Here is a 275,694-nt window from a genome sequence, read left to right on the forward strand (position 1 = left end):
GAATCCAATCTTAGCTTTTTGTTCCAAAGGGTTGTTAAATTTATGTCCGAATTTGACAATTTTAGGGTTTCTGCATATCTTGCAGTAGTAGCATTTGGAGAATTTGAGGTTGGTGGCAAAAGAATTTTTTTGGGGGTAGGATAATAATGTCTGCGGAAGTACGTACTTTGTTTGAAGGCCTTTTGAACTTGATATAATTTGATTTGTCTAATCAATTTTTATATGTGATATTGTCTTCTTAACGACAATTGCCACTTGGCATTGTACTTGTGGAGACGCAATCCAACTCATACAACAGTATATAGAGCCTCCAAAACGCAATTTGAGTGTTTAATGAAGGTACAATATTTAAGTTTATCGGTGGCAAAATTTAGTTGAAGCAGCTTTAATTGGCTTATGCATTTCTCTATTATTATTCATGATGGGATATCCTTAATTAAAAGCAAATTATTTATGAATTTGGACTTAACACAAATGGTGTATGGATTTACAAATTAAATTTTAATTTTTAACGATTGCAAATATTTTTTCTATTATTTAGGTGTCGATGTACAAAAAAAAAAAAAAAATTATACCTATATATTACCTAGATTTTTTATGGGGTAAAGTGGAGTATATCTAGATACAAGAATAATAGCTTGCAATTAAATTGTTTTAAGAAATGAATCAAAGAATTAATAAGCTTGACCAATGGTTTGGTCAAAAAAAAAAAAAAAAAAGACCAACGGTCATTCAAAAAGCTTATAAAATTTTGTTTTCAAAGGTTCAAATATATATATTTATGGTCACATACTAAATTCATGTATATTAGTTTCATTGAACGTGAATTGATGCCAAAGAACCAGCGAAGGCTGGCGGTCAAGAAAGCCCCGATAGCAATACGAAATTACCAATTCTTGACGATTCCCGTGAAGGAAGGGTTCGACGATTCCTTGCGGAGAAGGGGACCCCCCTTGACTTGCTAAAGCGAAGTCATTTTTAAGATGTGGAGTACCTTCATTTAATTAATAAAATAGTTCAAAGGCACTATTTTTCTTTGTAATAACACGCTTCGAGCCCCCATTTGTTGGTTGCAGCAAGGTCGTAAATCGTCCTGGACCATATAATGAAGCGTGACTCATCTCTAGGGCTGGAAATCAACTTAACAACTACCAAATTATGCATGATTTGGACCATCACCCATGAGATTTATGGGTCCCTAGCAAATATAATTGGAAAGATCTCTTTCTCTTACGACTTTTATGTAGTTCCTTTTAAAAGGGAGATTTGAGCACAAGATAAAAAGAAGCATTCAAGTAGAATATAAAATTACATAAAATAAAATATTTACTAGATACAAAATAATATCATTTAACTTTTTTTTTTCATATGTAAACTCAATACTATCAATTGAAACAAAACTTAGTACATGATAAACTTATAAAAATAATAAAAATAAATAAATTTGATGTTACACGTTCAATTTATGGCAGATAACAACGCTCATTAGATACATATTTAACGGGGACTAAATGTTCGATAGACAATTGATTGTAAATTTTTTTTTTCAATATTTTTAATTGACAATATTAACAAGAGATACTATTGAAGTTTTTTTGTTGGGTTCAACCACTTTAAATACGAGTGGTACAAAAGAAAAGTATTACTATCCTTTTGTCTTTCCTTTGATTGAATCTAATCCATGATGTCACTTTAACCACCGAGGCTTGCCCTGATTCATTGAAAGCTTCGGTGCTACAAAACAAAAGTGTCGAGCAGCTTCAGTTTTATTGTTTCTTCTTTTTATTTTTTTCCCCCGTTAGCTTATTCATTGAAAGCTCTTTCACTTTTACTCAGAGCAATGGTTCGCTTTTCAATGTGTTGAATCCAGCACCATTTTTCCTTCTTATCATGTATCGTTATCAAGAATGTGCTTTGATCTGCAGCCACCCCAGGCCTCGCGATACTGATGATAAATGACATAAATCAATGATTCATAAAAGAGGATGAAACAAATGCTGGTCATTTTGTTGCACCCCATTAATTCATCCTTCTTTTTTATGGGTTTTGCGTTTTCAAAAAATTAGTTGAAAAAAGGGTGAATGGACTTAAAAATTTCGACTCAGTGGGTGTGAAAACATCAGGAATAGCATTTATTCTTGCATTGGCCGATCGGACCCATTGAAGATATCAGTTTGAGCTTTGAGGCTGTTCTGCTGTTTCCAACTTGTGACCCCAATTAAATGTTGGCCTCAATTTTTTTTATACAAGTTGATATTAAAAACACAGTTTAGTCATCTTATCAAGAATCAATCATCAAAGGCAAGAAAAAAAAAATCTACATAATATTATAAGGTAATAAAAGGAAACAATATGACTAGACAACACTGTAAACCCTAGATTGGCTACCTTGTAACATATATATTATGAAATAGTTGCATATTCGCACCGAACAATCTGGGGGGAAAGCTGTGATGGAGCTGTGTATAAATAAATTATAGAGACCAAGGGTGAAAATGGTGATAAAAAATCATGAATTGGGTTGGTGATGATGGGGTGATGAAGAAGAAGATAAAAAGGGGGGGAGGAGGTAAATGAACAGTGGAAGGGTGAAAGTGGTAAAGATCAAAGTTGAAAAAAATATTAAATTAACGGGGGTTGCGCGGTACTAGAGAACGGGACCGCATTAAACCATAGGGTCTAGCAGGGTGCCCATTTCTTATGTGGGTCATAGCTTTCTCTCTCGATGCTTATAAGTGTTGTCTGTCATTGGGAAATGATGAGGACAAAGTATTTGGTTTGATCAGGGAAAATAGCTACTAGCAATAGCAAGAAGCAACTCTCCCAAGGTGTATGACCAGGCCCCTCCTTTCTTTCTTTCCTTGCTCAGCTATGTGCTCTCTCACACTGTCTCATCTTCGAAAAGCCCACACTCGCTTCATCCAATAATATTTCCTCAACATTTCTCTTTGCAGTGAAAGAACAAAAAAAAAAAAAAAAAGAGGTACTTCCCATTGGGTTTTTCTTCTGTTTTGCTCCCAGACAGAAGAAGCTGCTCCCAATCCCTAAACATCTCTCTCCATTCAACACTTCCACTTCAATTTTCTCTGTTTTGGCAGCAAACAACTACAACGCCCCCTGTTTTTTCCCTGTCTTAAATTTTGCTTCCAAATTAAACCCTCTTTTGGTCTCCGCTACCCCCAATATTACCACACACTGTCTCTCTCCCTAGTTATAGTGTGCTTTTCCTCTGTACGTTTAAAGAAAGCAACCCGTGGCGGAGCTAGCAATATAGCTCTAGCGACTCTAAATCACCACTAAGAAAAAAAAATGACTGAGCCGCAAAGTTCAGAAACAGAGAGCAGCTCCAACTCATTATCTTCGCCTCCGCTATCACCCTCATCTCCAGGTTCAACTCATTCACCTCCTAACTCGGTCCCTAGCACAACCACCACTCCAAAAGCTAAACCGGAAACCACCTCAGATTCTAATAAAAAGATCAAGAGAATGAGGGATTCAAGCAAGCACCCAGTTTACCGCGGCGTCCGAATGCGAAACTGGGGTAAATGGGTGTCCGAAATCCGCGAGCCACGCAAAAAATCACGCATTTGGCTCGGTACTTTCCCTACCCCTGAAATGGCAGCTCGTGCACACGACGTGGCTGCTTTAAGCATCAAAGGCAACTCAGCTATTCTCAACTTCCCTGAACTCGCTAACTGTTTACCTCGACCCGTGTCTTTGGCACCCCGTGACGTCCAAGCTGCAGCTGCCAAAGCTGCCCAAATGGACAAATTTGACTCTCCATCATCATCCACTTCCAGATTGTCATCGCCTTCATCGCTTTCGTCTTTGGTTTCTCAGATGGACTTGTCTTCAGGGTCAGACGAGTTAAGCGAGATAGTGGAGCTGCCAAGTCTTGAGACAAGTTATGACTCGGTTGAGTTGAAGAACGACTTTGTGTTTGTGGACTCAGTGGATGGATGGTTTTATCCTCCACCTTGGCTTCAAAGCATGGAAGATTGTGGGTATGTTTGTGATCAGTTAGTAGTGCCGGAGGGCGTTTTACAAAATGGCTTCGCAGAAGGTTTGCTATGGGATTATTAGTGTTTTCTTTTCTTTTCTTGTTCTTTTCCTTTTTGTGTATGTGAATGTCGTGAGTGTGTATTATTTCTTTTCTTTTTTCTTTTTCCGGTTTTAAGCCCTTCTGCTTTTTCCTTGAACGGCTAAAACTGTCTTTTTTATTTTTTGTTCTCTCTCTGTTTATGTGATATGTTTCCCTTGTACAGCGTTTAGAATGGGAAGGAAGAGGAAAGTGTCATAAATTTCTTCCCTTCTGGTTGGTACAAGCACGTCAAAGGCCTTAAAGCCTTTCTTTCTTTTCTCCCTCTGCTAAGAGACACCATAACACAAGCTTGAAATCAAGTTCAACAATGAAAATTCTATGCCTGTTCTGTTATTGAAAGAAAATATAAATTTCTATGAAAATATAGTATGATAAAAAAAAAAAAAAGTTGAGAGAGTTGAGACAGTACAACTGCAAAATGCAGTTTGGATATATGATACAGGGCTTGTCAAACATAGAGTAAGAAGGGGGGACCTGCCACTAAAAAGCTCTAATTCTCCATGTCATGAATGCTGAGGTTTGCTTTTGGCAGATGCATGCCAGAGGGTGAAATACAGTGAAGTGTCAAAGTGACAATTTTCCCCCATTAGAGTAACAGTATCTATCTACGCTTTTCTACTTTTTAACTTTCCATAAATATATATTCTCTTTTCTTTGCCCGTCATAGATGAACAGTAAGTAGTTGTGTTGTTCAGTCAGTTTCTGCTTGGATTTTTGTTCTTCTTTAGATTGAGTTCAAAAATGGTGGCTAGAATTGCCCTCGTGCATGTAATAGAATAATTGGATTTTTTTTTTAATTTCTCTTTCCGGATATTAGACAAAATCAAAGCAAAATTATATCTGTTCATCCTTGGCAACGAATAATTAAGGATGGATGATCCCAATCCAATCCTGTTCTCATCCCTCTCTCTCTCACTCAAATAATTATGTTGTTGAAAGCTCAACAAATTTTCCAAATAGTGATAAAGGGCTGCCAATTATAAACTCTTTAAAAAGAAGATGTAACGGTTCACAGGAATTTAATTTCTTACCAACGTCTTTGGTGTTGATATCAAAAAGGTGTCTTCTTTTAGTAAGCAGGAGTAGCTTGCTTTTCTTTTGTTAAATTTATGAGATACTAATAACAATAATAATCCTTTCAAAGCATAATATAGAACTAAAGACTAATTATTACTAATAATTAACTTTTAATATAGAAGCCATATTTTGGTGGGGGTCCATGGGGTTTTTTTTTTTTTTTTTTTTTTTTTTTTTCTAATGGAGTAATTTTTGTGGCTGGATAGCATTATTGCCACATTCACCACTCTCATGAAAGTGGGTTTAGCCAGATCATCCCCACGTACGCCTAATCCCAATCCTCTTTTGAGAGAGAAAAAAAAAAACATGTTGCTTATTTTTTTTTTAATCTTTAGTAGTATAAGATTTTCCTGACTAAGGGATCCTTGTCTGTTATTTGTTAGCACTGACTTTCGGCCATATCTCTGGAAGAAGAATTGCATACGCCTCTTCTTTTTAACTTTCTAGCTACAAAGATTATCTTTCTTTCAGGGGCAATTTAGTATATTATGCCAAAAGAATAGTTCGCTGCTTTTTTAATCTGATTAATGACAGATCGAGAACACATGATGTTATGCATTGTCTGGTAGCTGAAAACGTTGAGTTACATTTTCAATGAATAATAATTCTCTTGCTATTTTAAGAATCTAATCCAATGACTTAAGAACATTAGTTTAATTTTCTGATTAAAAAATTGAGCAAAAGACAAAAAAAAAAAAAGTATTTTAGTAGTAATTGATTTTCTTTTTTTTTTTTTCTCGTCAATGCTGTATCTATATTTATTACATGCATCAATGGTAAAATGTAAATGAATTTCTTTACTGGGTTTAAATTTTTAAGATTAGCAAATTTAACTAAATGCGGTGATTAATTAGCTTTGTATAAATCAATACTGATTTGCCTTTTATGGTTTTTTTTTTTTTTTTGTCAATTTCATAGTTACTTGGGAATGTGGTAAATATTATAAAGTACGATTTAAGTGAATTTCTTTTATGATTCTTTTTTGTAAAAGAGAATACAGTTTTATAATAGAACACATGATGCAGATATTAAAATTTTAATAAATATTTTATTAAATAATATTTTTTAAAAATAATTGTATGATCAATTAATTAAATTAAATTTTAAATTAATAAATTAATAATTAAATATGTTAGAATTTGATGGCTTGCCACATTGAGTAGAGAAATAATATTTAACAATGATCAAGAAATTTACTATTCAAGCCAACAAAAAGAATGTAAGTAAGAGCACAGAGCCGAATTTTGGGTCAGCAAAATATGTTAGACCAAGATAATTAATAACCATGTTTTAAATATTTCCTTCACATTCTAATATAACTCTTCTCTGTTTGTTCCATATTTATTAATATGGAATGTTGTACGTACATCCGACAAAGATGTTGGTCAGCTTTGCAGCCGGCTATATGTTGAACAATTCACACAAACAAATGGTGTACAAAGCTGAGAGGTTATTTAGCCAAGAAGACTAGTAGTTGCTGCTTTTATGCTTTAATTTGATCATGTCAACACCTATTTAAAAAACCCATTTCAGAATACAAGAATAAAGTATGCTAATTGGAACTTGCAATTTAGCTATTGCAAAATTTGAAGTATTAATACTTAAAATTTTCTAACATTTTAATATTGGTATATATCGATAGTCGTATAATTTATTAATAGAATATCAATTTTTTAATTTCAATAATTATAATTAATTTTTATCATCTTAAATATATAAAAAAAATTTATTATATTTATTAATTATTTAAACATTTGATTCGATTATTGAATAACGTACTGTTAATGCTTTTGTGATTTTTACATGGTAGTACAAAAATGTGAGGCTTTAAAGACAAAATATACTTTTATCAACAAAAGATATCTCTTTCCCTTTCAAAAAATGCAGCCAAATAGCGAATACCCCCCAATGGGGTATATGTTACAAATTTCGGGTACTTCATATAAATTTTTTGTATGTATCTCTACTTTCACAAATTCTAAAGCAACAAAAGAAAAAAAAAAAAAAAAAAAAACCACCATTTTCATGGAATTTTTTTATCATTTTCGTAGTAGACAATTTAACTTTCCTAGAAACAACAAATAATTGATAAAACCAGAAATGAAACATTTTTTCTAGTGAATCTTCTTTGATCTCCATACGCCTACATGAATCTGAAAACAAAATTTCCCATCTCTCTCTCTCTCTCTCTCTCTCTCTATACATATATATATATATATATTATGATCTATACATAGGGATCCCCACCAATATCAGACACCAAAATCTTGAAGGCCACTTCCCATCTTTTTCTTTGATTTTTGGACGCGTTTTCTCCACCCGTAGTAGATTTCTTTGTACGAGAAATGATATCCTTTATCAACCCATTTCATAGCTGTGAGAGAGATTTCAAGCTTCTTCTTCCCAAAAAAATGGTCCCAGATATGCTATGGCCTTTTTTGTCTTGTTATTTGATGACTTTTTTTTTCAATGTCTCTGTCTCATCTGTTTCTTTTTTTTTTTTCTTTTCTAAATTTTTCTTCTTTCTTCTTTTAGGAAAGATGAGTCTGGGTTTGTTTTACTATTTTTTATAGGAAACTTTTTATTTACATCCATGCACGTTGAGGGTTGAGGGTTGAGGTTATGTTTGTTTTCATTTCAACATGAAAAAAGCCATAATTTGATATACGTTGATTGTTTTCCCTTTTGTCACATCTAAATGTCAAATAAATTAATTAAAATATGCCTTGTGAATTAGATATATATATATATATATATATATATATATATATATTAGACTCATGAGTGAAGTCAAAATTTTTGTTTTGGAGCCGAAATGAAATTATGCATTATTCAAAATAATTTATTCAAAAAATAATATATAAGATACCAAGTTTAAACACCATGATGTTATAATTACGTAATAATGTATCAAATGATTTTAAAGAGTGAAAAATATGATTTCTAATGTTATAATTCATATAATTTAAGATAAAAATAAAAAATTTTATAATAAATTAAGAGTGATGCTATTTGCATTCCAAAAAACTCTCAATACATCTAAAAAAATTAACTTTTAAGAAAATTACTTAAATAACCATTAATTAGTTACTTTTTAATCTTTTACAACCCTTTTCAGTAAGATGCCAGAAATGAATTTTTGAAAACTTTTTTAATGTATCGAAATTTTTCAAAAACTTCTTAAATCTACCAAAAATTTATTTCCAAAAAATATTACAATTATCCGAAAATGCAATTCCGAAAAGCATTGCAATTATCCAAAAATATATTTTCGAAAGTAATTTTTTACTTCAACATCTTTGATGCGATCTCTTAATTAATGTTTGACACAATAATATTAAATGTCCCTTACTGTGATCTCTAAATGGGTTTGTAATGATTTCTCCAACATATGAGATATTTAAATCCAACAATAAAAACTTTTAATATTTCAACCAAGTAGTGTCATTCAATAATGTTCACAACAGTTTTTCAATTCTAACAAACGAACATTTAAAAGAAATCATTAATTATGAATAACACTTGTGCAAGTGACTATTGCACTATGTGTAATAAGGCAGTCATGCTCCATCGCACATGGTGTAGCATCCAATTTGCACAAACACCTCTTCACATATAGCAATTCCTCTCAGATACACATCTATCAAAATTGCAAAAATGTTGCAAACGTTCTTAAACAAATAGTGCCTGATGGTCGAAAGTTTAAAAGTTTCTATTGACGGATTTGCCAGTCTACTAATGGCATAATGATGTCAATTCTAGTGTTTCATAAAGTTATTTGATCTTTATTAGTGGTAAAAAGTTATTGTGTGTCATAAATTTATTTCCAAAAGATTTTGAAGGATTCTGAAAATGAATGTTCATAAATCATTGAGAAATTTAATAAATATATTTTTGAAAATTCTTAAAGGTTTCCAAAGATGAATATCCAAAAGCTTTGAAGAGATTTTAAAAATGAATTTTTAATATATTAAAGAAGTTTCAGAATATCTATTTCTGAAAACTTTCAACAATTTTTAAAAATTCATTTCTGGAATATTCAAATCACCACCCCAAATCGCATCCCTAAACTTAAAATCTTAAATCTTTTAAAATTAAACACAAAATCAAACAAAAAAAAATAAATGATTTATCTATGATTTTAAGTTATCTAACATCAAATGAGTGATTGGGGCTTGATTTGGGGTTTGATTTGGGGTTTAATCCCTAAAAGGTTTAAAGTTTTCAGTGAAGAAGAGAAAGGATATTAGAAGATGGGTGTTTGGGGTTTTTTAGTAAATTAATATTTTAATTTGGAATATGAAGCAAAAGAAGTAATGCGTATTAATAGTAATGGGATGTGAAAAGAGGAAGTAAGGTTGCAAATAGCACCATTCCAAATTAAAGTCTAACTACGAACTTAAAAAGACAATGGATTATACCTTTTTTAAAAGAATTATGGTAGCTTAAAAGAATATATATTTAACATACATATACTTTCATCACTTATCGTCTAGAATTATGACATGTGAACTACCACATATGTAGCCTTCATTTGCCATTTAAGACCATTAATTAGGCAAATATTCATTTTAAGTTAACTAATTGTCTTTCCTTCTCAATATTATCTATTTGTAACTTTCAGTTTTCATTCTTCAAGAAAAACCTATTCATCTAACTTTTGATTCTAAGAATAAATATTTTTTCACTTAATTTAAAAAAAAAATTCATTCTCTTTATTGGATTTAGGTTTTTTTTTTTTTTCCTGTTTTAGGTTACATCGAGTACTTTCTTCAATAGCCTTTCCATGAAAAATATTTCATGAAAGGTATGTTATGTCCAATTGAAACAGAACAGTCTTCTTTTGATTTTAAGAATCCACTTGAAAAAAAAAATCCATTATCTCAAAAGAAATCACCAAATTTAAAATTTGTTTAATAATCATCTGACCACCCATTTTTCATTCATGTTATTTAAAGTTTCTCATACAATGCAAGTATATTTTTTTCTTTTCCTAATTATAAAAACTATATTTTTGTTATATTATCGTTGCAATATAGTTTTGATTTAATAGCAAAGATTTTAATGAAAAATGTAAAATATATCACAACAATTGATTAGTGACTTAAAGATATAATAAATAACTATTTTAGTTTGGATTGTGGGTTAATTCATAAATTAATTGATATTCATTTGACTTTTTTGATCATGAAAAAGATGGCATCTTTTATTTTTATCCATTGTGACTTTTTCACCTTTAAAATTTATGAAATATTTGAAATGTATCCAAAGGGTGTTCATGTTTATTTTATTTTTTGAAATATATCTTTTACTATTACAATATATATTAGATAATAAATAATAAACTGCAGCAACGTATATATGTATAAATAAATATATATATATATGTAAAATAAGTTAAAATGCAATTAATTTTGCATAAAGAGTTAATGATTTAATTTTCTTGAATTGTTTTTTCTATTATTAAAATAGAAAGCGATCAATTAAGATAATAATTAATATTAGAGCTTATTTGATTGATTGAAAATAAAAACTCTTAATTTAAGAAATTAAAAGTTATGTATAATCGTTCTTATATAAAAAGCTTAAGTTAAATGAGATTTAAAACAAATTAATTCACAAATTTGTTAAAAAAGTTGGGAGTTTCGTAAAATTGCTTAATTAATGTTGAATCAATAATTATAACACGTGCACGTATATATCACTTTTTTATTGAAACTTTAATGAATTTCAAGTGAAAATTAATCATTTTGTTCCAATATTTTTTTCTTCTTTTTTCCTATTAAGGAATTCTCATGATAGTCATACTGTATCAAGATATTTCTAGATAGAAGATTCAAATATAACGAGCGTAATTATTTCTTTTCGACGGCCTCCAATGTCAACCAAGCTTTGTTGAGTTTTTAAAACCAAAATTTCTAATTAATACTAATTAATAGACAATTAATGTTGTTATATAATCACGAGGTTGCTATCATTAATTCTGTTAATTTCCACTAGCTTATTAAACTAAACTGTTTTAATTTTGTATTATTATATAATAATATTATGCTAAATTGTAATTATCAAAGACTTTAATACCAGTCAAATCCATCACGGAATCATTCTCTTCAACAAATTATCTTTATCCGGAAGCCATCACATCACAAATAAGTGGGCTCTCGTGCCTCCCTAAACAACAAATAAATCGACCCAAACCAACTTTTTCTCTTTTTGGGTATTTCTTTTAATCTATATATATATATATATATATATAGATATATTTGATTGCATGTGGTAATCGATGATGTCATTCATGTTGGTGCTAGCCAGATTCTGCTGCCGAGCATTTCTTTTTTTTTTTTTTTATTAAGCATTTGGTGATTATAGAATGACAATTGGATAAAGGAACATGATTTATGATTAAATAATCAATTAATGAATAATTTAATTTTTTTAATATGACTTAAGCATTTTTTTTCTTAGCAGTCCCACCATATATTATAATTATATCGAATTGGAAAGCATGGGGTATCTTCCTAAGCAACTTGCAAATAAGATAAAATACATTAAGATCTTTTTTTTAAATTAAAAAACAGAAAGAAACAAAAAAATTGGAATTAAATTATGAAATTATAAAGGGATTAGGATTCCACCAAAGAAGCATAACTTGGCATTTCTATATAATCTCGCATATTAAATGACAAATATGTTAATGACAAAATGACCCCAGCTTTCAACTTTTTATTTTTTATAATAATTATGGATGAGGAAAGACTGATAGGGCTTTGACTGAAGTAAAGTGAGGCCAAAGGTCAATAATTTGATGAGATATATGGCTTTGATTGATTAAAATTTTGTAAATCTCTTTTTTTTTTTTTTTTTTTTTTGAGGGGATGACTGATCCTGCTTGCTTCCAGATACATAACCAAAAGATATCTTCTCATTGTCATTTTCAAGTTTGTCATCTGCCAACAAAGTAATAAGGAGCCAGCCAGACATGCAAAATTTAGGTTGAGAATACCAAGAAAATTAAGGAAAAAATACAATGTAAAAAAATTTTCTAGTAGGGATTACTAACTAAAAACCTACTTTCTTTAAAAAGCAGAGCACTTAATTAAATGAAAACCCAAGAAATTAATTAAATTTAGTTTCTATAATTAGTATATATGCATTTATTTTTCATTTCGGATATATAGCTGCTGGGGTTCGTGCATTTGCCCTGCCATTGGGGGCAAATTTTTTTTTTTTTAATTTTCTGTGGTGGGGGGTGTAGCTTGATTAATTGATGGTACTTGGCAAAACCATCAAAAGGGTTAAAAGCCGAAAGCGATGATCGTTTTCCCAAAGAGATGTTATCTTATAAGGCAAAACCAATAGTACCCAAATCCACTAAGAATCCTCCAATCAAAACCCTTCCTGCGGACATGTCTTTCAATGCCTAGCTGTTCCCATTGTCAATATGGAAATGGACTCTGCACCAAAGCCCATAACTAGTTGATAGCGATACCTCGCACTCACACTCACCAATCTTGGCTTATTATTGAAGGTTTCCACTTCCAGCAAACACCGTAGATCACGACCACTCCATTTGTCTGCATTGTTATACCGATAAATCACCTTAATTAAGGATGATATGATAATTTTAGTGCCTTATATATCTTATTTATAGAGAGGTAATGACTTATATATTCAGGTTCTCTTATTTCACTTTTATTTTACTCTGTTATTTTCTCTTTTTTTTTTTTTACATTTTGAAAAAATATTGACTTGAATATTCAACGTATGTCAAAACACCATTTTTACCTTACAAATCTTTCACAATAAACAGTCACGACGAATTTCTACATCCACAACCATCGTTCTCAATTTCTTTCAATTTTTATCTCTTTAAATGCCTGATCAATCCATCACCGGTTCTATATATGAATCTAAGTTGTCTTTAGTTCGTGCATTACTATTTTTGTAGATGAGTTGTCAAGATTTCCCTGTTTTCAGTGCATTACATCGCAGCAACGTCCACGTGGGGGTGGAAATTAATAATGGAAGAAGATATCTAGCCAAAGGGGAGCAACGGAGGGGACCATTAAAAATATACACCAAATTATTATTTTTTATATAGAAAGTATATGTAGTATATAGTTTTTTTAATTATTAATTTTCATTAAAATGTCCTAATGCCACGCATATATATACATATACATATATAGATATGTATATATATATTATAGTCAGTTATCAGTCCCCACAAGAGCTTATCAAATGAAAAGATCTATGACTATAAAAAAGCTGGCGATGGTCCCCCATGCATGCATTCAATGGTAGCACATGTTGGGGGGAGGGTTTTCATTTTTTTTTTTTTTAAATTTTGGTGCTTTCTTTTCTTTCTATATGGGGTTTAAGGTCGAAGAAATATCGGTTCTCTTTCATTGGTTGGAACGAAATTTTATTATGAATCTTTGTGTCTAAATGCATTTTTTAACCACTTAAGGTAAGATAATGAATGAGTATCATGTTTTAATTACATTAAAAAAGCATGACAACTACTGGACTAGGTAGCTATCTATGTGGGGGTAGCTCCTGTATCTTTTCAAATAATATTATTTGAATAACCATTGTGCATGAAGGCCAAAAGGATAAGGAGTTGGCAAAAGAGAATTCATTACTATATTTATTGTAAGCGAGAAAAAAAAAAGAATCAGTTATAAATGCTCATTTCCAAGACTCAAATATTGTATATACCACATTTTACAAAATTGGGCTACATATTACGTATACTATTTAACAAAATTTGGACCGGCTCAAGTGTACTATATCAAATTAACTTTTTCAAGATGAAATTGCCCATCTATATAAAACCCACAACTTCTTTGAATCCTGAAACTCTTTCCCCTTCTTGCATTTCTCTGTTCAATCCTTATCTCAACACAATGTTGCTGAAAAAAAAAAAAAAAAACAACCCTATCATCCTCTTAGAAACACCAAAAAAATTTTTTTTCCAGGGCGAGTCATTGATTTTTTATTATACATATATATAGGAGTGAGAACTTCGCTATACTGAAGCATGCTTCCACTAGAAATTCAGAAAACGATACTATCAATTTCAATCATTTTCCTCATATGAAAGTTGTCTCTTTTATTGGTACAAAATGTTTGAGTCGTCAGTTTATTCTTAGAAATAATATTACTTTTTTTTTTTTTTTCATTTCATCTCTCACTATCAAAATGTCATTTTTGTGTGTGTGGAAGGGCTGCACGTTTAAATAGTTGTCTAACTTCGTTATATAATTGGTAGGCAAAAGTATGTAGTCCATTATTCTTGGTTTTGTATCATCAGAGAGTTGATGAAGAAAAAAGAAGAGAAAAAAAAAAAGAATCTTTGAAAACTCAATGCTTTCATCGATCGACCATTTACTTCTTTAGAGGGCCCAATGATATAAATTTGCTAGCTTCATGCATGGATAGTGCAGGGCCTTTTGCCGCTGCTGCAGAACCACACATGGCCAAGAATTTTATAATACTTTGTACGGAGAATATACGAGAAACCCAAAAGCTTAAAAATGTTTGAGAAGAAAGCTCCGTGAATAATTAAGATGGCGATGTTTAAGTCGGCAACAACGCATGATTTCTACGTCAAATTTGACTCTCGATGTCTGATTGGCACAGCCGGAATTGTAGAATTGGGGATATGTAGCCCTCTCAATGATTAAAGGTGTTGAAAATTTTTGAATTCATGCAACTGAGTCGTTTTCTAAATCAGATAACATTCAGCAATGTTGTTATACAGCTTCTTTTCCAATATTGATCTTTAACAAATTTCCTAAACATGATCGGTTTATGAAGCAACTTTGCAATTTTTTCCCACTGGAACCAGTTCCTTGACGACTGTCATTCATTGGTTGCATTAGATCAAAAGTTTGATGTAGTTGGGCCATAGGAATTACATTATTTGCAAGCATACTGTAGAATTGACATAACCCCTTGTTTTATCACCTGCAGCATCAATCATTCCACTGTGTATCAATGTTACATATGCAAAATACTTTTTTAAAAGAGAGATTCGAACTCGAAATTATTTTTTTAAGAAAAGACAGGATAAGATTATGAAAGCTCATTCATAACTATAATTGAACTTTTTCCATTTCAAAACAATTCTCTTTTGGCTTCAAAATAAAGTCTTAACCAAATGTAGAAATTTTAAGCTCTGAAACGTGCCTTCATATATATATATGGCATAGATGATCTCCTGAGGTGGTTCATGCGAGTCTCTTTCTGTTACTCCCACACCCTTTCCTTTTCTTTTCTCTTCTTATCTGTAGTACCTTAAAATCTGTCTTTGAAATCAGGCCATAGATTTTTTTTTTCTCTGTCCCGTGTGTCCTTTCAGCTAACAATAGACCTTGGCGCTTTGGTCCACCTAAAGTGGAAGAAGAACCAGAACAACCTGCTTTAGCACCAAAGCTTTTTTCTTAGGATCTTAAAATTCTGTCCAATACCAATCCTTCCTGTCTTAACAGAGTTATCAATATCATATATAATTATACAAATTTGTCCTAACTTTACTTACATACAGTAAGATTCTTGTTATTATGATTGGAGCTGCGACTATCAGCTTCACACCCAAAACCCCTTTTACATAATTGTCATCCAATTCTAAATATGTGTTTTATTTACATGCTTTGCTTTCTTTTCTTGACATGAATTTTATATATTGTGGTCCTGTCTACTACTGAACTTTTTAGGGTTCATTTGGATCGACATTGAAATTAATTATGATAAAATTTAAAATAATAATAATTATTATAATTATGATTTAAAAAAATTTATTGTAATTATGAATTAAAAAATTATATTAATATTTAAATTTAATCAAAAATACAATAAATTCAATTATATCATATTTTAAGGTGAAATCCAAACCCCTAAGGGTAATTTCAAATACACAGAAACGCGTAGACCAAATTAATTGGTTCTGCCAGCCATGACTTCCATGGCTAGCTAACTGACAAATAAAGGAGTTGAAATAATTAAAGTTACTACAATCATTTCTAGCCAACCCAATTAATTAATGATCATCAAATAGGACTAATTATTCTTCTTTCTTATTTTGTTTCTTGGGTAAGGAAAAGAACAGGCTCATTCTTAAAAGTCAATGAAATGTAAAATACTGGGTTAATTTACAAGTAAAAGCCTATTTTCTCTATTAATATATTTTTTCTTTAATTTGCAAAAAAAAATTTACAAGTAAAAGTGCGATATATATATATATATATAATTTCTAGCCAACCCAATTAATTAATGATCATCAAATAGGATTAATTATTTTCTTATTCTGTTTATTGGGTGGGGAAAAGAACAGGCTCATTCTTAAAAGTCAATGAAATGTAAAATATTGGGTTAATTTACAAGTCTATATATATATAGAGAGAGAGAGAGAGAGAGCGCTAATGTTCCCAAAAGGATAATCCATTGATTGTAAAAAATTTAATTTGCAATTTTTATATAGACTATTATGCATGTGATAATGGTCGATAGTCATGTAATCTATTTGGATTATATTTTATATATTATCAATTTATAAATTTTATATATTATTAATAAATTTAATGATATCGTCTTATTAATAATTATATTAAATAATATTATTTTATTAATAAATAAAATTTTTAAAAATATTAATTTTTATATATTTATTTTAAAAATTAATATTTACTCATGAATGAAATAATATCAATTTTATTCATTAATAATATATAAAATTTATATCATGCATCAAATATAAATTTTTATATAAAAATATTAATTCTAATGATTATGTTCAAGATAAATTCATCAATTAACGAATATATATAACAGTGAGCTTTTTGATAGATTGAGCTCTGTAAATTAATTTGGTACGTATAGAACAATAAAAATCATGAGACCATGTTTGACAAATGTTAAAATATGGAACTAATTATGTTATAATTTATTAATTTTATTTCTCTTTTTTTTTCCTAAATTTTTAATGTAAAATAATCTAAATATAATTTATGAAAAATCATTTTCACCGTCAAATTGATGTCACAAAATTGAATACTGGCAAATTTCTTTAACTAAGAAAATATGGTACCATTGTTTTAAATAGAAATTGACCTGACACACATTGTTTGATCCAAAACTAAAAGTGTGCCAAAAAAAAAAAATCAATTTGTGTTATTGCGACGTTTGAAATGAAGAATTCATGAGGAGCAAAGGAAAGCTTATAATTGACTGTTAGTATTCCGATGTTACACCGTGACCAGCAAAGAAATGGGCGCCCGGGAGAGTGCCACCGGGGGAAAAATCGTCCTCCAGTCACAATCTTGCCCATTTTTTAGTACGGATAAAAAGTGAGACTGGTCCTTTTTGATAACTGACTGTCGGCATCCACATTCATTGCCACGTATCTTCTCATTATCCACTAATTTTATTTCTCTAATAACATGGTTGCCTGTTTCCTACCCCACGATAAGACCCTTGGTCCTTAGCTCTTTTTTTCTTTTTTGTACAATATTCAAGTATTATATACTCATTTCTCAATTTTTTCCCTATTATATATATATATATATATCACTGTATTGATACTGTATCGAATCTAACCTGAAAGTAAAAGGGGATGGAGATCTTGTAGTAGTGATGAGTAAGGTTTGGGCAGCTGGCACTTCCACTTCGGTTTTCAACAATTGCGGCTGTCGGGAAATTAAGTGCTTAGTAGTAATTGTCTATAACGGATACACAAATCTTATTAGTTGGTGAAACATCACTATTCAACGGCACTGCATTTAATATTTCCAATCAAAAGCTTAAGTTATAGATAGGGTTGTGATCATAAATCTTCTATATCAATCCAATTTAACAGTTGGAGTCATCACAAGTTGCAAGGTCTTCCATTATATGTAGTGCGACCAAAGATGATTTTTTTTTCTAATTAAAATATATTAAGAGAAAAATTAATCGAAATTATACCCAAGACACCAAGTCAATGTTTCTCCATCTTGACTAGGCTCTAAATATATTAACGAAAGAGATTTTTTGAAAACCTAATAATACAACTTGTTTAGAAAATTGTTGTATTTCGTAGACTGTCGATCAACTTTTGTTCAATAAAAAAATCATTACTTTAGAATCACTTTCAATTATAAACTACGAAATCAACTCCGTCGTAATCCAATGATGGGGTTTATTGAGTAGCCGACCTTATCAGTATATTTTGTCTTGCCCCCGTTTCTTGTTTATTCCTTTTGCTGCTGCTGCTGCTTCTTCCGCTCCTACCTCTTGCATGGCTTTTTTTTGTCAAGTTATAAATGAACACGTAGCCTCGATGCAATTCTCAATTTGAAGGTATACTTCGACCGACCTCTTAAAATAATTATGGTGCAATTGTCATCTACAGTTATATATTTTATTTTATATTAAGATTCCCCCCTCAAATATAATGCCAAAGAATAACCCAGCATTCAGGCTATCATTAATAGAATATATAATACACAATCATGACTAAATGGAAAATGATACTTGTAATAATGAAAAACAAATGCCGAGATCAAGAAAATCGATATTCTATGTTGGTTAATTGTTGTTTCTAAGTGGACAGGAAAGATAGAGACCCCTGATTTAATTTTATATATCTATATAGCCTGTTTCAGTTAAAAAGCCATCTTCATACTCGTATAAGAATCCAAAGACATGCAAGAAAAGGTTCAACTTGCTGATAATGGAAACCTCCAAAATAATAAAAAAGTTCTTATCTTGTTAAATTAAATTAATACTACTACTATTTATGCAGGGTTAGGATAGAACCGACATGATGAACCTACTTGTCATGATATATAAATATATATTATACGAAAAGAAATTTACTTATATTAATATAAATTTAATTTAATTTACTTATTTTTATATATTTTTAGATGATTAATATTTTGCTAATCCATACTTTGAGTTTTATACTTAGTTTGCATGTAGATCAATCATCTATAAAAAAAATTTTTAAGTTGATTGAAAATGTTTAATTATTTATTTGATAATACTTCTATTATGTAGGGTTAGGATAGATCCGCATGATGAGCCTACTTGACATATAAATATATAGAGAGAGATGGAAAGGGAACAATGCTACATTGACTAAAGAGACATCCAATTTTAATGCTTCTTAAATTGATTCTGTCCACATTTTAAGAGCAAAAAAATTTCCTAAAACCCCTGCTAAATTCCATCATTTCCATTAGCGACCATAGTTTCTTCACTTGAAAAAATCTCTATTAATTAATGTTCAACTTTTATTAGCCATGGCGGTTGGTAGTTATCGTTAACCTGTTGGTTTAGTTATACTCTAGTTTTATAATTAAAATTTTCATATGTTGACAATAAATCTAATTATTACCTTTCACTGAATATATACAAATATGTTCAAAACCTCGAAACCAGTTCAAATTTCAGAAACTCAATCAATTAGTATGTATGTATCCATGCATTACCCAACTCATTAAATCAGACATTTAAAAAATAATAAATGATTCTATCTCAAAAGTTAAAAAAAAAATGAAAATGATTTAAATGTAAGATATATTGTCAATTCAAAGCACAACTACATATAATACATATATTAAAAGCCTATTCCCATTCTAAACATATCTTACTATAGCTAGAGATTAGAGTTTAGGATTTAGTCTATGCAAATCCTTATTAAATAAATCCTTCTACTAATTATTTGCCATTAAGGCAAGAATAAATATAATAATGATAATAATTAAAAACCTAGCTAGCTTATATTAATTTTTTACAAAAAAGCTTAAAGTCTACACACGTCCAAAATCTACGCAGATTTATAAAGTCCTCAAGTCCAAGATCCTCCTGTGATTTCATTACCTTTCTTTAATATACCACTAATACAACTACTATATTATCCCTAGCTAGTATATATTTATAAAATTGTATGTGTATCAAAAGAAATAATTAAATTGATTCATTGCTGTAAAGTCGAAAGAATCAAAGAACATTTCTTATTATGGTTGATTACGTGAAATGATACATCAATGAATACCCTTTGTGAATGAGGAAAGCATCTCCTATTTATTAATCATTTTAGCATGAAGTAATATTGGATATCTCTGCTGCTTTTGCATTGTAGAAAATATTTTTTTCAAAATTATCACGCAATAATAACGGAACATTTTTTTCCTTGTAGTACATATGATTTTGTGATAGAATGTATAGGTGTCTTCCGTTTCATTAATTTCATCCCTCAATTTTTAGGATTTAGAATGGAGATCTCGAACTTTGAGTCTAATTAAAGTTTTAATCTGTTGTGATGTCCCTTAATTAGAAACAAATTGCTGCCTGATAAAGAACCTAACAACAGTGCATTTGTAAATTAAGATATGTTTACATTCATAACTTTCTAGTTTGCTTAATTATACTTGAATTCTAAATCATGAACGAGTCCAAGAGTTTATAATTCAAGTCGAGCTGAACTGAAACAATAAAAAATATCAACTCAATTTAAAACTTGATTTGAATTTGATTAAATTTTAATTTTTTAACTCATACTTGAATCAAAATAAAAATTAAATTATTTAAATTCACTTGAATAAACTAATAATTAAATAAAATTTTACAATTTGAAATACTATATTCAATTTTAAGCTCAATTATTTATACTTAAGCTCAAACACAAATTCAAATTGAAATACATATTAAGGGCACAATTATAAATAAATAATTAAAATTTTTTTATATAATATTAATATTTTATAAAATATTAAAAATTAAAAATTAAAATAAATTTACAAACTAATCAAATCAAATATTAAAGTATTTTAACATTCAAATTCAATTCAACAACTCGGACCAAAATGAAATAACTCAGAAGTATATAATCTGATTTACACCCTAAGCATGACGAATTAATACACCTTCACAAGTGATATAATTAATCAAGTGAGATTACACCTGTAATTCATATTGGTAGGACCCCAATGGTGTTAACTCAAAGCCAGACAAGGAGTAAGCAAAATGTCATGTAAGTTGCAACAAATAAAAAGAAACAAAATAATTGGGAGGTGTGTCCAAGACTTTGCACAATATTGAAAGTGAAAGAAAATGGGATTATACTGACGTGTCAATTAAAACTATTTCCAATTATGTTAAATTTGCTAGTTGTCCGTCTATCAATGCGGAAATTGCCCATCCGACGAACCAAATTAACAACCTTAACAATAATTTTGTTGTAGTTGAAGGAAAGAAATATTAATGTTGGTCTAATAAATACTAGTACTGTCTCCTTATCCCTAATAATAGCACCAAACTGACTATGTCGGCACTTTGCACACTTTGGCAAACAAGATTAATGCTTCCCAATAGCCCAATAATTAACTAATTTAAAAAAATACCCATGGCTGGAAAATAGTGTAAAGAATTTTGTGAATCCTCTTTCCCTTCAAGTCCTAGTTTGAAAACAAATTTGGTTATTTTGGCACAAAGAAAAATATTTTAGCCAATTATATATGTGTATATACGAAGGTCATACCAATATTTGTTGACAAAATATTTAATTTTTAATTTTAATGATCATATTATTTTTTTTATGATTTCAAATACTAAAAATATATATGAGAGAAATTAAATAATGAATTTTATAATTAATTAAATGTCAATGAATAATGTTACAAAGGGAATGGTGATCTAAATTTAATTTTTCATATATTAATATACATTAAGTCGGTAGTCGAATCTCCTCCTCAACTAGTTTAAAATTTTATTATCACACATAAAATAAAAAATAAAAAAGATGAAGATAAAAACGAAGTTTTAAAATTTTATTGAATATGGGCCCATTGGGCAAATCCATGTCCATCCCCAACTTGGTGGGTCTCCCCTTTATTGGGCCTAGGGCCCTGACCATGGTAAAAAAATTTTATTAATTAATAATATACAACACAAAGGCAAGACAAAATGTTTAAACAGTTTCGTCGGCATTGAAATTTCCATAACTTTGCAATTGGGCCCCAAAAGTCAGGCGTTTGACTTGTACCAAACCGAAACCAAAGGGCTTTTTGAATTCAACGTCCACCTGTAAAATTTTGGACCCATCTTTGTGGGCCCTATCAAAGGCCCAACAATATCGAGAGACAAGATACCGTGGTGGTCTATGCCTACCAACCACGTCATGGCACGTCTATCTAAGCTTGGATGATTCGTTGTCAGATCATAACAAGCACACAGTCATCAGCTTTTGGCGATGGTGTTGATGTGTCTTCTTCTCAATGGCCCGCCGTACGGTATGAAACCCTAACCACGTCTACTTTTGTACATCCTAATATTTCTTCTCTCTTATTTTCTATTTTCACTCTTGGTAACTTTTATCGTTTTATTATCTGATAGATTACAGTAATTTCAAAAAATAATTACAACAATTTTATTTTTTAGCGTATTTGGATTTCCAAAATTATTGAGCTTTCACCAATATTATTACTATTCAAATATGAAACTGTCTCAACAGGAAAGACCATTTCATGGTCCCGTCTATTTGTCAGACAAATTTTGTTAGCTGTCAAGCTTTGTAGCAGTAGTCGAAATTTTCATGGAAAGGATTAAACTGCTAATCATCAGCAAATACATTTGTTCATTTGATTTCTAGTTCTGTCAATTGTTATTCTTATCAGTCATCCATAATCCCCAGTACATCTGCAATAGGAAATCCTAGAGTTATGGGAAATTAACTGTCCTTTGATTACTTGGTTTCAAATTTGATCAGTCCAGTTTTTGATAGAAAACAAATCATCTTCCTCTGAAGTCTGAAAGCGATACAAGAAAACATGTCCCTGACCCCAGCAGACAGACCAAAAATTTCAAAGATAGGAATTGATATGTACCCCTTTGTCGGATACATCTTTCCATTTTTTTCCATTTTTCACTCGGGCAAATGCCAGATGCCGTTCTAATGCAAATTGTCAGGGAAAAAAAAACCAGAAAGCGAAAGCTCGAGAAGGACAAAGAAATTTAACCAAAATTGTGTACAAGAATAACTCACACAATTAATAATTTGCTCAAAGTTCCACCTTGCAGCAAACAGTAGCTGCGGCCTAGCAGCAGGATGAAGCATCATATTCATACATACTATATCTGCATATGGTATTAAAATCTGGTGTTTGTTGTCTTATGGTGAACTCACTTTGCCTCGGTCCTCTTGGCGTCAACTTGCATAACTAAGCAAATGATCTTGAATAACATATACAGAATAAAGCGCATATGTTTTTTTTTTGGTAGGAAAGCGCATATGTTTCTTTCACTTCTTTCACTTCTTTCACTCAAAAACTGAGATAATAATGTAATGACAAAGAGTTGTCAGCAAGTTTTACGCCCTAGCAGATAGCCATTTATCCTGCTGTCGGGTTGGTGTTGCATAGGAGACAGATAAAATTAGAGCCATGTGAATGCCAGTTACCGATCTTGGTTCAATGGGAGACTCGAGTCAAAAGGTAGCATGGAAGTCATGACAGCTATAGGTTTTTTTTTTTTTTTTTTTGGACCACCAGCTCTTTATGCATATCAAAATCATTGTTCATTATCCAAGTCCTATTCCTTGTGTTCATTAAACTTGTGTGCATTCTTGTCATTCCAAAAACTTATGGAGATGAATGTACACAGGCTCCTCATGCTGTTTGGTACCAGTGTACCTGTTAGGGGAATTTAAAACAGTGTTTCTTCTTTTTGAAAGAGTTTGCTGAGCCACATATTTTTGACAACTCGAGGAATCTAAGAGATGTGTTTGAGATATCAATAAAAGATGTGCAGAATCAATGAGAATTATACTGGTTGCTCTTGGGATGGTTACTTTACCTGATAAGGATACGCCATACTTCTTTTCTAATGTGTTTTTCTTTTTTTTTTTCCTTTTTTTCCTTTTATTACTCTCAGGACCATGATTTTTTACCTATTCTGGTCAGTGGTCATACCTTAACGGAAGAAAACGAAGCATCAAAGGAAGCTTTCTTTTTGCAAGTATAGATCAAAAAGTATATCCAAGTAATTTATGTACCGGAATACCCAACAACAAACTCCTAGAAAAAGAAGCAGAGAATCGTCTTAATAAATTGATTATAGAATAATTAATTAATTATAATTTAAAATTATGTAAAATTTATTAAAATTTTATTTAAAATTCATATTTATAAATCATGGACTTTATATAATTTTTTATTATAATTAAATAATTATACCATTATAATAAGGATTTTACAAATGATATACTCCAACCAAACTCAACTGTTTGTGGTACTCGAGCTAATTATGTTAGACTCTAAAGCCGAGGCCTGAAGTACTCCCTAACTTCTTTCCTTTTTTAGTTTTTTTGTTCCTTTGTGTACGTCTTTTGGGATTAAGTTGATCAAGGGCGGAAGATATAGGTGGTGCAGCCCAGTCATTTTTTATCAACAAATGAAAGGTTCAAGTCCAACTTAAATAACTAGCTAGCCAGAAAACCCATTTTCATTGTGAGCCTTAAAGCTCATGAGTCATGAATGTGGTCTAGTCAAGTGAATTTTTAATGATAAATGGAGGATCCAAGTCCAACTTAAATGACTAGACCAGAAAATTGAGGTTCATGATTTGGGGTGTGCCCAATCTCATGAATGTGGTCTAGCTGTGAGCCCAGGCTCATGAATGCTTGTAAATTGATAGAAGAGAAATTGTTAACATGTGTCTTTAACTATTTTACAAATTCGAGCCTTTCGATTTCAATTTCGTTAGAATTGATTTTAGGAGCAGTCACCCATATTTTTTATTTAAAATGTGATTGATTATTTAATTAAATTGATCTTTTTTTTTTAAATCTCAAATTTAATTTAGGTATATTTAAAATATAGATTTATATCTACGAAATTAAGATTAGATCTGCGAGTACAATTATATGTAAAAAAACTTATAATACCTTCACAATATCCATCAAATGATAATACTAATTTGATTTCATATTATCAAAGTTTTAAAAGATTTTTAAATTTTTACTAAGTAAATTTAATTATTAAAAATTGTTCTTAAAATTATTCCAATTGTTTGATAGTGATTTAAGACAATTTTTTTACTTCATGAATATTAATAAAGATACGTGTTTCACTCTAAAAAGGCTTATTCATTAACATATTTTTCAAGATATTATTTTTTAAAACAATCGATAAAATCCTCCAATCATTTAGTAGGATTTTATTTTCATGCATATCCCATAATCATTTGATGGTATTTTTATTAAAAAACCTTTTTACGAGAATTTTAAAAGATGGCCATTAAATCTTTCAATAGTTTGTTAAGATTTAACATAAATTTTAATTTTTTAATTGCCTGATAGGATTGAAAATTTATTTTTTCAAAAATTTATTAAGTGTTCCAATCGTTTGGTAGAACTTAATTCAAGATTTAAATCCTTCAATCATTTAGTAGGATTAAAGACAATTTATTTTTATTATAAAATTCTCTAATCATTTGGTATAACTTAATTAAAAAATTTTAAACTCATGAAAATCTTCTAATAGTTCTGTAGGAATCATAAATTTATTATAAAAATTTATTTTAAATATGCATAAAAGGAGAGAGAAACAATTAAGTAATATAAATAAATAAACAAATAAAAAATAAAAAAAATTTACCAAATAAATTGAGCTACAATTGATTTCAAAAGACATGGGCCTTTGTAATTGCACTTGCCTACTTCAATTTACAAAAATCAAATATAAACCTAAAACATATATATTCCAAACCTAAAAAATTTTGTTGTAAAAACTTTTGATTGAATGCCTCCATTGTGTGTTTCTTTTCAATTCCTTTTTTCAATATAGAACTCTTAAAAGAAAATTTTAATTATCTAAATTCAAAATATTAGAAAAGACTATAAAAATAATCTTAAATTTTTTGCTTTTTTTTTTACATTTTCTCTCTTGATTTTTTTGATTAATTTTTAATTTTTTCTAATTGATTATAATTGTCATAACGTCTAAATCCGGGGATCTATCGCTAGACATTGACTTTTGGGAGTCGCCACAAATTTTTTTTATCTAGGTGCGATTGGCCACCTATGGAATCTGTCCTTTTAGGGAACACATAAGTTTAAGGGCCCCTAAAAGAATAGGTTCGGGTCTACAAACCAGAACAGGGTTCGGGAGTTCGGTTACGTGTAAGGAAGGTTATAGCACCCCCACAACGCCCATCAAAAGATGGTACCAGCTTGAATTTGTGTTATCCAAAAGCCTTAAAATTTTACCAAGTAGTTAGTTGTTGAAAATTATTCTCAATTGACTCTAATACTTTTAGCAAAAAATTGAGAAAATTCCCTCACCTCAAGAGTATGCAAAAAAAACTACTATTTCACTTGCAGAGGCTCCGTCGTCGGATTATTTAAAGAAAAAAATAAAATCAAAATTAAGATAGAAAGGAAGGAAAGAATGATTTTTTTTTTTAGGGAAAATTGATACTTTCAACTTTTCCCCAAAAATATTTTTTGAAAATTTCGATTTTCAAAGAAAATTGATACTTTCAACTTTTCCCCAAAAATATTTTTTTTGGAAATTTATTTTTCTTTTAAGGAAAATTGATACTTTCAATTTTTCCCTAAAAATATATTTTTTTGAAATTTATTTTTGAGGAAAATTGATACTTTCAACTTTTCCCCAAAAATATTTTTTGAAAATTTATTTCTAAGGAAAATTGATACTTTCAACTTTTCCCCAAAAATATTTTTTGGAAATTTATTTCTAAGGAAAATTGATACTTTCAACTTTTCCCTAAAAATATATTTTTTTTGAAATTTTTTATTTTTATTTAAAGAAAATAAAATAATAAAAAATAAATAAAAAGAATATTACATAAACCTAATCTAATAAATAAAAAATAAAATAAACAAATAAACAAAGAAATAAAAAAAATTCAAAGAAAGAAAGAAAAAAAAAAAAAAAAAACCTGGAGCGGTTCGGATCGCGGCTCGGCTCGGCTCGGCTCAAGGCAGGGAAACGGCTTGGGGGAGCGGCTTGGTAGCTTGGCTCGGCTCGGAGGGGGGCTGGCACACGCGGGTCAGAAAGCGGATCGACGCCCGGGTCGGGTAGGGTTCGGCAAAACGCGCGGATCCTCTGGGTTACTTAAGGCCAAAACGACGTTGTTTTAAAAGGGTATAAAAGGTACTTCCCTCTATTTTTCGACAGAACCCTTCTCCTCTCTCTCTCTCTTCTTCCTTTTTCCTCTCCCTTCTCTCTAAAAACTGAAGAACACCGGTGGAATTTTCGTCGGATTCTGGAAAAAGTCACCAGAATCTGGAAATTTAACCGGAAGTTGGCCGGAATATCATCGATTTCTGGGATTCTTCGTCGGAAACTGGGTTTATCACCGGAAACTTCAAGGTTTGGCAGGAATTTTCGCCGAAAAATTCAAACTTCGCCGGAATTTTCGCCGGAATCTGGAAATTTCTCAGAAATTTCCAAAAAAAATTTTCGCCAAAAATTTCTAAAAAATTTTTCTCACTCCCAGAACACTCCTAAACTTTTCTTAGCTTCCTATACGCCTCTTTTTCTCTCAAATCAGTAGCTTTGCTTACTGTTTTCTGTGTGTTCTTCATCTGTTCCAAAAGGTCCCTTTTATAGGGATTGATCAGGAGTTCCTGATCAATCCCAATTTCTCCTTGGACGGGAATTCAATCTTTGAATCCAACTGGACTCTTCTGATTGAATTCCCATTCCCAGTGGGATTCTTCAACTTCAATCTCAGCCCTCCAAAAATCAAAATAAAAAAACTAGATAATTAGAAAAGATAAATAAAAAATTATTATAGGATAAATAATAAAAAAAATAATATCAGATATATAATTAGATAAATAAAAATACAAAAATAAATAAAATAAAAGATAAAAAATAATTAAAAAATATATATATTACTAATAATACATAAATAATAAAATACATAGGATATACATAAAATATAAAATAAAATAAAAATAAAAATAAAAATGACAAAGATAAAATTGAACCTACCCATTTGGACCAAGTCCAATTGATCTGGGCCTGGACCAAATTGGGTGTCTACAATAATGGGGTCCTTTTATAGATCTCTAATTCTAATTACAATAAAAAAAAAGAATTTTCTTAGTTTGAATCTCCTAATCAACTTCAATCTTTGATTTTTAATCCAAATCCACATCTCAAACCAATTCTTTTTTACAATCAATTTTCAATTAGAATACTTTTAATTCAATAATCCAATTAGAATTAATCCATCTTCAAGTTTCAACAAAACAATTCTTTCTCCCTTTTTTAAAAATAATAATAATAACTCTAAACTAAATACAATACTAAAAATAAATTAAAAATTTTATAATTTAATCTTAAAATATAAATTGATCCCGGACTAAATGGGATGTTTACAAGCTCCAAAATCAAAAGCTTGATCAAATTAGTATGCTCTGATATTAATAAGAGTAGAATCAGAAATAATAGTTCAGAATTCCTTATAAATTCTAATTAATCAATAACCTGTATTACAAGTTGTTTGAACATACACTTATTAATAGATCATATCGAGGTTTCACTTTCGCTTTTTTATGTTTTTCCTTTTATCAGAATTAGGAAGCAAACACTATGTTGAAAATGCTATACAGATATCATATTCTGATAACTTAAATTTTTTTTTTTTTTTGGTGAAAAGACAAAGATAATTGGCCTAGGATTCTATGTTGGTTCACCATCTCCATCCAGATAGAAAACAAAATGTAAGCTTCAGCATCTAGCAAGCATCATGAAACACGACAACAAATATACCAAGTTTCATAACTTTTTTTTTTAGGTATTTTTGGGTTTTCAGTACGAGACAAACGAATAAGTCTACTTCGACAAAAGCTTTTATTGGAAACTCTATAAATATAAAATAATTCTTTAATATGTATATATATATATATATATATATTTGTACGTTGTCCATCACACACAGGCCAAACTACTTTGCCAATGCTTACCTTAAACTTTCGTCAATACGAGTCAGATCTCTGGTTGAAACATGGCTAGGTTGATCAATATAGTAATGCAATAACGTAACTTCGGAAATGTACCGACATTGACATTTTATATTATGAAGTAACACTTTGACTCAGCAACCACGATCATCCCTTTCATGCAATTTTTTTACTCGAATATTTGAGATATTTTCCACGGATTTCGCCATATTCAATGCTAAAAGGGGGAAAAAACAGGAGAAATCCATAGAATTATTGATTAGTTTAATCGAATTTTCAAGTGTTCAATTACAAGACGTACATTACTTGGCTTGTGATGGAGGTAAAAACAATGTTTAAAACAATGTTTATGTATGGCTTTCTGTAACTTGTAATTATATGGGGTGTCTTATCGAGGGTAGGTAGTTCTACAATGATCTATTTGTCGTCAAGTGTCCGAAATATGCCACCCTGCTGACTGGGGATTCCTGTTTGGTGTCTTTGGAAAGAAGCAAGGTTAAGAAAGTTACTTTCTTGATAACAAGTTTACCAATTGCAAAATTGAAGTAAAATGTAAATGAAAAAGTTTCGTTGTTTGCTTCTTGCTTAATTAGAAATATGCAAATTTACAACTAAAATTGATGGTTAGTGGCTTTCAGCTTTTTGTTATATAAAATTGTTTTTAGCTGTTAATAATTGAAGATACAATTGAAATTAATTTAATGATAATCAGCAATAAAAATGTTTTTGAGTTGGGTCAAACCAGTTGACATTTTAGAGCCTTGACCAAAGCTTAATCGGTTTATTCGAGTCCATTAGATCCATCGATAGTCAAAATAATATTAAAATATTATTTTAATATTTATAAATATATTTTAAAACCAACCAAATAAAAATAGATTTTATTAATAAGATAATAATTTAAATCAAATCGATTTAAAATTAAAAATTTTTTATTCAAAATCTAAATGGATTGAATTTGATCTAAAATCTAAAAAAAATAATTCGAATTTTACACAGATTTAATAAAAAATAAAAATAATTTACCTTCGGCTTCATCAATTTTAGTCAAGGATCAAAATGATTGGAGACTATGATTCAAGGCATTATTATCAAATTGTCAACTAAATGAAACTGACAAGATGCTATTATGGGGCTTCAATCTTGCATTCTTCTGAGAGCATCTGTGCATTTGAAAATCTTTGGAATTCCATATTAGTTGTTTCAATTTGTATTGTCTTAGAATTGGGATTCTCCGTCCACCTTAAATCAATTGAAGCTGACATTCTTGACATGGATTAACTTGAAATTAAGACGAATGAAACCTTCTAGAAAGAAGAATAAAACACGTAGGGATCGATATAGATCAATGTGCCCTAGCTAGCTACTAATTAAACCAACACAAGTTGCTAATCAAAAATATTGTGACACTTGAAATCTGAAATCAGCATTCACAAATGGATCCCCATTGCAATCATGGACATTGGACCATCCACTAATTACGTAATTTGTTAACCCCTAATTAAATTAAGGGAAGTTGTTGTGGGGAAACCCTGATTTTGTCTGCCACAAAATGAAATAATTAAACCACACACTTCAACCGATAATTGTAGGAATCAAGAGAGGCATGAAGAGACCTCAGCAACTACAAGGGTATTTGATCTCTTAGTGCAGTTGAAACAGTAATCCTCCCATACAACTAGAAAAATTCAACATGGATGAAAGAGAATCAGGACAAACTTAGGGCAAGTGGATTTTTGACAAATTTCAAAATCAATTTCCTCCATTAAAGTTGGTTTTCCATCATATTACATAATATATGTACGGTACGTATTATCCTTTCAACAATCTCTTAATTCGACAGTGATGCTGAGTGAATTATGATATATGCATGCCTTCACATTTCCAAGCTCAAATTATTGAAACCATACAATATTTTTAAGGTTTGAAACTTGAATATTCTTTCTATATAGTCACATATACTCATCTCATAGAGTAATGAGACCTTGTTCAAAAATTATTTTAAAGGGTTAGAGACATTAATTTTTAACAAATTTTTTAGACTAAGACAAGAAGACCATTGGACACCTCAAGATGATTTATGTATTGATTTTTATGGATTACTGGAATTGCATAAAAGTCATCAGCTACAAATGATAAGGAATTCAAATATGGTTAAGATAATTCCTGAAGCTTACCCTTTGCTTTTAGTCCTTTTATTTCTTAATTTGAATATAAACATATATATATATATAAACTGGATTTACCTTTTGACTAGTAAAAGATTCTGCCTCAAGGTCCCAAAATACTTGAATCCGAATCCGTTGATCAATAGCCATCTTCAACCTGACCTGTCCTTCTTTAGATTTAATTTCTTTACATAGTGCCCCATCTCACATGAATAAACTTTTTTTTATGCTTGAATTGTCTATAATTTAGGTGCTATATATATGCATATGACTATATGTACAAAGCTTTTCAAATTATATTAAATGGAAAACTTCCACATTTATCGAGTACTATAGGCTGAAGCTGGTGGGCATTTACCAAAGTAAATGTAGGTAAGATGTAAGGTTTTTTATCGTTTCCATGAAAAATCAGAAGGATCCAGAATGTAAAATACTAATTGGGATTTTTGTATTGTTGAAGCATATGCATGGACCCAAGGCACAAACACTTTTTCTATCCACAGCAGCAATTGCTATGATTAAAATTACATGTTCAGGGTGACAAAATGTAGTAAAAGGAAGAATATTGCTTGCCAATAAAAGGCAAATCGTAAATTTTCAAACTGTATTTTTCATTTTCATGGGACTAGGTGGCAAACATCTGGACCCCGGATCATACTTGTCACCAACCTCACACGTACTCTAATTATTGTAAAGTAGCAACTTGAGGTTTCCCACTTTCCGAAAGGGGTATGGACTATGAATTAATGAGATTATGAAACACAGAATCATGGAAGTTGGTGTATTTTTTTTTTCTCCTTTTGTTCATGGAAAAAATCATTGTGGCTTTGGAATTCGAAGGATGGCTTTTGTTCAATATTCCACTTTGGACGGTGAGATATTACACCATTGCCTCGTGGCCTTTCTTTTAATTCCCCTTAACCAGCTTTTTCCAATAATAAGCATTTGACCCTAAATTTTTTAACCATACAAATTTATATATATATATATATTAATTATGTTTATATATCTCATCTCATAGCATTAAAATGACATTAATTAATCGTGTGATCGATGGATAAATATGATCAAATTTTGAGCTACTGATGAGCTAGGTTGTCTCGCGTGTGGGCAACCCAAGCCGCAAACACGATCAAATTTGGAGCCCCTTGAAGATATCTAGGTTCTCTATGACCTACCTTATGGTTACTAACTAGGTACTATAGATTAAGAGGTTGTTAGAACCTCGTTGGCTAATAGCTGCACCGAAGCACCTCATCAATGACGACGATGTTGACAGAATGCTTTTGTCATTGCAAAATCTTCTCAACTGAGTCCTCAATTTGATGACAATGAAGACTACTTGCTTTGTTCAAAAATGTTGACTCAACCGAGTATACAATCGATACACACATATGAACCCTTTTTTTTTTGGTAAGAAAATGAACCTAGCTATTAGATTATAAAGATGCAAAAAAATGAAACTAATTCTAGTATGTCCATTGATAAAAGAATTCGAACTAGTATTTTAGTTGGACTCATTATCTAAAACCCTAATTATGCTTTACATTTGGGATATAAAATTAGCTTGAACCAAAGCTAACCAGATCGCACATATATAATATATAAGATTCCTGGATAAATGTTAATATAAGAGTTACAGCACCTGGCACCTGAAGATTTCAAAATCTGAGATCCCTGATGAGGCAGCATCCATTACTAAAAGCATCAGCCTTTGGCAACGTTAGCATCACCAAAACATCCTTGCCGGGTCATCAAGGACAAAGAAAATGACATTATTGAAGTGATGAGCACTTTTTTCTTAGTAGAAAAAATGAACCCCATGTGCTGCGGTCACTCGACCAGTACCCCATTTACAATTACTCTATCTCCTGTTTCTAAAGTATTATTAACCATTAATTTTTTTTTTTTTTTATAATTGAATAGAGAAAAGCCTGTGTCTTATAGTGCGAAGGAATTCCACCAATTAAGATTCCAAGTATTGGTTCCCTTAACTTCTAACTTTCCTCGCCCCAGGTCGTCCTATAAATGCTATATGGTATCTACGCCCTTGATTAAACTATCTCAACCCTTTGTCCTTAGTAATTTGTCCAGCTGCACATATCTGGTCCTGCTCTCTCACATGGATTCCCTATCATTTACAGGTGTCTGCAGGAGCCATGTTTCACCGTCACCTATGTTGGATTTCGATCAATCCAATCATAGAAAAGATGGGTTTTTCTTGCGGAACAAGTCTAGTTTTGCTACGAAAGTGGACGGACGACGCTTAACAATCACCCATGTTGCGAGTCCATTGAGACCTGTGACTGTTCCATCCCTGGAGAATCAAATCGTCTACCCTGACCGGAACCACGTTGCATGGACGAGTGTTAGACAAGAACGATGGGAAGGAGAGCTAGTTGTACAAGGAGAAATACCTTTATGGCTGGTACGTAAAAATACTATAATTAATACTACTAGCTAGTTACTCTTTTTTTAACATGCAAACATTAACCTTTCATTATAATTAAGCAAACAAATCAAGAAAATCACTGTATTCCGATCAAAAACATGTTCATCACTTAATGTTTATTTCCACAGGCCCTTCTTTGCCCCTTTTTATCCTCTTCAATCCATTCAAAGGCCCAAAAGAAGATCTGAATTTTGCTACAAAAAACTTAAACACAAATAATACATCAACTCTATGTTTTCATCATAATGAAAAGGGTAGATAGAGCTCCTTTGGATGTTACTGAAAAGCAAGGCTACTTTTCCCTTTTCATTTTTTTAGTTTCCTTCTCTCTGTTTTTTCCCAATCTTTCGAATTCCTTTTTCTAACCAATACCAATGGTCCACCGTCCACCCATTATAAACAAAGGGAAACAATGGTACGTAGCTAATACACACATTCTTCTGGGTGTCAGAATTAGGTGATCCTCAAGTATATTCTTTCATTAATTAAATTAATCCAACTATTTGTAATTCATAAATCTAGAAAAAGAACAAATGTTTTTAAAATTCTTCAACAACTGATCCACCCGTAATCATAATGTCCTTTGTGTCAACTATAAACTATAGAGTATAGACTATATGTCATAAAATCTTGACTACATGAATATAGTATAACAAAAATTTTTGGTTGAACAAACTTTAAATAAGATTAATATATAGTATTTCTTTATATAATACTAGAGATTTGTTAACATAAAAATCAATATCAAGTGTTTATTTTCTATGGTGAATTTTCATTAATTAATTTACCCTAATGGGATGCAGAAAGGGACATACCTCAGAAATGGCCCAGGTCTATGGCATATCGAAGATTACAACTTCCGTCACCTATTTGACGGTTATGCCACACTAGTCAAACTCCAATTCGAGAACGGCCGGTTAATCGCCGGTCACCGCCAAATTGAATCGGAAGCCTATAAGGCTGCAATGAAAAATAAAAAGATTTGCTTCCGAGAATTCTCAGAAGTTCCAAAACATGAAAACTTCATGGCTTATGTTGGGGACCTTGCAAAGCTCTTCTCTGGAGCTTCTTTAACAGATAACGCCAACACGGGCGTTGTCAAGCTTGGAGATGGACGTGTTGTTTGCTTGACAGAAACACAAAAAGGGTCATTAGTTATCGATCCGAGCAGCTTGGAAACAGTCGGGAAGTTTGAATATAGTGACAGCTTGGGGGGTTTGATACACTCAGCACATCCAATAGTGACAGACGCCGAGTTCTTGACCCTGTTACCTGATTTGGTGAACCCTGGATACATGGTGGTGAGAATGGAGCCAGGGACAAATGAAAGGAAGGTGATTGGAAAGGTCAGTTGCAGGGGAGGACCAGCTCCAGGTTGGGTCCATTCGTTTCCAGTGACTGAGCATTATGTTGTTGTGCCTGAAATGCCATTGAGGTACTGTGCACAAAATTTACTCAGAGCTGAACCTACTCCATTGTACAAATTCGAGTGGCATCCTGAATCTAAAGCCTTTGTTCATGTTATGTGTAAAGCTAGTGGAAAAATCGTAAGTTTCCATTTATTTGATTTCTTTCCAATTAGTCCTGTTCCTTTTAGGTGGGTGGATTCTTAAATTGTGAAAATTCTGAAGGTGGCGAGTGTGGAAGTTCCATTATTCGTGACATTTCATTTCATCAATGCATACGAAGAGGAAGATGAAGATGGGAGGGTGACTGCTATTGTCGCTGATTGTTGTGAACATAACGCCGACACCACAATTCTGGATAAGCTTAGGCTTCAAAATCTCCGGTCTTTCAATGGCGAGGACGTACTACCAGATGCAAGGTAGTATGTGTATTTTCTAATACTCTGCTATAGTATAACACAATTTCCTTCACAATCACAACTCAAAACATACCTACTAATATTTAATGGTTTTTTTTCTGTTTGCATCTGGATTGTCCGCTAGTTCTAATTTCTTATTCTTATGGAATTTATCACTAATCAAACACCATGGGAAAACTTTTTTATACTCCATATTTTTATCTTTGATGGTTTGATAGGGGGATCTGAAGGCATTTAAATGGGCTTTGCTTTTTCTTTATTGCTTGATTAATTTGCTCTGAGCATTGCACGTTCCGAACCCTGCATGCATGCTTTAAAAGAATATTGGTCATGCTCATACTTGCCGAGGTCAAAAGATGTAGGCCAGAATAAAAATCATATCCTTAGCATAAATAGACTGCTACACATTAGCATGTACTTTATATAGCCAAAATTTTTGTATATATTGAAGGATTTCTTAATAAGACTGTTGAAGGAAATGTATAGAGATTAATCCAAAGGTGGGAATTAAACAATTACTTAATTGATTAACAGGGTCGGAAGATTTACAATTCCATTGGATGGGAGTCTCTATGGAAAGTTAGAGGCAGCATTGGACCCCGATGAACATGGCAGAGGCATGGACATGTGCAGCATCAACCCTGCCTATTTGGGTAAAAAATACAGATATGCTTACGCTTGTGGAGCCGAACGCCCATGTCACTTCCCCAATACCCTCACCAAGGTAGTTTAACTTTTGTGATGATAGACTACATCACTCTACCTAGCTAGCTACCACATTGAACCTCTAAAATGTGCTGATTTTTTTTTAATGCTATTGCAGCTTGATTTTGTAAACAAAAAGGCAAAGAATTGGCATGATGAGGGGGCTGTGCCGTCCGAACCGTTCTTTGTTGCTCGGCCAGGGGCGACCGAGGAAGATGATGGTGAGCTATTGATCATTGTATTCTCCGCAATTTAAAGTTTGGTTTTTTTTTTTTCTGATTTAATCTTGAACATGGATTTTACCATAGTAAAATGATTGATAAATTGATATGATCAAATAATTCCCTTTTATTTTTGCTCTTTGTAGGTATTGTTATCTCCTTGGTTAGTGAGAAAAATGGAGGTGGCTATGCTTTATTGTTGGACGGATCAACATTTGAAGAAATTGCAAGAGCAAAGCTCCCTTATGGTCTGCCATATGGGCTACATGGATGTTGGGTCCCTAAGAAATCACATCAGTAATATGAATTGGCCCATAGATCATGGACCAGACCGAATGCCAGAGAGAGCCGTGTGATATGATAATCTATGCATTTAATATCATTAATTAATGTGAGGTGTACATATTAATATGGAGGAGAAATTAGCAGGAAAATAAATAACAATAAGACAAGAAAAGGAATATATTGTGTGGATCGCAGAGTAGTGAAAGGTCTATAGTTGCGGGTGAAAGAGATACTCTTTAGCCCCTTAGAGCATTCATGACCATATGTAAGCAAAAATTATAAACTATCAATCTTATTAGTGTTAAAGCAGAGTGAATAATTCGTATTTAATCATGAACTCTTGATAAAAAAGAAATTGGATAAATGTATTTATTTTCAAGAAAAAAAAAAAAAAAAAAAGCAAACCGTGGTTTCAGCCATGGCAGCTCTTTAGAATTTGTAAAAAGAGTAACAGAGAAAATTATCAAAAGAAGGTCCTCTGGGAAAGCCCCTGCTAAAACGAGCAACAATCTAGCCAAGATTGTGATTTATGCACTAACTACAGGTTAACTGACTCAGAAACATCAATTCCATCACGGAAATGGTCTAGATATAAATCACTTCTGGTCGGTATAAACAGCATCAACATCATCAAGTTCAAGTAATTTAGACATAAGTTCCTTGTTCAAGTCCATAGCCTCATCATCCACCTGAAACCAACCAAAATATCAATGATTTCACCACCAAAATAGGTAGGATGCTGAAACAAGGTAATATTAAAGTACTGATTAGCCAGTTTAAATGAGTGCTAAGCATTTGGCAAAATGTAAGGTCAACATCAGCCACATAGAAAAGCAAAAAGATCCTGATTTAGCAGAAATCAAAGGCAGATCACAGAAATTATAAACATTACAGAAAAATACCTCAATGGTGGTTATTGGAAGTAGCTCAGAACCATTATCAGTCTCAAAATTTATTCCTTCATCACGTAACTTTGAAAGTATTGGTGCATAGTTTTCTGCTGAACTTACAATCTTATAATAGCTATATTGAGAAATCAGGTTAGACTTTGCCCAGCCAAGTGGTAAAACAACTTAAATATTTGAAAAGAAAAATAGGATTGGAATGTAACATATAATTGGAGATCAGATATGCGAACTTACTAAAGCATACAGATTTCATAGTGGATTCATCAGATAACAAATATAAAATCATGCATTTAAGGCACAGACAATATCCATTCAAAAAAAGAAAACAGAAGTCACTTAAAGATTTCATGCAAACAATAAAATTTCATAGTTTTGCAACTTCATGTGCACCAGGAGTAGGTTTGATTAGCCGCACTTGCTAATTTCATTTTACATGCTTTAAGGCACCGACAATGATGGCCCCTTAACCTCAGTAAAAGAGCTCTTTTGTTCTACAACAGAAAATATATGGAGAAGATGGCTACATTAATTCCTCTAAATTTATGTACAAAGGTGAGGATTTAATTTATGTCAAGTATTAAAGATATTCACAATGAAAATCAGTCCAGATGATGCATTAATTTATGGCAAGTATTAAAGATATTCACAATGAAAATCAGTCCAGAAGATGCGTTAAGTACAAAAAGGAGAGGGCAATCAGAAAGATTTCAGTTTGAAATAGTGGGAGCATTACCTCTCTGACCTATCCTCATCAGTATCATCTTCATATGTTGCAGGCTCAACAACATCCTCAGCACCAGCATCTAATGCAATGGCAAGGAGCTGATCTTTATCAGCATCAGTGACTTTTATATTCACAACTCGAACACGCCTGAACTTGAACATAACAGACCCAGGATCTGCCATCTTTCCTCCATAGTCCTTGACTACCTCCCTAACAGCTGCTACAGACCTGGTTATTTTATCTGTTAAGACCTCGACTACCATGCTAACTCCACCATAACCATATACCTGAAAGAAGCAGTATACTTGAAGAGCAGAAAAAATCCAGTCTTCTATACTATCAGAGGATGTAAATACAAGAAGATACACTCAATGACTAATCACTTTAGCAACAAATCTATAAATAATGTAGACAGTATTGAAACACCAACCTCGTAAACTTTCTCAATGTATGCCTCTTGTCCTTTCTCTGAAGCTCTCTTGATGTTACGCTCCAAAATTTCCTTGGGTACATCAAGCTCCTTGGCTTTCTCTAGCACAGCTGCAAGAACCGTATTTGATATTGGATTTGGACCACCTTTTTTTACACTGCAGCACATAAAGAATCAAATTTACGAGGATTTCAGTTCCCGTACAGCAAATTACAAAAGTTGAACGAACTAGTAGAAACAATTCGCAAAACACAATAGAATTTCATCCAGTTAACTAACAAAAACCAATTTACAAAACTCTTTTTGAATTAATGTAGCAAATCAAGCAGGGAGCTTGACCATCTGTGAGCTACCAACTTACGCAGATACAACTTCCTTTCCAATCCTTGAATATATTTTAGCCTTCTTTGCATCTTGAGCACCCTGAATTTAAATAAAACAGTAGCATAAAATTATTTAATTGATTTTGAGTTTTTGACCGCATATATAAAAGGTAAAGGCATAAGCGAAACAAACAGAGCAGGTTTCAGTTCCGTGCTAAAAATGCTCAACTCTTAAAAATAAAGGATTAAGCCTAGAATTAAACAAATTCCATATCATAAACCAAATTACAATTGAATTTTTTGCCCTCAGGTTTTTCATCAAACACGTGGCATCTAAACCATAAAATAACTACATTTGTTCAGAGAACCATTTTTTTTCTTTGAAAGAAGGATTTTTTTGAATTTATAAAATGTGGGCATGTGAGAAAAAAGAGAAAAGAGACCTTTCTGCCAGCAATCTTGGAAGAACGCCTGCCCATGCAAAGAGGAGGGAAAGTGGATATACTTCGGAGTTGATGCTGAGTGTTGTTAGCGTTAACTTGATACAATATTGAAGTGGAAGATGATACTGATGATGCTGATGATAATTTCCTACTACTTTTTAATAGGCCATCCCGAGAAACAATCAAGGAAGTCGAGGGAACCCCATTTGTAAATCTGTGCAGAATTGCACCAACTGCTCTCACTGTCGAAGATGGTCCCATCTTTTTGCCTTAATTTTCTTTCTTTTTTCTTTTTCTTCCACTGGGGCGTGGGGTTTTGTTTTGGGTTTAACAAATGGTAGGGAAGGACAGTTTTCCTATGCGATTTCTCGGACAAGGAACGGATAGATTGGACCCTAGTCCCAAATATGGGGCCTTAAACCCTTATAAATTGCAGTATTGCATCAATAGTTCAATAATTGGGCCTTATGCTTTTACCATGTTTTACCCTTGCACATGCAAATTGTAATAGTTATCTATGTCTTCGTCAATGGTCCTGTACTTTGTTCAGGTTAATATGTTAAAAGAACAGACAACTGCACTGTCTGCACACCTTTAACGAAGCTGGCAACAAACGTAATAGCTGCAAAGCTCATCAATTGGCGAGATGACCTAAAGGCTTTATCTTTGTCAACGTAAACTTTTCAGGGGGAATCTACAACAAACTGTTGGCTGAAAGTGGAGCAATTAGGTTTTTTCCTCACCAAGTGGACTAGGGCATGATCTAAAGAACGAATTGCCCATTTAAGCAGCTCCCAGAGGCTTTATAATGGAGAAATCATATGGCATAGGGATGAAAGTGACATAACGTTGTCAACCATTAACTTTTGCTTATTATTTGGTTAAATTAACAACGGAGAAAAATATGGATGCGTTGGATTAATGAATGTGTATTAAACCTCCAAGGAAAAGTAGGCAAAAGCTTCACAACACCATGAAAGAACAAAGTTTGCAACTTCAGCAAGAAATCATGGCTGCTCCAATCACAAACAACCTACTTCTTAGCTTCCTTCAACAATTATCTTAAAGAACATCCATGCCTTGCCTTAATTAAAATTTAAACTCACGGAGGGAAGACATTTACTAACATTTATCCAACTTCCAACATCCTAGTCTTTAAAGGTTTAAAAGCACTAGGCCACTAATTCAATCAGTTTAAAAGCAACCGGAACAACAGATGATGAAGCATATTTCCAAGGAATTAGTGAAACTATCAGTCGTCCACATGAATGATAGATAAGGGAATCTGAACATCTGCTTGTTTTAAAATATAAATGATAGTACAAGATTTGAGGCTTGTGTAAATTATAAACAAAAAAAAAGCATATCAATAAGAATTTCTGACAAAATCAAGAACTAACCTTGATGTAATCCAATTCTATCCTACAAAAACTTCTAACCCTTCCGTTCATCCTTCACCTCCAGTGCAATAGACAAAACCTGCTGATATTCACCTGCATTGCCATTGGTATCCACAGTCTCAGTCCTTTATCAAGCACAATGTCTCTCAGTGACCGACATCTTAGCACAATATTCAAATCATCCATACAAATATTGTAACAAGAAGCCAACGCAAGATACTCCAGGGATTTATGATTCCCAAATGCTCTGACTCCAACTCCAGTGACCAACTCACAACCTGTTAAATCAATAGCCACCAAATTCACACAATTCTTAGCAATTGCAATTACTGTGACATCTGATAAGTTGACCAACCAAGACAAATTCAATTTCCTAAGATTTGTAACTAAAGAAACTGCTATCCCACCAGAATCTGTTATCTTTGGCCCACATTCAGCTAAATTTAACTCCTCCAAACAACAAATATGCTTCAACATTGACACCCCAGAATCAGTAATGCGATCACACTCGGCAAGAATCAATTTTTTCAATGTTTTTGAGATATACCCAGTGGCTAAAACAGCCAATCCATGGTCAGTAACCAATGAACAAGCTTGCAAATTCAAAACCAGTATCGAATTCGAATACCCGATTGCTTCAATAGCTTGGTCATCCACCAAATCACACCTTCCTAAATCCAAAGTCATTAAATTCTGCAAGAATTTAACAAGGGAAATAACTGCAAAATTCCCTACATTCTTTCTTTTTCTCAACAAAACTTTCGATAAATTTGGACACCCATGAGCCAAAGCGCAAATCCCATCATTCCCAACATCTTCAAGACCAGAATTCCCATCAACTTCATCCAATTCTTCACGTGTTTTCCTAAGATTAAGGTTAAGAACTTGGAGTTTCGGACATGTTTTAGCCACGAATTCAACGTGGGAATTGGAGATAAACATCGGGGTTTCAAAGAAAAGCAAATTTGGGAATCTGGGCATAAAATTGGGAATGAGATCAGGTTCGAGAATCCGAATGGATAATCGGGTTAACCCTTCCACTCGCAGCCAATGTTTGCAGACTTGAGAGAAGGACTTCCTGTCATTCTGGTCATAAACCCATTTGAGAACTAAGCTTAACTCGTCGTCACCCAGTGTCGACATGAAGATATAAATCTAAACCGTGTTTCTTCTGTGAATTGAAGGGTAGAACCGGAAAAAAAAATGACAAATGAACAAAACTACTCGAAGGTAAAGCGATGTGGTGTAATTTTGTAAGATTATGGCACCTGCTAATTTCAAATCTGAATGGCTTATAAGGGACAACCCATTTCCGAAATTTATACATTCATGTATAAATAAAATATATCAAAGCTTTTTTCTCAATGAGAAAATGAGATATGGAAATTTAAAAAATTTAAAAGAAAAACCAAAAATGGTATTATTATCTGGCAAATGGCAAAGATGAGTCAGATCCGATTGAGTTTGGATTAAGACTTTTTTTTTTTTTTATTTTGTCAATAGTTTTATATAATTTATTGATATAATATTAAAATTTTAATTCTAGTGATTAAATTTAAATTTTAATAATTTTAATTATACAAAATTATTTTCATTTTGATTTTTTAAATATTTTTTGAATTTGAATTAAATTATATTAGATTCTCCATCTACGTGAAATTAAAAAAAAAAAAAAAAAAACTTTTTCACTTGTGGTGGATAAGATAATTTTTTTCTTAATTTTTTTATGTTATTGAAGTTAATTTAAGTTTGATTTAGATTTTTTTTTTTTGTTGTTGGGAAAACCAGATTGGATTTCTAAACAAGATTAACAAAACTTAGTGGTTAAGTGAGGTTTGAATAATTTTCAATGGTATGCAAACTTTTTTCTTGATGAAAGTGTATAATTGTTCAACAAAATTTATTTTAAATATCAAATTGAATGATTGTGGAGGCACTTACCCAATATGTAAATGTTGTGTATTTAACATTTTCTGTCATTCCCAATTTTCACATTAGAAAAGTATACATAAGTATCTAAATATGCTAGACAGATTTATAATTTATAAGTATTATTTTATTTGAACATGATAGAGATTATTAAAATGAAGATATTTTATAAAAATTGGACTTTATAAACATTCTTAGGCGTAGATGATAATAATAATAATGCATGGTTGGCAGAGAAAAGGGTACATCTGGCATAATGTTGTCCTTTGGAGCTACATCATTTTCAATATTGGAACCCTGACTCAGCTACATAAGTTACCGGAAAAACTTTGTTCTGTAGTTAATGTGACCGTTCTCCTTACATAACGTGTGTTATTAATAAATTATGTCAATAAATTAACTAATTTATTTAAAATTTACAACAAAATAATCATAGAAAGTTTATAACTTTAAGTACATGAAAAAAATGTAAATATTAATGTGATAAGATATATATATATATAAAATAAGAATCCACTTATATTAATGTAATTTTTATATTTTTTGGATATTAGAATTAAAATTATTATATTTAAAAATATTGTTTTAATTCAGTTGAATTTTGAATTTAATTTTGATTAAAAATTTTAAAAAATATAAAAATTATATTAAAATAAATAGATCCTTGCTCATACACATATATCTTCTAATAAATTATGTCTATAATGGGTCATGCTTTTTTATATCAAGGTTAATTAATTTAAAATTTTAAATAAAATAACTATGTATGGAAGTTCATAAAACATTAAGTAAATGAAAAATAAGTGTAAATGTTGATTTGATAAGAAAATTTTATTTATATTTTGACTTTAGGCTAGTGATGGCAACGGGTCGAGACGCGGTAAATTTTTGCTCACCCCAATCTTAATCCGACTTTAAACATATAAAACTCGTATCCGATCCAATAAATTTTTTTATTTTTAATACTCGAACTTGATTCGATCCAATATTATATAAAATCAAATTTGACCCGATTCAATCCGAAATTAATAAAATATTATTTTAAATATAAATATAAAATTAAATAAATATAAAATTATATAAAATAATTAATTAATTAAAAAATAATTTTTTTATATATATCAGGTCGAGTTTGCCTAAAATCCGATCTCGATCCGAAATTTTTTTATGTTATTCGATTCTATCCGATTAGATACTCAATTAAAAAAAAATAATCATAAGAGATCAAATCGAGTCGAAATTCGTTGATTTCGGATATTTTTACCTACCTTACTTGAGGCCAACCAAAAAAAGAAAAAGATTTAATATTTTACCAAATGCCAAGATGGAAATCCATTGTCAACTTTTTTTTTTTTTTAAATGAAACATCTCACCTAATCATTAGTGGTTAATACATGCTATTCTGCCGACATTATAATCCAAAAAATGGAAATTTAATAATAGTAAGTATTTTGGCTCAAATTGATAAACGAACTTTGTTAAACAGATTATTGAGTAAGGTAAATATAAAAGAAGATAAATTTTGGAAGGTAATTATTTAAACATGAAATTTACTTTTAATATTAAAGAGATGGTTGGCTCCTAATGTTTGAAACATTTAAATTTTGAATTAAAATAAATAATAATTTTGGTATTAATTTGATCAACAAACTAAACATTTAATTTTATATTAAACATGCAACCATTATAATTAAGTTTAACAAACTTTATAATATTTAAATCTAATAAAATTAATATATGATGGAAACATGCAGTAAATTCTTGGCGTGCTTGTTTGTTTATTCAGTATATTCTTTAAAAAAATCTTGAATTGAGCAAGGTATTTCTCTAATCAGAAAAGAATTAGTAAAAAAAATTTATTTGTTGCTGCCTTAGCTGGTGGATGGTAGAGGGAGTAAATAAATCAAATAATTGGGCCGTCACTGTAATCTAAAAAAATAAATTAAAAAACGTACCAGGATTTTCTGGCACTATCCATCACTGTTTTAATTCATTTATTTATTAAAATAGAAATAAACAAATGTTGCCGACAACGGTGGCTTTTAATGGAGTATTAAAATTTTAATTTTATTTTCAAATTTTTGATTTAACGGTTAAAAACGTTTGAAAATATATTAAAGGTCTGATTTCAAATCAAAATTTTATCTTCGTGATGTAATAAAAAAATTTTAATTTTAATAAAATAATTATATAATTTATTAATAAAATATTAAATATTTTAATTTTAGTGATTTAAGAAATAAATAAAATTTGGGCCGTTTGTTGGCGTGTGTTAGTGTGTTTTACAGGTGCGTGCGGTCCCCACCAATCAAGGATCTCACCGTTCTTTTAGATATGCAGCTTTCTTTCATACTCATTTTTCTTCTTTATTTCAAGATTGCATGAAAACGGTTGGTCGCGCCTCACGCGCTTGACTTTCTCTTTTCACTTGCGTGCATTCCACTCCCCTATCGCTGTTAATTGTCTTCTTCACTATTCAGTTCAAGCCAAAAGACCAAAATGGAATTATGACAAAAAATATATAAAAATTCATTTTATGTAATTTTTGACATAATATATCTATTTTTTAATTTTGTAATATTTACATAATCTACCCATTTTTTTAGAGTTAAAAAAATAAATATTATGACGAAATCGCCTTTTTTTTTAAATAATGTCTCTCTCTTTCAAATGCCTAAAAAGATAAAATAAAATTTGAAAAACAAATATGTCAAACAGCTCCTATCGCTTCTTCGTTCTGTTTCTCTTCCGTTTTCACTCTCTCAAATAGTACGTGTACATGTTCTGACTCGGTCGCCATTTTTTTTTTTTCTCTCTCTCTCTCTCTGAGTTAACACAATGGCGCATCTCTTCAGAGATCTTTCCCTCGGCCACTCAAAGAGAGAGTCAACGCCACCGCCACTACAAACTCAACGTCAGCCAATGCCAAGCAAGTTCACATCAACAGATCTCCAATCTCCACTCGGCCAACTCGCCTCTCAACTCACCGACGCCGACCTCCGACTCACCGCTTACGATGTCTTCCTCGCCGTATGTCGTACCTCCTCTTCTAAACCTCTCTCCACTTCCGCCTCCCTCAATACCGATTCGCTGAGTCACAACTCGCCTAGTCAAAACCACAACCACTCCCCTAACTCGCCCGCGTTGCAACGCTCGCTTACGTCAGCCGCCGCTAGTAAGATGAAGAAGGCTTTGGGATTGAAGTCGCCGGGCTCTTCGGGCTCGAAGAAGAGTCCGGGTTCGGGGCCAGGCACGGGCCAGGGCAAGTCCAAGCTGCCTACGAATGTGGGAGAGCTTATGAGGATTCAAATGCGGATACCTGAGGCCGTTGATTCGCGAGTTAGAAGAGCACTTTTGAGAATCGGCGGCGGCCTGGTGAGCTCAATTTAAGTTCTATTTTATATGAAATTTTCGTTGATCTGGACTTTCGCTTTTTTTTTTTTTTAATTTAATTTGCAATTTATTTGATCCAAATAATGCTGCATGTGAATAAATTAATTTTAATTATTCAATATTAAAGTTGATGCGGTAGAAATAGGATCTGATGATAACAAGGTTGAAAAGTAGATTATGATTTAAGTTGCAAACAAATTTGATTTGAGAATTTAATCCTAAATAATGGAGTGATAATGTAAATTCTCGAATATTTTTGCTAATTCATTAAGATCATCAAATTTGAGAGGGGAATGTAATAGCGTTTTGATGAAGTTAATGATTCTTTCTTGTTGTAACTTTATCCCGTTTATTTAGTTTATATTGTCTGCTGTATGTTTTTTTTTCCCTGGGGGTAACCATGGGGGTGGGGTGGAATTGCATATGGGGACTTAACCACGTTGGTATTAGTTCAGTAGATTGATAATGGTCTACTATAAATTTATGTATCACAGGTTGGAAGGCGGATTGAATCTGTGGTTCTTCCGTTGGAGCTATTACAGCAGCTGAAGCTATCAGATTTTACTGATCAACAAGAATATGATGCATGGCAGAAAAGAAACCTCAAGGTTCTTGAGGCTGGGTTACTATTGCATCCTCGTGTACCACTTGATAAGTCAAATAATGCTTCACAAAGGCTACGACAAATCATTCATGCAGCCCTAGATAGGCCAATAGAAACCGGAAAGAACAATGAATCAATGCAAGTTCTTCGGAGTGCTGTTATGTCTCTTGCTTCCAGGTCTGATGGTTCCTTCTCTGAGTCTTGCCACTGGGCTGATGGCATTCCACTGAATCTTAGACTCTATGAAATGCTTTTGGAGACATGCTTTAATATTAACGATGAAACATCTATTGTTGAGGAAGTTGATGAGCTCATGGAGCATATAAAGAAGGCGTGGGTGATCCTTGGGATTAACCAAATGCTCCATAATCTCTGCTTTACATGGGTCTTATTTCACCGTTTTGTTGCTACTGGGCAAGTTGAAATGGACTTACTATATGCTGCTGATAGTCAGCTAGCAGAAGTAGCAAAAGATGCTAAGACAACTAAGGATCCAGAATACTCCAGCATTTTAAGTTCTACATTGACTTCAATACTGGGCTGGGCAGAGAAAAGACTCCTTGCATACCATGATACTTTTGATAGTGGAAATATATATACCATGCAGGGCATTGTTTCTTTAGGTGTATCAACAGCCAAGATTTTGGTTGAGGATGTATCTACTGAGTATCGCAGAAAGAGGAAAGGGGAAGTTGATGTAGCTCGAAATAGAATTGACACTTACATCAGGTCATCATTGCGCACTGCTTTTGCTCAGGCAAGTCTTTACTAACTGCTATTGGCCCCTTTACCGACTATCAGGAAAAACTAAGTGCCTATGGCACATTTATAGTATCTGAATCTTCATTGCATATGTACAAGACTTCGAATGCAACAAATGTGTGATGTGTTTGGATACTCTCTCTCTCTCTTCCCAGTTCTTCCTTTTAGTTGGTTTAATGACCATGCATATACTTTATTTTGTTTTCATATAGAGAATGGAGAAAGCAGACTCAAGCAGGAGAGCTTCCAAAAACCAGCTGAATCCTCTTCCTCTCCTTGCAATCCTTGCTAAGGATGTTGGTGAGCTAGCAGTTCATGAGAAGCAGGTTTTCAGTCCAATACTGAAGGGTTGGCATCCTTTGGCAGCTGGTGTAGCTGTAGCCACCCTTCATGCTTGTTATGCAAATGAGATAAAACAGTTTATATCAGGCATTATGGAGTTAACCCCTGATGCTGTTCAAGTACTGAGAGCTGCAGATAAGCTGGAGAAAGATCTCGTGCAGATTGCAGTTGAGGATGCAGTAGACAGTGATGATGGTGGGAAGGCAATAATCCGTGAGATGCCTCCTTATGAAGCCGAAACTGCAATTGCCAATCTGGTTAAAGGATGGATCAAGACAAGATTAGACAGACCTAAGGAATGGGTTGACAGGAATTTGCAACAAGAGGTATGCACTTGCTATTCTTGCCATTTGGATTAAAATTTTATCTGAAATTTATATCTATCAAATCCAAGTTCTACAACTTCTCAGTTTCATATCATGTAATTTTATTTTCATTGTGAAATTATCGTTCTCTTCTTGGTACTGGAAATAATCATTTTTTTCGGTGCATAGGCAATGATCATAGTTTGCTAATAGATTACTCTCTTGAAGGATAAATCCGTTAGGCACTGGTTCCTTGCATGCCTTGACTACAAACAAGTGACACAGAAACCAAAAAGTGAAGAAGGAATTTTGTTAAAGAATTAACATTATGTAAGCATTTGGATTACATCCTAAGTCCTATAAATTACGATAAGAAGTAAGAAAATAGGTGTTGTGAAGGAATGAAGAGTATATATATCAGCGCCAAGATGTCTTATTAGTGGTTTGGTTTCCATAAAATTAGTAGTTTACTTTGCATTTATTAAAAAAATAACAGTGTGGTTAGCAACCGTAACAGCTGCTGCAGAGACTATGATCTTTTTCACCTGTTACTTAAGTTAGTAGAAGATGATTTCTCTATAGGTTCAGGATTTTGTTTATTTAGTTTCAAATTCAATGTTATCTATAAAGCAGTATCTAGTTAGAAGTAGTTTATATTCCATTTGAAATTTATTCATGCAACTGACTTGGATATCTACTGAATTGCTGATTGCAGTTTTCTGATAATCGAACTTTGTTATTATTTGTTTATCTTTTGCTTTTTGCTAACCAACACTTTGTATTATGTTAGGTTTGGAATCCACAAGCAAATCAAGAAGGATATGCTCCCTCTGCTGTCGAAATATTGAGAATCATTGATGAGACTTTAGATGCATTTTTCCAGCTGCCAATACCAACACATCCTGCATTGCTACCTGATTTGATGGCTGGCCTTGACAAATGTCTTCAGTATTACGTAATGAAGGCAAAATCTGGCTGTGGTAAGTGCTTGCAAATCACATAAATGCTCACTATGATGTCTAAGGTTTCTAGAGTGTCTAACATATGCTGTCGTTTTAATCTGACATGAAGGTTCACGCAATACATATATCCCTACACTGCCTGCCTTGACCCGATGTGAGACAGGATCAAAGTTCCAAGGTGTGTGGAAGAAGAAAGAAAAGTCACAAAATTCTCAGAAGAGAAATTCTCAGGTTGTGACAATGAATGGAGATAATTCATTTGGGATACCACAGCTGTGTGTTCGTATAAATACTCTGCACCATATCCGAACTGAGATGGATGTTTTAGAGAAGAGGATCATAACCCACTTGAGGAACTGTGAGTCTGCTCATGTGGAAGATTTTTCTAATGGTTTGAGCGAGAAATTTGAACTAACACCAGCTGCTTGTGTGGAAGGGGTTCAGCAATTGTCTGAGGCAGTAGCTTACAAAATCGTATTCCATGACCTAAGTCATTTTTTATGGGATGGTTTGTATGTAGGGGAGCCATCATCTTCTAGGATTGACCCTCTATTACAGGAACTGGAGCGAAACTTGTTGATCATCTCTGAAACTGTGCATGAAAGAGTTCGTACAAGGATTATAACTGATATCATGAAGGCTACCTGTGATGGATTCTTGCTGGTTTTACTTGCTGGAGGCCCCTCTCGTGCTTTCTCTCGTCAGGATTCTCAAATTATAGAGGATGATTTCAAAGCCCTTAAAGATCTGTTTTGGGCCAATGGGGATGGTTTGCCTGCTGACCTCATAGATAAGTTTTCAGCTACTGTGAGAGGTGTCCTTCCCCTCTTCAGAACTGATTCAGAGAGCTTAATTGAGCGGTTCAGACGTGTGACCTTGGAGACGTATGGCTCATCTGCGAGGTCTAGGCTTCCACTACCTCCAACATCAGGGCAGTGGAATCCTACTGAGCCAAACACTCTCCTGCGTGTGTTATGTTACCGGAAAGATGAGACAGCTTCAAGGTTCCTTAAGAAGACTTATAATCTACCTAAGAAACTGTAATAACCTGGGGTTTGGTGCATAGCAAACCAAGGAAGACTGCATCCTGTGTAGCATCATGTGCTTGCAATGTTTTGCAATTCTATATGTATTATGAGAAGTCCCAGACAAGATGCTTAGCATGTCATGCCTGGTTCGGTGCAAGCCCCTTGAGATGTGGCACTAATCTTGTATAGTAGTATCGGGGTTGTTCAGGTATAACCCAGCTGATATTCACCAAGATGCGGGGTTGGGAGAGAGGAAATCATAGAGCCAATGGACTTTCAAGGTTGGTGGATATTCATTATCACTAGATTCAATTATTTCAAGATTATGAGATTCCTTCATATCTGATTTTGTCTATTCTCAACAGCATTTAGAAGAATTTGTTTGCTGTATAAGGTTCTTTTGTTCATTATTTGTTTTATCCATCATTGCTTGTTCATTTTGCCTTTTATTTCGATTGATTGATGAATTACTTTGTCGCGGGTTGTCTTCCTCAATGTAGTTATTTACTCTGTCCTGGGGCTGGTATTAATAGTATGTATCATAAATCAGGCTTTATTGATTGAAAAAAAAAAAGAATGGATTTCCAGCATTCTCCTTCATGTCCCTGCTTGTACGTAAACCTAATTTGCAGCTCATCCAAGCACATCTGTATTTTATTTCTCTGCGGCTGAATACAAAATTCATTGAAAACTTTTACTTCAACGTCGTACAGATATAGCCAAAGTGTGCAGTCAATGATTTTACAGGCTTAGCATCTCTTGACGAAAGTTTTTTTTTTTTTTAATTTTATAGAACAATGCTCGTCGGTAAAATAGTTTTCTAGTCTATAATTATACTTGTTTTCTCCAAGTGAAAGCAAAATGACTCCTAGGTAATATTTCCACAAGCAATGAACAATAAATCTTGGGAGGCTCATTCCTCTAGGATAGCACGTCCAAGATTCGTGGCAAGAGCCAGTCTAACAGAGTTTAAGGCCTGGGATGGTAATTCAGCTTCAATGAAGTCTGGGCGAAGCCTTGCCATGGACAATTCTTGTAGTTTATTTAACAGAAGATTTGTCTGAGAGACATTCAACAGAGGACGATCCTTCCAATTAAGCAGCTTCAACTGCCGAAAAACCAGTGCCACAAGCATTAGCGGATATAATGAAAATTCCATAGTGCAAGCACAATCTATAATGATGGATCTAAAGTTTGCAATCGTGTACGAAATTGATGCACATTATCATTGCAAAAGCAGCTTACCGAATCATAAAGAAGAGGCAACCAAAAGCGTTGAGGTGTTGAAGGGGTTTTCATAAGCTGCAGTCAAAAAAATCACAGAACAATAATAATGCATGATAAAATCAATTATCAGTTATACCTGGTGAATTTAACAGATATATCAAGGTCCTCTACATACGGCCACAGAAGAGACTATTCTATTAAATACATAGTAACCTGATATCTCAGAAAATGTCTCTTTATTACAACTAATTATCAGGTCTTCGCACCAAGTAGCAGACTAGCAGGCTTAATAAGTTAAATAACAGATGATAGTCCAAATATGTACCGATATCAGAGATTCCACAGCTTGGTGAGTAGCATCTGCAGTTTTTCCATCATGAACCTGCTGAAGAGATTTCTTGAAATCTCTATACCTGAGATGCATCAAAGTTTGTGGTTGGGGGGCTTAGAAATTTGATGTAAATTGTATTGCAGCATCCTTTTTAATATGCATATAATCCAACAGTAGGCAATGACAGAAATTCTTACTTCTGCAGAAACTCTAGTCCACCAGCAGCCTTAGATTCAGAACCCAATAACTGAATTAATCCTTCCCATTGCTGTGAAGATAGAGGATAGACTAAGTATCTCATAAAGTAAAATATGTTCAGAACATAAAAGATTTTGAAAATAAAAAGTAAACAAATTGGGGAAAAAGGGGAAGAAAACAGCTTTGAGCTTAGGAGATTGCCTGTACAAATTACCTTGAAACTCTCATCAGATATTGTTTTTCCAACTGAATCAAACAACTGCTGAGCTATCCTATTAAGACGATACTCGTCCCGAGCTTGCTGAAGCCAAAAGACACCAGAACCTTTCCTACCATGCTTCCAGTGGTACACTCCAGCAATCTAAACATGGATAGTGAGAATCTTTAACTGACATGCTCACACGTTCAATTATCAAGTCTTACCACTAAACCACTCAACAGATTGTGAAACACATAATTACCAAAAATGAATGCCAAGCTTATGTTATCCACACCACCAAAATAAATGATGCCTTCCAAATTACAGATGCTTATACCTTCATAATGTTTGAACTTATGCCGTCGAGTTCATAAAGGCGGCAAATCTCTATGTTCTGCATGCAACATAGAATTACATCATCAATCAACCACTTAATAAGCCTCTAAAATTCATAACAATAGAGGAAATCAACATTCACAATGGCAAAGATGAGTGGGATAAAAAAATGAACCAATAAACCTTAAACAGCAACTGATTATGTTGAACAGGCTGCTTGGACAATAATATCTGTAACAGAACCATCCCCTGCTTCACACATGATGTAAGATAAATTGGAGCAATCTGTACATGTTACAGCAAACAATAAGTGAGAAATACTTAATCAAAGTGCTAGCATTGCGTTCAGATATTATTCTTTATCCAGTATAATAATAATGGGGAATAGGATTAATTTACTAATTACTATGAATCATATCCAATGAAGTTGGTTAAGTAGCACTCCATATCTCATTTGTCTAGCTTAACAAGGCTACCCTAACCCATACAACGTATAAAACATGCATAATTGTCGGTCCATATACCAATGATAGTAATCCACACGGTTAGTTGCACTCACTTGCCAAGTTAATGGATGTGAAGATAGGACTTCAGCATAAACAAGTCGATGAAGCTCTTCTATACTTATTCCCCCCAAGTTCTGATGCTCTTCATGTAAAAGCATTTCTGCAAGATCGCTCCCAGTAGTCAATAACTCTAAGGCATGGGCAACCATCCTGATGACAAGCATTAACAGAGATAGATCTTAATAACGGCATGGGCATGTCCAAGCTTCAATTTAATGATAACTTACTCATGGTTGTCAGACCAAAAATATACTGACATACAACAAACAGCAAGAAAAAAGATGGAAACATGGCAGCTCACCAAGGACCAAATCCTTTTGAGCATTCTGCTAGTACAACCTGAGAGGTTACAAAAGCACAATTTACTCCATGGTTAAGGAACTAAAAGGAGAATTTTAATGGAAAATGTCAATTCATGTTTTATCCCCACGTGTCACCTCAGTATTTTCCCCAAGAATTCCAATTATAAGTCTCATCAACCTATGTGCAGAGGCCACTGATTTCAGTTGGATGCATTTCTGTGCCAAGCTGTACATGCTTTCTAACCCCTGCCAAGAAAAGAAATCAAATGATTATTTTAAGTCCAGCTAACATGCACAAATGCTACAAGATATGTAATAGAGGAAAGGCGTATACCACAGTGAATGGCCTGATGTATAGCAAGTGAGAAATAAACAGCTCTATCCAATGGCATGTTGCAGTGCAGAGACTATTAGCATTACCCAGCATTACTTGTAACATACTTCTCAAGCCCTCCCGAGTCTGCTGGTGAGCACACTGAAACCAGAATGCACTTGAATCTAGCTTATTTATTTGTGCCCGCCATTTCTCCCATGCCTATGAAAAAGAAAGACTTGATTTACTATCTTTGGAGGTAGAGGATCATGAAGCATAATGAGAAAAGAACATCACTGGAAGAATTTAAGATACCTTCACAAAATCAGGCTTGGCCTTAAAGCATTCACCCAAATTTCCAGCTTTTTGTTCCAATCGCATGCGTGGCATTTTTGAAATAAGAACAGCAACTGCCTCTACAAGACCATTCTCAGTCTGTTGATGTACATGCAAACGAGACAAAAAATACATATATTTCAATTTGTTACAGCAACAATAAACATGATGTCACTTGACATGGACAGACTAACTTAAGGAAAAAGAGTAAATGAAATCCTTGACGCATGAAAATGCAAAAAAGAGAGAGAACTACTTGGCTGAAAGGAAATAGTTTCCAAGTTTTAACACATTGGTCAAATAACTGACCCAGATTTACAAAACCTCTAACTATCATATAACATTTCAAAGACTTGCAAAAAAATTACAAGCATATGGTTCAATGGTACTCAATACATACAATTATTACAGGAACATAGAACTACATCAACAATCAATTTCTTACTAACCTCACGATTGCTGAGTTGATCTAATTGATAAGATCCATGCAAACGCAACATTTTCACCTGCAAGTGAAAATATAAAACTGTAACCAATCATAAAAATTCCATAAAAAATATATTTATCATGATTTCATCATTTTATGCTATGAAATCACATCAGACTATCAAACCACTAACCACAATATCTAGCCAACCAACTGCCAGTGCTGATGACATAACTTCCCAGTATTTAGGATCATCCTCCACAACCTGCATTGAATAAACTGATTAAATACCACTATCTTAGATGAATCTAGAATTGAGTACAAATCGGTCAAAAAACTCGCAAGACTAAACTCTAAAGCTGGATAAGAACCATATAGAGAAGTTCACTTTATTAAACCACATAGAAGGCTAATTATGTAAAACCTGCAAGTTAACGAGTTCTTTTTGAAAATCAATAAGCTTTGAGTGGACTGTCGGGTGTGTTCCTGAGAAAAGGCTATTGTAATCCTGCCAAGACAATAAATTCATTATTAGTATGACACAAGGAACATACAACTTTAAAACAAAAGTAATGTAAAAACTTGACAGATATAGTAACAAAAAGGAAGGAGATTTACAGCTAACCAATCAACAAGGCGCTCAGGTAACCATGATTGAGATGGCTTTTCAGCATAAAACATTTCCAATAGCTCCCACGCAGCCTTCAGACTAGTGGGTTCCTGTCCTTTCTGAGAAAAAAAAAGAAGGCAAATTGAAATTAAAAGAAAAATCAGAAGCATAAACTGCCTCAAAAAGAAGAAGAAGAAGAATAAGAAATTACCTTTATGACTGACTCCGGATCGTCGATAACAGGATTGGAAGGCGATTTCTGATTGCCAAGAAGGGCACTTATGTCCTTGCTGTACTCCATTATGTACTCCCACCTGACCACAACAAACTCAATTTATTTAAAAAAAAAAAAGCAAATAAATTTCGAATATATGAGTACGAAAATGAAAATTTGAAAACTAATTACCAGTCAACATTGTAAGGTGAAGAATTCATGGACATTTTGGACAAGCCGGAGGCGACGTTTTTCCTGCTCTGGAGTAGAGCGAAAGGAGAAACTGAACCGTAGGTGATCCTCCGCCAATGAGCGTCGCTGATCTCGCCGTCTCCGCCACCGAGCTTCACCTCCACCACTTTTCCTCCTGCATCTTCATTGTCGGAATCATTCACCGACGGTGAAGCGAAGACCGAGATGCGGAGAGAGTTACCGCGTGACCACGAGATGGAGAGTCGAGAGACTGGAGATGTGAGACCATGGTGAAGAGGATACACCACCGCGCCCTGTGCCTCCGGTAAGAGTGGAACCAAAGCGCCACTGGTGGAATCTGACGAGGCGCCGGGCATTATTTGCCAATAAATCAGTGAGTGAGTGGGTGCTAGTTAGGGTTTTTGAAGGGGTTTCGGAACGTTGAGTCGTTACGAAAAGGAGCGACTAATTTGACGTGTGTTTGGTTACGAGGCCAAAAAAAATGGCATCCCTAGAATAAAATGCTCCTTTTACTATTATAATACTAAAGTATATAAAAAGAAGCATCAGCCCCGAATTAGTTAAATCTCATTTATCTATGCAGGAGTACTACTTGTTTTTTCTTAATCTTACACTTTCACAATTAAAATAAAAAAAATATACAAAATAAAATTTTATTTTATTATTTGTTTATACTGAAAAAATGACATGAGCGTATAAATTTTTATTTTAGAATTATTTTTTATTATTTAATCCATTTAATTATATATACTTTAAAAAAAAAAAAAAACAGAGGCAGTTCAACAACTTTCATGTCATTTACAATAATACACAGATTTAATGAAAGAAGTTCATACATACATTATTGTATCTGTATTGTTCATGTAATAGGATATAGGAAGCTTATTAATATAACCAACTTGTTGACTGTAAGATTTTCCATGTGAACCAAAATGCTCAATGTGCTATGTTTCGTGCAGCTTGATTACAATTTCCAGCACTATGTTCCTTGCATTGAAGAAGGAAGACACTCCTTTATTATCTCCTGGATCCTTTTCTTCATGATCTTATCCTTAACACCGGCAAGCATGTTTCGATAGAACAATTCCAGTCTAACAAGCTTGCTACGGTCTGCTGACTCCAACATGTTTTCCCATTCCCTTGCAATGTCAAAAGTACCTGAGTTCTGCAATGAGATTGGGATATCTTGCTCATCAAAAGGTTTACCAAAAATTGAACCGTGAAGTATGCTTGCATACCGTTCCATGATGGAAAGTTTTGATTGGAGGAGCTTCATTTCTTCCATGGCCAAAGATAATTTTTTATCCATTTCTGCGACTCCATCAGAACCCTTATGATCTACAATCTTATTTTCCTCACCAACAGTACCGTTCAGCTCGTCTTGCTTGAAATCCTCGTTCAGTGGAGGCCATAACACAACTGAGGGAGTGAAACAGTCAATTGTTTTACCATTTCCAAGAACTCCACTCCTTCCCCTGCCCCATGACCATAGCTTATATCCATCATGTGCAACAAGAACAGTATGCGCAGCCCCACAAGAAACTTGAACCGGATCATGAAATTTAGGCCCATGAACTCCATCACCTGTTATCCGTAGGGGAGAAATGGCATCTCCTGCATCTGTTCCTGTAAAACTAGCATCCGGGCATAACCCTAGACCCTTTTCCATTCCCCATGACCACACATCACCAGCTGAAGAAACAACACTAGTGTGAAACAAGCCACAGTCAAGAGAAACAAGATACAAGGGATGTGGTAACTCTTTCACAGGTTCAGGAACCAATGCATTTTGTGTGGTTCCATGCCCAAGTTGCCCCTTGTCTCCAAGGCCAAACGTCCAACAAATACTCTCAAGTGTGTCACTTGGTCTATTTTTGTGAGTAAGCAAAGCTGTGTGGAAGGCACCACATGCAACCTCATAAACTGTCCATTGTGAGTCCTGGTTAAATGTTTCAACGATTTGAGGATGGACCCTGCTCTCTCTGTCTCCAAGGCCTAACTGGCCATGGTTATTAACACCCCAAGAGTAGCATACCAGATCATCACCTTTATAAGTTTCTCCAGCACTGACTAGAGCTACAACATGCTCATTTCCACATGCGACCTTAACAACAGTATGGCCATGAAAATGCCAAACAGGAATTGGAGTAAAACTACTCACAAATGTCAAGCCTCCATCACCACTGCTGTTCTCATGTGGACAATTGCCCCACATCCAAAGGGCGCCAAGATTATCAATTGCCAGAGAAGTCATTCCTCCAGCTTTGACTACACAAATCTGTGTAGAACAAGCAATGAGAAGAGCATGAAACATGGCCTTTCAAGTCCAACAGCAATATAACTCATGTCATACCTTCAATGGTGCTTTACTTTGTGTCTCTATGTCTAACTCATCTTTTGATTGATCAGGGGAGCCCAATTCAAGGAACGGCTCCAACAACTGAGGTGCCAAAGAATTCTCATCATTTCGACCAAGTTGGCCATCCATATGACAGTCAAGGGATATATCAAAACACATAAATACAAAAAGCAAAGAAAATAGATAAAAATGCAGCTTCAAAAACAAATATTGCTATAAATTCCTCTCATAAAAAGGATACAGATGTTATAACCCCAAGACCAAACTGATCCATCATCTGCCATTTACATATCCAAAGGTGTCAATGGACTAAAAATTTTCAATTGCTACTAACAATCATGACATTCAGTGGAACAATTTAACAAACATCAAAAAGAAGGAATTATCAAAAAAGCAAGTGTTAAAAATTTGCATAAAACCATAGATTATAAACCTGCAAGAGCAAGACTGTGATAAGAACCAGCAGCGACATCTATAAACTTAAGCTCTGAGTTCTGGAACTTGACCCGAACCGGGAAAAGCTCGTCGGATTCTGAACCGTTCCCAAGTCTCCCAAACATTCCTCTGCCCCATGAATACACGTACCCATCCCCTGCAATTTCCATTCAGAACAAAACACATTATCAAAATCCTCCAATTTAAACTTTTTTATCACCATAACACAATAGAGCTTAGGGAAGGAGCAATATAACAAATAAATCAAAGCTTTATTTTTGTATACCAGAGAGAGCAAGAGTATGAGCTTCACCGGCGGCGACTGCAACCACTTTGCGGGACAAGTTTCCGGAACCGGAGAATGTTCCGGCGGCGTCTTCCATTGTTTCCGGGGAGTATAAAGCTTTAGCTTTTAGTTCAGGAAGTTACTAGAAGCGGAAGACGATTAAACAGCGCTGGCAAGAATGGAATGAGAAGTGCTTCACAGACGTGTGAGCTCTTGAGTGGTAGTTATCTTTAAATGTTAGGGACAAATTTGGAATTTCAAATGATTTAATACTCTATAATTACGTGTTCGAATTCTTATAAATCTGTTCTGACGGTCCAAATCAATTGAAATTATAAAGGTTATGAAACCAATGATTTCGTGTAGGACTTGTTATTTCTGGTCCACGGTCCACATGTTCTTAGCTTAATTGTGTGGAATATTGTATTAAATTTTGGTTAGACAGTAACATAAAGCCATTTTTGGTGTTAAAATGTGATTTGCTGTCAGGAATTAGGAAAGGATAAGGCTAAATTGAACATGTTAACAAGTAAATTCCAAATTTGTTTGGTTTTTCTTTTCCAGACATGTCCAAACCATTTGCATTTTCCATATGCATATATGCTTTTAATATTTTGACCCACATGAGCTAATAGTTAATTTAAAATTATGTCTTATGATCTCTCTTTGATGAATGATAAAGTATTCAACGATGAATTACTAATTTAACGATATTAAAATGATAATCAATTCAAAATTGAGAATTGAAAATTTTAATTTTAATCATAATTTAAATATGAAAAAAATTGAGAAATATCTTCTAAAAGTGTTTTGGAAAAATATATTATCATATAAAATTTAATCAAACATGATATACATTCATGTGTATTTTTCTAGAAAATGTTTTGAAGATACATACTAATGATCTTGTTTGTAAATTTTTATGCTTCCTCCTAAGGAATTGGGTAATTAATAATAAAATATATTTTGAGATATGATATATTATTTTAAATTTTCAATTAAATAAAGATGGTTTAAACTTGGACTCTTGGAATGGAAGATACATATAATCCTTACCATATATTGAGTCCAATAATGTTTAAGTTTTTTTTTTTTTTTAATGATTTCCAAACAATAATTAAGCTGTACTCTAATTTAAAATGAATTTAACATTTACAATATCTATGATATATAAAATTAATTAAGCAAATCTGTTCATAACATCAACATTTGTAATCCTAACTTTCCAAATAAATCCAACCCAAAGTAATTTAGAATGAAACACGATTTATCCAGCACATAGGCCACCACCAGCCTGGTCTTGGCCGATATAAGCTGCCAAATTCAGATACTTCTCTTGATCAGTGCTCCATCTTGCACGACAAATCACACAAGTAGCCGACCTCCTCCCTCTGCTTCTCTTCCATCTCATCAAGCATTCTTCATGAATCAGGTTTCGACATGTAGAACAAGCCACCACTTTCTCTCCTTTCTCCATTTCCTCTAAGCAAACAGGACACACCGCTCCTTCTAATTCCATCTCCTTAGCTCCAGATCCTGACCCACCTTGCTTCTTTGCCTCAGAGAAAAGCTGATGGAACCTCTCACGTAGGCTAGCCCCCGCTAGTGCTCCAGGCAACGTTGGCGTGCCGAGAAGGCGGTTCAGTCGACATGGCCTTAGAGTCCTCCTGCGGAGACAAATGTCGTCGATTGAGACACCCAATACTCGGATTAGAACAAATAAGATGTGCTTGCATGGGGTTGTACGGTCAGGGCAGGTGCATGAAGGGGTTGAACATAACGTAACGGTGTAAACATTTCCTGTGGCACCTAAGATAAAGAAGTTGGAATCGGATCTGTGGAGGAGGAAGAGCGGGTGACGGAGCGCTCGGGCTATCCGATCGGTGAAGGGTTGGGTTGGTTTGAACCGGTGATGTGGCCTGTTGTGGTGGAGGTGGTTTGGTGGGGTTGTAATTGTTGATGATGAACTAGGAGCGGGGTCCATAATGGGTTATAGAAAACTGAAGATGGGATGGAGTACTTGAAATGTGCCATTTTAAGAGAAAGATTCGCGTATTTGTTAGAGACTTTTGGCTGAGATTCTTTGGGCAAAATTGAAGGACACGAGAGGAATAGCGGGATGGTTGGGGAAATAGTGCGAAGACGCGAATTGGGAAACCTTAACTTGGTGGCGACGGGGGTGCTACATACGAGCCTAGCTATACGGCTAAAGGTTATTAAAGTCATGAGTCTAAGGTTGATTATCAGGCAAGTTGAGGCATGAAATGGTTAAAAAGGCTAGGTTGAATAGAGGGTAAGGCAAGTTATGCTGTTATGGCCTCTTGCAAGCAAATCAGACTTGCCATTTTTGGTGATCAATGGCTTTAGATATAAGAATCCTAGTTTGCTTAATTCCAAGATGAAATTGAATGGAAGTCAACTTGAGGGCGTCTTTGTTCAATATTAACATTTAACTTGTTGGTACTTGTACCTGTACGAGTAGAGATTTCACAAAATTCGTGCACTAGTCGTAGATGGGTTTGCCCATTTGCAGAATTAATGCATTAATCTGTTAGATGGCCAGTAAAGTTGGTTTTGGAATCGATCGATACAAAGTCCCTTTGTTCCCCTGGCAAATGCCAATTTTTGATTATATGTATGTGGTCGATAAACTTACCATGGAGGCAACAGCCAGAAAACTTCCTTTCAACGTTTACCAACAGCAGAGAGAGATTCTCCAACATTCCCAAGCCCTTAATCAAATACTCAAATTCAAAACCAGCACTTATGGAAAATGAAAACTTATGAATTATGATAATATATATACAAATTTATTTGGTATAGATACGAAATGCATCCAATTGAACTTAAAACGGCATCGTTTTAGGGTAGCCCTGAATTTTGAAAACAACACCTTGACAAAATCATTTTATCTCATCTTCTTCTTCTACAACTAGCATCTTTCTTTTCCCAGTTTTCCTGGCTGCTCAGTCCCACTTGCTACCAGTTAACACCCAATTCAATCTTTCTTCTCAAAGATTATGTGGGCCTCCACTCGGAACTCTTCTCAAACTACAAACAAGGTATTTCTCACTTATGGGAGTACTATTTTCTTTTTCTAATACCTCCTCTAGCTGTTTCTCTTTTGTATTGGTACAAATTGATAGCACTATTTCTTCTATGCAATATCAGAAGCTGCAGAAGCAGGAAAGAGAACGGTTAGGGGTGAGTTTCAGACCTGAAAACTTCATTCCAGGCCTCGTTCTTGGTTTCATATTGGGGTTATTGTTGGATTTATCAAAGCCCACTAAAACCCTTTCCAAGAAGAAGAATTTCCTACCTGGAAAGCTTCAAGAACAAGACTTTGTTTCCACTAATGCTGACCAAGACCTTAAAATGGTTTGTTTTGGCTTCCTATTTATTGTTACTTCTTAAAATATTATTTCTTTCCTACTATGATTGTTACAGATTACAATTTTGATGACATTTTAGCGTCCTTAGAATGTTTTGATCGCTAAATTTTAGTCAGTAGAAAAGGGAATGACTTGGTGGGTCTACTTGTTTGATATAATTAAGCAAAGAGCTAGTTTTTTGGCTTTTGTCAGAACTTGTAGTTGATGATATATATTGGTTTTGGTTATGGTTTCCATATGCTTTGCTGAATTCATTGACATCAATTTTTCTGTTCTGTAAGTCAATCGGTTTGATTTTTTATAGTTTTGTTAACATCACCCCTATGGTATTATAAAAATATAAATTTTTGAGTCTTGGACTGCTTATGACAGGTTTTGGTGGTTAGACAAGACCTTAAAATGAAATCAGGGAAGATTGCATCTCAGTGTGCTCGTAAGATTCCTAAACTGTTCTTAATATCTGAGATTTTGCCATTTTAGTCTGTACTGCTTTTCTAACATTAGCTCTCCATTCCCTCCCACTCCCAAACCAAAAAATATAGAAAAAAATGTCCTCTTTCTAACATTTCCATGTATGCTAACCTTTTGATCATTTGACTGAATCCTTCCTTCCCAAATTTATAGATGCTGCCACTGGCATGTATGCAGAATTGATGCAAAGGTATGTTTTCTGACTGTGAATTGGATTTTTAATTCAAACTTTCACTTGTGACCTTGCTTTAGTGGGGGATCTGTAGGACCCCATTGTCTATGTAGTTATGTCTATAACTATAATCATTTTATCAAAGTTAAATCATATTGCAGTGATCGATCCCTTTTGAGACAATGGGAGCATTGTGGGCAACCCAAGATAGTCGTTATATGCAGGAATCAACAAGAAATGTAAGCAGGTGATTTCATTGGGAATGATTCGGTTCTCAGCATATATTACATCTATCATGTTTAAAACGCTGCTCTTTGTTTTTAATTTTGAAAGTACACTTTCATTCTTATCAGGAACAAGTTAAGGGAAGCAGCTGAGAACATTGGCCTTCCCACTTTTGTTGTTGCTGATGCTGGAAGAACTCAGGTATTTGTCTGCATCACTTCGTGCAATTTTCCCCATGACGTAACTTGAATGTAATGGCAACTCATAAGTATGGAATCTCTTAATTCGAATTGAATGGAGAAGTTTGGCCTTTGAGCTTGCAAAATGAAGTGAAGTTGGAGTCAGACGTCCTTATTAAATGTACATCAAAACCAATAGACTTAGTATATCCTGGTGTGTGCTGTTGCAGATGTACATACTTTTAATTGTTTGAGATTCTTTATTACATTGTGCAAGGATTCTAAAGTGGTTCCTCTAGAGCATGATGGTTTGCTTTTAACTTGAGTTATGTATGATTGCTTAATTTCTTGAATGTGATGTTTGAGTACTAAATTCATAGTTTTTATTATTTGGAAGAAAAATGTGTGGGCTAGATCTCAAGTCTGCTTTATTTTACAGGTTTCAGCAGGGTCAAAGACAGTTCTTGCCGTTGGACCTGGTTTGTTTCTTTTGCATTTTCTGCTAAAAGTGTTGCAATTGCTTGTGTGTGATAGATAACTTTTTTTACCTGCCATGACGGGTCCAGTGCTTAGTAGATAAATATATATGAGATATGATCACATACGACTGCCTCAGTTATGGATGTTGCTTTTCACTTTCACCCACCAAAATAACATGTAAAAATAGAAACCAGTTGGTTTTTGCACAGTTATTGTACATCTATTGTTGTGATTGTGCAGGACCAAAAGCAGCAGTCGATTCAGTGACAGGGAAGTTGAACTTGCTCTAATGTTGTGAAGCAAAAATCACCATCATGTCGCGCATCCATAATCGTGACTTTAATCACTTCACAACATCTATGTTTTGGAGGAGAAATATCTTTTGATGGATTGTGGTTGGCTTGTGGAACCTACTTACAACAAGCTGCAACAAATTAGAGTAGTTGCTGGATGAGAATATCCCTAACCATTCACTAGTAGGAAATACCATTTGGATTGGTTGCTGCAACAGATTGAAGAACCAGAATATTAATTTGTTATTTGACTCTTAACAATGTTTTAATCTTGTGTATTCTAACCATTGATGGGCTGATTTTCCTACCGCAGGTAAAATACATTTTTTTATGAGGTATTATATCATGCTTTTCAATGGAAGAACATAGAAAAAGAAGCTAATTTTTATGCAGATTTTTGACTATATGCCACAAAAAAAGTAGTTTTGAGTTGTGAAATTGCATATTTCCTTCTAATGCTTGTTTAGGCTTATGTCAGAATTTGTATTGTAAGGCCGTATTGTTGAAGCGGTTTTAACCTCTCTTGCGCATTAAAAAAAAAAAAAAGAATTGAAAGGTACATAGAAGGAAAAAAAAAAAGGAGAAAAAAATTTACAAAATTTATTTCTCAAAATTAGAAAAAAATAATGAAGACTGAAGAGCATGATAGGAGAGAGATGTAGGGAGTGACAGACCCAAATTTTCATTTTGCTGAAAGGCCATTTTTTAATTATAAATAGTTTAATTAGACTTTGTAATACTGTTGGAGAAAGTGAATTAAATTAATTAAGATCCTCTGTATCCTCTTTTGGTAATTTCACCCCAACGTAATGGCTAAACCCCTTGAAGCCTCGTTTTTTGTCAAAATCCTAACCCTAACATTTCACTCTGGCTTTGCCTTCTCCAAATGGCGTCTCGATTTAGATCTCTCTCAAAACCAACATTCTCTGTCCTCAAATCGGCCATTAACAAACCAACCCTTAAACCCAATCCGGCTTCTTCTCTCTTTCCTGCACGCTCTTCTACCACATTTTCATGGCAAGCCCTTTAAAAACCTTATCTTTATATGACCCTCTCAATTTATTCAAGTTTATTAACTTTTTTTACCCTAAAACCTCGTATTTTTATCCTTTTTTTTTTTTTAATTTGGGTTTCCTTCGAAGTACCAAAATTCTGCTTCTAAATTGTCAGGCTTTAATTTTTCAGGTCAGTTTCTCAATTGGGTTGTCTTCAATCTCTGTTACCTCTCCACTCAGTGGTGTCTTCAGCTAGGCTCACTTCATGTCTAGGAATCGATTCAAGGAGCTCGAGGTCGTTGTCTCAGGGTATGCTTTGCAGTGCAAATCCAGGAGTTTGATAATCTCCAAAATGTTTGTAATTTTGTTTCTGTAAGCAACTTTTTGAACTCTATAAGTAATTAATAGAGCAATGTTGTTTGTTTAGATTGTCTTATCTCATTATCATGATATTGATGTCCAATCAATACTCTTTGAAAGCTATCAATTTGAGACCATTTATCTGTTCTTTTGGTTGCATTTTTATTTACTAAAGTTCTATCTTTCTTAATGTTGGGGTGATAATCTAAACCATGAGGAAGTGAAAGACAGAAAGGGTTCCTGAATTCAGTTAGATATGAATTAAGCAAGTAGGAAGGGGAAATCAGGAGAAGCGTGTGCATGTTTTCAATTGCTTAATTTCAGGATATGTGCATCTGATGTCTCCCAATTAGGCTTGTTATTGAAAAAATCTAACTTTTGGTATTAGAAGAAAGTTTGGAAAGAAGTTATCCTAATAGAGATTAGCAGAAAAAGGTCTCAGCCAAAAAAAAAAAGAGCTAGACAACTTAGGGGAGATAAATTGTAGTAACAAGTGAGTGAGACTAAATGTACATGTATGATTATTTGCTAAGCTGGGTGTGTTGGATCAGAGGTAGATACAAACGAAGTCACAACCTAAGTTGGAGAGCTTGCACATGGTTTGAGAAGGTTGTGTATGATTTATGACTTTTTAATCAATGCACTGAAAATTAATAATCAAAGTTGAAGATTCTGTTGTATACTGCTATTCTAATATGATAGAAAATGTAACTCTAGTGATGTTGACCAGTTACTTTCTGCATATACTGTACCCTAGTAGACTTCCTATATGATACGCATATCAAATACATAATAAGTCCATAGCTCTCTCTTTTGTTTTTCTTTTCTTTTCAAATTGATTTTAAGCTTGTGTGGTTCTTCCTTATCAATGAAGAATGTTTTACAACTGAAGACCCTTTTCTACCCTAATTGTCAATTGATATTAATGGAGCTGTGGAGGCAAAACTTTTGTAGGTTCTCCTATTGAAATGAATAATTAAATGTACCTTATAATTTGTGAGATACAGTCTTGTATGTGCCAGGCCAAGTACTTGGCTTGGACTATATCAATGGATCAAGAAGCCCTATTTGGTTAAGGAGAAGAATTTGACCTTTAAAATTTTACTTGCGGGAGATCCATGTAAAAGATTCTTTTATCGGGAATATAGGGCCATAAGAATTGTTCAAACTTATTTTGTTTCTGCAGTTTACTGGTCTGCATTTTCATGAAGTCCAAAGATTGTGTTTTTTCTTTTATTGAAATATCAGATTGAAATCTGAGCTAGCATTGACTGTGTGTGCCAAATATTCAATTCCTTATGGAATTAAGAAAAAATTAATAAATTGAAGGTGCCAATACTCAAGTCTTGTTGCCAGTGCTATTAGTTCATTGTAAGGTTGTTCTTGTAAGTTATCTTTTATCAATTGTAGAAGTTCCAATAACTTTTGTTCAAGTACTATATAAGTGCTGCAGCCAACCAGGTCTAGTTTTATGTATCACAAGTCTGATTTTATAATTGCTCATCCTGCGTTATCTTGTATTAGTTGCTTACCTCTTGAGAGTCACCATGCTTTGAAATATTTTTAGTAAATATTGGCTTGTTCTGGACCCCTTTGATTGTTATATGTGAAGGACCTTTATTCATGATTCATTGACTTAAAGAAACCTGTTCTTTTAGTTTCTTTCCTATAGTGCTCGTAAATGCTAATTTGTTGGGATTTTTTTAATTTTGTACAGAACTAGGTCTCAGTGTACCTCGATAACGTATCAAAAGTGGAAGGAAGTACTGCATGATGGGTCAGAGTTATTGCTATCCTTCTTGTAATGTTCACTTGGAGATTTATTCTATTTGATAAGTATGTCCTTTTCACTATTAGTTGAAGTAAAATTTTAAAGTCCTGGATGATGGACGTATTACACTGCAAGAAATCTATTCCCTGATACCCAATTCTGGAAACTTTCTCTTTAGATTTCAATCTTCCTCTTAGGATTCTCTTACAGATTATATGTTGCGCAACACTTTGGCTTTGTTACTTCAAATGATAAAATTTCTTTGCCGTTTACTTCACTTCTGTCATGTCTTAAAGTTATGGTGGGTGTAATGAATTTTTTATTCCAATTACTTAACCATGTCTTTTTGTTTAAATAACTTCATATTTTAGTAATGAAAAATGAAAGCATTGAATGGATGCATGATTTAATTTTCTATTATCATCCTATTCTACCAGTTAAAGCTTCCTGGTTGCCTTCAAATCCATTTTCAATCCTTAGCATCATTATCTGTAAATAGCTTATGTCCATTATATCTTTGATGTCTCCCTTTTTGATAGGATATACTTTGATCCCACCTGGAAGGATAAGTCTTTTGCATTCATAAGTAGGATTTGGATTTAAATCCTTTATCACTTTTTATATGTAGGTAAGACTGAGAAGAAACTTAGGTTCTAAAGGAAGTCATGTTCATTTAATTACTGTATTATCTACCTATTCAATGAGAAGTGCACGTGAGAAAGTAGAGAGGGATGAGATGGTGTTCCCATGTCTCCCACTTCTTTGAAAGTTTGCCTTGGCTATGGCGCCTATGTCTCCACTCCTAACAAAGCATTTGCATGCATGTGGGCTCTCCCTTTCAATCTCTCATGAGCCTTGGCATTGTACTTTTCTTTTGAGTTTCCTCATTTAGACGTGTTCGTAAAAACAACCATGTGCTTCCATGCATGTTCAAACCCAGTACAATAGCCATCACAGGAAAGAAATAGGATAATGTTTGCAATTTGCATGGTCGAACCGTCCCCTCTGTTGTTATCCTTTTTTCTTTCCTGCCTGGCTCCAAATAATCGACAAGAAATGGAAGCCAGCTGAATTCTTTTGGTAAAGAAATCCTCACCTTTAGCTCCTGAAATCCTTGCTCCAAGCATTTCCCTGATCATGTTCGCCCCCTTGGAGTAAGCTTTTAAGACAAGAAATCGTTTAATTTAGGACAAGGAGTATTATCATAAAATAATTAAAATGAGACAAACTCGATCATATAAAATGAAACTATTACCATAAACTTTATCAGACTTGATTTTTATTTCTTTTATATTTACTAAAAGGTGCAATGATGTAACTTCAATGGTAGAGTCATTGGTTTCCATGTTAGGGCAACAGAGAAAAGTTTAATATGTTAAAGAAGGGAGAGTTGCCAATTGCCAAGTCATTGACAGCAGAAATGGTTGTGAAAAGGGGACAGCTTCTTTACAAATGAACATGGAAAAATAACCACTATGCATGGAAGCCAATGTATTTAAAATCTTCTGGAATAAAGCCATTATGATATCACATACCACTATTATTTATTCCCATATCTGAATATTTCTAGTGATTATTAATAAATTGAATTTGGTACCCTTTTCTCAGATAGGGGCGTTCAACTCTTATTCCCAAAATATCTACAACCTAACATTGAAGTAGACCAATCATAAGTCAAGTATTAAGCAAGACACTGAAAATATCGATCTGAGTTTGATTAGAACTTGCCATGATTCATGAATATCTTTATGTGGAACAAGTTACTGAATTTTGAAAAAAAAAAAAAAAACTGTTTCAAAGGTGAACAAAAAATTGAACTCCAACGAGTACATGTTTATTGACTTTGCAATCGCAAAAATTCATAAAAATCGATCAACTGATCAGTACTGACTCTTTGCATGCGGGATGGAAGAGACTAGAGAGGCATGTGACCACCGCAAACATTGCTTCTTTTCACACTAAAGTAATCAGACAAACATATAAGTATGCCTGTAAAACATATTAACAACAGATCTATTACCAGAACTCTCTGTATTATTTCGTTTGTTTTAACAAATGAGACAAAGGAAGAAAAGAAGGCAAATAGACCATTGGTTTGAAGAAGAAATGGTTAAACACTTGAGAATAGTTTATTAACAATGATTGAAGTGAGAAGGTTTTCCATGCATTAAAAATAGAGGCCTATGGGATTAGCATTGCCTAGGATCGTGCATAGACAGGAGAGGAGCATCGTCAACGAATAAAACCGTTAATTTTTAGTCAATACCCATAAAAGAATATATGGCTGATGACTGATCTTTTTAACAGTATCGCATATTTTTCCCAATAAAATCTAAGATCGCAATCCTTATTCACATGCTTGTTTTAAACAGAATAAACATTACTATACATTTTCTAATTCATATAGAATAATTCTTAAAAAAGAAAAAAAACTGAAGCACGTCTTCGCACTAACTGGTTTGAAAAACCCAAATGTCTCTTTTTTAATATATACTACGTTCATCTATCAACACTTGGAATGATATATTTCCACGTTCATGTAATTATCAGAAATCTGTTTTTTTTTTTTTTTCTCATTTCAATCTCGAAGTTCTCCAAGGTGGGGAAACTTGTGTAAAGAAAAAGGCAAGATCGCCACCGAGGATTAAAGTACAAGGCAGAAAACAATGTTAAGGAATCAGATAATAACATTCTCTGCATGTAAAAGCAACACCAGCTTTTCTTTTCACTGAAATTTATGTTGATAGTTTCATAGTCATCCATCCCTTACATTTAAAATACAACCACTAGAAAGTTCGTGCATCTGAGTTTGTGCACATTTATCTTAAAAACATCAACTTAGGCCTTAATTTAGGGTTCATTTTCTTCTATGTTTTGACCTTTTCACACCCTCGCTAGATATTTCCTTCCCCTATGCGACTAGTCCTTTGCATTTAACCTTCTGTCGGTAGGAGGAGTGGACCTTGAAATATATATAAATATAAATACATATATATATATATATATCTTTGTTTTCAGGTAATTGGACCGGAAAAACAAAAACTCCATGTGAATTGTGGAAATTCATACAAAAAAAATAAAGGTAGATGATGAATCTTGACTTTCTATATATTTCTGTAAACTTAAATCTTCTGCTGATGGAAGGGGTGGCCTTAAATCTTCTGCTGATGAAAGGGGTGGCCTTAAATCTTCTGCTGATGAAAGGGGTGGCCTTAAATCCTTAACCATTATGGGATTGGTAAAGTGACAAAGACGTGCGTTTAGAAACGGTGTTTATATGCTAAGATGTTGCAAACTTTGGCAATCAAAAACACACTTGGATGGCTGAAATTAAAAGCATGACATGATTTCTTGATAAAATGTCTTTCCTCTTTGCTTCTGCTTTCACGGAAGAAGTGACACTTTACAACCACTATATTTATCAAATTCTTTATCAAATATGTGGGTGACATATTTCCCAATAAAATATATTTATTGAAATGATTCGAACCAGATTTACACTTGAGTTTTTTATTTTAGAAATGAGGTGTGACTATGTATTAATGAAATAATACATCAATCACATGCCAACTTATTCTACACAATTTTCTAACTAGGCCTATCAAGTATTAAAGCATTAAGAAAAGAATAGGTGTTTCAATAATAGTTGGAGAATCAAACTTAATTTAAGTGGTTCAAATAGCAATTGATCAATATTCGGGTACATAAGTGTTTCTTGTAAAATATATATTGGAGCTTAGAACAGTGACAGATTTTGACGTTTGATTTTTGAGGGACCAAATTATATATATTTTTATTTGTTATGTTATTTAAATTTGAAGTAAATATTAGATTTGAGTATGTATTTAACACAAATATGTCTATTTTTTTTAATTTTATTTTGCTATATTTAAACTATTAAATTTTTATACTCACTTTTTTTTTTTTGCATATGTATTGAATACAGATGCTTCAAGAAAAATGAAAAATCTGAAAATTTAAAATAGTACATTTCAAAATTTATCTGATAAAAAAAATTGAAAACAATTATAAAAGAAGATAAGTATTTGGCTAAAAGAAAAAAATAATGTACTTTTCGTACTTGATTGAATATTTGAAATCTTTAAAGAGACTAGAAAGTTAATATAATTTTTTAAGTATATGTAAATGTGATTTAATATTTGTAACAAGTCTATTATTTTTAAAGGTTTGTGAATAATTAGTACAATAAATAAACAAATTGTAATATGGTATTATTTTTTAAAAAATTATAATGCATAAAATTAAATTAACAAATAATAATTTTAATGTGAGCCAACTTAATTTAATTTAAATGAAATAATTGTAATATATATAGTATAGGGTGTTCAAAATGTTTGGGGGGCCAAGGCGCCTTCATGTTATGCTTACGGTCCGCCGTTGGCTTTGAAAGTCATGTTATAATGGAGAAAGTCAAAGCATGAATCAAAATGAATTCATATAATTAATTTTAAAAAATAACATTAAATAGATTTTAAATTTTAAATTTTAATACATGCAATTTTATTTTTTTATCTTTAAGCAGTTATAAAATTATAATTATTAAAAAATATAGATTAAATTTGAATTATAAATAATTTTTTATATATTATTAATTTTAATATTGAATTACATCAAACTATTGACTTAAATTTTTTATTTAAATTTTTATTAAATTATTTTTTAAATCATAAATTTCACCTAAAAACTTTATCTAAATTTTATCCAATTTCCTTTATAAAAAAATAAAAAAAAACAAAATTTTACTGCTTTACTTGAATTAAGAAATTAAATTGGGTTTCAAGAGTTAGCCAACTTTGGCAGGGAAAAAACCAACTCAAGGGAGCATTAAATAGTCTACGAAATTTCCAAAAGAAAAGTTAGAAAAATTACTTCCTAAGCATATAAGAGAAAAAAAAAATGGAATTCACTAATGAATTCAGTAACTAAATTAACTCTGGGATCAAGTTCCCTACTCTAGCACCCACTAGATCAGCTGCCTGAAATTAGGGCCGACGTGTTGGTGGATCAAATAATCATCACCGTTGGATAAATCAAAAACCATGTTCTGATGATGATGCTGCATGAATTGTTGCTGATGTTGCTGTTGGGCCCTTAACAACTCCTTCTGTCGCCTAAGCTCAAGCACCTTACGGTGAGAATTTGAATGCTTAGTCAGCACAAATGTCGGGCTCGCAGCGGGTCGGTATTCGGGCACAAGCCGCCCCGATTTATACCTCACTCCACAAGCATTGCATAATGTTTTTGGGCCCATGGGCCCAGTTCTCCATTGCGGCGTCTTATCTGTAGCACAATGCAGGCACTTTCTCCCATCTGAATTTGCGACGCCACCGTCCTTTTTCTTCAATGACGTCGTTTTGACGGGCTTTTTGCCAGCGTTGTTCGGGGGAGGTAGTTGAACGGGGATCACAATTTCGGGTTCGGAAGATGAAGTTGTTGGGCTGAGAACAAGGAGACGAGAGGCCCAATTGCATGGCGCAGCCCGAGACCGTTTGCTTCTGGCCTTGGCAGGCACCGACATGTCCGGATGGAAAATTGGGTTGTTGTTATTGTTACCATGGTTGTCGTCACCGTTATCAATGGCGTTATTGATTTGATTGGGAAGAACGGGTTGGAACCCCCGGGTCTCTGATGATTCGTCAGGTCGGGTTTTCATTCCGGATATCAGCTGGAGCTTCTGCATGTCATCACTTGAAAATGATTCCTCCACGAAATTCGACAGCCATTCGAGCTCAGCTAAATCGTCGTACTGTATAAAAGAGATAGAAATAATAATATTATAATTAGCATTTTTTTTTCAAATTTGAAGAACTTTGATAAAGAAACTATTGTCGCACCCAGCTTTGACAAAAATTGCATTTGCCATGCACATGGGTCTTCATGCTTTGTTTGGTTGCCGGGAATTTATTAAAAAAATACGTAAAAAATTATTTACTTGCTTTTCTTTTCGAAATTTGAAACAAAGCTAAATTTTGAAAAAAAATTTTTGTAATAGTTAATTTTATTTTATTGCCTCGCAGAAACAGTAAAAATAATGAGGAGAAATTCAACACTTCATTTTTTCTGTTAAAATTTTTTTAACCTATCACATTATTTCATGTATAGGAGAAAATTACCGGCACACAAAGGTCACCAGCGAACTGACCATCTGTAAAACCTCGGCAACCAATATCACCCGCTAAATTCGGTTCGCAACCAGAAAACGACGACGAATTGCAGCTTTCGACTGCCGTAACGGTGGAGGAATTGGTGGAATGGCCAGCAACGGAAGAGTCAAATGTGCCATCAGTTATAACGGCATCCTCGTTGGAAAAATCGAACAAGTCCTCCACAATGAAATGGTCACCGGCCGCTGGTTTTTCGGGAGCAAATTGAGAACAGTAGCTGCTTGCTTGATAGAATTCTGGCGCCTCCATAATTCTTTTAGTTTTCTCCGTTTCTCCTTTTTTTTTTTTGTGGATTCGAAGTTGGCGTTAAAGGGAGAGTAAGGAGGGGTGGAATATGGAGAGTATAGTGAGGAAAATGTGTGAGTGCAGAGAAAATAGAGAAAGAGAGAAAGAGAGAAGTGTGAGGAGCTGTGGTTTTGAAGAGAGAGAGGATTTATTTGCATTTGAAGGGGACAAGCGGACAGCTAAAATGGAGGATTTTAGAAATGTTATAATAAAAAGATTTCTTTATTTGTGTTAAAAGAAAATCCAGTGTGAAGTTACTTTACTGCCCTTTCTCTCATTGGGTCCTCTTTTATCTTGTATTTAAAAAAAAAAAAAAGTTGAAATAAATGTTTAAACAGTAAGGAGTCGAAACACGGATGGGGTTGATGGCAAAGTCAAAGTTTGGCAGGAAATTATATTAACCAAACCAAGCGCATTTAAAGTTTAGTAGTTAAGTATTTTCTTTAATTCCATATTTAAGTTGCATTAAAACCAAATTAAAGGGATTAATTAGCTTACATTTTTTTTTTATACTAATATAATAAATAATGTTGTAAATATCAAAACACTTTGTCAAATTGGGCTCAAAACCTCCAAGTGTGGGGTTACACTTGTAACTGTGCAGTAAACGGGTTTTAAGTAGAGAATTTTGAATTTACACTTAAATATTTGGTAATCAAAATTAAAAAGAAAAAAACCCATAAACTGGATATTCTTAAATATTTTTAACATAGTGTGACGTTAGAAGGGTGATATAGGTAATATTTAATTATATTGAGAAAGAAAATATGTAAATAATCCATTTAGAAACCCCATGTGAATTGATCAAAACAGTTCACAATGTTCAAATCTGGGGGCCACCTTTAAGAGGGCCCCGCATTTTTGTTTAGTTGATAAAAATCAAACCGCAGTGCACATGATGATGGTGATGATAACCCAAGTGTACAATAATTATCAACACCACGTACCGCACACAATCATTACTCCATTGCTTACAATTCCAGTATCAGTGACAATGGGCAATAGCGGTAATTTAAACAAAAATTATTGTCATATTTAATTAACAATTATTTACTGAATATAATTGGGTAAAAAGGTAATTAACAAATTAATGAAGAAGATAAATTTTATATTGTGTTCAAATTCAATCCCTTAGGAACCGATCTAGCAGGTTTGTCGCTGAGGCTTATGCATTAGCGTCCGTTCTTACAGCCCGATTCCTCTGCTTTACTTTCCCTCGGTAGTCGCGCTTATTGAATTTTTTTAGTACATTTCTTTTTTTATTTCCTCTCTGATATTTGTTTTTTTAATATTTATTTCCCTGCTAATTCGTGTATTATATTCAAACACCACTAATAAGCACGATTATTACAGCTAGACTTTGATGAGTTGGAGGCTCAGGATTTCACTTCGTCCCCACCTGCTCAGAAAGACCTCACACTGCTACTTCCACTGCCAATTCTCTTGTTCACTTTTCACCTCATACTGCCACTTTCGATTACGAGCGACTCTATCTAATGTGAAAAACAAGTGGTTGAGTTACGTCGTTAAACCTATTTTCTGCATTTTTATTAGGGCCTAATGTCCATTACAACACTAGGGGAAATGAAAAATCAGAAAAAGTAAATAACATTTGTAGCTTTGATCTTGTCCAATGCTTTTTTTTTTAATTCTTAATTTAATCTTATCTTTTAATTTTTACTTAATTTATTTTAAAAAATATTACACATTTAAGATTTATGAGACTTACAATTTCAAAGAATATGACCAACATACAAAACAATATTTAAAATTACATTTGTCCAAATTAGAAAATGGGTTCGATTATCAATGACAAAAGGTTATGCTAATCTCGCTATAGAGTTTGATTGAAAAGAAATTAATAGGAAACAATACCTAAAATATGTTTAAATTAACTAAAATTGGATTGTTTTAATGCAAACAATTAACTTTAAACTATGTTCTCTTTGATATATATATATATATATATAAGTGTTGTTGTAATTTGCTCGATATAATTCTTCCATTACTTAATCTTAAGAGCACATTACTTTATTCCTTATATTAATTTAATGTATCTAAAATTTTTCGCTTATGAATATTATTGACCAAAAAAAAATTCTTCCTTCTTATTAATTGGATTAATTAGTGGGGAGGATGATTCTCATATTTAACAAGAAAATACATTCACTTAAAATTTTATTCTATAAGTTCTTTGGCTATAGTTAATGCTAAAATTGATTGTATTTTCATTAAATAATTTAATTTAGTAAAAATATATAGTATCAAATAAGATAATCTTTATAAAAATATAATTATAACTAACTTACCATCAATTGTAAGAATGAAACAATTTGTTTTTTACCATTTATCATAATTGTAACTTTTTTAACAAATAAAAAATTAGTTATCAATATAAAATTTTAATTTTATAATCGATATTAAAAAATTAATACATATTTTATTTTATTTTGATTAAATGTTTATATTTTTAAATATATATTTCACTATCTTAATTATTTATAAAATTTTAAAATTATAAATTAATATTTTTGATAATTTATTATAACAAAAACCATACTAATAGTTTATAGATTTCATTTTTGTTTTGTTTTCCTCTCTGAAATGCGGCTGCATGATGCAACCAACGATGACAAACAAACTGTTTGAACGTTGGTGGAGAGACCACGTGGCAAGTATCCAGAAGTGGAGAGACTTATCACAGCAATCCAACGCGAGTCTACTTCGACGAGCGGATAAGGTGTTACGGTTCTTATTTATTGCTGTAAAGATATTTCCTTTCTTTATTATTACTTTTATTGTAGTAATTTAGTAGTACTAGGAAGAATTTTCTAGTTTATTTATTTTTTATTTTATTACCACCTTTTTTTCCTTACTTTTTTGCTTGAATTAAAAGAAAAGCCTGAAAAAGAGAAGATACAGAGGGCATTGCTTGGCGTGGAGGTCTCCATTTACCAGACTTTATTTCTTTTTTTCACTGACTTTCAATTTTTATTTATTACTTGTTATTTTTATATATTAGTATAGTATTTTATTTTTTAATTGTAAAATTTGGGTTTTGCATGTGTGGGGTCCAACTTGCACGTGATAGAGGCGGGGGGTTGGTGGTGTCAGCGACCCATGTGAGTGCTTTGGCTCGTGTCAAAAGCCATAACTGACGGTGGTCTATACCACGTGGCGAAGATCGATGGTCTATCTGCCTTTTCTGGGATGCTTCGACCAAGAGCGTATATGGGGGGTCCTTTTATAGTTTCACGACAACGTGAGAGCACGTGTCATCTGAGTGTTGTTGACGACGCACGTGCCTAGCATCCTCCGGCCCGGGGGACAACTCACGTGGGACGGAACGTTCTCCTTTTGCTTTCGGAATGGTTGCTTTGTCTTTAGGCCCATTTACTTGAATCACGTAAACGTCCCCTTATACTCATAACTTCAAGTCTCTTACTACTTTATGTATATGGTCAAATTGGTCAATTACTCCTTGTTCAATGAACATGCTTGCTAGTTCATTTGGATTAGCATTTTTATTGGTTATGTACTACTTGTCTTGGAAAAAAAATGTAAGAAAATTATCAAAGTTCATGGTTCTCTTTCTTTTGTTGTCATCCCATAAATTATCAAAGATCGAATTTTACAATTCCTCTAGTCCAATTGCTACTGAGCATTGCAATTTCAAGATGTCGAAGCTATTTTTGGAGGCGATAACTTTCAGCTATGAAAGTAGCAGTGGCCTGAATTGTTGAGAAGGGGAACTTGTTTACAAAATCAAGTTTTTATCTGAGTTTCCCTTTTTAACGCATCTCTAAATGCTAGGAAATGGCTGGGGAGCACATGGTGGATCAGAAGTGCACGAGGAAACACAAGAAAGAAAGGGGCTTTGGTCGCACTTGCACCCACACTGTGGACCCAAGAGTTTATCAAATGGTATAAACAAAAAGGCCCTGGTTCACCACGACAGGCTTCAATCACAAGCCCGTTTGCTTTGATTTAACTTTTGGCAAAGGCCAGAGAGAAAAAGAGAAAGCATGTTACCGCTATGCCAATCCAGCAACCCTTGTCCTTCGTGATTAAGTTTAGTGCTTGCAGATGGAGGGAATGGCATATTCTTGGTCATTTTGGGAATTTAATAGGGTTTTTCCCCCTTGGAGCCAACACACTGATATGATGCGGCACTTGTTCACATTATTTCCCTTTGTTTTCTCCAGTTTCTACTAACTTCTATGATCCATACAAATGAGAAATAGATGGTCTATCTATTTGGTTCAATATTCAGAAGAGCGAGGGGTTGAATCTCATATAATATAAATTTATATAGAGAGAAAAAAGTTATCAAATATGATTTAATTTAATTAATTTATATAATTACTTTTAAGAGGTGATATTTGATTTGAATTTTGAATTTCAATATTTGAAATACTTTTCATTGCAATCTCTTATGTAAAAAAAAAAAAAACTAATTTTAATTATCAATATAAAGAGTTACCATTATTACAACTAATAATTCGATTTAGAATACTACAACTAATCCGTACTTCTTATAACAATTTATCTTTTTTTTAAATAACATAATTACCTAAAAAAGGAAAATTAAAATAAAAAAATTTAACTTAATTATGTAACTATTTTTAAAATATGATATTCGGTTGATTTAATATTCAAATTATAATATTCACAATCATTTTGTTTATCTCCAGATTAATATTTTTTTATTAAAAAAAAAAAAGAAAAGAAAAACTGAACCTAGTAGGATGTAATTCTTGCTTAACATATACTTATATAACATTATGAATTTAAGATGTTCAATGATACACCAACTGCATGCGAAGATGAGAAGATTTTAAATTAATCCTCCACAAACTCTCTACTTATCCTATTAAGGCAATGTTGTGTTATTTAGTTATAGCTTAAACAAGAAACAAGATATCGTTACAAAAAGTTCGGCACTTGCCTTGCTTCGATTAGTTTGTCATATAATAAAAATATTGTTATGAAACATCAGTTTAGTTTATATGACAACAATTAGCAAGTATTAGTTTAGAAAACCAAACTTGATCTTATCAATCAATTTTATTACTTTAGACCCAAGAGCCCCAACGTTGTTGCAGTGCTCCTAATAGGACTATCTTTTTAAAAAGGCCACAGATCGCGGGATTGGGAACAGAACAGGCCTCTGGCCTTTCTGTTTGCAAAATATTAGCCTAGTGATTGAGACCAATCTTTGAAATTGGGCCCATGGAAGCTAAAATGGTCCAACTCCGAGACTTGCCGCTTTGCGGAATTGGCACAAAGCGATGGAGAAGAACAATCCCTTCATTCAACGGTGATGGAAACAAAATTGGTGGAATCTGTAATCAACCACTGAAATCCTGAATCAGATCCACCCTAACAAACAGAGAAGAAGGGAAAAAAAATGGAGAAGAAACAAAGTAACCCAATGGAGTGGTTGAATCAAATGGTCGGAGAGCCGTACTATCTCTCCCATTCCCTAGCTTTCTTCTCTTATTTCATTGTTCGCAGCTCTGCTTCTCATGTCCTCTCCCCTCACATCACTCATATTCTCTTTTACCGGGTAATTTCTCATTGTCCCTCTACTCTTCACCCTTTTTCTTGCTTTTAACCTTAACACATCACCATTTTCTTTTAAAATTTTGGGTATAGGAAATTCAAGCGATTTTGGCATTTTCGATGCTGATTGCATACAAGGTAATTTGAGGAACTTAGTAAAAGCTTTCTTTTTTAAAGTGTGATGGACTCTTTATTTTTCCCTGGTTTGCAAACAGATGGTAAGAGAAGAAACATGGGAGGCTTTTATTGCTGACACATTGTTTTTTGGAAAGGTTAGCTTACCCATTTATTTGCCTATTCCTTTCGTTTTATTGGATTTGGATAATAATAGTTTGCAACTAAAATTTTCCTTTGTCTTTTTCTTTTTCCAGATTTTTCTTGTTGCCCTTACATTAATCATGGACTACCACTTGACTTTGTGGTACATAGTGCTATTTTCAGGTATTATTGTTGATTATCTTGCTATGGTTATTTTAATACTACTATGATTTCTGCCAACAATGTTAGTAGAGCTTTCATAAATGCAGCTTTATGTTGACATTGTTTTTTCTTTTCTTACAGTGATATATGTTTTAACGCAGCAACCTGCTTACCAAGAACTAGGTATATTTCGGTTTGGCTTTCGTTGTAATTAGAAGAATGACTAGCATGCTGTTTTGATAGAAATGTTTTTTTCTCTTGTTTCTAAATTGAATTTTCTAGGTACTTCAAGTAAATTAACACCATTGCAATTGGAAGCCTTGCTAACTGAAGGGAACACATCAAGATTTTGGCTGGTTCGTTCGGATTTTTCTTTAGATGCTTAATGTTCTAAATCGTATAGAATATTGGGGTCTCGTTGAAAAAATTGCATTTTCTTGTGACTTTCATAATAGTTGTTTATTAGCATTTGTGATTGTTTCTTCACTGGCCGCAAGCCAGCATATAAATGCATCAAAGCCACATGATGTCTTTACTCATTCAAGTAGTGACAATTCTTGAACAGCATAAGGGAAATGTTGGTATTATATATGAAGACAGTGAAAGCACTGGTATTGATCTTTTATGCTTAAAAAAGTTACTTCGTAAAGGGAATTTCTGCTTAAAGAAGTCAGTTTTTAGACTTGTTCTTTTGATGGTCCAAAAGTAGATATTAAGTTACTAATTTTCAATGTTATTATCATTTAATGAACATGAAACTTCATTTTTTGGTGGATGACACCCATGCTTTCGGCAGGTAGAATTCCGTGCTTCTTCTTCATCTGGTTGCAGACGTGCAAGTCGGTGCTTTCCTGAGCTGTCAATCACGTATGTTTGTTTCCTAAATTATCCATTTTACTTGTTTATTGTGTAATAAGTTATTACTAGTATTCAATGTTTCTCTTGGGCAGATACGCAAACAAAAATCTATCATTTGGAATGGTTGATATTGGACTTTTCCCCAATGCTGCAGAAAAATTTGGAATATCTCCTGGTGGTGAGTTACATATATTAATTACGAATGGTACTCAACAAGTTTTAGATAAAGTTTTATTTATCTTTGAATTCTTTTACTCACAGGGAGCATGGGACAACTTCCTACATATATATTATTTGAAAATGCTACAGAGGTCACCCGCTTTCCCGAGTTTAATTTTGAAGCTAAACCCACTCCTCCCATAACTAAGGTAACATTTTTATTATCTGTACTTAGGTACAAGATTCCAAAATATTGGTTAGATTTTTTTATGTTATTGTTGAATCTTGTGAATAACTAGTTAAATATGCAAATTCATCTTACGGCTTCAGTAGACAGCTTATTCTGCATCTATGTTTCTTATTCAAGTTAACATTGATTTGGACCGTATCATTCCTTTTTGGATTGTTTGTGCTGCAGAGACTTCTTTGTCGTCATTTTGAGCTTGATCGGCATCTTCTTGAATATGTAAATGGAAAATAGCTGATTCATGTTCATGTAGGCTATACCCGGGTTAGACATGAATTTATGATTTCCACCTGGACTGGATGTACGCGATACAGCTAAAGAGCACTAGAAACAATTGCAGCCACACTATGGAATTGGAGGTCCGCATTCCTGTTAGTTCACTTTTTGTCTCGTATAATTGATTGGTGGATTTTTGTTATTGACACTATTAAGTGTAAACATCAGAGTGGAATGTGAAAACATGTTTCTGTTGTTGGAATATATAATAAGCCTTTGAAACGTGCTTCTTGCTGAATATATTACTGATTTAACTAGGTCCGAAATTATGCTGAATATGTTTCCGATGTAACCCTTGAGAAATTTGAACTCCAATTTTTTACGTTAGCCACTACAAAGCATCAAAGATTTGTAATAATTCTTCATCCATGTTCAACGTCTTGTGCTTGGATCGTGCCTTGTAAGCCGAGTAGACTAAATAGTTTCATGGGCTATCCCCTTTGAGTAATATGGGCTTTAGGGCCCATATTACTCATTTCTTTTTATTATTATGACATAAAAAAAAAAAGGAGAGGTGAGAGTGATAGTACTTAAGTACTTACTGATCATCGCATTAGCTCGTTAATCAACTTCACTAATCACCGACAGATTGGCCCTACCAGCTGCAAAACTTACAAATAAATAACGAGAATTGCATGTCATAAAGTGCCGCTGCCGAATATTCTCCTTTTTAATGATAAAATAATATAGTAAAAAAATCAATTTTTTCTGGAAAAAGGTAATTGGCAGTAGAAAATCATGATGGAGCAGACGGGCCAAGAGTGGGCCAAGTCCTCTATTTCCCCGCCGTTGAGCGGGTCCCTCCATTTGGTTGTCGGCCCACTTTCAGGCCATCTTCGGTCCACTTTTCACACTCCCACCCCATGCACTAGTGCTTGGCGTGCCTCACCTTTGCTTCTTCACAAAGTTTAAAGCTATTACCAACCACATCACTGTTGTAGTAGAATATGGAAAGATAGATTAAAAACTATGCGTAAATTTTGGTGCAATCTCCTTTGTCGTTTGACACACATGATGCCAATTTCCTTAAACACCCTTTTTTATATTCACCTCGCATATATTGGCATTGCTATCTCAATTCTCAACTTTCTTTTTTTTTAATAATGATTTATAACATTAATTTTTCAATTCTCCTTTGTCGGGTAATGTTTAATTAATTAATTAATTAATTAATTTCATTGTTTTAGAACAAAATTTTGAAGAGTTGGAGGGCACTTGAGCGTTTGAGAGGGCAGGGGAGGGGAGGAAGACATGGGTGGGTGGTGGTGGTGGTGGTGGTGTCACGGTGTAGGGGAAAAAAGGGGAAGGGTAGGGTAGGGACTAGGGAGTTTGCGAAAAAAGTCCGTTACGTTGACGAAACACAAAGTCACGCTTCCCAATAGGCCAAAAAAGAAAAAAAAGATTGAGAGAATGTCTGTTTTTTTTTTTTTTTTAATCTCTGTTGGCGCCCAACTCTGATACGACGCCGAGAGATGGCGACACGCGTACTATTTTAGTGGTCCCTTTTCCCCAACTTAAACATTCTCCTCTTCTCATTCACATAAACCTCACCACCTCAGTGGACCCTTTTTTTTCCATTTTTTTTTAATAGATTCTTTTTTTTACCTCAAAGCCAAGCAACAGAGTTAGGGGGATTGTACTGCCGGGGACAAAAAGCTTGATTAGTAGTTCAAACATATTTTGCTTAATTAACGAGAAAAAATGATTGATTTTGAGATTATATATTGTGAAAAAAAAAAAAAAATTGATTGATTTGAGGTTAGATATATGCAGACTTTGAGTTTGCTGTATTCTTAATAAATAAATTAAACTTTTTATAAAGTCATGTAAATATTGAAATTAAATTATAAATTTTTTTTTATAAAAAAATGTTTTTTTAAGTGATAATATTCAAATTTTAAATTTTTAAATATAATTTTTTAAAAATTAATTGGATTAAGCTTGAACTCAAAACAAGTTGTTTTGCATTCATACTAAATTAATGGGCTTTTAAGTCCTACAAATCAAAGAGAATTTTTTGATTTAACCAAAAATTAGAAAAGCTTTTCTGGACCATTTTCTTTGAGTTCCTTGCAATATTTTGCATAGTCAACAATTTGAAATCCTTAATATTATTTGTATTGAACAATTTGTGAAAAATATATAAAAATGTTTTTTAAATTTTATTATTTTATTATGAATGGTATTTGTCCTTTTTTTTTTGAAGAATTGGTCCAACATGGTTTAATTCCATGCAACAGCATACAAAAAGGTGGATTTTTTTCACCTTTACTAATATATTTGGATTTTTTTCGCCTTTATTAATATATTAATGTTTGCTCTTTATACGACATTAAGCAAATTGAAGTTTGTAAAAGTTAAATTCTATAATTAGAAAGAAAAAAGTGTGGTGAAAATAAATTTCAATGAAAGTCAAAGTAAAAGCTTTTTGATGCAAATTCAACATTTTTATGCCATTTCCGCCACCCCCAATTTGCTCACTGCGCGTGAAATGCTCTCGTTCGGAATCGCGTGAGGAAAGCCACATGATATTTTTAAGGTAGAAAAATGATTCGGATAAACTTGGGGGAAAAAAATATTGGCACAGCTCAGTTGGGCTGGGCTGGGGGTGGCTAGCAAGGAGCACGTTATAAAGCGAAGGGGAGTCTGCACGCTTGAGGGGGCCATGCGTGTGGACCACACACCCAGGACGTGGTCTGCTGGCGTCAAACTCAAGTAATAATCACTTGTGGGACACCTGTCAAACTGTCATTTGCTGCTCCAAAATTTCAATCAAGGAAATAGAATTTAAAAATTTTAGCGCAATCTTCTTAGTGGCACTGGCACCGTTTTCAATGGAACAAGCGCAAGTGGCGGGGTATGCTATCACTTTTACCAGCCCCCTTCTCCTTTTTTATTTTCTATTTTTCAATAGCAGTTGACATGCTGCTAAAAATGGATTAAATTACTAAAATTTGTTACCGCTAAACAAAACAAAACCACCTTTCTTTTTTGTTTCTTCTTTTGTGTGTATGCCATCGACGTTTCATTCCACCTTTTATCTTTCAAGCTTACATTAAGATTTGTCTGAATTACGCTAATAATTAAATATTATATTTATACAATCAATTGAATAATTAATTAATAAATTATAATTTAATTAAATAATTACTTACGCAAAATAAAAAAATTAGATAAAGTGACTCAAATCTAAAAAATGAAAAAAAATCTATATAACATCTCAAATCTAAACTAAATTCAATTTTATTTAATTAAAAGAAATTAACAATCTAAATATTTTTAATTCAAATTAAACCGGAATCATTTAAAATCTAAAATGATTAAGATTTGAATGGCTTGAAAAATTAACTTAAAATTAAATTAATTTGATTTAAAAACTTAACAATTTGATTTTGAATTGAATCAAATCCAATGATTTGAACACTAATAATTTGAGTATCAAACATAAAATGACCTAAATAAAAGATAATTCAAATTGAAAATGATTTAAAACTAAAGACGATAATTCAACTCAAGTCTGATCCACTATGTTCATGTCGCCACCACTAAATAAAATTAAGGTATAAGAATTAAGGTTAATTAAATTAATAATAAAGGTTTTAAAAGTAAACACGCATACTTCAATCTATCTTTGATTGCGGATTGAAGTCTAATTAAGATGCGGGTAGTTCAAGAATCAAACGCAACTTAAAGTTGGTCTGCAATTGCTTGGCCTCTAACCAATTGCTTAAAGAATTGGAAGCCTTAGATTTATATTTCCCTTTCATTAATATGATGTAGCTCGTGTTGAGGGAGACGTGAGAGGAAGGGTATTTGAAATGGTGATTGTTGAGATGACCTTTCATTGACTAAGCAAACTTTATCTTTAAGTGGCATTGACTCGTTTATTCTTAGAAAGAGATCGATAGTGCCACAAAAAAAGTGAATTCCTTTGCCAACTCTTTAAGTGATTAGCTCCCAAGATGTGTTATAACGAGTCTTGGCAAAGCATGCCAACTTTTTTTTTTCTTTTGTTGCTAAGGTTACTTTTCTCATGATCATTTTCACTCTTATTTTTGGGTAAAAACAAATTTAAAGTAAATTCAATCTCCATGATACAATTTATAGCACAATAATCCTTATTTGAAATGTTAATATTTGAATCTAATTCTTAATGCTAATCTTTAGAATAAGTAGATATCTGAATTATTTAAATAGAATTTAAAACTCAAATGTTAAATCTAATTAGATTTGAATAAGCATATAATTTATTAATATTGTACATAAATTTGATCCAAACTTAACTTGATTTGATGACCCAAAAAAACTTATAAAGACAATCAACATATGTTAAATATAAAAATGTAAGTGATGGATAAAGAACAAAATAATAATAAAAACTTCCGTAGCTATAGGAATAACAAAGAAGAAAACACTAAATCCGAGTAATTGGTTAAAACAAGAGGTGCAATGCATGAATCTCCAGTTAAAAAACAGTACTCCATTCCCAAATGAAAAAACCAAAGTAAAAATAAAAAAAAGAAACTTCACGCTTACAATTGTAGTCGAAGTCGGTACGCTATTGACTAGGAATACAATAGACTTGGTCTTTCTAGTTTCTACATTCAAACATCAATAAAGTCGTTTATCACGATAAAATTTGGGAGAATATAACCCATTCCTTAAGTTCTTGATAATGGTTTTTGACCAACTATTAAATATGATTGAATTCTTTTGTTTCTTCTCCTGTCCTATTGTTGACTAAGCCTTTCCTCGTACTATCTTAGCAAAAAACTATGTTGAATATTAAAGCCAAGCCAATTGGATGAAAAACCAAGTTTGAAAAGAATCCAAATTACCTTAATACTTACCTTTCTGGTAATAGTATATATTATTTTTCCTTGTTCTTTTCTGTTTTTTTTTTCCTCTTAATTTTTGGCATTTATATAATTATATATACTAGTAATAGATACAAGGCATATATAGCATCCAAAGAAAAAGATTGAGAGGCATAAATTTGAATATATCACAAATATAAGAGAGTTAAAGATGGTGAGGATGATGATAAGAGAGTAAAGGTGGTGAATTGTTATGAGAAATCGAGGCCGCATGCAAACTCCTCCATAATTTTTAACCTCAACCCATGCATTCTTCGTTTTGTCTATGCTTTTTTTTTTTTTTTTCAAAATTTTCACATTGTTATATATCTTTATTATAATCACAATATGTTTCAAATCAATATTTAAATTTGAATTTTTTTACAAAGAAAATCGTAAGCTTTGATAGAGAAAATGAATGCAAGTGTTAAAGATTTAAACTCTAAATTTAATATATGAGTTCTCTTGAAAATTATTATATAAATCGACTTAATTAAATTTTAAATTTTCATTGAATTTGAATATTTTTGTTACAATATAATCTTGAAAATTAAGAAAGATTTGATGGATGCAATGTTAAATTTATGATGGTAGGAAGTTTATATGGTTGTTATATTTGATTTAATTCCTTAATTAAAGTAAAACTTTGTTTTAAAAAGAATAATAATTTAATTTTTTTAGGGAATTATAATCTTCATTAAAGCATTAGAGAAACAGGGAGGGTAATTTTGTCCAAAAAGAAGATTCGGAAGAACACGCGCTGAAACTGAGATTTTTTATTACTTTACTCACCAAGGATAGCTTTTAAGTTTGAAAGAGGGCAACGAAAACCAGAGGAAAGTGCAAGAAAAGGAAAGAAAGCAGCTTATGCTTATAGCAGCAGAAGTAACAGGAAAAACGGAAGAAAAAAAAAAAACCCAAAGCTACAGTAATGAAAAAAAACAACAACAAGAAATAGTGTTTATTACCATGATTATGATGTGAAAACAAAACCAAAGTCTGATATTGTGTCTGGTCTCTCTTCTTCCTTTTAACACCAAACCATCTTCCTCTTCTCAACCAATCTCATTATCAAATCAATCCCTTTCTCTCTCTTTCTTTCGTTTCCTTAAAAAAACCAACCACAGCCAGGCTGCGAGAGAGAAATCCCTCTGTCTTTGCTTTGTTTTTTTCATCATCAACAACAGAGACAGCTGTTTCTGATATTTTGAACATATTCCAAAGGTTTCGCCAAAGAAAGATCTTCCTTCGTATCTAGAGAGTACCGTCAGCAAAAAACACAAAGCTAAAGTGCCCAAAGCAAAGAGTTCGCAGAGGAACGAAACAAAAGTTGTTCTTTTTTGAGAATTTGAATGGATTTTTGAGGTCTTGCCGGTGATCCGTTTGTGTTTTCAAAGTTCCCCAAAGAGAGAACGGTATATTTAAACCTCATTAGTTGTTTTACTACCATATGATTTTACGTATGCTTTTGATTTTTCTTTATTGAAAATTATTATTATTGGTTTTGATGGGATAATAGACGTGATGATGGCGGTGACCTCATCCTGCAAAGAAGGGAACAAGATAGCAATGGATAATGGCAAGTATGTGAGGTACACGCCCGAGCAAGTTGAAGCTTTAGAGCGTCTCTACCATGAGTGTCCTAAGCCTAGTTCCATGCGTCGTCAACAGGTCATTCGTGAGTGCCCCATCCTCTCCAACATCGAGCCCAAACAGATCAAAGTTTGGTTCCAAAATCGCAGGTACATACATATATATTCCGAAACTTTAATATATCAAAGCTTTCATCTTTCAAACATATGGAAATTCAGTCAGCCGAAACAACTCTAGACTTCTAATATAGCAAGTAATTTCTTTTTTGATAATTTTATGTAGTTGCTGACTGGGTTTTTGTCACAGATGTAGAGAAAAACAACGGAAAGAGGCGTCACGCCTCCAAGCTGTGAACAGGAAGTTGACAGCTATGAATAAACTGTTAATGGAGGAGAATGATAGGTTACAGAAACAAGTTTCACAGCTTGTTTATGAAAACAGCTATTTCCGCCGGCAGACTCAAAATGTAAGAACTTCATCTTCCCTTTAACGTTTCATCTCTTAAAAAAGCAAAATGATTTTACAATCAAATACTATTAAGCTTATCTTATTCTAATTAATAAGGTTTTGTTCTTTTAGTTTTTTTTTTTTTTATTTGAGATTGTCAGTTTTGAACCTCATCACTATATAACAAAAAATCCAGTCCAGTCCTTTACCAAAAGACCACGGTTTATGTGTCTACTCTTAGTTTCGAATACGCTACCCTATGACGTATTTAAATCCTATCTTTAATGCATAAGATAACAATCCCTAACACATAAATTTTGAACCCTTTCCGTGTAAGTATTTGATATGCTTTGAATTATGGAAATTGAAGTTAATTGCAGTGGTTGTGTTGTGTTGCAGGCGACCCTAGCCACCACAGATACAAGCTGTGAATCAGTGGTGACGAGTGGTCAGCACCATTTGACTCCTCAGCATCCTCCAAGGGATGCCAGCCCTGCAGGGTTAGTGGGAATTTTTGCTGTTTCACTCCCATTTTTATGTCCCTTTCTTTCCTCGTTTCTCTATAAAATTAAACCTTTGTTTGTTGCTGTATTACTTATGCTGTTTGTTGCGGTATTACTTACGCGCTTTATGTGCTTTGTATGCTATCTAGACTTTTGTCCATTGCTGAGGAAACTTTAACAGAGTTTCTTTCAAAGGCCACTGGAACTGCTGTGGAGTGGGTCCAAATGCCTGGGATGAAGGTTACTGCTCTCTCTCCATCTACTGTCATTATTCTTTTATTCTTTACTGTAGTACTATCAAACTATACTCAATTATTCTTTGTCATTATCGAGAATATCTTTAATAAAGTACAAAATCTTGCCAATATTCTAAGCAACATCCTAACCCATATTTGTTATGTCAATATCTAGGACAACCCACTTTCTCTATTGGTTACTCATATTTCCCTTTTTCCCATATTAGTTAAAATTTTATTATTTTCTATTAAATTCTTATAATTTCAGGAAAACGCATTTGTTTCAAAAGATCTTTACTGGATTTTTTTTTTATCTGCGGATTGTTAATAAACTAGTAATTAATTACTCATAATAGTAAGGATGAAGATGGAGAACCAAGAAGTAGGTAATGCCATATTGCTATCTTTCTTTTGGAACGTCATCCAGACATGTCTTGTCCTACGTATACTCAAGACATGCCTTTGTCTTACTATAAAAATTTTAAATAGTTTCCTCTCTTTTCTTTTTTTTTTCCACTTTATAGAACAACATAACTTGAATTAAATAGTAATCCAACATAAATATGCTAGTTAACAAAAGATCTAGCCTCTTTGAAACTTTCCTGCTTGATGAATGGTAGTCCTGATATCTAATGCCTGCCAGTTTTACATACTACTAATATGTTTCTTGTCTGTGCAGCCTGGTCCGGATTCCATTGGAATCGTTGCTATTTCTCATGGTTGCACTGGAGTGGCAGCACGTGCATGCGGACTTGTGGGACTAGATCCTACAAGAGTAAGTTCGTTTTTGCTTTCTGGTGAGCGGACATTTCTTGGTTCAATTTGATGAAGAATTGGCCGATGAATTTTTTTTCATGCAGGTCGCTGAAATCCTTAAAGATCGGCCTTCATGGTTCCGTTATTGCCGATCTGTGGATGTTGTGAATGTGTTGTCCACTGGAAATGGTGGGACCATTGAACTGCTTTACATGCAGGTAGGCTACCGTTTTTTTCCTTTTCTTTTGCAAATAAAGTCTGGCATTAATGGTGCAATTGCTTATGGTAAAAGTTCTAAAGTATGGTTGCCTTCTTTTAGCTCTATGCGCCAACAACATTGGCACCTGCTCGTGACTTCTGGTTGCTACGCTACACATCTGTTTTGGAGGATGGTAGTCTTGTGGTATGTTTACTATGGAGCTTTTGATATCCTTTACCGTAATGTTGTCAGAAAGTTTTTGTAGTCTGATTGTTATGATTATGATATGCTGCTTAGGTATGTGAAAGATCACTCAACAACACTCAGAATGGTCCGAGTATGCCGCCAGCTGCAAATTTTGTGAGAGCAGAATTACTGCCTAGTGGTTATTTGATTAGGCCTTGTGAAGGGGGTGGATCCATCATTCACGTAGTTGATCACATGGATTTGGAGGTATGTAAATCACCTTGATTCCATTTTGAAACATAGACATTTTTTCTGCATGAGGCAATAGTTTCAATTTTCTACTTGCTTATATGTAGCCTTGGAGTGTTCCTGAAGTGTTACGCCCCCTTTATGAGTCCTCAACATTACTTGCTCAGAAGACAACAATGGCGGTAAGACTATTCCTTGCATCTATTCTTTGGGTTATTATATCTTACTCCTTATGCAAAAATTTTTAGAGATCAACTTGTATATTGTGCCAAGAATTATGCACAGAATAGTTAGGTGGCTAAACCAAGACATTAATGTCTCATGGCATGATATAGCCTTGTCACTCGTGCAGGCTTTGCGTCATTTGAGGCAGATTTCTCAAGAAATATCTCAGCCAAATGTTACTGGTTGGGGGAGAAGACCTGCAGCCCTACGCGCACTTAGTCAGAAATTGAGCAAGTATGTTCATTCAACTCTTCACAATTCACTTTTTTTCGTGCTGGAGTAGATGGATTCTTGATAGATAGCAATCTAACATATTCTGTTGTCCAGGGGATTTAATGAGGCTGTTAATGGATTTACTGATGACGGGTGGTCTATGTTGGAAAGTGATGGTGTTGATGATGTTACCCTCCTTGTGAACTCATCTCCTGGCAAGATGATGGGCATAAATCTTTCTTATAGTAATGGATTTCCTTCAATGGGCAGTGCAGTTCTATGTGCCAAAGCATCCATGTTATTGCAGGTCAGTTTCTAAATGAGTTGCAAGCATGTCAATTACAGCAGAATATATAGAGATATGAAATAAAATAAAACTGTTTTTTTCTGCCCAAACTTGTGATAGCATGGCCTCAAGATAAAGATTTATGGACACAATAACTTCATGGTATATTGTCCATTGAATTGTTTTTTCTTGGTCAATGATTTCAAAATTTCTTAACATCCAGAAAGAAAACTTTAGAGGAAAAAATTAGTGGATGAAAAATAATCATGGAAGTCTTGGCTCTTTGTTGGATGAGGTGCACTGAACATGGATTAAGACATAAGGGGCACTTTAGTTTAGAGGACTCACTAAACGGATAAAATAGTTGCAGATATAACTGCTAAAACCTTGCAAACAAATCCCTGGAAGGGTTAGTGCCTGATCTCATTTATGTTTGACATGAGAATAGCATAACAGGCCAGAATATAGGAACCTTGCGGTACTTAAAAACCCTCCAGAACTGAAATAATACACATTATAGCTTCTTCAGCTATTAATCTTATCAAACTTCCGATTTCTTTCTATTGTAGAATGTGCCTCCAGCAATACTTCTCAGATTCTTGCGAGAACACCGATCAGAGTGGGCAGACAGTGGCATTGATGCTTACTCTGCTGCTGCTGTCAAAGCTGGTCCCTGTAGCTTGCCAGTGGCTCGAGGTGGAAGTTTTGGGGGTCAGCTCATTCTTCCACTAGCTCACACAATTGAGCATGAAGAGGTAATTAATTTGATACTGAATTTTGGCACTTACAGTATAATCCTCGGTATCTTGGCAAAATATATCCTAAAATTGGTCACTTTTTTGTTATAGTTCATGGAGGTCATTAAGCTTGAAAGTATGGGCCACTATCGGGAGGACATGATCATGCCCGGTGATATCTTCCTCTTGCAGGTACTTAAGTTTTCACCAACAATCCCTCAACTGACGTTATTTTATGGCATGGGCCAATGTTTAGTTCTCATTCTTGCATTAAATAATTATAATCTCTTTAGTCTTCTCACTTAACTCTTCTTTTACTGTTGATTTATGTTTTTCCTTGTTGTATGAATATCTTAGCTTTGTAGTGGAGTTGATGAGAATGCAGTTGGTACCTGTGCTGAACTCATCTTTGCCCCTATCGATGCCTCATTCTCTGACGATGCGCCTATTATTCCTTCTGGTTTCCGCATCATCCCCCTTGATTCTGGAATGGTAAGTGTTTATCGTGTATGGTAGTATCTAAGATTCTGTCTTTCATTATCTTTCATTCGCTTTGTTTTTATTTTTCTTTTTAATTTTTATTTAAGTTAGTTCCTTACTAAATGAACTTAAATCTAATGTAGGATGCATCCGGTCCAAATCGTACACTCGACCTTGCCTCTACTCTGGAAGTTGGAGCTTCTGGAAACAGAGCAACTGGTGATAATTCTGGTCGTTGTGGAAACGCAAAATCTGTGATGACAATAGCATTCCAATTTGTGTATGAGATCCACCTTCAAGAAAATGTGGCAACCATGGCTCGACAGTATGTCCGCAGTATTATTGCTTCTGTTCAAAGGGTGGCATTGGCACTCTCTCCCTCCCACTTTGGCTCTCATGCTGGTTTTCCGACAGCTCCTGGTACTCCTGAAGCACAGACACTTGCACGTTGGATCTGTCAGAGCTATAGGTGTGCCGGTCAAATCCCTTATTCATTTTTATCCCATTTCAAAGAATTCTGGACCTATTTCTTAGATGTTGATATCGTGTCATTCTGGACTTGTGTAAACCAATATTTTTGGATTGTTTATTCTATATAATACAGGTGCTATCTTGGGGTAGAGCTGCTCAAACATGAAGGAAGTGAATCCATTCTAAAAATGCTTTGGCATCACACGGATGCAATTCTGTGCTGCTCTATGAAGGTATTTACTTGAAATTTTTGTTTTCTGTTTCTCCTAATCAAAATGATTGCTTTTCTGAATCAAGTAGTAGCATGTCGGTGTTATCCTGGAAGAGTCCCAAGATATTATGGAAATTGTTTTCTTGGTAACACATGATATATTTACCCTCTTCCTAGCTGCTTATGTGCTGTAGGTATCTATAATTACTGGAGATTAACTTAGTGATTACTGTGGAAATAATTGTTTATTGGACTGTTGATGCTAGTTTGTTTGCTTTCTTTCCCCTTCTATTTTACTGTTGTTTAATCGTATTTGTCTCCTTATCTTTCCATTTTTGCTACACTCTTGTATGTAACATAAGCAGGCACTGCCAGTTTTTACATTTGCCAATCAAGCAGGACTTGACATGCTTGAAACAACCTTGGTAGCACTTCAGGACATAAGTTTGGAAAAAATTTTTGATGAGAATGGACGAAAGGCCCTATTTGCAGAGTTACCAGAAGTAATGCAGCAGGTATAATATTCTTTGAAAAGAATGTCTTATGGGCATATAAAAAATTACATGGATGAATGGAAAAGATTAAAGAAAAAACTAAAATGGGAACAAAAAATTCAAACCTCCATGGCCATCAAGACACATCTATCAAATAATATATTGTTCGGTCTTACTGTGTAATTGAAAATTTATACTAAAGTGTTACCATTAGCTTATATTAGTCTCAAACGCATTTACCAATTAGAGCTAAGATGCACTTGAATTGAATTGTAAGTGAGACAAATAACTCAAATGCATTAGATATCTGAAAAAATTTAAAGAAAACCAATGCAAAAATACTTTAAACTTGGTAAGAGAAGTCAATAACAAACATACAAAAGAAGAAGGATATGACTAATTTCTTGGAATTAATCTATGATGTTTTATCAGTTTATCAACATAGGATTTTGTCATAGAGTTAATGAGAAAGATATAAGCTGGCTTTGCGTTATAGTTTCCTGCAAATTATCTTATCTTAACTGTCAGCTTGTGCTAGATTTGATGATTTGGATGACGAGAGTTGTCACGACACGTACTCAAAAATTTTACCTAAACAACTCTTTTTTTTTTTTTTTTGAGATATATGGTTGATTATTCTTTTCTATCTGTTTTGGTGGAGCAGGGTTTTATGTGCCTTCAAAGTGGCATTTGCTTGTCAAGTATGGGAAGGCCAATATCCTATGAGAGAGCAGTTGCTTGGAAAGTGGTAAATGAAGAAGAAAATGCTCACTGTATCTGCTTCATGTTCATCAACTGGTCTTTTGTATGAAAATAAGAAGAGGAGATAGGATATAGATAATCTAGATTAGAAGAAGCTCCCTTTTCATATTTTTTAGTCTTTTTAGTTTGGAGAAACCTTTGAGTGATATGATACTGTTACAAGGATGTTGAACCAAATGTTATCCGGGGCCTCGATTTTGGTTACCCCATTCTTTGTATTGTCTTCATGCTTAATTGATTGATCACAATCGTTGCTCCATTTTATGTTTTTTTTTCTCTTTCCCATGTTTCTTTGTTTCTTTGTTTTTAAAAGTTAATCATGTAGTTCCCTTGGCTCTTTTTAATCTTAAGATGTCACATCACTGTTTGTGTATGCTGATGAGAATATTACTCCCTATCTCATTTGCCCTTGTTTATTGGATGGCTTGCTTTCTCCACCCTGCTCATGGTTGAATGACTGCGGATTCCTAGCAATTGATATTGACCCCCTCGGTCAAAAATGCCTCAGTTCTTTTTCTTCCGGTTGCTACACCTATTGAACTGTTGCAGACGAGCCTATGACACTACCACTCTTGTAAGCAAAAAGACCTAGCAGTCAAACCTAACGCCTATGATTCTTCTTGTTCACTTAGACATGTCATTTACATTTATCCATTACGATTATGTTTGTTCCCTTCTTTTTTCTTTTTCTTTTTTTTACTGAACCAAGAAAATTTTCTGTTCAAGTGATTCTTGATATGTAGGTGCCAAGGATAACTTCAATTGGAGGAAGAGGCCAACAGGTGCCAATGGTGGAATTAGTGTAATACTAAGCACATGGATGGTGGATCCCTATTAGGAATCTAATGATGAAGACCCAATAACCTCTTAAATGATCGTGGGAGTTTCATCACCTGATATTAGGAAAATGCAAGTATTGACATACATGTTATTTTCCCTGTGAAAATGCTTTTCAAAAGAACAAGTTGAGCATCTAACATTGAATCTAGATATAGATCCCATGATATTACTCACCCTTTTTTTTTATATACCTTAAATGGTAAATACATCAGTCAAAGCTTCTTGAAATTTGTAATGAGATAAGGAATTATCAACCTCACCATGATGAAGCTGTCCAACTTCATTGATTCTTTGCTTCAGATTCAATTCTGAGCGTGACCCTTTATTCTTTTTCCTTTCCTTTTCCCTAATGTGGAGGAGCACTATGTTGTACAATTGGAGGACAAGAAAATGTGATCATCCCAATGCATAAAGTGCTTTGCTAAAGACTTCCACTAAAAAAATAATATGATTATCAAATGTTCCATATTCTTCCAATCCTCAGACTTGGTTTCCATAAGCTGACCTATAGTGGTCAAGTACATATGACCATTAAGAATTTTGCCATGTTTATTGATCTATTCACATTCCTTGATCTTTTCCACAAAGAATTAGCCTATTTAAAGACGGAAAACTGATATGCAGTCCTATCATCTGTATATTATTCCCTTTATATTTGAATCATTGGTCTAAATTTCCTTCACATCTTGAGTCAATGTCAATCTTTATAAACTGTTGATAAAATTGCGAGTTGTCAATTATCTATCGTGACCTTCATCCGCTAATGATTTCAAGATTATTCCATTCTTGAAGAAATTTAGAGCTTATATCTATGAAGTACCTCTCTTACCTACTCCACCAAATCAATCAAAGAGCATTTCTTGATATCAGAAAAGAAACCCAATGTCATTTCTTGCAAATTACACCATGTAGCACTTGTTTTATGTTATAACTTCAATAATTAGTTAACAATAACATGAATACTTCAATGCAAGAAATGTGTTTTAGACCTATGCGAAGTTGGGGACCAACCCCTTCTAAAATATGTAGTTTTGTGGCCCCGGATTTGACTGTTTGCCCCCACATGGCCCCTGAAGTACCTTCTGTCTTGGTGCAGAAATTAAAAATCCAATATAAACCAAAAATAAGTAGATAACCATATCTTTTTTATGCTTAATATTTCATCATGAAGAAAAGAAACATCAATAATAGTTTATTTATACCCTCTAAGTTCCCAAACTAAAGTTTGTAAGCGAATAAACGCTAATCCTAAAGAAGCAAAACCTTTTATTTGTGGGAAATCATCAACTGGTTTATAGTCAATAAATGGGAACATTATCAATGGAAAAAGTTGTTTTAAGAAGTCGCAGGGAGCTGGGGCTGTTGGCTGATTTGATATCGTTGACCCTGCCCTCTAATCTATGGGGAACAAAGGCTTGTGGAATAAAGTTCTGAGACAGACTAAAAACGCATTAATAACTTTTTGATGAATAATTTTGACATTATGACCGACAAATTTCAAATTTGCATTCACGCATAATAATTACTTAACAATGTTAAGGGATTCTATGACTGACATTTTGGTAATTTAGGCTGGAATCTGCATGAACTCTGTATACGGTATATTTTAGCCCTCATTGGCTTTCATTTTAGCTTCCATCCTCTTAATAATGCTCAATTTCGTGGATGCTGGCCTGGCTATTGGCTAAGCATGGAATAAAAAAAATGTCAGCAAATGTTTTAAAAAAAAAGTTTACACTAATAGATTGGTCAAACTGAAACAGCACAATCATCCCACTTTTCATTTCTCCACATCAAACCCCATTGATTATTGTGTTAAGTGGGTTGTTGTTGAGATATCCAATGGGACGCACGTGTATCCAATTATTGTTTCCACATTAAAACTCGAAAACAAGAAACAGCTGTCTTAGAGCATAGAAACAAATATGAAAAATGCTTTGTTTTGTGATGTGCAAAAGAAAACTTTTGAAGCAGAAAAGAGAAGGGGGGTGGGGGAAGCGTTCAAAGAGATGATCAGCACCTTTGCCCCATTGAATCAAAGAAAATTTTAAAGAAAAAAAAAAGGAGCTTTTAGAATAGAAGAAAGTAGCCGAAGAGCCTTTTGCATGGTCTCCAAGAAAGCATAATTGATATCTTGAGGCTTTTAAGATAACATAACATTTCAAAAATCATATCTCTGCCAGCAAAACTGATCTGGTTTGCTCCTTGAAATGTCAGCCTAGTTTTATATTTTTATGCTTAGACTGATCTTTAGTGATGGAATCTTCTAACAATGTGAACTCTGATCTCCCCATGAGTTCTGATTGAGCAAAAGAGAAAAAGGGTTGTTGTCAATACCATCATTGCTTGGAGAGAATGGAAGTGGAAAAGAACAAAAGGAAAACCCTTCAACATCATCATTAGCACATTGAAGGCAAAAGTTGTTCACAAGAAAGGTTGTGGCCAGGCCATGGTTGGAAAGAAAAGAGCCCCATCGAATCAGCCTTCTTCTTTTGACCCCTAGTGGAGTCTGCGAAGTGCTAAATATTAACTTGAGGCCATTTGAAATTTTTTAGTTAAATATGTCTATAGTTTAATTAATGTTGCTTGATATACCATGTTCAAAGCAGTTTTAGTGTCTCTTTCAGCCCTTTGTGATTTTCTCTTGTTTAATGAAACATTAGTTGGTTAAACTGTTCTTCAGGGCTCTAGTTAGGTTTCAAACACTTGAAATTTATTTCTGCAAATAGGGCTTCTAATTTCTTATCAAAGGGAACCTAGGATTAGCTCCTGTTGCTTTATGATTCAATGCATGTGATTTCATCATAAAGTTTGTAGCTAATTGAATGAAATTAGTAATCAATATCATAAGGCAGACATGAAATCTTGATTACATTATGCAATGAAATATTAAAAAAACTTTGATCATTGTCTGTCAAGTGTGAAGGGAAAAAGGTAGAACTCTTGGAACGCGAGGTTAAAGAATAAAAGGCAGCAATTTTAGCAGCTTGCTGCTTGCCTGTCTCAATGCCTCAAATAGCTTTTTACATGCAGAGCTATATGTGATTGTAAAAGAGTACCAGTTGGCCATATTTTTTCCATTCCAAAAGAGTGTTCCGACAATAGGACAAACAATATCATCAAGCCATCAGGATTTTAGTACAGTGGTCCCCTTCGGCATGAGTAATGTTCCTGTTTTCTAGCTCTTTGACCTAAGCGGCTGATCAGGACCTTTCACCTGCTAGGTCTCTTCTCAAATTGAGTAGTGTACTAGGGAAAATAGATAGGTGCTGGGCGTGAGCCAAGACTTCACTGCCGTTGAAAGCAAATTTCACCTGCAAAGCCAAAAGCATTATCTGATGAAATCAAACTGATCTAAAAGGGTCAAACATACTCCTATATCTCTCAACTAAAGCATTTGCTCATGACTTAAATTTCTTTACCTCTCAGGATTTCCATACCCCAAATTCAAAACTGTAAAAGCCATTTCTTCATCTAACTTCTTTGTGAATTCTGAAAATTAACTTTGGACTTTTGCTGTCAGCATGAGTAAACAAATTTTATTTGTTGGCAGAAACAACTAACAATTCGTGGCCCTTTAGATAAGAGCAGAGGTTCTTTATTCTTTACAAGTCCTTGCTAGGAAATCAAAAACCCACTTGAGGACCTGAGGTTGAAGTATGGTCAACAATTTGATAATTACAAATGCGAAAATGAATAAATAATAGTTTTGCTGGGTTGTTGTACCCAATCCCTGCCACATCCCATTGACATGAGAGAGAATGTAAGATTGTAAGGTGGAAAATTTTGAGTCCATCATGATGGAAACAAAACAGATTATAGGAAAAAAAAAAGAAAAGTGAGAGTTAGTTGGCAGAGCGAAGGATTTGGGTTTGATTCTAACATTACAAAGCAAACAAAAGTGAAAAGAAAAGGGACAAAATTCTTGCAAGAGTAACGGAAGACAAAAAGAAAAGTGGAGGAAGTAGGCCATGATGTTTAGTCCAAATCCATGTGAATTCTAATCCTTATATGTCATTTCCCTGTTTAAAAACAAGCTGTAAAACAGCATATATAACTAAAGAAAACAATGTGCAGTACTGCATATCAGCCATTCGAAGGTGGGAAAGCAAGATGTCGCAGATAATTTTCACCTTCATCCAAAAAATGGGATTTCAAGCACTTTCTCCGCTGACTGAAAGAGTCGGTCTTCCTGTGGGATATCCACTTACTTGCTAGTAATCGACCAAGGAGCTGGAACATATGTTTAGGATGACCAAAGACTCGAATTTCAGATTTCTATCTGAATAACTGTATCACTTGTGCTAAACATATATCAAAATCATTTTTCATATGAAGGAAAAAGAAAAAATGTTAGGCAAGGCACCCTACCTTTTTCCCGACCCTTTGTTGACCGGGGTGGCTCACTAGATGTTTTCAAGCAACTTAGGCCATGAGTCATAATCATGAGCCATAAAAGTAGGGCAATGATGAGCTAGGTAAGAAAAGAAGATCTTGAAAGATACTTGATAGAAAAATAAAACTGTAATTCATATAATGGCGTTTAGTTTATCTACATCTCTACATTCAGTAGTATGTATCCAACATACCATCAAACAAAACATTTGAGTGACAACCATTTTAATACCTTAATTTATAAACCTTATACTAAAAACCAAGGTGGAAAAGAAAAAGAAAATTAACCCAAAAAATAAAATTTCTGAACAAAATCATGCTATAATATTAGAAAGCCAAAACAGGTGAAGAAAATTTTAGGCCTGCTGGGACACCAGAACTTATTCTGAGAGCTGATTGTAGGGTTTTGGAGACGTCGGTTGCGCATGGGCGAGCAGTGGGGTCACCTGCCGTGCAATGAAGAGCTAGATTCATAGTCTCAACGATCTGGCTCTGGTTGTTGGATGCATAGCCCTTGATCATCGGATCAACCCACATATCAAGATGACAATCTGAGTAGCAATAACGGGCCCACTCCACCATGCTCTGGTATTGCACTCCAAATTCAGCATCCCCAGAACTTTTCCCCGTCAATAATTCAATCAGAATGATGCCGAATCCATAGATATCACTCTTTTCAGTCATATCTTTGCTTTCTCTAGCTTCTGTCAACAGAGGAGAAATATATATAAAAAAAAAAAAAAACTATGCATTAGCAAAATGTGCACGTGCATGGATTTGTAGCATAATAATAGTAGTAGTAGAATTTTTATTCCAGGCCAAGCTTTATATTTTTATGTATTGCAACCATCGCAAAGGTCCTTTAAAAAATCTTAAGTTTTTAGTGAAGTTAGCAAAAAAAAAAAAAACCCAACAAAATAAAAATCCCCAATGATTTAAATTTCTACTAGTGCAAAAATATGTAAATTGGTACGTACAACATTTTAATCATGATGCTTAAATTGGATGGTTTGGCGTCTTATTTTCAATGTGAATTTGATAACATGGCATGCACCAGGTAAAATAAGCCGGACTTTTTTTTTTTTAAGTTAATAAATCTTAACTACTTAGAAGTGCTTAAAGTTACTGTTTGAAGTATCTAAGAGGCAAAAACAATAATTTCTCATAATTTAAGGTTTCACTTGATGAATATTTTGCCACAAAAAAAATTTTCATATACGATAAAATTACATAATTAAGTTAATGTATACTTAAAAATATTTATATTTAACGTATTGTTAATGTATAAATTTAATGTTATATATTATTAATAAATTGTATAATTATATTTTATAAAAAATTAATTTTAAATATATTTTTTAGTTAAGTGTATTTTTTTAAGATTTTAAAATTAATTTTTTTATAATATTATTATTCACATTTATATACGGATAGTACGTAAATATAAATTCTAGTTAAAAAGGTACAGCATATGCTAGTATTTTTTATTACCTGGGGCAACGTACGCCGAAGAAATGAAGCGCTTGTTTTCTAAACAAACCGGTCCAGGAAGGCTCAATCGTAACCGAGGTTCTTCTTTTCCATCGATGATAACTCTATCCGGTGACATGCGTCCAACGAATATACTTGGCGAACAACATGAATGCAAAAACCGTAGAGCTTTTGCAAGCCCGATAGCAATTTTTCGCCGCCTCTCCCAGCTTAAGTCGTGAAGGATTTCGTTTAAAATTTTCCCTTCTATGTACTCGTAAGCCAAATATGCACCCTTTTCCGACCGGCATATTCCAATTAATTTAACAATATTTGGATGCTGAAGCTTGCCAAATTGTGTGATTTCAGACCAAAAACTTGATGGAATTGAGCTGACATCGTTCATTTCTTTCACGACGAATTGGAAATCATTTACAACCGACTTCCCTTTGAATGAGATGCCTTTATTACCTCTGGAAATAACGTTTGCTTCTTTGGCAGATAGTGTAATATCATCAATTGTTACTGATTTCGAAGCCTTGGAATCAAAGAACTGCAATTCCCATGTTCCATCTTCATTTTCCACTCTTTTCAGCTCCAAATTGTTTCTTCCTCGAAGGAGTACGACTCCAAAAGCAGCAAGAGTAAGCAACACTAAAGCAGCGAGAGAGCAAGCAACAGAAAACCACCAAGCTTGATTCTTAACCTTTTTGCATGGTGGTAAACCGCTCGTGTCATCTCCTCCACAAAGATCATTACCAGCAACTGCACTTGCATTTATTGCACGAAAGGCCCCGGTAGATGGTAATCCACCCTGTAAATGGTTGTAAGAAATATTCACTTGAACCAGTGATTCCGTTTTCCCCAACTTTGGTGGTACTTCACCAGACAATTGATTCTCCGACAAGTCAAGCTGACCAAGAACTGGCATTTCAGCGAAACCAGATGGAATTTGGCCACTGAGTTGGTTATGGCTTAAGTCTAGACTCACAAGCTTCTTGCATGAAGATAATTCTTCGGGGATTTCACCAGTCAGCTTGTTTCTAGATAGGCTTAATTGCATTAGCTCCGTTAACCTCCCAAAAGCACGTGGAACAGTACCTGAAAATCCATTTCGTGATAAGCCCAAGGCCTCAATATTTTGGCTACCAAATGCGTGAGGCAACTTCCCTGAAAACCTGTTTCCTGCCAAATTCAACATTTCAAGTGACGGCATATCCCATTTTTGCTCTCCGATATTGCCCCAAAGATTGTTGTTTGAGATATCCAAGAAGTATACGAGAGGCAGCTTCGTAAACTCTGAGGATAATTCGCCCGATAGACGATTATTTTGAAGTCTGACTCGCTGCAAGCTTTTGCAAGTGCTCAGATTCTTTGGAATGACACCTTCAAGCAAATTTGAGAAAAGAATGAGCTTAAAGAGACGACCCGAGCTGCAAAGTCCGTTTGGTATTCCTCCCGTGAGATTATTGGTGGAGAGGTCGAGAATCGTGAGATTATTATGTCTTCCAAGGCTTTTTGGAATCTCACCTGATAATCTGTTGGACCAAAGCTGAAGGACTTGAAGACGAGGCAAAGAAGTTAAAGCATTTGGGATTTTACCCGTGAAGCTGTTGCCGAAAAGATGAAGAATCTCTAGGTTTTGCAACTGAATTACAAGTTCTGAGATCTCTCCAGATAATGAATTATCACTAAGATCAAGAGAAACCAGCTTTTTGAGACCGAAAATGGACTTTGGGATGGAACCTGTAAGCTTATTTTGGTAAAGGAAGAGATACTGAAGATCACTGAGGTTTCCCAGGGTGGAAGGGATTTGACCAGTGAGCTTGTTGTAGACAAGATCAAGATGATTCAAGGAAGTCAACATACCAATTTCTTTTGGAATCTCACCGGAGAGATTATTATAGCCCAAGTATATCCACTTCAAGCTCTTCATTTTGCCTAATTCACGTGGAATTGAGCCAACTAATTGGTTTGAAGCCAAAGTCAAGAATTGCAAAGCAGTGATGTTTGATGTCGAGATAGGAATTTCCCCCACCAAAACATTCCCACCGAAATCAAGAAATTTTAGACTATAAAACGATCCGATTTCTTGTGGAATTTTCCTGGAAAGCATATTGTTTGAAAGATCCAATACCTCAAGGCAGGAAATGTAACCTCTTGGTATTTGACCAGTGAAATTATTGTTACTGAGGTTCAGAAATCGAAGTGAAGAGGTGGAAGAAAATATATCTAGAGGAATTTCACCATTGAGCTGGTTGCTGGAGAGATTTAAAGTTTCAACAAAAGGCAAATGGAAAATGGATGAGGAAACTAATTTCCCGGACAAGTTTTTGGCAGAAAGATCAAGTGTGTCAACATGAGACAAATTATTGCAAGTGATACCGTGCCACTGGCAAAAGGTGACAGAGGAATCCCAGTTTGACAGGAAGCCAGAAGGGTCATGGATTGAAGACTTGAAAGACAAAAGAAGCTCAAATTCTTTACCATGATCAGACACGACAAAATTGAAGAACAAGAACAACAACAACATGAACATGAACGACAATACTACTGGACTTGCTTTAGCTCCTTTCTTGGCCATCTCTATTTGGTGATGTTATGTTATGATTCTATAACATGTAAGAAAGATTTCAGAGTTTCGACTCTGCCTCCACCAAAGATGACCTTTGATATTATTCCACGGATCCCAAGCTGTTTGAAAAGGCAAGAAAAGCTTCTACTTTAGCATATTATAATAAACTGAAGTTAAATAAACATCCAATTGTTCATCTTTTGTAGTAAATAATTGAAAAAAAATGAGAAACCAAAGAATAAACTTACAATATGTGCATGAATCTATACTCAGATAAAGCACTCTAGATCCCTGCACCAAATTACACCAAACAAAATGAAATAATTGTCAAGAATCATTTTAACAGTTTTAATTTTACAGGAACAACTAGTTAATAAAGAACATGAAACGCATTAACACTTTTTTGCTAAGCAAAAAAATTAAATTTAAAATGGCAATAAAAACATTGGTGAAACGTCCAGTAACTTACCTAAATGTAGTTATTAGATTACAGTAAATTTCAAAGATTAATGGGATTTTGTCACACAGAAAAGAAAAGAAAAAAAAAAAACTTGGGTTGAATGGAGAAAGGAGGATTTTTTTTTTTTTTTTTGAGGGGGGGAGGGGGGGTGGTTTGCAACTTTTGAAGTGAAGATGGTAGGGTGAGAGAGAGTGAGAGAATTTGAGTGTATAAATAGATGGTTGTTGGAAGGGAAAGGGAAGTGGGCATTGAATTAAGATATAATTACGAGATTGCAACTTGACTTGCCTTTGAATGATGTTTGAAACACCAACGGTTGAAAGGGAAACACGGACAGATGTTGGAAAAGCCTCTGATTTTGTCGGATATTACCAAAATGCTCTTTTGACTGAATTTGGAACAGTGACAAAGATTTCTGTAACCGTTGAAAAGATTTGACCAAATTAAGTTTGTTTCTATTTTATAAGCTCATGTTTTCATTTCATTCCATTTTATTTCATTTACTTATGCCTTTGATGTTGTTCCTATTTACTAGATTGTGACTGACTCATGCTTTTGTTCCCTTTTTATAGAGGAATTTCATTATTTAATATAATTAATATATTCAGATTCGGAGTGAACATAATAATGCGGTGTAAAATTGATGTTTACCGAAAGTAATACCACATTTTTAGTCTTGAAGGTTAGATTAGCCTTGTTATTGCGATTGAAAAAAAATATAATTTAAAAAAGTATATTTAAAAGTGTTATAAAAAATAATTATTTAAAAATTTTAAGTGTTTGACATTATTACAAAATTATGCTATAGTGAATTAAAATATTTAAAAATACATATGTATAAAATAATAAAAGTTTAGAGATATGAGAATAATAAAATTATTTAATTACTCAAACATTATGGTTGAACCACAAAAATACTTCCTTGCTAGCTTTTTTATTTGAGTTTACAAACTAGATTTTTAAACAAAAATTCATATTTTTTATTGCGTAGCATTAAAATTTGATAAAATCAGCTTTCAATTTAAATGCTAAATTAGCTAAGAGGATAATTATGGGCAATAATCCGGATCAAAATAACTTAAGAAGAAATATTAAGCGAATGTGTAGGTCAAAGACCAAAGAGGAATGATAATACTTGTGGCACAAGGGATAGTGGAGTGAGATTAATTTGTAGTAATAATGCTATAACAAGTGATAGCAGCTATTTATGGCAATAGTAGTTGGTTCTGAAGGTCACTAATAATCTGAGGAAATTAAATTGCATGAATGAGCTTTGACTACCAAAAGCTAATGTTGGAAATAAGAATTATTACTAGTGGGATTGATAATGGAATGAAGTGTCCACTAAATTAATTAGTATCAATAAGCAATTTTTTACATAAATAATTGGATCAAAGTATTCAAAAACGAAATTTAAACCTCATCTAATAATGAATAGGTTTAAGGAAAACATATGTGAGGGTTATGCACTCTAAATTAAATTGGATTTTTTTTGGAAATACAATTAGAGGTGTTTTTAGGTTTAGCTTGAGCCAAAATTTATTCATCATGCATTCTCTCGTATCAATGTGATGCATTCAAAATTTTATTTATGGAATGTTTTTATATGGAATAAACCTAAGTTGATAAGGAAAGAAAATTCCTTCCCTTATCATTTGGACTAACCTTTTGTGAGTTAATACAAATTAACTTGAACAATTAATCTAAATCAGGTCCTCGTGTGAAATGAACATTATCATGTTATTTTTGGTCTGTTTCAATTTCATGGGTAAGAAGGGTGAGATTTAAACAGAAATAGTGATCTCTTTTTGGCAAACAAAAGGAGGCATTAGCGTTTCCTTATCATTATTTATGACAAGTCTTGGTTGGGAATTCTCTAAAGCATTCAACCGATGTGTTGTCATTGGTCATATATAAGACTTTGTCAGAAGAAATTATGACAAACTATTAATTCAGATATATTTTATTCTCTTCTTCATTCACTTCTGTCCGCAATAGCAGTATATCTTTATAAAACCCTGAACAAATGGGTTTGGATTGTAATTCTAGTGCAGAAAGTGAGGGCTACTTGGCAGAGAAAGGGAATGAAATAAGGCTCATCAGTCATCGCAGGCGTACGTAAAAGCAAAATTCTTCGACCCCTTTTGTTTGGACTCTATATAATTATCTTGGATTCTCCCACAGTAAAGAAAAGAAAGAAAGAGAAAGACATCAACCTTTTAGATAGATAGAGGGTACAAAAAGGAATTATAAGTGAGGCAAAGATCAGGAATAAAAAAAAGACAGTGAGTTTTTTATTTTTATATAAAGTTTTCAATAAAGAAAAGATAAAGAGGAAAGAAAAGGGAGGAATTAAGCTGTAGGCATATAGTCATATTGAGAAATTAGAAAGGAAAGGTAGGGAAAGTAAAGGAGAACACAAGAATTGAAAAGAAAAAGTTGGGTGTCCATACGTTCACTAATGCTCGTGCGCTCTCTCTCTCTCTCTCTCTCTCTCTCTCTCTCTATGAGGCTCTAAGGTAAGGGAATACCCCACCATCTCTTTCTCGAAGGAATATACAGTGTATGGTCTTTGTCATACCCAGCATGCTTTCTTTCATATATGTCTCCATTTTCTAGGGTTTTACAATAACAATCCTTTCTCTCCTTATTAGCCACCCCATTAAAATAGCTTTGCCCATTGAGCCTTAGCCTTGGCCTCCTCCACGTCCCTCCCCCCTAACGCCCACACCCCATTTCTCCACTCCTTTCTCTCCCCCCTTTTAGTCTTTTGCTTAGCTATCACATAATTGACGCATGCTTGTATTTTATTATATATATTGTCCAAAATAGTTGTTGTTGACAACTATATATAGAGATCGTACATATATTTGGATTTTAGTTAACAAAATATGAATGATAGGACTATGGTATCACTATTAATTTATGTCATTACGTGTAATTAATTGTTCCACTATTCTTTGGCTTAAAATGGGATATAATTGAAGAATCTACAACTCTTCCTTAAACCCACCTTTTAAGATTTATATTATATATGATTTTAACTACATGTGGTACATAATCTAAAAGAGGAGAGCATATAATATATAACTTTGCTTTATTACTATATATTTCTATGTTGTGAGTGTGATGGATCCCACTACATGAATAATGGAATTGAGAGGCATGAGGATTTACAGAAAAAAATTTTTCTCATTATGAAAAAGTTGGGCTCCTGTCATCCAGTGCTCATATACGATATCTAGAAACTAACTAATTGTCTTTCACATTTCTAGAATAGGTTATTTTTCATGTTTTGTGGTGTTTAATTTAGTATAATTAGAAGGTGGCAGATCAAAATACCTGATTCAGTTCAATATTCCCTTTGTAAGAATATAACATTAAAAAGTTGATTTATGCCAATATGATGTAAAGGGCATTAAAAACAATAAATCAATAACTAGGTTTAGTGCTTTCATTTTGTACTTATACTAATTAATATCTCACTTTTCATCTTATACCTTTTTTTATCTATTTCTTAAATCTTTCTTCTTCTTCTTCTTTTTTAATTTTTTTTTCCAATTGGTCTAATGAGGAATGCATGACGTGGAACCGACCCATATCCCTTGGAGAAGGGTCTGAATCCTCTTTTATTGTAGGGTTTCGTGTTCTTAGTCAGTGGTCCAGAGAGTGATCAATAAGTTTGAAACTTTAATACTACTTTGGCTAAAATGAGAGGACTAATAGCAGGAACTTGGATATCCCACTTTCTTTTCACAAAGAATAAATTTTTTATGCATTGTGATCAACAAATGTCGGGCGTAAGGGTCCACTGAGATTATAGCGTCGATTATTATTAGGTAAGTGATCAGCCAAATTGAGGGTCACATGGCAGCTGATCAAACCAGTGTCATAACACTGTATTTACCAAATGTTCTTCAAATTTGTTCTTCATCCAAAAAAAAAAAGATACTGAAAATATCGCCATTCTTTTTCGCTTTGCACATGAAGCCCATCAAGGAAACCTTTCCAGTTTGGTGATTTTAAGTTGAAAGTGGGAATGACAAAGAAACAAGTTGGCTAGCTTTCACCAAGAAAATACATGCATGCTTGCACGATTCATATTGTTTGTTTGGATCTTTGCTTTATTAGTTACTATTTCTTTAATTAACACTTTGGTGAATGAATATTTTTGAGATTTTGACAAACCCTAATTGCATTAATTGTTTTTTGGGGTTGAACCGAAGGAATCTCTATCTGGCCACTATGAATTTATATAAACAAGAATCTGGGGTTCTCAAGTCTTTTTTGCGATCCTCCCTATATTCTACTAGCTAATCATATCACGTTCCCCAATATGACATTAATAAAGGTTCGACAGACCACCCTTTTGGTTGTCTGCTCAATTATCTAGCTTTAGCAACAGTTTTCTATGTTAATTGCATGATCCAACCCACGACCAAAAAAAAAAAAAAACCTTTCTTACATATAGATAAACTTTAATTCGTCTTTTGACTGGGGATTTTTCATTCATAGTATATATGAAAGGGATGGATTTTAATAGGTTTTTCATTCATAGCTCTAATTTAATTTTATTACCCAACTGAGTACGAACTATGACATTCATATATTACTGTCATTTTCATGGTGGACACTCGACTTTGAATATTTAGATGAATGGTCCAATCAAATGACTAAAAATTTCACCTATTTTTAGAAAGCTCGGTCCATCATTCACTCTTTTAAACCCTAAAGTTAAGTCTATCGCACGTGTGTAGTCACTTTCTCTGTGAGATTTTGCACCAACTAAGACTCGCTTTGCTTAATTTTGTACAATAATTTGGAGGAGTTCGAGAGTTGGGACCATCGAGCAATTATGACGCTCAATTATAAATACAAACCCTTTCTTTGAGGTCCACGGTCCACCTAAATACAGCCTGCTCAGAGTATATATCGTTTGGATCATATGATGGGACACAACTTTAGAATTTGTTAAGCCCAATAAGAAGTCCATTGCCATTACCAGATGGGCATAAGTTTCATTAAGAGCTAAGTTGGCCATAAGGGTTTAGCCCATTTCTGTTCTTCCATAAGTTTCTTTGTGATGGCAACTTCCGAGTGTAGCTGAAGATAATTAACAGCTTCTCCATTAATTTCCTTCAAACCTGGCCCTCATCTATAAATACGGAAATCATGCCACCTAAATTCTTTGGCATCCATTCAGGATGACCCAAAAAGCTTTCCAGTCTTTCAAGGAAGGAATGGAACAAGGGGCTGTGATTGATTTCATCCGAAGACAATAAAAATTGAAGCTGTTCAATGTGTATACTGATGTGGAGGAAAGATAGCTACTGGTTATTGTAGAGTATATATATGCATTCACCTTAATTTGCAATTATATACTAGTACACATTAAAGTTATCATACATGTTCAAAACAACAAGAGCATCAAAAAAGCATTATCTATCAACTAAAGTTATCATATGCTAATACACATTATCTATCAACTTGTCAACCTAAATCCTCAGAAAAGCATCAAAATGAAGAAAACTAGTTAATTAGTCTTTAAAATCTATCTTTGGGACACAGCTACTGCTTCTAGCAATCTTTGGTGCTGACAAGTTCCTGGAACTTCGGTTTTCGTGGCTTCTTTTTGCTATATCCCTCATTGCGCAAGTCAATGAGAGTTTGGGGTTGAGTCTCGTAGTACAGTTGAATTGCTGGCAAAATTCCCTGTGGAAGCTCACTGCATCTTGCATGGCTGTATATGGAGCTCGATACAACCTCTCATTTACAGCCTCAGAGCAAAGACCGCAGACCCATTTCCCACAATGGCAACCCTTGACTCTTGTGATGTAATCTGAGGTGCAATCCTCTTTGAGTCCACAGCATTCGCACTCTGCTTGCTTTATTTGATCATCAACTGTAGAAGAAGATTCTAATGCTATATACTTTTCTATTTCCGAAGATACATCAGACACCGCCTTTAGAAAAAGCCTTTGCTTATTATTCTGTAGAAAGACACAAAATTTAAATTTTGAATCAATGTAAAACGTATGTACAAGAAGCAAAAGAAGCAATATTGTAAATTATACTCAGATATATATAAATACAGATATACCATTACCAAAAAGAGATCGGATGATTCTTTAACTGGTTACAAATTTGTGCTCCAAGGAAGCAAAACTATACTTGTATACGTATTTAGACAAAGAGAAAACAGTGAATTGAGTTGTGAATTGGAAGAATATATAAATAGAGAGAGAAGAGATCAACTGTATTAGATTGAGTTAGGTCTACATGTTCAATTTTACACTTTATAGACAGAAAAATCTGTATTATTATTTTTCTAAATGATAAGAGTCACTTTTCATCTCCATAAATGACTAGCAAATTGCACCACTAAGAGGGAGATGGTGTGCTGCAATTTGGAGAGAGAGAGAACAGTGATGGGAGATGTAATGGGAAAGGATTACATGCACCAACGAGGGGGACTATTATTAAAGTTTAAAGATGCCCAAATCCATGTGTTGCAGAAGTAATGGAATTTTGCAATCTCGTGCATGGCCATACACACTCGTGAGGATTCACGAGCCCCCTTCACTATAATATTTTATGTTTGTTGTCATTCGATTCGATGTTAGTAAAGTTTTATATATAGACGTGGAAGCATCTCTATCTATCACTTTTTGTTCATCCAAGAGCTATAATTTAAGTATATATAATTCAATGCATATATATATATATATGGTTTTATTGAAAATGTTCAAATTACAGTTAAGACGTTTGGTTTTATTTATAGAGCTGACTTCAAATCTTTCATGTTCAATTAATAAAACAAAAAAACAAAAATAAATAAAGATAAGAGGACTTGATTTAAATCTCTTCTAGAATAATATATAATTGCTCTATCAATTATAAAACATATTTTATGGTGCAAGAGATTTGTGCATATCCCAACTGCAAATGGATGAGGAGATAGAAATTAGCAAGGGGAAGAGAGATTTAAAAATAGTAGTAAAATATTTTTCAATTTTTTTATTTAATAATTAAGAAATCTAAAAAATATATATAAGATAGGAGTTCAAAACCCATCATCCCATCCCCACCAAAAAACAAAAAGTTTGACATCCAAAATTGTGCGGATCACGGAGAGATTTGCGTGCAAATCATTAGAAGATTTAATGATATATGGTCCCCATCCTATAGTTACCTAGTTCCCTAAAAACACATAGGCAGAAGGGGAACAAGGACATTTAAAGAGAAACCAATCTTCTTTCTCGTGTTGGTGATGCATTGCATCGTTTTATCAGTAACGGTTAGTGTCATGATCTTTAAATCATAATTTAAGTATCAAATAAAAAAAAATTAAATTTTGTTATCATATTAAATATTTTATTATAATTTAAAAAATATTTATAATATTAATTTATTATGATAATATTGATCATCATGCAAGACATTTATTCCATACTTATATGTGTTCGCTCCTATGATACATATCAACATATCAATCTTGATAAATGTTTTGACTCTAGTAATTAAGTGATTTGCCGACTAATAACCTAAGAGTAGGGATTTTTCATAAAAATATCTCTAATATCGTAGATTTTAAATATATTTAGAAATACAAATTCTTTTATTAAAAAAAAAGAAACACAAAGAATTTGATTAAAAAAAAAAAGAAATACAAAGAATAATTAGCCATTTAGGAAAAAAAAAAAAACTACCCACCCTTTTTTTTAAATATTATCTTTTTCAAAATATAATTTTTTCCAAATCATCACATTTTTTATCCACATAATGAGTGTCCAATTCTAATATATTTAAGTTCACTAACTAATTATTGATTTTGATTAACAATGTAAATATGCAACGAAAATTTTGCAAATTTCATGTAAAAAAATCTGAATTCAATTATTTTCCATTAAATATTTTTTTTTTAACTACATAATAAAATAATATATATGCAGGTCAATTTTTCTGCTTCTTTATTTTTTTCTATGCCATTTGGGCCAACCAGGAGTATCCTTCATCCCAACAAAATTCTTGTCTTTATTACTGTAAGTAGACACGCCTTGAGCTAGCCCATTTTTACAAGCCCACGACATAGGAAGATACATAAAAGATTGTTTATTTGATCCTTCTTTTGGGCCACGTAGGTCCAACTTCCTATAAAATTGGCACATATATAATTCCCTCTTCAGCTTAACACAATCTCTCAAAAGTTTTATCCTTAATCTTGCAATTGAGCTGATACTAATTTAATGCTTTGCCTTTCTTTTTATAGTCGAAGTTTGCTTGTGAGATGGATACCCTAGATTATAAGATTTTTCTTTTTTTTTTAATTTTATTTCAAATTTTATCAGTGCCTTTTTTTTTTTATTCCACAATAGTGGAATTCTTCATAGTTTTATAATGTTTAGCTTTATTTATATAACAACTATGTAATGGAAATATATGATGATAACTACAATAAAAATATTCACAATATTCTAAAATACAATTGCTAATTACTCAAAATATATCGTTACGAGATACAATCAGTTGTTCATGGGCAACCGATAAAAGCAGATAGGGACAACTAATAACTTAGCACAACATAGACACAAGAAAATCCTAAAATTAATGTCCAAGATTTGTTGCTCATATCCAAAGTTAAAACTTACAATTTTTAAGGTATCAGCTTTAAATCTTGGAAACAAAAGTGGGATTTGGAAGATGGAAAGACCTCAATTTCCTAATTATATGTACGTAGCTCTAGATTTAATAGGCTTAATTTCAAGTTTAAAAAGCAAAAGAATAAACAAAAATCTGAGATACTGCATTAATACAATTGCAAAGGCTTGTTCCATACAGAGACCCTAAGGAGGAAAATTTTTGAGCTAGCCATCGACTTTGAAGTTCCCTTATTTCACCATTGTCTGGTCACTATTCTCCTTGGCGATATCCGCCATACAACTAGAGCTCCTTGAGATACCACCCTTCTTTGGACCACTCTTGTCCCTGGGACTCATCGACTTAGCCCTGATTCTTGAACTCTTCTTCAGGATTTCTCTCATTGCCTCAGCTTGGTACAATAAAGGATGAGTCCGACCAAGTCTGTTGAACCTCACACAAGCACTCATATGCTCATTTAGGGCTTCTTCTCTTTTGCCCCCATTCTTCTCCACCTCTTCATTGATAGCTGCCGCACACAGACCGCAAACCAATTTCCCCGAGAACTTGTCTCGAACTTGACTAATGTACTCTGGAGTGCACTCCTCAGACATGCCACAGCACTCGCAATTGGCATCCTCAACTTCGGATATGGGCGGAAGGATTGCATCAACGGCTTCTTTGCTTAGTTCAAACGATATATCAGATATTGTTCTTTGGAGACTTTCCATTGAAAGCCGTGACTTGCTGATAGTACCGTTGCTCTGAGAGTGTGGACTAACTATGTTCTTTTCCCTATTTGGTGCCATGGCGGTGGATAACGAAATACTCTAAAGGGAAATGAAGTGGGAAAAACGAGTTTCTAGCTCCTTGGTGTAGGTTTAGTTTCTTAATAGCTGATCAGACCAACCAGTTTCATGTTAGGAACTGAAGTGAGGACCCCCATGATTTAATTTACATAGACGTTGTAATTTCTCTAGAAGCCTTTGGAAAATGTATATAGAATGCTGAAATTATTTATGCCTGCGATGAACAAGAGTGAGACAAATAAAGGATCCTGAATAGGCTAGATTTTTCATGATGATATATATATATATATATATATACATATATATATTTATCCATACTTCTAGATTTAAACTCGAAAGAATCGTGTGGCTGATGATGGGCAGCTATTAATTAACTCTGTCTCCTTTAACAAAGCAATCGAAATCAAATAAAATAGAACGTGAACTACACTTAGACTGAATGTATGCACCATCTAGCAAGAGTGATGAGCATGAGCTCAAGTGGACAACAAGCTAATGACACCCAGGTGTCTTGTGGAAATTATTGCTGATCAGGTTTTATGGTTATTCACGAGATGGCCTACTCCACCCATACGAATTCCAAGTGTTCCTGCTATGTGGAAAAAAAGTAAATGAAACTAATAGAATATGATTCTTTTTTAATCCTTTTGGTGTGGGCTCTGAAACAAGAGAAGAGTTTTAATCTAAACAAATCCAATATCACGAGAAATACATCAAAGCATGTGATCAGAGAAAGTGAGAGAGGGGATGGTTTTGGCATAAGGAGGAAATAAATTTTTTCAATAAAGGGGGTTTGCATTCACAGGGGTTGCCGGAGAAACTTAATTGAAAAGGCTTTTAATTGTGTGCTTTTTTGAACTTTATGAAGCCAAGGTGGGCACTTTTGTTATCCTCTTGTGATGAATTTGCATGAAACCCATTTAGCAAATTGGCCATTTTGTTTTAATCGCTTTGGTTTAAGCATTCCTAGAAATTCTAGGTGGAAAGACAACTTCTTTCTGGCTGTTTATTTGCTTTGTTATTTGTTAAAGTGGTGAAAAGCAAAAGCAAAGTGTTGCTCTTGGTTTAAGCACTTGAAAATACAAAAATCAGTTCTCAGTCATCTTTTATTACAGAGCAGAATTTGATGGTCCGATATCACTTGCCAATCTGATAATGATCACCAGTTATAGGTAAACTAGCTGGAGTTTGAAACTTAAATTAATACCAAACTCGCTCAGAAGTATTCCTTCACTTTGAGAGTCGAGAGCCTACTGCTTCAAAGCCTTCAAAAGAATTTCAAAGGAACAAAGAAAACCATAAAAAAAAAAAAAAAGGAATTATCTATTCATTCAAATTTCCCTTCATTGCAGCTTCAATTTTAGCAGTGTTCCTCGGCATTAGACCTTCATCTGCAAGGCTGAGCGTGAACTTGAAGGTAACAATGAAGAGATTAAACAACATTTGTGGCTAGACAGAATTTCTTCAATTTTGTTTAGAGCTCCCAAAATCAGTTCCTGAAGCAAGCAGGCAATGCAAACTTCTAGGCCTAACAAGAATCACCACGACTAGGTTTTATCGGTCTTCGGATTCAGCCTGTTGTAATCAGCTTCGTCGGTGGTTTCTGTTCTGCCTTTGGAACAGTCATCCAAGCTGACGGAAAACAGCAGCCCCGTGATTGTTAATTGGCTGGCCTATACTATTGTCTCTGTAACCCAATCATACTATGCTCAGCCCATTAGGGTTAAAAGATATGGACCACTAGAATTTGGCAGGACTGCCCAACTTCAAAGCTCAAGTATCATCATTAGGGATTCTTTCTTTTGTCTATGGCAAACAATTGCAACAACTTTTAACTTCAAAAGAACCCCAAAACCGTGTGGTCCGTCTACCAGCTTTTTAAATTTTCATCATCTGTCAGGTAAATACCAAATTAACCAAAAAGAATGATGATTTCATTTGCTTGATTTTGTCAAAAAATGTGAACAATTCTCCGTAAAACCTTAAATAACTATCCCATTGATTAAATCAATGAGTAGTTATTTGTCTTATTTTAATTATATTTAATATTTTAAAATAAAATATAAATATAAATATAATATTATTTAAAATTTTAATAAAAATTATATATAAATTTGATAAAATTAAAAAATATATCTTCATATAATATAAATTATAACATATAATTTTAAAACAAAATATAATATAAATATATAATTTTTAATTTTTAATTTTAAAAATAGTTTTAACTTCTTTTTGTCCATTACCGCAAATAAAAGCCGAAAACGATGAAAAATAATCATTTCCGCTCCTTTTTACACTCCCAAGAATGTCACTATAAAGTTGGGACAGCGGGAGAAAAGTATGATCTTGTCTCCATCAGTGGATGGCAACTTGATGTTCGACCATCCATTCATATTACTTCTTTTTGCAAAAAGACAAAATAAGTGGGATTAACACTTTAATAATTCTGTCTAAAGCTTAAAAATTATACCTAATTTGATGACATATTGTGCATTCTGTCTAAACCATGATGTTGTTTGGAATAATGAATATTGATCGATCAAGCCCACTGTGCATGTCGATCGTTTCTTTGGCAGGTCTTCTTGTCACTTTGATCTTTCTTGTCGGTATTATAGTCAGCTTGTTGCCCTTTAATGTTCCTTTCTCTGTTTGGCAACGGACACCCCGACAAAATACATACAGCAATAAGTTTTTGAGTGCAATACTTCACCAATTTTCTCGCTGCAGTCTTCAATACAAGATTAGAAGAGCAACCAATCCTTTCCTAACCCCAAAAGCACCATCTTGTGTTCACTTATCGTATTTGTCAATGTTTTATGTATGTTAGTATGTTAACTAAATTAACAACACATTAATAGAAGACACTGCAAATGTCACAATTTTTTTTTTCAATTATCCATTTGAATCGATTTAATAATATATAGTTTAATTTACATAGATTTTTCTTAAATAAATAATATTGTGTCCATTTTACGTTTAACATTATGCTTCTTACTAAAAGATTTATCAAATATTTATCGTTTAATTTAATTGATTTATATTGTCATTACATTTAATAAAATTCTTAATATTTATAATTTTTTAAATTTTTATTTTTTTTATTTAATAACAAAAATAAAATAAATTGATCCGATAACATATCATACTAGTTAGAAGCAAGAAAATATGGGGAAAATGATTTTCTATACAATCTACGAACATAAATTTCACCGCTTTTTAGAATTAAAATTGAATCCTTTTATTTGAAGAAGGTAAAAATACTCAAAACCGATGAGTTTCGACCCGATCCGACCTTTAGGGTCGATTTTTTTTTTTTAAATTGGGTAAGGTTGGGTAGCATAAAAAAATTTTGGGTTCAGGTTGGATTCAGATTTTAGGTAAATCTGATCCTACTCGACTCGACATAAAAATATATATAAATTATTTATTTAATTTTATATTTAATTTTTTATAATTATATATATATTTATATTTAAAATAATATCATTTTAATTTTAGATCGGATCAAATTTAGATATTAAAAATAAAAAAATTTATCGGGTGAGATAAGATTTTATATGTTTAAAATTAGATCAAATTTAAAACAAACAAAAATTCAATCCGACCCAATCTGTTACCATCACTACATTCATTTACACCTTCCCTTTCTTTTTTTTTTTATTTAATGCTCTTATCCGTTAATCTTAATCTGCTCTTTTTAGCACGTAGATCTATTTATTCTATGGTTTCTCATGACCCAGAACAATTTTAAACGTGGAGAAGTTATATCCTTACTCTTTATCCGTATACTTTATAGGCCAACATTAAGATACGTATCCTTATTCTTAATTATTTCTCTTTGTTGTTTACCTTGTTCATATCAAACTCTTTTCCATGATGTCACGTTATATTTTATAAACCCAAAAAATGGGATAAAATTTATTAATCTTTTAATTTAAAATATTTAGGGTAGAATAAGTGGCAAAGGGAGGCCGTATACAATCCAAACCCGCGCCTCTCTTCTACGTAAGATCGCCGTGATGTTTACGTGCGTCGCCGTGACAGAAAAGTACATGACAAACACTTATAAAATGTCAATTTTTTTGGCTAGGCTTATGAAATGTCATTTTTAATGTCCATCGTAAAGTCCGCTTACTTAATTATAGGAATAAAGATAAAAACATTTCCAATATTTTTATATGAACCTTGCGTTCAGGGGATGACACGTGGAGGAATCTCCGTGACGATGATCAAGAGAAAATTGAGGCTAGAGGCTAGAAATAGACGTCTTGGGGTTTCTGGTACGATTTCGCCGATCTTCCTTGAATCTCAGCTCCTCAAGGTCTAGCCGCTTAGTGAGGCTGGCTGGCTGGCTTCTCTTTCGTTGTTCAAAGTTCAAAAGTTTTAATTAATAATAATTGAAAGAGGAAAATTTTGTGATAGTTTTTTTTTTTTTCTCAAAACCTGAACTGTTATTTTGAAAATTTTATTTATTTATTTTACACATTGACCCAATTACATTTTTATTTTAAAAATAAAACTTAAGCCGTTAAAACTCGATTGATCGAAGCCGATCTGTCAGGCTGGCTACGCGGAGAGTGTGCTGTTTCCGTATCAGTTTACAGCCTCCATATCTTTTTAAATGATTAAAGGAGATTTGTGCTAAAGAATTACGCTCCCCTACAGTCAAAATCAAAAGCATTGGCCACGTCATCACCGTTTATGTTGCTTACAAAATCGAAATCATATCCGCGACTCAATCAAATAAATCCACGTCACTGAACGCAGTTAATTTCGTTCCTTGTTTTTTCTAGTTTCCTTAGTTCGAAACGTCCCGCGCGCTATAAATATCCCAACCGAATTGCTCTCTGGATTCTCTCATTTTTTACCTTTTCCGTATTTCCATTCCATTTCATATCCATAGATTTTTATTATCAAAATTTTCCGTTTCTTTCGGAATTATAATTTTCTTTTTTGCCTTCTCCGCCATGTCAACGGTGGGGGAGATGGAGCAATTGACGTCGGGAGCGAGCAATCGGATAATCCCGATCCTAAAAACCTTAAGAATTATTCTCATTTTCATTCAGTCAATAGTCTTGTACCTCCTCCTTCTCCTCTTCCCTCGGCGCCGCCAACCTCGGACGGCGGTTGCGGCAGTTGACTCCACTGCTGAGGCGCCGCAATCACCGGCTAAAACAGCGAGGCGGAGATCGGTATGGGTGCGAGAAGAGGAGGATACCTTGAGAAGGAGAGCTTTGGCAGAGGGTTTGGACATGGGGTTTGAAACAGGGGATGGAGAGATTAGCTGCCGCTGGAGCACGTCTCTGTTCTTTGGGGTTCGAAGAAATGCCTTGTTTTGCCGGTCTTGGTTTCCCGCTACCGGTGAATTGAGGTAAGGCATTATTTTTCTTTATTGACGCTATTTTTTCTTATAGAATTTGAGGGAAAGAAATTAAATTAAATGGATACTATAAAATTTTAGATAAAGTGTTCGTTTTTCGTTTCAATTTACTCTTTTTAAAGGTGAACTAAATTTAGTACCTTTTGAATTGCTAATGGCTGGAGAAACTAAAGCCTCCGCACAAATTAACTTAATTTTCAATTTTCTCTTTTGAGAATGGTAACTGAGAGGATCAAATTTTGAGTTTTAGTATAACTTAATGCAATGATGCTTTGCTTTCTTCAGCGATTAAATTCCTTTGGGTTGATTTGCAAATAATGCTTTACTGTTAGTTTGTGTCGTTAGTATCATACAAATTTGTAGCCTGTACTTTTGTTCTTTTCTTTTCTTTCTTATAGTTGCCTTTATTCTGTTGCTTTTTTGCTTTTCTCTATTGTCTCCTAAGTGTTGCTTTTTTGCTTTTCTCTATTGTCTCCTAAGTGCTGCTTGTTTCTGAATTTAGGGGCATTTTAATAATTATTCACGGGCTGAATGAGCACAGGTAACATGAGTTTCTAAATTAACCTGATCATCTCTGTTTTTTTCCCCAAAGGAATAAAATTTCCTCATTTCATACTCTTGTTTTTTGTGGGTTTTCATTTACAGTGGAAGATATGCTCAATTTGCAAAGCAACTAACCTCTTGTCACTTTGGTGCTTACGCGATGGACTGGATAGGTATATAATTTGAGTTTAACACTAGTATTTCTGCTTTTCTTTTCTGTTGGCAAAGGCGTGTTCAAAATTATTAGTTTTAAGTTGTGGCAATAAGATAAACTTTCGTGCTATAGGTCACGGTGGTAGTGATGGATTGCACGGATACGTTCCTTCACTTGATCATGTTGTTGCAGACACTGTAAGTTCCCTTTGAGTTCTATGTATCTTTTTAATGTGCACTTAGATGAACTCTAACTAATTACTTTGTTTTTTTACCCTTTTGCTCCTGTAATTATATAACATCTAAATCATAAACGATTCCAAGGTTACTGAATATCATAACTACCGGCTGTTGATAAACAACTAAAACTTTAACTTGGCACTTTTACAAATTTTGGCTTTATTCAAAATATGCCTGCAAGGTGGTGCTAAGATTTGTCTCTTCTCTTTCTTCAGGGGGCTCTCTTGGAAAAGATCAAATCAGAGAACCCGGGTGTACCTTGCTTCCTTTTTGGTCACTCTACTGGTGGAGCTGTTGTTTTGAAGGTATCACATCTACCAATTTGTTTAAGTAACTGAATTATCAGTTGAACTTTTCAATTTATGTGGTGCAACTTCTCAGGCAGCTTCATATCCTCATATTGAAGAAATGCTGGAGGGAATTGTTCTGACATCTCCAGCTTTGCGCGTTAAGCCAACACATCCAATTGTCGGAGTAAGTCGCTGCTGCTTGTTCTTGGTTTGTAGTGTGCTAAATCATGCTGTAGTTGTCTCTGAGGTTTATTTCTTCGTGTGAAGGATTAAAGTTAAATTGCCATAAAACCAACCAATTATCCATCAATGGTTTAATAATGACCCGTTGAAAATTTTTAATAGCAGTTTCATTTATGCAAAAACCTGGCTCTCCCTTTTCTAAAATGTCAAAGATCTTCTAAAATATTGTGTTAATCAAAAGATGTGTGCAAATAAATTTGGAGAGGTGTTAATTGCTTTTAAAGTTAGATGGGTCTGGTTTTAGCTTGAATAGTGTTTTCATGATTTTTCCATGATTATATCATCTACAATGCCATCTAACTGTTATGGTTGATATGTACGAGTTGCTTTGATTTTGTATAGCCCTTTTGCTATTGGGTAATGATATCAATAACATATTGTAGATAATATGATTGGCTGTGATTTTATTCAATCTCTAGCTTAACGTCCCAGAATCCCTTCAAGATTGAAATGGATATTACAAACTGTACCATTTTCCCCATGTTAAATTTATTATATGGTGTCTATATGCAGGCTATTGCTCCTCTTTTTTCCCTGGTTGCTCCAAAGCTGCAGTTTAAAGGTGCAAACAAGAGAGGCATCCCAGTTTCAAGGGACCCCGCAGCACTGTTGGCCAAGTACTCTGATCCCTTGGTCTACACTGGTCCAATAAGGGTCCGAACAGGGCATGAGATATTGCGAATTTCGTCCTTCTTGATGCAAAACTTGAAGTCTGTGACAGTCCCATTCTTTGTTCTCCATGGAACTGCAGACAAAGTCACTGATCCACTCGCCTCCAAGGATTTGTACAACGAGGCGGCCTCCAAGTTCAAAGACATAAAGCTTTATGAGGGCTTCTTGCACGACCTTCTCTTTGAACCCGAGCATGAAGAGATTGGGCAGGATATAATCAACTGGATGGAGAAGAGATTAGGCGCCAGAGCTGAAAGGATGGATCGTCTTTGGTAAATGATCTTGCAGGATATATTAAGTGTTTTTCTTTTTACCTAAAATTAGATCACCGGTTTAAAAGCACAAGTAGATGTGTAAGTTGAAAGCTCATCTACATGTACGTTTGCATCTCTGATTTATAGTGAAATTTGTAACCATATATAAATATTATATATAGGGGTTTGTTTTTAAAATATCTTCATTTCCGTTTATACCGGGGGGGGGGGGGGTTGAAGAATTTCATTGGAAAATTTCATGCATTCTGTTTTGCATCTTGCCCGATGAATGAGGTAAGCAAACCCATCTTGCCTGTCATTGGTTGGGCCAACGAGTGGATCACTTCATTGGAAGCCCGTAAACAGTGAGGATGATTTCATAACAATGTGAGCAGTGCTAAATCCGGGTTCTGACTGAATCAATTATTAGCCACAATTAATCATTTACCAAAATTACATATCCGCATCTTTGATTTAATGGTTAATGCATACATCATCTTTTTATTAAAAAAAAAGGTAAAGTTTAAATTGTCTTTCTTCCAAAAAAATTTTAAAATTATGTTATGAAATATTGAAATAATAGCTTGATGATTAATACATTACATGTTATGAAGCATCCGTCATCAATTGTAAAAGATACGATTAGTAAAAAGATTGCAGCACTAAGAAGTGGTGATGGTTTGAATTATACGCCAATTCCTTTTTCTAAATTTTACTTTGAAGAATTTAGTTATTTTTATTTTAATGCACATAAAAGCCTAAGTAGCAGCAATTAAAGGAGCGGTAGATTTGACATTGGGAATGAAGATCAAAGAAGAGAAAATTGACACGTTATCAGTGACATTGCCACCATCTAGAATAACTTATATTATCATTCTTTGAATTATATTTAAAAGGTTTTTTTTTTTTTTTTTGGGCCAATGAAAGAAACTAATTAATATTCAAGGGTTAAACAACATTAGAAAAACCGACATACAAGGCTGAGCACATGGAAACCACACAAAGATTAGCTTGTGGGTAAACATAAACACTAATTTAGAAGAAATAAGCAAAAGAGACCTATGTTTCTTAACTTGGCTGCTCTAAACTTCAAAGATTGCATCCTCAATTCTCTTAGCCAGGCCCTGGAGACCCACCTCATATTTTTTCTTCATGTCATCCAATTGCCACCCTTCCACAGGATCAACGGTGAAGGACCACTCGATCACACATCCATCTTGATGATCATGACCATCATCACCTCCAGGAACAATCTTGACCGTTGCAACATATGAATTGAACCCAATATTGCTGTCCACCATCTGATAGCTTAAACTACGCCCGATATGATCAATGGCTATTAATCTCTCCTTGGCCCACTTTTCGGAGCCCCTGTCATGGCCACCGCCATCGGATGAGATCGAGAAACCAGAGCACAACCTGATGCAACCAAGCTCACCGTTGGTGCCATGGATGCCATGGCATGAGGGTAGACCGGGAAACCATTTGTGAAAGTTAAAAAAATCTGTATAAACGGCCCAAACTCGGTCTGCAGAAGCTCTTGTTAACCTTGCAGAAACCTTGGCATCCCATTTAGGCTGGGAATTTTGCTCCATTATTTTGAGATTGAAAAAGATTCGGTAAAAAAGCTGTCTTCAAAAGAAACTTTTATAGAGCGTATATAGGGGCATCTTGGACATATTCCTGGCGTCAATGTCATTTTGTTTATTTCTTGTAAAATTTTATAACTGCAACATTATTTTTATTTGTCCAAATTGATTAATTTAATGATTAACCTAAAAAATTAACTTAATTAAAACGTTTTTGATGGGAAAGGATACTCTTCATTGTTTAAAAAATAGTAGAAGTTTACACTATTCTATTTAAGAGTGATAAATGCATTTCTAATTAAATATATGATTAATATTTGTTTAAATGATTTTTATTTTTAATTAGTTTTTCTATTTTTATATTTAATTTAAAATTATTAAATTTTAATCATAAATTTAATTAACTTAATAGTGAAAAGTTATTACAACCCTAACATATTTTTTAATCCTATAATTTAGAGAAAAAAATCCTTGGGTTAGGTTGCTTTGCTTAGCATATGGGTTTTTTTTTTTTTTGTGTGGCAGATATTTATTAGATTTAATAAATTTAAAGCTCACAATATGACCTTTTTATAAAAATGATAAAAAATAAAAATAATACAATTCAAAATTTTAATAAAATTCGTATATGGATTTAAAAAATTTTAAAAATTTCACATTTGATTTGTTCCGTAAATTGTGAAACTATAATTTTTATATTTTTAATATATTTAATACAAAATAAACAAGATTCATTTACAAATTGTCAAATCAAATATTAGAAACCAATTCCTTGACTTCGTGCACGATTGACAGAGTGGAAAGCTCTTAACTTTTTCTTGCTTGTCAGATTATAGGGTCGGTGCAAACATTAATCATGACTTGTTGAATGTTACGGCAATTATAGAAGTTTTTCTGGCCATCCTGGCCTCAGAGTCTCAAGACCAACGGGGCCTTTATGGCATATGGAAAATGAAGAATCCAGAACGGTAAGTAAGCCGAAATAATGCTACCATATATGAATCGTTGGATTGAATTGTTGAAATAAACAAGCTGGGGTTATATTGAGAAAGGCTCTCAGAAAGTCTTCCTATGGTTCATTATAACTATTGATACCACTTTCTAAAGTTATGATTGTGAAATTAATTATCTATAGCAGCCTCCCAGGGAAATTTGACTCCAGCAAGCATTTCTTTAGGAGGTTGAATTATCAACCCATTATTGCATAAAAGTTATGATAATTCGTAGCCAGCAGCCAACTGATAAACAAATGTTTCAACAACCCGGTTAACAAATACTGCTAAACTCAATATACATGGACCATTTAAGTATAGTCTATAGTCTATACTCTATATCCTCACCCAAAATAAACCTGCGATTATCAAAATCCACCTCTAATTAACTATGATAATATCAACATCCGAGAAGTCGGAATAGGGAAATTATCAACCTGTCTTAAACCCCAAACCATCAAATTAACTCCAACTTGACAGAGATAAAGAAATCATACTGACAACTACATATTATAATTTCAAATGGCAATGAACTTGTAAGGCAAAAGTTCAATTGCAGATTAACCGCATGCATATTAGTCATTTTCATTCTTGCCTACTTTTCCCCACCCAACAGCCGGTTCTTCCACTTGCCAGGGATATTAATTGGGATATTTGTTAATTGTTATCACTAATAATCACTTTAATTGACATAGGATTCTAGCTCTGTAATCATTACGAGACCCAATAGTGCAATAAACTAAATAAAAGCTAAAGAATTTGTTTTAAGTATATCAATTTTAAATTGGACACCATTGTATAATGCAAGGATAAAGTAGGGCTTATACCTAATTTAACATAATACATAAGGGATAGACGTTATCTTTTCTCTTTTAGACTTTCCTGCTGTATTAGTTAGTCCATACAAATAGCTTTAAATCTTGCTTTTAGTCCTTTGAACTTATCCTAAACGCACGCCAAATCTCAATCGAACTTGTATTAAACAGCTGAAAATTTACTATATCATAGCAACAGCAGTAATTTGGGGCTTACCTGATCTGATCAACTTTTATTTAAAACTTTCAAAATGATCAGCAAAAATGCTCTTATCTTGCAACAATGGGAATATCCATGTAAATAAATCAAGTTACAAGCAAGATTTTTCATCATTCCCTTGTCATTGGCGACTATAAAAATGATGCGACGATTAAAGTGTAAAACTAATGGCCAGTTGGTCAATTCAATCAAAATCAAACCCCTTTTAGAAGTGGAGGCATTAAACTAAAACCATTTTCCAATGGTTGAAGACAAAGAAACATGATTAGCAGAAGAGAAAAAAAACACAAAAGCAAACTAAAGCAATGATAACATACAGCACAAAACAAACAGTGATAAACTTTTCGACATTCCGTCCCTTTTAAATATACCTGATTCTCTCAAATTCTTCTCTCAGAGCAAAGCAACTTCAAAAAATCTCCCTCTAGATATGGAACCAAGCCCACCCTTCATTGCCAAGAAGCTTTCTAACTTGGCTCGTCTAAGTTTCTTCATGATAAGGAAAGGTCTGTCAAAGAGCAAGCTCGTACTTGAAGATCTTCAATTCTTAATGAAACGTGGGAAGATCATGGGAAAAGCGTTAAACGAACTCATGGTCACCAACCAGGCTTCACTAAGTTGCAGATCACGTGACGTGCACCTGTCCTTCGTATCCCCAATGGAGTACGAGTTCAGCTGCACCACCAGCCCCACGTATCAACCTTACATTCCCTTCCATGCCAGAAAGCGCAAACCCCGTTATCCTCACAACAGCGCGCGCTCTCGCACTCGAGACGGTATAGTTTTTGGAGCGATGGGTTGTAGAGATGCGGGTGATTATGAGTCGCCACTAGTAATACCAAGAGGGCGGAGAGTGCAGAATAGCAGGGACTCGCCATTCGTGTTAAAGGATGACGATGAAGACTATCGCGTGGACGAAGCAGCTGAGGAGTTTATTCAGAGTTTTTATAAGCAGCTGAGGTTGCAGAAATGGTTGGCTGTCCTGGAAGCAGCCGATCAGTATGGCTAAGACTCCTTACACGTTGTTTAAAAGTTTTTCTGTTGACTTTGATCTTTAGGGGAAAAGCAACAGACATTTTAAATTTCTGCACCTTTCTTCACAGTGAGTTGAGGCCACTTGATCTTGTGCTAAACCAGAGGGAGACAGGGTGCTTAACGAGAAAATTATTATTCCTGATTCCCTCTTCTCTCTTATCTCATGCCTTTCGTATTTGTCTTTTCTTTTTGTTTTTTTTTTTTCCCACATTTGATCCTGGGTTCTCAAGAGTCAGGACAAAGGCCTGCTTTTCTGTGTATTGTGTACAGAAAACTAATATTAGTGAATATACTTTCGATTTTATTTAATATTTTAGTACTTAGTAGTGGAAATGAATCCAATTGCTTATAGTCTTTATAACTTTTTCTGGTTCAGAAATTCTTATTGCCGGTGAGAATTGCGGTACTGATCTTCTTCTAATCCATAATTCTTACAAGTTTGACAAGACAGCATAAATTATTTTAAAGACTTCATCAATATCATTGCTTCTTTTCGTAATCAGAATCTTTGTTGAGGTGAAGAAACGTTATAAACAAATAAAACAGAATTTATCGGGAGACTACGAAGAGGAAGATTGGAGCAGATCATAAAGTAACGAGTGTATTAGCAGACGGTGGTAAATGGTGAAATAAAGTCGAGTAAATAAGAAAATGACTTCGAGAAAAGGATTAAGGAAGAGGGAATTGTAGTGAGTATTGAGTAATGAGTAAGTTTGGCAAAAGTTTTCAAAAATCTTTTAATGAATTGTGAAAACTCGGTCTTCGAGTATAAGGGTTACATATCTTTAATATTGAAAAAAAATAATAATGAATAATAAAAATTTAATCGTTATAAAATGTATTAATATATTAATTAATGGGAGTTTAATTAATTTTTTAGTGATAGATATAATAAACATAAAAGTTCATTATCTCTTATGGAAGAAAATGAGAAACACTCATATCTCAATGAAATATTAAGAGAAAATCTTTTAATTATTTTTATATCTGATTTATCAAACTAAACTCTTGAAATATCATAATATTGAAATTAACCCAAAAATCTTCTTATATTATTGGATTATTTTCATTTATTATTTTAATGAAATAACATTCAGTGAAGCACCTTTTATGAAATAATTTTTAGTGAAGTAACTTGTGTTTCAAGAGTTTTTTGTAAAGGTGTTACTTTTGTTCATTGATAAAGTTATTCCAAAAATAACTATTTAGTGAAGGAATTATTTCTTAAATTGTTATTCCGTAAACAATTATTTTATAAAATGGTTGTTATATGAATAATTGTTCTATAAAATAACTTTCACTAAAATAATTTTATCACATGTTTCGTAAAATAACATTTATTAAAATAATCTTAACACTTGTTCTAACTTATTATCAATTTTAACAACTTTAAACAAAATTTTAAAAAATAAAATATTAGTAACCAAAATAAATTATTTACACTAACTAATCAAGAATGTTATGCTATAGGCAAAAAGAATATTGGAATGAAGCGAAATCAGCTATACGTCTTATTATTTTTTTTGGCACTTGATGTTATTATAATTTAAATCTTGATCATTAAAATGAAATTCAATATTTTATTAACAAATATGCAATTATTAATATGTCTTATTAAATTTGATATAAAAGATACTAGTATTGTAGTTTGAATTGCACGACCTTATCTTTGGTGGGATTTAAGTAAAACTCTTTGAATAAAATTGTTAAGGTTTTTTCAAATTGATATCAAGTAGATAGATAAATGTATTTAAATATTAAAAAAAATTGAAGTTAAATGCTTTAAATAATTTCAATGCTTTATTTAAATAGTTTTTTATGATAAAAAATCTATTGATAAAATATAGAACTTTTAATTTTGATATTTTCAATTTAAAAAAAAATTAATTTACAATGAGTTTTGGACGAGGCCGATCGGGGCTGTAGAGATTTTAGGACCTATATTGCGAGAGACCTAACAGAGTGTTGGGTTTGGTTTCCTGATATATCGATCTTGAGTCTGGATTCAAGGACCTGAGCTAAGAAGTGAGATCATAAGATCTAAAGCTGTTCGTGGTGGTGGGTTTTGAGACTCTGGTCTTTTTAAGTGGTGGCAAATTCAATTCTGGTAACCTCTAAATCTGGGCTTAGAGCAAAAGACATAATGGACCTGACTTTGCTATAGGGAGTTGGGTGACGTAATCACTTTAAAAAACCCAAAAGAAAAAGGCGTGGCCGCCAATGTTTCGGCTGAAATGTGGCCGGTGGGGGGACTCAGGAAAGGAAAGGCCTTTGCTAGCTTGGAATAAAGGTTGAAGAACTTGGGGATAAGCATACTGCGGAGATGCAATATGCTCTTTGATATTTTCACCGTTGCTGAGATTCGATTTTTCTGAGTTTATCAATAATACCCGAAGCCCTCCCCAAAGATACTAATATCTAGCTAAGCTGTTTTGTTGCCTTTTGAATCTGTCAAAGTAACATCAAATTTGCAGACAAATGGACAAGATTTTTATCAGCCAGAATTTGTGAAATCCTTCCAGGTTTACGTGCTTTCTCTGGCACACATCTGGTCTCAAGTACCATCACACAAATTTTAAGCAAAACTAAATCCAATAAAAAAAAATGGTTACAATTAATACTAATCGATCAAATTCAAATGAGAACTTCGGTTGGGAAATATACGGATAGAGTACTTCCACGTTTTCCATCATTCGTTGTATTTGTTGCTAATGTCCGACAATTCTGGTTCTCTCCCAACTAACTTTCCTAAGTATATTGATCGAGAATGAACATCTGTCCAGTACCTTTTTATTAAAAAAAAATATCTCTCAATGTCGCGCAACGTGTCGGCCCATTACAAGACCATCCAAGAAACAATAAAAGACCTTCTTGATTCTCTACCATTAATTAAACAAAAACTAGATTTAAGCGCGTAACACACAGGTGATGATTTTAATTCGTAACAATTTTTTAATATAATAAAATTAAAAATTATGAAAGAGATCTTGAGAAATTTTAAAAATATATAAAAAATAATTACATCAGATATAAATCATTATCATTTAAAAAACAAATCAAAAGTAAAAGATTCATAAACATTGAAAATTATATATTAAGGTGAATTTAAAAATATATATAGGAAATAAAAAATAACCCAAAAATCACGAGCCTATAATGCAAGAATACACAACCTTATTTTGTTGTATACCATGATATTTTGTTAAATCATAAGCAACTACTAATGACAACTTTATATGGTTAAGCACAAAATGACAATCTTAAGCAAAAGGTTTAATTACGATCTCAATGGTATAACATAAATCGAGTGGATTGTCTAAAATAATTGTTAAAATTTATTAAAAAAATCATAGTTAAAAATATCATGAAAAGATTAAAAAAATATATTTTCAATAAACAATAAATTTTGAACCTAGTAAGATTGCAATGGTGTAAACCTTAAAGCATCACATGTTTATTTTTTTAATCAATGAAAATTCGATCCTTACCAAAGTAATAAAACATAAATTAAAAAAATAATAATAATAATAAAGTAAAGCGATATGCAAAATGTGAGAGAAACCTAAAAAATGTACCGAAAATCTTTGAGATTTAGAACCATCTCTTTGTGAAATGAAATACATTATTAAGGTTTAAATATAGATATTAATGTATTTCAGCATAAAAAGGGAAAAATATACTATTAGTGAAAGCTAAGTCAACTAAAAATAAATATATATATATATAAATAAAATTTATTGTATTAAATGAAATATTTGAAATTTGAAATTAAATTAAATCAAAATAATTAAATATATGACACGTGTCAAAATTGTACGAATTTCAAAATAATAAATTATTCAAATTAAATTTTTTTATTTCTTATAAAAACTTTTGATTTTTATATATTTATATAAAATATAATGTGTAATTAGAAATCTTTTTCATTTTATCCTTTATTTTTTATCAAATAAGAAGTTGGATTGTACAGTGATACCAACATTCAAGTCTTTTTTTATTTTAGAGTTATAGTTCTTTCTTCTTTCATTTATTTATTTTTTCTTTTTGTTTTTCTTTTTAATTGGTATTATAATATTTATTGTAATATAAGTCGTGACTACTCGTAATTAACTAGTTTAAGTTTGTGCAATGCACGGATAATATTTTTTTTCTTATAATAACTTTTAAATAAAATATATGAAAAATAAAAATACTAATAGTTGACTAACAATTACAATAGATTATAAGTAATTTCACGAAAAATATTTGAATTAGTAGTAATGTTCACTTAATTTATAAAACACCTTTAAAAAAAAGGCAAAAAAAAAAAATCAATAAAAATTTTGATTGAGAGGTGATTCTGTATACAAATATTTGAATATATGATAAATAAATTTTTTTATTTGAATTTGTAATTAAAATTTGCTAATAAATTGAAACTTTTACCAAATTAAAGGTAAAATTTATAATATCATGGAAAGTAAAATATTATGAAGTAAATCAATTTGGACATATGATAATCAAAAGACAAGTGACACTAAATTAGACAATCACATAAATCAACTACAAAATTAGATAATTTTTTATTATATATATATACTACTTTTAAAAATCATAATATTATTTATCATAAAAAATATCAACTTGTTTTATTTTAAGAAACATTATATTTATAAATTTGACAAAAAAATATTTTTAATGATAAAATATGTTGTTAGTATTTTTATAAAAAATTAAACTTATCAACTTCAATATATACAAGACTAATAATTTATTATGTCGAGAGATACCAACATTCAAGTCTTTTTTAATTTTAGAGTTATAGCTCTTTCTTCTTTCATTCGTTTTTTTTTTTTTTTTCTTTTTTCTTTTTAATTGACAATAGAATATTTATTGTAGTATAAGTCACGACTAGTCATAATTAATAATATCAATGTCCATTCGTATACATTTAGAAAGCATATGTTAAAAAATATAAAGACAAATTCTCTTGTGATTGATAGATAAAGTCATCTTTTGGTAATCATCAGAATAATATGTTGGAAAAGCAAAATTAATGTTCTTTTTATTTTTAATGGTTTTACTTTTTTTTTTTATTTGGCATCCTTATTGCTTAATTATAATTAAAATATTTCGATCAAAATTTAAAATTTAATTTCGTTAATTTATATCATATTAAAAAAATAACATATATAAATTTTAAATATTAATAATTATAATTTATTTTCTTATCTCATATTATAATTTTTTTTATACTTTAAAAAATATTTTAATTGTAACTGGAGGGACTTAGAAGTTCGATTCAATGATGTCGTGAGTTAGGTTAGGGAGCTTTTTAATCTCAACTTTCCAAGTTGAATTTTTTTTACCATACTCATTTAAAACGTTTGAGTCAGTTTTCATTACACCTATTGTATGTCAAAACATACCCAATTTCATAAAATTGAAAATTGAATTGCTTTGTTAGGAGAGTTGGAGCTTTGGGGAAAACTTGGGACAAATATAGAATGATAATATTGGATGTACTTATATATATATAATTGTGATTTATTGGTTTAATAATATAATTAAAATTATGTGAAACTTATCAAAATTTTATAAAAAATTTACATAAATTTAATTGAAGCAGATATTTGGATAATAACAATAAAAGACTCTTTCTAATTTTAATTTGCATTTCAATTATGCAATGTAAAGTACCATATTTCTGTGTTTCCCCCTTAAGTTTTAACTTTTAATATGTGATGTTCCATAAAACACCTAATATTGATATATACATCAAGTTATATGATCATTCTTCAAGGTTTTTATTTTTCAAGTGATTAATTTTGTTTTAGTAATTAAAAATATGTCATCACAAAATTGAAGAGTTGGGAACATTTATTTTTGATTCACTCTAAATTTTGATGATCCTTTATTTTTCTTTTAATTAAAAAATGCGGTCTTAATTCAATTAATCCTCCACGTATGATAGCACGTTAGCAATATAAACACTACTCATTCATGCGAGGACGAAAAAAAAAGCATATTTTTATCTTTCTAAGGATAAAAAAATTAACATGGAATTAAAATAAAAAAGAAATTAAAGATTTGCGGAATTAACTGTTTAATCTATTTTCTTGATCCATGCTTTTATAATTCAAAAATCAAAATTAATAATAGGAAAAAGAAAATCAGCAATAGAGCATTGCTTCTCTCACATCACATCTCTCTGTCTCGGTGGTATAATAGAGGAAGAGAATCGGCTTCTTTTTGTTTCCCTCCACAGATCTCCGAAATTTCCACTCACCCAACCCTAATTTCATCCCTTTCTGTGTAAATTTCCTAAAAAACCCCAAATCTCTTTCTCCTTTTTTTTTGGGTTTAGCCCTATCGCTTGAAGCCAGCGATCGAAATATATCAGCCGATGATTCTAGAACCTTCATGAATCTTCACCAATTTACATCCCTTAATGGACGAACGTAATCCCTACGATGCCTGAGCTGCGTAGCCACGCTCGCAGAAATCGGGCCTCCATCAAACCTAACCCGAATCCAAACCCGATTGATGTTCTCCCCCAACCCAATATCAACAACAACGAGAAGAACAAGAAGTTAACTACTTGCACTCGTAAAAGGCGAACCGCACAGAACAGGAAACCGAAGGACGCGATCGTTGCTGCTATTGATGATAACAAGTTTGACAACAACGATAACAAACACAATAATATCGTGAGCGGTGCTGGTTTCGAAGCGACCCCGTTTGGAAGAAAGGACGACGAGGATATTAAAGCGCTTAGGGTTTTGAGAGAAGAGGTTGCCGAGAAGATGGACGAGTACGATAGCGGCGGCCGTAGCGGCGATAAAGGCCCTGCAGCCGAAGATGAAGGAAGCACAGCCCCACTTCCCGAAAAGGTATTTGTTTAAAAATTTTTTTTGGATTTTAAATTTTTTTGGGTAAGATTTCTATTTTTGCATTTCCGATTTTTTTTTTATTAATTTGTTATCAAAGTATCCGTACAAGGGACAGAAAGAAAGTGTTGATTGTGGATATTTATTGATTTTCTGTTCGCGTTTTCACCTAATATTTTATTGCTCTTTTTTTTTTTTTTTGGTTTTGGAGATCTTTAGACTGTTTTACTACCTGCTGCTTCAAACTTCAAACTTCCTTGACGTTAGCCTTTTAAAACAAGGTTTGACTTTGCAGGATTGGTCCTAGAATTAAGCTTCATTGAACACGAGTAACAATATGAGGAAAGACCAGATAATGTCAAGAATGAAAATTTTGAATTTTTAATGTCATTATATTAGTCTGAAGAATGGATTCTTATGCTTTGTATTTTTTGCAACAGGTTCAGGTAGGCGGCTCCCCGATGTATAGAATAGAAAGAAAACTGGGGAAAGGAGGCTTTGGACAAGTGTATGTTGGTCGACGAATTGGTGCTACTGGTCCAGGAGCTGTAGAGGTACTGCATTATTTTATAGATGATTCCATTGCCTACTCAAATATTTCATATCCAGAATGTGCTAAACCTGTTATGTTTGGATTTTAGGTAGCTTTAAAATTTGAGCATAGAAGCAGCAAAGGATGTAATTATGGGCCACCATATGAGTGGCAAGTTTACAAGTGAGATTCCTATCATCTCATTGTTTAATGGTTGTTATATTTGTATTGATAGCCCCATTAATTAGGGCTGTATGTCATTTGCGATTTTAACTATGGCTTTCAAATTTTTTTTTTCTGCAGTGCACTTGGTGGTAGCCATGGTGTGCCTCGAGTTCATTACAAGGGCCGGCAAGGTGACTATTATGTTATGGTATGTGCTTTCCTTAGTGCAGTTGCCAAGTTTGTCATATATATGTATCAGGTTTTAGAGTATGACTCTGAGATGTTGCAATGTTTAAAATAGGTTATGGATATGCTTGGACCTAGCTTATGGGATGTTTGGAATAACAACTCTCACACGTATGTTCTTTGTGAAGTTACATGATGGGTTTCGCTTAATTGATTCACAGATTGACCACTTAATGGTAGCTTTATCTTTTCAATTTCAGGATGTCCATTGAAATGGTTGCATGTATTGCCATTGAGGCCATCTCAATCTTAGAGAAGATGCACTCCAGAGGGTGATACATTTTTCTGTTTTGCCTATGATTTGTTTTTCATTTGGTTTTAAGATAGAGCAAGAGGATTGTGTTGTTAAGAAAGTTGATGTGCTTGGATTGATAATGTTGGTACTCTGTCCACTGAGTTGAGGTCTCTATCATTGGTTTTTGTTGGAAAGATTATAACTCTTCCTGTTACATAATTTTTTTTTCTTTTTTTTTGGAACACATTTGTTGCTATAATGCTGTTGCTTTTATATTGTTGCAGATATGTGCATGGGGATGTGAAACCTGAGAATTTCTTGCTTGGTCCTCCGGGGACTTTAGATGAGAAAAAACTTTTTCTTGTTGACCTAGGATTAGGTAAGCTGTAGACTTTTTTCTTTTAGATATATTTTATATACAGATCCAAGTCATATATGACTGTTCTGTTTCTATTTTGACTTAACAGCAACCAGGTGGCGAGATAGTTCAAGTGGTCAACATGTTGAGTATGATCAACGTCCAGATGTTTTCAGGTTAAACTAATAATTGTTTATCCATTACCTTTGCTTGCTTTTCTTTTCCTTTTTTGGTGGGGCATAAATTTGATTTGCTTATCTAACTATAAGCTTGGGTGGTTTCTCCTTTTTCTTTTTTGAGGTTTTGATTAACAGTTATTGATTATTCATTTACTGCAGGGGAACTGTACGTTATGCTAGTGTGCATGCTCATCTTGGTAGAACTGGTAGCAGGAGAGATGATCTAGAGTCTCTTGCATACACACTCATTTTTCTCCTACGTGGTCGGTTACCTTGGCAAGGATATCAGGTTTGCAATTCCTTAATATAAATATCAGTATGTTCATATTTATTATCTTTTATCCTTCTGATGCAAGTGGTTATTTTAGGGTGAAAATAAAGGCTTTCTTGTTTGTAAGAAGAAGATGGCCACTTCCCCAGAAACTTTGTGTTGCTTTTGCCCTGCACCTTTCAGACAGTTTGTTGAGTATGTGGTGAATTTGAAGTTTGATGAGGAACCGAATTATGCAAAATATATCTCACTTTTTGATGGGATCGTTGGTCCGAATCCAGATATTAGGCCAATAAATACTGATGGTGCTCAGAAGGTACTTTTGGCTTCTTGCTTTTGCATTATTTGGTTGACTTGTCATTGAGAGGAAAGTGCATCTCAGTAGTTGCTTCGTTGGAATTCATTTAACATATACTTTTTGTCTTGAAGCTTATATATCAAGTAGGACAAAAGAGAGGACGGTTAATGATGGATGAGGAAGAGGATGAACAGCCGAAGAAGAAGGTTCGAATGGGAATGCCTGCAACACAATGGATTAGTGTGTATAATGCTCGTAGGCCTATGAAGCAAAGGTATCTAGCTTAAAATCACCATCAAGCTGTTCAAGTTCATGAATAGGAATAGATGTTGATAATTTCTATCTCTTGTTGTAGATATCATTATAATGTGGCAGATGTCAGGCTTCCCCAACATATTGAGAAAGGAAATGAGGATGGGTTATTTATCAGCAGTGTGGCTTCTTATTCAAACCTATGGGCTCTTATTATGGATGCTGGCACTGGCTTCACCGCTCAAGTTTATGAACTCTCACCATACTTTCTTCATAAGGTTGCTTGTGTTCCATTTGATTCTGGGACTTCTTTATATTGCATCTGCTGTATAACATATTTCATGTTAGTTATATAGATATTAATCTACCAATTTTATTACTTTATGAAGGAATGGATTATGGAACAATGGGAAAAGAATTACTACATAAGTGCAATCGCAGGAGCTAATAATGGGAGCTCATTAGTTGTAATGTCTAAGGGTTAGTTTAGTTATCTCTAAGGTATCTAAAAAGAAATTACACTTTTTATATTTATGCACTCTTTGTCTTATTTTATTGCTTTATTGGATGTAGGGACCCAGTATTTGCAGCAATCCTACAAAGTTAGCGACTCATTTCCCTTTAAGTGGATCAACAAAAAATGGAGGGAGGGCTTTTATGTGACTGCCATGGCCACTGCTGGAAGCAGATGGGCAATTGTTATGTCACGTGGTGCTCCATTTTCTGACCAGGTTTTTATTGTATTTAAGAATATCTATTCAATGGCACATCACTGTGGCAAACAAAAACCTTATGGCCTGACAATATCCTTTTTTCATGCACTTGCAGGTTGTAGAATTAGATTTTCTCTATCCTAGTGAAGGTATTCATCGGAGGTGGGATAGTGGCTACCGCATCACATCAACTGCTGCAACTTGGGATCAAGCTGCTTTTGTTCTTAGTGTTCCAAGAAGAAAACCCACAGATGAAACTCAGGAGACACTTCGAACTTCTGCTTTTCCTAGCACTCATGTGAAGGTATTTCATTCAACTTTATTCACTAGCTTATTTAATCCTTCCTTCCTAAAAATGTAAATGTTTACATAGTGCTTTTTTCACCAGGAGAAATGGGCAAAGAATCTCTATATTGCATCAGTTTGTTATGGTCGAACTGTTTCGTGAATTGCCAAAGTTTTGTTCAGATGCCACTCATTTGATTGTGCATTTGTATGACAAGAGATGTTTCTACTGCTTCATTTTAAGGGAACTAAGCTCTTTGGCTGGATTGATTGATCACAGCATTTGGGAGTTGATGTATGCAAAATTCTACTTTATTGTCACCATCATGTAGCATCTATTCAAACACCTGTGCACTGTCATTCAATCAAGTCAAAATCTTTATGAGCTAATTTCAGATCTTTTGTCCCATTAGATGCCAGATGTTCTTACCTTACTTGTATAGTTTTGAAACCATAATTTCTTGGTTGAAGGCAAGTGCACAGGTTAAGTTTTAATTGTTGATGGTGTTTGAGGACATACAACAATGATTTTATGCTGGACTCTATATCCTTTGAGTCATTCAATCTGTACTATGTCTAGCCTTGTTTTCTGGACTGGAAGATCATATGATCTTTCACCCTTTCACTTCTGGATGTCTGATTTGACCCTAAAGAAGAGAGGATGTTACTTATGTTGTATATTTTGAAGCAGCAATATGTAATGGGATATCATTAACTTTTGTGCTGTAGTTGATGCATGTATTCTCATTTCCCTAAAAGCTAATCCAGTGCATGCAGCACATGGTCTGTTGAATATCTTGTGGACAGTTGGAGTCACACAATCATAACTGCAAATGCCTCGTGCTTTTGCTAGACACCCCAATTTTGCAAATTATTTCGGGTAGATGCTTTCATCCCATTATTTCTTCTTTTCCTAAGTGGAGGGTTCATAATATTTTTTTTTGATATGGTACATGCTAGAGGTGATATATCTCTTTCCAAAATGTTTCTGTGTGGAAAAGCATTTGAATAATTGAAGTTGTGATATTTTAATGTACCAATTTTCTGTACTGTACTAGCTTATGAATGCCAGTGGTAAAAATTTGTAATAGTTTGCTGATGTAGTCTGATATGCCATTTGTATTTTAGGTTACAGTTTGATCCTTTAACACTGTCTAAATGTTGTACTTTGGAGTTTAGACTTTAGAGTGGTGTCATGTGGTGATTATTTGTCAAGGCTCCAAAATGTGAGCCTATGAGGCGCTTATTTATCATTAACAGAGGTCAAAATCTCAAGAAGCATAAATGCAGCAGAGTCCCCTTTATATGTGCCCCAAAGTTTTTGCTAAGGAACTGCCTTGAGACCAACCAATATTTGATTTGGTAAGGAACTTTCACTGGTTAACTTGATGCATAGTGGTAGGCTGCAGTTTTGTGCACATTAGCCATTTGTTTATTTGTGATATTTTTCCTTATATTTTTCAGGTACAGCTTCAGGTGATTCATCTTTGAATGTTTGAACTGTCTGTTTTCCCTACCTCTGAAGCGGTAAGCACATCATGTCTTTTTTAACGATTCATATTATTATCTTTAATGTGGAGTTCCTGATAAATTCTTCGCCATATCTGATTTTGCCTTCTGTGATTGGGACTGATGTTATACAGAAATACGAGCACCCACCAGCTCTTGGTGACGCTTGGGGCACTACTGCTCTTGTTTTACATTTTTTATGGCATCAAATAGCTAAGCAACTTTCTCGATCATGCTTAAAGTTTAAAGTTAGGCAATGTGCTGTGCAAGTGTGCTTGTGTTCACTTGCATGTCCAAGCATTTGTGAACCGACTGATATAATTGGATGTTTTGTCTGTGATGTTCTGCATTAATTGTTTTGGCTATGTATGTTACATGGTTGCCCACTGTGCAGGAAAAGAAACCTTAAGCCAAATTTTTTGAATTAACTCGTTTAACTGCATATGTTTATGGAGTGATTTATTTACACGTTATAGTGGTGAATGGTGAATATGTGACTAATCACTTTTCTTTTCATGGTACCTCTCTCTTTATCTTCCCCTTGCCTAGTTTAATTGCTAGGAGGCTCGGAATTTGCAACTTTCTTCTTGCAGAACCACCTGGATGCTGAAATTCATATGAGAATTGTTGAACCCGGCTAATGATCCCTCTGCTGTTCCAGGATATTAGAATTTTAATATCTTCAACATGAATCGCTTGAGAAGGGAACATTTCTGATCTAAGATCGATGAGCAATTGATTTTGTCGCAGTTTGTCCACAAAAGAATGTATCGCGACTTGCTATCTGAGAGACCAATGCTTTCGTGACATGCTATTATCCTTGACATTTGGGTGTGGATTGTAGTTGACAATAGTCTAGCAGTTAGTTTATAATGGGTCATTCTGAGGTTCTAGGCTGTGACACCTGCTTCCATACGTCTTGAGTATAGATTCTAAAGAATATATGCTTACGTGTGTTGAAAAAACTGCAGGATTAACTGGCCTGGGCATTTATTCATTGTTATAGTTCCATTAAATGCCAGCAGTGAAGGTTGTTGACTTTGTTCTGTAAGAGCGCTAAATGGTTGCCATTGCTCCTGTAATGTTTGTGACTTTAGATTTTCTTCATGCATCCGTACTACTTGTTGGCAAATGCATCCGTAACGTTTTCAAATCTTGCACAAGTTATCAAAAATTTGCCCAGCAAAAATTTGAAATTTTGCAGAAATTTGGAAGGAAGTTATTTTTAAAATTTCTCATTGCTAAATGTTAATATTTATGTAAGTATTTTAAAAAAATTAATTTATTTATATAAATATTTTTAAAAAATTAATTTATAGAAAATGATGAGATAAAAAATTAATTATAAAAATCATTATGATATTAAAGATAAAAAATATGTAAAAATAAAATATGTAATGTGCATATCATTATATTTGTAAAACGATATAGATATTATTAATAATGTAAAAAATAAAAAATATATTAGTTTAATAAAGAGATATTTATTTATTTATTATTTTTAGTTTTGTAATTAATGATGGGCAGTAAATGCATGGAAGATTTGAAGAAATTTTGAAAAACTACTAGGTTTTGAACTTTTCTCTTACTCTTACCCAAATAAATAAATTCATTTTTAAGGTTTCGAAAACCGTAAGCGAAATGAAATCACTTTTCCAAATGCTCCATCCAAACACATCCTAAAAATATTCCATGCAGACTCCCTAAATTAGATCATAGCATTAATGCGATGAAAATCTTGTTATGAATTGAATATTATAAGTAGCGAAGCTGCAGCAACCGGCATTAAGGTTGAGATATTCTAGCATGAGCAGGTTAGGCAACTGGGTGGCATCTGAATCCTTTCGAATCTAATCGGTTATTGTATTTGCGATTATCACACAGGAAGGAATTTTATGAAGAAATTTGTGGTTGGAGTTATTATCCATGTTATAATTCCAAAAAAATAAAAACTACTTAAGTTGTACCAAATGTACAAACAATGCTTCTTGGTCATATTTTCCCAGATGGTTCAATAATGACTTCAGAGACGATTACAGATTTGCATATTTGTAATTCTCTTCTCGTTCAGAAAATCACAATAAACCAACCCATCCAGAGAAAAATGCAAATTTGTGATTGGAAGATATGCTCAGAAGCATTGTGCAAACTATCTGATTTTTTGGCCTGGAATATAACATAGTCTCCTCAAGCGAACACTCTCCTGGCAAAAAAGAAAAAAACAAGAAGGTAGAAAGATTAGTGCAGGCAGCTTCAAAGGAAATAATTTTCTTGCACATGCAATGGAACTATTATAAATTAAAAAGAGTAAACAGCAGGATGCAATGCTTGCCTCAGAGTTGTCATGATCATATCGGATCAAAAACAGACACCTGCAACCTCTTATGTCATGTGTTTTCCTTTCAATCTCTATGACATGAGCATCATAGTAGATTGATTGGTCTCTTCTTTCCTAAAATCAAGCCAGAAAAAAGTAAATTTAAGTAAAAAAATGTTGGAAGATTATTAGAGAAATTTAAGAACAATAAGTGCATCCATGGTTACCTGCAAGCATAATACAAGATCTCCAATGGCCAACTTATTACATTCGGAATGTTCAAATGGGATGGATCGCTCTCGTACTGCCTTTTTTACATTAACCCATTCATCCTCCTCAGCTCCAAATCCAACAAATCTAACACGAACTTCCTTTAACAAACAATATATTTTGTCAGATGATTTATAAAATAAATACTCATAAGTTAGAATACAACAAAATCTTTTTTTAACAACTTTACGTGGTTTCAACCTAACATGAATCCATTTGTGGTCATGGCCTACATATCAGTTAGACTCCATCATGCCACAAGATGTTTAACAACAACTATGACTACTTTAATATTAGCTAAGGATAAGCATCAGTCTATACAGTGAATGCAGTAGTATGAGTTAGGTACTTACAGCTTCACCCGAACTGAGAAATCGGTGAGTGAGAAACATATCAACATCATACCTGCACACCAAAATCAACTTAGTCCAATATTAGCAGATTTAAGTTACAAGATTTCCCATGACATAATAGAAAAGCCCGGATGATTGCTATTGAATTAATTTAGATTAATGTGCTTACCATGCTCCATCTTTAGATGATTTTGCCTCGAACTCTAGTTCTGATAGATTAGGGACCTTTTCTCCCACTTGTGAAACCACTCCTAAAGAGAGGGAAAAATATTAGCAATGGAAAAACATACTTTTCTCCAGAACATGAAAGGGATGATTCAGTTCTATAATTCATTTTTATGTCATGGTTTCTAGATCGCAAAGCAAAGGCAGACATTAACAAGAAACATGTGAAAAATTTCTGCACCAGTAGAATAGAAACAGAGAGTCAATATGAACACTAGTGAACTCATATATTGAGTTAGCCACTATAATTCTATAATAGTAAAAATTTTACTTTATAAATAAAAGAAAATAACTTGGGTAATGAAGGCCACTCCACTTCTTCTGCCCTGTTGCTCAAAGAGATACAAAGGTGCAATTTTGTGATTATGATAGTTACACAGGCAAAGCCAATTAAAAATAAATCTTCAGGTTGTTTGAACAATTAGGTTATATAACATTATGTGCAAAAACAAAAGTCTGGAGCCATATCCTCAATGCTTATAGAGCTTTCATGTTTCCAAAATGGAGCAGCAAATTGAACTAAAACAGTTTTACAACAACTGGATATCTGAAACTTTCACAATTTTCAACATTTCTTTTTTCAAATTCATAAAAAGACACACACCTTTAAGAATCTCAGAACTTTGATGTCCATTGTTTAGAGGGCAAGTTTCAGGGATTCTGGACTCATTTTTGGATGTAGCAGTCAAGGAAGGAACTTTGAATGTGCTTTCTTGCTGCCTAGCTACAAACCAGCTTTGTACCTAAGAAACAACAAGGAAATATGAGAGATCCTGAACTGTTAAAATATAAAAATAAGCAAAATTGAAGGAAAATAGAAGAAACAATAAGAGAAGTAATGCAGAAAATGAAAGAAAGAGTAGAGTAAAGAAAGACCTCAGTCCATTTAACAATAGGTTTGCCAGCACGACCTGAGGATGAACTGCAAAGACAACATGCGTCTTCCAAGCTAATTCATTTGGTTAATTAAAGGGGGCAAAAATGGAGTGGGAGAGAGAAAAAGAACCATGGAGTTATACATGAAACGCAACTAACCTAAAACTTCTTGCAATTTTTTTACATAACTCCTTGCTCTGCAGCTGCTCTCTTGATTCAATTAACAATTTCTCCATCTTATCAATCTGTACATAAAGAGGTAACAAAAGAGGCAAATATATGTTTAATAACCCCATAACATTATAGCATTGAGGAAACCACAAACTTGAGGCATCTCAACAGTTAATACAGAAATTTAGCATAAGGATCACATTGATTCGCCTATAGCAAAGGTTAGAATCAACAACATTCAAACATAGTGCACAATGCACATATTACAATGTCAAACCAATAAAGATCCTAACATGAATGCATGTGTGCCAAACATCACACAACGAATCAAAACTATCACATACAAAAACCAGAATCAAGACGAGCTCTAACTCCAAAGTAGAATACATTAAGAAACATAGGAACTTTTCGATACTGAAAAATGTGAATAAATGAAAAGATCTCATAACACCATTTGTTTTAAACCATACAATTTGGAGCTCAATTTCTCAACTATTCATTCATAAAACGAAACTACTACTGCTAATAGCTCATCAATACTACCTGATAAAATTCTCAAAAAAAAAAAAAAAATGAATAAAAGAAAAAGGTAACAGCTAACACTAAACAGTCGTTAACAATTGGAGAAACGAGTAAATACCCAGTTAAAGAAATGTCATTTAAAAGAGAAAAGAAAGAGTTTTTTCACCTCAGCTTTTGTAAATCCAGAGAAGACCGGTCTCTGTCTCTGTCTTGGGCGCAGACGATCCATCAAACACGCCAAAAATATATATATTTAAAAAAAAAAAAAAAAGGTAGAATCTTTAAACTTTTCCCTCTATAAAAGGGTTGGGGCTATTGGGAAACGATTTGGGAATGGGGATTAAGGAAGCTCTAAATTTATATAATTCGAAAAACCCTAAAGTCTTGAAGTTTCACTTTTCAGAGGCTGTGTTGTACAGAAAGAGAATGCCAGTTTTAGCGCCTTTTGAAGTTTTGGATTCAATTTTTTTATTAATCCCGTTTCTTTTTTCTTTATTTTCTTCTCCTTTAGGCTTTAGAAAGGCTCAAGACTTTGGAGCGTAACAGACTAAATTAAACACTAGAACAGGAAGAGGAGCATTGGTTTGCAGCGTTAAATCGAATCAAATATAGAATTCCGAAAATTCTCGTCTGTCATAACAATTTTTGTGAATATATCCGTCAGTTGAGTTCAATGTGTTTGAGTCTTGGGCCGCTATTAACCTTTATTGGACAGTTCTAGGAAAAACTAGAAGTGGGTTCATGTCTGTGACATTGACATGGGCACTGGCCATTGGGCACAGTCCATGTGAAAAGTAAGGATAGTGCTTCTGCCTTTAATACGGGCCTTTTCATGAGTATTTTTATTATTGTGTTGTTGTCCAATCCAATCATGTGTTTTTTTATTAGTGTACGAGGAAAAACTAGGAAGTCCTGGAAGCATCTTATTCCTAAAATAGGAGAGTAATTTAATCTAATTGTGAAACAGTTAATCAGCAAAATTGTTTGTATAGATGATAATGTGATAAATCTTTTAGTTTTTTGAAGTGCATTTGTCAGTAGGATTAGAGGTGAATAATTGATCGATTTGATCAGCTTGATTTGAAAAAATTAATAATTAAATTAATTATTTTTATTTAATAAATAATTAAATCGATTGAAAATATTTAAATAATCGATTGTAACTAAATTAACTAAAATCAGTTCGGTTTGATTGGTTCAATTAAATAACTGAATATTTTATTATTTTTTATTATAAATAATTATTTAATTACAAATTTAATTTAATAAAACTCAAATTCAAATATCATTCAAATTAAATTATTAAAGAATTTCATAATTTCAATAATATTTTACAAGGAAAAATCAAATACAATTACTCATTTCAATTTTTTTACTTTTATTTATTAAAAAGTTAATTAATTTGATCGGTACGATTATTAATTTAAAAAATAAAAAATCTACCAAATTATAAAATTTAACTGATTTAAAAAATTAATTATAATTAAAATCAAATAAATCAAATTGAATTAATCGAATTCACTCAATTTCAATCGATTTAGTCAATTTAAATAAACTTTTACTAATTCATAAGTATGATAAAGGTTCTTAGTAATTTTGGAGAAGGATGCTCATCTATTTTATAAAAAAAAAAAAAATTAAAAAAGCATCGGAATTAAAATTTAGAGATAACGTTCTGATAAACAATTTTATAATTGTGTAAGAAGTAAGGTGATGAAAACAAAGAAGAAAGCTCTGAGTGATAATAAAATTAATCTACCTTTTATCTTTTTAATTTGCAACTTTTATATTCGGAGACATAATTGTATAATTCGAATTAGCTGTGATGCATATCTATTTTTTTCACTCACGTGTAAGGTTTGATAAGAACACGTGACATTCCTTAAAACTTGTCTGTATCACTTTCCCCTTACGTTTTGAACTTTATACAAAAGTATTAGGCCTAATATAAGTTTAGAAGATTGAACTTTGAGTTTGCCTATTGTTTTTTAAAATTAGCAGAGGCAAATGTTTTCTTTTAACTTCATTGCATACAACAAACTAAGCTAGGTTTTTCTTGGCATCATACTACTTTCACATTTAATCTTCAAATTTTAAATACTGATACGTTATAGGGATTAGCATACAAAACAAGTGGGATAAGTAAATGCATGCCCGATTACCTAACAAGTAGTGGGCAGTGGCAAGACCATACCTAACAATTATGTGGAATGGTTGGCACCTATCTCAGCTCCATAAAAACACACCTTTCATTCGTGTCTCTCATGACAAGACAGGAATCTGTTTTGTCCAGATTGACGTAGTAAAATACTACTATGTTTTACTGTTGCATGAGCTTCATATTTCAGTTTTACTCTATTTGTAAAACTGCCATCAATCTTTAATTTGTCCCTTTCTCCCTGTCTACTGTTCTATTTGAGGCTCATCGTGTTTTTCATAATTTAAAAAAATATATATTTTACACGTTCAACTCATTTAATTTATCTAAAAATGGAAAATATTTTCTTAGATGGCCGGTTACTTTTTTTATTTTTAAAAGGGTAAATTTTTTTTTTCCAAATTAAATATTGCTAATTAGGTCTATTTTGTATTGCGGAAAAGTCTCTTATTTGCTTCTTTAGAAGACTGACTTTAGTCTCGCATCGGAAGGGCATTGGTTAGGAGACATAAATGCGTGCATTTTTTGAATTTGTAGACAATTAACCTCTGAGCCAGTGCGGTGAGGTTGCCATGAAAGCACGATTTCAAAGCTTCTTTTATTTACAGTATTGAATCTTCAGGTCGTCAAGATTTTTCACACATAGATACATGCTTTGAACTTCCCAATAATATAATTGAGGTCAACGAATGAACAATAAATACATGGAAACTAGTAGCTACTGTTCATATTTTAAAGAAAAATACATACACCATATTTTAAAAAATAAAATAATATTTGATCTGGTAGCGGTCTCGTTCAATCAAGATTTTAATTTATGTTGTTATTATTAGCTAAAAATTGTCCAAAGACAAATGGATGATTATAATAAGTTAGGCAGTTGAACACTGTTCTTAGCATTAAAAAAGGAAGAAAACTTCAAAGAAAGTGGGAATACAAAGAGGGTTTTTTTATTGAAAAAAAAAAGTTAAAATGTGTCATAAGTTTATATATTTTTTAATTTTTAAAAATTTAACCTCTATAGTATTATTTAAAGAAATTTAGTTATTGTAATATTATTTTTAAAAAAATAAATTTTTATACATTATTAATAATTGAATTAAAATATTTAAAAAATACTATTACAATGATTAAATTATTTTAACAAATGTTAAAAGGATTAAAGTTTTAAAAATTGAAAAGTACAGAAACCTATAATATATTTTGACAAAAAAAATCAAATATTCATATATATAATTTGCATGGCATGTGGAAGGTCGACGTTGTTTACTTGATCAAACGAGTACTTGACTTCCTCTTGCACCCCTGCAAGGCTCCAATATTGAACGTTGAACAAGGACATGCAATATATTTCAAAGTCTTCCTGGTCCTACGAAAAGCAAACAATTAAAGAATCAGTTAAAGATGAAATGTTTTAACATTAATTGGCTACACCTCTTTGTTATTCTGTTCAATATAAGTGAATTTGAGTGACAAAATTTAAAAATTTGAGATAGTTTACAAACTACTACTTCAATTTAAAAAAAAAATAATAAAAATATTATTTATATAATGAGGAAATATATTTATACGTATATAGATATAGATATAGATATAGATATATGTGTGTGTGTGTATATATATATATATATATATATATATATATATAGATATAGTAGAAAAAATAGCTTTGAAAATGTGTGAATGGAGGAGGAAATAGGGCTTATGATTTGTTGTGTTGATAGTTTAAAATGTGATATATATGAGTAAAAATATCATTTATATATAATTTAAAATAGATTATTTATGTTATTAAAATAATTGATCTAAGTGTTGGAGTTGACCGAATTATTTAGGCTTATTAAGAGTTCTTCTAATAGATCAAATAATTTTAAAAATAAAAAAAAGCCATTTTGAGTTTTTTTATTTTAGAATATTACCAAAATTTATTTTTATTCTAAATAAATATATTTGAACAAAAAATAATGATCCAAATAAACATATCTGAATAAGAAAATATGAATGTTTAAATAAAATTTATTTAAATATAAAAATACGATTATATTGAATATTATAACTTTTTAAATTGATTTGATTGGTAATTATTTATTATTATAAATAGATATTTTTGTCGAATTAATTTTACTACTTTTAATTTAAATTTTTTTTAAATTTTATTATATTCTATAAATATAATTACTTTTAAAATAATATTTTTTCTTTCTTATTAATTATGTTTTCTTAAATTTTCTAACACGTGGGGCACCTGAGGAAATGGTTGCACTAGTCGGTCAGATCAAAAGTCCGCAATTTTTCTTTGCAATAGAAAGAGACCAGGTCTTCCTTACATTGCACCAAACACAACAAAATTAGAAGTGGTGGGTCAAAAATATCTGTACAAATATCAGAAGAGTTCCAGCTTCACCGGTCACCACCTGCCTCACCAGCAACAATATTACACTGACCAACCAACCAAAGCAGATGAAAAGTCAGACCCATGGAAGAAAATATGAAGAAACATGAAAAAAAAAAAAAAAAGGAAATTAATTTGACATTAACAATAAAAAATTTGATCTCGATAAGATTGACATGTAAGCTCCTTGTAGGTATTATATCACTGAATTTTACGTTACAAAACTTGTCTAGACTGTGAAGAAAGAAATACATGGTTAATAATGTTAGAACAAAGAAATAGAGTATATATAAAATATTTTATATATTTTTTTAGAATATATTAAAAAAATAAAATATTTGACAATTATTTAATTTAATTTATGAAATTAAAAAATTACATTAATAATATATAAAAACTAATTCATATATATTAATAAATATTACTGTACAGAAATGTAACTTTACAATGTTGATCGAGTCCATGTCATGTGATCAATGCTTTTGAAAATTGATGATCGACAAACACTGGAATTTGCATAATTAATAAGAGTAAATAAAATGAAGAAAATTTGATGACAAGGCACGCAATAACCAGACAACTTTGTGCTATAATAATTTCACGTGGAAAAGGGGAAAAGGTTACTTCTGAAAGCAAACAAATTACTTAATTTATGATTTTGCTTCTTTTTTTTTTTCAGTCCATTATTTTTTATGATCATAAATTGTAATCTTTGAAGCAATTTTGAGAGTTTTGCTATTTAGATCTAACAAAGGCACCAGTTTATTGAAATTTGGACAGTGAATTTTATTAAAATCTAAACTTATAAAAATAAATAAATTAATTAATTAAAAGAAAACGAGTAAATTTGTCTGTTATCTGTTTGTTAATTAGATCCATGGATCAAATTTGCATTTAGCGGAGGATTGAGATAAAAATTTTTAAGTGAAAACTGGAATTAAAAGGATTATATTTGATGTATTATTAATATATAAATATTATAAATTATTAATAAATTATATAATAGTATCTTTTAAAATTTAGTTTTAAAATTTTAAAAATAAAATATATATTATTAAGTAACTAATTTAAAATTAATTGATTAAAAGTGGATGGGTTCAATTTAAATATAAAATTATAAAAATTAAATGTGAGATAATATCATTTTAATAAATCTATGTCACTTGTAGATAGAGGTAAAAGAAACTTATTACATAATATATTTGAAAAAGACAATAAAAAAAATTTTGATTTTAATATCATGTTAAGTATCCAACCTAAAACTAATTAACTATAAGTGAAGATACTCAATTTAAATATAAAATTATAAAAAATTAAATATAAGATAACATTACATTAATACATATAAAATATTATTATTTGATTTATTAATAGTGTATAACATACATATATATATATATAATATCAAATATAAAATATGAATTCAAATCTAAATATTCTTTAATTGATAAAAATTTAATTTTAATTTTAAAGTAATAAAATATTAATATGATTAATGAATACTTTTAAAAAACAGAAAAAAAAAAAGGCAATATCAGGTAGAAGTTAAAATCGTCAAAAAAGTTATTGAACTAAAATTTTATAATTATTATAATTTTATTATTTTTACAATTAATTAAAATGTTTACTTTTATTAATTAAGTTATTGTTAAAAAATATTTATTTTTTTTAAATCAAAAGTTTAATTGAATTAAAATAAATGTTTAAGATTTAATTTGATGAAAATAAATATCTAAAAATTTAATTAAATAAAAATAAAAATATTAAATTTTAATGAATTTAAAATAAAAAATTGATGACTTAATTAATTATAATTAATATAAAAATTTTAAATAATTATTAAATTTTTAATTGAAGATTTTTTTACCCTTTTCCCCGAGCAGAACAACGGAATAGGCTTTCTCAAAGCAGTAATGAATTAGAATTACCGTTTCTCTCTCTCAAAACGCGGGAACCAAACAGAAAAGGAAAGAGAAAACTTTCACTCTCTCTCTAGAAAAACGCGGCGAATAATTGCGTTTCATAGCAGTCAGTCGTTTCCACGTTCCTCTCCTTTCTTCCTAACAGCATGCTTTCATTGAAAAGACTTTTGGTAATGCCTGCCTTGGTATCATCATTTGTTCATTCTTATTCATTTATTTATTTAATTGTTCCCACATTGCAAGTTTGTTTATGACTTCGACATTTTTTTTTTTAATTTAAAAATATTTGTCCTAAGATCTTCTTTTTAAACATCCATTTCTCAACGTGGTCCATAGCAGCTTACTTTTTATTCTCTTTGACATTGCCAAGCTTTGATTTTCAAGTTGCCTCAAACAATATTTTTGGGTTTTCCTTTGCATTTACTTTGCCTATAAAAAAGGGTTGGTTTTTATTTTCTGAACCATAGAGACAAAAGTTTGTTTTTCTCTGCCCTGTTTTTCTGTTCTGTTTTTTTCTTTCCCAAGTTTTCTTGGTTTTGCAGAGACCGGTCTTGGGTGGAGAAGAAAGAAAATCTTGGTCGTTATAATTACAGAGAACAATGATGAACGGTGGTGATTTGGTGAATAACAAGTCCACTGTCGCTGGTGGTGTTGAGGATATGTACGGTGAGGATAGTGCCACGTTGGATCAGCCTGTCACTCCTTGGACTGTCTCGGTTGCTAGGTGATTTACTCAGATTTCTGCACCAATGCCAATATTATCTTCCTTCAATTTTCTGTTTTTGTTTTATACTATAGTATATATGTTTAGATTTTTGGATCCATTAAAGTTTAAACTACTAGTAATAATTCTTGTTCATACATTTTAGATCTGAAAAGTATAAAGATCATACCTTTGTTTATCTTTGCAAATAAAGTTTCTGTTGGTAATATATAATGATAAAAGTTAAATCTTCTATCATATGACCAATATAAAATATATTTGTCATGGTTGTTGTCGTTTACATACTTACGCAATGCCACAATAGAAAATTTTGCTTTTTTGTGATTATTCATTTTGTGTCGACTAATTTCAATGATGATATAAACATTTTTGGGTTTTTAATGATGGGGAAACTGAAACCTGCAAACAAAGTGGTTATGTTGTAACATAAACAGAAAAGCTACTGCTATTATTCTTGCCTTTATATACACTTGTTCTTTTCACTAGCTTTTAAGTGTCTCGATTGATTTGAAGTTTCCAAATTTAGAGAAAAAATGGTGATGATTTGAAATTTTTTTGGTTCTCTCTCAACTCAAGTTAGATCTTGTTGTTCTTGTTACAGTGGGTATTCCTTGATGCGGGACCCACGTCACAACAAAGGGCTTGCCTTCACTGAGAATGAGAGAGATGCACACTACCTGCGAGGCCTTCTTCCTCCTGTTGTTCTCAGTCAGGAGCTTCAGGAGAAGAAGCTGATGCATAACCTTCGCCAATATAAAGTTCCTTTGCAACGATACATGGCCATGATGGATCTTCAGGTACTTGTTCATGTGTTTGCATTCTCCACGTTGATAGTCGATCCAAGTGATTTTAAACCCTTTTTTTCAGTTCTGGCACTTTTAGTTGAATCCTTTTTGGATCTCATTGGCTAATGATATGACATCTATTGACAAATTAACTTTTCTGATGGTCTATTGCATTTTACAGGAGAGGAATGAGCGACTTTTCTACAAGCTTCTCGTTGACAATGTGGAGGAACTGCTTCCAGTTGTGTACACTCCAACAGTAGGTGAGGCTTGCCAAAAATATGGGAGCATTTTCAGGCGCCCTCAGGGTCTTTACATCAGCTTGAAAGAGAAGTATGTGTTTGGTTGTGTTCTTTGTATGTATTCCTTCTATCCCTTTATGTCTTGCTGTCGCATAACATTAACTAAGCGTCACAATCTATCAGGGGGAAGATTCTTGAAGTACTGAAAAACTGGCCTGAGAGAAGTGTTCAAGTTATTGTTGTCACTGATGGTGAGAGAATTTTGGGTCTTGGAGATCTTGGTTGCCAGGTAATGTGATATTTGTATTGAAGCTGTGAGCTGAAACTATGATCATCTCTCTCTCTCTCTCTCTCTCACTTACACCAACTTAATGATTTTTAATAATATGTTTGTTTTCAGGGAATGGGTATACCAGTAGGAAAACTTTCTCTGTATACAGCTCTGGGAGGAGTCCGTCCCTCAGCGGTAAGCATTACTAAAACCATTTTGTTTCTTGATTGATTTCTTTTTTTTCCCCAATAGGTGACTTTGTAGTCAAAATTTGGGTTACAATAATGCCACAGTAGCCTCCCAACATATATGATGCTGATTCAAAGGCTTTCTGCAGCTTACCAAACAGTGTAAATTATTTCCTAAATCAGATAATTGGCATATAATTGTTTACAACCTTCATTTGATTTTGCAGTGCTTGCCTATAACTATTGATGTTGGGACAAACAATGAGAAGTTGTTAAATGATGAGTTTTACACTGGGCTCAGGCAAAGGAGGGCAACTGGACAGGTTTAGTGATTTTCCTTTGCTTCTTCTATATTTCCATCCAGTCATAATTTGTTATGCCGTAAATGTATTTACTTATCTGAAATACTGAATTACATCGATTTCTATGGTGTAGGAATATGCTGAACTTCTTCATGAGTTCATGTCAGCAGTTAAGCAGAATTATGGAGAGAAAGTCCTAATACAGGTAATCATCAGTTCACGTTCATTTTAGGCCTTTACTTCTGGATTTTTACATGCTCTGTTTACTGATAAGCTAAGCCTGATTCTCAGTTTGAAGATTTTGCAAACCACAATGCATTTGAGCTGTTGGCAAGATACAGTTCTACTCATCTCGTTTTCAACGACGATATACAGGTAATACACTCTAACTAGATTCTCCTCTTCTTTTTTCCTTCATGGTGGTAACATTATTTTAGTTGTGAGAAATATTCTTTCTTACGTAGCAACTCTTCCATAATGGCAGGGTACAGCATCTGTGGTGCTGGCTGGGCTTCTTGCAGCCCTGAGATTACTTGGTGGAACTCTCTCGGACCATAAGTTCTTGTTCCTGGGTGCTGGAGAGGTAATGCTTAATAGGGAAACTGAATTTTTCTGGACAACACTTCTAATTAGCCTGTTTAGATTTCATCAATTCTTAGCAATATTTTTCTTTATATCACTTAATCTCCCCCCACTATTTTTACTTATAAAGAGAGAAAACCTATTATACATGTTTAACGTCTTAATTGTGTTTCTTTTTCGGTGTTGACAGGCCGGAACTGGCATAGCTGAGCTCATAGCTCTTGAAATGTCGAAGCAGGTAACAAGTTCATTCACTTTTTTTATCCTAAATATTTGTTTCCTCATAAAAGGTTTATGGCTAAACATGTACGGTTTCTTGACAGGCCGGAAATCCAATTGAAGAGAACCGCAAGAAGATTTGGCTTGTAGACTCAAGGGTACTGTGAATCTCATCTGAACATCTTGTAAAAAAGATGGTAGCTCTTCTTTTTAAAATTGGCATATTTTTATCTATCCCTTCTCACCGTGATGAGTTCAAATTGTGTGGCAGGGATTGATTGTTGACTCTCGCAAGGAGTCACTTCAACACTTCAAGAAACCTTGGGCTCATAAGCACGAACCTGTCAAGGAACTCGTAGATGCTGTCAAGGTATGTCACTTATCTTGAATTATTCATCCAGATTCAAAACACAATTGTTTCATATATATATATATATATATATATATATTTTTTTTTTTTTCTTTCCTTCTCACCTTTGTCTTGATTAATCAGGCAATCAAGCCAACTGTCCTTATTGGAACATCCGGAGTGGGAAAACAATTCACAAAGGAGGTTGTTGAGGCCATGGCATCCTTCAATAAGGTTCTTTTAACTCTGTATGCATGTCGATATCATTCCAACTGAAGAGTTGTATACTAATCCTGATGACTGACTTGCAGAAACCTCTTATCATGGCTCTATCCAACCCAACCTCGCAAGCTGAATGTACAGCAGAAGAAGCATATACATGGAGTGAGGTATATGACATGCAATTCTCTTTATGTTCTTTAAGATGAGATGTCTTGTAGCATGGAATTTTGTACAGATTAAAGTAAATTAGTCTTAAAACTCTTTCTGTAATCTTTAACTTTTTTCCCAATTTTCTTCTGCAGGGTCGTGCAATCTTTGCCAGTGGAAGCCCATTTGACTCCTTTGAATATGATGGCAAAGTCTTCGTGCCTGGCCAGGTTCTATCTGTACCTCACGTATCTTTTTGAGTTTGAAATTTACTTGCACCCGGATTTTCTTATACTATTTGTTACTCCTTGTTTGATGTAATTCAGGCAAACAATGCTTACATTTTCCCTGGGTTTGGTTTGGGTGTGATCATTTCTGGTGCAATTCGTGTACATGATGACATGCTTTTGGCAGCCTGTAAGTGCACCAAGCCACCAAAAAGCTGGCCTCACTCAAAATGCCTCATGAAAATCCTTATATAAAACGCCTTTTTTCCTGATTTACTAACCGTTTGGTTATTTTTCTACCCATGGAAATGGTGAGCAATTGGACCTAACTGCTTTCTTTTTTTCCCGTGACAGCGGAAGCTTTGGCTTCACAAGTGTCTGAGGAACACTACGAAAAGGGAATGATTTACCCACCGTTCTCAAATATCAGAAAGATATCAGCCAATATTGCTGCTAAGGTTGCTGCCAAGGCATATGAACTTGGTGAGTTCCTGTCTGAAACCTGATGCACGTCCATGTCATGTCCCTTTCCTTTTATAATGTGTTAAGCTCTTAAACTCACTGTCCTCCATATTCAGCTATTTACTTTCTTTGATTGTTCTAGGTCTGGCTTCTCACCTTCCTCAGCCTGAGGATCTCGTCAAGTATGCGGAGAGCTGCATGTACAGCCCAGTCTACAGAACCTTCCGTTGAAATTAAAGGCTTGAAGCAGAGTCCTATGTTTTACTTGTCTGCGATTTGCAGCCACAGCCTCACTGTTTTATGTTCTCCCAATTTCCTTTATTGTTTGTTTATGCCTCGGTTTTCTGATTTTTCTAGTTCCTGTAATTGAGATTAATAGCATGACTGTTAGGACCTATTGATTTCTCTAATCTTGTAATTGAGGTTAATGCCAAATTGAATCCAACTCAGCTTTATATTCAACCGATCTGCTTGACAATACAACAAAATAATTGGGAAAACGCTAGAATAGCGACTCTATAACCAGATCAACTTAGGCTCTTGCAATCACATGGACTATGGCTTTAGTTAGATTGCTAAAAATAGCAGCATGAACGCTGATCTTTTCATTGATGAAGGCTACATGTCATAAGAGATAGTGCTCCAAAGTTATATACACAATATAAGCTCTAATAGTCGGGTCACATATTAACTAGAGAAATGATTTAGAGCGTACTTGAGAACATATGGTTTTTAAGTTTTAACGCATTTCATCAGTAACTTGACAACTCCTTATACCCCAGAAAGATTTAGGCTTCAACTTGTCATTTGTAGCAGTAAAAAGCCACCCCATATGGTTTTCACAAGATGCACAATTTATGATTGTCCACGCATACCTGTAGAAAGAAGCAATTAAGTTAATCATGGTTATATAAATATATGGCCAAAAAAAGGAATTACGAGAACAATCACAAGTTAATATTGCAATTCATGGAGATGTCAACAGACTTTGCATATTGATTTATACCCAATTTACTAGTTTACAGCCTCCCAACTATTAAGTTCCACCAACTACCATATACACCAACACAAATTTGTCGAAAGGGAGTAAATGTTCGTTTGTCAACCGTTCGTGTACAATCACAGATACGGACTTGCAATAATGCAATGAAAATCATGAAAGCCAGAACTGAATCACTTTGCTCTTGCCAACTACATCAACATGGTATCTTTCCTGCCCTATCCTCTTTAAAATATCTTGTTACTCTTCATTACCAGTTACTAACCAAAGCTATGGATTGCTTTCCCAGCTAGAATTTAAATAAAAGTCAATTATCCTATAAGGAAACTTTATCACTGCCATCAAAAGAACATTGAAAATCTGAACCTCCCCTATTAACCCCAAGGCAAAATGATATGACAATCCACTATGAGATGAAAAGGTGTCAACTATCCATGCTATTTAGTGTAACATGATTAGCATCATACTAGCCCTTGAGAAAGAGAGAGTTTAAGAACATACCCAGGAAACCAGCTGTACTCTTTATCCGGCAAGCCTATGAGTGCTAAGCCATTTGCTTTACAAAAAGTCATTACCTCATGCACAGTGCCATATGCGTTAACATAAGCACCCAGAGGACCATCACTAGACATCACCAACATATCACTGCGCCTAGCAATTACAGTCTGAAGAAAAAAAACTAAGACAATGGAATAAAAATTGGCAAAGACATAGCCCATAGGGCTGCATGTTTGAGCATTAAGAACAGAAGAAAGCATGCAAATATATGATGCAGGTATTCTCACACACATATACACACAAGAGAGAGTATAGTAGTCGTAGTAGTACCTGACATATCCTACATTGAATACGATCAAGTCTTTCAAGTAACTCAATTTCCCGGCGCAGTCTACATGAAATGACATCAATTTCCAGAAGCTCCTGCCTTGTGGGTTCAGAGATGGGAATTTTACTTGCAATATAAAAAGATAAAAGATCAGGCTTCTTCACAAAGCCATCCATGCTAGGCTTCCCAACAATTTGTTTCCACAAATCTGCAAATATAGCAATACAAAACATTTAACATTGTTTAGATTTGAAAACAAGACCGGGCCAAAAGGAAACAACTACATAAGCAGAAATTTTAGCAGACATGAAGAGAATCTTTGCTAATAATGCCTATGTATGTCTGTGCATATAAAGTATTTTTTTATTCCTTTTTCAAATGTATCACAAAAAAAAAAAAAAGAAAAAGAAAAGAAACTCTCATTGCAAGCACACAAAGTATGATAGAAAACGGGAACATCAGTGCTCCAAACAAATGACCAAAATGAGTTGTCTTAAATTAAATTCTGAAAATCCGCATGTTCCAGGAACCATATGTAATTTCTTCCACAAAAATTCTTTGTAACTGTCAAACCTTCAACTAAATACCAGACAAGAACAAACAATATGCTCATGAATCACTAACATAGAAAAATCTTTAAAATAAACAAAGTGAATGAGGTGGCTGCAAAGGAGCATAGGGAAACGACTAAAATCAAAGTTGGGATACCTGCTGCCTTTTGAGCAAGACAATATGAGTCATACATTTGATATACCCAATAGGGCCAGAATGCTCTTGAAACTGTACGTGAAGGATGAGACCTTGGTCGTGACACTTTGCGAGCCATGGATTTGGTCCCAATTCCCAAGCCAGCATTTCTGATTTGTTTTTCATGGTTAGAAGGTGATGAGAGTATGAAGCTAGAGTCATTTAGACATGGACTTTCTGATTGGTCATCTGACTCAGACAATTTATCGTCATCATTACTACTTAATGACTCATCCGTCCTATCAGACTCATAAGAAGAACCAATTGCAGCTTGATGAATTCTCCTTTCTGTTTGAGAAAGTTCACTCTCAAAGCTTTCCTCTGAATTTGCTTCTGAATCATTTTCCTCATTCCCACCTCCAAGTGATGAAGCATTTAAAGATGGCATCTGTTGACTTCGCAGATTACTTAATGGTGCCAATTTTGCATATGCATCTCGCGGGGTTCTAAATGGCACATCTTCTTCAATAATTTGAATCTCTCCACAAGGCTTAAAAGATGAGAGTTTATAGCAAATGAGCATTCTATCATATAGGCACTAACAATAAAGACATTTAAGAATATTTTCCAAAAAAAAAGAAAAAGATTTTGCTTACTGCTCCTTCCACATCAATCCAACGGCGTCTCAAATGAAACCGCTGTTGACCACGAGTAACCACATTAATTGTACCATCCTCTACCGGACGATATTGTCGAATCTGCAAACAAGAATTAATGCACTTAAGTATTATAAAACAACTGTACTCAAGCTTAAAATCATTATCAAATTGGAGTGGAACTTAAAATGTGCTCACAAGGGTACACCACAACACATACAGACATACTTTAACCATATAATTTTCTCTGGTCCAATAAAACAAGTTTATCAAGCAGAATTCAATTTGACAATGCATATTCGTTGGCAATAGCATTTTTCCTCACCTACTTATATACACCTATAACTGAACATGTCACACTGCATTTTTTCAAATCTTGAATAACCTTTTTCTTTGTGTATGTGTCTGGTGTGTGCCAAAAGGAGGCATTTTAGGCAGGCGTTTCCCTCAAACATGTAACAACTCTTACGCAATACTATAAGTTGTTAGAAATAAAATGTCACAAAACGCAAGTTAAATGCCTATCAGCAAGCAACAATATAAAAACAGCAAGTTTCAGCAAGTATACCTCTGCAGTTGTCCCTATTTTTGCTAGCCTTAATGGTCCATTATCAGAGTCTCTATAAACACGGACCTGGAAGAAAGTTCAACTATTGTTTCACTATCCAAGAAAAAGATCAAGAAGAAAGAAATCACATATGCAAAAAAAAGTGAAAAAGAGAAGATATGATGGAGAGTTCACCTACCACACCCATGGTGTATGGAGCATCAGCCTGGTTCATTGCTCTGTTAACTGCAGCTATAAATCTGGGTTGAATAACTCTAAGAGGGAGTGTTGCCTCTGGGAACAGGACTACCCCTGGTACATATTAAACAAAAGGGTTTAAATTCTTCAATCTGTTAATACAAAAAGAGGAAGATTATCAACCATAATAATATGAAAGCATGTGATTCAAAAACAAACCATTAAAGACTGGTTATAGAGCTCAAAAGCTATAATACATGCCTCAAACTTATGTACAACTTTTCTGAAGCCATTCTATCACGGTTGCACATCAATCAAAATCCATTAAAAAAGTTAAACATCTAATGTTCCTAAAATTTTCTAATTTTACGAATCAACCACACCAAGAATTTTGATAAATCAATACCTCCAGAACCACAATTTTTGAACATGTGCAATCAGAACTGTGCCAAGCAGTGTAGACCAAAATAAACAGCATATGAATAAATACCTTCAAGATAGAACAATGGGATGTTCAAGATAGCACCACCTTCCCAAAAAGCAGATCTGTGGCGCGTATCATCAACCTCTGCCATATGCATTTAATGAAGTAAAACTCAAAACTGTTTATACAAGACTGACCATAAACTTTGTTATGATAAATAGAGAGTACATCATTACCGCCGAGATATGAATGTAGGGAAGTCAAATTGGTATTGAAGGTAAAGTCTTCAGTTGAAGCAACGCCACTACAATATGAACAACAAAATTAGAAACCAATAGTAAACCCTAGCAATCGAACTGAAATATATCATAAAACTGTTTAATTTAATTTAAACAAAAAAACAATCAGGTGAGTTTCAGAAAGAGTTCAATCTGCAATATTAATAAATTTAAAATTTTCTTAAACCCTAAATTCAACTAAAACGCAGCGATAAAACGACGATAAATTCCAAATGCAACTGTACAAACGAATCAAATTGTGGAAAAAAAAAAGGAAAGAAATTTCTATAAGCTTGCAGTAGTTACTTAGTATCACGATCGTCATCGGATGATTCGAGAAAACCTTCGACTTCTTCGATCTGTAACTCTTCTTGATCGAGCTCCAGAATCTGTTCGATCTGTCGCCTCTCTACTTCGTCTTCCATCTTCTTCTTTCAAGTCTTGTAATAGCTTTCTTTTTTTCTTTCTTTTTTAGGGTTTTTTTGGAAATGAAGAGATCTATGATTTATGAACGTTTATGCTGTCACCGCGCCATTGTAAACATCCCCGCCCCACGCCGAACTTTTCCTTCAGGAAATTTGTTTGTTATCCCTTTTGTTCTCTTTTCCTCTCTTCTACAAAATTCTGTGGCCGAAACAAACTAAACCAGCCCATTAGAGCAAGCCCGTGATAAATCTGTACATCAGGAGTTCAATAAACGAAAGCTAACCATTGTAGACCGGTCGCCCGGTCCAATCCCATAAATTTTCTCAAGTCATATTCGGGGTGGCTATATTTAAAATAATAATAATAATAAAACGCATGAGCCTTTATATTTTTTGTAATTTCTTAGATAAAATTTTAATTATACATAATTAAACATTTAAAATATTATTTTTATCTAATTAAACCTTTAAAATACTATTTTTATTTAATTAAGACCTTAAATTACTATTTTGTTTTATTAAAATTTTATTTTTTAAACGATTTTTGTGATTTTCATGCAAAATATGAACTTAATTAAATAAAAACAATGCTTTAAGCATTCAATTGGATATAATAAATGGATAAAAGCTTATTTAAAAATTTTGATAAAATATAAGAATTTTTTTAGCATTTTAGCTTTATTATTAAATTCGATCTCATAAATATTAAAATATCATTTGATTTTACCGTTAATATTGTTGTAATTATTTAATTATGATAATGATTTTATCATTGATGATATTATATTATTATATTTGATATAATATTATAAATAACTGACGAATTGACATCATCATATTACATAAAAATATAAAACACTCACAACACTTTTATTATTAATAATAAGATTATTTAAAAAAAAAATAACAATTTTAACTTTTATTGAAAAAATAATTTATTAAATAAGAATTCATTGTTTTATATAGAAAATTTTAAGATAAGAATTCATCGTTCATATAGAAAATTATAAGATGTGAATTAATTCATTGTTTCTAATTAAGATATAAGGTCAAAATCAATTCTAATGAATTTAGTTTGATATGTTCACATTTAATTATTACATAAATTATGTAGAAACACATTTTTATAAATAGCACTTAGAGGATAAATTCGTTTTAATGATTTTAAAAATCACTTTTTCTATAATTTTTAAAATTTTTTTAATGGTATTTAAATCATCTCAATAGTAATCTAACCATTTTTAATAATTTAAAATTATTATTACATAATATTCTCAAGTTTCCACTGATTAGATTACAATTGATTTTAAAATAGAACCATATCACCTATAATAACTATAATAAACAGTTAACTAATAACAATTTAAGATTATGTAGAATCCATAAAAAATTTATATGAAACTTATATTTATAAATAGCGAACTTTTACACAAAATTTTATTTTAATTAAATAATTGTAATATTACAGTTAAAAAACTTGTAAGTAATATACTCCCTTTAAATAGAATACTTGTACGAAATCCTACTTAAAATCATTTATATTTATAAATAATATTGAAAATATCATACGAGAAATATACTCCATAATATTTTTTATTTTCTAATAACTTATAAGTTATATATATGAACATGTATTAGATTTTATTAAAATAAAAATAACAATACTAATTTTGATGATTTTTAGAAAAATATTCCATAATTGATAATCATCGTTAAAATGATTTTATTATTAATATGTTAATTACAATTACCAACATACTCAAAGAAACTAAATCACAACAGAACAATTTTCTTCTTTCACAAAAAAAAAAAAAAAAAATCAAATGCACGGAATCATAATTTTTATCTAAATAAATAATGTTTATAAGTAAATAGTATCATATACATGAACAGTACTATACGAATGAAAAACGACAAATTCTACCATCACTTGAATCTATTTTCACAGGATACATCAAATAAAAAAAAAAACCATGAAAAATATTGCAACACAAATTTTACGTGAAAATTCTTAAATCGGAGAAAAATCATAACTCACCAAACAAAATCTATTATGTGAAAATTTTAAAAGTAGTAAAAAAAAAAAAAAAGGGGTCGCGCAGTTCTCTCTCAATTTTTAATCCTTTCCAATTCTTCTCCTCGCCTCTCATCTTCAGTGTACTCTCGCCTTGTTTCATTGATGAAAACAGAATTTTGATCAATCTAACTTTTTGATTGGTTTTTGCATTAAAGCAGGTCTTGTGGTGGACTTGAAAGTAAATATTTGAAAAGACCTGGATCAGTTCGTCATAATCGTGTACCGGAGACAATGGCGCTGGTTTCCGTTTGCAGTGTCTTGCTCTTGCAGCCATCTGCTCTAGATATCTCAAGTAATCATCATTTCATAGTTCTATTTTTTATCTTATACTTAATGCTGTTGCATTGCTTGACAATGCATTGGCAAATGTAAGCCTGTTGTAATTGTTAAATTGAATTGTTGAAAAGCCAGAATGTTTTTGCTAGTCTAGAATAACTTTGCATACGGCTTGTTTGGAACCACACTAAAATTGAATTAATGAATTGTATAGTAAAATTTGCTCACAAATGATTTTATCAATTTTATAAAATCAACTGTTAGTTGGATTCCAAACTAACCAAATTATATATTTCAAATGACCTTAACTTTTTATTTATTTACTTTAATTCCAAACTAGATGATTACATCATCAATTCAAGTTAGCAGCTCCAAGCAAATCCTCAAATACCCAAATAAAAAAAAAAAAAAAAGTGAATTGATGTTACTAGCATATTAGTAGCAATGTAATTGTTTTCTTGATTTACTTGGTTATGTTGTTTACAATCAACTTGAATCACTGGGCTAAAAAAGGTGACGAATGAATGCAGAGTGTTCAGAGAATACTGCAGCGCTGAAAATGAAGGGTAAGTTTATTGTCCACGTTATTCTCCTTCCTTCCATTAATACCATGCAGACAGATCTTTATGTTTACGTCTGTTATAAATTTGCAAACCCTTTCTGAAGTGAATTCAATATCTTGATTTTATAGATGCATGTATTAGGACTTTTCAACAGGTCAAACAAGAGTATGCAATCTTGAGGAGAAAGCTCGAAGTTTACTTTCAGGTCTCACATTTTGCTGTATTCCATTATATGCACCGACACCAGCATGTTTATAACTTGTAATTATGCAAATATGTACTAACTTCTTTAGTAATTGCATTGTCTGGTTTTTATTCAGATGGTGAGACAGGCTACAGTTGCTCAAAAAGCATGAGGTGCATGCCCTGTCAGGTGCTGAATAGCCTTCACTAAAATTAGTTCATTGCTATGGAAACAAGGATATATGTTGTAAATGATGCAGAAGTAATTATGTATTGAATATCTAACTATATTATCAATATTAGTTACAATAGTATGGCACTTTATATTTCCTTGTGCTTTTGATCGAGTTGTTTCCCCTGCGCCCGCCCGAACTCTTTCCTTTTTTTGGTGGGTTGGCAGGGATATATACAGTGAGGCATCACAAACTTTATGGAAAGTTGACAGCCTTAGTGGCCTGATCTGAAGTTCCAAATTTAAGGTCTCCTAGGCGAAAGGTCAAGGTCTTCCCCGCACTTTGAAGTTGAAAGGAAATGAAGGGTTCATGTTGGAGTGATGCGGTGGTTTGTCAAATTCAACCATTCAAGTTCGCTCTATACTTTCAAGATTTGGATTTGGAGGTCTCGGGCTTTCGTTGTCGGAAAGATAGCCCCCAGATTTCCCAACTGAATCCATACACTTGATTCTATTATTGGTGGTGTATTTTTGGCAGGGCTCTGGAGAGAGGAGGGAAAATGAATAAAGAGAATAGAATAATGTATACCCAATCAACATTTAAAAGCTGTGCAAAAACAGAACCAGGCACAGCGTTTGTCTTGTGTCTGGTTTTGTGACTCATCAGGGTGTCTAGAAGACCAATCAAGTCATGATTTATCAGTAAACAAACAAACAAACAAACTACATGCATGCTTTCTTTAAAATCACCATCAAATCTCTTTTATAAACAGCAAAGAATTTTCTTCCTAAAAATCATAGTAGAAGATGATTAATGTAGCAGATGCAATCGATTTTACAGGTGCAAAATGAAGTGATTCCTCAGATTTTAAGCATACTTGATATAGTAGCTATGAATTAAGAAAGAGAATGATAGAAAAAGAAGAGATTTGGTTGGCTGGAAATTAGCAGGAGACAAACTTGCAATGATAATAACGATCAAGAAGTAAAGAGAAGAAAAGGGAGGAATAAAGCAAAAAAGGTCCAAAAAGGCTCCTCTTAAAGTGAAGTTGGGAATTATCAGGGCAGGCAGTGATCGATCATATCTCAATAATAAGTGGGATGTTAGGGCTCCACCACCATTTACAGATGGCGAGCTTAAAAGGGTTAGTTGTTCTGCTAATAATGATAACCAAGACTTTAGGTTTTTTTTTTTTTTTATTCTTCCAATATTCATTGAACGTTTCCATTGCCTACTTTGAAAAGAAGAAAAATACATATACTAACTTGAAAATAACTTCATTGTCCAAAATGCTAAACCCATCAAAACAAAGGTAGGCTTCTCCACCCATCCACGAAACGCGGATTTCAGAAAGCATGCTTGAAAGAGTTTTAATGGAGTCAACAATTTAATAATGACTGCTATCAAGGCATTGTAAAGTATGATTAATACTTTGAGTTCTCTTTTAAATCAGGATTCTAGTTTCTCAGTTCAATAATGTTTGAAATATTTTCTTGCTTTGGATATATGGGTGGAGTTGACTGGGTTTACTTAACTAGTGGACAAATTGTAGTGAAAGGTGGACAAGAGATGTGGATGCAGCACATGATATTTTTTTCTTTCCTCTTTTGAATGAATCCTATTCCTATGATGTGGAAAGCATTTAATTATATTACACTTTACTCTTGCTCAGTTGCAATTGCTAATAATTATGGACAGGGCTTTTCCCTGATCTTAACAAGGTTTATTGCCTCTTTTATACCCAGAAAAGAGAAGTATATATGTACTTGTATACAAAAAAAGATTGTGTCCGAAATCAGCTTTATACAGCAGAGGAAAATATGTTAGAGGGTGTTTATGTATTTAATCAAATGTATAATTGTACGTATATCAAGTTATATTGACAAAGAAAGTGAACAACAATGCTGTCTTTTTATCAAGTGCCACGTCCATGTGCCTAAGCGTAGGATAAGCATCATACGAGTCCAGGCTAGCATTTGCTTCTTGACAAAAGAATAAGAACAATGTTGTCTTGTCTAGGCTATGCATCAAAGTAATATGACCACCAATTCCATTATGTTCAAGCTGTTGCGTGTCTCATGTTCTATTTTCCATTTCTAGTGTTGTGGAGGAAAGAAATCTCTCTGCAATTTCCTTTTGCCTGTCTATACTCGCTCCAAAGAGGAAACTATAAGAGAAAACTTGAAATAAGTAAAAGAGCCACCTAGCTATATTTCCTCCACAAGCTTGCCATATATCACCAAGTTTTATTCACAGAGTGGTGTGGTTTAGTTCTGGTTGCTAGATGTGTCTGGTTGTCCTTTTCCTTGGAAAGCAGCAAACTTCATACATAGGCTGGAACTATTTAGATTTTTTAGATTGTTTTTAGCCTTTAGGTATGCACAAGTAGGCCTATCTAAAAATATCTTATTGGCTTCTGCTTTTATTAATCCTACTTCTTTTCAATTATTTTGCTTTCCTGCAGTTCTCTTATCTACATCATTCCAATTAGTTTCTTGATTGAAGTTCTGTTACCTTCCTACCAGGAATTAGTAATTTTCCCTGGCTTTGACTCCATTGAACTATGCTTATTTTCCAATAACCAAAATATAGTTTCTTTGTGCAACCAGGTAGGATCTCTTTCATTTTGCCCTTCTAACAGTGGTTAAATAAGATGGAGGAATATCCTCAGTTGCTGAATCTAAATCCCATGAACAATGAATGGCTTGAAAACAATAAAGCCTCAGAAGACAGAAAGTTGGAGTTGAGGCTTGGCCCTCCAGGAGAATTCCTTGGCTACAACAACAATTCGATTGATGGAACAAAGAGAGCTTTCCAACACACAGCTGAAACAAGCATAGGAGTGAAAGACTGGTCGAGAGATACTAGAGAAAACCAATGCCAAAAGATTTCGTGTATTAAGAAAACAGGTGATACCGTGAATTGTACTCCAATTCCATGGCCATCTGGCTCTACACAATATTCTGCTTTTCAGAAAGACACCAAGAAGGAGCCACAACATTCAAGGGCTTCATTTTTCCAAAACTTACCAATCTCCAAGAAGCTTGCTGGCATGGCCAAGGACTTTTCACAGTCACAGCCATGTAGCTATAGGATGTCAGAGGTTCAGTTTGCTGATAGGAAAGCATGTTCTAGTCTTGCTAGTGCTGATGCAGATACCACCACAAACAATACCTCAAATACAAGGTTGTTATCCTTTAACTTTACTTTGTTTGTATTAGAGAAAAAAATCCTTTCATGTGTTAAAATTTAATAAAGGTCAATTTACATGGTGGTTCATAACAAAAAGTTATAGAAAAATATTATTCTGATCTTTAAGTAAGGATAAAAGAAAACTGTACTATCTTTGTGGAAATGGGAGTTTATTTAAATGTCAATAACTTTAGGCAAAATGGCACCAACGCTTTGTTCAAGGGGATGAGCATGGTTTGATTCAAACATAACTGGGATGGGATAGATGTTCCTGTGGTTTGTTTTGAGTAGTAATAAATGCAGTGTTTTTTTTTATATATAAAATTGTATTGCTTAGCCCATGGCAGCCTGGCTGCTGCCACTGAAGCTATATCATTTTTCTTATCTGCTCCTCTTACTGCCTCAAAATGAGCAGAATTGCATATTCCCCAGTTGTTGGGTGGCCTCCAATTCGGTCATTCAGGAAAAATCTTGCAAGCAGCAGCTCGTCCAAACCAGCTTCTGAATCACCAAATGAAAAGGAGGAGGACACTGGAGGAAAACCAGAAAATTCCAAACCTCAGTTGTTTGTAAAGATCAACATGGAAGGAATCCCCATCGGAAGGAAAGTGAATCTCGGCGCCTATAACAGCTATGAGGAACTCTCACTTGCTATAGATGAGCTGTTCAGTGGTCTACTTGCAGGTTGTCTACAAACCTGATAATTCCACCAGAGTTATTGCTTACTTTTTCTTACATTTTACTGTATATTAGCTTACTTTGACCAGTTTGTTACACTTACACTAGCTCAAAGAGATTCTTCTGCCACCCAAAATGAAAACAAGAGTGAGGAATTAGAAAAAGCAGATGCAGGTTCATTAGCTGGATGTGGGGAATATACTCTAATTTATGAAGATGATGAAGGAGACAGGGTGCTTGTTGGGGATGTCCCATGGCAGTAAGCATTTTCCTTTATATTGTTCTTTAGCTTATAACATCAGCTTACACAAATGAAACCTTCAACTATTATTCAACTGCCAAATTCGGTACAAAAACATCTGTTTCTTCAGAATGAAAACTTGCTGGCATATAATCTGACCCAAATTCCTTTTAGTGTAATGATTATGATATCTATCATGATTATTGAAGCTACCTTTATATAAACTTGAATCAAACTATAATTTTTTTTTATGAAAATTGATCTTTTTTAATTGGTTCCAATAATTTTGATCCTGGAGTACATTTATTTGGCAGCATGTTTGTTTCTACTGCAAAGAGGCTGCATGTATTGAAGAGTTCTGAACTTTCAACTCTACGAAGTAAGTTGTGACTCTTTTTTCCTTTTCTTTTTTTCTAATTAGAAGTTATAAAACTGAAACCTGTCTTTATCTGTTAGCTGACTTTCTAAGAACTTTTGGGGAATTTGGCTGCTTTCAGTTGGTAGCAATGAGAAAGAAAAGACACCACTTGATCCTGCAGTTCATATCTGAGGTTGACTTTTAGAAGTGGGGAAATTTCTTACCTTTCAAGTGGAGAAGTTCTGGTGGCATGAAGTTCAAATTTGGGGGTTCAAAATTTCAAATCTATCATTTGCAATCCTTTCATGAAAGTTGACATATCATTCAAATCTATCATTTGCAATCCTTTCATGAAAGTTGACATATCATTCAGATGGTTCGTTATCTATGATGATCATAGAATAAGTTTGTGAATATTTGATGGATTGCCTGAGATGTACTTGTATTATTTTTTCCATTTTCTTTTTTTTTTGCACTTTTAGGGGTCAACTAGGTGTTTGAAAATGGAAGCTTGATGGGACTTGATGATCTCTTTGAAATGCTTGTAATTGACTTGGATTTTGCTCTAATGATGCTTTAGAGTGTTTTTCCCTTTCTGAAATGAAAAGACTCACTGTTCTCTAATGTAATTGACTTGGATTTTGCTCTAATGATGCTTGTAATTGACTTGATGATTGAGAAAGATACTAATTTCATAGTATCCAAAGTCCACCCCCAAGAAAAGGGCGGGGAAAAGTCCACATTCTTTTGATTTCTTTTAAACATTATCGCTGTTGTTGTTGATAAAACCACTTCCAAGATTCAAGAGTAAAAGCCCAAATCAAAAGGCCTCTAATGAAGAACGAAAAAAGCCCAAAAAAAAGGGCCTTGAATTTATGCAGCCCATTTGAAAAAAACAAACAGAGAGAACCCAATTAAAAAAGGAAAATTCCTTTGCCCTCCCAAAGGTTCTGGCCTTCTAGGGTTGACCGTTTCCTGATATATTTCTTTTCCTCTAGTCTTGTCATAAATGATCAAATCTTTTATATGTAATAACAAATCCCTATTTTGCACTAAAAGACCTCGGCTCTTCTGTCAGATCGCCACCGAGGTAAAAAAAACCGATAATTTCATTCATGCTAAACAATAAAGTTATTGCTTTTATTTTTCCCAAATGTTTTCTGGGTTGCTTTGAAATTGATTTATCACCATCTGAAAAGTCATATGTTTATCTAGGGTTTTACTATGTTTTTATTTTGTTTCATGGGTTTTTGGATTGGATCGCTTTTATGATCGTTTTCGTCGAAAAAGATTCCATTTTTCTTTGTATACATGAAGGGTTAATTGAAATTAGCTTTGACCTTAGAAAAGGTAAAAAAAAAAGGATTGTCACAGGAACATATATTTAATCCGTCTCCTTGAAAATTTGGCAATTTATTAAGTTTATGTCTTCCAATGTTTAATTTGCTTGGTTTTACACGTCATTGAAGTTGGTAATTAACGTTAGTTTGTTGCAATCGAACTAGATTAGATGTTTTCTGAAATTGTTGTTCTGATCAGACTCAATTATGTAATTTATTTTGGAATAAATATTGTTTTTTGTGGAAATTTGAGCAATTTTTTTGACGGGTGAATTTTGTAGGGAATTTTGAAACTTGGTGGGTGTTTTTAATAGAAAGGCACTATCTTTGTGAACCATGGGGACCCCAGAAACTTCACGAGAGCCATGCCCTGATCGAATTCTTGATGATATTGGTGGTGCTTTTGGTATGGGTGCTGTTGGAGGTGCAGCCTTCCACTTCTTGAAAGGCATGTCTAACTCACCTAGTGGTGCTCGGTTGATTGGAGGAACTCAAGCATTGCGTATGAATGCCCCTCGTGTTGGTGGTAGTTTTGCTGTTTGGGGTGGCCTTTTTTCCACCTTTGATTGCACTATGGTGTACGTGCGACAGAAGGAAGATCCGTGGAACTCGATTATAGCTGGTGCTGCCACTGGAGGGTTTCTTTCAATGCGTCAAGGACTTGGTGCTGCTTCCAGATCAGCAATCTTTGGTGGGGTTCTGCTTGCCTTGATTGAAGGGGCTGGTATCATGTTGAATAAATTTCTCAGTCAACCACAGATGCCTATTATGATTGAAGAGCCAGCACCGAATGCAGCTGGAATGCCTGGATTTCCAATGGGGCAATTGCCAAACCAAGCCCCTCTATCAGTTGACAGTTTGAGACAGGGCTCACCTTCGTCATCATCATCATCAGCTTCTTCATCAAATTCTTCCTCTTCATGGTTTGGAGGACTCTTTGGTGGAAAGAAGCAAGAATCAGCAACAGGTAGTGGAAGTGTGACGGGGGTTTTGGAAAGCTTTGATGCTCCTCCCGTGCCATCGTTTGAATACAAATAAAGTGGTGGCTAGCCATTTTGCCGCTGTTACCAGAACCTAACTTAAATCTCTGTAATCCCGCCCTATTCTCAGCACTTAAAAGTGTTTGAACTTATTCAACATGCATTTTATCATGATTCAGTGCCGTATTGCATATTGATTCTATTGTAGCAGAAACAAGCTTCTCATTGACTAGGATTTATGTCAAATCAGCTTTGTGAATGTGTCGAGGTCATAGAGAGGATATATAAATCTTACATCGATTGTGTATTAGAATTGATCATGAGATATAAGGATTCACGTCATTTTTTCTTTCTGAGTCGTTTTTTGTGGGACAAAACCGTGAGGTCAAGGGGATCGAAGCGGATAATATTTTACAAAGGTGTGAATCGTGATGGTTAGGCTGATCTAAAATGTCGAATTAGTTCATGGTTAGGTCTTGGAGTTGCATAAGCTTGAAAGTTAAATCTTGACTAGTGACAAATGATATATGAGCCAGCTCTGAAGAGTACTAGAGATGTGTCACTAAGGATGGTAGGCTGGAGTAGAAGAGGATGCCACGGTCCTAGAGAGGTCATAAATCTTACATCGGCTGTGTACTAAAATTGGTTATAGAATATAAGAGTTGATACCATTTTCTTTTTATGAGAGGTTTTTTTGTGGGGTAAAATTTTGAGGTCAATGGATCTAAAGCAAATAATATCTCATAATAGTATAATCTGAACATCAATAAATCTATGATCAGATTTTGAAATCACAGAGTCTAAAAGTTGAGTTTCGGTCCGTAATAAATGCGCACGCAGCATTTGTGATATGAGTCTACAATTTGGGAAGCCAAAAATGCTTTACAAGCATATTGTTTGGTGAAACACTGTCTAATAGTATAATGTCCTGGAGAAACAATGCAACTGCAGGCCACGCGTGTCTGGTTCCAAAGCCCAAACTTTTGCTGATATTGGGCTTACCTGGGCCTAATTCCCCCTAGGAAGCATTTTTTGGGGAGTTCATTATTATTAATTAGCTACTTTTGCTTGGTATATAGGATTTAAATCTCTCTTACTTGGCTTAGCTTATTTGTACAAAAACAAAAAAAAATTAATGATTCTTGCTTGTTGCAGTTGCCGGAAACTGAAAGTAGAAAGACAACCTTGGAAATGGTAAAGATTCCAAAATAATCTTAATATGTTCACATGTGTTTAGACTTCCAAACATGACCTAAAAGAACATATAATTCAATATGTTTATAGTATGTAGCAAGGAGTAGGTGAAAAATGAAAAGAAAGCACCTTCCACTTGCAAAGCACAGGAGGACGGTGGCAATAATTTTTATCCAATTTTCCCGAACTACAAGGGTCGACAGCTGCAATTCTTCTATATTTGGGCAAAAATTAAAAGCCGCATCAGTGCATTACAAGTCCTTTGAAATTATGTGATTGAAAATGTAAAAAGCTAACAGGAAATATGCCTTTACTACATATGAACACTCTTTAGGACAAGTGCTAAATAAAGAGGATAGCCAATCAAAAGTTTAAAGGGGACACGGTTGAATATCCCTTAGACATTAGTGGCAAATACGTCTGCATCTAACCATCAAAATACAAAGAAACTCTATTTTGTTAGGCTTTAAGGATTGCTATTGAACCAAGTTGTATAGTAAGTCTGTTTGTAGCAATTTTTTTCGCTTTCATTTTTTGCTTGAATGGTGCAAGATTCTTTTGCACAAGTTGAGAAAGAAAGGTTAAAAAGTAGAGAGACAAGAAGATGCACAGTGTTGTTTTAGATCAAGAAATTCAGCATGAGATATGTGAATCTGGTTCGGATGCCCACAAAGCAGGCGATGGTAGTGGAGGTGGTCAGTTTGATGATGATGGAAAACCAAGAAGAAGAGCTACTCTCTCTCACGCACGTAAATTCCAACTCCTGCCCTGAATCGCATGCATGTGCGTAGCATTTCACTGATTCCACAACCGGATTGATGAGTGGACTTTAGCATAAAATCAGAACAAGTAGTTGTAAATGTAAACATTTTAGGCATCGAGTTATTATTTCATTAAAGACTTTAGCACTCATAATCGATTCGATGGGTTTTAGCATGTCCTCTATGTTGAGTCTAAAGCAATTAATATAGCAACTTATAATTAATATATTATAATAAACATATGGTATATAATAATCAATAATCAATAATACAAGAAAAATAAAACACATCAAAATTTACATGAAAAATATAGAGAAAAAAAAATATGAATCATCAGAAAAATTTTCACTATCAAATAATAGATATATAAAGTTTTTTTTTAACTAAAACTAAAATTAATCAATAATTAGAAAGATAATTAGAGAAATCTAATCAAATAAGTGACTTAACAAATACACCTTAGATTTGTTCTTAAAGAGCTTCAAACTCGATCTTTATTATTCAAAATATAAAACTTTGAATAATAAACTTGTTTACAAAATTTCAGATCAATCGGATTATGAATCAATTTTCGTTCAACTATCTCTCTATTCTTCTATTTTTCTTTATTTTTCTTAGCTTTTATTCTTTCCTTTGGTTTTTGCTTCACCACTTTTGATTTTCTATTACAAAGCCTCTTTTTATTGTTTAAGACTTGATATAAGTAGGGCTCTTTTAGGTTAAAAATAAATTAAAAAAAAAGCTTTAGGTTTTTTAATTTATCAAAACCAATAGAGCTGGTTGCATCCAAATGGAATTTTTTAATATTAATGTTCGAGCACATGAAAGTGTTTTAGCACATGAAATTGATGGACGCAGTCAACTTCCGATTTGCCAATAATTTTCCTCCAGTAATACCACTAAGACTCGAACCTGTAACTTGACTCTAATACCAATTGTTTGGAGATTTATCATACTTGGATCATTAGAAAGCACACTAAAAAATTCATATATATATATATATTAGACATTACTTGAACTCAAAAATTTAAACTATTAAATTTTTGTATCATTTATATATATATACACACACAATATCTCATTTAAATTTTTTAATAATATAAAATTTTTTACTCACATATAAATTTTATCTCAATAATAAAAGGAAGCTCTCTAAACTACGTAATAGTTGCAACCACATTTCCCACTAGCCACTGCCTTATAGATTTACAGTTGCCTAAATGCACTGTGGCATTATGATTCTCGCGAGCATATATTCTTTCCAAGCGACCAATGATCCCATTGAATCGACCGGAGGGAATAAACTTGTGGTTTGACAGTCCCCGGGGTTATTAGTTGTTCTCACGAGACCAAGCCCCTGAAACTGAGTCGCTCCTGCTCTATCTAGAATCTAGCAGGTTTCCAGATAAGAAATGACTGAGACAAACGGACAGCTGGTTCCAGGTAACAAATGACTGAGAGAAACGGTCAGGCTGGATAGTTGTTAGCATTTAATAACTTCAGATACAGATATGCCGAACCACTTCATTAATTGAATTTAAATGTAATGGAATCTTACAGATCATGCTTAAATTGCGTACTATTGCCAAATGGCAAAATAATAAAAGAAACCAATTGAACCAAAAAAAAAACTCACTAAGCAAAAAGGTTGGTTTTGTTATGTTTTGTGCCTGATGGCTTCATATCATGTGACTATGTGAGGCCCAAGTTCGGACCTCGACTGATGGAACTTATAGTTTACATGAGTTAATTAAAACCAGACCACCAAAGATCTTTAATACTTAGGAGGAACCCAGACAAGCGATATTGAATGAATTGAATCTAATAGGAAAGCAATGTTGGAGATACTGACGAGAGAAGAAGTGCAGATGAATTGTTAAGATGCAATTAATCAATTTAGAAAACCAACTGACAGAGCCTGAAATTTCCTCGGCTTGGGCAAATATATGCATTTCATAACACAAATGATTGCTACTTAACCACTTATGTGCTGTGATCATTTGCAGGGACTGCATGGACCGCAAGTGCACGCATAATAACAGCGGTCATAGGTTCGGGTGTTCTCTCCCTGACCTCGGCTATGGCGCAGCTTGGATGGATCGCTGGGGTTGGCACTCTCTTAGTATTCGCATGCATCACATATTACACTTCCAGTCTCTTAGCAGATTGTTACAGATCTCCAAACTCAACCTCTGTGAAGAGAAATTACTCTTACGTGGAGGCTGTCAAAACCAACCTTGGTAATTTTTAGACATTGCAGATTTAATTTCGGAATTTTAAACCTTTGATTTAAAGAACTTGTCACAAAATTTAACTTTCGTTTTTATAATCAATTGTGCTAGGTGGAATCAATTACAAGGCCTGTGGGTTTCTCCAATACACCTTTCTCATTGGAATGTTAGTTGGTTATACCATTACAGCCTCGATTAGCATGGTGTAAGCTATTGTTTAACATATTACAATTAAAGTTATCTGTTAGTAGTATATTACATTTCACACTTCAAATTTATGCCATTAACAACGCCTGAAATCCAGGGCAATACGCAAATCAAATTATTTTCACAAGAAAGATCATGGGGCTTCATGCAACTTTTCCAACAATCCATACATGATTGCTCTAGGAATTGTCGAAAATTTCGTCTCTCAAATCCCAAACTTCCACAAGTGTCATGGATTTCCATCATTGCAGCTATTATGCCTTTTGGGTATGCATTTACTGGAATGGGAATTGCTTTTGCAAAGGTTATTCAAGGTAATTCAATTTTGTCAAATATTTATATTTTAAGTCTCCTACTTGCCAAACTTTCTAGTAGCAGTTTTTATGCTTTTATCATGTAAAAACCCAAAAAGGGAATGATGATCTTAGTTAAAACTAGTACAATTGTATCAATCAATTAAATGAACCTTCATTTAAATTATATTAAACTGTAAGCAATTAACCAATGCAAATATAGCATTTTCAATTACTGAAAAAAGGCAGCAATATGGACAGGCAACGGAGCAAGAACCGGTAGACATAACCGTGGCAGACAAGGTTTGGACAATGTTTACAGCAGCCGGTAATATGGTACTTGCTTGTGCATATTCTAGCATTTTGATTGAAATCCACGTAAGAAATATGATCAAAATCTTTGATTATGGTTTTATATATGAGAAAATAGCATGTTACTGTTTCTTACAATTTTACCTTTCTGTACGAACTTCCAAGATACCTTGAAGTCATCACCGCCTGAAAATAAGGAAATGAAGAAAGCTAACATGATAGGAATGTTTACGTCAACCACTTTATACTTGTTATGCGGTTGCCTTGGCTATGCTGCATTTGGGAACCATGCACCAGGAAACATGTTGACTGGCTTTGGATTTTACGAGCCCTTTTGGGTGGTTGACTTGGCCAATGTCTTCATTGTGGTGCACCTTGTGGGAGCATATCAGGTTTAGTTTCATTCTACGTGAATACTAATTAAAATACTTCTTTGAATGGAATTTGGACAGGTAATCGCTCAACCAGCATTTAGCGTGGTTGAATCATGGATTAGCTTGTGTTGGCCGAATTCAACTTTTGTAACGGAAGAGTAACCAATCAGCATTTCTAGGAAAGAGTTGAGAGTCAACTTATTAAGGCTATGTTGGAGAACATTATTTGTGGTTGTTGCAACACTCATTGCCATGGCATTGCCTTTCTTTAATGACATAATTGCACTCCTTGCAGCCATTGGGTACCGGCCAATGACAGTCTATTTCCCAGTAGAGATGCACATTGCCCAAAAGAAGATCAAACAAGGAACAATTAGGTGGCTCAGCCTCCAGCTTTTGAACTTGGTTTGCTTACTTGTCTCACTGGCTGTAGCAGCTGCTGCCATTCAAGGGTTGAGTCATGCTCTCCAAACATCTAAGCCCTTCAAGTTTAAATATTAGTCCACAACTCAAAGTAGATATGATCACAATCGCATAGCTGTTAATAATTCTTTTTTCCTTTTTTTTTCTTTTTTTGTTAAATGCATAGCTGTTCAAGCTAGTATACTGCTTTAGGGTTCTTGCAGCTATAATTTTAAATATAGTCACTCACTCCTTTATGCCATTACCATCCTTGAGCACAGCTGTACACCATAGAAGCATAGGTTCACAAGGAAACAAAAGAAAAAAAAAAAAGGTTATCAGAGACTCAGAGCACTTGTTATATATGTTGTTCACATTCAGGTTTAGTGAAATTAATTACAAATCTCCAGGTTTGTTCCGAGAGCTAATGTACCAAAAATAAATTAATTACAAATCTAGAAATCCTATAATTCTTTATTTTTGCTAAAGAGAACCTTTCCTCTCACTTAGGCTTTTCTGGGTTAGAATGATGGAAAGGAGTGAGAAAAAAAGTTTTGTTAGTATAATAATTAAGCTTTATGAAGTAAAAAAGTTTTTATTATTAGATTAATAAAATTTTCATCCTTGATTCTCTCCATCCTTCCAACCAAATAAAATTTTAGAGTTAGAAATAAAATAAGTTGGATCGGTCAGGCCTAAGCATAACTCATCAATTAAAATCCGTTTAATTTAAATTTATTATTATAATTGTACTTGAGAGACATCTATAAGTCCAAACCAACTGCAATGTGAAAATATGAACCTATTACTATCCAAAATCTAAATCATCCTTCAGAGCTGAGAAACAAACACTCCTTACTAACATTAAGTCAATTATGATCAAATGGTCGACTCGATTTTGCACCAAGTTTTGGCATGCTCTAAATTAAATTCTAATTACTGAAATTAAATTAAAAATGTAGTGCTCTCTTAACTACCGCACAACGTTTATAACACTCTCATCTACTTTCCTGTCCTAATCGTGCATGTTTGGCGACATTAACTCTTCTTTCTTCTGATTTGTTCCATCAGCCGAATACTGGACCCCTTGCTTTATTGACTGATTATTGATACCAATTACCATCCCATGTTTTCCACAGAAAATAGAAAGACGAGCCCTTCGCTTTGCAATCAGACAAAACGTGAAACACTTCAGTCGTGAATTGTCCTGATTAGGGCATCCACATATATGAAATTTCTAGAGTAACAACCATTTGCTTTTGAAAATTGAATATAGTGGGGTTGGTAGCTTTCAAATTCCAAGTTTTCTTTTCATATTTTCTACACTTACATCTATTTTCTAGTAAGTGGGCATGGCACTTACAATTCGTCCAAAATATTAATTATATCTTTTTTTTTCTGTATCAGGTCACCTAACATTTAGAAATTGCATCAAAGACCTATAATTTCCACTTCCAGAACCCATAACTAGATTGCCTTAATTAGATGAGAACAACAAAAATACTAAAAATTAACCCTTACACTTCATAAATTATTTTAACACAACACACAGATAGATTATACTATTATTTGAAACAAAAATTATTTATATATATATATATTATAATTTAACAAAATATATGTATCGATCCAAATTTTTTTGATAACTATATACATACATACATATATATATATATATATATATATATATGATCATTATCAGTATATCTATGGGCCGAGCAACATCCAAAATTGTAGAGTCAGCTTGACAAAGTGGCCATGTTAGCGTCAACAAATACCAAATCAAATTGTAGAAAAATTAGCCTTCGTTCACATGTTTATAAAGGCTAATTGTCGGGTTCTTCAAAATAATATATTGCCTATTTATTAAATTTAAGTACCATATATTTTTTCGATATTTAATTATATACTTTTGTCCTCCAATTGCTACGTTTTTGGCTTAAGCTTTTTCTATTAGTCGTACTCTTATAGCTTAATGGATGGTTTGATCGAAGTTGCTTTCAAATTAATTATTCTAAAATTAAGTATATAAAAATGCAACTCACCTCTTCTTATGTCATTTGCTACAAATTAAATAAATAATTTTATCTCCTTAATATATGCCTTAGAGATTCGAGATTAAATAAAAAAAAAAGGGAATTTACTTTCAAGCGCAGAATGCGTATGCCATTAGACAAGCAGCAAAGACGATTACAACTTTTAACCAACAAAAATAAATAAATAAACAAATAAAGGACCAATAAAACTTCTTTCCTGTCTTTATCAAGACCCTTTTAGAAAGTTTGATTTTGGAGCAGTTGTATTGGAAAAGAGGGGAAAAGAAGAGGAGAAAATTCAACATTAAAATGGTGTTAATGTGAAAATTTAAAATAATATTAAATTCAAATTTTAATTCATATAATTGCTTTATATAATTATATTAAAAATATAACATTCAATAAATTTAAATGTTAAATTTTAATATTTATAATTTTTTCTCCCTTTTGTAAATAACAAGGGAATTAATCCCGGATGAGGCCAACGACCATTGAGGAGTATTGAATGAGCAAAACCCTCTCCCTTCCTTTCTTTTTCTTCAAGATAAAAGTGTGATACGTTCAACAATTTGACCAAAGCATAAATGACCAATATAATAGTCAAACATTCAAACAAGAAATTGAAGTGTAAGAAAAAAAAGCGTTAGAAGCTTCTCATGAGTTGCCAATTACATCTTGTCCTGCATTAACATTGACCCAATGCCGGTAAGCGTTGACTGACTGGCCCATTGGCTTAGCTTAAGCAGGGCCTAAGCTTAGTTTATCTAAACAAGTATAAAAAATAAAATTCTTCATTTTGTTTTTGTTGGTTTTACAAACCCTTTATAGCAACTCAAGTTTTCTTTTGCTAATGAATCATTTATAATAAAAGGGCAATCCCAATTTATATTCAATATTAATTACAAAAGTAAATTTTAAATTTTAGTACATAATATAATGTATTGATATAATTCTTGATTTGGTGATAAAAAAATTTTAAAGATTGAGATAAAAAAAATCAAGAAGCGTCAAAAGTAATATTTTAAAGTATGCATCAACATTTAAGCCAATTAAGTATATGAAGAGAAAAGAAAGTAAAAAAATAAATGAGAGGAAAAGCATAAAAAGTTCAAAATAAAGAATGTTCTATATTTGATTTTATTCTTTATTTTTACTTTATAAAAAAATGAAATAATTAACTAAATAAATAATTATTTATCTTGAAATTATATGTGAATATTAATGTTGTGACAGTAAAAATATTATTGGCTACTAAATTATAACATCACAAGTTAAGTATAAAACAAAGAATATAAATGGATAAGAGAAGTTACGAAAATAATAATAATGCAAATGAACCAATTTATGAATTGCCAATAAATTTAAAAAATGATATAAAAACCAACGACAAATTTAAAATTTTCTCTTATCCTGCCTTAAAAGCCTCTTGTCAATGAAAAAAGCCAAGCGGGCACGGGCTCAACGAGCACGTACTGTTTGACTATTCAACCAAGAATTTTGACAAAAAAACCCATGTATTTGCAACTAATTGCGGAACAGCACACCCAAATTGCCTTTGGCTTGCAAGCTTCATCCGGCAGTTGGCAGGTTGTTCAAAACTATTATAAAAAATTCAACACAATTTAATAATACTACCAGAAACCAACCCATTGTTTCAAAAACATAAAAAGGGTCACAGTAAAAGCCCAATTGATATCCATGCCTGAAAGCAAATAAATCCGTTTGTCTGTATAAGACAATACAGCCTAGAAAGCTCAAAGATTTCTAATTTTTCTTAATTGGTTATTGCAAATAGATATATATATATCTTTTTATTTTTATTTTTTTAAGCTTTTAATTTACTATTAAATTTTTTATTTAATTATATAATTAATAAAAAAATGTTATACACTTAAATTCTCTTAAATTCGTAAATTTTATATATTTATTTTAATAACATACTAACTAATCTAACTATATATATCTTTTTATTAATCAAATAAAATATGGTGTTTTGTTTCCCTAAACAATAAATCTTAAGTGAAGTTAGTTTAACCATGATTTGTAGAGTGGAACCAAATATAATGGTAGGACCCTTAAGATAATGATTATGATTGGTCCGTGTAAGAAACGGAACTCTTGCTACCCAACTTGACTGGTACGCCTTAGTGGCAAAAAGGTAAATAAAAAAAGTCTTAGAACGGAAACAAAAGCTTGCTTCACTTATAAATCACAAACTAGTGTCACTCCTACCAAGGCCAAGCCACCAATGAAATTTTAAAAACCGGCCGTTAATAAGCCAAACCCTTTCCCGGCAAAATAGAAATAAGAAACAACCGGACCTAAGGGCTATCCAAAAAATGTCTGAACTACGGTTATCCTTCCTCTTCCTCCTCTTCATATCCATACCCCTCAAAGTGATTTATGCACAATACATAAACACAGAACGAACTGTTCTTCTCAAGCTTAAACAACAACTGGGCAATCCACCAGCCCTTGGATCGTGGAACTCATCATCGTCACCGTGTGATTGGCCGGAGATCAACTGCACCGCCAATTCGGTAACTGAAGTTCATCTCGGTAACAAAAACATCACGGTAAGGATTCCTCCAACAATATGTGACCTTAAAAACCTCACTTTCCTTGACCTTTTCAACAATTATATCCCTGGAGAATTCCCAACACTCTACAATTGTTCAAAGCTCCAATTCTTATACCTTTCTCAAAACTATTTTGTCGGTCCAATTCCTGACGATATTGACCGATTATCAACTCTGGTTTACTTGGATATTAGTGGCAATAATTTTTCTGGTAATATTCCACCAAGTATTGGAAGATTATCGCAGTTGCAAACCTTATACATTTACCAAAACCAGTTCAATGGGACGTTTCCTAAGGAAATCGGTGACTTGCCCAATCTTGAATTTTTGCTCATGGCTTATAATGGGTTTGTCCCCATGAACATACCTCCAGAGTTTGGTCAGATAAGGAAGTTGCGGTACATATGGTTGACAAAAACCAATTTGATCGGTGAAATCCCAGAAAGTTTCAACAACCTTTCCAGTCTAGAGCACGTGGACCTGTCTAGAAACAGTTTGGAAGGTCCTATTCCTAGTAGGCTGTTTTCACTGAAGAATCTAACCCTTGTGTATCTCTTCGACAATAAGCTGTCCGGTGAGATACCCAAAGCTGTCGACGCGTTGAATTTGGTAGAAATTGATCTTTCGGTGAACAATTTGACTGGCTCCATTCCAGAGGACTTCGGGAAGTTACAATATTTGGAATTCTTAAACCTGTTCTCAAACCAGTTAACAGGAGAGTTGCCAGCAAGCATTGGCCTACTTCCTGCCCTGAGAGATTTTCGCGTTTTTCACAACAAGTTGACTGGAGTCTTGCCACCAGAATTCGGCCTTCATTCAAAGCTCGAAGGGTTTGAGGTGTCACAGAATCAATTCAGTGGTCAACTGCCTGAAAATTTATGTGCTGGAGGTGCCCTACAAGGAGTGGTTGCACACACAAACAATTTCAGTGGGCAAGTACCAAAGTCGCTAGGAAATTGCCCTACTTTGCGCACTTTTCAACTTCACAACAACAAGTTCTCAGGTGAGATTCCTCAAGGTTTATGGAGAACTTTCAATTTGTCGACCTTGATGTTAAGCAACAATTCTTTATCGGGGAAACTACCAAGTGAAATTGCATGGAATATGTCAAGGGTGGAAATTAGCGACAACGAGTTCTCCGGTGAAATTCCTCCTGGAATTGCATCTTGGTCAAATTTGGTTGTCTTTCAGGCTAGCAACAATTTCTTATCGGGCAAAATTCCAAAGGAGATAACAAATCTTTCTCGCCTTATTGCTCTGCTTCTCGACGGTAATGATTTTTCTGGTGAACTACCTTCTGAAATAATCTCATGGAGATCGTTAACTACATTAGATCTCTCCAATAACAAGCTTTCTGGTGAAATCCCTGCTGCGATTGGGTCTTTACCTGACTTGCTTAACTTAGATTTATCAGAAAACCAATTTTCTGGTGAAATTCCTCCTGAAATTGGCAACCTGAAGCTGACTTCACTCAACTTATCATCCAATCAACTTGTTGGGGGGATACCGAATCAGCTAGATAACCTTGCATATGAAAACAGTTTTCTGAACAATACTGATCTATGTGCAGATGAGCCAATTCTAAAGCTTCCGGACTGCTATTCCAAATTCCATGAGCCACAGAAGTTGTCCTCCAAATATCTTGCCATGATTATAGCACTTGCCATCCTTGTTTCCCTAGTTATCCTTCTATTGACCTTATTCCTAGTTAGAGACTACAGCAGGAAAAAGGGTGTACAGTATCTAGTAACATGGAAACTGACATCGTTCCAGAGATTGAATTTCACAGAGGGAAATATATTATCCAATTTGACAGACAATAATCTCATCGGAAGTGGTGGCTCGGGGAAGGTTTATCGAATCTTCATTAACCTTTCAGGCGAATCTGTTGCCGTGAAGAAAATTTGGAATACTAAGAAACTGGATCACAAGCTTGAGAAAGAGTTCTTAGCCGAAGTTGAAATACTGGGCAACATTCGCCATTCCAACATAGTTAAGTTACTGTGTTGCATTTCCAGTGAAGAATCAAAGCTTCTGGTATACGAGTACATGGAGAAACAGAGCCTTGATAGATGGCTTCATGGGAATAAGAGAAGGTCAATGTCAGGGATGAGTTCAGCTTACCATGCTGTCTTGGATTGGCCAAAAAGGTTGCAAATTGCTGTTGGAGCTGCTCAGGGGCTATGCTACATGCACCATGAATGCCCTACACCAATCATCCATCGAGATGTGAAGTCTAGCAATATTTTGTTGGACTCTGAATACAAGGCGAAAATTGCAGATTTTGGACTTGCAAAGATGCTAACTAGGCATGCAAGTTCTCACACAATGTCTGCAGTTGCAGGGTCTTTTGGTTACCTCGCCCCAGGTAAAAATGCTCAAAACTTGACTTTGTGTCCTTTTTAATCTCTGTCGAATCAGAAAAACTGGAACGCCCCTTTAACACAAAGTTGTCATTTGTATTACAGAGTACGCATATACAACAAAGGTCAATGCAAAGGTTGATGTTTATAGCTTTGGAGTAGTACTCCTGGAATTGGTGACAGGAAGAGAAGCCAATAGCGCGGATGAGGATATGAACCTAGTAGAATGGGTGTGGCAGCAGTTCTCAGAGGATAAGCCCATGGATGAAATACTTGATCCAGAGGTAAAAGAACCATCCTACTTGGAAGAAATGATAATGGTATTCAAGGTAGGAATAGTCTGTACACATGTATCGCCCTCTAGCAGGCCTTCCATGAAGGAAGTTTTGCATGTCCTTCGTAGCTGTTGCCAGGAGGATGGTTATGGAGCCAAAAAAGTGGGGATCAACTTTGACATAGCTCCACTTCTTGGCAGTGCCTCTGCCACTTATCTTTCCAGTTAGAAGCGCAGTAGGAAGGGATCAGAGGAAGATGACAGCATAATTTACATTGCATGATTTACCGAGGCAATATGGTGACTCCGGGGAGCAAAAGACTCAGTACAAGTACAACCATATCGACAGGATTCCCAAGAGAGGGAAGAAAGCTTGGCTTATTATTTCCACACTTTCGAAGATTAACATGGGATCACCGTCTGCTAAATATATGTAGGAAGTGATAAAAGGCAACTCTTGTAGTTAACAGCACATAATTGGCACCATATATTCTCTTTTTCCAATCAATCTTTCTTTCCAAACTCAGACCATCCAGTATCCAACTCAAAATACTAGTAATAATGATAAAGGTTTAGACATCTTAAATAATTCTGCCAACATTCTAGTTCATAACTCAAAAGGCCAAAAAACGTTACATTAGTTTATCATATCAACGAGAAGGAAGAAAGAAAGGTATCTCATGTGCACAGGGATTTTCCTAATAGTGATAGAGAGAGATGAGCTACCTAAAAGGCATTGATGAACTGTATTACAAGTGTACAAAGGATTCCATAAGGTTACAAAAAAAAAGAAAAAAACATCTAAATGATGCAGCAACAGCCCTGTTTGACTTACAATTCTCGATGAAGTATGATTCATTCATAGATCGAGGCAAGAAGCATGCCACGACACTCAAAAGTGGCAAAAAAAGATACAGCAGTCTTAAAAGCACCAGCACTCAGCACACCTAAAAGTATAAGCCAAAGAACGCAGCTCTACGCCACATGCGCAAGTCCAGTCACACTCGGTATACCTGTAAAACATAACTAGCAGCATTTTTTGTCGCGGGTATAAATTTTTTATTTGTAAATAATAATATTAAATTTGATAATTAGTGAATATAATTTTGTTTTTAATTTTTTTAATAAAAGCAATGATTAATAAAAATTTATAAATTAATTTGTGGATAATGAATGCATTTAATTATTATAACTTATATAACAAATTAAATACAAATTCATCTTTCAAATTTATCTAGTTAAAATATTTAAATAGACAATTAAAAAAAATAAAATTAAAATAAAAAAAAAGAAGGCTCAAGCAAAAAAGAAAAATATAGAACGGTGCGGGTTTATACGTACAAACCATATTTGGTAAAACTTGATGTCTGGTTTTCTTTTTATATACTCAATCTTGATTCAACATACACACACACATATATATATATATATATATATATATACATAAATCATATTTGACTCAATTAAAAGTTAATTTAATAATATAATATTTATAAAATATTATTTATAATGTAAATTTTATCTCAATTATTTATAAATATAATATTTTATTAAATAATAATTTTATTAATATATTATATAAATAAAAATTATATAAATAATAAAATATATATTCTTATATATATATCCCGAGATGAGACGAGACGAGATTAAACACTTTAAACTTACCTTCAATCTAATCTTAATTTTCAAAAAAAAAAAATATCATATCTTAATCTGAATCTAATTAAAAAAATTTTTTTATTAGATTGACGAGTCAAAATTTATAAAATATAAATTGTTCGGACATCCCTATTTCCACTATTACCATTTTTTATGAAATTTATTTTATTTAAAAAAGAGAAAAGACAAAATAATAGAAAAAAAGAGAAAACATATAATATGTATATGTTTTAATTAATATTATTATATTAATATTAATATTATTATATTTTAATTATATATAAATATAATTTTTATTAAAATAAAGTATAATATAATATGTATATAAATATAACATAAAATATATAATTTTATATATATTTAAGACGAGACAAAACGTCGTATACTTATCTCTTAGCTAAGCTAATTTTTCCAAAAAAAAAAAAAAATCGAATGCCGAATTTTAAAAAAATATGTGTTGAATTAAGTCAAATCAAAACTTATTAGATATAAGTTATTTTGTTATTTTTACTTTTATTGATTTTTTTGCAAAGTTTATTTACTTAAAAAAAGTTAAAAACTAAAAAAATGAAAACAAAAAAAATAGAAAAAACCAAATGAAGTGTGATATGATTTTATTAAGTTAAAATATTAAATAATAATTTCATTGCTATAATATATATTAAATAAAAAATTAAATAAATAATACAAATATTTTTTTATATATACACAAAGGGATAAAATATCTTAAATTTGTTATCCTTCTAATTTTGATATTTAAAAAAAAAAAAAAAACAATAACCCTATCTTGAATTTTTTTTAAAGAATTATAATAGATTAAAACAGATCAAAATTATTGGATGAGTTATTTTATTATTTTTAGTTTTATTGATTTTTTATAAAATTAATTAAATATAAAATATAAATTTTGAAAGCAGGTTGAGTGCACGAAGCGCTCGTTTTTTTTTAAATCTACAAATTTAATATTATGGATGTAAGCCAGCACTTCGTGGAACGTTTACCGAGGCGCTGGCGTTACTCCCTTGGTCACAATCATACTCCACATGCATCATCTCCGACAGATTATGCCGTTGACTCCAAACTTAACCGGCCATAAATAATAATAAAAATAACAGGATAAACAGATCATAATTTACATAAACGGAACACAAGTTCCGAAAACAGATGCCTTATCATCGGATTCTGAAAAGTTTCTGACCTAGCTCCATCTTGAGAATTTACGGCCTTTCCAACTGCGATGTTTGGCTGTACAACAAAATTCAATGTTAAAATAGTGTTGTAAAAATTGAAAATAACATTAAATTTAAGATTTAATTTAATTAATTAATTTAAGTATTTTAAAATGTGATATACAGGTATAAATTATATTTCAATACTTTTAATTCATTTGTTTATTTTTTTAATTATGATTTTTATTAAAAACCTAAAAATAATATTAGCTCAAAAATCAATAAAAGCAAAATCTAATCAGTAAAGAAGGAATGAGGACATGGAAATATTAATCCCAATAATTGAAGATGCCAATGAGATCATTGAGGAGTGTGGAATGAGCCAAACCCACTTCTATTTCTTCATAGTTGAATAATTTGATCAAAGCATATACAACCAATATAATAGTCAAACATTCAAACAAATTTTCTTTTGAAAGTAACTTTTAAACAAGAAATTAACGTGTAAGAAATACAAGCATTTGGAAGCTTCTTATCAGTTGCTAACCATATCTTGTCTTGCATCAACATTGACTCAATGATGCTAAGCGTTGACTGACGGACCACTTAGCTTAAGCTGGGCCTAAGTTCAGTCTATCTAAACAAGTATATAAATAAAACTTTCCTTTTTGTTGTTGTCGGTTTTATTACCCTTTATAGCAACTCAATTTTTCTCTTCACTAATTAATCATTTATAACAAAGGGGCAGTCTCATAGCAGTGCCTCTGCCACTTATCTTTCCAGTTACAAGCGCAGTAATAAGGGATCAGAGGAAGATGACAGCATAATTTACAGTGTATGATTTACCAAAGGGTTCTCTGGGGAGCAAATTTCTCGGTATAAGCGCAACCATATGGACAGGATTCCCAAAAGAGGAAGAAAGGTTGGCTCCTTATTTCCACACTTTTGAAGATTAACATGGGATCATTGTACAAAATCTCACGTTTATCTTCAAAAGTGTGGAAATAACGAGCCAAGCTGACTCCCATACCTGGGAATCATGTCGGCTTCTTGCGCTAATACATAGTCTTTTGCTCCCCGGAGTCACCACACTGCTATGGTAAATCATACATTGTGAATTATGCTGTCATCTTCCTTGGATCCCTTCTTACTGCGCTTGTAACTGGAAAGATAAGTGGCAGAGGCACCGCCAAGAAGTGGAGCCACATCAAAGTCGCATCCCACTTTTTTGGCTCCATAACCGTCCTCCTAGCAACAGCTACAAAGGACATGCAAAACTTCCTTCATGTAAGGCCTGGTAGAGGGTGATGCATGTGTACGGACGATTCCTACCTTGTATACCATTATCGTTTCTTCCAAGTAGGATGATTCTTTTACCTCTGGATCCAAGTGTGTCATCCATGGGCTTATGCTCTGAGAACTGCTGCCACGCCCATTCTACTAGGCTCGTATTCTCATCCGCGCTATCGGCTTCTCTTCCTGTCACCAATTCCAGTAGCACCGCTGTAAAGCTATAAACACCACCCTTTGAATTGACTTTAATCGTGTACGCGTACAGCCAACAGGATTCACAGATGTGGGAGTCAGCTCGGCTTGTTATTTCCACATTTGAAAATTAACTTGGAATCACCCGTCCGCTAAATGTACAAAGTGACAAAAAGCAGCTCTTCTAGTCCAACTGCACCATACCGGCGGCGTTAGTTCCCTTTTACCAATCATTCTTTCTTTCCAAATTCAGACTGTCCGGTATCCAACTCAATATACTAGTAATAGTGATAATCTATAATGGCTACATTGCAAGGTTCAGACAGCTTAAATAGTTCTGCCAACATTCAAGTTCACAACTCCAAGGCCAAAAAAAGTGACATTAATTTATCCTAATCAACAAGAAGAATAAAGGTATCCCAAAAGTGAGAGAGAGATGAGTTAACTAACTAGAAAGCATTGATGAACTGTATTACTAGTGTACAAAGGATTACATAAGGTTACAAAAAAATAATCTAAATGATACAGCAATACCCCTGTTTGATTTACAATTTCTCGATGAAATATGATTCATTCATAGATCGAGGCAAGAAGCATGCCACACTCAAAAGTGGCAAAAAATGAGATAGCAGAGTCTTCAAAGCACCAGCAGCACTCTTATAGCTTCTTGGCTACTCCATGCTAAAATCACACGGTACAACACACCTAAAAGTATAAGCAAAACAACCCAACTCTCCACCACATGGCGCCAGTCCAATCACACTCGGTATACCTGTAAAACCATAATGTAAGCCAGCAATTAATGGGACACTTACCCAGACGCTGGCCTTACTCCTTTGGTCACAAACATCCTCCTCCAAATGCATCATTTACAACAAATTATGCCGTTGACTTCAAACTCAACCTGCTATAAATAATTAAAAAACCAGCATAAAGAGATCATAATTTGCTTAAACAAAACATAAGTTCCAAAAACACATGCCTCATCACTGGATTCTGCAAAGTTTCTGACCTAGCTCCATCTTGAGAATTTACAACCTTTCCAACTGCAATATTTGGCTATACAACAAAATAAAGGTAAAAAGGCAAGTTAGGCCACCAAAAATTGTTAAAAAAAGGTAAGACATAAGAGGGAGGGTCATGTATCTGAGCCTTAGACACAAAACAGAGTCAGGGTCTTAAGCACAGTTACTGGAAACATAACACGTATGATGGTGGTGCAGGACCTGCCACCACATATGCACCAGTTAGGAGATTGGATGGGCAAAGAATTAACATGATAAAATGATTAGGGAAGACACAACTAGACAAAATTGCATTGATTACATGAAAAAATGCTGAAAGATTTCCTAAAAAAGAACATAAGAAAGTTGTAAATCCTCGAAATCATCTGACATAAAGATTTTGTTCCCGCCTCATTAAACATTAAGTCATGACTATATTTTTGCTGGAAACCTCATTTCCCAAGAATAAAATACAAAAAAACCAGGGTTGACTGTCACATTGACCCAACCACATAGAAAAAGAAGATGAACAAAAAAGGTAACCTAAATACAAAAAAAAAAACAGTAAGGGAACCAGCTACTAGAAAATAGAAGATAAAAAAAATTAAGTAATTTATGTCCCAAAGTTAGATTCAAAACCTTTAATTCTTCAGGCAAGCTGTTTTGGAGCACACCACTTGCATTCAATTGTCCATTTTCCAGAAGTGAATCCAAATCTGCACTGCAGACACCACCCTGCAAAGATCCCTGACTCTCACTATCTCCAGATCTTCCATTATTCTCACTGCCATCTGCTACAATCTTTAACCCAAATACCTCAAACAAAGAAACTCACCTCGCAATTGAGGTTCTGCACATTGGAACTTGACCCAAATACACTTGCAGCAATTTCTACTACAGCTGTTTGATTACATGGTTTGACCACCTCTTGATCGACCCCAACACCACCACCCTTCCAGTTTAAAATTGTCCTAGAAGATCCAGTCTCTGCATCATCCATGTAAGCTGATGCCAAATCACCAGTTTTCTCTTGATTCAAGTCAGTCTTGCATGTTTCCCTTATTTCAGAATCAGGAACTTCACATGGAGAAAGCAATTCCTGCCTAGGAACAGGTTGGCCCATCTGTTCAGCTGACTCTACATTTCTAACTACTGACAAATTATCTACATCTAAAGTCTGCCCACTTATGGTGAGGGACACTTGATCAAAAGTTCTAGACAGCCCACTAGACAGCCTATCAACAGAATTGCTACCAACATCCCCAGTAGTCAGGCACTCTAGTTTAACTGCTTGACCATTGCTAATATGAGATGTTCCACCAGACATACTTGTAATACATTCAGGAGAAACAGACCCCACCCTCTGGGGGCTAATAGATGCCCGCTTCTCAGGTTTGTCTAGTTTTTCATCCACTGTCTCATCATTATGTTTTCTCTTAGCTTGTCTTTCCGCAGACCCTGACCGGAACCTTGTGACATCCTCACAAGCTTTTCCAGTATGCTGGCTTGGATGCCTCGATGATCGAGGCCGTCTATATCCATCAGGAAAAACAAAGGCAGGGAGCTGCCTCCTACGAACATGAGAAACATAAATATCCATTCCCGGTTTCCAATACATGTACATGCTGATCTCTTGTCTGAACTCATCAACTGTTCCTCGTATGTCAAATTGTTGACCTTCTTGACCACTCACTCCCTCTTTCCTCTGCAAGCCCATGAAGAAAGCACAATGTGAGAACTGCTTGGATGTATCTACATACTCATTTGGGTAAGGATGACACTGCAACATTCCATTTGTGTCCCGCTCTATCTGCAGAGTGACATGGAAACCATGAGAAAGAGGAAAAAAATTGGATGTACTGAAATATCATCTTAACAGTCATCATAATGTTAAAATAAGCAAAAGTGACTCAAAGCTAAATAGAGTACTCCCAATGAAGAAATTAGCGTTTACCTTCAAGGTAAGCTGTCTAAGCCGTGACTCCACCCAGCCTTTCCATGCCAGCATATCATCAGCATCTGCTGAAACAATGTCAACTTGTAGATAGTTTTTGTATGCCTCAAAGAACAGATAAGGCTCAAATAAAGCATTCCATTGAGCTTTGTTTAGCTCAATCTCCTACAAAACAAAATTACTAAGATAAGTGATCAATAGTTCCAAACTTCAATGTAGGCAGCTAGACATTAATAAAACAATCATGTGTTATCTCACCTCACATTTTTTATTAGCACATTGGAACTGTTCCATCATAACACGAAGAGTGCTTATAGAGACATTGTAACTCGAATTCATGCAAGGGTATGCAGGAGTTATTATCGGCATATGATGAAACCGGTCCCGAGGATTCTTCCGAGGATCCCAGACGGGAAAGCCAAGTTCATCCTCTTCTATTGAACACAACATAACAGGGTTTGGCCACCTCCACTGAGTATATACTCTAAAAAATCGAGAAACGAGCATGCTAGGTATTGCATTGGGATAAAGCTGGCACACACGTGCGACTAGAAGGGCCCAATTTACACCTCCTAGGAATCCAGTAACCTATATACAAGTAAAAACAGAAAATTAAGAACATAATATGAAAGTAAAGAAGCCAATGAAAATGAAACCAATAAATACCCATCTTACATTGGAATAAACACCTCGCCTTTTGGCCCAGAACTTCAAACATCTAAGCGTCATGCAGAAGTGCTATAATTATGTAATGAATTAGAAGACTGCAAAATGAGAAAGTTAATAAAACAAGTGCGGATAGGCATACAAAATATTCACCTCAACGTTTGGAACAAGTTTAAGGATTTGATCAGCAACCCTGCACCCATTAAGACTTCGAACAGTTTGTTCATCAATGTTATGCAGCACAGACCCAAGTGAGATGTCAAGGTCCTGTTGATTAGTTCAAAAATAACATAGATATCAAACTAGATAGCACTAAACATTGTATGCATTTTCTATACATTACAAATTTTACATTTTTATCGTATATTTCATAGGAATTAGATATCGCACCACAAATTTTACACTTTTATCATATAAACCATAGGAACTTTTTTCACAAAACTACATAATAAGACCTCATGATAATTCTATATCAATTGGTCCCTTCAGTAAAGGTAACATCTCAAGTCTCAACCAGAAGTTAAAACATTCTAAGACCCCTCCAACTCCTGGTCAAATTCATTTTGAACCCCAAACTTACAAAATCATCTAATATGCCTTTTTGTTATTTCTCTTTTCATAAAAAGCCAGAGATCTCTATAGCTTGTTGAAAACTACCGAGAAAAAAACTAATTGAAAGGACAGCTAAAAGAACACATATGTTAGGGTGTATCATCAATTGCAAAAAGTCAGAGGTGCAAAAAGTTAGGAAGGATAATGAGATATTTTAAACAAAAGAATACCAGATTCGCATACCACCCTATGCTTAAAAGCAACTATTTGTTATCATAAAACAAAAACGTTATAAGGTCTACCTAACAACATATCAAGGAAACCAAGAAACGAAAAAGGGAGAGGCAGAAAGATATTGTTATCATAGAATAGCTTGCAACATCCTGCAGTATGTAAAGGAAATCATTCTTGGCCTTCGCTTGAGTATAAGCAATGCAGCAGGGTCAACAAGAGTGTTAGATCCAAAAAGTCATCAAGGGGATTACAAACTTACATCTGGAACAACCAAAAGAGATACACTTGCATAAAGAAGATCAATCGATATCCCTTGGAACTTAAATTTCATTACAGGGACATGAGCATCTGGAACCGGTTGAAGTTCAGTAACTTCTTCCATTTCAGCCAAAATATCACGCAAAATGATGAAGAAATCTTCCTGGCAAAGTTCAAATTAAACATTATTAAAACTCAAATTAAATGGCCACCAACTTAATTGAAAGAAAACAAAAGAATTAGCCAGATTAAAGAAACCTCTCGATTCACATAAGATGGCCCAACACACAAAGTGTCTATGTCGGCCCCAGGTCCATGCACCTGTCAAAATGGTGACATATTGCTTATCATCCGAATATCAAAGATTTAACTTACTTGCAAGGCAGACAAAACAAACAAAACATGCTAAACGGAATTATAATCAATGGCAATTGCAAAGAAATTGACAAAAGAAGAGAAATTAATATTTTTTGCCAAAATAAAAAGCAGAATGAAACCAAAGCTTCTTTGCTATATTTCCATTAATAACCAAATAACATATGACATTTTATAAAGGTTAAAATTTTCTATTGTAAACCTAGGGAACTTTATATCCTTAAGGGTTTTTTCTTATCAAATTCATATATCCTGCCATAACAGGCTAAACAAGTATAAAAAATTTCAAACCAATTTTCTATGATTGCAAAGAAATGTTGGAAAGATTAAAACAAAAGTTAATGGAATAGCAGTTATGGTAGAAGGAAGTAGGAATTCATACTTACCCCTAAACGGTAAGATCCAAAAGTAAAAATGACAGCGTTTGCTTCTTCAACCATCTGATCCGTGTAGCCCCTTTGACCAGTTAATTGCTTTACCCAACTTTTTACAATCTATAAGGACAACAGTTCACACTTTTTCAGAACCAAACCAAAAAATTAGGTTTGATAAAAACATCTTTTGCTGACAGAGGAACATACTAAAGCCCTATAGAGTGCGACTCTTACATAATTATTTCTTTCTTCCAGAAAATTTCTTAAAAAAAATAAACCAAAAGGTTAATAAAAATTCACGATTTAGATCATCATGCAATCACCATAACAAGAAAGCCAACTATGTGCTTAGTCAATTCCTAAGTCAAACATGAATAGCACATGAAGGAATAGTAACAAAAAGCAATTTACCAACAACTATCCATATTTTTCTTCATTTTATGGAAATGGGAAGACAACAAGCAAAGCAAACTCAATTATTTGCTAATTACCTCAGTGATATGGCCAAGAACCCCCTCTCTTTTTGCGGCTTCTTCTTTGCTTTCGTAAAGCCCCGACTCTAATAAAAACTACAGAAATAAAAAGAAATAAATGTGAATTAAAAATCATTAAAAATATGCAATCCTTAAAAATTACAGACTAATATTGCCTTCTCTAATTCCGTATTTCGTTGAATATCAGCCTCACTTGGCCCCGCAAGGGATATTGGTTTCGTGATTCCGTACTTCTTCGGACGCTGTGATTGCTGCGACAAAGATCCGTTAGGGTTCCGAGAGTCCATCCGTTTCAGCACTAAACTAACCCAACAAACGACCCCAAAAACACGCAAGCCTGGATGTCACCCGAAATCGATACAAATTCAAGCAACCTTAATGAGGATCAAAGCAATTTAGCAAATCATAAGGTAATCAAATTTAGATTAGAACGTAAATCGCAAAGGAAATCAGAAAATATTGAAAATTGAAAAGTTTAAGAAGATTTTCTTTTTTTGTTTGCATATGCAATTTTGAGAAAACCAAAAAAGAAAAAGACCAACAAAACGGAGAAGAGATCGAAACCCTAAATCGGTGGAGGGTACGGAAATTGTTTGGGAGATTCAACGAAGAAGGTCAAACACGGAATTTCAAGGAATAGAAAACAGATCTAAACTCGATTTTTGAAGAACAGTGCACGAAAACGAGAGAGAGAGAGGGAAGGAGAAAAGATCGAGAATGCCAAGGGAAATGGGGAAGAAAGAGATGACGGGTTTCGCCGTTTCGGTGGGCTAAGGGAGCGTTTGGTAGGGTTAATTTTTTTTCCTTCTTTGGTTTCGATGCCCGACTAAAAATAATTTGTTAGTGGATTTATTAGTGTGGCACGCGCTTTTCGTTTTTGCTCAGTGTCAAAAGCGAAACTTCAACGAGACCGACCCAAACGAGACAAACGAGGAAAATTTTTTATTTACATAAATTCTTTGCTTCTTTGAATTTATCTGCTCGGTTCGATAATTCGGTTTAGCAGATGAGTTCAGATCCATCACGGATTAAGAGAGAACAAAAAAAAAGTACACAGTACATACCTAACAAATCTGATGTCCGAAGACGGACTGTGTTTGGTTTAGAACAAGAAAAATGGTCCGTCTGGTCGGCACTCCAAAAATCTTTCACATGAATCTTCTTTAATTTTTTTTCTCAACCACTAAAGTTATACAATATGATTTAACAATTCCTTTTGATAAAGCCCTCACAAATAGTGGTAGATTTTATCAACTAATCCATCTGTCCTAATTCAATTGTCTTTTCGTGCTTTTAATTTTTGTTATGGATGCTATTTTTCTTTTAATTTTGTCTACATTTTGTTTATTTTTGTTCTAATAATCGGGGACACGTGAATGTGTATGAATAACAATTTATTTTATAAAATTAATAATTTGTATATACATTAACTACTAAATATAATATAAAAATATATTATTGTAATAACCTTTTTAATATCAACTATAATTGACATATTTCTTCTAAGTTTTTTGAAAAGGTGCTTGTAAAAATACTTGTTTAGATGTGATATTTTACAAATGATATTCTCGATTTTGAAATTCAATTATATTTAAAAATATGTAATAAATGGTTAAAGTGAAAATTATGTACATTTGATGAAATTTTTTTTTAAATGATAATGCTAATTGTTTTTAAAACGCTTGTTAGTAAAATCATTTTTTTTAAAAGATAATCTAACGTTTGAAGTTTGAATTAATTTAAATATGGATTTATATTTAATATATTATTAATATATAAATTTTATATATTATTCATAAATCATAAAATATAATTTTGTTGATTAAAAAAATTAATTAAAAATTAATTTATTGATTTTAAAAGTTTATAAATTTTATATTTATTCACTGATGAAGTAATACTAACTGTTTCATTAATAATATATAAAATTTATATATTGATGATGCATTAAATTTATATTCTTTAAATATTTAGTTTCAATATGATTGATGAATTTGATTAAAAACAAAATGAATTTAATAATTTTTAACATCAAGTTGGAATAAAATTTTCTATATAATACTGGTATTTCGTGTTATATTCCAATGGTTGTTAATCTCCATTTGGCTTGACCAAAGATGAGTATTAAACTATTAATGGCATTTGGTTTTTGTTTTTAATTACATCGTATTAAAGGAGATGGTAGATTCGGAACATTAGTTTTGTTTATAACCTTTGTTACGATTTTGCAAATTTGTTTTGAAAGTTATTAAAATTGTATAAAACTTATTAATTTTGTATTGAATGTTATAAAAAAAAAAATTCAAAAGTTATCAAAATTATTTTAAAAACTATCGAAATTATTTCAGATGTTACCTGAATTTTACTAAATTTGCAACAAATGTTACCAAATTTATAGTAAAGGTTATCAAAAATTATATTTAAGTTACCGAAATTGTTTCAAGAGTTACTAAATTTGTTTCAAATATTATCAAAATTATATTAAAAATTATCAAAAAATTTATCAAAATTGTTATAAAAATTATCAAAATTTTATAAAAAGTTACTAAAATTATATAAAATCTTACCAAATTGTACCAAATATTGTCAAAATTGTTTGAAAGTTACCAAAATTATTTTGAATATTATCAAAATTAAATCAAATGTTACTAAAATTATATTAAAAAATACAAAAAAAAAAGTCAAAGGTTATCAAATTTGTAGTGAAATTATCAAAATTATTTCGAAAGTTATCAAAATAATATAAAATGTTACCAAATTTATTTCAAATTTTATCAAAATTATATAAATGTTATTGAAGTCGTGCAAAAATTTATCAAAATTGTATTATACTTATCAAAATTTTATTAAAGATTATTAAAATTTTATTGAGACTGTCAAATTTTTTATATAAAAAACTACTAAAATTGAATCATAGATTACCAAAGTTAAATAAAATGTTATTGAAATTAAATGTAAAATTACTAAAAATATATCAAAGCTCATCAAAATCATATCATAAGTTATTTAAATCATATCAAAAGTTATTAAAAATAAACCAAAGATAACCAAAATTGTTACAAATACATCAATATTAAATAAAAAATTACCAAAATTTGTATATCAAATATTACTAAAATTATATCATAGTTTATAAAAATTAAATCAAAACACGTAAAATATATAAAAAAAATTATCAAAATTAATGTTACAAAAATTACATCTTAGATTATTTAATTTATAATATAGGATTTTATATCAAATTTAACCAAAATTATTACAAAAGGATACCAATATTAAATCAAATCCAATTTTACTATTTTATAAAATTTACTTTTCTGAAGAATCAAAAAGGGAAGAAGGGGATAAAATGAATGAAGAAGAAAGAGAGAAAAGGATAGGGACGACGACGGCTGCAAAGTAACGGATATTTATATATATAAAAAAAAAAAAAAAAAGGAAAGACGGGATCAATTATAGCTGATTCGAGTTAGACATCTTCGCCGACAATGAACGACGACGGCGATGGAGAAAAAACATAAATTTCTTCATTTATTTACGATGAAAAAGAGATGATGGCTTGAATATTCTGGGCTATATTACTATTTCAAACTAATTGCTTTAAGTATTTTATTAGATTTGAAAATTTTATTTTTTGTTTAATTCTGCATTATTTTTGAAAGGATATTTATATAAATTTTTAAAATTTTGAAATTATGAAAAATTTGTTGTTGATTGAATGTTAGAATTGTAGATTTGATCCCAAATTTTTTATTACATATTTTTTGTCTATACAATTTTAACATGTTGTTATATCAAGAAATTGAATCTACGAAACTCTATTCATTTACTAATGTATTTCATGGCACATAAGTACTTTAAAACTTAATAGAAATAATAAAAAGATATGAATATGAAAATTTTATTAATTCAATAATTAAATTATAAAAAAAATAATTATAAAATTTAATTATCATATTAACAAATTTTATTTTTTTTATCAAACAAAATCTTAGACGTACGATTATCATATATCATTATAATAATATAAAATACTAATCGGATCCAAAGGAAGGGCATATTACTAGTTCCAATAAAAAAATTTGTTGTTTCTTTGTAGTTTTATTTTATATAATACAGCTAATATTTCAAATAAGAAAAATTGAATAACGCACATCAAGATCGCACATGTTTAGAATCAAATAATCAATTCGGCAGTCAAAGGTCACTTATTTTGGGATTAAACGAACCTAAACAAAGGCTTCCAATAAATTTATGTAAATTTAGATTTATTTAGGTTGACGAGAAGATTAATTTTATTAAGATTAAAAAAATAATAATAAATATTATATTTATATTAAAAATAATAATAATTATTATTAAAAAATATTTTAATAAAAAAATTATTTTAAAAAGTTTTGATTAATATTTAAATTCTGACATAATAAATTTAATCACGTTGTACCCAAAATTCAGTAAAATCCAAACCAAACCTTAATTTCTTTTAGATATTTCGTTTGATATCTCGACAACCTCGTATCATTAGCCAACAAGAGAAACAAGAGTCTATATGCTCCCTCGCCTCTCCTTTCTCCTCCGTTTTCTGCACCCTCCTCCTTCCTCCTCCTCAATGGCGTCTGCTATTTCACGCGCCACCACCAATTTCTCTCGAGAGAGCTCCCTAGTCCCCTTCTCCTTTTCCCGCGCTTCATCCAATCCATCTTCCATTCGCTACACGGCTCGTTTCGATGTCCCTTCCTTATCCAAATCTTCCCTCTTCGGTAGGAGATTTCACGCCCTCATCCAAGAAGATGGGAGGAGACTATCGAGGCAATCGCGAATCCTTTCGGCTTCGAACAGAGAGTATCGGAAGGTGAAAAGACGACCAACGAAGACTCAAGAGAAGCAGTTGGAGCTCAGTGTTAGTATTTGTATTGAAGAAGAGTTACCTGAAGATCCCGAAATTTTGGTATAATATCTGTATCTTACATTACCTTTCAAATAATGCTATATTATTAACTAGTTTTCTGTTTGATTATCGAGAAAATGAAAGAAACGATTACTACGTAGCCGTTTTTGTACTTTATTTTATTGTTAGGTCTCCTGAGAATGCATTAACGAATTTTCTGTTAGTTTATCGAGAAAATGAAAGAAAAGAAGATTCACAGGCAATTCCAATTATCCTTTTTGTTTTACTACTGCGCACATTTTGCAGAGTATTGCGGAGTTACTTCGTCTTAATGTGCCAGTGGCAATGACGTTAGCTTTTAACCGTTTAAAAGATTCAAATTACAAAACAAGAGACACTGTTATACAAGATTTAGGTGGTTTCAACAGCGTAGAGTTGTCTGTACTCCTTTGCGACGATGAGTTCATTCGAAAACTAAATAAAGAATGGAGGGATGAAGACCATGCCACCGATGTCCTTTCCATGTCGGAACATGTTCCTGAACTTAAGCTGCCTATTGTAAGTAGTACAATTGTTGACTGAAATGTTTTCCTTAACTACCAATTGACACGTCTTTCTTGCTTTGCAGCTTATGTTGGGTGATATTGTTATTTCTGTTAAGACTGCTGCAAGGCAAGCAGAAGAAAGAGGGCACACACTTATTGATGAAATACGCATCCTTATGGTTTGTTAAGTAATTTGAACTTTCTCCATTTATTTGCTTGAGACTTGAGAGTCATGATATTTAATCTATAGAAAAAAAAAGGGCAGATCAATTGTATTAGACAGACTTTTGTTGATAATTTAACTATGTAAGACCTCATCTAATAATGGTAAGAACGAAATTTCAACAAATAAAAGTTCTTTAGAAGACAACACACAACACACTATCTAAAAGCAAATTTGTAGATTGACCTGTTTTTGTGAAATGCCTGAACGGCAAATTTGTGGGTTGAAGAACAAAGTGTTTGAGGTAGAACTGATATCCAGGTTTGAATTTCACAAAAAGGATGAAAAAAAACCTAAAGGAACGAATGGACTGATTAAAGCAGTCTTTCTACTTTATTCAGCTTCTAAAGAAACTAGTATCAATGCCAGAAAACATTATGTTATAGTGACTCCAACTTAGATTTTTTTATCAACTTTGAAGGTTCACGGGTTGCTGCATCTGTTGGGTTTTGATCATGAGATCAGCGAAGATGCTGAAGAAGAAATGGAGAGGGAGGAGGAATTTCTTTTGAAGAGTCTTGGATGGAAGGGAAAGGGATTAATACAGAGTGCATATGATGCTGAAACAAATGTAAATCTTCATATGGAAAATTTGAATGGTATCATCCTCTTTTGTCTGTTTACTAGTAGTTGGATCTTTTTTAGGTATTCTTTCTTACCCTGTGAGGCATATATTCTTTTTATATGTACATGTTCTTTAGTGATTTTGAAGCTAAACAATAAATAACAACATATAATTTTAAGTGAGATAATCTTACAGATAATATGTCAAAAGACAGGAAGAAAGAAGGCAGTCTTCAATTCTACAAACCAAAGTTCAAGTACATCTTCTGTGATATGGATGGTGAGCTTATTGTTCTCACTGTTATTCCAGTGCTTATTAATTTCAGTACCATATCTAAAGCTTTTGTATCTTTAATGCTAGGTACACTGCTTAACAGCAAAAGTCAGGTTTCATTGACTAATGCAAGAGCTTTGAAAGAGGCATCATCAAGAGGTGTAAAAATTGTGATAGCCACAGGAAAAGTAAGAACAGAGGGAACCGTTGTTCTCCATTCAAATTCATTGACTATCGGAATGTTGTTCACCATTGTAACATGTCTTTATTTGGCAAGCTAAAATGTTTGTATTTATGTATTTATGTAAGTATGGATGTATGCATGTGTGCATGTCTCTATACTTTTTACCTTGATTTTACAGTTAGCATTCTTTTGATTTCTAAGTTGTCACATAACTTCTTTATTTCTTTCTCTTCCATCTGGCTATTTGCTTGCTAGTGAAGATATTGATTACAAGTTCCTCGTTTGGTACTTTTCAGGCGCGTCCTTCTGCAATAAGTGTTCTGCAGATGGTTGATTTAGCTGGCAAAGATGGCATCATTTCAGAGTACTCTCCTGGGGTTTTCTTACAGGTTCTTCTTTTTCCTTTGTCCTTGCTGCAGTGATCATCTTGCATCTGTTTCAACTAAATAATGACATGAAAACTCTTATTTGATCTATTTCTAAGACTACAGATGCTCAGCTTAAAAGTTGGAGGGAAACCACTTCTTAAAGGACATTGTTGGATGCACACAGTCCTCTAGCTCTTTCTGATGTTTTTCTTTCTTTTTTGGTTTCCTTTTACTTTCTCAATGAATATATTCTCCTTTCATAGACGATTCCTCTTGTTAAAATGCAAGGTAAGGCTGCATACATTAGACCCAGTGGGTCCAACCTATCCCCAGACCCTCACATAGTGGGAACTTTACATACTGGGCTGCCCTTTATATAATCTCAGACAAACCATGGAATGACTTATGAATAATTTACCACAAATCTTGATTGGTAAACTTCTACTAGTTCACATATTTAACCCATGACTAGAATTTATCTAGCACACCCTCAGCAAACCCAATTACAGCACAATGCAAAATTTGATTCTGCACACTTTCTTATGCTTGAAAACCTATGGCAGTTTATTTTATTACCTTAATGTTGATTCAATTTCTTTCTTCTTGCTTGCAGGGATTGCTTGTTTATGGTATAAATGGTCGAGAAATTTTTAAAAGGAATTTGGATCCAAATGTTTGCAGAGAGGTATGCCTCTTTTTCTTGAACATCTAATAATTCTTATTGTAAGACTTTGGAGTTTCAACTTTCTCTGATGCTATTGATTTATGGACTTGGGATTGTGGTTTCTTTTCCTGTTAAAAGGATTACTTGCGAGCATTGGACATTTTTCTGCAGTTTGCATGTTTTCACTGTCTTTTGAGAGTAGTAGGATGTTGCTAGGTCCATTTGTCCAAACATTTGTTGGGAGAAACTGTCTCACATTATAATGTTATATGAACTGTATTTTGTTTGAACAGATTGTAGTTTGTTTAGGCTAAGTGTGTTAGTTACTAGTAACTGCACTGATTTTAGCCAGCCAAAACTTCTCTGGAGGACCACAGTTTTAGCTACAATTTCATTACTTTACTGAAATTGCTAATTCTGCCATGTTCCTTATCATGAAAATATCATGTTCTTATACTCTCATCTGAAGTCTGATTTCATTTTAATTTGACAGTTTTTTTGCCTGGGCTGCAATTTATTCTCGTTACTGTTTCTATAGGACTTCATTTAGTAATATTCTCACTCCTCTCTCCTGTCCCACAATAGAAAAGGATCCATTGGCCATTATTCATCTAGTGATCTCTAAGTACTAGTCTTCCTAGGGATGATTAGAGACAATTTTGGGTGGTCTGTTTTGTGTCAGACATAAAGTGGACCGGGTGAATGATTTTTAACAATCCCTTGCCCAAAAGAAAAGGAATCAAAGATACTAGATGCTTAATGCCCTGATTAGGAATAGCTATGTAAGATCCTTTAAAAATAAATCTGTTGTTTTATATCACAATTCAAATGTTCTTAAATTTTGCAGGCAGGCCACTACTCTTTGGAGCATAAGGTTCCTCTCATTGCATTTTGTGAGGATCGCTGTTTAACCCTATTTGATCACCCTCTTGTTGACACACTGCATACTGTATATCATGAGCCAAAGGTGCTGTATACTTTCATTTGCTTTTTCCTTGAATTGATACATTTTGTTTGTTGACCAATGAATTTTTTCTGATATGTGTATGATAAAAATATTTCTACAGGCAGAGATCATGCCATCAGTTGAGCATCTGGTAGCTGCTGCTGACGTACAGGTACAGGCAGAGATTTAGTCTCTTGTTCATGCTTAAACCATAGATAGAAGCTAATAGGACCATTTTGTCTGCACGAACTCAACATTTGTTGTGTGAATGTTTTATTTATTATTGATTTTGAGTGAATCTGGGTATTTGTTCAATGACCACAATCTTCAATATGCTTTGAGAAGTCCTGGCATGAGTAACTAATAGTTGCATTCCTCTTACCAAAATGCATTTCCCTTCTCTGACTTTTAATTCTACATTAAATCCTAAAAACTATCAGAAACAGTGGCAGTCATTGCCAATAGCTTCTGCCATTCTAATATAGATCCATGTATATGATATTTCTGTCGACATAAAACTACTTTTCGAGGAAGAAAAGTGTAAGGTGCTTAAAGATTCTATGTTTAAATGCCATTAATGACTTGTGATCAATTTCGCTCAGTTTCCATTATAGAATCCTATCCCATAGGTATCATGGATTTTGTTGAATATGGTCCTTATCATTAATCACATCTTCTGGATTTGCAGAAGTTGATCTTTTTCAACACTGCTGAGGGAATAGCAACTAATTTACGTCCATACTGGTCAGAAACAACAAGAGATCGTGCTACTGTTATTCAAGCTGTACCAGACATGCTTGAAATCGTTCCCTTTGGGACTTCAAAGGGAAGTGGAGTAAAAATGCTACTTGATCATTTGGGCGTCAATGCAAAGGAGGTACGGACAACATGTTCTCTTATCTACTACCTAGCATCTTCTATATTCTTTTCTAAGTTTTGCATTTACATCCACCTAATTTGCTTTTATAAAGTGAAACTAGCGGTCCTATAGTTGATGATGCATATTCACACGGCAAATGCAGCATTCATGCTTAGATGACTGTAAAACTAGCTGCTATGTTATTCATTTACCCTTTTACCAAGATAGAAGTTGAATTATCATGATAATAACCTGACTGAAATATGCGTTTATAAGCTTGAAAGTAAAGGCATACCTATATTGACCTTACCAAATACTAATTCTAACCATGTTTTTCTTTTCTGTTTGGCCCTAGATAATGGCCATTGGTGACGGGGAAAATGACGTGGAAATGCTTGAGTTAGCATCTCTAGGCGTTGCTCTCAGTAATGGATCGGAGAAAACAAAAGCTGTGGCTGATGTAATTGGTGCTAGCAATGATGAAGATGGTGTAGCTGATGCTATCTACCGGTATGCATTCTGAAGACCAACTTCACACTAGAAAAAAAGCAATAGCCTGATTGGTTGCAACCTGCAATTTTTTGCACTTATTTTTGCTCTTCATAAGGAACAATTAGGTCGACGTGACGTAACTAGGCGTGAATTTGCCCTCTTTGCCTATTCTTTTCACAATTTTGGATAAGCAATCCCGATTATTTGAAGTTCTTGTTTCTTTTGTATAAGGAAATAATGGAAGCTACACGATTTCTATGTTAAAGGACACATGAGTTGGCTATACCTCATGCCTATAAACACAAGGAGAAAATATCATTTAAATACATTTAATAAAGGCAAACTTTGCAAATATATCGTGTGATTAAGGGCAAAAATAAATCTACCCTTTAAAATTTAAAAATGACACTTAATTACGCTGTGAGGTAATTTTGATATAAGACCTTAAGATCTTAAATGCTGTTAGCTATTAGCACGAAATGCTGGCTTGTTCTTCTTCCCCGTTTTTTTTTCTTTTGATGTTTTTTAATCCAATAACATCAGTTTCGCTCCAATCCAAAATTCACTTATATCCCCTTGCATTTGAGTAAATTTATAAAGCTTTGCATTGAAAGTTAATCTTTATCAATTAAATTCTCATTCTCATCTAACACAAAAATTACCAAATATTCACAGTAAAAATTCTTATTTGAAATTTGGACATAATCTCATAAAAATCCAAAATAAAGTTATATAAATCTAAAATTATTAACAAGATTGATGAGGCCTTCGCTCTAACTCAAAATGTTCTATTTGTTTATGGATTCCCAGTCAAAAAATTTGTGAACTTAGCTCCATTTTCCTTTTAGCTTTGGCCTCTTGAATCTATGTACGGACTTGTGGTACTTATCTAATAGACTGAAAGCTTTGCTTTGTTCTGGGTTTCATATTTCTTATTTGAGTTTGTTAACTTGACAATCGCGCAAAAGAAAAGAGAAATTAATGATAATTTGAGTAAGCTTAGAGAGAGACAAGGGTGATTTGGGAAAAATAATAAGAAAAAGGGAGAAGTCAACACCCCTTCAACCATGGCAGCAAAATTGTAGCGAAAGGAGATGTGGCCGGAGAAAAAAAAATAATAATAAGAGAGAAGTGAAGGAGGAAAATGCGAAGAAGGAAATGGCTATAGGACTTTGGATGTCGAAGAAGAAATAATAAATTGGTGAAAGAGAGTTTGAGTTGCTGGAAAATGCATGGAAGAAGAAAGAAAAATAAAAAATAAAAAATAAATGAAAGAGAAAAACAAATTTAAGTATCGGTGTTAGATTTGGTGTTAGTTTTGAACTAATGGAAGTAATGCTCACTATGATTAAATATCACATTTTAAATCTCGAACTAAACCACAAGGAATATTTATGAAGTTTACCCTACATTTAAACAGCTTAAATTCCAGAAGAGAAATCAGTCAATTGAAGATAAAACTCATAAAAACTTTTATTATGTTTATGTGCCATACAACAGCATTAAACTAAACTGTAACATATATCATAGTTGCCCCCAGAACCTTTGCACTACCTTCGGGTCTGGCATTCAAGCAGTTTTGTCAAACTGGGCTCGAGAGTTTTTCCTAGCACTTCCCAACACGGTTTTATCAACAGTAACGAAGTAAGCGGCAATTGATGCTGTTAACCAATAAATATAGCCACATTATAATGTGACAAAAGAAGTATAATCAATCATAATAGAAGCTATTCCCATTTCCCTCCTATTTCTATGTCATCACTGGTATCGCCTATTAATATGATGCCGTTTAGAAATAAAAAAATTCACAAGTTAGGACAAATAAATCATACAGTATAGATTTGAGAATACCTCCGCTGATGATAAGAGCTTGAGCAGTATGATTGAGGTTTGCCTTCGCCCAAGGAATCTTACGAACGGCAATCAACTGAAAAAGGAGGGGGTGGGGCGAACTCAGAATACAAGTAGAAAGCCATCATTAAGCTATCCATGTATGGAAAAGAACCGAGCACAGACCTTTAGGCTTTGCTTGGTAAAAAAGATGGAAAGGAGTGAGGACGGAGAACTTTAACAATTAAGCTACAAAGCAGAAAAATGGCTATGAATTTTAACTATTAGATTAACAGCTTTTTTCATCCTCCCCTCTGTCCGTCCTTCCTACTAAGCAAAGCCTTACTGATGTAGATTGTAGATCATGAAACTGTAAGAATAGTTTTGGTAACACCATTACATTCTCTGCTATTTATGCAGGCAATCGGTTAATTGAGTTTCAAGCTCCGATGCACTGAAACTAGATGGTCAAAAATGATAATCTTAATCTAAAGTCATTTAGTACTCAAGCCATAAATATTTGTAACAACAGATAACCAGCAATCTGTTAAATCCAAACAATAGAAAGTCAAAGAATTAAAACTTCTAAACATTTGCTGGATCTCTAATTCAGTAAAGATAAAATGACGAACCTGAATTAACCCTATGGTTCAAAAAATTAGCAATTTGTAACTATTATCTCAGCATGCAATGAAATTTGTTTAAGCCCATAACCCCAGACCCCATTATTCAATAGTATGATAGGATTTGCAGGAAAATAGAAGCATCGACCAAACCCATTCTTTTATTTTCCGGAGGAAAAACAAAAAATCGTCCTAAACTGAAAATTCTTAGAAAGGAACCATGACAAGATATTTGTAATACAAAATGATTTATAAATGTGGCTCAATTGATTTCATTTATTTAGAAAATAAAATCAATAAGAGCAAGGTTAACGTTAATGTACTGTGGGCACAGCGCTGACAACGGCCGTAATCGCAGCAGCCTTCACACCGGTACGAATTCCCTCTGCGGATTAAACAAAACGAAAGTTTTTTTTATTAGATATTAACAATTGCGTCTGACGAAAAAACAAATCTTTGAAGAATTTTATGTGATTGTGTCTTGATCATTGCATGAATATCAGGTTAAATTATGAGAAATTTCAAATGTGATGTAGCTTAAAATTTGTCTTCTTTAATTTATTTTTTTCCAAAGATTTTACAGCTGCAAAATTAAGGAAATGAAAGATAAAAACCAACCTTTAGAGAATCGCTCGGCCCTCAATTTCTTCTCGTCTTCAGCAGGAGAAGGAATTAGGAAGGAATCTCTTCTTCTCTGTAACCAAACATCCCTCCTTTCTGATTGAATTCCCATTTTCTTCACTACAGCTTCCAGCAACAAAAGAGAGCTTTTTTTCCCCTTTCTGTAGGGTTTGGTGAAGAATTGAGAGTAATTGAAGAACACCTTTTAAAAGAGCAGAAGGTTAGAGGCGTGATTTGATTGGCATGCTGCCCTCGACGAGGCCAAATCATCTATCACAACGTGCCAAGCATAATTTTAATCCAATTAATTAATTATATTATAATTTAAAACTATATAAAATTTATAAAATTATTTATAATTAAATAAAATTTCACGTAAAATTCATAAAATAAATAAAATTTATCATATAGCATAACTAATAGATAAATAATTAAAAATATATATATTATTTTCTCTATCCTTTATTTTCAAAATCCTCTAAATTTAAAAATTCAATTGACTGCAATTTAAAACTTAATTAATTAAAATTTATCACATAATTAAATTTTATTATTTAAAAATTTAATTCAGTTAAATTAAAAAATAAAAGAATTAATTAATTACAACATTGACCCGAATAGAATATTAAAAATTAAATGATTATTAAATTATAATTTAAGTATTTTTATCCTTTGAAAAAAATCGTAGTTGAAAATTACAAATTGGAATTCATAGTTGAAAATTACAGATAATGACGTTAAATCTTTGACTGAATGCCAACTCTTACAGACTTGGTTCCTTCCAAGCTTCTTTAAGGCCACTACAATAAAAAGTTGGCACGGGCAAGATTACCGCCCACCGAAAGCCGAATCAAACTAATGGAATTCTTGCCGCTGTTTTAGCGGGTGTTTCAGGATATCCTGAGAAGTAGCTAGCCTTTGATCAGTCACTTAACAAGGTTTACTTACCCAAGAAATGAAGAGGAAAATAAATTTTTTATGGTTTTCAAGACTAACAGCAAAACTATACCAATATGCATCTACTAGGGCCTGAACCAAAAAAAAAAAAGAAATTGGTTGCTTGTAATTGGCATTATGAATTCAACTACAACGGAGATAGCTTTTGGATGACACTTGCAATTTAACATCAATAAGCATAAGGATAAGAAAAATCATCAGACCAAGTCAACAATCCCTTAGAAATAAAATTTCCACTATAAAATAACACATTCCCGCAAAATGTTTGGAGGAAAAAAAGAACAATAAGATTTCATACAATATAGGGAAAGCAATATAAATATTCACTCTTCAAGCACCAAGCACTTTATCTTCACACCTGGCTCTCCATCGTAAATGATATCAACCGCCCACGTACAACCCTGAACATGTTAGATACAAATATAGATGCCAGAACAATTTCCTAGAAAATAGAGAGAGGGAATGGAACAAAAGGGAAGCAACGTACCTATGCAACTAAAGAGCCTGATCAATTAGGTAATCACCCAGCCTTTCCACAATCATGTTGCACTGACCAGGTGTCAGAGGCTCATCATATATACCAATGATCAAGGCTTGGTTCGTCTTCTTAACAGTAGTACCACCAGCACCCTGAATTATACATAATTAAGTTGAGAGTTGAGGGAAACTTTAAAAAGACCGTACAACTAAACAATTTCAAAGCACTATAGCACAACAATCAGGTTTTGATATGAAGAAACCAATGAACATGTAGCACCACAATGGAGTTTCCAGTAATTAAGTTGTTTCCCGTCTTACAAAGGAAACCAGATTACCATTGCAAATAATTTTTATGGCTAACAACAACATGATCAGTCATGATGCACCAGGATATATTCTATTACCTTCTTTCCTCTTATCACAGCCCCTGGTTCACCCTGGATCACCATGTATTTTACACCACCAATGAATAAGCCAGTTGGTGCAAGAGAACCAGGTTCAGCAAAATCATTCATGATCGCAGTTATTTCTTCAGGGGTAAACTGCAACGCCAAGTACATAGAAACAGTTAAGATTCCACATAGCATTGGATTCCACAAACAGAAGAGCCAACTGTTAGGTGCAACCAGAAGACAAATTGAAGACAACAAACACCAAGCGTGCTATTGATTTGTGATGCCCTTTACAAATGATAAAGTTGAAAGGAGCATGCTTGTGCTCCTGCACGTCAAAATCTGCTCTAGTTCAAAGTTCAAACCACATTTTGACTTTCCAAACAAAGAAGAGTTTTTTGTACACACATTTCAGGAGAAAACACAAAAGCATGAGATCAATCACATTTTTTCCAATAAGGAGCTGCAAAGTCATGACTTTTTTTTACCCAATAGAATTTTGTTTCATAGTTCAGACCAAACATGGTGGTTAAGAGTGCATGATATGGAAAGTGAATAGGTTTGCAAATCACACTACCATAAGCCGCCCAGAAGCATGAATGCATTGATGTAGCAGATTAATTAGAAAGTAAGTTTTGATACTAGCTCTGCCGTTGGCAATCAGGGTTCATAGTTACAGCCTACACTACATGCAACAACTCATGCTACTGCCATCTCCAAAAGAAAACATCCCTTATCCCATTTGAAACACAGGAATTTAAGAACCCTTGTCTAATTTAATGATAATTTCAAATTAAAACCCAATCATTTCAATTTTGACAACTAAAAATTATTGATCAGAAGAAAACCATCACACTCATAATCCAAACAAAGAACAAGTGAATGGAAAAGAAAAGAGAAGAGAAAGAAGAAAGAACCGCAGGGAAGGTAGAGCTCTGGGCCCAAACACTGCCGTCTTGGCCGATTATAGCAGCGGCGGTGAGATGACTGCCTTGGCCATCAACATCGCACATCAAGTGCTCGTCCACGTACTGTTGCCAAGACATATTTGCTTGATTTGGTTAGCTTCTGCTTTTTTGCTAACTCTTGCTTTTAACCGATGATGACGGTTTTCTCTCTAGGGATTTTTAAGACAAGAAGAAACAAGGCAGAAGAAGAGGAGATATAGGAGAAGGAGGCGGCAGGCAGGCAGGCAGGCAGGCAGGTTGCGTGAAAACTAAGCTGCTCTGGGGCATGGTCCAACGTGGACTGAATATTGGGTGTGCTGTCATTGTGGGGACCATCACTTTTTCTATTAGGGGTCGGTCCGACGGTGCCCTTTTTAATTTTATAGCTTTTAATTTACATTAATTATTATATGCACTATTTGATTTTTTTATAAATTTGAATTTTTTAGTCTTAATCTTAATGAAATAGCTGGCCAAAAAAAATCTTAATGTAATAACACGGGATATTTCAATATTAATATTTGGTATTTATTAAAAAAATTATTAAGTAAAGAAATCTAGATGAAGAGAATAATATAAAAGAGTTAGGTGGACCTAGAAAATAATGGGACTCATCTCATCCATTCATGTCTGGCACTTTGTTGGGTTCACAAGCAATCTCAGTTCACGTCATCTGGCATTGAAGAAATCTCGTGCACCCTCAAGAGAAAAAACTGTAAATAGTAATGGTGAACATGTGGTCGCGGCAACACAGGTTTCACTGTTTTCGACATCGGAAGAAATCTAGACGATTGATCTACTTTGGAGAAGGCCTAATGATTAGCAAAGAAGAGCACGTTCTCAAGTGTATGGAAACTTTTTTTTTTTTTCTTTTCTCTTGGTCAAGTTTAAGAAAACTAGAAAATAATTAATGGACTGTGGACAGATGCATAAAACTTTAGTTTTGGGCTCAGTCCAAGAAATATGAAAAGAATACAAACCCCAGGCCCGCATCTATTTTGTAGCCGTTGCCCAATCCAGTAGAGCAGAACTCTTATCACTGATGATGATTGACAATGTTACTCTGTAAGAGAAATCAACAGGAACAGAGGTCAAGGAAAAAACGATTCTACTCAGCCAAATCACTATGTACCTCACTTCAAAGAGGGAGTTTTTTTTCACCCAAGTTCAAATTCTCCAAAATCATATTATCCAATTTGAGTTTGGAATACAATATGACCATCAGTCAGAGGCTTATGATTATTTTTAGTAATTTTTACAAATAGGAAATATTCATGATTATTATGTAAACATAATCAAATAAGATTTGACATTTTCCCCCAAGATCTAACCCTTTTGACAAAACATGCTATGCAAAACCTGAAATACCATCTAAATAGATCTGTATAATTGCTAAATGTTTGTAGCTTCTATAGGTAGATTCTTAAAGATGACCAGAGTCTTCTGAAAGAAGAGCCTTGACCAGAGGATGATGAATTCAACCGATAAGTCCTCCCTCTAAATGTCACACCAGCTGCCCTATCTTGTTGGACATGGACATTTGTTGGATATCCCAGTCTTCCACGTGCAACAAGTTTATGCCTATATTGTGTGAGTCGAGGAGTTTGATTGTATGTAGATTCAGGAACATCGTAGTCCTACTGCAAAAAACAGCTCTAATAACTACAAACTTCAGGAAAGAAAAATTAGAAAATCTTACAACATACAAATTCAATTCAAAAAACTATATCATGACATTGAATTTAGCATGAATCTGTAAACTTACTTAAGAAGAGTGCGACATAATGTCAAAATGTAACAGTAATTTTTAAAAGACTAATATAAGTCCACAACAGTATAGGAGTGTTCTGCAATTGTGGCATGATGCCCATTTGAAATTAGCATCAATCCCAAAATGCCTTCTGGAAGAAAATAATTGTTATGATTCTACATAAAAGCTAAAGAAGTCATTCATGGACCTCATAGACAATTAGCATAGTCATCAGGATTCAGGATAGCAACTAGCAAGCAAACACTTAAGGAGACTCACAAATTACTGATTATCTATATAACTATTTTCAGTTGAAAGAAGGAATTATGACCTCTAAAGTCACTTCTGCTATTACCCTCAAGTAGAATTAAAAACTATTAGATGTGAAATTATGAGGGAATACTTCCACCTCTTATGTTATTTAGAGGAAGAAACTAAAACATTGTGAACAAAAACACAAAAGGATACAGCCATGTTGGAGTTGATAAAACGTTTATTCCCCCAGCAAGAGGATGCAGCACTGTCAAGAAGTAGTATATATGCCTGGCAATGATCCCCATAAGGTTTGAAACAATGATCCCCATAAGGTTTGAAACAAGAAGGGAACCAAAAATACCATCCCAAGCAAACAATGCACACGGTAGATAAAAGGCTTGTGTTCTAGTAGTAACGTATAAGCATTAGCACTAGCAGACCCAGACAAGTAACAATAAGCAATAAGACTATGCCATAATTCAAGCACAATCATACAAAGAAATGTACCTATGTGTACCTTGAGTGCAACAAGTCGTATATATTGAGTTAAGTGTTAGGAAACTCCCTACTCCACACGCATAGAAGTGTGAATACCAGTGAAACCCCAAGAAATGCACTCTATAACAGAGGAATGGCTGATAATGCCTAAACGCACAGAAAGAAGAAGCTAATAATGATATATTCCACATAAGAGATACTCTAACAGTGAAATCTATAAACTCATTCACCAAACTATAAGAAGTTTTAACTTCTTAAGAGACCATGTAGAAGATGAACTGCAAAAGTTGTACGTCCAACACACACCAGCAATGAAAGAGCTCCAAAAATCATCATCCAGAGAAAATTTACTGTCTGCCTTTCAAATTGCCCCTTCTCCAGCTGAACCCCATATCTAGCTCTGTAATAACAAGAAAATAGAAATGGCAAAAACAAATATGCTGTCACGCATACTAATACGTTAACAACATTCAGGATATTAATCCTGACAAGCTTCTAATCTAAATACTTACATCATGAGGAGACGAAATCCAAAATTTACAGAGAAGTTCCCGAGGAAAAAGAAATTAGTAATAACTCTCCACACCCAAAAGAAAAGACCCAATAACCCCAAAAAAAAAAAAAGTATCGAAATGGAAAGGGCAACAGTTTAAGTTTACTTATTAACAAAAAGTAGCTATGTAACACATAATAAATAACAAGCGTTCAATAAATTGGAACAGAAGTGCCCAAGACTTGTCATAATATCATCGTAAACGTGCTTCATTAGATTTCACTTGTACAGGTACATCCGAGGTAAGTCAGTACCTGAAAGTCTGAAAATACTAATTCATGGATATATGTTCAAGTCGATATAGAGCCGAATGGAAAGCTGCAGTCGAGTCCCATTAGCTTTGGTGATCGGTGGCAGAGATTTGTAGAGTCTGTTAAACAATAAACAATTAGAGGATCTTTAAAGGAAAAAATTTTGCAAGAATGATTGGTTTAGTTAAAAAAAAAAAAAGAAAGAAAAACAGAAAGTACAGTTGCATGGCTATTGGCTAGCGAATTCAATTGTTTACCGTTAAAACTTGACTTTTGAACTCTATTTGGATGCCAAATAATATGTGGAAAACAAGGAACTAAAAATCTCAGAAAAAAATGCAAGATAAGCGATGAACAAAAACCTTTGAGAAAGAGAGAGAGAAGGAGAATAGACAAATTTATATTAACAACTACTATCTTATTCTCCTCTTCAGATTTTCTAGGCAACCAAACACAAGATTACCAAAAAAATTGCGATTAAGCAAGACAAAAAAATAAATATTAAAAATAATTTAATATGTAAATCCGTGAGCGAGAAATTCTGAGAATTCATGCAGGAAATAGTAACAAATATGACAAAGGTTCCAAATATTATGAAATTGTAACATAAACGTAGCAAAGAAATGAAAATTGAAAAAAGAAGCAAAAACTTACTCTGCTGGAGACGACATTTTATCAAATTAAAGCTCTGATTCAACAATCTTTTCTCCCAAAGGCCAAAACTCTCACCGCCTTTTCGCTACTATTTCTTAGGAAGGAGAAGGGGCTTCAAGAAACGGGAGAGTCAGGTGTATGGCGCGTGAGACATAAGTTGACAGCAGGGTTTCCAACGTTTGTCACAAACAAATCAAGTTTCGTTGTCAATTCATGGAAGGGCGCCATCTTTCAGCTTTTCGTGTGATTAGTTGTCTGTCATTTGAAATTCGAGATAGGACGATGTTATTGATCTTTATTTTAATTCAAACGACGGCGTTAGAGGTTTCGCTCGGAGGAAAAGACTCACAGCCGCCTTCTTAACGGGTCTACCGATGTGGCGTACAGAAAATTGAAGGAGACAACCAATGGGTCCAATAAGGCGGTGCCAACTCATACTCTAGATTCTCTTAATGCCGACGTGTCATGGGCCATGAATGCTAAAATTCTACAATTGGTCACTCTTCTATTATGTACCAAGCGGCATACTACTGCTAAACTCTTTTTACCGGTATTAAATTAATATTCACCCTTTGAAACAAAAGATGACCTTAAAGTTTGATACACGTTTATCAACACGAGATAATTTAGTTGGTAAGGGAAGAGTTTACATTTTTGTTAATGAAAAATGATTTTTATGAAAGTATTTCGAAAATCGAAGCTTGAATATATCATATTAATGTAAAATATAAATTTTTAAAAATTATTTGAAGAGATAATTAATAAGTAAAATTTAAAGATATATCAATAGTTATATAAATTATTGATAAAATGTTAAATTTTTTATTTGAGATTCAAATAATTTGAAGTGCATAAAAAAAAATTAAATTATATACATAATACTAACCGTTTTAGCAAATTATATACGTCAGCAAGTGCACGAAATAATTAAAAGAAAATAAATTTAACAGGTAATCTGACGTGGCAGGATCGTTAGTAATGATCAAAACTAGCAAAAAAACCACAGAAATCAATAAAATGTAAAGATAAAGATAAAGATGAAGATAATTCGTAAGCTTGAGTCAGTGGTAGCGGAATACAATGTACGCGGCGCCAACTGTTTATGCTCAAAAGAACCAAGGATCCAAGTTCAAACGACGCCGCTTCAGTTTTGACGCAGTCGATCTTAAATGCTCTCTGGCGTCCATAATCCAAATATTCTCTCAACATACAACCTCCCTATGCGTTCGCATTGTAACCCGCGGCCAGCTCATTCCGGTTTTTTCTTCTGAAAAATAAAAGCAACACTTTCTCTATACTTTTTTCTCCACCTTTTCTCCGAAATTAGAAAATCGAACATTCCCGTTTTTCCAGAGAGAGAGAGAGCGATGGGAAATCCGAGTGATACGCAGATGAAGTTAGTTTCAGGCGCTGCCGGATATGTGCTCGAAGATGTTCCTCACTTGACTGATTACCTTCCTGATCTACCTGTAGTTTCTCATCTCTTCTTCTTCTCTTTTTAGTTATTTAATTATTTTTTGTGTTTCCAACTGATCCAATTACAGTAGATCAAGAGAGATGAGATGCACATGATTGAGGTTTCTGTCTACTGATAGTTATTTGATCAGCTTTGGATTTCAATGCTTTATGGAGTGTTGAGAACTCAAATTCTGATATATATGTATATATATATATATATATTCCATTTTAGAGTTTAAGATACTGATTTTTCCTTCATTGTATATTCTCTTTTATTTTTGTACTTTACATTTTGTTTTATTGGTGTTTATTTATGTGGCAGAGCTATCCCAATCCATTACAAGATAATCCAGCTTATTCAGTTGTCAAGTGAGTAAACTAAACCTGAAATTTTCATCAGCTAATTCATCGGTTTTGGATTGTTGTTTGATTATCTCGGTCTTGTTTCAAGATGGTGATTTTAGTAGCGTGGTTTTTCGATTCGCAGGCAATATTTTGTTAACGTGGATGATACCGTCACTAAGAAGGTGAATCCTTATCTTAGTGCTTGGATTTTGTGTTTATGGAAAATTCTTTGAAGTTAACGTTCTGATCTTTCCTTTTATAATATAAACAGAATTCTTGGTTTCAATTTGATACTCTTCTTTTTTTTTTTTTTAAGGCATGCACTTCTTGAGGCTGTAGTATAAATATGGTCTAGAAAGAATGCCTTAAAACCTATGGAATCCAAAATTGTTTGTTTGATGTGTTGCAATTACAGCTATTAGTTCTTACCTATATAATTTCTTAATCATTATGGTTAAATGATATGCTAGTTTTGTTATAGATTGTTGTTCACAAGGACAGTCCAAGAGGGGTGCATTTTAGACGTGCAGGACCTCGCCAAAGGGTACAATTCTCACCTTGCCTCGATGCTATTGGGTTGAAGTTACGAAATGATAAGCCGTGGACAATTTACTGACTGGCAAATTTTTGCTTCTCAGGTGTATTTTGAATCAGATGAAGTGCATGCATGCATTGTAACATGTGGTGGTCTATGCCCTGGGCTAAACACGGTGATCAGGGAAATTGTATGTGGCCTCTATCACATGTATGGTGTCAGAAAAATTCTTGGAATAGATGTAAGCAATTTTGGTGTGATAACCCATAATAACTTGGTTTATGATCAGTATGGGGAACAGCATCATTTGTTAATCTCTTATACTTGATACATTCTTAGGGAGGATACAGGGGTTTTTATGCCAAGAACACTGTCAACTTAACACCCAAGGTTGTTGATGATATCCATAAACGCGGTGGTACAATACTTGGGACGTCAAGAGGGGGTCATGATACCTTAAAGATTGTTGACAGAATTCAGGATCGTGGAATCAATCAGGTGCGTTAAGGTGCAAGGGCAGAGGTTTTTGTCTGAGCCTCCTTTCTGTTTTATTTGATTTTACCTGTCTAATTTTTTTCTAATGACTGCACTGTTACATAACTACTTTTTGTTGGTTCTAATTGTCTCCTTTAGCGGTTCAGGTTTATATAATTGGAGGTGATGGGACACAAAGAGGAGCAGCATTAATTTTTGAGGTATTGCATTTGGTATTTTCGATAAATGTCAAATAGGAAATGTTGCATAGAGGTCAATCAATTTAACCAAGGCTTTGGTCAAGGATAATTCTATAAAGTATTGTCAGAATTCTTTTAATACTGTTCTTAGCTATAATTTGAATACTAAATAATGCAACTAATTATTGTTCTTATGTTTTAGCTTAACTGATTTTGCTCTGTGCAGGAAATTAGGCGTCGTGGCCTCAAAGTAGCTGTTGCTGGAATTCCCAAAACCATTGACAATGACATTCCGGTACTTCTCATCTTCATATTTGTAGTTCTCTAAAAAGTTTGTCCTTGTCACCACTTGAATGATATGTTAATTAATCCGTGAGATGGCATTGTGCTGGGGTACTGAATTTGGTTCAGGTTATTGACAAATCATTTGGTTTTGATACTGCGGTTGAGGAGGCTCAACGTGCCATTAATGCAGCTCATGTTGAAGCTGAAAGTATGGAGAACGGCATTGGACTTGTAAAGCTAATGGGACGCTACAGTGGTATGCTTAGTTGGTATAATCGTAATAGATAGAATCCTGACAATTATATAGTCAATACTGCTAGGTTTCCCTAGTTTCATTTGTTGTGGAATTGGTGTTTTTGATCCTTTATTTATCATATTGAACTGCTGCTGCAGGCTTCATTGCAATGCATGCTACTCTTGCCAGCCGTGATGTTGATTGTTGCTTGATTCCAGAGTCACCATTCTATCTTGAAGGAAGTGGTGGGCTATATGAATATATCGAAAAACAACTCAAAGAAAGTGGACATATGGTTATTGTGATAGCTGAAGGAGCAGGACAGGATCTTCTTTCAGAGAGCTTGCAGTCCATGGTACAGCAAGATGCTTCAGGAAACAAGCTTCTTCCAGATGTTGGGCTGTGGATCTCTCACAGGATAAAGGTACTACCTTCAATTGACTAATCTCTACTTTTTTTTTTTTTTTTGATACATGGCTACTGATTAGACTACTTTTTTTTTTTAAACTCTTTTGTCACTTTGTATAGGAACATTTTGCAAAGAAGAAGATGCGCATTAATCTTAAATACATAGGTTAATGTCTCATTCACTATTTGTTTACGTTCTTCATACTAAATTCAACCTTTTAATATTGTGCAAAATATTTGAGTTGAGAAATTTTGCTTGTAGATCCTACATACATGATCCGGGCTATTCCTAGCATTGCTTCTGATAACGTCTATTGCACCCTACTCGCTCATAGTACAGTTCATGGAGCAATGGCAGGGTATACAGGCTTCACTGTTGGTCCTGTCAATGGCAGACATGCTTACATTCCATTTAATGTATGTTCTTCGACTCCTTTAATAACTTCTCTATTAATGAACACTGTTTCACGTTATAAATTATTTTTCAAGTGTCCATTAGAAACCATTTACCAATTACCATGAACCAGTGGTCACTCCACTTTATGTTTATTATTCTGGCATTATTTGAGACAGAAACAAACGAAACCAAATTTATATAAAAGAAAGATGGAAAGCTGCATTTTGTCTCCCATTATGTTTCTAGTACTTGCACTACTTTCATGCCGGTTTTATTTAAGCAAAAGATGATTTCCTCACGATTTTACGGAAAGGCTTACAGCTGATATTTTTCTGTTGAAATTTTAACATGCAGCGAATCATTGAGGAACAGAACAAGGTTGTCATTACTGACAGGATGTGGGCGAGGCTGCTCTCTTCAACTAACCAGCCAAGCTTCTTGAAACCCGGAGATATTGCCGATGCCAAGAAAGAGAAACAACCTGCAACCAGCTTGTTGGATGGGGAAAATTGTAAAGACAGAAAGTCAATGACTGAAGACAATCCTTGTTTGTCATGAAAGTTGCATCAGATAGTGTGATGTACTGTGATGTTCACTACCGTCTTTTATAGTCAGTCAAATTGCCACCACTCGTAGTTAACACTCTACTATCCCTAAATATTTTGTTCTGCTGTTGTACGAGTTACTTATAGATAGAAATTTTGGTGGAGGAGGTGCTTTAACATTGAGAAGTTAATAGTTACGTGGGTCTTTTAGTTGGAAAGGTATGATCAGCCAATCTATACTGCCGTGGAAGTGAAAGTACCGATCATCTTACATTGTCTCCCTTGTTCCTTTGTGCAGTGTTTGCTATGTTGTAAGAGAAGAAAATAACAAATGTGTATCATTGTTCCAAGTGAGAAGCTGTTCTATGAAAATTTGTTCAACCTGAGTTTTCTGAATCCCGGTAATTGGGGTCAAAAGCAAGAAACCAGGAATCTGTAACTGTTAATCTGTAAAATATTATTCAATTTGATCTATTGGATCAACCTGCAAAGTATTATTTGTGGGTTTCATGATTTTTTTCTCATAAAAAACGTTTCAAAGTATCACAAAATGAAAATAGTACGATTACTTAAATATTTGATTGAATTCTAGTACAATAATATGAATACTTATATATTTAGTTGAATTTTAGTACATAATTGTTGTTAGATTCATTGCTTTTTTTAAGATCATGGTATCTTTTTCACTCCAACAAGGATCATTATCATATATCGGTAGTACTCAAAGCTGATTTTGATGTCAAATATTATGATTCGTTTCAATATATTAAATTGCAAGATATTCTCCATCTAACCTACTGGACGTTTTGTTCACGAAAGATGTCTCATTGAAGATTATGTGAACATTTATATATCAAGTAGAACGGCCCCTCCGAATGACCATGACACAAGGCATCCTCTCTAGGACCATGAAACAAAGGCATAAAACAGACCGAGGAAAAAGATGGTTTCAAGTACTAAAACAAACAAAATCACCATATTCTTCATCTTGAACCTTCGTATGCCATCTTGGAGACAAGTCAAACTAAAATAGAACCCAGACTAAGTTACAAAACCAAAGACTTAACCTTCATAGCCAAACCTGAAAAGATAGGTACGTTTTCAGCATTTTGCAAAGCAACTATCTTTTCAAATAAATGCAATTGTTGCTGTGCCTGGGCTCAATTTGTTGAACAAGCTTCCCTTTGGGCACTATTTATTTGTCATTTTCGAATTCTTGGAGTTCCGTGATTCCATTCCAAACAACCAAAAGCACAAAAAGGATTGTTACACGTGCCAAAACAACAAATCATAGTAATTTAACATACATATGAATTACGATGGATTTAAGGAACAAGTTGTTATTCCTACAAAGCTTGGGGACGTAGCAAATTTTTTAATTTGAAACCATCTTTGCACAATCATCCTCACAAAAAGAATATAGATGTATCTTAAGCTCTATAGATGCCAGATGGGTCAGCATTCTGAACAATCCATGGGTGCTCAAGAAGCTTATGTAGTGGCAGGCGCTGGGAAGAATCCTTAACAAGCATCTGTAAGTAAAGTTAAATGTTCAGGATATTCCATGATGGAACGTTGTTGTTATATGTATATTGCAAGTTATAACAGCAACAAAAGATACCTGACTAATGAGGTCCTTAGCTGCAGATGAAACTATCGGTTTAGGAGGGAACTTAAGATCCACTTGTACAATCCTGTGAACAGGGTAAGGTGGAAAACTTATGATACCAGCAGTAAAAAGATAAGCAAACAGCAATATGGCGCCATCATACTGTGACAGGTTGAATAACCTAACATATTATCAGTTGAAAACGGTACTTGAAAAATGCAGTGTCATAAAATGCAACTCCTAATTTGCCAACAACATATCGGCCGAGTGGCTAAAGGTGTCGTGACATGTTGTAAGGTCTGGATTCGACTCAAAACAACCCCAACCCCCACCCCCACCCCTACCCCGAATACAAAAAAAAGCATCTCCTAAACCCCAAATTGCAAAGTAACCAAACGTTTTGATCAGGTTCTCTTTTTTTGCAGCTCGCACTTACCTTCTATAAGTGTCAGAGTGTTCCTTGGCCTCAAAAGGAGGGACTCCATAAAGAAACTCATAGCACAAAACACCAAGGCTCCAGATATCTACACTAGCATCATGCTCTACGCTTTCAACTGTGAAAAAAATAAAAAATAAGGTGAAATTTAGTCTTGTCTTACAGTTACTGTTTCAGATACATATGAAGTTGCATCTTTTGACACGATTGCAAAGTTTGAACCTAGAACTGCTTGATAACGAACGAGCAAAACCAGTAATAAAATGACAACTGATGAAGCATTCTAATGGTTTACTACTTACCCATTTCGGGAGGGAGATAATCAAGTGTACCACACATAGTCCGCCTGCGGTTAAATGTGTGCACTGACCATCCAAAATCTGCAATCTTAAGTTCACCCTGGCAAGGAAAAACAATTGACAAGATAAGCACTATAAGACTTTCATTGAATAAACCCAATAACAAGTACAGCCATAGATTAGGAATTACCTGTGCACCAATTAACAGGTTCTCAGGTTTGATGTCTCTGTGTATTACATGCTTTCCATGACAATAAATGAGTGCCCGAGCTAAAGATGCAACATACTGCAACAAACAACAGAAGCATACAAACCAAACATCCAATTAGTTTTGTTTTTTCTTTTGTCAATCTACATGCATATAGATTCATTAAGCACATTACAAACTACACAAGAATCGGTTTGTAAAAAAACTCACAGTAGCTGCCCGTCTTTCACTGAAGTATTTACACTTTTGCAGTTCCTTGTAAAGTTCACCTTTGGCTGCATACTCCAGTATCAGATAAACACGTTTCTGCAAAATTTGTATTCAGAAAAAACATGTTAATTCATCCAGCACATTTTCAGTTAGCTGCATACATGGAAGCATCAATATAGGACTATACCTGATCATAGAAATAACCATAAAGCCTCAATATATTGGGATGGCGCAGGTGGCTTTGTATTTCCACTTCACGACGTAGCTGATGTTCAACTTGAGATTGTTGTAGTTGGCTTTTAAAAAGAACCTTGAGTGCCACGATATGATTACTCTGTTTCAAAAGTACATAGGGATTAGCCTGGTGCTATAATTACAGATAATGATGTTATAAGAATATGTCAAAATTCGAAATTGCCTATTTTTATCTTCACCAGATAATAAAATTCTTTTCTTTCTTCAATTTTCCTCATATTTCTTAGCAAACAAAAGGAGCAATAAAAGAAAAAAAAAGGAAAGAAACGGACCCTCTTTTCTCTAGCTAAATAAACGTGACCAAATTTTCCTCGTCCAAGAGGCTTTCCAATGTCAAAATCGCGAAGCGTCCATCTTTTCTTTTCACCTGCTGAAGCCTCTGAAGAAACCTGTCAAAATGATACCAACAAACTAAATACATACTCGAAAATCCCCAACATTGTCTCAAAACAAAATACCCAAATCATTAACGTTTCCAATTTTTCAAAATCCGCTAATCCTAGATATCAAAGGGTACACAACTAGAGACAAAATTATCGGAATTCCCAAATCTGGCATCAGAACCCTAGAAATCAACCCTGTTTGGGAATTCAAACTTTTTATATAGAGAAATTTCTCATAACTTTCTTTCCTTTATAAAAGAAATCGAAACAGAAAATTAGGCTTTGTTTGGTTCTTGAAGGATGAAAAGGACAAAAAAACCTACTATTTTCCAAAGAAAAACAGCGACAACAAAATTAAAAGGAAAATTTTTACCATCTCTGTCTCAGCGAAAACAAAATTAAAAAAGAAAATCTTTACCATCTCTTGTTGTTGGGGATTGGTCTCAGCGATCGCCATTTTTGAGAAAAAAAAAGGGGAACAAGTTTTTTTTTGGGAGGGAGAGGGAGAAGGGAGAGGGCGAGAGAGAAAAAGACCGACGAGTACTATTATTTGAGGGAGAAGAAGAGAGAAGAGACAAAAAGAAAAGAGGAGTTATGGAGGGATCGGAGGAACCCCACTCGCAACGGTCGAATTTGTACCGTGTGCCACGTGGAACGGTTTTTCAAAATTTCCCCTTTTTGAGATGTGGGGAGGAGCGTCTCTCTGGTGAGAGAAGAGGCTAGAGTCACATGCTTGTCCCGTCTCATGGAAATGGGCTTATGTGTTTTCAACTCATGGGCCAAGTAAGTCAGTTGGATATCTGGATCCTACCTGTTGAGAACAGATGCTTGGGCCCCTGAATGATAGATGGCTAAGATATTTGTCCCACCTGAAATTGAAAAAGCTTATGTCTGAATAGTATTAAAGAATTTAGGCCAATTGCTAACAACAGAAAAATTCTATAGATTTTGGATCGAAAAATCTTCCCAAAAATGGATGGTCCTGTGCTGTGTCATGCACACTTAAAATCCATTCCATTCATCTCAAACACTTTCTAGTTTCTAGCTCTGGTCTCTACCCTACCCGTCTGGCAGAATGCATCGAAAGGCCTTTTTGAACACAAAGTTGAAAGGATCCGTCACTAAACAGGGCCAACCGAGTGTGGAGCACGCGTCACAGCCTCATAAACTCGAACCCATGCAAAGCTGCTCAACCATACACGCGCCTGACCCAACCTCACTTACCTGACACTGTTCTAGATTGTAGAATAGATACCCTCACCTCTACACACATCCGGAGGAGATCATACCTCCACCTCCACCCCACGTCCGTGTCCCTTCTCCCCACCTCCTTATAATGCCACTCTGACGGTCGCCTCTTCAGCTCACCTCGATCCGCAACCCGCCTTTCATTTTCTCACTCTCTTTTGCCATTTTTTGTTGATTTTTTTCATTGTATGATCAGGGCCGTTCATCATGTCGACTGATCGAAAGAAACCGATGACTCAGAAGCTTTATGAGTCGGCCCCATCTTCTCGCCGGGCGGCTAATTTTTTGACTGCGGCTACATGGGTGCAACGCTGCATTTCTTGTCAGGGTTAACCTTGACCGGGACAGTGATTGACCTGATCATGGCCACGCCACTTATGGTCCTGTTCAGTCCAGTTCTGGTCCCGGCTGGGATAGCCATCTTGCTGGTGGTTTCCGGGTTCTTGGTTTCGGGTGGCTGTGGCGTGGTGGCGATCACGTCGTTATCGTGGATATATAATTACGTGAAAGGGAAGCACCCAACTGGAGCGGATCAGCTGGATTATGCAACGAATAAGCTTGCAAGTACGGCTAGAGACATGACGGAGAAGGCGAGGGAGTATGGACAATACATGCAGCACAAGGCTCAGGAGGTTGCTCAAGGCCAAGGATCTTGATTTAAAATGTTTAGTTAGGGCACGGTTTGGGTTAAAGCTTGTTGGTTGTTTAAGGTTGGCGGTGGTGTTGTCTTTGTTTTGTGTTTTTAATCAAATTGGCATGCATGCACGCATCGTAGATCATGTGTTTTTGGTCGTTGTAATTGAAACAGTTGCGTTGGCGGGTTCTCTTTGTAGGTCAAAATCTCGTTTCTTTGTTAATAAGTTTCTGTTTGTCTCAAGCAACAAAGTGAGTTTCACAGTTCAGTTCTATGAGGCCAAAACAAGGGGTGTTAATTTCCGCTTTTCACTTTCCATCCTTCAAGATCTCCTAAGTAAGCTTGGATACTGATGTACACGTCAAAATCATTAACGGTGAAAATGCGGAATTAAGGATCGTTCGCCACGTAGATCAGGGATTCGTTCTTTTCTTATTGGGTATCGGGCCGTCAGCTGATCTGGGTTGGAGTCTCCAAAGGCCCAAACCACAATTGGACAGTTTTTTCGGCTTAAATTACGAGCCCACTTTCATAAAATATGGGCCTTAAAAAGCCAGACCAGTTATAGGACCAAGAGTCCAGGATGATTAATGGTGGTTGGAGCCTATACCCTGTGAGGAGATTCCAATTTCATCTCTGGACATTTATGCCCGGAGAAGAACTATACAAATCAATAACCTACAAGCTAAAAACAAACATAAACAGGTGAAAAAGATTTGTTGCATTTGAGCATCGAATGTCTGAAAACATAAACAATCATTCATCAAGCCAAATGTTTGACATTTCCAAAAGTTGCTACAGCTACATTTTTGAAAATTTTGTTACAAAACACCTCCTTACATAACAATTAACAAATGCTCCACGGTGAGAAAATGGTATCTTAAAGACAAGTCTCAGGACTGCTTGGCAACATTCTGAGCAACTAGCAGATATGATGGAAGATAGCGAGGAATAATCAATGCCAAACCTAAACACAGCAATGCAAAGAATACAACCCACCAAGCTTTGTAAGGGATACCCAAAAATAGTTCATCGCAAACTGAAAAATTAAAAATTTTACGTTATCAGTTATACCGAACAAAGAAAAAAACCTGAGCTATTGTAAAAACCATGTAGTATGAAACTGCTATTCTCATGAGAACGATAAATCAAAGGGATTGAAAGAGAAGGAAAACAAACAGAATAGGCAAACAAGCTAAAATCAGAGCAGATTTCATTTGAAGAAGGAAAAAGGCAAAATAGAAGGGTTTTGTATCACCACTTCTAAAAAAAATACTTGTTAGGAGACAAGAAAATAGTTAGCATACCAATATTAAAGATGATGAACTCTCTCTCCTTTGTGTTGGGTATTGCAACAAAACCTTCAGGCTCCACAGTCACCAAAACATACAGTGCACCCTGAGCAAAATTGAAACTTCTATTTTCACACAAGGTATGAAAAAATTACATCAAAAAATTTCAGCAGCAAAACCAAAACCTGATCATCAATCGTGTCGAGACTATCACTCTTGAATATCAACTTCTCTGTATTCAACAATCTTCTATTCCTGTTTAACCTAGAATCTGAATTCCCCTTCTTCAATTGCAAAGAAAAGCTTGCAGGAATCTTCCAATAAAAGCAAATATCAGTTTTTGAAAATGAAAATGTCACAAAGAGGCAAACCATAGAAAAGAAATCACATACAGAAGCTGGATACGATATCTTCACTTCATACCAAGTTAATGACTTGAGCCCTTGTAGTTGGTAAACTCGAGAACCCATTCGTAACGGTAAAGTTTCCTCCTTTAGCTCCTCCCCAACATTCAAAACGGTGGCGTCAAGCCTGTAAAAAAGGCAAAGCAGAAGCTTTTTCATTGGCAAGAGAAAATATCAAGAGGTAACTGACACAAAAATCCATCTTTTTTGAGGTTACTTACATTTTACCATGGCTGAAAATGGAGCTGCCAACAATGAAGATTAAAATATAGATTACAATGAATAAATTGAACTCGTTTGAATGAAGCATTGTAGATAAGAAGAAAGTGCGCCGCCTCAAGCTCTTGAATCTAGTACACCAAAGGCAGAGGTTGGTTTAGTCTAGCCTTTTTTTTTTTTTTTTTTTTAAGAAATTAAAAGCTTTTTTGTAACTAAAATTGAAAACCATAAGTCAATTTATTCTATGAAGCAAAGCCTCTCAAGCCCGCCAAATATTCGTTAAAATGTGTTAAATTAAAAGGGCTTCGATTTCCCATCGAAACTGAATCAAACAAATTCCACCAAAATCCAGCCTTTTAAAATATCTAAACTTTTTACTCAGAATCTATAACATTCACAGGACTTACCAGAATCCGAAGCTCTGATCTGTCTCAGTTTGAATCTGTTTTCGTCGCAGCAGTGAAAATCTGTTTGAGGGAAGTAAATTCTGTTTTGGCGTCTGGGCTTTTAAACGGTGCCGCTTAGATGTCTTGGGTTGGGCCGTTGGTTTGTTTATTTCTAATGAAAAAGTGGAAGAATATTTACAGTCTTACAACCCGAAAATCCCAGAAAAAACGATTTGGGATGGTAAGAAAACTAAAAGGAATAGAACACGCCTGAATCTGAAGCAAGCCAAAAGCAAGTGAGCAACGACTTGAAGAGTCTCCTCAAGACAGCATTCGAACAAGGAAGTAAAAAAAAAAATGGTACGATGATTGTTTTGTTCTTTAATCTTTTCTTGACTGCTGTCGAAGGGAGTTATTTTTTATTTTTTAACTTTTTTTGTGTGGGTTTCAGTTCTCAATCGCAGCTATTAATGATACGGATTCCAGAGGCCAATGGGAACCCTTAGCTCCAACTAAAGAAGCTCAGGCATGCTTTTATTTCTTTTAACATATTTGAATGTAATTAATTAGAGTAAAAAAAAATTGTTTCAAATTGCATTGTTTCCATTGTTGTGTCGGCTTTGAATCTTATTCATGTTCATCTTGTCAATCCTAAGTTGACAACGCTACGGTAAAAAAAAAAAAAAAAAAAGCTGCTTCGCAGTTCTGAACCCTTTTTTAGTTGAACAATTTGAGGGTTTTATTTATTTTTTTTTTCCTAAAGAGTGAATTTTGGGATTCTTTATTGTATTTTTAGTTTTTACTTTTGAGAGTGTATAGCTCTACATTTGATTTTGGTCTTGTTATTTAAAAGAATAAAATTGATTTCTTTTATGGTTTGATGCAGGAATCCCATCTTACACAAACTTATCATGATGGGCTTCTCAAGTTACAGGCTAAAGAGTATGAAAAAGCTCGCGAACTGTTAGAATCGGTTCTGAAAGATCCTCTCATTTCAAATGCTCAAGTACCTGTCTTGTTCCATGAAAAGTTTTCAGCTGCAACTGCCTTAAATTTTTTTTAAGTAATTACTTGTTTTTAATTTATTCAGGTGGATAGCAATACTACTGACTGCCATCTGTTACAACTCAAGTTAAGAGCTATCTTCTTACCTATATCTAACTTAGTTTTAAATAGTATGCTTGCATAGTTTTGATTCTTTTACTCTGGTAATGTGTGACTACTTTCCTTTTATTGCATCTTAGAAAGCAAACCATGATGCCTATGAATCATTGGTTTTGTAGTTTTATGTAAATTGTGTCTTCTCTATAAGTTTCTGTAGAGATTTCATTTTATAGAAGTGTTGGTAAAGTCATGTGGTCTTTGGTTTGATTGAATAAATTTGCTGTGATTTAGATTTATCTGCTAGTTGTACCGAATAAATGTATTTTGTTATGACATCTTATTCTTGAAAGCATGTGTTAATGTTTTTCATCTGGTTCTGTGCAGATTTTTGGCCTTGAAGAACCTTGCCACTGTTTTTCTTCAACAAGGTTCAAGTCATTATGAGAGTGCTTTGCATTGTTATCTTCAAGCTGTAGAGATTGATAACAAAGATTCAGTCGTCTGGAACCAGCTGGGAACTCTATCTTGCTCAATGGGTTCGTTGAGTATTTCACGTTGGGCTTTTGAGCAGGGACTTTTGTGCAGTCCTAACAATTGTGAGCATTTATCTGCTTCAGTCGTTTCCCGTTCTTAGTTCTCTTGCTGTGTGCTATGTGTCAAATTTTCATGATGCATACAATCGATTATATATGTGGCAGGGAATTGCATGGAGAAACTGTTGGAAGTTCTCATTGCCATTGGTGATGAAGTTGCATGCCTTTCTGTTGCAGAGTTGATTTTAAGGCATTGGCCATCGCATTCTCGTGCCCTGCATGTCAAAAATACTATTGAGGAGTCTGAATCAGTTCCTTTTGCTCCTAGAGGTATAGATAAGCTGGAACCTAAACATGTTCGTCTTAAATTTGATGATAAGAGAAAAGCACTTGATGAGAATCTAGATGAGGGCACTGCACTCAAAAAGCTGAACCAGAACATAGAATTGCAAATTGCAGAAGCTTCCTGGGCTGCTCTTGCTGATGGACTCCTGGGAATTTTACTTCCACTGAATGGTTGTGGATCTGAGGTTAGGACTGGAAAATTGCACAGATCTGGGGATGTGAGGTTAAGTATACTCTTCCCTCCTAGTTCTGAAATTGTCATGGAGCCTGTGGAAAAGAAAGTTCCTACTTTAGCTTCAAGTGATGAAAGCATGCATCCTGCTGATTGTGACTCTGAAAGAGCAAGTAATGTGAAAGAAAAAGAATCAAATTTTTTGGAAGAACAACCACAGGAGAGGCGGAGTACTCGTCTTGAAAGGCTTAGGAGTCGTAAACCTGGCAAAGAAGAATTAGATTTTGCTGCTGGTAAGGATTTGGCCAAGATTGTGTTTCAATTACTAGAATCTTTTGTCTTGAGTAAACCAGAAGGTAAAGATTCTGATGATGTTGTTAATCGTTCAGTCTCATTTGCTGAACAAGCAAATTCCTTGGATATGGAATGTAGAGATGTTGCTAACTTTATAAGAGAAACTTCAAATAATTATGGTGCTTACCATATGGGTCACTTGCTTTTGGAACATGCCTCAAGTAGAAACCTTGTGCATCCAGATGCGCATGTCAAATTCCTTGAGTTGGAGAAATTGACAAGGCATTGGGGGCAGGATAGGACTCCTGAATGTAGTCTTTTTCTTGCTGAATTGTACCACAACATTGGGTCTTCTCCCTCCAATTCCTCGAATGCATCTGAATTTTCATCGGAGGCATCTTTCCATCTTTGTAAAATAATTGAATCAGTAGCTTTAGATCATCCATTTCATGTGACATTTTGGAATGAGAATTGCTCTTCATTGAAGAGTTTTCAAGGCACTGACGGAATATCATCCAATAACACTATTTGTGAAAGTTCAGATTTAGATAGTTTCTTGTTATCTCACAAAAGTCCCTTCTGGGTTCGCTACTTCTGGTTGAGTGGACAGTTATCTGTTCTGGAAGGGAACAAGGCAAAAGCTTATGAGGAATTCTGCATTTGCATGTCACTTTTGGTGAAGAAGGAAAATGCAAACAATCCCTTATGCATGGTGCAGCTGCCACATTGTAAGATTACTCAAGAGTTAACTGTTGAGAGGATTCTTCATGAAATAAATTTGTTAAAGGTTGATTTCTTGTTGGAGAAGACTCTAGGTGAGATGATTGAGAAGGAGATGTATCTGGAATGTGTAGCTTTGCTTGCTCCTCTTCTTTTTTCTGCCAATTATATATCACCTTTACTGGCTACTGACCCAAAGGGCGGGGGTGTTACATCTGTTGAACTATCAGCATTAGATATATTAATTAGAGCTTGTCAGAAGATAAAGCCAATGGATATTGAGGTGTATTTGAATAGTCACACACGAAAGCTTCAAATACTTATGGCACTAGCTGGAATGGGTGAATGTGTTGCTTTTTATAAATCCTTTCATCAGAAGTCAGGGTCAAAAATGTTTTCTGGTCATGAGATGGTATCAAGTGACAGTTCAAGCAATCACCAGAATCACTTGGTTGGAGAGGAAGTGAAGTCAATTTTACAATGTGTTTCACAAGTGAAAAAATTCATTGATCAATCTCGAGATTCTGTAAGTAATTTTTTCCCAGCAGAAATGCTTTTTATGATTGTAGTCTAGAATAAAGTACTAGTAACTCTGTAATCCACTTCATGTAAGCCCAATCTTACATGATCAAGTTCTTTGATATTTGAGAAACATACCCTTCTGTTCTGACTCCTGGTTAATTTTTAAATGAGAATATTTTCCTTTTTATTTCCCTCTACTGCATCTTGACTTCATTTTAGCTATGGTTGCAGAGTGGCACTGTTTTGGTCAGCATCTTAAATTACATTCAATCACTGCTTCTGGCAATCATGTACAACATTGCAAACACTGTCCTTTGTAAGAAATCTTCTATGCCAGTAATTGTTGATCAAGAAGAACAAAAGCAAAGTAACTGCTTCATTGATGCAGCCATTGCTTTCTGCAAGCTTCAACATCTTGACCCTTCTGTAACTGTTAAAACCCAGGTAAATTTTTCATTAGTTTTTTTGAAGAAGAAATTAGCAATCCACTCATTGATGTATTGATTATTCTTTTTCTCACAGCATTTGTGTGCATGTGTATATATCTTTAATTTCTGTTTTCTGACTTCTTGTCTTAGGTTGAATTAATTGTGGCAACTCATGACTTGCTTGCTGAATATGGGCTTTGCTGTGCGGGTGAGGGTGGTGAAGGGGAGGAAGCAACATTTCTTAAATTTGCCATAAAGCATCTCTTGGCCTTGGACATGAAGCTAAAATCCAGTGTTAACTCTTCAAACAGGGAGACAAGTCCAGATGATAGGCAGCCAAGCAATGATGATACTGTCAAAACATCGGAAAACGAAATAAGTTCAGATAAGCTAGATGTGGAAATGGGTGGAACTCAAAATTCCGAATCCATTGCTGCGATGAAGGATGATATTGAAAGGATTTCTTCTAAAGGAACTCCATCTTGTTCTGGCCAAGAGAAAGACCATGCAATAGCACATGAAAAGCAATGCAGTAATGAGGACAAAATCAACCTTGGAGAAAAATGTGGTGATCAGCTTGATGAATGTGCCAATGAGCTTACCAAAGATGAAAAGGAGGAACTTGAGCTAATGATAGATAATGCTTTGGATCAGTGTTTTTTTTGCTTATATGGTCTTAATCTCAGATCTGACTCATCTTATGATGATGAACTGGCTGTGCACAAAAATACTAGTCGTGGTGATTATCAGACTAAGGAACAATGTGCTGATGTTTTCCAATACATTCTTCCTTCTGCCAAGGCTTCTTCTGTGAGTAGTCTTTCTCTCTTCACACACATGCACACTGACAAACATGACTGCGCTGGTGCCTGTGCATGTGATGTGTACACAAGAGGAGTTTTTTTTTTTAACTATTATTGTTATTATTTAATTGTGCTGAATGCAACATAGCTCAATGAGATTATTTTATGTGTCAGAGAACTGGATTGGTCAAACTTCGCAGAGTGCTAAGAACCATACGTAAACACTTTCCTCAACCACCTGAAGAAATTTTGGTTGGAAATATAATAGATAAATTTTTAGATGATCCTGACTTATGTGAGAACAAACTGTCAGAGATGGCTGGATCTGAAGGTTTTCTTGAGACCATAACAAAGATGCTTTTTCCTGATGGAGGAAGCCTCAAACAGTACAAGGCATCATTGTTTCGGAGGTATACATTTGTGTTGTTCTGCTACTATGTTAGATGCTTGTTTGTTTCTTTTATTAATGGTTAAATGTGCATGTTGTTACTCCTTTACTGATATGCTATCTGTGTGTGTAATTATGGGTAGCAGCTCTGAGCCATATTTGGAGGTCTATAGCAATTTGTATTATTTCCTAGCACAGTCAGAAGAAATGAATGCAACTGATAAATGGCCTGGCTTTGTGCTCACCAAGGAAGGGGAAGAATTTGTTCAGCAAAATGCAAACCTCTTTAAATACGATCTACTCTATAACCCCCTACGCTTTGAGAGTTGGCAACGTCTTGCAAATATTTATGATGAGGCAAGATTTACTTTTGGTCATCATTTTAATAGTGATTGATGCACAAACTGTTAAAACCTTATTATAAAGTGGTTTTTATATCTTCCTAGCAAGGAATCAATTTGTTTACAAAATTCTCTTTGGCTTCCTTTAAGTAGGAGGTGGACTTGCTGCTAAATGATGGGAGTAAGCACATAAATGTATCAGGATGGAGGAAAAATACCACTTTGTCTCAGAGAGTTGAGACAAGTAGGAGGAGGAGCAGGCGTTGTCTACTAGTAAGTTTGGCTTTGGCCAAGACATCAGAGCAGCAGGTAACCCTATGCCAATGATTCATATGCATCTTGGACATTGGTTTGGATTTTAGTGATATTCTTGGACAAATTTGCCATTTACATCCCTTATATCAGTGATTAAATGTTATTTCTCAAACCTGTTCACTCAAAACAGATCTTAACATGTGAGTTAGTAAGAAGGGACGGAAAAAGAGATAGGTCCCATAGAAAGCATATGCCCCATGCTATCACTTATCGTGATTATTAGATGATTTTAAGAATTAATTCCTTATTTCTTTGGACTTTCCTTGATACACTTAAAATGCTGGGGACATTCATCTGATATGAGGTTTAAGAGTTCAATAGTGATAATGAGAATAAAATCTGTGAACTGAATGCCTCTTGGCAGATGCTTTACTAGTTTATTTATGTTGTTTGTTTTTATTGTTAATATTTGTAGCAATTTGTTGCTAATTATTGTGTAACTTTGCATGATCCTAGTGTGAGATACATGAGCTATTGGCTTTAGTATACTACGACAGCCTTCAGAATGTTGTCCCAATTTTTGATCAGCGATTCGTTTTGCCATCAAGGGATGCAGTTTGGAGGATGTACTGTGACAACTCGTTGAGGCATTTTAAAAAAGCCTTCACGCACAAGTACTTCTGCTTTTCTGAATCCTTCCCCTTCCCCCATTCTGTCTCACTCTTGAAGTTTAAGATCATAAGATGTATTCCTTCAGCTGACTCCATTATGTTGTAGGCAGGATTGGTCACATGCATTCTACATTGGAAAACTCTGTCAGAAGCTTGGATACTCGCATGAGACATCATTATCCTATTATGATAAGGCCATTGCTTTGAATCCATCAGCTGTCGATCCTTTCTACAGAATGCATGCTTCGCGCCTGAAGTTACTCTGGACCTGCGGAAAACAAAATCTTGAAGTTTTAAAGGTTTCTTTCATCCCCCCTTCCCTCTTTCCTCTTCCGAGCAAGTAAAATTAACATTATTTGACTTTTTTCTTTTCCCTGTTGTAGCTTCTTAATCTTGAATCATTTCATGATTTAATAGTTTACCAGCTTTAAGTTTCTGAATGTGTCTAGTTCACTTGATAAAATTTCTTGAGTCTCAACTCTCATTGATTGTGTTCCAGGTTCTTTCAAGTTATTCTTTTGATCAATCTATGAAGGATGCTGTAATGGGCATTATCAGGGGAATAACTACTGAAACTTCACTTTTGCAAGAAGATACAATGGATAAAAGCTGTCAAAAAAATATGGAGGAAGAACACCATGATAAATCAGAGAAAATGGAGGAGGTGTGGAACATGCTTTACAATGACTGTCTTTCCGCCCTGGAAATTTGTGTTGGAGGAGATCTGAAACATTTTCATAAGGCCAGATTTATGCTCGCCCAAGGGCTATATAAAAAGGGGGGCAGGGCTGATTTGCAGAAGGCCAAAGATGAACTTTCTTTCTGCTTCAAATCATCTCGCTCAAGCTTTACAATAAATATGTGGGAGATTGATGGCATGGTGAAAAAAGGAAAGTATGGCTGCAACCCTATATTTCATATTCCAAGCAATTGGATTGTCATAACTTAAAAATAAAGCGGCTTCATTATAAAATAAAAAGTATGAAATTAAGAATTTGAACAATTTTTCTGCTCAATGATCCAGTTCAAGTTTCAGTGGTTACCTTTTTTTTTTTTTTTTGGGAGGGTGTGGAGAGAGGTGCTAAGAAAAGGGATTGTGGACTGTTCAAATTCTTCTCAATATGGTGTTCTTAGATTCCCTTTTTAAAATTTCATGTTGTTGATCATACATATAATTCAAGTCACTTATTGGCTGTTATTAATATGGATCTAATCTATTTCATTTTGTCTTCTTTTCTTGTTGAAAAAAAAATCAGGCGCAAAACACCAGGTTTAGCTGGGAACAAGAAGGCCCTTGAAGTAAACTTACCAGAGAGTTCTCGAAAGTTTATAACTTGCATCCGAAAATACTTGTTGTTTTATCTGAAATTGTTGGAAGAAACTGGAGACATCTGTACTCTTGACCGGGCTTATGTCTCCCTTCGGTCAGATAAGCGGGTAACAAGTCAATCCTTTAGAAACTAGCTCTGATTCGTTGCATTTTGGTCAGAACCTAACTCCTATCATGCAATGCATCTATGGTTAACTAGATTTAGGAGACAAACAGTTTCTAGTACCGTTTTCTATTGAAGCCTGCTTTCATATGCACTCTTTAAGATAAATAAAAATGGAAAACGAAAGAAGATAATGACGATTCATGTATGACTACTATATTTGCAGTTAAGTTATTTTAGTTAGATCAGGTGTAATCACTCCAAAAGTCATATGCCTCACCCATCTCCGTTAATACTATCGTAATCTGCTGTTGTTTTTTGCCCAGTTCTCCTTGTGCATTGAAGACATTGTACCAGTGGCACTTGGGAGGCACATCAAAGCTCTAGTTTTATCCATGAGTCAAGTTGAGACTGCTGGTATTGATCCTGCATGTAGTTTTGAGCATCAACTAGAGAAGATATTTGGTTTGTTTATGGAACAGGGTACCTTATGGCCTGAGATCTACTGTTTGCCTGAGATTAAGAGTCCAGAAATATCTGAGGGCAGTTTATATGGGTAACATAAGTTTTCTGAGTTCATTGTTTAAGAATTCTAAAATTCTTGGAATCTTTAATATGTAACATTTAGTATGTGATAATTAGGCAATTTGCAATGCCTACCCTTTAACTGATAATATAACTAGTGTCTTTCCTTTACATAAAACTCTAATAGTTGATTAACTTGACTCAGGTATCTTCACCAGTATATTGTGTCCCTGGAAAGAAATGGAAAACTGGAAATACTTGAAGCAATAAATGAGAAGATCCGTAAACGGTTCAAGAATCCAAAATTGTCAAATAGTAATTGCGCAAAAGTTTGCAAGCATGCTTCTGTTGCTTGGTGTCGATCTCTTATAATTGGCTTGGCATCAGTTACTCCATTGCAATCTGGATTTCCAAATGAGATTCAAAGTCTTAACCCCGTAGATGGTGCTGTGGAAAGCAGTCTGCAGCTTTGTATTAATCTGCTGACACATGAAATATGGAGTTCATCATTTGAGGACTCAACTCATTTGGATAGTCTTCAAACAAAATGGAGCCCAACTTTGGCAAAAATTAATAATATCATAATAAAGAAAGCTGCTGATGGAGATCGGGAGACTGCCAACTCTTTGCTTAGAAGTTCATATAATTTCTATCGGGAGAGCTCCTGTGTGATGCTCCCAGCTGGTGTCAACCTTTATTTGGTGCCATCTCGGCTGGTAAAAGAAAAGCAATTTCCATCAAGCATGGAAGGTGTTGAAACTCTTGATCTAAGCGTTCCAAGGAAGCTTTTGTTGTGGGCTTATACGCTATTGAATGGTCGCTGTGCCAGCATCTCAGTTGTTGTAAAGCATTGTGAAGAAAATGCTAAGGTATGAAAGTTGGGAAATTTTTAGAGTGCCAAAATACAAAGATTGTCTTTTTGCAGGATAAACTTGGTTTCTAATATTTTTTTAGTCCCTTATTTCATTTCCCTACTTTGTATTTTATATTTTAGAATGAGAAGTTGAGAGGATTTGTTGTGCCTTGATATTGAAGTTAAGTGAGTTTTACCTTAGTTCCTCATCAAGAATGAAAATACCATATGAAGGGGTTAATTTCACGAACCCTTAAATTATAGTAAAATATTCAATGTGATACCTAAATTTTAAAAATGATTTAATGTGATATATGGATTATGAATCTATTAACTAATGTGGTACTTGAAAAATTAATTTTCAGTCACGTGTCATCTTTTGGAGCTAATTACGTTAGAGATGAGTAACATTTTGGTTAATAGATTTATGGTTCAGATACCACATTAGATATTTTTAAAATTCGGATATCACATTGGAGATTTCATTATAGTTCAGTGGCTATTTGTAACACTAACCCTATATGAAAAAAATGATAGAAGATTCAACGGATTTCAAAGCAGAATGAAATACAAAAGGATTGTCTGTGTGAGTAGACTTACTAATCATGTTTTTTTTTTTTGGTTCTGCAGTTGAAGATGAAAAGGGGGGTTGCAACTTCATCAGCACCACAAAATACAAACACTAGCATTGCTGTAACCAGCCATACAGGTTAATTCTGCTACTCAAGCAATCGTGTAATTTTCATCTGATTAGATATGATTCAAATTTGAGTTTATCAAACTTCATGTCTTCTTATCTTTATGTTTTACCATTTCAACACTCAATGGCCGCTTTCCACAACTCTCAATATAACTTCTGATGAACTTGCAGCTGTTGGTAGTGGCAAAGACACTGCAAGTCATGGAGGCAGTGAAGCGGAGGCTGCTCCGGTTATATCAGGGCCACCTGCTCTAGTGTCTGAGAATGATAGCAGACATTCCACCAGTCCACTTCCTTCGTCCAATGAGGACCAAAAGAGCTTATTTGTGGCTCCACAACTACATCCTTGTAATAACAACAATGAAGGGGAAAGGAGCACTGTGGCACATGAAGGAGGAGATCCTAACAAAGGTTGATTTTATAGTGGCCTCATTGTAAATATCATGCACGTATTGCTTTTAACATGTAGTGAAAAATTCAGGATATAATCCCACATATAGTTCAAGGGTTTTCTCTCCCCTTTTAGATTGAGAGTCTGAAACCATAGTTGCTTGAATTAAAATTAACTCAAAAACCTTGTAGAATTTTGAAGTACCAAAATTTGGTAACGGTAGTCATCATGCATTTATGTTTGGTACAGCATTTCCGATTAGGATTGAGCTAAAATATAAACGCGAACCAAATATTTGCTTCTAAGCCTGAGCTCTTAATCTTTTGCATGTAGCTCAAACTTTAGTGGCATCCTCCAATCATTATTAGAAAAGATTCTTTTTTCCCAAGTTTCATGAGTTTGCCATGGAGGCATTTCTTACTACCATATCTTACTAATTATTTTATTAAATCTTATCTTATAAAATTCATCCATATAAAACGTAACAGATCTAAGTTCTACTCCCAAACTCGTACAATTCCTCCCCCACCCCTAATAAAAAAGTTATTATCCTACTTGCAAGGCATCGATTTAATTTTGATGTTTCAAAGAAATTAAATGAGAAATGGTCAATGAATAATAAATCTAGGTTTGAATGAAACAAATAATCTTTTTTGTCAAAGTGAAATAACGCAGAAGTTATTATGACATGAATTTCTCCATTAATAGTAGATAGACATTTTGAAGGAAAAATCTTTTTGTTTGAGCCATCAACACTTTCTTCCAGACGAGGGGTAAAAAAAAAAAATCGATTTCAACCTGTCCAACATCCCTGCATAATTCTATTTTTTTCCATCACTGAATAAGAATAATTCACTTAGGCTGTGACCCATTATACAGAACATGGCGGGGAAAAAAAAAACCAGACCCAGTTCTGCTACAGCCAAACCCGAGGGCTTCGCCCACACCACACCATGCCCCACACGAGCCAGAATTAGTACATGAGCCAGACTAATGGCAACCAAGCTCGGCACCATACATCCGGTGCTGTGACTTGCCAGGGTGAGATCATAAAGAGGGTGGAGGACAAGTGAGATCTCCTCCAGAAGATCAAAGATGGCCTTTCTGGTGGCAGCAGCAGCAGCGACAGGGAAAAGTGACAATGAGAAATGTGGGACAAGGCTGGCAACTTAAAGAAACTTTAAAGCTCAGAAAGTTGGATGTTGGCTAAAGTCAATAACAGATTCCATTTTCTTGACTCCTTTTTGCTGTATTCTGACTGTGCTTTGCAGAACTGAGAAGATCAGACATAGTGAATTCACGATCAATAAACAAATAAAATGAATTATGGAATCAATAAAACGCCAATATGTGGCATAGCTATTTCTAATATACTATAGTGAAAATGCTTTTCAATATGGAAAGCCACTTTCTGTAGAAGTGAATCTTCGGTGATAAAAGAACATTGCTGCAAGCCAAACGTTCTACTTAACTCCTAAAATTTGCATTAACAGATGGAAGTTCTGAGCAAAATATACATACAGCTCAGGACAAGCCAATGAAACATGACTGAAAGCCAGCAAATTGCATGGAGAAAGGGTGCTGTAAGAATTAAAATCAAGCATCAGTACGTAATTTCTTTTAACAATCTAATTGTGTAATTTTTTTTCCGGGGAAAAGAAAGGGTGGAAAAATGTGTAAATAAATAAATAAATAAAATGTACAGTTTTAAGAGACCACATAAATAATTATGTAAGTAAATTGTAATCCTCACCAACTACTTGATTACTCTTGCGATTCGAAAGTATTATAATGATCATCAATCTGGTTTCAACTTAAGGCATATAAATAAGATCATATAATTAATTACATTACTGTTCTGCAATTCACGTTCTACATAATTTTTGGATTCTGCCTTGTGGCATAGACCAATCATGAGTATTGATAAAACTCTATCAAATCCAAAAGCAATATAGAACAGGCCTATGTGTTATAGACTTAAGATCTTCGACATGAAGATATAAACATTTTCTGGTCAGATGAACAATTATAAACATACCTATAAATTGCTCGAATTCCAATCTGTAGAACAATAATGAAATCCAAGTCATTCACGTCACAACTGCTAATGAACTACATAAAACAAACGAATTCACAATGCATTAACTGGAGATACTGAACACCACCACCAATGTCACAAAGACAGAATCGATGATAATGACTAGAGAATTTTCATCAGAAGCACCCATGATGGTGGATTGAATTCAGGACAAACATACATATCCTGTACGATATTAAGAAGCACAAAAAAAAAAAAAAAGAAGAATAAAAAAATAAGTTATTTCATGCAAATCTTCTAAATTAATTAAACTTCTATCAGCAATTCATACTATATTTACCATCTGTTGGTTTCCCATTTCACCATGGGAAAAGGCAATGACAGTACGAAACAGGAGATCCAATTCTTAAAATGAGACTTACAATAACAAGTTAGCATTTCCTCCAATAAAGGGACAACTTTTAACCAATACGCCTCCAATAACAAGTTAACATTTATTAATCCATTCCTCACAGGCATACACATTGCAGTCACTGGAAATTAAACACCTTTTATAATTTCATTTCCAAAGATTTGGAAATGATAGCAGAAATTTCTCCAACTGGTAACGCATAATACTTCTCTCTCAAAAGAGAGATACAAATTTGATACTCCCTTCGACAAGAAATACAGGAATATATTCATAAACTTGAGCTGCATTATTAAATAAGCAAATAAATACAACCACATAAATCTACAATCTTTAACTAGCGCAACTTATTAAATAAGTTGAGACACTGTGGCATAAGCACCAAAGTATCCAGAATCAGAGCCCCAATACTGTGCAAGGATTCTCCAAAACACTTCACACCTTCAAAAGGATCCCAAAGAGAGCACTATGGAAACAAATACGATTACAACCTCGAAGGAAGGATTCCAAAGGTTTCTAAGACTAATAAAATCTCACAAAGTGCATCTTTTTAATAAAAACAACTCCAACATAATACTGAACAAAAATTGTGAAATCGAACCATAATCTTACTGTATTTAGTTCTGAAAAGAACAGAAATAAATATAAAAAGAAAAAACCCAGGAAAAGAATTTCAGGCATAAGTTTCAAATACCACAAGAAAGTACCCATAATGGGGAATTAATTCAGGACAAAGAAGACATATATTCTGTATTATCTATTAAGAAACACAAAATATGAAAGAACAAAAAACTAAGAAGTTATCTCATGCAAATCTTAAAATTAATTAAACTTTATCAGCAATTCATATTATATTTACCATCTGTTGGTTTCCCATTTCACCATGGGATAAAGCAATGATAAGATATGAAACAGGGGATTAATTATTAAAATGAGACTTCCATTAAAAAGTTAACATTTCCTCCAATAAAAGGACAACTTGGTCTTGAAATCTCATTTATTATTAATTAATCCATTCCACATCATTCTTATTACCAATACATTTTCACAGGCATACATCGCAATCCCTGGAAATAAAATATCTTTTTTATTTCATTGCAAAGATTTTGAAATGGTACGAGAAAAGAAAGGTAAAATAGAAAAGAAAATATGCAATTTTTTATCTAATGATTAATTTCTCCGCTCGCTAATGAATAATTCTTCTCTCTCAATAGAGTGAAGTTAACTTAAAAAAGTTGCGACCTACTACAAAGCCATAAAGTTCAGTACCAAAAGGGAACCTTGTTACTAATAAATGGGCAAAAAGAGAGAGAGAGAGAGAGAGAGAGAGAGAGATGTTAACTAAAAAATCAGTTCAAGAACACATTTTTATCACTTAAGATTGTACTCTATACCCACACTCTTACCCATTAAATCAGCAAGTTACCAACTTGAAAGGCAACCTCAAGACCTTCTCCACCTGTGGACAAAATGGGGATAAATGACACCACTCTACATTAATCTCAAAAGAGTCTCAAAACAGGCTTAAACCTCTAAAAAACTCGTGAAATCAGCAACTTATGGACACGCTCAGTCTATCCTGCAGAAACAACTAAATAGGAATATACAGACCCAAAAAAAGTGGAAGAAACCAAGGCAGAATATAGAAAATGACTCTAGACTCTAGAGATTAAGCAAATATCTTAACAGAACTTCTGACATAAATCATTTCCGCTCTGGTATTATTCCACAGACATTGAAACTGAACCAAAACAAACCCATATATGGAGACGGGAGATAGCTATAATACCCATATTTCCTAAATAAATGTTGCTTCCACAATCTATGGAAGAGCAAAACACAAATAAGTAGCAAAATTAGCAAAAACTCTCTCCAAACTTGAGAAGTTGGATCCACATATCTACACTAGGGGTGTAAATGATATATTAGTACTTGCAAGTTACTCGGGTTCGATTCGAATAAAACTCGAATTCGGTTCGATTATTATCGAGTCGAGCTCGAGCTCAAGTAACTCGATTCATCAATCGAACCGAGTTCTGAGTATTCTTATACCCGGCTTGAGTAGTTCGCGAGCCTAATCGAGCTTTATATTTAAATATTTTTTATTATTTTAATTAATAAAATATCTTGAATTCGAGTTCGAGCACAAATAATCGAGCTCTTGTCGAGTATAAGAATCGAGCTTATTTTTACATATTAATCGAGCTTAATCGAGCGAGCTTGAGTAGCTCGATTTCGATCATGAATCGAGCTCGAGCTAAGAAAATAAAACTCAATCGAGTTCGAGCCGTGAGTTGGGAGTCGAGCTCGAGTTTGAGCTTTTCACTATATCGGCTTGACTCGACTCAATTACACCCCTAATCTACACACAGAACACCTCAAAATTAGCAGTGAAATTGTACAATTGTGCCCCTTCCTTTGGAGGAAAACCAACTGAATTAACCATCTCTACATTACTGCAACAAACTAAAACAAAAGAAACCACAATAGCAGGAAAACCAAGAAAATAAAAGCCAAAAGTAGCTCAGTTCCTCAGAACTAAACATCTATGGTGAACCAAAAAATTATGAAACCAACATGGCAGCAACTTAACTATAAGATCAATCGACAAGAGCTTATTCACAGACACTAACACAGATTAGCAGAAGTAACTAAAAATTGAAAAATGGACTTTGAGTCAATATTCCAGACTTTCACAAGATACAGGATTTTAAAATCAAGATGAACAAACAAACAAAACCATACAGAATATTGTTAACATGAGGTCCAAAAACCAGACAAAAGAGGCCCAAAAGTTGAAATAGAGGACCAAAGAATTACAAAGAATCAACAAAAACCCAAAATTCTGAAAGTAGAATTCCTCAACAACTAACCACACTATCGTCAACAATTGCATGAAAACACATATCAATAAATAAGGAGAAAATTATTTAAAGTCAAACCAACACCATTAACTGCTGCAATCCCCAAACCTCTGACAAAAAAAAAAAAAAGAATACCGAATGTACATTAAAAACATAGGCAGGTGACTAGGCAACAAAAATTCTCCATCAGTAGAACCCAACCAACCACCACATATAAAAACAAGCAATTAAGACCATTATAAATTATAGGAATTACACACGTATCTTTTCAAAAATGCTGATGGGAGGATTACCAATCAACTAACCACACAGTTGTCAAGAAGTGCATGTAAAAACATATCAAGAAATTTTCAAAATTTTGACAAAGGATAAGAAGAATATGATATCAAGTAAAATGAAAACATAATACCAAATTGACTCTGATAAATTTTGCCTTCAAAAAACATCTCAAAACAAAGACAAAGAAAAAACCAAAAATTAGACATTAAAAAAAAAATAAAAGACAGGTAAGTTTTTTTTTTTTGAAAGGATAAAAAGTGAAAAATTACTGCACACTGAAACACATGAATCCAAAATAGTAAATGAAGACTTAGCAACGAATTCTACATCAGGAGAACCAAACCAAGACTTAGCAACGAATTCTACATCAGGAGAACCAAACCACTTCACATAAAACATAGCTGTAACTACAAACGTATCTCTTTCAGTCAAGGATAACCCATTAAATTTGAAGTCCCCAAAAAGTAACAAGTTCCAAACATTTATGCAAACCAGCATAAATCAAAGAAATGAAAGTGAAAACTTGAATAAGATTACGGTCCCAACTAGCAAGTAATGTCTGAAATCTTTCGAAGCTGACAAGTAATCACTGGAATCTTTCCAAACCTGTAAAACTACCAAAAACATGAGCTTATATGACTTCTGTTAATCAAATTCTGGATAAAGACAATTAAAATCCCTCATCTCTTACCAAATCCTCCTTCCAAAGCTCCATTCACAAGGATAAGAGATTTAAGATCTTGTTCTCTGGAGTCCCACAAATCAAGAATATCTAAGGGAAAAAAGCAATCAAAAGAAACATGCTGCACAAAAAACTAGAAAAGTAGGAAGTTTCAACAACAAAAAACATGAAATGAGAAAAGAACTCTCCAAGGATCCATGCTTCATATGACAGAACCCAAAGATTGACATTACCAAACAAAAAAGAAAAAAAGAATGACATTACCAAACAAAAAAGCAAAGTGATCACTGCCTGCAAAACATCCTGATAAACCCCCTTTTGTAAACAATTAAATGAAGATAGAATGTAAACCACGACTATCAATTATCTCTAAACTACACTAAAATAAGGGTATTAGTGCAAATGTGAAGGCTAAAAAAAATGATCGAGAAGACATATAAAGAAAATAGACATAATTCCATCATAAACATGTAACCAGAAACAAGAATAAGGGAGCAAAGATGATGACGAGTGGCAAACAAGAACCTTTAATCTTGTTCCCAATTGCTGCCAGATTCATCATCCTCATCTCCTTCCAATAACTTCAAACAACATCTACATTATCATGCTCACATGATCACACCATACTTCTTAGGAGTTTTAGAACTAAAAATTAAAAACACAATTAAAGTATAAAGACATGTACTCTTTAATAAGTGCAAAATTTCCAAAGTTCAAAATCTAAAAGGATCTTTATCATAGAAAGCCTCAAAAGTAATAGCAAGAGGTCCAAAAAATAGTAAATAACCATTTGAATCTTGTTTAGAAACTATATTAGTTCAACTTACCAAATCCCTAACAACAAATAAACACCAACACTAAAGATTAAACAGATACAAGTACAAAATTACAAGTAAAAAAAATGAAGAAGCTAAAAGTGAAAAGTCCTTCAAAAAAGGAAATGACCGGAGCAGAAAAGTTAAAATTCCACATTGAAACAGCCAGCGAACCAAAAACTGCACAAAAATTACCCTTATTAACCACCATTGTGAAGAATAAGTAAAATGATGAGAAGATGTTTAAAGAAAATGAAAGTTGATGATTCCATCCTGTTAGAAGTTCTTAACAGGCAATATCTTCCTTCCCACTACCTACATCTGTGCCAATGAAACCAAAAAAAGACCCAAATCACAAAAAATTTACTGTACCTCAAGATATAAAAACCCAATCATGACTTTACACAGAAAGGTCACAAAACTTGAAACTCTCGAAGGATCTTAAACCTTAATGCCACAAACATCACAACATACAACACTATAAGAACTCCAAGCACACAAGGATATCTGAAAATCATTGTCCAAAAGTGATGGGCCATGACCATCATCTTTGCAACCGCTTACCCTTATCTCTTCATTCTTCAAACTCCATCCACAAAGATAATCAGAATCTTTCACATTCCTAACATAATATGAATAACTAGACAAACATTGGAGAAAACTTCCTATCAAAATGCATAAAAAGTTCAGTCACAGCTCACAAATAAAGAACTTAAGAAAGGGTAAAAACCAGTCAGAAGCAACATAAGTGCAACAAAAAGAAAATTATATAAAATCACTTCTTCAACAAAAAGGTTTAAACGGCATTGAGATTGATGAATTATCCACCCCAACTTGAGAATCTATAAGAAAACCAAACCAAACCAAGTCAAAAGACAACCTTGAAAATACTGCAGTTCAACCCAGACCTGCTGGGTCAGGATCTCAAATATCAGATTTTCAATATTTAGCATTATATTGGCCCAGTCTTCCACAATCTAAAACATTAAGTGACAAACAGAAATATACATCAAATTCATAACATCTCAAAAGAAAATCACAAACTCCAAACTCTAAATTACAGCATCTAACTTAAAAATGGAGAGCTGAGATATAAAAGTGGAAGAAGCCTTTCGAAAGTGACCCTTATCCACTGCTTCCAAATTTCCAACCTTGTCTTACCCTCTTTAGTTTTCAAACAGATAACCTCAAAATGACCCTAAAATAATCGAAAAGCCTCATTATCAACTATATTTTTAAAAAATCCAAGAATTAAACTAAACTAAACTAAACTATTAAGAATAATAAGATTACTCAAAAAAGAGGTTTAAAATAGCAGACAAAAGAAAGACAAAGTAAAACAGAAAACAGAAAAGAATTGCAAAAACAAAAGAAATGCTGAAAGTGAGATCATCAAGTAAATACACTGTTTTCAACAACTGCATGTAAAAAAACATATCAAGAAATTTTCAAAATTTTGCAAAAAGGTAAGCAGAAAACAGTTTCAAGTCAAACCAACTCTATTAAGTTTTGCCTTCCACCCTGACAGGAAAATAAAAAAGAAATAACGATAGGCAAGTTCAAAAAGAGAAAAAAAGTTTTAAGAGTGAAAAGCACGTTAATCCAAAACAGGAAAAGAAAACTTGGCAACAAATTTCTCCTTTACTACAGCAAAATTGACCATTTCAAATGAAAACCATTAATTAGGAGCAATATAAAACCTAACTGAGATCATGAAGATATCCTTTTAAAATGCCAGAGTGAATTACTCAAAACACATATCAAGAAATTTTTAAAATTTTTCCAAAAGGAATGGAGAAAATAATTTAAAAGTACCAACCAGACATTCCTAGAGAACCAGAAATAGTTAACAAACTTTGAACAGCTGTAAGTATTAACCAATTTGTATCAGTTATAAAGAAAGAAGAAAAAGGATTTTTACATTCTAGTAGAAAGAGATGAAAGATAGAAATAGCTCCAATCAATTTGGAGGAGAGGGGAAATGTAAACTTCCTCCAAAATATTCATTCTTATTACATTGGCCCATAAATTCACCCAAAATTGGATTGGATAGAATTTTTCCCCCTTAAACTTAAAAAGTGTAAGCATTTCAATATAAATTCATGTTAATTTTGTTATTGAAAAACTTTAAAGTTCCAAATGCTTCAAATAAAAGTATAGCCTCACTGAAAAATTCCACATTAAACGAAAAGAATCTAAAAAACTTCAGAATGCAACAGCATTGCCAACTTACCAACAAAATATCCCCATACAGTCCCTTTGGACAAGCTTTTTACCAGTCATAGTTCAATTTTATCCACCACCAATCTCGTCTCTACCTAATCGTCCCCTGTAAAATAATCAAAAACATCACCACAATACCAAAAGGATAAACTCCTTAAACAAGCGTCTATGAAAAGTATTAAATCGCAAGTATAAACTAGAAGGCAATGACACAGTTTCTAGTTAAACGGAATGGAAAACTAAGAAGCCCATTTTGGCAAGCGGTAACTGTGCTGGTTCTAATTGATAACTGTTGCATACATTTTTTACTAAAACTGTCATGTCAAGATATAGTTCCAGTCAGGTGCTTCAAAGCAATGACATGTATAAGGATCGACTACTCACTAATGCAATCAAAGTGTCAAGGCAAATTCAAAACCTTAACAGCTTCACCATTTGATTTGTAGCAGTGAGATGAGATCTAAGCATTATGGCATAACAATTTAAGTCTACCACCCAAATATAGTCCCAAAAGCAAATCTTATACAATATATTTGCTGTTTAAGGCTTCAGTCCAAAATATTGTGAAAAAAAAAAAAAAAAAAAAAAAGCAAAGCAAAGCATACAACTTGCTTGATGAATAGTATAACAGTTAATGCATATAAAACTAGTGCATTTCTAACATATCCATAAAACATTCGCCATGTAATATAATATTTGGCACTGAATGCTTAATGGTTAAAAATGAGGATGCTTCTGATTTTCTGACCAAAGAAAATGAATCCTTCCACCTCCTCCTCCAACACCCCGTTTGAGACTACCATATCCTCCAACACTTGAAAGAATAGTAAATTTGCCAAGAATCAATGTGTGCAGAAACAGAAGTACAGTACTGCCAGAGCCACCCCAGGAGCTACGCTTGAACCATTAGAAACAGAATACTCTTGCTGCCAGACAGTTTCTTCAAAACCTTCTCCATCAGCCCTCACAGCACCCTCATCAGACAAACTTGATAATGTAGGCTCCATGGTACCCATCGCTTTTCAGATATAACATCTCATGAAAATTTAAGGAACAAACTTAAATAAAGCAGTAACTATTCACTAAGACTATATTTGGTAGGGAGGACAGAAAGGGGAAAGAATGGAAAATATTTTCATCCAATGGTTGAGATTCATAACATGTAATATTTTGTAGCTCAACCATTAGATTAAACCTTTTTCCTTCCTTCCCCCTTTCCATCCTTCCTACAAAATGGAGTGTAGGAGTCTAAGATGATAAAACAACTCAAACATGGCTCCATGGCCCCCTTTTTTCACATATAAAGGAATTAAACCTTTTTCAACATTTCGTAATGTAAATTATAAGCTAAAATAAGCATGATACTCCAATCCCGGGACAAGATGAAAGAGGTGATATTTCAGTAATCGCAAATCAACCAACCAGTCGCACTAAAATTCTAGCTGCCCAGCATGATCAATAAAATTTCACCTAGTCACATAACCATTTCGGAGAAAACAGACACCAGTGGCACTCAATCAATCCTTGTCTTGGTTATCACAATCTTCAGAAATTAAAAAGAGCCAAAAATATATGCCATGAAAAAAAAAAAAAGACCCAAAAGCCTTAATTATAACACCACCACCTGCAGTTAGGTCAGCTGAGCTTCCACTTCCACTACCAAGTTCACAGGGCAACTGTGAATTCCCATATGAAACATCACCCTCAACAAAACTACCATATAACATCCAAGGCCCCCTCTAACACTATGGCCACCAGCAATTCCAATACCATTGTCTAAAAAATTTCCTCTACCTACACCACCAATGCGTCCTGTAGAAGAAAAAAAGTAATCCATAGAGATAACTTTTAACAAGTTTCCAAGCTCAGTTGTCGTTTCTTTACCTTGCTTTAAGACAAATAAGAGGTGATAAAAGGTATACAAGACCATATTTACAGTGGACTTGATTTGTGTGCATGCATGTGCAGGCGCATGCACACACACACACACGTGTGTGTGTGTGTGTGTGTAGAGAGAGAGAGAGAGAGAGAGAGAGAGAGAGAGAAATTGCATAAAATAGAACCTAAAAGATAATGGAGAAAAATACCCATACCAGATGCACTGATTATTCAAAAAGACTGCATATATATCGGTCTTGCCCGATGGAAATGAACAACAGATCCCTTCATAAGACCTTCAACAGTGATGTCCTCAACTTGGCATATCTAAAAAGCAAACTAATGAAACAGTTAAATAAGCAGAAGCAAGCATATTTCTCAGTTTATTACTGCAAAGCTACATTGAATAAACATCTGGAGAGTAAAAAACAGACGAATTCAGGTGGATAAAATAGTTCAATGGGGCAAATCTTGGAGCTCACAATAAAGCTTTTGTGTACTGCCAAACGCAAAAAGAACAATGAGATATACAATAAGAAGGTAGAAACCTTCAATAGAAGGGTGATGCAACCAAAACCAAAACTTGCATAGCATTAGATGATGCATTCTCTAGGCGACCACGTAAAACACAAATATGTAGCAAAATTAGCAAAAAAAAAAAGAAAAGAGAAACTCTCTCAAGCTTGAGAAGTTGGACCCACATATCTAAACACAGAACGCCTCAAAACAACAGTGAAATCGTACAATTGTGCCCCTTTCTTTGGAGGAAAACCAGCTGAACTAACCATCTCTACATTACCACAACAAACTAAAACATAAGAAATCACAATAGCAGGAAAACCAAAAAAACAAAAGCCAAAAGTAGCTCAGTTCCTCAGATATAAACATCTACGGTGAACCAAAAAATTTATCAAACCAACATGGCAGCAACTTAACTATAACATCAATCGACAAGAGCTTACTCAGACACCTACACAGATTAGTAGAAATAAATAAAAATTCAAAAGTGGATTTTGGGTCAACATTCCAGACATTCACAAGACATTCTTACCCCAACTGCTTCCAAGTCTTCCAACCTTTAGTTATTTTCTTTAATTTGCAACTGATAACCTCAAGCAGTACCAAAAATAATGAAGAAACCTCATTATCAACACTACCATTTAAATATACAATTTTAAAATCAAGATGAACAACCAAATAAAACCATAACAAAAATTGTTAATATTAAAAATATGAGGTCCAAGAACCAGAAAAAAGAGGAGCAAAAGGTTGAAATAGAGGACCAAAGAATTCCAAAGATTAACCAAAACCCAAAATTCTGAAGGAAGAATTCCTACTGCATGTAAAGACACATATCAAGAAATAAGGAGAAAATTATTTAAAGTCAAACCAACTCCATTAAGTTCTGCAATCCCAAAACCTCTGACAAAAAAAAATACCGAATGTACATGAAAAACATAAATCCAAAATGTTAAAAGCGAGAATTCCTCATTAAATAAATGCACTGTTGTCAACAATTGTACATCAAGAAATTTTAATAAAATTTCCAAAAGGTAAGCAGAAAACAGTCAAACCAACTCCATTAAATTTTGGGTTCCAAAAACCCTAACAACAAAAACAAAAAATAAAATAATGATATACTACAAGTTTTGGTAACTCACGACACCAGCAACTAAATAATAGAAGGGTCCAAAGGCCCTATAATACTCAGCACCTAAAACATTTTAAAGAGATAATAAGATTCACAATCATCATACCAACGTCAACAGAAACACAAGATTTCCTTTCATTCCTAAAAGGATCAAAACACAAAATCTCATTCGATCATATCGTTATGATAGATCTAACAAGAAAACAGATTTGAAAGGTAACACGAACAATCATCCAAACAGACCAATATAATATAGGAAGAAAAGTAATAGACAAACTTGAAGAGAAAATATTAGACAAGCCCGCGTTCTCCTACTTACTAAAGAAATCTGAAAAACGAATGCTAGTCAGGCTATGGATGCTTCAGCTATTTATTAGGTATATAAGGAATTAGTAGCCGTTAGAAAGTTTGACTAAGACCACCGAATATTTAGAGATTTAAGACACGTGGAGGATGACTATTGATTTTTTATGATTTGGTCAAATTAATTGTAATCTGAGTTTTGACCGAGTCTAAGGCTTGGAATAAAGCCCAATATTTATTTGGGGTTAAGTTTTTTTTTTTTTTTTATTTAAATGGCTTTTAATTTTAATTTTCTAATTTTTTGGAATAGATCCGCTGCTGCATGAGTTTCCAGAACAATAATCTACCAACTAAAATGAATATATATGTACAGCGAGCGCTGCATGACTGCATCAAGGAACTAGTTCTGCTGACCTATTTGAGAAAGTAGATTCAAAGGTGGTGTACCCATGCAAGGATCTCATTTTCTCCGTGCCTATATACTTGCCATTACATTCCAAAATTTCACCAGGCAACCTCAAAGCACGATCTTGAGTGAAATATTTCCCTTTTGCTATCAGTTGCTATAACCACTAAATAGTTGCCTCATTAAAAAAAACTTTTCATGAATAAAACCATGAACAACAGTTGAGCACAGGCCAAGCCCAAGTTCACAAGAAAATGACCCAAGCAGAGAGTAAGAGTATGACACTATTCAGTATGAGCAAAAGCGACGGCTACAACCTGTACCTGGGTTATGACATGAACAAAATGCAAGCTGAGTCAACGATCCAGAGCCCCGGCCTCCACACTCTGCAACATGCAGCTCAAGACATGGCGCAAGCCAAGCCCAAGTTGAAAGGAAGCTCATATTTGACATAGCATTTCTGTTTAGGTTTGAGCTGAATATAAATGAGCCCAATATTTGCCTCTAGACCTCAGCTCTTATCTTTTGCATCAGTACATCTGGGCTCTTTTCTTCCGCTAGTGGCCCAAATTGATTAAAGCATATAATTGCGGAAATAGGATTTACTTGCCATTGGAAAACCCAAAGGCATAAGAAAAATGGGGAGCAGAGCTTTGCTGATGTTCAGCAACTTCAAGTTGAAGGGCAGCTTCTCTTTTGCTTCTTCATCTTCAAAACCCTTTTTTCTTATTAACAATAATCCCAAAATACGAGATTTTTCTACGAAAACGAGGTCGTCTTTGCAACCACCGGATGTGCCTCGCTTGGCTGAAACAGCTCGAATTTCACTCGCTACTAATGAGGTTTCTTTCACTATTTTCCTCCATTTTATCCACATATTCATTTCTTTGTTGTTCAATTGATATCTTCGACTCTTCGTTCTTTGGTTCCAGGTTGAAGAATTTGCTCCCAAAATCCGACAAGTGATAGACTGGTAATTTTCTCAGTAAGGACATTCAGAACCAAATTCAATTCAAATCAATTAATATTTGATAATGATTTGGAGATGTCTCAACAAAATGGGTGCTGATTTTTGGGTTTCAATTAGGGTTTTATCAGGTTATCCCATGGTTCTTATAAAGATAAAATCTGTCGAAATATTGTATACTTATAAGAATGAACTTTAATCAATGATTATAACAGCGATCATATTAGCCAGAGGATGTAATTCTCGTCACATTACAACTTGAAAATGGCAAAACGATAGCTAAATTCTCTGATTGGTTCTTGGGTTTTTATTGCAGGTTTGGGCAACTTCAAGTTGTTGATCTTGACAGCGTGGAGCCCGCTATTAGAGCAGGTACTTGGAACTCATTTATATAAAATTGGTGTTTCCTTTTTGTTAGTTGGTGGTGTAATTTCCCTGTACGTTTCTGATGTGTTCGTAGGGGAACGAAAATACGGTGTTGCATCGAAATTGAGCTAATGTAATTGAGGCGTTTACTTGATTGTCTATTTGAGTTGTCAAAGTTCAAAGTTTTGATATGCAGTACTCTTTATCAGGCCAAATTAACTAAATCGTGGTTCAGTATCAGACCCCAAACAGTGGTCTGGTATGTGCAACCAATGCCGAGTAACAGTTACATTTTGTAACTAGATTTTAGGCCCTAACAAGGTTTTTTGCCAACTCTATATTTTTTTTGCAGACTCTGAAGGTGATCAACTGCGTGAAGATGTCCCTGAAAGATTTGATAATAAGTGAGTGAAGATAGTTTGCTGCAATGTAGTTTTGAGTTCTGCATTTGCACTGGGTTATTTTCTGGTTGTTTTGACTTTGAATATGTTTCTAAACAGGGAAGCACTGATAGCGTCTGTTCCAAGCTATGAGGAGCCATATATCAAAGTTCCTAAAGTATTGAACAAGGAGTAACACTCTTTGGGTACCATATTGTTCTCCCTTTAGTTCCCAAAGAATTGTAACTATGAAATGACCATAGATTCTCATTTAAATTGGCTTTGTAGGGGCAGAATTTCCCCAGATAATATTCATGCACTGATATCTGTGTTTGTAATGTTTGTCAACGGACGGTACACAGAACATAGTGGGGCCATTCATGCTCATATAAAAAGTACGCATCTTAATTGTAAGGGGAAGATCGGCTAACATGAGGAAAGAAACTTTCTCTTGTCAAGTAACCTTCTCTTTTTGCAACCACTTGATGATGTATTGGAGTGTTCATGAAGCTCTCAATATGGGAGCATGCCTCCCTTGTTCTTTTATTTGTATAAAAACTATTGAAATCAGTCATTTTGGTAAAGGTTATTTGGTGGCATGTCTCCCTCAACAGTATCTGGTGAAACAAATGCTTGAAGCCTTGTTCATGTTTTTCTTTCCTTAAAGATTGTTTTCAATAAGAAAAATAATATCGGGCGAGATTTCAACCTAAATAACCAATTTAAATCTTCAAAACGTATTAGCCAGTCAACTTCAAAAGTATGCTTCTCAATTATGTTAACTTGCAAGAACGACCGGTCCAATAAGAAGCTTCAAATGGTGGAACAATATCAACTTAGCTCGAAATGAATATGCAAATGAATTCTCTAAAGCATTTGGGTACCCCAATTCGTTATTTACATTGGAAGTCCCAAAAATTAAAAGGAAAATCTTGAGAACTTACAAGAATGAATGCCATTCTCATTTCTCTAATATTCTTCTTTAGATTTTTTCCCCTTTGTTTCTATTTCTAACCGTGTCAAGAACTCACTTGTTACTCTCAAGTTACATACAAAAATAGAACAGTAAAAAACTGAAGAAAAGAACCTTGTTAACGTGTAAGTATTCTCTTTGAGATGATGGTCATGACTGCCAAAATAGCTCAAAATCATTGCTATATAGTGAGCGGTCTTGAATCTCTAGATTCGCAACATGCCAATTTATAAGTTGTGATTGGAAAAGTTTACACAAAACCAGTCCAGCTGGAAAAAGCCACCATTCACTTTCCTCCCTGCATCCAAAACCACACCAATGAGACAGACACCCATGTCAAGCAAGAATGGTATAACACTTAAATTTCCTTTGCACCTAAAAACATCAACTTACATGTTAATATTCCATGGCTGAAGGTTTGGGATCCTTTTACTTGATGACAAATGACTGTTATAGTGAATATACCCACAAAGAAAGGAAACACCCTGGTGAAAGAAAGATGATATAATGATTACCATACAGATACTGATTCAAAACAAAACATCTTACTACTTTCTCGTACTTTAAGCATCTAAGAATACAAAGGATATTAGAGTTAAAAGATAAATGAGGGGAAAAAATCCACCTTGCCATCAAATACTCCTTCATTGGGAGGGTGAAAAATGAAGATGGGAGGAAAGAAATTTTTCTAGTGCCTAAGGGAGAGGGGAATGGGGGAATGAATGATATATAGATTCATCATTATCAACAATTTTGTAGGTTTATTACTTCCAAAATTAATATTTTACTAGTTAAGAGCTTTCCCAAATTGAAGAGGAATATAACTAGCATCTTCCTATATACTTTCTCATATCTCCCCTTGACCAGACCCCTCTTTCTTCTGGCCTATCAACAATTCATTTTTACCCAGTAAAATTCCATTTTACCCCTTTTCACTCGCTCCTATCTCTCATACCTCTCTCTTAACTGTTGAGATGTGCAATTAATCAAAACCACAGAACACAGAATTTCTACCAGCTGTTCTTTGTCATAGGAGTCGTAGGAAAATAAGACCAAAACAAAAGGCATGTTTATCAAGTGAAATAGATTAAAAGCTACAGGAACTTACGACATTAATCAAGGATGTTATGTTCCACAAAGCATAGAAACGGGCAAGACCTGAAGAACGCCTTGGCCCATGACTGAATAGAGCATTTATGCCAGCAGGGAAAGGAAGAAGAATGCCAAGAGGTAAAATAAACAAAACCAGAAAGACATGCACCAAAGATATCGAATACAACTGGAGGAATGTAAGCAACACTAAGCTAAAATCTCCTAAAAGTAACATTGATATGACTAAGCCAACAAGATCCTGCAATCAAAAACAAGGTGTTAAGTGAAAATTTTAGATCTGTAGATAATTTACACAAAAATTAATATAATCCTTAAATTCATGCAAGCTACCTGGTGACCAACTGGTTTAGTATTATGGACTATGAAAGAGAGAAGGTAAAACATATCTCTCTTCTCTTCAAGCATTTGTAAGCTGTTAGTATCTATAAGCCCTCTGTAACTCCTCTTCCGCCTTGCAAAACCTTCACTGCTTCGGTGACCTTGTTTTAAAAAGGCATCTTCTCTTCGATAACCAGATTGATTTTGCATGCGTGTGGTCTTCAGACTGAAGTAAATAGGAAAGTAACCAAGTTAAATTCCACATAATTAGGCATGATTTTGCAAGCATGTGGTCTTCACACTGAAGCAAAAAGGAATGTAACCAAGTTAAATTCCATATAATAGGCATCAAATGATTCCATCATATACATACACAAATATATGATATATAAAACCCAACAATTTGAATTTCTTTCCATCAGATGATACAAGCAAAATTAGTTTTTAACTTTAGTTCCTTGGGCTTCTGTCTAATACTCCCCACAGGTCATCCTATTCCTGTGCTGGAACGTATTTCTTTTATTGACCCAATACCTCTTCAAGATATGACAATGGGACTTTGGTACCAATCACATGGAACTAAATGTCCAAGTTCAGACAAATAATGGTGCACAACACACAAATATTACCAAGAAAGTTCAGTTCTGACTCCTCCATCAGTATTTCCCAAGGATATAGATTCATTTTCCTCTTCAATAGAATATACCAAAAGTCCATAATGGCGATAACCCCCAGATGCAGCCTGAATCCAGGCAAGATCAACGCGTACACCATGGATTCTCAAAGCAGGATTAGCATGCGTTTCAAGCCATTGAAGGAAAGGTCGAAATGTTACTCTCAGCCTTCCACGACAAACCAACCGTAATTGCGCATTCAAACCAGCCACCAGTCGATACCAAGTAGTTGAGGGCACCAGCTATAAGAGGTATAACAATAAACAGAACTTCATTTCAATTAAAATTTGGAAGATGAACCCATAATTTTGCCAAGTACATAGCTAAACTATGAGAACTAACCTGACTCATAAGACTGGTAAGAATGTTATCATTTTCAAGGGAAAATGGAGCCATATAACTTCCATCACCCCCAAAAATTATAGCCATAGGAAACTTTTGAGGTAGGCGAGGAGGAAGGTCTGTTCTCTTTTCATCACCACCGAGGAAGAAGTCCACATAAGCCAGCATTAAATCAGAAGTTGCAGATACCTAGAGTTAACAAATACCAGAATTTTAAGTTTGAAGCTACACCCAAGAATCATGCTTTAACAGCACATGTATGCATAAAGATTAAGGAAACGGTCAAACTAGTAAATATAGAATTAATGCATAAATCTCAAAAAGTTTAAACGGTAAGACTTGTTTTCATGTGTTCCTTTTGTTTTTGTAGCCTTTTTTACTCAAATGCAACGATATTGCCAGATATAGCACTAGCTCTACTGATGATGTACTTTGGGCTTAGGGGCAACCATTTCACCTCCAAAACAGTGGCATCCAGCTAACCATGTATTAAAGGAGCCATTGATTCTGTCCTTTACTTCTTTTTAATTTAGAAACAAAACCTAGTAATTTCTAGAAAATGTTGGTAAAACAAATTGAACACAAAAATTAAAATCTCCAGAATTCATGAGAACTTTAGGATGGTACATAAGATTAGACAGGAAGAATAACTACTCTGCCTTTCTAAGTGATACACATCACAATGAGAACATAAAAATGTTTTAACAATCAAACAAGAAAGCGTTCAGAGCACAAAAGCCATCCATCTCAGTCCTTAGACATGTCTAATAGTTCGTTTTCAAAAGATAATGATGAGAAAGGAAGCAAAGATGGAGCTAAAACAACTATGAGATTGACCCAAGAAAAAACAACTACGAGTAGAATGAAGCCATAATAGTAAAAAAATTAAACCAAGAGTAGAAATAAATAGAAACCTTAAGCCCCTCATAGAGAGCCCGTGAACGGCAAGAACGTAAGCAAGCATGGTCATATTCCGATCGCACAAACTCACGTAACCGTTGCAATCTCAATCTTCGGCGCCATTGCTGCCACGACCAAGCAAGGGGATACACAAGAATAGAAAGAATGGTGCAAATTGCACCTTCCCACCACTGATAAGCAGCTATTGCATTAATCTCATCCACAAATGTATTATATGCACCCTCATATCTGCCAGGTCAAGGACATCAATGTGCAAAATAATGATTAAATATTAATAAAATCAATTGGCCAAAAATATACATTTATTAATAAAATCCAGTACGAAGCACAATCAAAGATTACATATTGCTGTATGAGAAGCAATTCAACAGAAAAATTAGCAATAAACTCACACAATCTCCTTTATTTCTTCTGGAGGAGTGTGGGGCAGATGCCAAGGTTCACTGAAAGTATTAGGTCCCATGAAATACATTCTGTGCACATGACTCTGTGACTCCTCAACTCTGTTTGTTTCCAATACCTGAAAGGGACAAAAAAGGCACAATTGAAGTCAGCCAGGGGGGACAATGGGCAAAAGAACAAGGGAATTGATAACCTAATATTGGGAAAATACATCATAAAGAATACAAATATCAGCATGGAAGGCCAGCCATCCTATCAAACAATTAAAAGAATCAACAAAGAAAAATTGTATACAACCTCATTTAATGACTCCAGGAATGGGAAAGAATGATCCATCTGAGAGCCATGCTGAGTGGGAGCTGGGCCAGGTAATTCATCAACCCCAACAAATTTCAGTCGCGCAACGCTAAGCACCAGTGCTAAGAGGATGAGGAGACCCATAAGTAGAAGACAAAATAACCAAGGTCCCCCAAATGTGTAAATTAACTCCTCAAGAGCTGTATAACAGTGCGGCAGGTGATATCTGTTTGAAACGCATTCGTAAGGACAACGGGTTTCAACAATACCACCTATGAAGAAAGGAGAAGGTTTTGAACATTAATTTAGCATTATGAAGAAAAAATTTGAAATTAAATTATGTTAAATAGGACATGAAATCAGGAAAAAAGAAAAAAAAACCTTCAGGACAAGAAAAAAATCCAAAAGCTACAGTATAAGAGCAGTATGCCATTTGCATCTCATATTAGATATAATCTCTTCAATACTAACAACATTCAAATGTACCTCGAACAGCAATATAAATGGCACGATGGGGAAGCTCTGAAGCAGGGCAAGGATGACAGAGAGAACTATCAGATCCACTAACATTCTTGTAAGTACCAACGGGACATTCCTGGAGAAACATAAATAGTTAACAAACTCAAAAAGCTGAAAGTATTAACCAATTCGTATCAGTTATAAAGGAAAAAGAAGAAGGATTTTTACATACTAGTAGAAAGAAATGAAAGATAGACTTGCTCCAATCAATTTGGGGAACAAATGGACAACATTATGTTAATTACACAACTATCAGAATAAAATAAACTTCCTCCAAAAAATTCATTCTTATTAAATTGGCCCATAAATTCATCCACAATTGGATTTGATAGAATTTTTCCCCCTTAAACTTAAAAGAGTAAGCATTTCAAAATAGAATTCAAGTTAATTTGGATATTGAAAAATTTTAAAGTTCCAAGTGCCTCAAATAAAAGTATAGCCTCACTGCAAAATTCCATGTTAAATGAAAAGAATATGAAATGCTTCATAATGCAACAGAATTGCCAATTTACCACACAAAATGTCCCATACAGCCCCTTTGGACAAGCTTTACCAGTCACAGTTCCATTTTCTCCACCACCACTCTCATCTCTTCCTAATCCTCCCCTGTAAAAGTAATCAAAACATCACCACAATACCAAGAGTATAAACTCCATAAACAAGCGTCTATGAAAAGTATTAAATCACAAGCATAAACTAAATGGCAAAGACACAATTTCTAGTTAAACGGAAAAGCAAAAAAAGAAGGCCATTTTGGCACACAGTGACTGTGCTGGTCGTAACCGTTGAATACATTTTATGTCAAGATATAGCTCCAGCCAGGTGCTTCAAAGCAATGACATGTATAAGGAGCAACTACTCATTAATGCAATCAAAGTGCCAGGAAAAATTCAAAAACTTAACAGCTTTGCCTTTGATTTGCAGCACCGAGATGAGATCTAAGCATTATAGTGTAACAATTTAAGTCTACCACCCAAATATAGTCCTGAAAGCAAATCTTATACAACATATTTGCAGTTTAAGGATTCAGTCTAGAACATTCTGAAATAATACAAAGCAAAGCATAACAATCACTTCATGAAATAATACAACTTGCTCCATAAATTGTATAACAGTTACTGCATATAAAACCAGTGCATTTCCAACATATCCATAAAAAATTCCACATAATAATATTAGGGACTGGACATTTCATGGTTAAAAATGAGCATGCTTCTGATTAATATCTATATTTATTAATGCCCTCAATCAAAAAAGGAAGAAAACAAGTAATAGGCATAGAATGTGACACATTCTAGGTTGAAAAGCTTGTTAGCAGTTATCATACAATATCATTTTATGGACATACACCACCTGGTGCATTGATTGTTCAATATATCATGGACCTAGAAATGTTATCAAATGTGTAGGACCATCAGTAACCTAGCATTCAGAAAAAGAAATTTCGTTGGAAACAAACCTAGCATAGATGCTTCCCTTAACACTAGCAATTGGCTGGTACACATCTCCAGTGGGAATGTCTGACCAATGAAAATGAATCCTTCCACCTCCTCCTCCAGCAACCCCTTTGTGACTACCATATCCTCCAACACTCGAAAGAATAGCAGACTCACCAAGAGTCAATGTGTGCAGAAACATAAGTACAGTACCACCAGAACCACCCCCAGGAGCTATGCTTGAATCATTAGAAACAGAATACTCTTGTTTCCTGACAGTTTCTTCAAAACTTTCTCCATCAGCCCTCACAGCACCCTCAACAGACAAGCTTGACAATGGATGCTTCATGGAACCCATCACTGTCAGACATAACATCTCATGAAAATTTAAGGAACAAACTTAAATAAAGCAGTAGCTATTCACTAAGGCTATATTTGGTAGGGAGGATTGAAAGGGGGAAGAATGGAATTTTTTAATTGAATGATTGAGATTCATAAAATGTACTATTTTGTAGCTCAACCATTAGATTAAGCCTTTTTCCTTCCTTCACCCTTTCTATCCTTCCTACCAAAGAGTGTGTAGGAGTCTAAGACAATACAATAACTCAAACATGGCCCCCCTTTTTCACACATAAAGGAATTAAACCTTTTTCAACGTTTCATAATGTAAATTATAAGCAAAAATACACATGATACTTCAATCCCAGGCCAAGATGAAAGAAGTCATGTTTCAGTAACCGCAAATCAACCAACCGATCGCACTAAAATTCTAGCTGCCCAGCATGATCAATAAAATTTCACCTAGTAACATAACCATTTCAGAGAAAACAGACAACAATGTATAAAATGAAACTCAAACAACCCTTGCTGAGACTTGCCCATCACAATCTTCAGAAATTAAAAAGAGCCATAAATATATGACATAAAAAAAGACCCAAAAGCCTTACCTATAACACCACCACCAGCAGTTGAATCAGCTGAGCTCTCGTTTCCACTTCCACTACCAAGTTCGCAGGGCAACTCTGAATTCCCATATGAAATACCACCCTCAACACAACTACCATTATAACATCCAAGCCCCCCTTTACCACCATGGCCACCGCCACTACCGATACCATTGTCTAAAAAATTTCCTCTACCCACACCACCTATGCATCCTGTATAAGAATAAAAACTTTTAACAAGTTTCAAAGCTCAGCTGTCTTTTCTTTACTTTTCTTCAAGACAAATACGAGATGATAAAAAGGTATATAAGACCATCTTTATGGTTGAGTTGATCAATGTGTATGCACACACTCGTGTGTAGATATATATAGAGAGAGAGAGAGAGAGAGAAACTGAAGAAAATAGAACCTAAACGACAATGGAGAAACATACCCATCCCAGAAGCACTGATTATTCCAGAAGACTGCACAGATATCGTTCTTGCCCGATGGAAATGAACGACAGATCCCATAATAAGACCTTCAACAGTGATGTCCTCAACTCGGCATATCTAAAATTCAAACTAATGAAACAGTTAAATAAGCAGAAGCAAGCACATTTCTCAGTTTATTACTGCACAACTATATTGAATATACACCTGGAGCGTAAAAGACAGAGACGAATTCACATTGCAATCTTCAGGTGGATGAAGTAGTTCAATGGGGCAATCTTGGAGCTCACAATAAAGCTTTGGCGTACTGCCAAATGCAAAATGAAGAACAATGAGATATATAATAAGAAGGTACAAACCTTCAACACAAGGGTGATACAGCCAAAATTAAAACTTACACGGCATCAGATGATGCATTCTCTAGGGGACCACGTAAAACAGATCCAGGTCCAACCTTCATACAAAACAGACATAAGTAATTCATTAATCATACAGGACAACCAATACAAGTCTCCCATCATACGTTATATGAATCCCGCAGCAAGGATTCATCACAACTCACAAATGGCATTCAAAATTATTTTTACCATAGATGTGGCCATGAGATGCAACTTTCTGTTTAACTGTTATGATGATTGAATCATTTGATAGTGGTGAAAGGAAGTCTAATCCGCCAGCATGTACATGAATATGGCAGCAAGTAATATCAACAAAAGAACTAAGAATTACATGAAATTTAGATTGTTTTATCCCCCAAGGAAAAGAGAAACAGTCCAACAGTCAAACTCACACTTCCATAAGAAAATTTTATACTGTGCTTAACATTATGAATCATGGTGAAACTATAAAGAAATTATTCTCCTTACTAAAACTGAAGACAAGATGATGGATCACCAATGAAAATGCAAGTTTAGAGAAAGCCGTAAACCTAACGAGTTACCAGCAGAGAACTAGAGAAGCATCCTTATCATCCAAAATAGTCACTCAGCCATTAAAAGTTAAACCAGTCATAGACATTAGCCTCCAAATCAAAATGTTCTCCGAAAACCTAATTTACCTTAATTTTTAACCATATAAAATCAGAAATTCACAAGCCAAAACATTTATAAACTTTGAACCGAAAACAACCAATCAATTATTACATACATGAATACTGTAAAATAGTGATAGGACCAGACGTTGAGCCTGAATTTTATCTCCAGGTCCAGATAAATTCAAAAAACCTTGTCCATGTACTCCCAGATTTGCGTTCGAATGTATGACTGATGATTCCTGGGTAAGAAGAAAGGGAGGCTGAAGTTGTCAAGAATGACTACATTATGAGAAACATACAACATAAATGGCAAAGGTGCAGTAGTTAAACACCTTGAGAACAACTAAATTACTAGCATCAAGCCATGAAGTTGCAACAGTTGCATCTTCACCACCATCTATTAGCATTTTGGAATTCCACATCAAGAATATTTTCACAGTCATGCGTAAAGCCCCATAGACCTGTTGCGTTATAAAGTATCAGCAGCATATTATAAATAGGGCAGGAAGGAAAAAAAAAGAACAGAAAAGGTCAACTAAGGCAGAAATTGATAGAAAGCAGCTGAGACAGCTTCTACATAATACTCTCATTAGAAATCACCCAGCTGCTCCTATAAAGGATATTTCAGAACTTAAAAAGACATGTTAACAACATTAAAATGTGTCAGATGAAGTGGAAATACATGGCTAAAATAATAGAACATATAGATAGAAAGCAGCTGAGACAGCTTCTACATAATACCCATCACCCAGCTGCTCCTATAAAGGATATTTCAGAACTGAAAAAGACATGTTAACAACATTAAATTGTGTCAGATGAAGTGGAAATACATGGCTACAATAATAGAACATATAGATAAAACTTCAATTAAAATAAAAGCAGCTACTTCAGCCAGCAGCCGCGTGGTCTGCTGGTAAGGTGCTGGACTCTTAGTTTCAATAACCAAGGTTCAAATTTGGGCAGCCTCAAGTATTTAAAAAAAAAAAATTCAGCTACTTCAAGAAGGATATTCTTTTTTTTAAATTAGTTAACAACTTCACAATGTGACAATGATAAGACTTCAGAATATAACTAATAAAGCAAATATGGAGAATATTGCCTAACTTAATGATACCAAAAAGAATATGAGACTTCATCCTTCAAGAAAATGTGAAAATGTATCAGTCACCTTGATTATAGAATCACTCATTAACAGTTCTTCTGCCAATAATTCAAACTCTGAAGATGCATAATGTGCTAGCCCAAAGCTCAACATCCCTCCACATAGTAGACTTATCTGTCCTTGCACCTAAATAAGAAACAAACACTAGAATTAGATTCCTCATACCAAACCTAATTTTATCTCTTGAATTTTACAAGCATAATCATAAAATGTGCAATGCAGAAGGAGGTGCTAGAAGAGGATAGCAACTCCAAAACAAGGTAAAAAACCTTAAAGAAAGAACTTCAAATATTAAAGGTGTATGCTCAATTTACTTTTAGCCCAGATGGGTAAAAAAGCAAATAAAACCCGAAAACCCACTTTGAAGCATCCAAACCAATGAGAACTCCAAGAGTGTGCAGAGATATCAACATTTTTTAGTATCTTGTTAAAAAATAAAGTCTTAAAATTCTCAAACCTGGACACGACTCCAAAGCAACGGAACAGCAGCCCTGGCACAATTTCGAATATACACATTAGTCCAAAGTGGCTGATAAGGAAACTCTAGAAGAAGAGTATCTGTATTCGTTGACAAATCATGATTGTTAACGGTAAGACTCCGGGGCAAAGCATCATAAAGGGTTCCAGCAGCACCAGCATTCTCTTGGCAGCCACGACTAACTCCTCCTACAAGATAGTAATCAACTGATTAGCTAGCAGTTGTCATAAATGTATTAAGTGGGCGCCAAAAACAAACAATACACAAAATATTAAATGACAAAATCAGAAAGCTCTCAAAGGTAAAGTCGTTTCTGAAGCTTATCATCCAACAAAAGGCACCCCTATAGTTCAAAATACTATAATCATCAAAAACTGCTCTAACCCACACTTAAAAGATCTAGCCAATCTTTTGCTCCTGGGTCATGTGAAAATTACCCCTTCTTTTAGCAACTAGATAGTAATTTATTTGTAAAAATATTATATAAAAAGAACGCTTTAATTTCTTAATCTTAATAAATATTGAGCTTCTTCCTATGATCCATCATAATGAAAAATGGCCAAAAACAGAAGAGGCTTACCATGCACAAAAATTTTTGGTTCATCGTGCCTGCTGAAAACATCAATTGAAACTCTTCCACCACCCCCACCACCAAAACCATTACCTCCACAAGCACTTATTCTGCCGTTTCCAGTCCTGCTCTTCACAGAATAACAGATACTTTGGCATTAAAACCCATGCCCATACCCAGGTAACATAATGATATTTAGCCCATAGTTATAAATCTAAGAGAGTCAGATAATTCAAATGAAAGACAAAGAAAATTATTTCCAGAATTGCAGCAACAGAAAGCATAAGAACAGGCCAGTACTAGGCATTCATAAGATAACATCAGCTACCTTCACCTTGCACTTAGAAAAAAAAATTAGCTAAAATATGCCAGGCATAGCCTAAATGGAGCACAAATGGTAACTAGACCTAATCCCATTCCTACACCCAGACATTCCACATCAGATATCCCAGGTATATACTTATGTGGCCTAATAATTACATAAAAAAAAAAGCTAACTACTAATGGATAAAGCTTCAAGTTCTCCACATTAACATAATTGAAGGTTTATTTTACAAATCCACCAGTATTCATATCCAAAGTCATTAGATGTTTGCAAAGAATAGCATGTAGTATGTCCAGTGAAGTAAAACTTTGTTCAAAAACAAATAATAGTAGACTTTAGGGTGTGTTTCATCAATATCCTGCACTTTAGTTAGTAAGCATGATAAGAGAAATAATAGAGCTTTAAGAGGTTTCATCAACTGAGACCAATTGAACGTAACAACAGACAATGTCATTACCAGCCTAATTGAACTTTCATCACTACTATTTGATAGTCTTATACTTAGAACATCTCTTATTCACCCCCTATTCTAAACTCTTCTACTCTCCCCTACAACTAAGAATCTAACTCAAAGAAAATGTAATGCTTTCAACAACTAAATAACTTTTTAGAATCAACAATGTTTTACTCTTAAAATCATCCTAAACAGGGTCACGTAAACAGCCACTTAAGTATCAAATGTTCCGCTACTTGCCATCATTTCTTCTCTTTATTCCCTACATTTCTGTTTTTCACTAACTAAACAAACAAAACAAGATAACCATCCAACTTTGGAAACTAAATAAGCCAAAACAACACTAAAAGAACTCTAAGAGACAAAATAGACAAGAGAGATACATTACGTTTTATGAGCTTTAATATAGATGCTACCACCTGATCCACCACCTCCTTTACTCCCTCCATCACCCCCATCAGCCAACAAGCTCCCATTCACATCCAACAACCCTTTAATCTGCAATTTCACCCTGCCACCACCTCCCCCTCCGTAGTCCACCTCCTTACTCGTTGTCCCTCCCTTACTCCCATAACTACATGGATCCTGCAATGATGACCATGAATAAGCATCTCCGCCCCAGACATCCTCCGGCAGCTTCCCATCCTCCACCAAGCAACACGCGCCGCGGCCCCCATGACCTCCGCCCGCTCCCTCCACTCCCTGAGGTGTCCCACTCGTCTGTGGTGGTGGGTCCCCCGCCCATCCCGTCGTGTTCACGGCCGAGCCATTGAAAAAACTAGCGTTATAAGCCGTGAGCTCAAAAGTACCAGTAACTATAGTAGAATTTTCGCCTAAGGAAAAGTTTCCGCTGATGTTTAGGGTTACGTAACAGCCCAAAGAGGGGCAATGGAATCTAACTCCGGGAAGGATATAGAAATTACCCTTTCCCTCTATGTACACGTCACGAGTAAGATTCAAATCGGCCACAATCTTACACGTAGAATCCAGAGAACCTATCCCGCCGAGATCGTCAGTGCAAGATACCGACGGGGCATGAGGAGGCGGCGGAGGAGGAGCCGGAGGAGAGTAGTCTTGATGGAACAAAAGAGCTTCCGAATCCGAATCGATTATCGAAAAATCCGATTCGAGGGTCGAAGATGAAAGAGATATAATGGTGGTATAGAAGAGGAAGGTGAATAAATGGAGAAAGCGAGGGTGATATCGAGCCATTCACTGCTAATGAAAGTCATTAGAATCGAGGGTTAATATTCCGTTTGGGAGTAAATTTCTTGATAAGAAAACATACAGGAACAACGACAAAAACCGTCGAAACCACCATGAAAAAACAAGTTTCACAATTATTTTGTATAAATTTTCTTTGTATCCAAAACTTTCTGAAATTAAAAAAAAATGAAAACCCTAGAAATTGGTTTTCTCTCTGACTCACTGCAAACCAAAAAATAAAAGTTTGTGGAGAGAGAGAAAGTGCTCTTTTCACAGACACGAAGAAGAAGGAAAGAGCGGTAGTAAAAGACGAGAGAGAAAGAGAGCGCTTTATCGGGGTGAAGAAGATGAGCAAAAGATAAAGAATGATAAAGCTTACTTGAGCTTGGCTTTCCTTCCAAATCTTGATTGGTTAGGGTGGTTTTTTTCAGTTTTGAAACCAGTCAAACGTGGATGTATAATCGGGCTTGGGTAAGATTGAATGTTGTAGATTTTTATGGAGCTTTTGTTCAAGGGGGTTATTTAAAACGACGGCGCAGCATTTGTCTAAGTCTTGAGCTTAATAAAAGTAGCCCAACCTTAATTAATGTGAGGGAGTGACGTTTACGCTCTGGGGAATATAGATTGTGAATCCAGTGAAACGCAGGTCACTTGGAGCGCAAAAACCCATCGTGGGAAAAGCGCACAGCATCAGGATTTGATTGAATTACGCGAATGGTATCTTAGCTTGGTGTGTGTGATTGGACGGTTACTGTGAACTTTTCGATGCTGTGATTTAACAGAGGCTTGTGGAAGGTTCGGGTGCTGTGACGAAGCAGTTTTCTTGGCAAGAAGGGTAAGACACGTGTAGTAAATTCAAGCCAGGTGAAAAAGCTCTACTCCAAGCTAGCTGCTTGCTCAAGCAGACAAGTCTTCTTCTTCGGGTATTTGACACCGCATTATGAATCTACCCAGAACGTCCCACTAACGTTAACGGATTTTTTTTTATTTTGTTTTTAAATTTAATAAATAATTAGGGATAATATTTTAAAATATTTTTAAATAAATAAATAAATTATAAATATAATAATTTTTGTTTATATTTCATTCATTTAATATTGAATGATGTAAATGAATAAAAATTTGGATAAACAATTTTTTATTATATTTATTTAAATTTACTTATTAAATTTAATTAATAATTATAAATAATATTTTAAAATTAATTAATTAACCAACAAATCATAAATATATTAAAATTCGTTTATTTTTAATTCATTTACATTTGAATTAAAAAAATTAGAAATTTAGTTTTTATCATTCGTTGAAAGTGGTACCACAGTAGTACCACTTTTGGAAGTTATTTTCTGTAACTATTGCAAGAGACAGGAAAAAAAAAGACTAACAAGTTTTGTGGAATCATAGACTTTGATAGTTAATTTGGAAGAAGAAGCTCCAAAGTTGAGACAAAAAAGAAAGACCAAAACAAATATTCATTCTTTATTTTCTTTTCAAGACCATAAAATCTTGACGTTTTATAGACATTTTTTCTTCTAAATTTGCCAGAGTCTGATAGTTACCACGAATATTCAATATTTATGCTTAGTTCTGGCAGAATTGAAAGGCAATATACAAGTGGGTATAATAACCAGTCTTCAAGTTCACTTGCAAAAGGAGATGTAAGAACATGGAAATAAGTACTAGAACTTCTTTCACCAAAAGAAGATGGAATAGACATTTCCAGGCTAAGGTTACTAGTTTCAGGATGTATAAAATGCCCACTTGAAGACTTTAAGACAATTACCATGTTCAGTTCAAATTTTGTAAGAGTGAATCTACAGTTTTTCTTTTCTTTTGCTTTTGCCAGCCTCTTCGAGATGGTGGCTCCTTTCCCCGGCAACTCATCTATCATAGTTTTGGAGAATGCAAGTTACTTGTATTCTAAGGCTCTAACACCAAAAACAGCCAACATTAGAGCTATCTCATACGGTAATCGAAACTACAAATCCAAATAATGACTTAAATTTCTGCATGTTTCTTTATCCCTCAAATTGGTCATTGCTTTCATCTCTATCCTTCTTATCCACTCTTTGCTCACATGAAAAAGCCTCCCAATCTCCTCTAGAGACTTTAGAGGGGAGCCCTTGAGCCCATTACGTAGACCCATAACTTGCCTCTCTCTTGTTTCCAAACCATTCAAAAGATCATGACTATCTTCCTTCATCTGCTGCCTCATCACAGTTTTTTCTGGGCTTTGTATGGACAAATCTGGGATAAATTTCTGCATCATCATAGCCACATGTGTTGTTGTCAATCAAGGAATCTTAATTGACACCATATCAAGCTTGTATCACTAAATAAGAATGCACGAGCAGATTCTGAGAAGCAATAAAATGGAAAGTATTCCAAACACTATCATCCGAGGGTTTGAGACAATGCAGGGGAGAGGAAAACAAACATGTTCTTGTCCCACATCATTTACTTTCTAGAATATATCCATCACACGTGCATAATAGCTTTAACAATATAAACACAACTTTTCATAGTATTTGTTAACATTAGTTTTTTGTGAGTCAAACTTTGATCTTGGGAGATCAAAGACGGCATCCCTTTTATCCATAAAACTGATCGAATACTTCAATGTCTTATCCTTGAGAACCAAAACAACAAATCTATGAACAATTTCTGAGTTCTTGGAATAAAGGAGAGAAATAGATGAAAGTGAACAGAAAGAAGTAATGACATACCAAATATTTTGCATGGATACAATCTCCAATTTTCTGGTCAATTGAACCCACAACCCTGAAGCATTTATTAGCTGATCTCATTTTAGTCAAAGAAAGGCCAGTGAACTTGGCAATTTCATCCTCTTCAGAGTATTTCCCATGGCTTTTGTCAAGGGCCTTTCGAGCTTTCTGTATCTGAACTATTGCCCTGCTTAACGTACACTACAAAAAATGAAGAACAGGAGAATAACACTTTAGTCATGCTCCAGCCCTCATTAGCATGTATATATGTGAAGAAATAATCTACTAGAGAAGAAAGCTACATACAGGAACTTGAATCCCTCTAGCATGCCGTGTCACCATCCTTGGAATTGATTTCCTTATCCAGTACTGTATATAGGTAGAAAATTAGCATCCCCTTGTGTGGTCAAACCTTTCTGCACCTTGTAGGACTCCTAAACTTCCCGCCTGTCAAAAACAACAAAATAAACTTGAATATGCGGTTAGGTAGGAAACTAAAGGAAATAGATAGCACAGAAAAGAAAATATGTCCTGCTAAATCATGGCATGATTTCTTGAAATCTCGCTGTTCTGGAACTTTATGATTTGTACAAAAATTCAAAAAAGAAAATGGAATATTTGATTATGTTCATGACCCCGCAAAAGGAGGGTTTTATGGTAAGATCAATAAAACAGATAGGTGCAAGGAACAACAAACCCGTAAGAATTCCATTCATGTTTTTCATTTCTGAAGTATAAAAGTAAAGATAACAGGAAACATGATTGACATATTTGCAAATACATTTACCCATTAGGTTTATTTCAAATCAAATATGCCATAAATTATGTTGAAATTTGCTTTTTATGAATGCTAAATTACAATCATTTTCTTTCTATATTTGCATTTGCTTTCTGCTTTTTGATTATGCTAATTCATGACTATTTCTCAATTTTAATTAAAAGAGAGAACGTATCAATGGTATGTCATTTTAATTGGAAAACTGCATCACAAGGATATTATATTGTTATTTAGACATACTTTACTAATCTATTAGAACTGTAGTGTTCAAGAACTGAACATAATACTCCCCACAAGAAAGTTCACCATAATTATTAACAATGTTGATTAGATCTTGAAACATCAGAGTCGTTAACATAGACAAGGAAAAAGCTAGGCAACCACATTGTTATTCAGGCAAGATCTGCTCAGGAAATTACTTATATAAACAGAACAACTTGATTGGAAGAGAAAGTAAAACAAGTACATTACATAAAAAGCCAAACATATTTAAAAATTCTGACTAAGCTGGATTAAATCTTCATGGGCTATTCCCAAACCCCTGTAGTTCCTTGCAAAGTAGAGGACAAAGGAGCATGTGCTCCTTAGTAGCTCATCTCTGCAGTACCAACCAAAACGCAAATTCTGTTGCAGCACTTTCTCATTAACTCTGGCTGCTTCTGCCCAAGCAACTCAAGCTCACAACTCTCCCCACTTCCTCTTCCAAAGTTGCTCTAATCCTCTCCAAGTTTGCAACCACCTGCTTGGGAAAGCATAGAGCAGTCAAAGATTGCCTTAAGATGTGTGTGACAAAAGAATATGCATTCCGTATACTAAACTTTTAAGACAACCTTAACTCCCTTTGACATTTCTGCTTCATTTCTAGCAATTATCAATCTTCTCCTTCTCGAGTCTGAGATTCTTTTTGCTGAAGAAACTTTGGGCTTTTGAAAGTGTCCATGACAGATGTTCGAAGGCAGCAATTGTGTAGAAATAGTGGGGTTTTCTACTGCCCTTTCTCTTCTCTTTTGTCTTTGCTTCTTTTTACTAGAGCAAACAATAACTTTATCCTTTTGACTATCCACCAAGCCATTCATATTACACTCTACACTATCAGCAGGAACATCAGATAGGTCTAAAATATTCGAAGCTTCATGAGTCCTAGACAAACAGATATTGAATAGTTTTAGAGCTCCAAGCCTTCCTAGTTGTAGTAGAATTTCCCTCTTCAATGTTAATACATCTGAATCAACAAATGTCTCCTCTAAAGCGTCAAGATTTTCCATTAGCAAACTATAACGTGATGCCTTGCATGCCAGTGGGCTGTGCATGAGGAAGAGTTATTTCCTCCAACTGGTTCATGAGTTTTACCAACAATAGTATGCGAACAACTGTGTGACTGTGATCCCTTGGCAATGTTTGCCTGGAAGAAAAAGATCCAAAATAGTACAAGATACTTTACAATAGAGGGTTAGAGACTTATGAAATGTACAATTAAGTGTTATGCAGCTTAGTACCAATAATTTGGTATAACCACACACCTTCGTTTCCTCAATTTCTAAGCAACCATTTTCTAATGTTTGCAGAGCTTAGGATGAAGTGAATGCTTTCAGAGGATCGTTCAATAAAAATACGCCTTCATCAGAAAGTACAGACTGGAAAAACAGCCTAGCTGAGTTAAAAGAAGCCTCCCTTCCTCTAACTGTGTTAAAGTAAAATCAATATAAGTGAAAAAACCCAAAAAAAAAATGACAACAAACCAAAGACAGGCCACTTAAATATAAGATAAGACCACGGTTTGAATTAGGGAAAAAGAAATCAATTGCATGGACTGCATAGTAAAAGCAACGATCTTGAATGGCTTGTAATTTAACAGAAAATAACCAACTTTTATGTTTGAAATTAATTTTAGGACAAGTCATCATATTGGCACTCCTATATGGATGATAACCTCTATCTTAGCTTCAATTGACATTCAAATAATGCTGCAATACAAATTCAACTAGGAAGTTAACTGATACATTTACTATCATCTCAATCTAACCAATGCCAGGATTTCTAATAACTTATTTTAACTTTCTTTTATGGTAGTGCAAGAAGGAAAGGTGGATTTGAAATCCATTGTACTCACCAGACGAAGGGAGCCTGGAAGGTGAATTGGCAAGAAAATGAGAGGGAACTGGGAAAACACCCTTGCCATTCAGCCTGAAACCGATTGGACCCCAGATAGCAGAGACAAACTAACCTTTAAATCATCATGAAGTTGCCAGAGTTATAAAGATCGATAGCGAAAAAAAAAACGTTACGTTAGCAGGCGAAACATCAAGGAATTTTCTATTATTTGTGTTGTCGCGCCTGAACCACCGATTCTTCATCTGAAAAGACTCGTGTCAACGAAAGTTTCTACTTTTGACAACATGAGTGCCCAAAATGCACAATCCCAAGATTGCCTTTCCCACCAGAGAAAAAACAAAACACTTGTAGCTGGATTTGGTTGGGTTATGTACAGCCGCATGTCAAGTGCAGCCCCTGGTCTCGTCTGGCCTCGTCTGGTCTGTTAGAATTGGGCATTATTTCCTCTCTTAGAAAACTGGAAATTGGATTCATTACTTGTGGCCCAATGCAAGATTGTTTCGTCAAGCCCAACATGCTGCTCAGCTGAGCAGCAAGTTATTTTTTGACCTGTTATCTCATCTCATATTCAAACTTCATCATAAGAGGCTATTCTCTGAGAACGAAAAAAGAAAACTAGGCTATTCTCAAACATACATGTTTGAGGTGACAATTTGTTATATTCTGCAATCTCATCGACCATTTACATGTCACTTAACAGAGTCTTCTCCGTGCAGAAGCCAGCACAATTTGACTTTTGAGGCAAGTTCTCGTTTCAGTGCTGCGGCATTTGCATTTCAGTATCCGTCTCAACTTTCGCTGTGAACTTAATCAAACAGTGGACTAGAATCAGGCCCAAAGTGCCAAAGCTGACACTCGATTCTAGTAAGTAGTAACACTTTCCACTTATCGACATGGGTCCATGGGCACTAATTTTAGCAGGGCCCATGGATCATTGTTTGCGGACTCATCTCATTTTATGTTTAAAATGCTGAATCAGATTGAGATACCCAAAGGCAAACCGGCAACCACCCCATTCCCAACCAAAAAAACAAAAACCAAGGCGTCAAGGTCCAACATTGGCCGAAAGGGTTCAATATTGCAATATGATTAAAAACTTTGCTCATTATGCTCCATGATCACCAGTAACAATCAGAATTTTGGAATCACAGAGTTTTCCCTATTCACTGTGCACTATCATATGCATATAAGTGGACCAAGGATTGCTCATATTTATAGTAGTGCAGTTTCATTTATCAAATTCCATCCGAAATAGTATAAAGCCCCATCCCAACGAATGATTGCCCTTCATTTTCTGCATGCCACAAAAGCCCCAGTGGCATTAAGCAATATCCACACCAATAAAATTTGAGTTTTCTTGATCAGAACCACTCCGCCAATAAGGCTTTGTTCGAATCTAATCTATTTTTCGGACGATTTTATGAAAACTCATTGGATTTACCGTTGTGTGAAGACACCAACCCTTCTTTGCTCTCCATCTCTTTCGGAGATAACACCAATTTAACTTGTCAACATCAATGCTGGTGGTTAAATATATATTTTTTACTTTAAGTTTTTGTCTTACTACCCACTGGTTTGATGGCAAAGCCATTGAATTCAAATTAACCTAACCTCTGAAATTCCACCCTTCAATAAAAATAGAAAAAGAAGAAAGAGATGAACATAATAATAAATCGAGTAGGGTCAAGCTGAAAGCCATCCAACAACTATGGACACAGTTAAGAGAGGGTGTTTGCGTGGCCCATGTTTTGTCATCCCCACTTGCCTAAAATAAACAGTAGAAAAAACCCTAAACAGCTTTCCCAAGCCCACGGTTCTTAACCCTAAGCTAACCATTTGCTCAGTTTTCCTTTCAGGCAGCCACTCTTTTTAATAGGGAAATCAAAAGGAAAGCAACTCGTTTTCAATTTTAATATTGTCATTTTTTGTTTGTTTAATGTTGCAGTTGGGGGGTCAAGTGCGGGACAGAATTGCAGAAAACACGGTCCGAGGAGAGTTTTTTTCAATGGAACAACTCCATGTATTCACAATAATCTAAAATTAGTACATCGCTAACTATAGTTTTAGGCAATTGTCTGTGACAGGGACAACCTAACCCCTTGACTTTTAATGAAATGACTATCTACTCAAAAGCCAGATTTGGAATTAACTAAGGCAACACACACACAAAAAAAAGGTTTGAATAAACCAAGTGGGTATTAAATAAATATATCTATTTTTGCCAAATTCTCTTCAAAAATATCCTTTTTTAAGATTCAAGCAAGTTGAATTTGATTTCATCCTAATCCTTTTTTTTTTTTTTGTCAAAAGTTTTCATCCTAATCCAAAATCAATCATAAGTCAAGTAAGATGCTTGTCCAAGAAAAAAAGTTCCTCCCTCTTGCTTTTGTAAAGCAAGGGGTTCCCGTGAAATGCAACTTGCATGCTACAAAAAAAAAAAAAAAAAAAAATACAAGTTGGATGTATAATTAATTTGAATAATAATTAATGTTTTTATCTTTGATAATTTCAATTATTAAAATAAAAAATATAAATATAAATTGCATGACTCAAAATTGAAAGTAGATTACAACAACATGAATAGAGAAATTTTGACGAAATAAAAAAATACAATAGAGACATTAACTTGGGTTTCTTTTTGGTTTGTCCGATTCAAACTACCTAAAATAAAAGAGGTTCCACTCTCCTATTTTATAAAACAATATAACCTACAATAGTGGCTTTAAGAAATATTAAAAGAGAAATTGTTTTTAAAATAAAAACTTTTTATGAAAATAATTATGAGAATACTATAGAATGTTGACTTTCTATTTATGATTAATTATATAAATTATTTAATGTATTAATATAGTTGAAATATTTTATATTTACAAATACTCTACATACATAAAAAATAACACAGCGATATATAACAATAAAATTTTATAAAAAATATTTTTAAGCTTAATTAATATAATTTTATATTACAATTTTGTCCATCATTTTCAACAATAAATAAAAATATTAATCAAAGAAATGGAACGAAATCCAATTGAATTTGAATTGTTATCATACATATTTATTACATGTGATATTTATGTTATTACATTTGTATTGATTTGTGCAAATTCGTACACAAATGCGTGAATTATAAATTTTCATTTCGGAAAGGATGGATGATCAACTCTGCAATTATGGATCACCCCAAATATCGATAAAAGCTTACAACTTATGCAATTTAAAAAGCCACAACAAATGAAATATTTTTTTTTAATTGTAAAAAAAATTAGTGCTCTTATAAAAAAAATAAAAATATTAAAATCGAACATATGTTTACATAATTTTCAATCAATTTTTTTATCATTAAGCCAAAAAAAAAAAGTCACAGCAAATGAAATTGGTAGCTTATACCGGTATCAAATCAATTCACATGTTATGATCTTTTTATTTTTGTGAAAAAGTTTTCCAACTATACTTGAAAATTAATTAATTATCTATAAAAGATTTTTTTTTTTTTTGTAATTACGCTTCTTGTTAAAACATACTACCAGTAATCAGACCACCATCGGAAAAGTATCCTAAATTGGAAAGCATGCATTGCACAGCAATTTGCATTCCATTTCCGTGTCAACATAACGACAAAGATGTAAAAAGCAACGGAGATTCCCGTCCGAGCATCACATGCAAGAAAAGTCCTTGCGGATAATCTTGAAGCATATAACCAAAAAAAAAAAAAAAAAAGCGAAGTCAAGATCATGGACATCTCGAGAGATAAAAAGCAGAGGCAATAATCCATATCGGATGCCACGCGTACACATCTCGTCGATTGGGTGTCAGTCGCAGGACTAAGCTTATCACCTCCACCTCACTGTGCCACCAACCACGTGTAAATATACCTTTGACCATGGATGGTTCATGTCACGTGATCATTCTACGTGTCATCATACGGAGACCTATAGTAGGATTTTATTCGTACGGACAATGTGCTCAGTCTTTTGTCCGTTTGCGGGTGAGACCATTGGGGATTCCGACGTGGAGCCATCACAGCCGTTTATTTCCATAGATAGAGGAGATTTCGATTCTAGTGCCACCTATTCTTCGATATCAGTCGTAAATTATTTTCAACAAAATGTGTTGGGAATTATACTAAATTCTCTCCGAAATCAATCCAAAGGATTTATATTGCTATTTTTGTATTTACATTATTCATTCAATAGTCAACCAACTTTTTCTATTGAATTGAATTTTAAAATTATATATTTTCTTTGATATCATTGTATTTATTTTTTATTTAGAATAAAATTTTAGATTTTGTATGGATCAAATTGATTTATTTAAATGGTAAAAATGGTAAATAACAGCACAAGCTAGCCGCCGCTTGTTGCTCGTGAATAAGTTGGAGCCAACCCAAACAAAAGCACTTAATCGTTGATTTTAAAACAGGTCAACTAAATTTGCTTGCTAAGCAGACGGAAGTTCCGCCATGGAAATATCCACCAAAAATGAGTAGATTAGAGAAATGGGATTCGTATATGCTAAACTGTGCAGGGGGCTATCCGCGACCCCGCCGCTAAGCTTGGCGGGTTCTGAACTGCCGAGTAGTTCTACGCTTCTCGGAGAGTTAATGGCACGTGGCTGCAAGCACGAACTCGAATATCAGCACATCGGCGCATGGCTGCCACTCTCTGCATTCTGTCCACGTGTCAAGAAATTTCTCGACCACAAGGCCGTATATATCTCAGGATTTCTCGCTAAAATATCGTATTAATATCTTCGAAACCTCGAGACTGACCTTAGAAGTTACTAGTAATATCATTTAGAACAACTTTGAAGTTTCCTTGGACAACGGTTAAGGATCACCCAAACTCACGATATTTTATACCGTTTATTCCGCGATAAGCGACAACTTCCTTTAAAAATATCCCCAAAGGACCCCAAGGCGCCAGCAATTAGTTTTCAATTCACTATAGGACAAACGATAGAATCACCCGACGGTGATGCTTTTTACCATTACCAATCACAGAGAGATAAGCAAAGATCTCTAATTTCTCCGGGTCCCACTGACGCCAACAGTAAAGACTAAAACCTAATAACTTAAAATCAACGGCCACGATAAGCCCGTGACACACCATCACTTCTACCGTCCCTTTTAACCGTATAAGTGGGGAAGTGGAGGCGGTAGATTTTTTAACTCAACCATGGTTAACTCGTAACAACGACCAGTTAGAAAAGCAGTTTATAAGGAAGAGAACCGCTTCTCCATTTAGAGTCAGAGAACAATGTCCAAAAATGATGATCGGAGAATCAACGCGACCAAATCCTACCGTCAAAATTCCCGTGTGGGACCTATTCAACGATCAGACGGCTAACTTTTCCTCAGTTAACTATAACTGCAATAATGCGCCCAACAGTCCTTGTCCCGTCGATTACCTCGCGTCTCTCCACCGTTACCTTCCGTCAAATGACTTCGAATCTGACTCGCTAAGTGAGGATTCCGACTTACCTGTCGATGCATTCTCATGCGATCATTTCCGGATGTACGAGTTTAAAGTGAGGAGGTGCGCTCGGGGCAGGTCACATGACTGGACAGAGTGTCCGTACGCTCACCCGGGAGAGAAGGCCCGAAGAAGAGACCCGAGAAAGTACCATTACTCTGGAACTGCGTGTCCTGATTTTCGCAAGGGAAACTGTAAAAAAGGCGATTCCTGTGAGTTTGCTCACGGCGTTTTTGAGTGTTGGCTGCACCCTGCTCGTTACCGTACCCAGCCATGCAAAGACGGTACAAGTTGTAGAAGAAGGGTTTGTTTTTTTGCTCACACGCCAGAGCAGCTTCGGGTCTTACCCCAGCAGAGTCCGAGAGGAAATGGATCCGGTTCAGGTGATTTGGATTATACAGGCTCGGCGATGCGCCACCGTCTAGACTTTGTTTCTTCACCAACTTCCATTCTGGCATCCCCTTCAATATCCCCACCTTCTGAGTCACCACCCATGTCGCCGGTTGGGACATTTAACTCGGTAAGTGAACTTGCTGCCTCTATGCGTAATCTGCAGCTTAGTAAGGCTAAAATGAGCGGTTGTTCTTGGGGCCTGCAAATGGGATCAGGTTTTGGTTCTCCTCGGGGCTCCGCCCTCCGACCCAGCTTTTGCAGCTCTCCTTCAACTCCAACTCGCACACCAACTCGTTCTAGCGTCGGTCAGTCTGACCTCTGGGAATGTAACGCTTTTGAGGAGGAACCTGCAATGGAGAGAGTGGAGTCTGGGAGAGACTTAAGGGCAAGGATGTATGCAAAGCTGAGTAAAGAAAATTCTGTTGACGGACTTGAGCCAACTGGGTCGGGTCCTGATGTTGGGTGGGTAGCTGAGTTGGTGAAGTGAAGCTGATCCTCTGGCATGGATTGGGGGCTCAGCTTTTTCTGTTTTGATTTATTTTGGGAAATTTATAAAAAGGAAATCGGTGGCCTTTGATTCTTCTGTGTGAATATTGATGACGCTTCTCATTTTGGTGATTTGCACTGTAAATAGACGACTTGGGAAAGAGAGATCGGAGAAGTCTCTATTTTGTGGTGCTACTGCTTTTCTTTGATTTTGTTTATGGAAAAAAAAAAAAGATTGCTACTCGTGTATAGACAAGAAGGATTTATTAGGGCTGCCGAAGGATGGGTAGCGGCTTGTATCTCATTTTGTTTATTATGAATCGTAATTTCCTTCTC

General features: G+C 34.0%; 36 protein-coding genes, 1 long non-coding RNA gene and 4 pseudogenes across 140 annotated transcripts in view; 22 read left to right on the forward strand and 19 right to left on the reverse strand.

Moving 5' to 3' along the window:
* Positions 1-1,995: 1,995 nt before the first annotated feature.
* Positions 1,996-4,262, forward strand: LOC111285331 (dehydration-responsive element-binding protein 3 pseudogene; annotated as a pseudogene). Its single transcript, XR_016343098.1, has one exon. The product of XR_016343098.1 is annotated as a dehydration-responsive element-binding protein 3 pseudogene (transcript).
* A 29,075-nt stretch (positions 4,263-33,337) lies between these two features.
* On the forward strand, positions 33,338-37,127 carry CCD8 (carotenoid cleavage dioxygenase 8). Its single transcript, XM_022874813.2, has 6 exons — positions 33,338-33,758; positions 34,586-35,329; positions 35,414-35,607; positions 36,142-36,331; positions 36,431-36,533; positions 36,680-37,127. The coding sequence occupies exons 1-6, from the start codon at positions 33,366-33,368 to the stop codon at positions 36,832-36,834; spliced, it is 1,779 nt and encodes a 592-aa protein (XP_022730548.2). The 5' UTR covers positions 33,338-33,365; the 3' UTR covers positions 36,835-37,127.
* Positions 37,128-37,137: 10 nt separating this feature from the next.
* Positions 37,138-40,202, reverse strand: LOC111285389 (putative transcriptional regulatory protein At2g25830). 2 transcript variants are annotated; one of them, XM_022874815.2, is made up of 6 exons: positions 39,647-40,200; positions 39,242-39,303; positions 38,881-39,037; positions 38,460-38,737; positions 37,721-37,841; positions 37,138-37,507 (listed from the first exon to the last, which is right to left on the reverse strand). In XM_022874815.2, the coding sequence occupies exons 1-6, from the start codon at positions 39,905-39,907 to the stop codon at positions 37,415-37,417; spliced, it is 972 nt and encodes a 323-aa protein (XP_022730550.1). In that variant the 5' UTR covers positions 39,908-40,200; the 3' UTR covers positions 37,138-37,414. The 2 variants fall into 2 exon arrangements, with proteins under 2 accessions (XP_022730550.1, XP_022730551.1); XM_022874816.2 differs by lacking the exon at positions 37,721-37,841 and having other exon boundaries at positions 39,647-40,202.
* Positions 40,203-40,918: 716 nt separating this feature from the next.
* Positions 40,919-42,402, reverse strand: LOC111285388 (F-box/LRR-repeat protein 4-like). The gene has a single exon (XM_022874814.2). It carries the CDS (start codon positions 42,187-42,189, stop codon positions 41,101-41,103), a length of 1,089 nt encoding a protein of 362 aa, XP_022730549.1. The 5' UTR covers positions 42,190-42,402; the 3' UTR covers positions 40,919-41,100.
* Positions 42,403-45,671: 3,269 nt separating this feature from the next.
* On the forward strand, positions 45,672-50,808 carry LOC111284603 (protein unc-13 homolog). The gene is made up of 5 exons (XM_022873358.2): positions 45,672-46,350; positions 46,863-47,729; positions 47,947-48,402; positions 49,172-49,361; positions 49,453-50,808. Exons 1-5 carry the CDS (start codon positions 45,814-45,816, stop codon positions 50,385-50,387), a joined length of 2,985 nt encoding a protein of 994 aa, XP_022729093.2. The 5' UTR covers positions 45,672-45,813; the 3' UTR covers positions 50,388-50,808.
* Positions 50,809-51,023: 215 nt separating this feature from the next.
* On the reverse strand, positions 51,024-56,154 carry LOC111284604 (nuclear pore complex Nup85-like protein). Its single transcript, XM_022873359.2, has 18 exons — positions 55,623-56,154; positions 55,428-55,530; positions 55,225-55,335; positions 55,031-55,114; positions 54,800-54,871; positions 54,629-54,685; positions 54,159-54,278; positions 53,865-54,065; positions 53,666-53,776; positions 53,530-53,567; positions 53,222-53,378; positions 52,846-52,947; positions 52,664-52,720; positions 52,342-52,488; positions 52,127-52,197; positions 51,924-52,011; positions 51,617-51,673; positions 51,024-51,479 (listed from the first exon to the last, which is right to left on the reverse strand). The coding sequence occupies exons 1-18, from the start codon at positions 55,997-55,999 to the stop codon at positions 51,285-51,287; spliced, it is 2,148 nt and encodes a 715-aa protein (XP_022729094.2). The 5' UTR covers positions 56,000-56,154; the 3' UTR covers positions 51,024-51,284.
* Positions 56,155-56,421: 267 nt separating this feature from the next.
* On the reverse strand, positions 56,422-58,967 carry LOC111285624 (Regulator of chromosome condensation (RCC1) family protein). Of its 2 annotated transcripts, XM_022875156.2 has the most exons (6): positions 58,724-58,967; positions 58,436-58,594; positions 58,244-58,279; positions 57,997-58,127; positions 56,882-57,921; positions 56,422-56,808 (listed from the first exon to the last, which is right to left on the reverse strand). In XM_022875156.2, the coding sequence occupies exons 1-6, from the start codon at positions 58,818-58,820 to the stop codon at positions 56,682-56,684; spliced, it is 1,590 nt and encodes a 529-aa protein (XP_022730891.1). In that variant the 5' UTR covers positions 58,821-58,967; the 3' UTR covers positions 56,422-56,681. The 2 variants fall into 2 exon arrangements, with proteins under 2 accessions (XP_022730891.1, XP_022730890.1); XM_022875155.2 differs by having other exon boundaries at positions 56,422-57,921; positions 58,724-58,962.
* Positions 58,968-59,863: 896 nt separating this feature from the next.
* LOC111284821 (SWIM zinc finger family protein / mitogen-activated protein kinase kinase kinase (MAPKKK)-like protein) lies at positions 59,864-60,707 on the reverse strand. The gene has a single exon (XM_022873796.2). It carries the CDS (start codon positions 60,705-60,707, stop codon positions 59,991-59,993), a length of 717 nt encoding a protein of 238 aa, XP_022729531.1. The 3' UTR covers positions 59,864-59,990.
* LOC111284822 (Peptidyl-tRNA hydrolase II (PTH2) family protein) lies at positions 60,062-64,252 on the forward strand. Of its 2 annotated transcripts, none has more exons than XR_016343099.1 (8): positions 60,062-61,785; positions 61,895-62,101; positions 62,488-62,548; positions 62,740-62,776; positions 62,920-63,005; positions 63,112-63,184; positions 63,602-63,641; positions 63,883-64,252. XR_016343099.1 is itself a non-coding variant. In XM_022873798.2 (8 exons), exons 1-8 carry the CDS (start codon positions 61,744-61,746, stop codon positions 63,930-63,932), a joined length of 588 nt encoding a protein of 195 aa, XP_022729533.2. In that variant the 5' UTR covers positions 60,062-61,743; the 3' UTR covers positions 63,933-64,252. The 2 variants fall into 2 exon arrangements, 1 of the variants encoding a protein (XP_022729533.2); XM_022873798.2 differs by having other exon boundaries at positions 62,920-62,997.
* A 329-nt stretch (positions 64,253-64,581) lies between these two features.
* LOC111284823 (protein NONRESPONDING TO OXYLIPINS 2, mitochondrial) lies at positions 64,582-67,338 on the forward strand. Of its 6 annotated transcripts, none has more exons than XM_089762954.1 (3): positions 64,582-64,952; positions 65,121-65,239; positions 67,014-67,338. In XM_089762954.1, exons 1-3 carry the CDS (start codon positions 64,822-64,824, stop codon positions 67,031-67,033), a joined length of 270 nt encoding a protein of 89 aa, XP_089619080.1. In that variant the 5' UTR covers positions 64,582-64,821; the 3' UTR covers positions 67,034-67,338. The 6 variants fall into 6 exon arrangements, with proteins under 6 accessions (XP_089619080.1, XP_022729538.1, XP_022729537.1 ...); XM_022873803.2 differs by having other exon boundaries at positions 64,586-64,952; positions 65,121-65,284; XM_022873802.2 differs by having other exon boundaries at positions 64,587-64,952; positions 65,121-65,284; positions 67,008-67,338.
* A 4,399-nt stretch (positions 67,339-71,737) lies between these two features.
* Positions 71,738-73,666, reverse strand: GATA9 (GATA transcription factor 9). Its single transcript, XM_022876000.2, has 2 exons — positions 73,196-73,666; positions 71,738-72,828 (listed from the first exon to the last, which is right to left on the reverse strand). The coding sequence occupies exons 1-2, from the start codon at positions 73,493-73,495 to the stop codon at positions 72,046-72,048; spliced, it is 1,083 nt and encodes a 360-aa protein (XP_022731735.1). The 5' UTR covers positions 73,496-73,666; the 3' UTR covers positions 71,738-72,045.
* A 5,133-nt stretch (positions 73,667-78,799) lies between these two features.
* On the forward strand, positions 78,800-81,296 carry LOC111285303 (Thioredoxin superfamily protein). Its single transcript, XM_022874672.2, has 10 exons — positions 78,800-79,100; positions 79,190-79,234; positions 79,312-79,368; positions 79,468-79,537; positions 79,658-79,699; positions 79,799-79,872; positions 80,313-80,383; positions 80,467-80,552; positions 80,636-80,742; positions 80,952-81,296. Exons 1-10 carry the CDS (start codon positions 78,942-78,944, stop codon positions 81,012-81,014), a joined length of 774 nt encoding a protein of 257 aa, XP_022730407.2. The 5' UTR covers positions 78,800-78,941; the 3' UTR covers positions 81,015-81,296.
* A 5,677-nt stretch (positions 81,297-86,973) lies between these two features.
* HB-8 (homeobox-leucine zipper protein ATHB-8) lies at positions 86,974-94,219 on the forward strand. Its single transcript, XM_022874003.2, has 19 exons — positions 86,974-87,327; positions 87,432-87,654; positions 87,812-87,971; positions 88,352-88,452; positions 88,605-88,695; positions 89,371-89,466; positions 89,552-89,665; positions 89,767-89,850; positions 89,944-90,099; positions 90,189-90,263; positions 90,434-90,540; positions 90,634-90,826; positions 91,375-91,560; positions 91,654-91,734; positions 91,900-92,034; positions 92,166-92,491; positions 92,627-92,726; positions 93,070-93,219; positions 93,863-94,219. Exons 2-19 carry the CDS (start codon positions 87,437-87,439, stop codon positions 94,007-94,009), a joined length of 2,520 nt encoding a protein of 839 aa, XP_022729738.2. The 5' UTR covers positions 86,974-87,327; positions 87,432-87,436; the 3' UTR covers positions 94,010-94,219.
* A 5,088-nt stretch (positions 94,220-99,307) lies between these two features.
* Positions 99,308-103,883, reverse strand: LOC111286657 (uncharacterized). Its single transcript, XM_022876741.2, has 4 exons — positions 103,710-103,883; positions 103,489-103,531; positions 100,687-103,359; positions 99,308-99,899 (listed from the first exon to the last, which is right to left on the reverse strand). The coding sequence occupies exons 3-4, from the start codon at positions 103,247-103,249 to the stop codon at positions 99,523-99,525; spliced, it is 2,940 nt and encodes a 979-aa protein (XP_022732476.2). The 5' UTR covers positions 103,250-103,359; positions 103,489-103,531; positions 103,710-103,883; the 3' UTR covers positions 99,308-99,522.
* Positions 103,884-112,398: 8,515 nt separating this feature from the next.
* On the reverse strand, positions 112,399-113,372 carry LOC111284464 (uncharacterized). Its single transcript, XM_089763374.1, has one exon. It carries the CDS (start codon positions 113,144-113,146, stop codon positions 112,589-112,591), a length of 558 nt encoding a protein of 185 aa, XP_089619500.1. The 5' UTR covers positions 113,147-113,372; the 3' UTR covers positions 112,399-112,588.
* Positions 113,373-117,999: 4,627 nt separating this feature from the next.
* On the forward strand, positions 118,000-121,122 carry LOC111286125 (alpha/beta-Hydrolases superfamily protein). The gene is made up of 7 exons (XM_022875927.2): positions 118,000-118,520; positions 119,032-119,070; positions 119,175-119,245; positions 119,359-119,423; positions 119,681-119,770; positions 119,847-119,939; positions 120,512-121,122. The coding sequence occupies exons 1-7, from the start codon at positions 118,117-118,119 to the stop codon at positions 120,944-120,946; spliced, it is 1,197 nt and encodes a 398-aa protein (XP_022731662.2). The 5' UTR covers positions 118,000-118,116; the 3' UTR covers positions 120,947-121,122.
* A 604-nt stretch (positions 121,123-121,726) lies between these two features.
* LOC111285417 (lachrymatory-factor synthase-like) lies at positions 121,727-122,574 on the reverse strand. Its single transcript, XM_022874866.2, has one exon. It carries the CDS (start codon positions 122,517-122,519, stop codon positions 122,007-122,009), a length of 513 nt encoding a protein of 170 aa, XP_022730601.2. The 5' UTR covers positions 122,520-122,574; the 3' UTR covers positions 121,727-122,006.
* A 2,197-nt stretch (positions 122,575-124,771) lies between these two features.
* LOC149518580 (Avr9/Cf-9 rapidly elicited protein) lies at positions 124,772-125,887 on the forward strand. The gene has a single exon (XM_089763375.1). It carries the CDS (start codon positions 124,971-124,973, stop codon positions 125,547-125,549), a length of 579 nt encoding a protein of 192 aa, XP_089619501.1. The 5' UTR covers positions 124,772-124,970; the 3' UTR covers positions 125,550-125,887.
* A 5,827-nt stretch (positions 125,888-131,714) lies between these two features.
* Positions 131,715-138,594, forward strand: LOC111286728 (casein kinase 1-like protein HD16). Of its 11 annotated transcripts, none has more exons than XR_016343101.1 (19): positions 131,715-132,447; positions 132,885-132,998; positions 133,086-133,159; positions 133,280-133,349; positions 133,443-133,498; positions 133,588-133,659; positions 133,907-134,001; positions 134,090-134,156; positions 134,319-134,448; positions 134,528-134,746; positions 134,860-135,002; positions 135,084-135,258; positions 135,370-135,460; positions 135,554-135,711; positions 135,809-135,997; positions 136,082-136,273; positions 136,708-137,340; positions 137,443-137,505; positions 138,037-138,594. XR_016343101.1 is itself a non-coding variant. In XM_022876887.2 (16 exons), the coding sequence occupies exons 1-16, from the start codon at positions 132,028-132,030 to the stop codon at positions 136,139-136,141; spliced, it is 2,133 nt and encodes a 710-aa protein (XP_022732622.1). In that variant the 5' UTR covers positions 131,715-132,027; the 3' UTR covers positions 136,142-136,706. The 11 variants fall into 11 exon arrangements, 1 of the variants encoding a protein (XP_022732622.1); XR_016343100.1 differs by having other exon boundaries at positions 137,107-137,340; XR_016343102.1 differs by having other exon boundaries at positions 137,158-137,340.
* A 797-nt stretch (positions 138,595-139,391) lies between these two features.
* On the reverse strand, positions 139,392-142,636 carry LOC111286549 (protein SAWADEE HOMEODOMAIN HOMOLOG 2-like). Of its 3 annotated transcripts, none has more exons than XM_022876568.2 (9): positions 142,388-142,636; positions 141,688-141,773; positions 141,529-141,574; positions 141,257-141,395; positions 140,597-140,678; positions 140,428-140,479; positions 140,032-140,175; positions 139,820-139,939; positions 139,392-139,690 (listed from the first exon to the last, which is right to left on the reverse strand). In XM_022876568.2, exons 1-9 carry the CDS (start codon positions 142,448-142,450, stop codon positions 139,637-139,639), a joined length of 786 nt encoding a protein of 261 aa, XP_022732303.2. In that variant the 5' UTR covers positions 142,451-142,636; the 3' UTR covers positions 139,392-139,636. The 3 variants fall into 3 exon arrangements, with proteins under 3 accessions (XP_022732303.2, XP_022732302.2, XP_089619084.1); XM_022876567.2 differs by having other exon boundaries at positions 141,529-141,601; positions 142,388-142,586; XM_089762958.1 differs by lacking the exons at positions 141,529-141,574; positions 141,688-141,773 and having other exon boundaries at positions 142,388-142,586.
* A 6,181-nt stretch (positions 142,637-148,817) lies between these two features.
* On the forward strand, positions 148,818-153,875 carry LOC111286547 (NADP-dependent malic enzyme-like). Of its 3 annotated transcripts, XM_089762957.1 has the most exons (19): positions 148,818-148,863; positions 149,236-149,417; positions 150,019-150,214; positions 150,384-150,535; positions 150,628-150,733; positions 150,845-150,910; positions 151,131-151,226; positions 151,339-151,410; positions 151,497-151,580; positions 151,690-151,788; positions 151,978-152,025; positions 152,111-152,164; positions 152,278-152,376; positions 152,500-152,589; positions 152,667-152,744; positions 152,880-152,954; positions 153,051-153,141; positions 153,306-153,434; positions 153,556-153,875. In XM_089762957.1, the coding sequence occupies exons 2-19, from the start codon at positions 149,293-149,295 to the stop codon at positions 153,642-153,644; spliced, it is 1,749 nt and encodes a 582-aa protein (XP_089619083.1). In that variant the 5' UTR covers positions 148,818-148,863; positions 149,236-149,292; the 3' UTR covers positions 153,645-153,875. The 3 variants fall into 3 exon arrangements, with proteins under 3 accessions (XP_089619083.1, XP_022732297.2, XP_089619081.1); XM_022876562.2 differs by lacking the exon at positions 148,818-148,863 and having other exon boundaries at positions 148,881-149,417; XM_089762955.1 differs by lacking the exon at positions 148,818-148,863 and having other exon boundaries at positions 149,160-149,417; positions 149,998-150,214.
* A 110-nt stretch (positions 153,876-153,985) lies between these two features.
* Positions 153,986-158,616, reverse strand: LOC111286548 (ATP-dependent protease La (LON) domain protein). Of its 3 annotated transcripts, XM_022876564.2 has the most exons (10): positions 158,336-158,616; positions 157,988-158,055; positions 157,818-157,895; positions 157,329-157,441; positions 157,151-157,216; positions 156,583-156,684; positions 155,948-156,476; positions 155,242-155,447; positions 154,915-155,078; positions 153,986-154,288 (listed from the first exon to the last, which is right to left on the reverse strand). In XM_022876564.2, exons 1-10 carry the CDS (start codon positions 158,452-158,454, stop codon positions 154,153-154,155), a joined length of 1,581 nt encoding a protein of 526 aa, XP_022732299.1. In that variant the 5' UTR covers positions 158,455-158,616; the 3' UTR covers positions 153,986-154,152. The 3 variants fall into 3 exon arrangements, with proteins under 3 accessions (XP_022732299.1, XP_022732300.1, XP_022732301.1); XM_022876565.2 differs by lacking the exon at positions 157,151-157,216; XM_022876566.2 differs by lacking the exon at positions 154,915-155,078 and having other exon boundaries at positions 154,062-154,288.
* On the forward strand, positions 158,518-160,827 carry LOC149518581 (uncharacterized; annotated as a pseudogene).
* Positions 160,828-163,613: 2,786 nt separating this feature from the next.
* LOC111284883 (uncharacterized) lies at positions 163,614-166,819 on the forward strand. Of its 3 annotated transcripts, XM_022873961.2 has the most exons (6): positions 163,614-164,101; positions 164,336-164,912; positions 165,334-165,602; positions 165,705-165,855; positions 166,152-166,216; positions 166,294-166,819. In XM_022873961.2, the coding sequence occupies exons 2-6, from the start codon at positions 164,380-164,382 to the stop codon at positions 166,398-166,400; spliced, it is 1,125 nt and encodes a 374-aa protein (XP_022729696.1). In that variant the 5' UTR covers positions 163,614-164,101; positions 164,336-164,379; the 3' UTR covers positions 166,401-166,819. The 3 variants fall into 3 exon arrangements, with proteins under 3 accessions (XP_022729696.1, XP_089619085.1, XP_022729698.1); XM_089762959.1 differs by having other exon boundaries at positions 163,615-164,912; XM_022873963.2 differs by having other exon boundaries at positions 163,642-164,912; positions 166,335-166,819.
* A 310-nt stretch (positions 166,820-167,129) lies between these two features.
* Positions 167,130-168,774, forward strand: LOC111284884 (mitochondrial import inner membrane translocase subunit TIM17-2-like). Its single transcript, XM_022873965.2, has 2 exons — positions 167,130-167,285; positions 167,817-168,774. Exon 2 carries the CDS (start codon positions 167,872-167,874, stop codon positions 168,571-168,573), a length of 702 nt encoding a protein of 233 aa, XP_022729700.1. The 5' UTR covers positions 167,130-167,285; positions 167,817-167,871; the 3' UTR covers positions 168,574-168,774.
* A 3,108-nt stretch (positions 168,775-171,882) lies between these two features.
* Positions 171,883-174,049, forward strand: LOC111284885 (amino acid permease 8-like). Its single transcript, XM_089761600.1, has 7 exons — positions 171,883-171,913; positions 172,477-172,710; positions 172,813-172,906; positions 173,092-173,222; positions 173,425-173,529; positions 173,679-173,905; positions 173,966-174,049. The coding sequence occupies exons 1-7, from the start codon at positions 171,883-171,885 to the stop codon at positions 174,047-174,049; spliced, it is 906 nt and encodes a 301-aa protein (XP_089617726.1).
* Positions 174,050-178,558: 4,509 nt separating this feature from the next.
* On the forward strand, positions 178,559-182,063 carry LOC111284608 (uncharacterized). The gene is made up of 2 exons (XM_022873365.2): positions 178,559-181,272; positions 181,373-182,063. The coding sequence occupies exons 1-2, from the start codon at positions 178,665-178,667 to the stop codon at positions 181,768-181,770; spliced, it is 3,006 nt and encodes a 1,001-aa protein (XP_022729100.2). The 5' UTR covers positions 178,559-178,664; the 3' UTR covers positions 181,771-182,063.
* A 4,231-nt stretch (positions 182,064-186,294) lies between these two features.
* NPAP (nuclear poly(a) polymerase) lies at positions 186,295-193,032 on the reverse strand. Of its 21 annotated transcripts, none has more exons than XR_016343111.1 (14): positions 192,833-192,958; positions 191,924-192,105; positions 191,766-191,843; positions 191,287-191,394; positions 190,784-190,846; positions 190,527-190,688; positions 189,635-189,748; positions 189,491-189,553; positions 189,074-189,403; positions 188,816-188,980; positions 187,697-188,671; positions 187,501-187,596; positions 186,840-187,083; positions 186,295-186,761 (listed from the first exon to the last, which is right to left on the reverse strand). XR_016343111.1 is itself a non-coding variant. In XM_089762964.1 (14 exons), the coding sequence occupies exons 2-14, from the start codon at positions 192,053-192,055 to the stop codon at positions 186,737-186,739; spliced, it is 2,358 nt and encodes a 785-aa protein (XP_089619090.1). In that variant the 5' UTR covers positions 192,056-192,105; positions 192,833-192,963; the 3' UTR covers positions 186,295-186,736. The 21 variants fall into 21 exon arrangements, 15 of the variants coding, with proteins under 15 accessions (XP_089619090.1, XP_089619089.1, XP_089619088.1 ...); XR_016343113.1 differs by having other exon boundaries at positions 186,295-186,764; XM_089762964.1 differs by having other exon boundaries at positions 186,870-186,916; positions 192,833-192,963.
* Positions 193,033-196,244: 3,212 nt separating this feature from the next.
* On the forward strand, positions 196,245-202,329 carry LOC111284465 (endoribonuclease YBEY, chloroplastic-like). Of its 4 annotated transcripts, none has more exons than XM_089762969.1 (12): positions 196,245-196,716; positions 196,963-197,214; positions 197,285-197,380; positions 197,846-198,069; positions 198,204-198,268; positions 198,350-198,450; positions 198,743-198,835; positions 199,428-199,499; positions 200,326-200,445; positions 200,546-200,596; positions 201,113-201,301; positions 201,639-202,329. In XM_089762969.1, exons 1-12 carry the CDS (start codon positions 196,318-196,320, stop codon positions 201,804-201,806), a joined length of 1,830 nt encoding a protein of 609 aa, XP_089619095.1. In that variant the 5' UTR covers positions 196,245-196,317; the 3' UTR covers positions 201,807-202,329. The 4 variants fall into 4 exon arrangements, with proteins under 4 accessions (XP_089619095.1, XP_022728854.2, XP_089619096.1 ...); XM_022873119.2 differs by having other exon boundaries at positions 196,246-196,716; positions 197,846-198,023; positions 198,185-198,268; XM_089762970.1 differs by having other exon boundaries at positions 196,246-196,716; positions 197,846-198,023; positions 198,200-198,268.
* An 894-nt stretch (positions 202,330-203,223) lies between these two features.
* Positions 203,224-205,158, reverse strand: LOC111284611 (early nodulin-93-like). Of its 2 annotated transcripts, none has more exons than XM_022873376.2 (4): positions 204,847-205,158; positions 204,552-204,613; positions 203,627-203,702; positions 203,224-203,436 (listed from the first exon to the last, which is right to left on the reverse strand). In XM_022873376.2, the coding sequence occupies exons 1-4, from the start codon at positions 204,959-204,961 to the stop codon at positions 203,345-203,347; spliced, it is 345 nt and encodes a 114-aa protein (XP_022729111.2). In that variant the 5' UTR covers positions 204,962-205,158; the 3' UTR covers positions 203,224-203,344. The 2 variants fall into 2 exon arrangements, with proteins under 2 accessions (XP_022729111.2, XP_089619099.1); XM_089762973.1 differs by lacking the exon at positions 203,224-203,436 and adding an exon at positions 203,488-203,546 and having other exon boundaries at positions 204,847-205,046.
* Positions 205,159-206,003: 845 nt separating this feature from the next.
* On the reverse strand, positions 206,004-207,812 carry LOC111286104 (profilin-1-like). 2 transcript variants are annotated; one of them, XM_022875902.2, is made up of 4 exons: positions 207,596-207,812; positions 206,691-206,828; positions 206,294-206,436; positions 206,004-206,164 (listed from the first exon to the last, which is right to left on the reverse strand). In XM_022875902.2, exons 1-3 carry the CDS (start codon positions 207,722-207,724, stop codon positions 206,302-206,304), a joined length of 402 nt encoding a protein of 133 aa, XP_022731637.1. In that variant the 5' UTR covers positions 207,725-207,812; the 3' UTR covers positions 206,004-206,164; positions 206,294-206,301. The 2 variants fall into 2 exon arrangements, with proteins under 2 accessions (XP_022731637.1, XP_022731636.1); XM_022875901.2 differs by having other exon boundaries at positions 206,004-206,207.
* Positions 207,813-212,782: 4,970 nt separating this feature from the next.
* Positions 212,783-216,818, forward strand: LOC111286103 (ATP-dependent 6-phosphofructokinase 3-like). The gene is made up of 13 exons (XM_022875900.2): positions 212,783-213,055; positions 213,367-213,413; positions 213,532-213,571; positions 213,871-213,933; positions 214,028-214,165; positions 214,264-214,422; positions 214,566-214,619; positions 214,825-214,893; positions 215,010-215,139; positions 215,277-215,542; positions 215,647-215,692; positions 215,789-215,943; positions 216,278-216,818. The coding sequence occupies exons 1-13, from the start codon at positions 212,954-212,956 to the stop codon at positions 216,479-216,481; spliced, it is 1,473 nt and encodes a 490-aa protein (XP_022731635.1). The 5' UTR covers positions 212,783-212,953; the 3' UTR covers positions 216,482-216,818.
* A 923-nt stretch (positions 216,819-217,741) lies between these two features.
* Positions 217,742-220,438, reverse strand: AUR1 (ataurora1). The gene is made up of 9 exons (XM_022875903.2): positions 220,287-220,438; positions 219,758-219,874; positions 219,418-219,564; positions 219,231-219,326; positions 219,003-219,098; positions 218,816-218,912; positions 218,514-218,631; positions 218,090-218,162; positions 217,742-218,000 (listed from the first exon to the last, which is right to left on the reverse strand). Exons 1-9 carry the CDS (start codon positions 220,323-220,325, stop codon positions 217,899-217,901), a joined length of 885 nt encoding a protein of 294 aa, XP_022731638.1. The 5' UTR covers positions 220,326-220,438; the 3' UTR covers positions 217,742-217,898.
* A 114-nt stretch (positions 220,439-220,552) lies between these two features.
* LOC111284859 (oleosin G pseudogene) lies at positions 220,553-222,022 on the forward strand (annotated as a pseudogene).
* A 434-nt stretch (positions 222,023-222,456) lies between these two features.
* LOC111284858 (uncharacterized) lies at positions 222,457-224,222 on the reverse strand. 2 transcript variants are annotated; one of them, XM_089762972.1, is made up of 6 exons: positions 224,073-224,222; positions 223,668-223,796; positions 223,435-223,573; positions 223,228-223,356; positions 223,058-223,148; positions 222,457-222,717 (listed from the first exon to the last, which is right to left on the reverse strand). In XM_089762972.1, exons 2-6 carry the CDS (start codon positions 223,754-223,756, stop codon positions 222,644-222,646), a joined length of 522 nt encoding a protein of 173 aa, XP_089619098.1. In that variant the 5' UTR covers positions 223,757-223,796; positions 224,073-224,222; the 3' UTR covers positions 222,457-222,643. The 2 variants fall into 2 exon arrangements, with proteins under 2 accessions (XP_089619098.1, XP_022729652.2); XM_022873917.2 differs by having other exon boundaries at positions 222,457-222,789; positions 224,073-224,217.
* A 28-nt stretch (positions 224,223-224,250) lies between these two features.
* LOC111284855 (Tetratricopeptide repeat (TPR)-like superfamily protein) lies at positions 224,251-234,834 on the forward strand. Of its 4 annotated transcripts, none has more exons than XM_022873900.2 (19): positions 224,251-224,411; positions 224,503-224,577; positions 224,938-225,057; positions 225,142-225,182; positions 225,540-225,751; positions 225,854-227,745; positions 227,961-228,185; positions 228,320-228,979; positions 229,147-229,382; positions 229,507-229,717; positions 229,855-230,010; positions 230,473-230,630; positions 230,734-230,926; positions 231,127-231,521; positions 231,884-232,064; positions 232,387-232,616; positions 232,791-233,454; positions 234,069-234,147; positions 234,310-234,834. In XM_022873900.2, the coding sequence occupies exons 1-19, from the start codon at positions 224,409-224,411 to the stop codon at positions 234,552-234,554; spliced, it is 5,976 nt and encodes a 1,991-aa protein (XP_022729635.2). In that variant the 5' UTR covers positions 224,251-224,408; the 3' UTR covers positions 234,555-234,834. The 4 variants fall into 4 exon arrangements, with proteins under 4 accessions (XP_022729635.2, XP_022729636.2, XP_089619087.1 ...); XM_022873901.2 differs by having other exon boundaries at positions 227,973-228,185; XM_089762960.1 differs by lacking the exon at positions 224,251-224,411 and having other exon boundaries at positions 224,559-224,577; positions 225,142-225,181; positions 225,538-225,751.
* A 451-nt stretch (positions 234,835-235,285) lies between these two features.
* Positions 235,286-247,717, reverse strand: LOC149518582 (uncharacterized). Of its 39 annotated transcripts, XR_016343115.1 has the most exons (8): positions 245,933-247,717; positions 243,850-243,945; positions 241,812-241,937; positions 240,811-240,891; positions 240,666-240,725; positions 236,568-236,641; positions 236,051-236,110; positions 235,286-235,802 (listed from the first exon to the last, which is right to left on the reverse strand). It is a non-coding gene; the product is annotated as an uncharacterized LOC149518582 (long non-coding RNA). The 39 variants fall into 39 exon arrangements; XR_016343116.1 differs by lacking the exon at positions 241,812-241,937; XR_016343114.1 differs by having other exon boundaries at positions 240,811-241,937.
* A 957-nt stretch (positions 247,718-248,674) lies between these two features.
* On the forward strand, positions 248,675-250,401 carry LOC111284860 (glutamyl-tRNA(Gln) amidotransferase subunit C, chloroplastic/mitochondrial-like). 2 transcript variants are annotated; one of them, XM_089762977.1, is made up of 6 exons: positions 248,675-248,919; positions 249,010-249,050; positions 249,361-249,416; positions 249,763-249,814; positions 249,911-249,996; positions 250,153-250,401. In XM_089762977.1, the coding sequence occupies exons 1-5, from the start codon at positions 248,716-248,718 to the stop codon at positions 249,984-249,986; spliced, it is 429 nt and encodes a 142-aa protein (XP_089619103.1). In that variant the 5' UTR covers positions 248,675-248,715; the 3' UTR covers positions 249,987-249,996; positions 250,153-250,401. The 2 variants fall into 2 exon arrangements, with proteins under 2 accessions (XP_089619103.1, XP_022729654.2); XM_022873919.2 differs by having other exon boundaries at positions 248,676-248,919; positions 249,911-250,401.
* A 225-nt stretch (positions 250,402-250,626) lies between these two features.
* LOC111284857 (uncharacterized) lies at positions 250,627-263,926 on the reverse strand. Of its 8 annotated transcripts, none has more exons than XM_022873905.2 (23): positions 263,769-263,926; positions 262,572-263,398; positions 261,414-261,529; positions 260,813-261,021; positions 260,362-260,481; positions 259,526-259,654; positions 259,307-259,432; positions 258,559-258,614; positions 258,368-258,467; positions 258,163-258,280; positions 257,733-257,942; positions 256,809-257,145; positions 255,862-255,955; positions 255,317-255,425; positions 254,831-255,102; positions 254,524-254,651; positions 254,125-254,359; positions 253,211-253,399; positions 252,824-253,110; positions 252,207-252,420; positions 251,872-252,114; positions 251,157-251,248; positions 250,627-251,061 (listed from the first exon to the last, which is right to left on the reverse strand). In XM_022873905.2, the coding sequence occupies exons 2-23, from the start codon at positions 263,393-263,395 to the stop codon at positions 250,914-250,916; spliced, it is 4,356 nt and encodes a 1,451-aa protein (XP_022729640.2). In that variant the 5' UTR covers positions 263,396-263,398; positions 263,769-263,926; the 3' UTR covers positions 250,627-250,913. The 8 variants fall into 8 exon arrangements, 7 of the variants coding, with proteins under 7 accessions (XP_022729640.2, XP_022729642.2, XP_089619102.1 ...); XM_022873907.2 differs by having other exon boundaries at positions 262,572-263,401; positions 263,769-263,871; XR_016343153.1 differs by lacking the exon at positions 263,769-263,926 and having other exon boundaries at positions 252,207-252,495; positions 262,572-263,690.
* An 861-nt stretch (positions 263,927-264,787) lies between these two features.
* Positions 264,788-269,247, reverse strand: LOC111284467 (RNA polymerase sigma factor sigC-like; annotated as a pseudogene). The gene is made up of 8 exons (XR_016342595.1): positions 269,179-269,247; positions 269,004-269,112; positions 268,414-268,574; positions 267,724-268,295; positions 267,405-267,632; positions 266,422-266,566; positions 266,116-266,316; positions 264,788-265,649 (listed from the first exon to the last, which is right to left on the reverse strand). The product of XR_016342595.1 is annotated as an RNA polymerase sigma factor sigC-like (transcript).
* A 4,172-nt stretch (positions 269,248-273,419) lies between these two features.
* The window catches only part of LOC111285805 (zinc finger CCCH domain-containing protein 23-like), a 2,338-nt gene continuing 63 nt past the window's right edge, over positions 273,420-275,694 (forward strand). Inside the window, exon 1 of the mRNA XM_022875406.2 lies at positions 273,420-275,694. This exon is cut by the window's right edge and continues 63 nt beyond it. Within this exon, the coding sequence (XP_022731141.2) occupies positions 274,274-275,359 (1,086 nt within the window). The 5' untranslated portion in view covers positions 273,420-274,273 and the 3' untranslated portion in view covers positions 275,360-275,694.

This window comes from Durio zibethinus, chromosome 6 (genome assembly GCF_047325235.1).
Source record: "Durio zibethinus cultivar Kanyao isolate XHJ-2024 chromosome 6, ASM4732523v1, whole genome shotgun sequence".
Lineage (NCBI taxonomy): Eukaryota > Viridiplantae > Streptophyta > Magnoliopsida > Malvales > Malvaceae > Durio > Durio zibethinus.

What these genes read in the sequence shown, in the direction of transcription:
- CCD8 (XM_022874813.2), top strand. Translation starts at nt 33,366, where the DNA reads ATGGTATCTACGCCCTTGATTAAACTATCTCAACCCTTTGTCCTTAGT. An exon ending in TCCCCAATACCCTCACCAAG is followed by an intron (nt 36,332 to 36,430) that starts GTAGTTTAACTT and finishes ATGCTATTGCAG; the next exon opens with CTTGATTTTGTAAACAAAAA. An exon ending in GGCGACCGAGGAAGATGATG is followed by an intron (nt 36,534 to 36,679) that starts GTGAGCTATTGA and finishes TGCTCTTTGTAG; the next exon opens with GTATTGTTATCTCCTTGGTT.
- LOC111285389 (XM_022874815.2), bottom strand. Translation starts at nt 39,907, where the DNA reads ATGGGACCATCTTCGACAGTGAGAGCAGTTGGTGCAATTCTGCACAGA. An exon ending in ACATTGAGAAAGTTTACGAG is followed by an intron (nt 38,738 to 38,880) that starts GTTGGTGTTTCA and finishes TGCTTCTTTCAG; the next exon opens with GTATATGGTTATGGTGGAGT. An exon ending in TTCCAATAACCACCATTGAG is followed by an intron (nt 37,508 to 37,720) that starts GTATTTTTCTGT and finishes GGTTGGTTTCAG; the next exon opens with GTGGATGATGAGGCTATGGA.
- LOC111285388 (XM_022874814.2), bottom strand. Translation starts at nt 42,189, where the DNA reads ATGTCGACACTGGGTGACGACGAGTTAAGCTTAGTTCTCAAATGGGTT.
- LOC111284603 (XM_022873358.2), top strand. Translation starts at nt 45,814, where the DNA reads ATGGCGCATCTCTTCAGAGATCTTTCCCTCGGCCACTCAAAGAGAGAG. An exon ending in ACAGGAATTTGCAACAAGAG is followed by an intron (nt 48,403 to 49,171) that starts GTATGCACTTGC and finishes GTATTATGTTAG; the next exon opens with GTTTGGAATCCACAAGCAAA. An exon ending in GAAGGCAAAATCTGGCTGTG is followed by an intron (nt 49,362 to 49,452) that starts GTAAGTGCTTGC and finishes TCTGACATGAAG; the next exon opens with GTTCACGCAATACATATATC.
- LOC111284604 (XM_022873359.2), bottom strand. Translation starts at nt 55,999, where the DNA reads ATGCCCGGCGCCTCGTCAGATTCCACCAGTGGCGCTTTGGTTCCACTC. An exon ending in TTGGTTGGCTAGATATTGTG is followed by an intron (nt 54,686 to 54,799) that starts GTTAGTGGTTTG and finishes TTTCACTTGCAG; the next exon opens with GTGAAAATGTTGCGTTTGCA. An exon ending in CACATCCATTAACTTGGCAA is followed by an intron (nt 52,948 to 53,221) that starts GTGAGTGCAACT and finishes TAACATGTACAG; the next exon opens with ATTGCTCCAATTTATCTTAC.
- LOC111285624 (XM_022875155.2), bottom strand. Translation starts at nt 58,820, where the DNA reads ATGGAAGACGCCGCCGGAACATTCTCCGGTTCCGGAAACTTGTCCCGC. An exon ending in TCACAGTCTTGCTCTTGCAG is followed by an intron (nt 58,280 to 58,435) that starts GTTTATAATCTA and finishes TGTAAATGGCAG; the next exon opens with ATGATGGATCAGTTTGGTCT. An exon ending in GTCTTGGGGTTATAACATCT is followed by an intron (nt 58,128 to 58,243) that starts GTATCCTTTTTA and finishes ACTGTCATATGG; the next exon opens with ATGGCCAACTTGGTCGAAAT.
- LOC111284821 (XM_022873796.2), bottom strand. Translation starts at nt 60,707, where the DNA reads ATGGACCCCGCTCCTAGTTCATCATCAACAATTACAACCCCACCAAAC.
- LOC111284822 (XM_022873798.2), top strand. Translation starts at nt 61,744, where the DNA reads ATGTGGGCCTCCACTCGGAACTCTTCTCAAACTACAAACAAG. An exon ending in CTGATGCTGGAAGAACTCAG is followed by an intron (nt 63,185 to 63,601) that starts GTATTTGTCTGC and finishes TTTATTTTACAG; the next exon opens with GTTTCAGCAGGGTCAAAGAC. An exon ending in AGTTCTTGCCGTTGGACCTG is followed by an intron (nt 63,642 to 63,882) that starts GTTTGTTTCTTT and finishes GTGATTGTGCAG; the next exon opens with GACCAAAAGCAGCAGTCGAT.
- LOC111284823 (XM_022873803.2), top strand. Translation starts at nt 64,822, where the DNA reads ATGGCGTCTCGATTTAGATCTCTCTCAAAACCAACATTCTCTGTCCTC. An exon ending in TCTTCTACCACATTTTCATG is followed by an intron (nt 64,953 to 65,120) that starts GCAAGCCCTTTA and finishes TTAATTTTTCAG; the next exon opens with GTCAGTTTCTCAATTGGGTT.
- GATA9 (XM_022876000.2), bottom strand. Translation starts at nt 73,495, where the DNA reads ATGGAGGCGCCAGAATTCTATCAAGCAAGCAGCTACTGTTCTCAATTT. An exon ending in CTGGTGACCTTTGTGTGCCG is followed by an intron (nt 72,829 to 73,195) that starts GTAATTTTCTCC and finishes TCTTTTATACAG; the next exon opens with TACGACGATTTAGCTGAGCT.
- LOC111285303 (XM_022874672.2), top strand. Translation starts at nt 78,942, where the DNA reads ATGGAGAAGAAACAAAGTAACCCAATGGAGTGGTTGAATCAAATGGTC. An exon ending in ACACATCAAGATTTTGGCTG is followed by an intron (nt 79,873 to 80,312) that starts GTTCGTTCGGAT and finishes TGCTTTCGGCAG; the next exon opens with GTAGAATTCCGTGCTTCTTC. An exon ending in ATTTGGAATATCTCCTGGTG is followed by an intron (nt 80,553 to 80,635) that starts GTGAGTTACATA and finishes TTTTACTCACAG; the next exon opens with GGAGCATGGGACAACTTCCT.
- HB-8 (XM_022874003.2), top strand. Translation starts at nt 87,437, where the DNA reads ATGATGGCGGTGACCTCATCCTGCAAAGAAGGGAACAAGATAGCAATG. An exon ending in TCCGCCGGCAGACTCAAAAT is followed by an intron (nt 87,972 to 88,351) that starts GTAAGAACTTCA and finishes GTTGTGTTGCAG; the next exon opens with GCGACCCTAGCCACCACAGA. An exon ending in TTGAACTGCTTTACATGCAG is followed by an intron (nt 89,666 to 89,766) that starts GTAGGCTACCGT and finishes GCCTTCTTTTAG; the next exon opens with CTCTATGCGCCAACAACATT.
- LOC111286657 (XM_022876741.2), bottom strand. Translation starts at nt 103,249, where the DNA reads ATGGCCAAGAAAGGAGCTAAAGCAAGTCCAGTAGTATTGTCGTTCATG. An exon ending in TTCGGCGTACGTTGCCCCAG is followed by an intron (nt 99,900 to 100,686) that starts GTAATAAAAAAT and finishes CTCTGTTGACAG; the next exon opens with AAGCTAGAGAAAGCAAAGAT.
- LOC111284464 (XM_089763374.1), bottom strand. Translation starts at nt 113,146, where the DNA reads ATGGCACCAAATAGGGAAAAGAACATAGTTAGTCCACACTCTCAGAGC.
- LOC111286125 (XM_022875927.2), top strand. Translation starts at nt 118,117, where the DNA reads ATGTCAACGGTGGGGGAGATGGAGCAATTGACGTCGGGAGCGAGCAAT. An exon ending in CCCGCTACCGGTGAATTGAG is followed by an intron (nt 118,521 to 119,031) that starts GTAAGGCATTAT and finishes TTCTGAATTTAG; the next exon opens with GGGCATTTTAATAATTATTC. An exon ending in CACGGGCTGAATGAGCACAG is followed by an intron (nt 119,071 to 119,174) that starts GTAACATGAGTT and finishes TTTCATTTACAG; the next exon opens with TGGAAGATATGCTCAATTTG.
- LOC111285417 (XM_022874866.2), bottom strand. Translation starts at nt 122,519, where the DNA reads ATGGAGCAAAATTCCCAGCCTAAATGGGATGCCAAGGTTTCTGCAAGG.
- LOC149518580 (XM_089763375.1), top strand. Translation starts at nt 124,971, where the DNA reads ATGGAACCAAGCCCACCCTTCATTGCCAAGAAGCTTTCTAACTTGGCT.
- LOC111286728 (XM_022876887.2), top strand. Translation starts at nt 132,028, where the DNA reads ATGCCTGAGCTGCGTAGCCACGCTCGCAGAAATCGGGCCTCCATCAAA. An exon ending in CTGGTCCAGGAGCTGTAGAG is followed by an intron (nt 132,999 to 133,085) that starts GTACTGCATTAT and finishes TTTGGATTTTAG; the next exon opens with GTAGCTTTAAAATTTGAGCA. An exon ending in TATGAGTGGCAAGTTTACAA is followed by an intron (nt 133,160 to 133,279) that starts GTGAGATTCCTA and finishes TTTTTTCTGCAG; the next exon opens with TGCACTTGGTGGTAGCCATG.
- LOC111286549 (XM_022876567.2), bottom strand. Translation starts at nt 142,450, where the DNA reads ATGGATCGTCTGCGCCCAAGACAGAGACAGAGACCGGTCTTCTCTGGA. An exon ending in AAGTTCTGAGATTCTTAAAG is followed by an intron (nt 140,679 to 141,256) that starts GTGTGTGTCTTT and finishes CCCTCTCTTTAG; the next exon opens with GAGTGGTTTCACAAGTGGGA. An exon ending in ATGATCATGACAACTCTGAG is followed by an intron (nt 139,691 to 139,819) that starts GCAAGCATTGCA and finishes CTTTTTTGCCAG; the next exon opens with GAGAGTGTTCGCTTGAGGAG.
- LOC111286547 (XM_089762955.1), top strand. Translation starts at nt 149,293, where the DNA reads ATGATGAACGGTGGTGATTTGGTGAATAACAAGTCCACTGTCGCTGGT. An exon ending in GAGGAGTCCGTCCCTCAGCG is followed by an intron (nt 150,911 to 151,130) that starts GTAAGCATTACT and finishes TTGATTTTGCAG; the next exon opens with TGCTTGCCTATAACTATTGA. An exon ending in CCATGGCATCCTTCAATAAG is followed by an intron (nt 152,590 to 152,666) that starts GTTCTTTTAACT and finishes ACTGACTTGCAG; the next exon opens with AAACCTCTTATCATGGCTCT.
- LOC111286548 (XM_022876564.2), bottom strand. Translation starts at nt 158,454, where the DNA reads ATGGAAGACGAAGTAGAGAGGCGACAGATCGAACAGATTCTGGAGCTC. An exon ending in GATGACGATCGTGATACTAA is followed by an intron (nt 158,056 to 158,335) that starts GTAACTACTGCA and finishes TTCATATTGTAG; the next exon opens with TGGCGTTGCTTCAACTGAAG. An exon ending in CTCCATACACCATGGGTGTG is followed by an intron (nt 157,217 to 157,328) that starts GTAGGTGAACTC and finishes ACTTTCTTCCAG; the next exon opens with GTCCGTGTTTATAGAGACTC.
- LOC111284883 (XM_022873961.2), top strand. Translation starts at nt 164,380, where the DNA reads ATGGAGGAATATCCTCAGTTGCTGAATCTAAATCCCATGAACAATGAA. An exon ending in AACAATACCTCAAATACAAG is followed by an intron (nt 164,913 to 165,333) that starts GTTGTTATCCTT and finishes CAAAATGAGCAG; the next exon opens with AATTGCATATTCCCCAGTTG. An exon ending in GTTCAGTGGTCTACTTGCAG is followed by an intron (nt 165,603 to 165,704) that starts GTTGTCTACAAA and finishes CACTTACACTAG; the next exon opens with CTCAAAGAGATTCTTCTGCC.
- LOC111284884 (XM_022873965.2), top strand. Translation starts at nt 167,872, where the DNA reads ATGGGGACCCCAGAAACTTCACGAGAGCCATGCCCTGATCGAATTCTT.
- LOC111284885 (XM_089761600.1), top strand. Translation starts at nt 171,883, where the DNA reads ATGACTGAGACAAACGGACAGCTGGTTCCAG. An exon ending in AAACGGACAGCTGGTTCCAG is followed by an intron (nt 171,914 to 172,476) that starts GTAACAAATGAC and finishes GATCATTTGCAG; the next exon opens with GGACTGCATGGACCGCAAGT. An exon ending in GACAATGTTTACAGCAGCCG is followed by an intron (nt 173,530 to 173,678) that starts GTAATATGGTAC and finishes CGAACTTCCAAG; the next exon opens with ATACCTTGAAGTCATCACCG.
- LOC111284608 (XM_022873365.2), top strand. Translation starts at nt 178,665, where the DNA reads ATGTCTGAACTACGGTTATCCTTCCTCTTCCTCCTCTTCATATCCATA. An exon ending in TTTTGGTTACCTCGCCCCAG is followed by an intron (nt 181,273 to 181,372) that starts GTAAAAATGCTC and finishes TTTGTATTACAG; the next exon opens with AGTACGCATATACAACAAAG.
- NPAP (XM_022873368.2), bottom strand. Translation starts at nt 192,055, where the DNA reads ATGGACTCTCGGAACCCTAACGGATCTTTGTCGCAGCAATCACAGCGT. An exon ending in TTGGATCTTACCGTTTAGGG is followed by an intron (nt 190,847 to 191,286) that starts GTAAGTATGAAT and finishes CCATTTTGACAG; the next exon opens with GTGCATGGACCTGGGGCCGA. An exon ending in TTAGACAGCTTACCTTGAAG is followed by an intron (nt 188,672 to 188,815) that starts GTAAACGCTAAT and finishes GTCACTCTGCAG; the next exon opens with ATAGAGCGGGACACAAATGG.
- LOC111284465 (XM_089762969.1), top strand. Translation starts at nt 196,318, where the DNA reads ATGCTCCCTCGCCTCTCCTTTCTCCTCCGTTTTCTGCACCCTCCTCCT. An exon ending in CTGAACTTAAGCTGCCTATT is followed by an intron (nt 197,215 to 197,284) that starts GTAAGTAGTACA and finishes CTTGCTTTGCAG; the next exon opens with CTTATGTTGGGTGATATTGT. An exon ending in TAGCTGCTGCTGACGTACAG is followed by an intron (nt 200,597 to 201,112) that starts GTACAGGCAGAG and finishes CTGGATTTGCAG; the next exon opens with AAGTTGATCTTTTTCAACAC.
- LOC111284611 (XM_022873376.2), bottom strand. Translation starts at nt 204,961, where the DNA reads ATGGGAATTCAATCAGAAAGGAGGGATGTTTGGTTACAGAGAAGAAGA. An exon ending in GGCCGAGCGATTCTCTAAAG is followed by an intron (nt 204,614 to 204,846) that starts GTTGGTTTTTAT and finishes TTTAATCCGCAG; the next exon opens with AGGGAATTCGTACCGGTGTG. An exon ending in AGCTCTTATCATCAGCGGAG is followed by an intron (nt 203,437 to 203,626) that starts GTATTCTCAAAT and finishes ATTGGTTAACAG; the next exon opens with CATCAATTGCCGCTTACTTC.
- LOC111286104 (XM_022875902.2), bottom strand. Translation starts at nt 207,724, where the DNA reads ATGTCTTGGCAACAGTACGTGGACGAGCACTTGATGTGCGATGTTGAT. An exon ending in AGAGCTCTACCTTCCCTGCG is followed by an intron (nt 206,829 to 207,595) that starts GTTCTTTCTTCT and finishes TTGGCGTTGCAG; the next exon opens with TTTACCCCTGAAGAAATAAC. An exon ending in CTGTGATAAGAGGAAAGAAG is followed by an intron (nt 206,437 to 206,690) that starts GTAATAGAATAT and finishes TGTATAATTCAG; the next exon opens with GGTGCTGGTGGTACTACTGT.
- LOC111286103 (XM_022875900.2), top strand. Translation starts at nt 212,954, where the DNA reads ATGGGAAATCCGAGTGATACGCAGATGAAGTTAGTTTCAGGCGCTGCC. An exon ending in ATGATACCGTCACTAAGAAG is followed by an intron (nt 213,572 to 213,870) that starts GTGAATCCTTAT and finishes GTTTTGTTATAG; the next exon opens with ATTGTTGTTCACAAGGACAG. An exon ending in CCATTGACAATGACATTCCG is followed by an intron (nt 214,894 to 215,009) that starts GTACTTCTCATC and finishes AATTTGGTTCAG; the next exon opens with GTTATTGACAAATCATTTGG.
- AUR1 (XM_022875903.2), bottom strand. Translation starts at nt 220,325, where the DNA reads ATGGCGATCGCTGAGACCAATCCCCAACAACAAGAGATG. An exon ending in GTGAAAGACGGGCAGCTACT is followed by an intron (nt 219,099 to 219,230) that starts GTGAGTTTTTTT and finishes TGTTTGTTGCAG; the next exon opens with TATGTTGCATCTTTAGCTCG. An exon ending in CACTCTGACACTTATAGAAG is followed by an intron (nt 218,163 to 218,513) that starts GTAAGTGCGAGC and finishes CCCTGTTCACAG; the next exon opens with GATTGTACAAGTGGATCTTA.
- LOC111284858 (XM_022873917.2), bottom strand. Translation starts at nt 223,756, where the DNA reads ATGCTTCATTCAAACGAGTTCAATTTATTCATTGTAATCTATATTTTA. An exon ending in ATTTTCAGCCATGGTAAAAT is followed by an intron (nt 223,574 to 223,667) that starts GTAAGTAACCTC and finishes CCTTTTTTACAG; the next exon opens with GCTTGACGCCACCGTTTTGA. An exon ending in AGATATCGTATCCAGCTTCT is followed by an intron (nt 223,357 to 223,434) that starts GTATGTGATTTC and finishes TTTTATTGGAAG; the next exon opens with ATTCCTGCAAGCTTTTCTTT.
- LOC111284855 (XM_022873900.2), top strand. An exon ending in CTCCAACTAAAGAAGCTCAG is followed by an intron (nt 224,578 to 224,937) that starts GCATGCTTTTAT and finishes GGTTTGATGCAG; the next exon opens with GAATCCCATCTTACACAAAC. An exon ending in TGCCATCTGTTACAACTCAA is followed by an intron (nt 225,183 to 225,539) that starts GTTAAGAGCTAT and finishes GGTTCTGTGCAG; the next exon opens with ATTTTTGGCCTTGAAGAACC.
- LOC111284860 (XM_089762977.1), top strand. Translation starts at nt 248,716, where the DNA reads ATGGGGAGCAGAGCTTTGCTGATGTTCAGCAACTTCAAGTTGAAGGGC. An exon ending in GGAGCCCGCTATTAGAGCAG is followed by an intron (nt 249,417 to 249,762) that starts GTACTTGGAACT and finishes TTTTTTTTGCAG; the next exon opens with ACTCTGAAGGTGATCAACTG. An exon ending in CCTGAAAGATTTGATAATAA is followed by an intron (nt 249,815 to 249,910) that starts GTGAGTGAAGAT and finishes GTTTCTAAACAG; the next exon opens with GGAAGCACTGATAGCGTCTG.
- LOC111284857 (XM_022873905.2), bottom strand. Translation starts at nt 263,395, where the DNA reads ATGGCTCGATATCACCCTCGCTTTCTCCATTTATTCACCTTCCTCTTC. An exon ending in CTCTCTATGAGGGGCTTAAG is followed by an intron (nt 253,400 to 254,124) that starts GTTTCTATTTAT and finishes TGTTAACTCTAG; the next exon opens with GTATCTGCAACTTCTGATTT. An exon ending in TAACATCCTTGATTAATGTC is followed by an intron (nt 251,249 to 251,871) that starts GTAAGTTCCTGT and finishes TTCTTTCACCAG; the next exon opens with GGTGTTTCCTTTCTTTGTGG.